The sequence below is a fragment of the Rhopalosiphum padi genome, chromosome 1 (genome assembly GCF_020882245.1).
Source record: "Rhopalosiphum padi isolate XX-2018 chromosome 1, ASM2088224v1, whole genome shotgun sequence".
In the NCBI taxonomy this organism is placed as follows: Eukaryota; Metazoa; Arthropoda; class Insecta; order Hemiptera; family Aphididae; genus Rhopalosiphum; species Rhopalosiphum padi.
The window spans coordinates 30,559,862-30,848,219 of record NC_083597.1 but is presented as its reverse complement, the minus strand read 5'-3'; the positions used below and the strand labels follow the sequence as shown (position 1 = coordinate 30,848,219).

The following is a 288,358-nucleotide window of genomic DNA, read 5'->3' as shown; positions in this document are numbered from 1 at the left end:
CAAAAATCCTCAAAAATCAACAAATGTCGTCAATACCTCCATAAAATTGCCCTCAAAGTCGTTAAAATTCATAAAATTCCTCAATTTTTCCATTAAAAATCAAGAAAAGTCATTAAATATCGATACATTTCTACAATATTTCCATAAATAAGCAGTAAAATCGTTAGAATTCTACAATAAATCAATAAAAAAGCAATATTAATCCTCAAAAATCCTCAAAAATCAACAAATATCGTCAATACCTCCATAAAAAAGCCTTCAAAGTCGTTAAAATTCATAAAATTCCTCAATATTTCCATTAAAATCCATTAAAAATCAAGAAAAGTCATTAAATATCGATACATTACTACAATATTTCCATAAATAAGCAGTAAAATCGTTAGAATTCTTCAATAAATCAATAAAAAAGCAATATATATCCTCAAAAATCCTCAAAAATCAACAAATGTCGTCAATACCTCCATAAAATTGCCCTCAAAGTCGTTAAAATTCATAAAATTCCTCAATTTTTCCATTAAAATCCATAAAAAATCAAGAAAAGTCATTAAAAATCAATACATTTCTACAATATTTCCATAAATAAGCAGTAAAATCGTTATAATTCTTCAATAAATCAATAAAAAAGCAATATAAATTCTCAAATATCCTCAAAAATCCTCAAAAATCAACAAATATCGTCAATACCTCCATAAAATAGCCTTCAGTCGTTAAAATTCATAAAATTCCTCAATTTTTCCATTAAAATCCATTAAAAATCAAGAAAAGTTATTAAATATCGATACATTACTACAATATTTCCATAAATAAGCAGTAAAATCGTTAGAATTCTTCAATAAATCAATAAAAAAGCAATATATATCCTCAAAAATCCTCAAAAATCAACAAATGTCGTCAATACCTCCATAAAATTGCCCTCAAAGTCGTTAAAATTCATAAAATTCCTTAATTTTTCCATTAAAATCCATTAAAAATCAAGAAAAGTCATTTAATATCGATACATTTCTACAATATTTCCATAAATAAGCAGTAAAATCGTTATAATTCTTCAATAAATCAATAAAAAAGCAATATAAATTCTCAAATATCCTCAAAAATCCTCAAAAATCAACAAATATCGTCAATACCTCCATAAAATAGCCTTCAGTCGTTAAAATTCATAAAATTCCTCAATTTTTCCATTAAAATCCATTAAAAATCAAGAAAAGTCATTAAATATCGATACATTACTACAATATTTCCATAAATAAGCAGTAAAATCGTTAGAATTCTTCAATAAATCAATAAAAAGGCAATATAAATCCTCAAAAATCAACAAATATCGTCAATACCTCCATAAAAAAGCCTTTAAAGTCGTTAAAATTCATAAAATTCCTCAATTTTTCCATTAAAATCCATTAAAAATCAAGAAAAGTCATTAAATATCGATACATTTCTACAATATTTCCATAAATAAGCAGTAAAATCGTTAGAATTCTTCAATAAATCAATAAAAAAGCAATATATATCCTCAAAAATCCTCAAAAATCAACAAATGTCGTCAATACCTCCATAAAATTGCCCTCAAAGTCGTTAAAATTCATAAAATTCCTCAATTTTTCCATTAAAAATCAAGAAAAGTCATTAAATATCGATACATTTCTACAATATTTCCATAAATAAGCAGTAAAATCGTTAGAATTCTACAATAAATCAATAAAAAAGCAATATTAATCCTCAAAAATCCTCAAAAATCAACAAATATCGTCAATACCTCCATAAAATAGCCTTCAGTCGTTAAAATTCATAAAATTCCTCAATTTTTCCATTAAAATCCATTAAAAATCAAGAAAAGTTATTAAATATCGATACATTACTACAATATTTCCATAAATAAGCAGTAAAATCGTTAGAATTCTTCAATAAATCAATAAAAAAGCAATATATATCCTCAAAAATCCTCAAAAATCAACAAATGTCGTCAATACCTCCATAAAATTGCCCTCAAAGTCGTTAAAATTCATAAAATTCCTTAATTTTTCCATTAAAATCCATTAAAAATCAAGAAAAGTCATTTAATATCGATACATTTCTACAATATTTCCATAAATAAGCAGTAAAATCGTTATAATTCTTCAATAAATCAATAAAAAAGCAATATAAATTCTCAAATATCCTCAAAAATCCTCAAAAATCAACAAATATCGTCAATACCTCCATAAAATAGCCTTCAGTCGTTAAAATTCATAAAATTCCTCAATTTTTCCATTAAAATCCATTAAAAATCAAGAAAAGTCATTAAATATCGATACATTACTACAATATTTCCATAAATAAGCAGTAAAATCGTTAGAATTCTTCAATAAATCAATAAAAAGGCAATATAAATCCTCAAAAATCAACAAATATCGTCAATACCTCCATAAAATTGCCCTCAAAGTCGTTAAAATTCATAAAATTCCTCAATTTTTCCATTAAAAATCAAGAAAAGTCATTAAATATCGATACATTTCTACAATATTTCCATAAATAAGCAGTAAAATCGTTAGAATTCTACAATAAATCAATAAAAAAGCAATATTAATCCTCAAAAATCCTCAAAAATCAACAAATATCGTCAATACCTCCATAAAAAAGCCTTCAAAGTCGTTAAAATTCATAAAATTCCTCAATATTTCCATTAAAATCCATTAAAAATCAAGAAAAGTCATTAAATATCGATACATTACTACAATATTTCCATAAATAAGCAGTAAAATCGTTAGAATTCTTCAATAAATCAATAAAAAAGCAATATATATCCTCAAAAATCCTCAAAAATCAACAAATGTCGTCAATACCTCCATAAAAAAGCCTTCAAAGTCGTTAAAATTCATAAAATTCCTCAATATTTCCATTAAAATCCATTAAAAATCAAGAAAAGTCATTAAATATCGATACATTACTACAATATTTCCATAAATAAGCAGTAAAATCGTTAGAATTCTTCAATAAATCAATAAAAAAGCAATATATATCCTCAAAAATCCTCAAAAATCAACAAATGTCGTCAATACCTCCATAAAATTGCCCTCAAAGTCGTTAAAATTCATAAAATTCCTCAATTTTTCCATTAAAATCCATAAAAAATCAAGAAAAGTCATTAAAAATCAATACATTACTACAATATTTCCATAAATAAGCAGTAAAATCGTTATAATTCTTCAATAAATCAATAAAAAAGCAATATAAATTCTCAAATATCCTCAAGAATCCTCAAAAATCAACAAATATCGTCAATACCTCCATAAAATAGCCTTCAGTCGTTAAAATTCATAAAATTCCTCAATTTTTCCATTAAAATCCATTAAAAATTAAGAAAAGTCATTAAATATCGATACATTACTACAATATTTCCATAAATAAGCAGTAAAATCGTTTGAATTCTTCAATAAATCAATAAAAAAGCAATATATATCCTCAAAAATCCTCAAAAATCAACAAATGTCGTCAATACCTCCATAAAATTGCCCTCAAAGTCGTTAAAATTCATAAAATTCCTTAATTTTTCCATTAAAATCCATTAAATATCAAGAAAAGTCATTTAATATCGATACATTTCTACAATATTTCCATAAATAAGCAGTAAAATCGTTAGAATTCTTCAATAAATCAATAAAAAGGCAATATAAATCCTCAAAAATCAACAAATATCGTCAATACCTCCATAAAAAAGCCTTTAAAGTCGTTAAAATTCATAAAATTCCTCAATTTTTCCATTAAAATCCATTAAAAATCAAGAAAAGTCATTAAATATCGATACATTTCTACAATATTTCCATAAATAAGCAGTAAAATCGTTAGAATTCTACAATAAATCAATAAAAAGGCAATATAAATCCTCAAAAATCAACAAATATCGTCAATACCTCCATAAAAAAGCCTTTAAAGTCGTTAAAATTCATAAAATTCCTCAATATTTCCATTAAAATCCATTAAAAATCAAGAAAAGTCATTAAATATCGATACATTACTACAATATTTCCATAAATAAGCAGTAAAATCGTTAGAATTCTTCAATAAATCAATAAAAAAGCAATATATATCCTCAAAAATCCTCAATAATCAACAAATGTCGTCAATACCTCCATAAAATTGCCCTCAAAGTCGTTAAAATTCATAAAATTCCTCAATTTTTCCATTAAAAATCAAGAAAAGTCATTAAATATCGATACATTTCTACAATATTTCCATAAATAAGCAGTAAAATCGTTAGAATTCTACAATAAATCAATAAAAAAGCAATATTAATCCTCAAAAATCCTCAAAAATCAACAAATATCGTCAATACCTCCATAAAAAAGCCTTCAAAGTCGTTAAAATTCATAAAATTCCTCAATATTTCCATTAAAATCCATTAAAAATCAAGAAAAGTCATTAAATATCGATACATTACTACAATATTTCCATAAATAAGCAGTAAAATCGTTAGAATTCTTCAATAAATCAATAAAAAAGCAATATATATCCTCAAAAATCCTCAAAAATCAACAAATGTCGTCAATACCTCCATAAAATTGCCCTCAAAGTCGTTAAAATTCATAAAATTCCTCAATTTTTCCATTAAAATCCATAAAAAACCAAGAAAAGTCATTAAAAATCAATACATTACTACAATATTTCCATAAATAAGCAGTAAAATCGTTATAATTCTTCAATAAATCAATAAAAAAGCAATATAAATTCTCAAATATCCTCAAGAATCCTCAAAAATCAACAAATATCGTCAATACCTCCATAAAATAGCCTTCAGTCGTTAAAATTCATAAAATTCCTCAATTTTTCCATTAAAATCCATTAAAAATCAAGAAAAGTCATTAAATATCTATACATTACTACAATATTTCCATAAATAAGCAGTAAAATCGTTTGAATTCTTCAATAAATCAATAAAAAAGCAATATATATCCTCAAAAATCCTCAAAAATCAACAAATGTCGTCAATACCTCCATAAAATTGCCCTCAAAGTCGTTAAAATTCATAAAATTCCTTAATTTTTCCATTAAAATCCATTAAATATCAAGAAAAGTCATTTAATATCGATACATTTCTACAATATTTCCATAAATAAGCAGTAAAATCGTTAGAATTCTTCAATAAATCAATAAAAAGGCAATATAAATCCTCAAAAATCAACAAATATCGTCAATACCTCCATAAAAAAGCCTTTAAAGTCGTTAAAATTCATAAAATTCCTCAATTTTTCCATTAAAATCCATTAAAAATCAAGAAAAGTCATTAAATATCGATACATTTCTACAATATTTCCATAAATAAGCAGTAAAATCGTTAGAATTCTACAATAAATCAATATAAAGGCAATATAAATCCTCAAAAATCAACAAATATCGTCAATACCTCCATAAAAAAGCCTTTAAAGTCGTTAAAATTCATAAAATTCCTCAATTTTTCCATTAAAATCCATTAAAAATCAAGAAAAGTCATTTAATATCGATACATTACTACAATATTTCCATAAATAAGCAGTAAAATCGTTTGAATTCTTCAATAAATCAATAAAAAAGCAATATAAATTCTCAAATATCCTCAAAAATCCTCAAAAATCAACAAATATCGTCAATACCTCCATAAAATAGCCTTCAGTCGTTAAAATTCATAAAATTCCTCAATTTTTCCATTAAAATCCATTAAAAATCAAGAAAAGTCATTTAATATCGATACATTACTACAATATTTCCATAAATAAGCAGTAAAATCGTTTGAATTCTTCAATAAATCAATAAAAAAGCAATATATATCCTCAAAAATCCTCAAAAATCAACAAATGTCGTCAATACCTCCATAAAATTGCCCTCAAAGTCGTTAAAATTCATAAAATTCCTTAATTTTTCCATTAAAATCCATTAAAAATCAAGAAAAGTCATTTAATATCGATACATTTCTACAATATTTCCATAAATAAGCAGTAAAATCGTTAGAATTTTTCAATAAATCAATAAAAAGGCAATATAAATCCTCAAAAATCAACAAATATCGTCAATACCTCCATAAAAAAGCCTTTAAAGTCGTTAAAATTCATAAAATTCCTCAATTTTTCCATTAAAATCCATTTAAAATCAAGAAAAGTCATTAAATATCGATACATTACTACAATATTTCCATAAATAAGCAGTAAAATCGTTAGAATTCTTCAATAAATCAATAAAAAAGCAATATATATCCTCAAAAATCCTCAAAAATCAACAAATGTCGTCAATACCTCCATAAAATTGCCCTCAAAGTCGTTAAAATTCATAAAATTCCTTAATTTTTCCATTAAAATCCATTAAAAATCATGAAAAGTCATTTAATATCGATACATTTCTACAATATTTCCATAAATTAGCAGTAAAATCGTTAGAATTCTTCAATAAATCAATAAAAAAGCAATATATATCCTCAAAAATCCTCAAAAATCAACAAATGTCGTCAATACCTCCATAAAATAGCCTTCAGTCGTTAAAATTCATAAAATTCCTCAATTTTTCCATTAAAATCCATTAAAAATCAAGAAAAGTCATTAAATATCGATACATTTCTACAATATTTCCATAAATTAGCGGTTAAATCGTTAGAATTCTTCAATAAATCAATAAAAAAGCAATATATATCCTCAAAAATCCTCAAAAATCAACAAATGTCGTCAATACCTCCATATAATTGCCCTCAAAGTCGTTAAAATTCATAAAATTCCTCAATTTTTCCATTAAAATCCATTAAAAATCAAGAAAAGTCATTAAAAATCAATACATTTCTACAATATTTCCATAAATAAGCAGTAAAATCGTTATAATTCTTCAATAAATCAATAAAAAAGCAATATAAATTCTCAAATATCCTCAAAAATCCTCAAAAATCAACAAATATCGTCAATACCTCCATAAAATAGCCTTCAGTCGTTAAAATTCATAAAATTCCTCAATTTTTCCATTAAAATCCATTAAAAATCAAGAAAAGTCATTTAATATCGATACATTACTACAATATTTCCATAAATAAGCAGTAAAATCGTTTGAATTCTTCAATAAATCAATAAAAAAGCAATATATATCCTCAAAAATCCTCAAAAATCAACAAATGTCGTCAATACCTCCATAAAATTGCCCTCAAAGTCGTTAAAATTCATAAAATTCCTTAATTTTTCCATTAAAATCCATTAAAAATCAAGAAAAGTCATTTAATATCGATACATTTCTACAATATTTCCATAAATAAGCAGTAAAATCGTTAGAATTTTTCAATAAATCAATAAAAAGGCAATATAAATCCTCAAAAATCAACAAATATCGTCAATACCTCCATAAAAAAGCCTTTAAAGTCGTTAAAATTCATAAAATTCCTCAATTTTTCCATTAAAATCCATTTAAAATCAAGAAAAGTCATTAAATATCGATACATTACTACAATATTTCCATAAATAAGCAGTAAAATCGTTAGAATTCTTCAATAAATCAATAAAAAAGCAATATATATCCTCAAAAATCCTCAAAAATCAACAAATGTCGTCAATACCTCCATAAAATTGCCCTCAAAGTCGTTAAAATTCATAAAATTCCTTAATTTTTCCATTAAAATCCATTAAAAATCATGAAAAGTCATTTAATATCGATACATTTCTACAATATTTCCATAAATTAGCAGTAAAATCGTTAGAATTCTTCAATAAATCAATAAAAAAGCAATATATATCCTCAAAAATCCTCAAAAATCAACAAATGTCGTCAATACCTCCATAAAATAGCCTTCAGTCGTTAAAATTCATAAAATTCCTCAATTTTTCCATTAAAATCCATTAAAAATCAAGAAAAGTCATTAAATATCGATACATTTCTACAATATTTCCATAAATTAGCAGTAAAATCGTTAGAATTCTTCAATAAATCAATAAAAAAGCAATATATATCCTCAAAAATCCTCAAAAATCAACAAATGTCGTCAATACCTCCATATAATTGCCCTCAAAGTCGTTAAAATTCATAAAATTCCTCAATTTTTCCATTAAAATCCATTAAAAATCAAGAAAAGTCATTTAATATCGATACATTACTACAATATTTCCATAAATAAGCAGTAAAATCGTTTGAATTCTTCAATAAATCAATAAAAAAGCAATATATATCCTCAAAAATCCTCAAAAATCAACAAATGTCGTCAATACCTCCATAAAATTGCCCTCAAAGTCGTTAAAATTCATAAAATTCCTTAATTTTTCCATTAAAATCCATTAAAAATCAAGAAAAGTCATTTAATATCGATACATTTCTACAATATTTCCATAAATAAGCAGTAAAATCGTTAGAATTTTTCAATAAATCAATAAAAAGGCAATATAAATCCTCAAAAATCAACAAATATCGTCAATACCTCCATAAAAAAGCCTTTAAAGTCGTTAAAATTCATAAAATTCCTCAATTTTTCCATTAAAATCCATTTAAAATCAAGAAAAGTCATTAAATATCGATACATTACTACAATATTTCCATAAATAAGCAGTAAAATCGTTAGAATTCTTCAATAAATCAATAAAAAAGCAATATATATCCTCAAAAATCCTCAAAAATCAACAAATGTCGTCAATACCTCCATAAAATTGCCCTCAAAGTCGTTAAAATTCATAAAATTCCTTAATTTTTCCATTAAAATCCATTAAAAATCATGAAAAGTCATTTAATATCGATACATTTCTACAATATTTCCATAAATTAGCAGTAAAATCGTTAGAATTCTTCAATAAATCAATAAAAAAGCAATATATATCCTCAAAAATCCTCAAAAATCAACAAATGTCGTCAATACCTCCATAAAATAGCCTTCAGTCGTTAAAATTCATAAAATTCCTCAATTTTTCCATTAAAATCCATTAAAAATCAAGAAAAGTCATTAAATATCGATACATTTCTACAATATTTCCATAAATTAGCAGTAAAATCGTTAGAATTCTTCAATAAATCAATAAAAAAGCAATATATATCCTCAAAAATCCTCAAAAATCAACAAATGTCGTCAATACCTCCATATAATTGCCCTCAAAGTCGTTAAAATTCATAAAATTCCTCAATTTTTCCATTAAAATCCATTAAAAATCAAGAAAAGTCATTAAAAATCAATACATTTCTACAATATTTCCATAAATAAGCAGTAAAATCGTTATAATTCTTCAATAAATCAATAAAAAAGCAATATAAATTCTCAAATATCCTCAAAAATCCTCAAAAATCAACAAATATCGTCAATACCTCCATAAAATAGCCTTCAGTCGTTAAAATTCATAAAATTCCTCAATTTTTCCATTAAAATCCATTAAAAATCAAGAAAAGTCATTTAATATCGATACATTACTACAATATTTCCATAAATAAGCAGTAAAATCGTTTGAATTCTTCAATAAATCAATAAAAAAGCAATATATATCCTCAAAAATCCTCAAAAATCAACAAATGTCGTCAATACCTCCATAAAATTGCCCTCAAAGTCGTTAAAATTCATAAAATTCCTTAATTTTTCCATTAAAATCCATTAAAAATCAAGAAAAGTCATTTAATATCGATACATTTCTACAATATTTCCATAAATAAGCAGTAAAATCGTTAGAATTTTTCAATAAATCAATAAAAAGGCAATATAAATCCTCAAAAATCAACAAATATCGTCAATACCTCCATAAAAAAGCCTTTAAAGTCGTTAAAATTCATAAAATTCCTCAATTTTTCCATTAAAATCCATTTAAAATCAAGAAAAGTCATTAAATATCGATACATTACTACAATATTTCCATAAATAAGCAGTAAAATCGTTAGAATTCTTCAATAAATCAATAAAAAAGCAATATATATCCTCAAAAATCCTCAAAAATCAACAAATGTCGTCAATACCCTCCATAAAATTGCCCTCAAAGTCGTTAAAATTCATAAAATTCCTTAATTTTTCCATTAAAATCCATTAAAAATCATGAAAAGTCATTTAATATCGATACATTTCTACAATATTTCCATAAATTAGCAGTAAAATCGTTAGAATTCTTCAATAAATCAATAAAAAAGCAATATATATCCTCAAAAATCCTCAAAAATCAACAAATGTCGTCAATACCTCCATAAAATAGCCTTCAGTCGTTAAAATTCATAAAATTCCTCAATTTTTTCCATTAAAATCCATTAAAAATCAAGAAAAGTCATTAAATATCGATACATTTCTACAATATTTCCATAAATTAGCAGTAAAATCGTTAGAATTCTTCAATAAATCAATAAAAAAGCAATATATATCCTCAAAAATCCTCAAAAATCAACAAATGTCGTCAATACCTCCATATAATTGCCCTCAAAGTCGTTAAAATTCATAAAATTCCTCAATTTTTCCATTAAAATCCATTAAAAATCAAGAAAAGTCATTAAAAATCAATACATTTCTACAATATTTCCATAAATAAGCAGTAAAATCGTTATAATTCTTCAATAAATCAATAAAAAAGCAATATAAATTCTCAAATATCCTCAAAAATCCTCAAAAATCAACAAATATCGTCAATACCTCCATAAAATAGCCTTCAGTCGTTAAAATTCATAAAATTCCTCAATTTTTCCATTAAAATCCATTAAAAATCAAGAAAAGTCATTTAATATCGATACATTACTACAATATTTCCATAAATAAGCAGTAAAATCGTTTGAATTCTTCAATAAATCAATAAAAAAGCAATATATATCCTCAAAAATCCTCAAAAATCAACAAATGTCGTCAATACCTCCATAAAATTGCCCTCAAAGTCGTTAAAATTCATAAAATTCCTTAATTTTTCCATTAAAATCCATTAAAAATCAAGAAAAGTCATTTAATATCGATACATTTCTACAATATTTCCATAAATAAGCAGTAAAATCGTTAGAATTTTTCAATAAATCAATAAAAAGGCAATATAAATCCTCAAAAATCAACAAATATCGTCAATACCTCCATAAAAAAGCCTTTAAAGTCGTTAAAATTCATAAAATTCCTCAATTTTTCCATTAAAATCCATTTAAAATCAAGAAAAGTCATTAAATATCGATACATTACTACAATATTTCCATAAATAAGCAGTAAAATCGTTAGAATTCTTCAATAAATCAATAAAAAAGCAATATATATCCTCAAAAATCCTCAAAAATCAACAAATGTCGTCAATACCTCCATAAAATTGCCCTCAAAGTCGTTAAAATTCATAAAATTCCTTAATTTTTCCATTAAAATCCATTAAAAATCATGAAAAGTCATTTAATATCGATACATTTCTACAATATTTCCATAAATTAGCAGTAAAATCGTTAGAATTCTTCAATAAATCAATAAAAAAGCAATATATATCCTCAAAAATCCTCAAAAATCAACAAATGTCGTCAATACCTCCATAAAATAGCCTTCAGTCGTTAAAATTCATAAAATTCCTCAATTTTTCCATTAAAATCCATTAAAAATCAAGAAAAGTCATTAAATATCGATACATTTCTACAATATTTCCATAAATTAGCAGTAAAATCGTTAGAATTCTTCAATAAATCAATAAAAAAGCAATATATATCCTCAAAAATCCTCAAAAATCAACAAATGTCGTCAATACCTCCATATAATTGCCCTCAAAGTCGTTAAAATTCATAAAATTCCTCAATTTTTCCATTAAAATCCATTAAAAATCAAGAAAAGTCATTAAAAATCAATACATTTCTACAATATTTCCATAAATAAGCAGTAAAATCGTTATAATTCTTCAATAAATCAATAAAAAAGCAATATAAATTCTCAAATATCCTCAAAAATCCTCAAAAATCAACAAATATCGTCAATACCTCCATAAAATAGCCTTCAGTCGTTAAAATTCATAAAATTCCTCAATTTTTCCATTAAAATCCATTAAAAATCAAGAAAAGTCATTTAATATCGATACATTACTACAATATTTCCATAAATAAGCAGTAAAATCGTTTGAATTCTTCAATAAATCAATAAAAAAGCAATATATATCCTCAAAAAATCCTCAAAAATCAACAAATGTCGTCAATACCTCCATAAAATTGCCCTCAAAGTCGTTAAAATTCATAAAATTCCTTAATTTTTCCATTAAAATCCATTAAAAATCAAGAAAAGTCATTTAATATCGATACATTTCTACAATATTTCCATAAATAAGCAGTAAAATCGTTAGAATTTTTCAATAAATCAATAAAAAGGCAATATAAATCCTCAAAAATCAACAAATATCGTCAATACCTCCATAAAAAAGCCTTTAAAGTCGTTAAAATTCATAAAATTCCTCAATTTTTCCATTAAAATCCATTTAAAATCAAGAAAAGTCATTAAATATCGATACATTACTACAATATTTCCATAAATAAGCAGTAAAATCGTTAGAATTCTTCAATAAATCAATAAAAAAGCAATATATATCCTCAAAAATCCTCAAAAATCAACAAATGTCGTCAATACCTCCATAAAATTGCCCTCAAAGTCGTTAAAATTCATAAAATTCCTTAATTTTTCCATTAAAATCCATTAAAAATCATGAAAAGTCATTTAATATCGATACATTTCTACAATATTTCCATAAATTAGCAGTAAAATCGTTAGAATTCTTCAATAAATCAATAAAAAAGCAATATATATCCTCAAAAATCCTCAAAAATCAACAAATGTCGTCAATACCTCCATAAAATAGCCTTCAGTCGTTAAAATTCATAAAATTCCTCAATTTTTTCCATTAAAATCCATTAAAAATCAAGAAAAGTCATTAAATATCGATACATTTCTACAATATTTCCATAAATTAGCAGTAAAATCGTTAGAATTCTTCAATAAATCAATAAAAAAGCAATATATATCCTCAAAAATCCTCAAAAATCAACAAATGTCGTCAATACCTCCATATAATTGCCCTCAAAGTCGTTAAAATTCATAAAATTCCTCAATTTTTCCATTAAAATCCATTAAAAATCAAGAAAAGTCATTAAAAATCAATACATTTCTACAATATTTCCATAAATAAGCAGTAAAATCGTTATAATTCTTCAATAAATCAATAAAAAAGCAATATAAATTCTCAAATATCCTCAAAAATCCTCAAAAATCAACAAATATCGTCAATACCTCCATAAAATAGCCTTCAGTCGTTAAAATTCATAAAATTCCTCAATTTTTCCATTAAAATCCATTAAAAATCAAGAAAAGTCATTTAATATCGATACATTACTACAATATTTCCATAAATAAGCAGTAAAATCGTTTGAATTCTTCAATAAATCAATAAAAAAGCAATATATATCCTCAAAAATCCTCAAAAATCAACAAATGTCGTCAATACCTCCATAAAATTGCCCTCAAAGTCGTTAAAATTCATAAAATTCCTTAATTTTTCCATTAAAATCCATTAAAAATCAAGAAAAGTCATTTAATATCGATACATTTCTACAATATTTCCATAAATAAGCAGTAAAATCGTTAGAATTTTTCAATAAATCAATAAAAAGGCAATATAAATCCTCAAAAATCAACAAATATCGTCAATACCTCCATAAAAAAGCCTTTAAAGTCGTTAAAATTCATAAAATTCCTCAATTTTTCCATTAAAATCCATTTAAAATCAAGAAAAGTCATTAAATATCGATACATTACTACAATATTTCCATAAATAAGCAGTAAAATCGTTAGAATTCTTCAATAAATCAATAAAAAAGCAATATATATCCTCAAAAATCCTCAAAAATCAACAAATGTCGTCAATACCTCCATAAAATTGCCCTCAAAGTCGTTAAAATTCATAAAATTCCTTAATTTTTCCATTAAAATCCATTAAAAATCATGAAAAGTCATTTAATATCGATACATTTCTACAATATTTCCATAAATTAGCAGTAAAATCGTTAGAATTCTTCAATAAATCAATAAAAAAGCAATATATATCCTCAAAAATCCTCAAAAATCAACAAATGTCGTCAATACCTCCATAAAATAGCCTTCAGTCGTTAAAATTCATAAAATTCCTCAATTTTTCCATTAAAATCCATTAAAAATCAAGAAAAGTCATTAAATATCGATACATTTCTACAATATTTCCATAAATTAGCAGTAAAATCGTTAGAATTCTTCAATAAATCAATAAAAAAGCAATATATATCCTCAAAAATCCTCAAAAATCAACAAATGTCGTCAATACCTCCATATAATTGCCCTCAAAGTCGTTAAAATTCATAAAATTCCTCAATTTTTCCATTAAAATCCATTAAAAATCAAGAAAAGTCATTAAAAATCAATACATTTCTACAATATTTCCATAAATAAGCAGTAAAATCGTTATAATTCTTCAATAAATCAATAAAAAAGCAATATAAATTCTCAAATATCCTCAAAAATCCTCAAAAATCAACAAATATCGTCAATACCTCCATAAAATAGCCTTCAGTCGTTAAAATTCATAAAATTCCTCAATTTTTCCATTAAAATCCATTAAAAATCAAGAAAAGTCATTTAATATCGATACATTACTACAATATTTCCATAAATAAGCAGTAAAATCGTTTGAATTCTTCAATAAATCAATAAAAAAGCAATATATATCCTCAAAAATCCTCAAAAATCAACAAATGTCGTCAATACCTCCATAAAATTGCCCTCAAAGTCGTTAAAATTCATAAAATTCCTTAATTTTTCCATTAAAATCCATTAAAAATCAAGAAAAGTCATTTAATATCGATACATTTCTACAATATTTCCATAAATAAGCAGTAAAATCGTTAGAATTTTTCAATAAATCAATAAAAAGGCAATATAAATCCTCAAAAATCAACAAATATCGTCAATACCTCCATAAAAAAGCCTTTAAAGTCGTTAAAATTCATAAAATTCCTCAATTTTTCCATTAAAATCCATTTAAAATCAAGAAAAGTCATTAAATATCGATACATTACTACAATATTTCCATAAATAAGCAGTAAAATCGTTAGAATTCTTCAATAAATCAATAAAAAAGCAATATATATCCTCAAAAATCCTCAAAAATCAACAAATGTCGTCAATACCTCCATAAAATTGCCCTCAAAGTCGTTAAAATTCATAAAATTCCTTAATTTTTCCATTAAAATCCATTAAAAATCATGAAAAGTCATTTAATATCGATACATTTCTACAATATTTCCATAAATTAGCAGTAAAATCGTTAGAATTCTTCAATAAATCAATAAAAAAGCAATATATATCCTCAAAAATCCTCAAAAATCAACAAATGTCGTCAATACCTCCATAAAATAGCCTTCAGTCGTTAAAATTCATAAAATTCCTCAATTTTTCCATTAAAATCCATTAAAAATCAAGAAAAGTCATTAAATATCGATACATTTCTACAATATTTCCATAAATTAGCAGTAAAATCGTTAGAATTCTTCAATAAATCAATAAAAAAGCAATATATATCCTCAAAAATCCTCAAAAATCAACAAATGTCGTCAATACCTCCATATAATTGCCCTCAAAGTCGTTAAAATTCATAAAATTCCTCAATTTTTCCATTAAAATCCATTAAAAATCAAGAAAAGTCATTAAAAATCAATACATTTCTACAATATTTCCATAAATAAGCAGTAAAATCGTTATAATTCTTCAATAAATCAATAAAAAAGCAATATAAATTCTCAAATATCCTCAAAAATCCTCAAAAATCAACAAATATCGTCAATACCTCCATAAAATAGCCTTCAGTCGTTAAAATTCATAAAATTCCTCAATTTTTCCATTAAAATCCATTAAAAATCAAGAAAAGTCATTTAATATCGATACATTACTACAATATTTCCATAAATAAGCAGTAAAATCGTTTGAATTCTTCAATAAATCAATAAAAAAGCAATATATATCCTCAAAAATCCTCAAAAATCAACAAATGTCGTCAATACCTCCATAAAATTGCCCTCAAAGTCGTTAAAATTCATAAAATTCCTTAATTTTTTCCATTAAAATCCATTAAAAATCAAGAAAAGTCATTTAATATCGATACATTTCTACAATATTTCCATAAATAAGCAGTAAAATCGTTAGAATTTTTCAATAAATCAATAAAAAGGCAATATAAATCCTCAAAAATCAACAAATATCGTCAATACCTCCATAAAAAAGCCTTTAAAGTCGTTAAAATTCATAAAATTCCTCAATTTTTCCATTAAAATCCATTTAAAATCAAGAAAAGTCATTAAATATCGATACATTACTACAATATTTCCATAAATAAGCAGTAAAATCGTTAGAATTCTTCAATAAATCAATAAAAAAGCAATATATATCCTCAAAAATCCTCAAAAATCAACAAATGTCGTCAATACCTCCATAAAATTGCCCTCAAAGTCGTTAAAATTCATAAAATTCCTTAATTTTTCCATTAAAATCCATTAAAAATCATGAAAAGTCATTTAATATCGATACATTTCTACAATATTTCCATAAATTAGCAGTAAAATCGTTAGAATTCTTCAATAAATCAATAAAAAAGCAATATATATCCTCAAAAATCCTCAAAAATCAACAAATGTCGTCAATACCTCCATAAAATAGCCTTCAGTCGTTAAAATTCATAAAATTCCTCAATTTTTCCATTAAAATCCATTAAAAATCAAGAAAAGTCATTAAATATCGATACATTTCTACAATATTTCCATAAATTAGCAGTAAAATCGTTAGAATTCTTCAATAAATCAATAAAAAAGCAATATATATCCTCAAAAATCCTCAAAAATCAACAAATGTCGTCAATACCTCCATATAATTGCCCTCAAAGTCGTTAAAATTCATAAAATTCCTCAATTTTTTCCATTAAAATCCATTAAAAATCAAGAAAAGTCATTAAAAATCAATACATTTCTACAATATTTCCATAAATAAGCAGTAAAATCGTTATAATTCTTCAATAAATCAATAAAAAAGCAATATAAATTCTCAAATATCCTCAAAAATCCTCAAAAATCAACAAATATCGTCAATACCTCCATAAAATAGCCTTCAGTCGTTAAAATTCATAAAATTCCTCAATTTTTCCATTAAAATCCATTAAAAATCAAGAAAAGTCATTTAATATCGATACATTACTACAATATTTCCATAAATAAGCAGTAAAATCGTTTGAATTCTTCAATAAATCAATAAAAAAGCAATATATATCCTCAAAAATCCTCAAAAATCAACAAATGTCGTCAATACCTCCATAAAATTGCCCTCAAAGTCGTTAAAATTCATAAAATTCCTTAATTTTTCCATTAAAATCCATTAAAAATCAAGAAAAGTCATTTAATATCGATACATTTCTACAATATTTCCATAAATAAGCAGTAAAATCGTTAGAATTTTTCAATAAATCAATAAAAAGGCAATATAAATCCTCAAAAATCAACAAATATCGTCAATACCTCCATAAAAAAGCCTTTAAAGTCGTTAAAATTCATAAAATTCCTCAATTTTTCCATTAAAATCCATTTAAAATCAAGAAAAGTCATTAAATATCGATACATTACTACAATATTTCCATAAATAAGCAGTAAAATCGTTAGAATTCTTCAATAAATCAATAAAAAAGCAATATATATCCTCAAAAATCCTCAAAAATCAACAAATGTCGTCAATACCTCCATAAAATTGCCCTCAAAGTCGTTAAAATTCATAAAATTCCTTAATTTTTCCATTAAAATCCATTAAAAATCATGAAAAGTCATTTAATATCGATACATTTCTACAATATTTCCATAAATTAGCAGTAAAATCGTTAGAATTCTTCAATAAATCAATAAAAAAGCAATATATATCCTCAAAAATCCTCAAAAATCAACAAATGTCGTCAATACCTCCATAAAAATTGCCCTCAAAGTCGTTAAAATTCATAAAATTCCTTAATTTTTCCATTAAAATCCATTAAAAATCAAGAAAAGTCATTTAATATCGATACATTTCTACAATATTTCCATAAATAAGCAGTAAAATCGTTAGAATTCTTCAATAAATCAATAAAAAGGCAATATAAATCCTCAAAAATCAACAAATATCGTCAATACCTTCCATAAAAAAAGCCTTTAAAGTCGTTAAAATTCATAAAATTCCTCAATTTTTCCATTAAAATCCATAAAAAAATCAAGAAAAGTCATTAAAAATCAATACATTTCTACAATATTTCCATAAATAAGCAGTAAAATGGTTAGAATTCTTCAATAAATCAATAAAAAGGCAATATAAATCCTCAAAAATCAAAAAATATCGTCAATACCTCCATAAAATTGCCCTCAAAGTCGTTAAAATTCATAAAATTCCTCAATTTTTCCATTAAAATCCATAAAAAATCAAGAAAAGTCATTAAAAATCAATACATTTCTACAATATTTCCATAAATAAGCAGTAAAATCGTTATAATTCTTCAATAAATCAATAAAAAAGAAATATAAATTCTCAAATATCCTCAAAAATCCTCAAAAATCAACAAATGTCGTCAATACCTCCATAAAATTGCCCTCAAAGTCGTTAAAATTCATAAAATTCCTTAATTTTTCCATTAAAATCCATTAAAAATCAAGAAAAGTCATTTAATATCGATACATTTCTACAATATTTCCATAAATAAGCAGTAAAATCGTTAGAATTTTTCAATAAATCAATAAAAAGGCAATATAAATCCTCAAAAATCAACAAATATCGTCAATACCTCCATAAAAAAGCCTTTAAAGTCGTTAAAATTCATAAAATTCCTCAATTTTTCCATTAAAATCCATTTAAAATCAAGAAAAGTCATTAAATATCGATACATTACTACAATATTTCCATAAATAAGCAGTAAAATCGTTAGAATTCTTCAATAAATCAATAAAAAAAGCAATATATATCCTCAAAAATCCTCAAAAATCAACAAATGTCGTCAATACCTCCATAAAATTGCCCTCAAAGTCGTTAAAATTCATAAAATTCCTTAATTTTTTCCATTAAAATCCATTAAAAATCATGAAAAGTCATTTAATATCGATACATTTCTACAATATTTCCATAAATTAGCAGTAAAATCGTTAGAATTCTTCAATAAATCAATAAAAAAGCAATATATATCCTCAAAAATCCTCAAAAATCAACAAATGTCGTCAATACCTCCATAAAATAGCCTTCAGTCGTTAAAATTCATAAAATTCCTCAATTTTTCCATTAAAATCCATTAAAAATCAAGAAAAGTCATTAAATATCGATACATTTCTACAATATTTCCATAAATTAGCAGTAAAATCGTTAGAATTCTTCAATAAATCAATAAAAAAGCAATATATATCCTCAAAAATCCTCAAAAATCAACAAATGTCGTCAATACCTCCATAAAATTGCCCTCAAAGTCGTTAAAATTCATAAAATTCCTTAATTTTTCCATTAAAATCCATTAAAAATCAAGAAAAGTCATTAAATATCGATACATTACTACAATATTTCCATAAATAAGCAGTAAAATCGTTAGAATTCTTCAATAAATCAATAAAAAGGCGATATAAATCCTCAAAAATCAACAAATATCGTCAATACCTCCATAAAAAAGCCTTTAAAGTCGTTAAAATTCATAAAATTCCTCAATTTTTCCATTAAAATCCATTAAAAATCAAGAAAAGTCATTAAATATCGATACATTTCTACAATATTTCCATAAATAAGCAGTAAAATCGTTAGAATTCTTCAATAAATCAATAAAAAAGCAATATATATCCTCAAAAATCCTCAAAAATCAACAAATGTCGTCAATACCTCCATAAAATTGCCCTCAAAGTCGTTAAAATTCATAAAATTCCTTAATTTTTCCATTAAAATCCATTAAAAAATCAAGAAAAGTCATTTAATATCGATACATTTCTACAATATTTCCATAAATAAGCAGTAAAATCGTTAGAATTCTTCAATAAATCAATAAAAAGGCAATATAAATCCTCAAAAATCAACAAATATCGTCAATACCTCCATAAAAAAGCCTTTAAAGTCGTTAAAATTCATAAAAATTCCTCAATTTTTCTCATTAAAATCCATTAAAAATCAAGAAAAGTCATTAAATATCGATACATTTCTACAATATTTCCATAAATAAGCAGTAAAATCGTTAGAATTCTTCAATAAATCAATAAAAAAAGCAATATATATCCTCAAAAATCCTCAAAAATCAACAAATGTCGTCAATACCTCCATAAAATTGCCCTCAAAGTCGTTAAAATTCATAAAATTCCTCAATTTTTCCATTAAAAAATCAAGAAAAGTCATTAAATATCGATACATTTCTACAATATTTCCATAAATATAGCAGTAAAATCGTTAGAATTCTACAATAAATCAATAAAAAAGCAATATTAATCCTCAAAAAATCCTCAAAAAATCAACAAAATATCGTCAATACCTCCATAAAAAAGCCTTCAAAGTCGTTAAAATTCATAAAATTCCTCAATATTTCCATTAAAATCCATTAAAAATCAAGAAAAGTCATTAAATATCGATACATTACTACAATATTTCCATAAATAAGCAGTAAAATCGTTATAATTCTTCAATAAATCAATAATAAAAGCAATATAAATTCTCAAATATCCTCAAAAATCCTCAAAAATCAACAAATATCGTCAATACCCTCCATAAAATAGCCTTCAGTCGTTAAAATTCATAAAATTCCTCAATTTTTCCATTAAAATCCATTAAAAATCAAGAAAAGTCATTAAATATCGATACATTACTACAATATTTCCATAAATAAGCAGTAAAATCGTTAGAATTTTTCAATAAATCAATAAAAAGGCAATATAAATCCTCAAAAAATCAACAAATTATCGTCAAATACCTCCATAAAAAAGCCTTGAAAGTCGTTAAAATTCATAAAATTCCTCAATTTTTCCATTAAAATCCATTAAAAATCAAGAAAAGTCATTAAAATATCGATACATTTCTACAATATTTCCATAAATTAGCAGTAAAATCGTTAGAATTCTCCAATAAATCAATAAAAAAGCAATATATATATCCTCAAAAAATCAACAAATGTCGTCAATACCCTCCATAAAATTGCCCTCAAAGTCGTTAAAATTCATAAAATTCCTTAATTTTTTCCATTAAAATTCCATTAAAAATCAAGAAAAGTCATTTAATATCGATACATTTCTACAATATTTCCATAAATAAGCAGTAAAATCGTTAGAATTCTTCAATAAATCAATAAAAAGGCAATATAAATCCTCAAAAATCAACAAATATCGTCAATACCCTCCCATAAAAAAGCCCTTTAAAGTCGTTAAAATTCCATAAAATTCCTCAATTTTTTCCATTAAAATCCATTAAAAATCAAGAAAAGTCATTAAATATCGATACATTTCTACAATATTTCCATAAATTAGCAGTAAAATCGTTAGAATTCTCCAATAAATCAATAAAAAAGCAATATATATCCTCAAAAATCCTCAAAAATCAACAAATGTCGTCAATACCCCTCCATAAAAATTTGCCCTCAAAGTCGTTAAAATTCATAAAATTCCTCAATTTTTCCATTAAAAATCCATTAAAAATCAAGAAAAGTCATTAAATATCGATACATTACTACAATATTTCCATAAATAAGCAGTAAAAATCGTTAGAATTCTTCAATAAATCAATAAAAAGGCAATATAAATCCTCAAAAATCAACAAATATCGTCAATACCCTCCATAAAATAGCCTTCAGTCGTTAAAAATTCATAAAATTCCCTCAATTTTTCCATTAAAATCCATTAAAAATCAAGAAAAGTCATTAAATATCGATACATTACTACAATATTTCCATAAATAAGCAGTAAAAATCGTTAGAATTCTTCAATAAATCAATAAAAAGGCAATATAAATCCTCAAAAATCAACAAATATCGTCAATACCTCCATAAAAAAAGCCTTTAAAAGTCGTTAAAATTCATAAAATTCCTCAATTTTTCCATTAAAATCCATTAAAAATCAAGAAAAGTCATTAAATATCGATACATTTCTACAATATTTCCATAAATAAGCAGTAAAATCGTTAGAATTCTTCAATAAATCAATAAAAAAAGCAATATATATCCTCAAAAATCCTCAAAAAATCAACAAATGTCGTCAATACCTCCATAAAAATTGCCCTCAAAGTCGTTAAAATTCATAAAATTCCTCAATTTTTCCATTAAAATCCATTTAAAATCAAGAAAAGTCATTAAATATCGATACATTTCTACAATATTTCCATAAATTAGTTCCATAAATTAGCAGTAAAATCGTTAGAATTCTTCAATAAATCAATAAAAAAGCCATATTAATCCTCAAAAATCCTCAAAAATCAACAAATATCGTCAATACCTCCATAAAATAGCCTTCAGTCGTTAAAATTCATAAAATTCCTCAATTTTTCCATTAAATTCCATTAAAAATCAAGAAAAGTCATTAAATATCGATACATTACTACAATATTTCCATAAATAAGCAGTAAAATCGTTAGAATTCTTCAATAAATCAATAAAAAAGCATATTTCCATAAATAAGCAGTAAAATCGTTAGAATTCTTCAATAAATCAATAAAAAAGCAATATATATCCTCAAAAATCCTCAAAAATCAACAAATGTCGTCAATACCTCCATAAAATTGCCCTCAAAGTCGTTAAAAATTCATAAAATTCCTTAATTTTTCCATTAAAATCCATTAAAAATCATGAAAAGTCATTTAATATCGATACATTTTCTACAATATTTCCATAAATAAGCAGTAAAATCGTTAGAATTCTTCAATAAATCAATAAAAAAAAGCAATATATATCCTCAAAAATCCTCAAAAATCAACAAATGTCGTCCATACCTCCATAAAATTGCCCTCAAAGTCGTTAAAATTCATAAAATTCCTCAATTTTTTCCATTAAAATCCATAAAAAAATCAAGAAAAGTCATTAAAAATCAATACATTTCTACAATATTTCCATAAATAAGCAGTAAAATCGTTATAATTCTTCAATAAATCAATAAAAAAAGCAATATAAATTCTCAAATATCCTCAAAAATCCTCAAAAATCAACAAATATCGTCAATACCTCCATAAAATAGCCTTCAGTCGTTAAAATTCATAAAATTCCTCAATTTTTCCATTAAATTCCATTAAAAATCAAGAAAAGTCATTAAATATCGATACATTACTACAATATTTCCATAAATAAGCAGTAAAATCGTTAGAATTCTTCAATAAATCAATAAAAAAGCAATATATATCCTCAAAAAATCCTCAAAAATCAACAAATGTCGTCAATACCTCCATAAAATTGCCCTCAAAGTCGTTAAAATTCATAAAATTCCTTAATTTTTCCATTAAAATCCATTAAAAATCATGAAAAGTCATTTAATATCGATACATTTCTACAATATTTCCATAAATAAGCAGTAAAATCGTTAGAATTCTTCAATAAATCAATAAAAAGGCAATATAAATCCTCAAAAATCAACAAATATCGTCAATACCTCCATAAAAAAGCCTTTAAAGTCGTTAAAATTCATAAAATTCCTCAATTTTTCCATTAAAATCCATTAAAAATCAAGAAAAGTCATTAAATATCGATACATTTCTACAATATTTCCATAAATAAGCAGTAAAATCGTTAGAATTCTTCAATAAATCAATAAAAAAAAGCAATATATATCCTCAAAAATCCTCAAAAATCAACAAATGTCGTCAATACCTCCATAAAATTGCCCTCAAAGTCGTTAAAAATTCATAAAATTCCTCAATTTTTTCCATTAAAATCCATAAAAAATCAAGAAAAGTCATTAAAAATCAATACATTTCTACAATATTTCCATAAATAAGCAGTAAAATCGTTATAATTCTTCAATAAATCAATAAAAAAGCAATATAAATTCTCAAATATCCTCAAAAATCCTCAAAAATCAACAAATATCGTCAATACCTCCATAAAATAGCCTTCAGTCGTTAAAATTCATAAAATTCCTCAATTTTTTCCATTAAATTCCATTAAAAATCAAGAAAAGTCATTAAATATCGATACATTACTACAATATTTCCATAAATAAGCAGTAAAATCGTTAGAATTCTTCAATAAATCAATAAAAAAGCATATTTCCATAAATAAGCAGTAAAATCGTTAGAATTCTTCAATAAATCAATAAAAAAAGCAATATATATCCTCAAAAATCCTCAAAAATCAACAAATGTCGTCAATACCTCCATAAAATTGCCCTCAAAGTCGTTAAAATTCATAAAATTCCTTAATTTTTCCATTAAAATCCATTAAAAATCATGAAAAGTCATTTAATATCGATACATTTCTACAATATTTCCATAAATAAGCAGTAAAATCGTTAGAATTCTTCAATAAATCAATAAAAAAAGCAATATATATCCTCAAAAATCCTCAAAAATCAACAAATGTCGTCCATACCTCCATAAAATTGCCCTCAAAGTCGTTAAAATTCATAAAATTCCTCAATTTTTCCATTAAAATCCATAAAAAATCAAGAAAAGTCATTAAAAATCAATACATTTCTACAATATTTCCATAAATAAGCAGTAAAATCGTTATAATTCTTCAATAAATCAATAAAAAAAGCAATATAAATTCTCAAATATCCTCAAAAATCCTCAAAAATCAACAAATATCGTCAATACCTCCATAAAATAGCCTTCAGTCGTTAAAATTCATAAAATTCCTCAATTTTTCCATTAAATTCCATTAAAAATCAAGAAAAGTCATTAAATATCGATACATTACTACAATATTTCCATAAATAAGCAGTAAAATCGTTAGAATTCTTCAATAAATCAATAAAAAAAGCAATATATATCCTCAAAAATCCTCAAAAATCAACAAATGTCGTCAATACCTCCATAAAATTGCCCTCAAAGTCGTTAAAATTCATAAAATTCCTTAATTTTTCCATTAAAATCCATTAAAAATCATGAAAAGTCATTTAATATCGATACATTTCTACAATATTTCCATAAATAAGCAGTAAAATCGTTAGAATTCTTCAATAAATCAATAAAAAGGCAATATAAATCCTCAAAAATCAACAAATATCGTCAATACCTCCATAAAAAAGCCTTTAAAGTCGTTAAAATTCATAAAATTCCTCAATTTTTCCATTAAAATCCATTAAAAATCAAGAAAAGTCATTAAATATCGATACATTTCTACAATATTTCCATAAATAAGCAGTAAAATCGTTAGAATTCTTCAATAAATCAATAAAAAAAGCAATATATATCCTCAAAAATCCTCAAAAATCAACAAATGTCGTCAATACCTCCATAAAATTGCCCTCAAAGTCGTTAAAATTCATAAAATTCCTCAATTTTTCCATTAAAATCCATAAAAAATCAAGAAAAGTCATTAAAAATCAATACATTTCTACAATATTTCCATAAATAAGCAGTAAAATCGTTATAATTCTTCAATAAATCAATAAAAAAGCAATATAAATTCTCAAATATCCTCAAAAATCCTCAAAAATCAACAAATATCGTCAATACCTCCATAAAATAGCCTTCAGTCGTTAAAATTCATAAAATTCCTCAATTTTTCCATTAAATTCCATTAAAAATCAAGAAAAGTCATTAAATATCGATACATTACTACAATATTTCCATAAATAAGCAGTAAAATCGTTAGAATTCTTCAATAAATCAATAAAAAAGCATATTTCTATAAATAAGCAGTAAAATCGTTAGAATTCTTCAATAAATCAATAAAAAAAAGCAATATATATCCTCAAAAATCCTCAAAAATCAACAAATGTCGTCAATACCTCCATAAAATTGCCCTCAAAGTCGTTAAAATTCATAAAATTCCTCAATTTTTCCATTAAAATCCATAAAAAAATCAAGAAAAGTCATTAAAAATCAATACATTTCTACAATATTTCCATAAATAAGCAGTAAAATCGTTATAATTCTTCAATAAATCAATAAAAAAGCAATATAAATTCTCAAATATCCTCAAAAATCCTCAAAAATCAACAAATATCGTCAATACCTCCATAAAATAGCCTTCAGTCGTTAAAATTCATAAAATTCCTCAATTTTTCCATTAAATTCCATTAAAAATCAAGAAAAGTCATTAAATATCGATACATTACTACAATATTTCCATAAATAAGCAGTAAAATCGTTAGAATTCTTCAATAAATCAATAAAAAAGCAATATATATCCTCAAAAATCCTCAAAAATCAACAAATGTCGTCAATACCTCCATAAAATTGCCCTCAAAGTCGTTAAAATTCATAAAATTCCTTAATTTTTCCATTAAAATCCATTAAAAATCATGAAAAGTCATTTAATATCGATACATTTCTACAATATTTCCATAAATAAGCAGTAAAATCGTTAGAATTCTTCAATAAATCAATAAAAAGGCAATATAAATCCTCAAAAATCAACAAATATCGTCAATACCTCCATAAAAAAGCCTTTAAAGTCGTTAAAATTCATAAAATTCCTCAATTTTTCCATTAAATTCCATTAAAAATCAAGAAAAGTCATTAAATATCGATACATTACTACAATATTTCCATAAATAAGCAGTAAAATCGTTAGAATTCTTCAATAAATCAATAAAAAGGCAATATAAATCCTCAAAAATCAACAAATATCGTCAATACCCTCCATAAAATAGCCTTCAGTCGTTAAAATTCATAAAATTCCTCAATTTTTCCATTAAAATCCATTAAAAATCAAGAAAAGTCATTAAATATCGATACATTACTACAATATTTCCATAAATAAGCAGTAAAATCGTTAGAATTCTTCAATAAATCAATAAAAAGGCAATATAAATCCTCAAAAATCAACAAATATCGTCAATACCTCCATAAAAAAGCCTTTAAAGTCGTTAAAATTCATAAAATTCCTCAATTTTTCCATTAAAATCCATTAAAAAATCAAGAAAAGTCATTAAATATCGATACATTTCTACAATATTTCCATAAATAAGCAGTAAAATCGTTAGAATTCTTCAATAAATCAATAAAAAAAGCAATATATATCCTCAAAAATCCTCAAAAATCAACAAATGTCGTCAATACCTCCATAAAATTGCCCTCAAAGTCGTTAAAATTCATAAAATTCCTCAATTTTTCCATTAAAATCCATTTAAAATCAAGAAAAGTCATTAAATATCGATACATTTCTACAATATTTCCATAAATTAGCAGTAAAATCGTTAGAATTCTTCAATAAATCAATAAAAAAGCCATATTAATCCTCAAAAATCCTCAAAAATCACCAAATATCGTCAATACCTCCATAAAATAGCCTTCAGTCGTTAAAATTCATAAAATTCCTCAATTTTTCCATTAAATTCCATTAAAAATCAAGAAAAGTCATTAAATATCGATACATTACTACAATATTTCCATAAATAAGCAGTAAAATCGTTAGAATTCTTCAATAAATCAATAAAAAAGCATATTTCCATAAATAAGCAGTAAAATCGTTAGAATTCTTCAATAAATCAATAAAAAAGCAATATATATCCTCAAAAATCCTCAAAAATCAACAAATGTCGTCAATACCTCCATAAAATTGCCCTCAAAGTCGTTAAAATTCATAAAATTCCTTAATTTTTCCATTAAAATCCATTAAAAATCATGAAAAGTCATTTAATATCGATACATTTCTACAATATTTCCATAAATAAGCAGTAAAATCGTTAGAATTCTTCAATAAATCAATAAAAAAAGCAATATATATCCTCAAAAATCCTCAAAAATCAACAAATGTCGTCAATACCTCCATAAAATTGCCCTCAAAGTCGTTAAAATTCATAAAATTCCTCAATTTTTCCATTAAAATCCATAAAAAATCAAGAAAAGTCATTAAAAATCAATACATTTCTACAATATTTCCATAAATAAGCAGTAAAATCGTTATAATTCTTCAATAAATCAATAAAAAAGCAATATAAATTCTCAAATATCCTCAAAAATCCTCAAAAATCAACAAATATCGTCAATACCTCCATAAAATAGCCTTCAGTCGTTAAAATTCATAAAATTCCTCAATTTTTCCATTAAATTCCATTAAAAATCAAGAAAAGTCATTAAATATCGATACATTACTACAATATTTCCATAAATAAGCAGTAAAATCGTTAGAATTCTTCAATAAATCAATAAAAAAGCAATATATATCCTCAAAAATCCTCAAAAATCAACAAATGTCGTCAATACCTCCATAAAATTGCCCTCAAAGTCGTTAAAATTCATAAAATTCCTTAATTTTTCCATTAAAATCCATTAAAAATCATGAAAAGTCATTTAATATCGATACATTTCTACAATATTTCCATAAATAAGCAGTAAAATCGTTAGAATTCTTCAATAAATCAATAAAAAGGCAATATAAATCCTCAAAAATCAACAAATATCGTCAATACCTCCATAAAATAGCCTTCAGTCGTTAAAATTCATAAAATTCCTCAATTTTTCCATTAAAATCCATTAAAAATCATGAAAAGTCATTTAATATCGATACATTTCTACAATATTTCCATAAATAAGCAGTAAAATCGTTAGAATTCTTCAATAAATCAATAAAAAAGCAATATATATCCTCAAAAATCCTCAAAAATCAACAAATGTCGTCAATACCTCCATAAAATTGCCCTCAAAGTCGTTAAAATTCATAAAATTCCTCAATTTTTCCATTAAAATCCATTTAAAATCAAGAAAAGTCATTAAATATCGATACATTTCTACAATATTTCCATAAATTAGCAGTAAAATCGTTAGAATTCTTCAATAAATCAATAAAAAAGCCATATTAATCCTCAAAAATCCTCAAAAATCACCAAATATCGTCAATACCTCCATAAAATAGCCTTCAGTCGTTAAAATTCATAAAATTCCTCAATTTTTCCATTAAATTCCATTAAAAATCAAGAAAAGTCATTAAATATCGATACATTACTACAATATTTCCATAAATAAGCAGTAAAATCGTTAGAATTCTTCAATAAATCAATAAAAAAGCATATTTCCATAAATAAGCAGTAAAATCGTTAGAATTCTTCAATAAATCAATAAAAAAGCAATATATATCCTCAAAAATCCTCAAAAATCAACAAATGTCGTCAATACCTCCATAAAAATTGCCCTCAAAGTCGTTAAAATTCATAAAATTCCTTAATTTTTCCATTAAAATCCATTAAAAATCATGAAAAGTCATTTAATATCGATACATTTCTACAATATTTCCATAAATAAGCAGTAAAATCGTTAGAATTCTTCAATAAATCAATAAAAAAAAGCAATATATATCCTCAAAAAATCCTCAAAAATCAACAAATGTCGTCAATACCTCCATAAAAATTGCCCTCAAAGTCGTTAAAATTCATAAAATTCCTCAATTTTTCCATTAAAATCCATAAAAAATCAAGAAAAGTCATTAAAAATCAATACATTTCTACAATATTTCCATAAATAAGCAGTAAAATCGTTATAATTCTTCAATAAATCAATAAAAAAGCAATATAAATTCTCAAATATCCTCAAAAATCCTCAAAAATCAACAAATATCGTCAATACCTCCATAAAATAGCCTTCAGTCGTTAAAATTCATAAAATTCCTCAATTTTTCCATTAAATTCCATTAAAAATCAAGAAAAGTCATTAAATATCGATACATTACTACAATATTTCCATAAATAAGCAGTAAAATCGTTAGAATTCTTCAATAAATCAATAAAAAAGCAATATATATCCTCAAAAATCCTCAAAAATCAACAAATGTCGTCAATACCTCCATAAAATTGCCCTCAAAGTCGTTAAAATTCATAAAATTCCTTAATTTTTCCATTAAAATCCATTAAAAATCATGAAAAGTCATTTAATATCGATACATTTCTACAATATTTCCATAAATAAGCAGTAAAATCGTTAGAATTCTTCAATAAATCAATAAAAAGGCAATATAAATCCTCAAAAATCAACAAATATCGTCAATACCTCCATAAAAAAAGCCTTTAAAGTCGTTAAAATTCATAAAATTCCTCAATTTTTCCATTAAAATCCATTAAAAATCAAGAAAAGTCATTAAATATCGATACATTTCTACAATATTTCCATAAATAAGCAGTAAAATCGTTAGAATTCTTCAATAAATCAATAAAAAAAGCAATATATATCCTCAAAAATCCTCAAAAATCAACAAATGTCGTCAATACCTCCATAAAATTGCCCTCAAAGTCGTTAAAATTCATAAAATTCCTCAATTTTTCCATTAAAATCCATAAAAAATCAAGAAAAGTCATTAAAAATCAATACATTTCTACAATATTTCCATAAATAAGCAGTAAAATCGTTATAATTCTTCAATAAATCAATAAAAAAGCAATATAAATACTCAAATATCCTCAAAAATCCTCAAAAATCAACAAATATCGTCAATACCTCCATAAAATAGCCTTCAGTCGTTAAAATTCATAAAATTCCTCAATTTTTCCATTAAATTCCATTAAAAATCAAGAAAAGTCATTAAATATCGATACATTACTACAATATTTCCATAAATAAGCAGTAAAATCGTTAGAATTCTTCAATAAATCAATAAAAAGGCAATATAAATCCTCAAAAATCAACAAATATCGTCAATACCTCCATAAAATAGCCTTCAGTCGTTAAAATTCATAAAATTCCTCAATTTTTCCATTAAAATCCATTAAAAATCAAGAAAAGTCATTAAATATCGATACATTTCTACAATATTTCCATAAATAAGCAGTAAAATCGTTAGAATTCTTCAATAAATCAATAAAAAAGCAATATATATCCTCAAAAATCCTCAAAAATCAACAAATGTCGTCAATACCTCCATAAAATTGCCCTCAAAGTCGTTAAAATTCATAAAATTCCTCAATTTTTCCATTAAAATCCATTTAAAATCAAGAAAAGTCATTAAATATCGATACATTTCTACAATATTTCCATAAATTAGCAGTAAAATCGTTAGAATTCTTCAATAAATCAATAAAAAAGCCATATTAATCCTCAAAAATCCTCAAAAATCAACAAATATCGTCAATACCTCCATAAAATAGCCTTCAGTCGTTAAAATTCATAAAATTCCTCAATTTTTCCATTAAATTCCATTAAAAATCAAGAAAAGTCATTAAATATCGATACATTACTACAATATTTCCATAAATAAGCAGTAAAATCGTTAGAATTCTTCAATAAATCAATAAAAAAGCATATTTCCATAAATAAGCAGTAAAATCGTTAGAATTCTTCAATAAATCAATAAAAAAGCAATATATATCCTCAAAAATCCTCAAAAATCAACAAATGTCGTCAATACCTCCATAAAATTGCCCTCAAAGTCGTTAAAATTCATAAAATTCCTTAATTTTTCCATTAAAATCCATTAAAAATCATGAAAAGTCATTTAATATCGATACATTTCTACAATATTTCCATAAATAAGCAGTAAAATCGTTAGAATTCTTCAATAAATCAATAAAAAAAAGCAATATATATCCTCAAAAATCCTCAAAAATCAACAAATGTCGTCAATACCTCCATAAAATTGCCCTCAAAGTCGTTAAAATTCATAAAATTCCTCAATTTTTCCATTAAAATCCATAAAAAATCAAGAAAAGTCATTAAAAATCAATACATTTCTACAATATTTCCATAAATAAGCAGTAAAATCGTTATAATTCTTCAATAAATCAATAAAAAAGCAATATAAATTCTCAAATATCCTCAAAAATCCTCAAAAATCAACAAATATCGTCAATACCTCCATAAAATAGCCTTCAGTCGTTAAAATTCATAAAATTCCTCAATTTTTCCATTAAATTCCATTAAAAATCAAGAAAAGTCATTAAATATCGATACATTACTACAATATTTCCATAAATAAGCAGTAAAATCGTTAGAATTCTTCAATAAATCAATAAAAAAGCAATATATATCCTCAAAAATCCTCAAAAATCAACAAATGTCGTCAATACCTCCATAAAATTGCCCTCAAAGTCGTTAAAATTCATAAAATTCCTTAATTTTTTCCATTAAAATCCATTAAAAATCATGAAAAGTCATTTAATATCGATACATTTCTACAATATTTCCATAAATAAGCAGTAAAATCGTTAGAATTCTTCAATAAATCAATAAAAAGGCAATATAAATCCTCAAAAATCAACAAATATCGTCAATACCTCCATAAAAAAGCCTTTAAAGTCGTTAAAATTCATAAAATTCCTCAATTTTTCCATTAAAATCCATTAAAAATCAAGAAAAGTCATTAAATATCGATACATTTCTACAATATTTCCATAAATAAGCAGTAAAATCGTTAGAATTCTTCAATAAATCAATAAAAAAAGCAATATATATCCTCAAAAATCCTCAAAAATCAACAAATGTCGTCAATACCTCCATAAAATTGCCCTCAAAGTCGTTAAAATTCATAAAATTCCTCAATTTTTCCATTAAAATCCATAAAAAATCAAGAAAAGTCATTAAAAATCAATACATTTCTACAATATTTCCATAAATAAGCAGTAAAATCGTTATAATTCTTCAATAAATCAATAAAAAAGCAATATAAATACTCAAATATCCTCAAAAATCCTCAAAAATCAACAAATATCGTCAATACCTCCATAAAATAGCCTTCAGTCGTTAAAATTCATAAAATTCCTCAATTTTTCCATTAAATTCCATTAAAAATCAAGAAAAGTCATTAAATATCGATACATTACTACAATATTTCCATAAATAAGCAGTAAAATCGTTAGAATTCTTCAATAAATCAATAAAAAAGCATATTTCCATAAATAAGCAGTAAAATCGTTAGAATTCTTCAATAAATCAATAAAAAAAGCAATATATATCCTCAAAAATCCTCAAAAATCAACAAATGTCGTCAATACCATCCATAAAATTGCCCTCAAAGTCGTTAAAATTCATAAAATTCCTCAATTTTTCCATTAAAATCCATAAAAAATCAAGAAAAGTCATTAAAAATCAATACATTTCTACAATATTTCCATAAATAAGCAGTAAAATCGTTATAATTCTTCAATAAATCAATAAAAAAGCAATATAAATTCTCAAATATCCTCAAAAATCCTCAAAAATCAACAAATATCGTCAATACCTCCATAAAATAGCCTTCAGTCGTTAAAATTCATAAAATTCCTCAATTTTTTCCATTAAATTCCATTAAAAATCAAGAAAAGTCATTAAATATCGATACATTACTACAATATTTCCATAAATAAGCAGTAAAATCGTTAGAATTCTTCAATAAATCAATAAAAAAGCAATATATATCCTCAAAAATCCTCAAAAATCAACAAATGTCGTCAATACCTCCATAAAATTGCCCTCAAAGTCGTTAAAATTCATAAAATTCCTTAATTTTTCCATTAAAATCCATTAAAAATCATGAAAAGTCATTTAATATCGATACATTTCTACAATATTTCCATAAATAAGCAGTAAAATCGTTAGAATTCTTCAATAAATCAATAAAAAGGCAATATAAATCCTCAAAAATCAACAAATATCGTCAATACCCTCCATAAAAAAGCCTTTAAAGTCGTTAAAATTCATAAAATTCCTCAATTTTTCCATTAAAATCCATTAAAAATCAAGAAAAGTCATTAAATATCGATACATTTCTACAATATTTCCATAAATAAGCAGTAAAATCGTTAGAATTCTTCAATAAATCAATAAAAAAAGCAATATATATCCTCAAAAATCCTCAAAAATCAACAAATGTCGTCAATACCTCCATAAAATTGCCCTCAAAGTCGTTAAAATTCATAAAATACCTCAATTTTTCCATTAAAATCCATAAAAAATCAAGAAAAGTCATTAAAAATCAATACATTTCTACAATATTTCCATAAATAAGCAGTAAAATCGTTATAATTCTTCAATAAATCAATAAAAAAGCAATATAAATTCTCAAATATCCTCAAAAATCCTCAAAAATCAACAAATATCGTCAATACCTCCATAAAATAGCCTTCAGTCGTTAAAATTCATAAAATTCCTCAATTTTTCCATTAAATTCCATTAAAAATCAAGAAAAGTCATTAAATATCGATACATTACTACAATATTTCCATAAATAAGCAGTAAAATCGTTAGAATTCTTCAATAAATCAATAAAAAAGCATATTTCCATAAATAAGCAGTAAAATCGTTAGAATTCTTCAATAAATCAATAAAAAAGCAATATATATCCTCAAAAATCCTCAAAAATCAACAAATGTCGTCAATACCTCCATAAAATTGCCCTCAAAGTCGTTAAAATTCATAAAATTCCTCAATTTTTCCATTAAAATCCATAAAAAATCAAGAAAAGTCATTAAAAATCAATACATTTCTACAATATTTCCATAAATAAGCAGTAAAATCGTTATAATTCTTCAATAAATCAATAAAAAAGCAATATAAATTCTCAAATATCCTCAAAAATCCTCAAAAATCAACAAATATCGTCAATACCTCCATAAAATAGCCTTCAGTCGTTAAAATTCATAAAATTCCTCAATTTTTCCATTAAATTCCATTAAAAATCAAGAAAAGTCATTAAATATCGATACATTACTACAATATTTCCATAAATAAGCAGTAAAATCGTTAGAATTCTTCAATAAATCAATAAAAAAGCAATATATATCCTCAAAAATCCTCAAAAATCAACAAATGTCGTCAATACCTCCATAAAATTGCCCTCAAAGTCGTTAAAATTCATAAAATTCCTTAATTTTTCCATTAAAATCCATTAAAAATCATGAAAAGTCATTTAATATCGATACATTTCTACAATATTTCCATAAATAAGCAGTAAAATCGTTAGAATTCTTCAATAAATCAATAAAAAGGCAATATAAATCCTCAAAAATCAACAAATATCGTCAATACCTCCATAAAAAAGCCTTTAAAGTCGTTAAAATTCATAAAATTCCTCAATTTTTCCATTAAAATCCATTAAAAATCAAGAAAAGTCATTAAATATCGATACATTTCTACAATATTTCCATAAATAAGCAGTAAAATCGTTAGAATTCTTCAATAAATCAATAAAAAAAGCAATATATATCCTCAAAAATCCTCAAAAATCAACAAATGTCGTCAATACCTCCATAAAATTGCCCTCAAAGTCGTTAAAATTCATAAAATTCCTCAATTTTTCCATTAAAATCCATAAAAAATCAAGAAAAGTCATTAAAAATCAATACATTTCTACAATATTTCCATAAATAAGCAGTAAAATCGTTATAATTCTTCAATAAATCAATAAAAAAGCAATATAAATACTCAAATATCCTCAAAAATCCTCAAAAATCAACAAATATCGTCAATACCTCCATAAAATAGCCTTCAGTCGTTAAAATTCATAAAATTCCTCAATTTTTCCATTAAATTCCATTAAAAATCAAGAAAAGTCATTAAATATCGATACATTACTACAATATTTCCATAAATAAGCAGTAAAATCGTTAGAATTCTTCAATAAATCAATAAAAAAAGCATATTTCCATAAATAAGCAGTAAAATCGTTAGAATTCTTCAATAAATCAATAAAAAAAGCAATATATATCCTCAAAAATCCTCAAAAATCAACAAATGTCGTCAATACCTCCATAAAATTGCCCTCAAAGTCGTTAAAATTCATAAAATTCCTCAATTTTTCCATTAAAATCCATAAAAAATCAAGAAAAGTCATTAAAAATCAATACATTTCTACAATATTTCCATAAATAAGCAGTAAAATCGTTATAATTCTTCAATAAATCAATAAAAAAGCAATATAAATTCTCAAATATCCTCAAAAATCCTCAAAAATCAACAAATATCGTCAATACCTCCATAAAATAGCCTTCAGTCGTTAAAATTCATAAAATTCCTCAATTTTTCCATTAAATTCCATTAAAAATCAAGAAAAGTCATTAAATATCGATACATTACTACAATATTTCCATAAATAAGCAGTAAAATCGTTAGAATTCTTCAATAAATCAATAAAAAAGCAATATATATCCTCAAAAATCCTCAAAAATCAACAAATGTCGTCAATACCTCCATAAAATTGCCCTCAAAGTCGTTAAAATTCATAAAATTCCTTAATTTTTCCATTAAAATCCATTAAAAATCATGAAAAGTCATTTAATATCGATACATTTCTACAATATTTCCATAAATAAGCAGTAAAATCGTTAGAATTCTTCAATAAATCAATAAAAAGGCAATATAAATCCTCAAAAATCAACAAATATCGTCAATACCTCCATAAAAAAGCCTTTAAAGTCGTTAAAATTCATAAAATTCCTCAATTTTTTCCATTAAAATCCATTAAAAATCAAGAAAAGTCATTAAATATCGATACATTTCTACAATATTTCCATAAATAAGCAGTAAAATCGTTAGAATTCTTCAATAAATCAATAAAAAAAGCAATATATATCCTCAAAAATCCTCAAAAATCAACAAATGTCGTCAATACCTCCATAAAATTGCCCTCAAAGTCGTTAAAATTCATAAAATACCTCAATTTTTCCATTAAAATCCATAAAAAATCAAGAAAAGTCATTAAAAATCAATACATTTCTACAATATTTCCATAAATAAGCAGTAAAATCGTTATAATTCTTCAATAAATCAATAAAAAAGCAATATAAATTCTCAAATATCCTCAAAAATCCTCAAAAATCAACAAATATCGTCAATACCTCCATAAAATAGCCTTCAGTCGTTAAAATTCATAAAATTCCTCAATTTTTCCATTAAATTCCATTAAAAATCAAGAAAAGTCATTAAATATCGATACATTACTACAATATTTCCATAAATAAGCAGTAAAATCGTTAGAATTCTTCAATAAATCAATAAAAAAGCATATTTCCATAAATAAGCAGTAAAATCGTTAGAATTCTTCAATAAATCAATAAAAAAGCAATATATATCCTCAAAAATCCTCAAAAATCAACAAATGTCGTCAATACCTCCATAAAATTGCCCTCAAAGTCGTTAAAATTCATAAAATTCCTTAATTTTTCCATTAAAATCCATTAAAAATCAAGAAAAGTCATTAAATATCGATACATTACTACAATATTTCCATAAATAAGCAGTAAAATCGTTAGAATTCTTCAATAAATCAATAAAAAGGCAATATAAATCCTCAAAAATCAACAAATATCGTCAATACCTCCATAAAAAAGCCTTTAAAGTCGTTAAAATTCATAAAATTCCTCAATTTTTCCATTAAAATCCATTAAAAATCAAGAAAAGTCATTAAATATCGATACATTTCTACAATATTTCCATAAATAAGCAGTAAAATCGTTAGAATTCTTCAATAAATCAATAAAAAAGCAATATATATCCTCAAAAATCCTCAAAAATCAACAAATGTCGTCAATACCTCCATAAAATTGCCCTCAAAGTCGTTAAAATTCATAAAATTCCTCAATTTTTCCATTAAAATCCATTTAAAATCAAGAAAAGTCATTAAATATCGATACATTTCTACAATATTTCCATAAATAAGCAGTAAAATCGTTAGAATTCTTCAATAAATCAATAAAAAAGCAATATATATCCTCAAAAATCCTCAAAAATCAACAAATGTCGTCAATACCTCCATAAAATTGCCCTCAAAGTCGTTAAAATTCATAAAATTCCTCAATTTTTCCATTAAAATCCATTTAAAATCAAGAAAAGTCATTAAATATCGATACATTTCTACAATATTTCCATAAATTAGCAGTAAAATCGTTAGAATTCTTCAATAAATCAATAAAAAAGCCATATTAATCCTCAAAAATCCTCAAAAATCAACAAATATCGTCAATACCTCCATAAAATAGCCTTCAAAGTCGTTAAAATTCATAAAATTCCTCAATTTTTCCATTAAAATCCATTAAAAATCAAGAAAAGTCATTAAATATCGATACATCACTACAATATTTCCATAAATAAGCAGTAAAATCGTTAGAATTCTTCAATAAATCAATAAAAAAGCAATATATATCCTCAAAAATCCTCAAAAATCAACAAATGTCGTCAATACCTCCATAAAATTGCCCTCAAAGTCGTTAAAATTCATAAAATTCCTTAATTTTTCCATTAAAATCCATTAAAAATCAAGAAAAGTCATTTAATATCGATACATTTCTACAATATTTCCATAAATAAGCAGTAAAATCGTTAGAATTCTTCAATAAATCAATAAAAAGGCAATATAAATCCTCAAAAATCAACAAATATCGTCAATACCTCCATAAAAAAGCCTTTAAAGTCGTTAAAATTCATAAAATTCCTCAATTTTTCCATTAAAATCCATTAAAAATCAAGAAAAGTCATTAAATATCGATACATTTCTACAATATTTCCATAAATTAGCAGTAAAATCGTTAGAATTCTCCAATAAATCAATAAAAAAGCAATATATATCCTCAAAAATCCTCAAAAATCAACAAATGTCGTCAATACCTCCATAAAATTGCCCTCAAAGTCGTTAAAATTCATAAAATTCCTCAATTTTTCCATTAAAATCCATTAAAAATCAAGAAAAGTCATTAAATATCGATACATTACTACAATATTTCCATAAATAAGCAGTAAAATCGTTAGAATTCTTCAATAAATCAATAAAAAGGCAATATAAATCCTCAAAAATCAACAAATATCGTCAATACCTCCATAAAAAAGCCTTTAAAGTCGATAAAATTCATAAAATTCCTCAATTTTTCCATTAAAATCCATTAAAAATCAAGAAAAGTCATTAAATATCGATACATTTCTACAATATTTCCATAAATAAGCAGTAAAATCGTTAGAATTCTTCAATAAATCAATAAAAAAGCAATATATATCCTCAAAAATCCTCAAAAATCAACAAATGTCGTCAATACCTCCATAAAATTGCCCTCAAAGTCGTTAAAATTCATAAAATTCCTCAATTTTTCCATTAAAATCCATTTAAAATCAAGAAAAGTCATTAAATATCGATACATTTCTACAATATTTCCATAAATTAGCAGTAAAATCGTTAGAATTCTTCAATAAATCAATAAAAAAGCAATATATATCCTCAAAAATCCTCAAAAATCAACAAATGTCGTCAATACCTCCATTAAATTTCCCTCAAAGTCGTTAAAATTCATAAAATTCCTCAATTTTTCCATTAAAATCCATAAAAAATCAAGAAAAGTCATTAAAAATCAATACATTTCTACAATATTTCCATAAATAAGCAGTAAAATCGTTATAATTCTTCAATAAATCAATAAAAAAGCAATATAAATTCTCAAATATCCTCAAAAATCCTCAAAAATCAACAAATATCGTCAATACCTCCATAAAATAGTCTTCAGTCGTTAAAATTCATAAAATTCCTCAATTTTTCCATTAAATTCCATTAAAAATCAAGAAAAGTCATTAAATATCGATACATTACTACAATATTTCCATAAATAAGCAGTAAAATCGTTAGAATTCTTCAATAAATCAATAAAAAAGCATATTTCCATAAATAAGCAGTAAAATCGTTAGAATTCTTCAATAAATCAATAAAAAAGCAATATATATCCTCAAAAATCCTCAAAAATCAACAAATGTCGTCAATACCTCCATAAAATTGCCCTCAAAGTCGTTAAAATTCATAAAATTCCTTAATTTTTCCATTAAAATCCATTAAAAATCAAGAAAAGTCATTAAATATCGATACATTACTACAATATTTCCATAAATAAGCAGTAAAATCGTTAGAATTCTTCAATAAATCAATAAAAAGGCAATATAAATCCTCAAAAATCAACAAATATCGTCAATACCTCCATAAAAAAGCCTTTAAAGTCGTTAAAATTCATAAAATTCCTCAATTTTTCCATTAAAATCCATTAAAAATCAAGAAAAGTCATTAAATATCGATACATTTCTACAAAATTTCCATAAATAAGCAGTAAAATCGTTAGAATTCTACAATAAATCAATAAAAAAGCAATATTAATCCTCAAAAATCCTCAAAAATCAACAAATGTCGTCAATACCTCCATAAAATTGCCCTCAAAGTCGTTAAAATTCATAAAATTCCTTAATTTTTCCATTAAAATCCATTAAAAATCAAGAAAAGTCATTTAATATCGATACATTTCTACAATATTTCCATAAATAAGCAGTAAAATCGTTAGAATTCTTCAATAAATCAATAAAAAGGCAATATAAATCCTCAAAAATCAACAAATATCGTCAATACCTCCATAAAAAAGCCTTTAAAGTCGTTAAAATTCATAAAATTCCTCAATTTTTCCATTAAAATCCATTAAAAATCAAGAAAAGTCATTAAATATCGATACATTTCTACAATATTTCCATAAATTAGCAGTAAAATCGTTAGAATTCTCCAATAAATCAATAAAAAAGCAATATATATCCTCAAAAATCCTCAAAAATCAACAAATGTCGTCAATACCTCCATAAAATTGCCCTCAAAGTCGTTAAAATTCATAAAATTCCTTAATTTTTCCATTAAAATCCATTAAAAATCAAGAAAAGTCATTTAATATCGATACATTTCTACAATATTTCCATAAATAAGCAGTAAAATCGTTAGAATTCTTCAATAAATCAATAAAAAGGCAATATAAATCCTCAAAAATCAACAAATATCGTCAATACCTCCATAAAAAAGCCTTTAAAGTCGTTAAAATTCATAAAATTCCTCAATTTTTCCATTAAAATCCATTAAAAATCAAGAAAAGTCATTAAATATCGATACATTTCTACAATATTTCCATAAATTAGCAGTAAAATCGTTAGAATTCTCCAATAAATCAATAAAAAAGCAATATATATCCTCAAAAATCCTCAAAAATCAACAAATGTCGTCAATACCTCCATAAAATTGCCCTCAAAGTCGTTAAAATTCATAAAATTCCTCAATTTTTCCATTAAAATCCATTAAAAATCAAGAAAAGTCATTAAATATCGATACATTACTACAATATTTCCATAAATAAGCAGTAAAATCGTTAGAATTCTTCAATAAATCAATAAAAAGGCAATATAAATCCTCAAAAATCAACAAATATCGTCAATACCTCCATAAAAAAGCCTTTAAAGTCGATAAAATTCATAAAATTCCTCAATTTTTCCATTAAAATCCATTAAAAATCAAGAAAAGTCATTAAATATCGATACATTTCTACAATATTTCCATAAATAAGCAGTAAAATCGTTAGAATTCTTCAATAAATCAATAAAAAAGCAATATATATCCTCAAAAATCCTCAAAAATCAACAAATGTCGTCAATACCTCCATAAAATTGCCCTCAAAGTCGTTAAAATTCATAAAATTCCTCAATTTTTCCATTAAAATCCATTTAAAATCAAGAAAAGTCATTAAATATCGATACATTTCTACAATATTTCCATAAATTAGCAGTAAAATCGTTAGAATTCTTCAATAAATCAATAAAAAAGCAATATATATCCTCAAAAATCCTCAAAAATCAACAAATGTCGTCAATACCTCCATTAAATTTCCCTCAAAGTCGTTAAAATTCATAAAATTCCTCAATTTTTTCCATTAAAATCCATAAAAAATCAAGAAAAGTCATTAAAAATCAATACATTTCTACAATATTTCCATAAATAAGCAGTAAAATCGTTATAATTCTTCAATAAATCAATAAAAAAGCAATATAAATTCTCAAATATCCTCAAAAATCCTCAAAAATCAACAAATATCGTCAATACCTCCATAAAATAGTCTTCAGTCGTTAAAATTCATAAAATTCCTCAATTTTTCCATTAAATTCCATTAAAAATCAAGAAAAGTCATTAAATATCGATACATTACTACAATATTTCCATAAATAAGCAGTAAAATCGTTAGAATTCTTCAATAAATCAATAAAAAAGCATATTTCCATAAATAAGCAGTAAAATCGTTAGAATTCTTCAATAAATCAATAAAAAAGCAATATATATCCTCAAAAATCCTCAAAAATCAACAAATGTCGTCAATACCTCCATAAAATTGCCCTCAAAGTCGTTAAAATTCATAAAATTCCTTAATTTTTCCATTAAAATCCATTAAAAATCAAGAAAAGTCATTAAATATCGATACATTACTACAATATTTCCATAAATAAGCAGTAAAATCGTTAGAATTCTTCAATAAATCAATAAAAAGGCAATATAAATCCTCAAAAATCAACAAATATCGTCAATACCTCCATAAAAAAGCCTTTAAAGTCGTTAAAATTCATAAAATTCCTCAATTTTTCCATTAAAATCCATTAAAAATCAAGAAAAGTCATTAAATATCGATACATTTCTACAAAATTTCCATAAATAAGCAGTAAAATCGTTAGAATTCTACAATAAATCAATAAAAAAGCAATATTAATCCTCAAAAATCCTCAAAAATCAACAAATGTCGTCAATACCTCCATAAAATTGCCCTCAAAGTCGTTAAAATTCATAAAATTCCTTAATTTTTCCATTAAAATCCATTAAAAATCAAGAAAAGTCATTTAATATCGATACATTTCTACAATATTTCCATAAATAAGCAGTAAAATCGTTAGAATTCTTCAATAAATCAATAAAAAGGCAATATAAATCCTCAAAAATCAACAAATATCGTCAATACCTCCATAAAAAAGCCTTTAAAGTCGTTAAAATTCATAAAATTCCTCAATTTTTCCATTAAAATCCATTAAAAATCAAGAAAAGTCATTAAATATCGATACATTTCTACAATATTTCCATAAATTAGCAGTAAAATCGTTAGAATTCTCCAATAAATCAATAAAAAAGCAATATATATCCTCAAAAATCCTCAAAAATCAACAAATGTCGTCAATACCTCCATAAAATTGCCCTCAAAGTCGTTAAAATTCATAAAATTCCTTAATTTTTCCATTAAAATCCATTAAAAATCAAGAAAAGTCATTTAATATCGATACATTTCTACAATATTTCCATAAATAAGCAGTAAAATCGTTAGAATTCTTCAATAAATCAATAAAAAGGCAATATAAATCCTCAAAAATCAACAAATATCGTCAATACCTCCATAAAAAAGCCTTTAAAGTCGTTAAAATTCATAAAATTCCTCAATTTTTCCATTAAAATCCATTAAAAATCAAGAAAAGTCATTAAATATCGATACATTTCTACAATATTTCCATAAATTAGCAGTAAAATCGTTAGAATTCTCCAATAAATCAATAAAAAAGCAATATATATCCTCAAAAATCCTCAAAAATCAACAAATGTCGTCAATACCTCCATAAAATTGCCCTCAAAGTCGTTAAAATTCATAAAATTCCTCAATTTTTCCATTAAAATCCATTAAAAATCAAGAAAAGTCATTAAATATCGATACATTACTACAATATTTCCATAAATAAGCAGTAAAATCGTTAGAATTCTTCAATAAATCAATAAAAAGGCAATATAAATCCTCAAAAATCAACAAATATCGTCAATACCTCCATAAAATAGCCTTCAGTCGTTAAAATTCATAAAATTCCTCAATTTTTCCATTAAAATCCATTAAAAATCAAGAAAAGTCATTAAATATCGATACATTTCTACAATATTTCCATAAATAAGCAGTAAAATCGTTAGAATTCTTCAATAAATCAATAAAAAAGCAATATATATCCTCAAAAATCCTCAAAAATCAACAAATGTCGTCAATACCTCCATAAAATTGCCCTCAAAGTCGTTAAAATTCATAAAATTCCTCAATTTTTCCATTAAAATCCATTAAAAATCAAGAAAAGTCATTAAATATCGATACATTTCTACAATATTTCCATAAATAAGCAGTAAAATCGTTAGAATTCTTCAATAAATCAATAAAAAAGCAATATATATCCTCAAAAATCCTCAAAAATCAACAAATGTCGTCAATACCTCCATAAAATTGCCCTCAAAGTCGTTAAAATTCAAAAAATTCCTCAATTTTTCCATTAAAATCCATTTAAAATCAAGAAAAGTCATTAAATATCGATACATTTCTACAATATTTCCATAAATTAGCAGTAAAATCGTTAGAATTCTTCAATAAATCAATAAAAAAGCCATATTAATCCTCAAAAATCCTCAAAAATCAACAAATATCGTCAATACCTCCATAAAATAGCCTTCAGTCGTTAAAATTCATAAAATTCCTCAATTTTTCCATTAAATTCCATTAAAAATCAAGAAAAGTCATTAAATATCGATACATTACTACAATATTTCCATAAATAAGCAGTAAAATCGTTAGAATTCTTCAATAAATCAATAAAAAAGCATATTTCCATAAATAAGCAGTAAAATCGTTAGAATTCTTCAATAAATCAATAAAAAAGCAATATATATCCTCAAAAATCCTCAAAAATCAACAAATGTCGTCAATACCTCCATAAAATTGCCCTCAAAGTCGTTAAAATTCATAAAATTTCTTAATTTTTCCATTAAAATCCATTAAAAATCAAGAAAAGTCATTTAATATCGAAACATTTCTACAATATTTCCATAAATAAGCAGTAAAATCGTTAGAATTCTTCAATAAATCAATAAAAAGGCAATATAAATCCTCAAAAATCAACAAATATCGTCAATACCTCCATAAAAAAGCCTTTAAAGTCGTTAAAATTCATAAAATTCCTCAATTTTTCCATTAAAATCCATTAAAAATCAAGAAAAGTCATTAAATATCGATACATTTCTACAATATTTCCATAAATTAGCAGTAAAATCGTTAGAATTCTCCAATAAATCAATAAAAAAGCAATATATATCCTCAAAAATCCTCAAAAATCAACAAATGTCGTCAATACCTCCATAAAATTGCCCTCAAAGTCGTTAAAATTCATAAAATTCCTTAATTTTTCCATTAAAATCCATTAAAAATCAAGAAAAGTCATTTAATATCGATACATTTCTACAATATTTCCATAAATAAGCAGTAAAATCGTTAGAATTCTTCAATAAATCAATAAAAAGGCAATATAAATCCTCAAAAATCAACAAATATCGTCAATACCTCCATAAAAAAGCCTTTAAAGTCGTTAAAATTCATAAAATTCCTCAATTTTTCCATTAAAATCCATTAAAAATCAAGAAAAGTCATTAAATATCGATACATTTCTACAATATTTCCATAAATTAGCAGTAAAATCGTTAGAATTCTCCAATAAATCAATAAAAAAGCAATATATATCCTCAAAAATCCTCAAAAATCAACAAATGTCGTCAATACCTCCATAAAATTGCCCTCAAAGTCGTTAAAATTCATAAAATTCCTCAATTTTTCCATTAAAATCCATTAAAAATCAAGAAAAGTCATTAAATATCGATACATTACTACAATATTTCCATAAATAAGCAGTAAAATCGTTAGAATTCTTCAATAAATCAATAAAAAGGCAATATAAATCCTCAAAAATCAACAAATATCGTCAATACCTCCATAAAATAGCCTTCAGTCGTTAAAATTCATAAAATTCCTCAATTTTTCCATTAAAATCCATTAAAAATCAAGAAAAGTCATTAAATATCGATACATTACTACAATATTTCCATAAATAAGCAGTAAAATCGTTAGAATTCTTCAATAAATCAATAAAAAGGCAATATAAATCCTCAAAAATCAACAAATATCGTCAATACCTCCATAAAATAGCCTTCAGTCGTTAAAATTCATAAAATTCCTCAATTTTTCCATTAAAATCCATTAAAAATCAAGAAAAGTCTTTAAATATCGATACATTTCTACAATATCTCCATAAATAAGCAGTAAAATCGTTAGAATTCTTCAATAAATCAATAAAAAAGCAATATATATCCTCAAAAATCCTCAAAAATCAACAAATGTCGTCAATACCTCCATAAAATTGCCCTCAAAGTCGTTAAAATTCATAAAATTCCTCAATTTTTCCATTAAAATCCATTTAAAATCAAGAAAAGTCATTAAATATCGATACATTTCTACAATATTTCCATAAATTAGCAGTAAAATCGTTAGAATTCTTCAATAAATCAATAAAAAAGCCATATTAATCCTCAAAAATCCTCAAAAATCAACAAATGTCGTCAATACCTCCATAAAATTGCCCTCAAAGTCGTTAAAATTCATAAAATTCCTCAATTTTTCCATTAAAATCCATAAAAAATCAAGAAAAGTCATTAAAAATCAATACATTTCTACAATATTTCCATAAATAAGCAGTAAAATCGTTATAATTCTTCAATAAATCAATAAAAAAGCAATATAAATTCTCAAATATCCTCAAAAATCCTCAAAAATCAACAAATATCGTCAATACCTCCATAAAATAGCCTTCAGTCGTTAAAATTCATAAAATTCCTCAATTTTTCCATTAAATTCCATTAAAAATCAAGAAAAGTCATTAAATATCGATACATTACTACAATATGTCCATAAATAAGCAGTAAAATCGTTAGAATTCTTCAATAAATCAATAAAAAAGCATATTTCCATAAATAAGCAGTAAAATCGTTAGAATTCTTCAATAAATCAATAAAAAAGCAATATATATCCTCAAAAATCCTCAAAAATCAACAAATGTCGTCAATACCTCCATAAAATTGCCCTCAAAGTCGTTAAAATTCATAAAATTCCTTAATTTTTCCATTAAAATCCATTAAAAATCAAGAAAAGTCATTTAATATCGATACATTTCTACAATATTTCCATAAATAAGCAGTAAAATCGTTAGAATTCTTCAATAAATCAATAAAAAGGCAATATAAATCCTCAAAAATCAACAAATATCGTCAATACCTCCATAAAAAAGCCTTTAAAGTCGTTAAAATTCATAAAATTCCTCAATTTTTCCATTAAAATCCATTTAAAATCAAGAAAAGTCATTAAATATCGATACATTTCTACAATATTTCCATAAATTAGCAGTAAAATCGTTAGAATTCTTCAATAAATCAATAAAAAAGCAATATATATCCTCAAAAATCCTCAAAAATCAACAAATATCGTCAATACCTCCATAAAATAGCCTTCAGTCGTTAAAATTCATAAAATTCCTCAATTTTTCCATTAAAATCCATTAAAAATCAAGAAAAGTCATTAAATATCGATACATTACTACAATATTTCCATAAATAAGCAGTAAAATCGTTAGAATTCTTCAATAAATCAATAAAAAGGCAATATAAATCCTCAAAAATCAACAAATATCGTCAATACCTCCATAAAAAAGCCTTTAAAGTCGTTAAAATTCATAAAATTCCTCAATTTTTCCATTAAAATCCATTAAAAATCAAGAAAAGTCATTAAATATCGATACATTTCTACAATATTTCCATAAATAAGCAGTAAAATCGTTAGAATTCTTCAATAAATCAATAAAAAAGCAATATATATCCTCAAAAATCCTCAAAAATCAACAAATGTCGTCAATACCTCCATAAAATTGCCCTCAGAGTCGTTAAAATTCATAAAATTCCTTAATTTTTCCATTAAAATCCATTAAAAATCAAGAAAAGTCATTTAATATCGATACATTTCTACAATATTTCCATAAATAAGCAGTAAAATCGTTAGAATTCTTCAATAAATCAATAAAAAGGCAATATAAATCCTCAAAAATCAACAAATATCGTCAATACCTCCATAAAAAAGCCTTTAAAGTCGTTAAAATTCATAAAATTCCTCAATTTTTCCATTAAAATCCATTTAAAATCAAGAAAAGTCATTAAATATCGATACATTTCTACAATATTTCCATAAATTAGCAGTAAAATCGTTAGAATTCTTCAATAAATCAATAAAAAAGCAATATATATCCTCAAAAATCCTCAAAAATCAACAAATATCGTCAATACCTCCATAAAATAGCCTTCAGTCGTTAAAATTCATAAAATTCCTCAATTTTTCCATTAAAATCCATTAAAAATCAAGAAAAGTCATTAAATATCGATACATTACTACAATATTTCCATAAATAAGCAGTAAAATCGTTAGAATTCTTCAATAAATCAATAAAAAGGCAATATAAATCCTCAAAAATCAACAAATATCGTCAATACCTCCATAAAAAAGCCTTTAAAGTCGTTAAAATTCATAAAATTCCTCAATTTTTCCATTAAAATCCATTAAAAATCAAGAAAAGTCATTAAATATCGATACATTTCTACAATATTTCCATAAATAAGCAGTAAAATCGTTAGAATTCTTCAATAAATCAATAAAAAAGCAATATATATCCTCAAAAATCCTCAAAAATCAACAAATGTCGTCAATACCTCCATAAAATTGCCCTCAAAGTCGTTAAAATTCATAAAATTCCTTAATTTTTCCATTAAAATCCATTAAAAATCAAGAAAAGTCATTTAATATCGATACATTTCTACAATATTTCCAAAAATAAGCAGTAAAATCGTTAGAATTTTTCAATAAATCAATAAAAAGGCAATATAAATCCTCAAAAATCAACAAATATCGTCAATACCTCCATAAAAAAGCCTTTAAAGTCGTTAAAATTCATAAAATTCCTCAATTTTTCCATAAAAATCCATTTAAAATCAAGAAAAGTCATTAAATATCGATACATTTCTACAATATTTCCATAAATTAGCAGTAAAATCGTTAGAATTCTTCAATAAATCAATAAAAAAGCCATATTAATCCTCAAAAATCCTCAAAAATCAACAAATATCGTCAATACCTCCATAAAATAGCCTTCAAAGTCGTTAAAATTCATAAAATTCCTCAATTTTTCCATTAAAATCCATTAAAAATCAAGAAAAGTCATTAAATATCGATACATCACTACAATATTTCCATAAATAAGCAGTAAAATCGTTAGAATTCTTCAATAAATCAATAAAAAAGCAATATATATCCTCAAAAATCCTCAAAAATCAACAAATGTCGTCAATACCTCCATTAAATTGCCCTCAAAGTCGTTAAAATTCATAAAATTCCTCAATTTTTCCATTAAAATCCATAAAAAATCAAGAAAAGTCATTTAATATCGATACATTTCTACAATATTTCCATAAATAAGCAGTAAAATCGTTAGAATTTTGCAATAAATCAATAAAAAGGCAATATAAATCCTCAAAAATCAACAAATATCGTCAATACCTCCATAAAAAATCCTTTAAAGTCGTTAAAATTCATAAAATTCCTCAATTTTTCCATAAAAATCCATTTAAAATCAAGAAAAGTCATTAAATATCGATACATTTCTACAATATTTCCATAAATTAGCAGTAAAATCGTTAGAATTCTTCAATAAATCAATAAAAAAGCCATATTAATCCTCAAAAATCCTCAAAAATCAACAAATATCGTCAATACCTCCATAAAATAGCCTTCAAAGTCGTTAAAATTCATAAAATTCCTCAATTTTTCCATTAAAATCCATTAAAAATCAAGAAAAGTCATTAAATATCGATACATCACTACAATATTTCCATAAATAAGCAGTAAAATCGTTAGAATTCTTCAATAAATCAATAAAAAAGCAATATATATCCTCAAAAATCCTCAAAAATCAACAAATGTCGTCAATACCTCCATAAAATTGCCCTCAAAGTCGTTAAAATTCATAAAATTCCTCAATTTTTCCATTAAAATCCATAAAAAATCAAGAAAAGTCATTAAAAATCAATACATTTCTACAATATTTCCATAAATAAGCAGTAAAATCGTTATAATTCTTCAATATATCAATAAAAAAGCAATATAAATTCTCAAATATCCTCAAAAATCCTCAAAAATCAACAAATATCGTCAATACCTCCATAAAATAGCCTTCAGTCGTTAAAATTCATAAAATTCCTCAATTTTTCCATTAAATTCCATTAAAAATCAAGAAAAGTCATTAAATATCGATACATTACTACAATATTTCCATAAATAAGCAGTAAAATCGTTAGAATTCTTCAATAAATCAATAAAAAAGCATATTTCCATAAATAAGAAGTAAAATCGTTAGAATTCTTCAATAAATCAATAAAAAAGCAATATATATCCTCAAAAATCCTCAAAAATCAACAAATGTCGTCAATACCTCCATAAAATTGCCCTCAAAGTCGTTAAAATTCATAAAATTCCTTAATTTTTCCATTAAAATCCATTAAAAATCAAGAAAAGTCATTTAATATCGATACATTTCTACAATATTTCCATAAATAAGCAGTAAAATCGTTAGAATTCTTCAATAAATCAATAAAAAGGCAATATAAATCCTCAAAAATCAACAAATATCGTCAATACCTCCATAAAAAAGCCTTTAAAGTCGTTAAAATTCATAAAATTCCTCAATTTTTCCATTAAAATCCATTAAAAATCAAGAAAAGTCATTAAATATCGATACATTTCTACAATATTTCCATAAATTAGCAGTAAAATCGTTAGAATTCTCCAATAAATCAATAAAAAAGCAATATATATCCTCAAAAATCCTCAAAAATCAACAAATGTCGTCAATACCTCCATAAAATTGCCCTCAAAGTCGTTAAAATTCATAAAATTCCTCAATTTTTCCATTAAAATCCATAAAAAATCAAGAAAAGTCATTAAAAATCAATACATTTCTACAATATTTCCATAAATAAGCAGTAAAATCGTTAGAATTCTTCAATAAATCAATAAAAAGGCAATATAAATCCTCAAAAATCAACAAATATCGTCAATACCTCCATAAAATTGCCCTCAAAGTCGTTAAAATTCATAAAATTCCTCAATTTTTCCATTAAAATCCATAAAAAATCAAGAAAAGTCATTAAAAATCAATACATTTCTACAATATTTCCATAAATAAGCAGTAAAATCGTTATAATTCTTCAATAAATCAATAAAAAAGCAATATAAATTCTCAAATATCCTCAAAAATCCTCAAAAATCAACAAATATCGTCAATACCTCCATAAAATAGCCTTCAGTCGTTAAAATTCATAAAATTCCTCAATTTTTCCATTAAAATCCATTAAAAATCAAGAAAAGTTATTAAATATCGATACATTACTACAATATTTCCATAAATAAGCAGTAAAATCGTTAGAATTCTTCAATAAATCAATAAAAAAGCAATATATATCCTCAAAAATCCTCAAAAATCAACAAATGTCGTCAATACCTCCATAAAATTGCCCTCAAAGTCGTTAAAATTCATAAAATTCCTTAATTTTTCCATTAAAATCCATTAAAAATCAAGAAAAGTCATTTAATATCGATACATTTCTACAATATTTCCATAAATAAGCAGTAAAATCGTTAGAATTTTTCAATAAATCAATAAAAAGGCAATATAAATCCTCAAAAATCAACAAATATCGTCAATACCTCCATAAAAAAGCCTTTAAAGTCGTTAAAATTCATAAAATTCCTCAATTTTTCCATTAAAATCCATTTAAAATCAAGAAAAGTCATTAAATATCGATACATTTCTACAATATTTCCATAAATTAGCAGTAAAATCGTTAGAATTCTTCAATAAATCAATAAAAAAGCCATATTAATCCTCAAAAATCCTCAAAAATCAACAAATATCGTCAATACCTCCATAAAATAGCCTTCAAAGTCGTTAAAATTCATAAAATTCCTCAATTTTTCCATTAAAATCCATTAAAAATCAAGAAAAGTCATTAAATATCGATACATCACTACAATATTTCCATAAATAAGCAGTAAAATCGTTAGAATTCTTCAATAAATCAATAAAAAAGCAATATATATCCTCAAAAATCCTCAAAAATCAACAAATGTCGTCAATACCTCCATAAAATTGCCCTCAAAGTCGTTAAAATTCATAAAATTCCTCAATTTTTCCATTAAAATCCATAAAAAATCAAGAAAAGTCATTAAAAATCAATACATTTCTACAATATTTCCATAAATAAGCAGTAAAATCGTTATAATTCTTCAATAAATCAATAAAAAAGCAATATAAATTATCAAATATCCTCAAAAATCCTCAAAAATCAACAAATATCGTCAATACCTCCATAAAATAGCCTTCAGTCGTTAAAATTCATAAAATTCCTCAATTTTTCCATTAAAATCCATTAAAAATCAAGAAAAGTCAATAAATATCGATACATTACTACAATATTTCCATAAATAAGCAGTAAAATCGTTAGAATTCTTCAATAAATCAATAAAAAGGCAATATAAATCCTCAAAAATCAACAAATATCGTCAATACCTCCATAAAAAAGCCTTTAAAGTCGTTAAAATTCATAAAATTCCTCAATTTTTCCATTAAAATCCATTAAAAATCAAGAAAAGTTATTAAATATCGATACATTTCTACAATATTTCCATAAATTAGCAGTAAAATCGTTAGAATTCTTCAATAAATCAATAAAAAAGCAATATATATCCTCAAAAATCCTCAAAAATCAACAAATGTCGTCAATACCTCCATATAATTGCCCTCAAAGTCGTTAAAATTCATAAAATTCCTCAATTTTTCCATTAAAATCCATAAAAAATCAAGAAAAGTCATTAAATATCAATACATTTCTACAATATTTCCATAAATAAGCAGTAAAATCGTTAGAATTCTTCAATAAATCAATAAAAAGGCAATATAAATCCTCAAAAATCAACAAATATCGTCAATACCTCCATAAAAAAGCCTTTAAAGTCGTTAAAATTCATAAAATTCCTCAATTTTTCCATTAAAATCCATTAAAAATCAAGAAAAGTCATTAAATATCGATACATTTCTACAATATTTCCATAAATAAGCAGTAAAATCGTTAGAATTCTTCAATAAATCAATAAAAAAGCAATATATATCCTCAAAAATCCTCAAAAATCAACAAATGTCGTCAATACCTCCATAAAATTGCCCTCAAAGTCGTTAAAATTCATAAAATTCCTCAATTTTTCCATTAAAAATCAAGAAAAGTCATTAAATATCGATACATTTCTACAATATTTCCATAAATAAGCAGTAAAATCGTTAGAATTCTACAATAAATCAATAAAAAAGCAATATTAATCCTCAAAAATCCTCAAAAATCAACAAATGTCGTCAATACCTCCATAAAATAGCCTTCAGTCGTTAAAATTCATAAAATTCCTCAATTTTTCCATTAAAATCCATTAAAAATCAAGAAAAGTTATTAAATATCGATACATTACTACAATATTTCCATAAATAAGCAGTAAAATCGTTAGAATTCTTCAATAAATCAATAAAAAAGCAATATATATCCTCAAAAATCCTCAAAAATCAACAAATGTCGTCAATACCTCCATAAAATTGCCCTCAAAGTCGTTAAAATTCATAAAATTCCTTAATTTTTCCATTAAAATCCATTAAAAATCAAGAAAAGTCATTTAATATCGATACATTTCTACAATATTTCCATAAATAAGCAGTAAAATCGTTAGAATTTTTCAATAAATCAATAAAAAGGCAATATAAATCCTCAAAAATCAACAAATATCGTCAATACCTCCATAAAAAAGCCTTTAAAGTCGTTAAAATTCATAAAATTCCTCAATTTTTCCATTAAAATCCATTTAAAATCAAGAAAAGTCATTAAATATCGATACATTTCTACAATATTTCCATAAATAAGCAGTAAAATCGTTAGAATTCTTCAATAAATCAATAAAAAAGCAATATTAATCCTCAAAAATCCTCAAAAATCAACAAATATCGTCAATACCTCCATAAAAAAGCCTTCAAAGTCGTTAAAATTCATAAAATTCCTCAATATTTCCATTAAAATCCATTAAAAATCAAGAAAAGTCATTAAAAATCAATACATTTCTACAATATTTCCATAAATAAGCAGTAAAATCGTTATAATTCTTCAATAAATCAATAAAAAAGCAATATAAATTCTCAAATATCCTCAAAAATCCTCAAAAATCAACAAATATCGTCAATACCTCCATAAAATAGCCTTCAGTCGTTAAAATTCATAAAATTCCTCAATTTTTCCATTAAAATCCATTAAAAATCAAGAAAAGTTATTAAATATCGATACATTACTACAATATTTCCATAAATAAGCAGTAAAATCGTTAGAATTCTTCAATAAATCAATAAAAAAGCAATATATATCCTCAAAAATCCTCAAAAATCAACAAATGTCGTCAATACCTCCATAAAATTGCCCTCAAAGTCGTTAAAATTCATAAAATTCCTTAATTTTTCCATTAAAATCCATTAAAAATCAAGAAAAGTCATTTAATATCGATACATTTCTACAATATTTCCATAAATAAGCAGTAAAATCGTTAGAATTTTTCAATAAATCAATAAAAAGGCAATATAAATCCTCAAAAATCAACAAATATCGTCAATACCTCCATAAAAAAGCCTTTAAAGTCGTTAAAATTCATAAAATTCCTCAATTTTTCCATTAAAATCCATTTAAAATCAAGAAAAGTCATTAAATATCGATACATTTCTACAATATTTCCATAAATAAGCAGTAAAATCGTTAGAATTCTTCAATAAATCAATAAAAAAGCAATATTAATCCTCAAAAATCCTCAAAAATCAACAAATATCGTCAATACCTCCATAAAAAAGCCTTCAAAGTCGTTAAAATTCATAAAATTCCTCAATATTTCCATTAAAATCCATTAAAAATCAAGAAAAGTCATTAAAAATCAATACATTTCTACAATATTTCCATAAATAAGCAGTAAAATCGTTATAATTATTCAATAAATCAATAAAAAAGCAATATAAATTCTCAAATATCCTCAAAAATCCTCAAAAATCAACAAATATCGTCAATACCTCCATAAAAAAGCCTTCAAAGTCGTTAAAATTCATAAAATTCCTCAATATTTCCATTAAAATCCATTAAAAATCAAGAAAAGTCATTAAATATCGATACATTACTACAATATTTCCATAAATAAGCAGTAAAATCGTTAGAATTCTTCAATAAATCAATAAAAAAGCAATATATATCCTCAAAAATCCTCAAAAATCAACAAATGTCGTCAATACCTCCATAAAATTGCCCTCAAAGTCGTTAAAATTCATAAAATTCCTCAATTTTTCCATTAAAAATCAAGAAAAGTCATTAAGTATCGATACATTTCTACAATATTTCCATAAATAAGCAGTAAAATCGTTAGAATTCTACAATAAATCAATAAAAAAGCAATATATATCCTCAAAAATCCTCAAAAATCAACAAATGTCGTCAATACCTCCATAAAATTGCCCTCAAAGTCGTTAAAATTCATAAAATTCCTCAATTTTTCCATTAAAATCCATAAAAAATCAAGAAAAGTCATTAAAAATCAATACATTACTACAATATTTCCATAAATAAGCAGTAAAATCGTTATAATTCTTCAATAAATCAATAAAAAAGCAATATAAATTCTCAAATATCCTCAAAAATCCTCAAAAATCAACAAATATCGTCAATACCTCCATAAAATAGCCTTCAGTCGTTAAAATTCATAAAATTCCTCAATTTTTCCATTAAAATCCATTAAAAATCAAGAAAAGTCATTAAATATCGATACATTACTACAATATTTCCATAAATAAGCAGTAAAATCGTTAGAATTTTTCAATAAATCAATAAAAAGGCAATATAAATCCTCAAAAATCAACAAATATCGTCAATACCTCCATAAAAAAGCCTTTAAAGTCGTTAAAATTCATAAAATTCCTCAATTTTTCCATTAAAATCCATTAAAAATCAAGAAAAGTTATTAAATATCGATACATTTCTACAATATTTCCATAAATTAGCAGTAAAATCGTTAGAATTCTTCAATAAATCAATAAAAAAGCAATATATATCCTCAAAAATCCTCAAAAATCAACAAATGTCGTCAATACCTCCATATAATTGCCCTCAAAGTCGTTAAAATTCATAAAATTCCTCAATTTTTCCATTAAAATCCATAAAAAATCAAGAAAAGTCATTAAAAATCAATACATTTCTACAATATTTCCATAAATAAGCAGTAAAATCGTTAGAATTCTTCAATAAATCAATAAAAAGGCAATATAAATCCTCAAAAATCAACAAATATCGTCAATACCTCTATAAAAAAGCCTTTAAAGTCGTTAAAATTCATAAAATTCCTCAATTTTTCCATTAAAATCCATTAAAAATCAAGAAAAGTCATTAAATATCGATACATTTCTACAATATTTCCATAAATAAGCAGTAAAATCGTTAGAATTCTTCAATAAATCAATAAAAAAGCAATATATATCCTCAAAAATCCTCAAAAATCAACAAATGTCGTCAATACCTCCATAAAATTGCCCTCAAAGTCGTTAAAATTCATAAAATTCCTCAATTTTTCCATTAAAAATCAAGAAAAGTCATTAAATATCGATACATTTCTACAATATTTCCATAAATAAGCAGTAAAATCGTTAGAATTCTACAATAAATCAATAAAAAAGCAATATTAATCCTCAAAAATCCTCAAAAATCAACAAATGTCGTCAATACCTCCATAAAATAGCCTTCAGTCGTTAAAATTCATAAAATTCCTCAATTTTTCCATTAAAATCCATTAAAAATCAAGAAAAGTTATTAAATATCGATACATTACTACAATATTTCCATAAATAAGCAGTAAAATCGTTAGAATTCTTCAATAAATCAATAAAAAAGCAATATATATCCTCAAAAATCCTCAAAAATCAACAAATGTCGTCAATACCTCCATAAAATTGCCCTCAAAGTCGTTAAAATTCATAAAATTCCTTAATTTTTCCATTAAAATCCATTAAAAATCAAGAAAAGTCATTTAATATCGATACATTTCTACAATATTTCCATAAATAAGCAGTAAAATCGTTAGAATTTTTCAATAAATCAATAAAAAGGCAATATAAATCCTCAAAAATCAACAAATATCGTCAATACCTCCATAAAAAAGCCTTTAAAGTCGTTAAAATTCATAAAATTCCTCAATTTTTCCATTAAAATCCATTTAAAATCAAGAAAAGTCATTAAATATCGATACATTTCTACAATATTTCCATAAATAAGCAGTAAAATCGTTAGAATTCTTCAATAAATCAATAAAAAAGCAATATTAATCCTCAAAAATCCTCAAAAATCAACAAATATCGTCAATACCTCCATAAAAAAGCCTTCAAAGTCGTTAAAATTCATAAAATTCCTCAATATTTCCATTAAAATCCATTAAAAATCAAGAAAAGTCATTAAAAATCAATACATTTCTACAATATTTCCATAAATAAGCAGTAAAATCGTTATAATTCTTCAATAAATCAATAAAAAAGCAATATAAATTCTCAAATATCCTCAAAAATCCTCAAAAATCAACAAATATCGTCAATACCTCCATAAAATAGCCTTCAGTCGTTAAAATTCATAAAATTCCTCAATTTTTCCATTAAAATCCATTAAAAATCAAGAAAAGTTATTAAATATCGATACATTACTACAATATTTCCATAAATAAGCAGTAAAATCGTTAGAATTCTTCAATAAATCAATAAAAAAGCAATATATATCCTCAAAAATCCTCAAAAATCAACAAATGTCGTCAATACCTCCATAAAATTGCCCTCAAAGTCGTTAAAATTCATAAAATTCCTTAATTTTTCCATTAAAATCCATTAAAAATCAAGAAAAGTCATTTAATATCGATACATTTCTACAATATTTCCATAAATAAGCAGTAAAATCGTTAGAATTTTTCAATAAATCAATAAAAAGGCAATATAAATCCTCAAAAATCAACAAATATCGTCAATACCTCCATAAAAAAGCCTTTAAAGTCGTTAAAATTCATAAAATTCCTCAATTTTTCCATTAAAATCCATTTAAAATCAAGAAAAGTCATTAAATATCGATACATTTCTACAATATTTCCATAAATAAGCAGTAAAATCGTTAGAATTCTTCAATAAATCAATAAAAAAGCAATATTAATCCTCAAAAATCCTCAAAAATCAACAAATATCGTCAATACCTCCATAAAAAAGCCTTCAAAGTCGTTAAAATTCATAAAATTCCTCAATATTTCCATTAAAATCCATTAAAAATCAAGAAAAGTCATTAAAAATCAATACATTTCTACAATATTTCCATAAATAAGCAGTAAAATCGTTATAATTATTCAATAAATCAATAAAAAAGCAATATAAATTCTCAAATATCCTCAAAAATCCTCAAAAATCAACAAATATCGTCAATACCTCCATAAAATTGCCCTCAAAGTCGTTAAAATTCATAAAATTCCTTAATTTTTCCATTAAAATCCATTAAAAATCAAGAAAAGTCATTTAATATCGATACATTTCTACAATATTTCCATAAATAAGCAGTAAAATCGTTAGAATTCTTCAATAAATCAATAAAAAGGCAATATAAATCCTCAAAAATCAACAAATATCGTCAATACCTCCATAAAAAAGCCTTTAAAGTCGTTAAAATTCATAAAATTCCTCAATTTTTCCATTAAAATCCATTAAAAATCAAGAAAAGTCATTAAATATCGATACATTTCTACAATATTTCCATAAATAAGCAGTATAATCGTTAGAATTCTTCAATAAATCAATAAAAAAAGCAATATATATCCTCAAATATCCTCAAAAATCAACAAATGTCGTCAATACCTCCATAAAATTGCCCTCAAAGTCGTTAAAATTCATAAAATTCCTCAATTTTTCCATTAAAAATCAAGAAAAGTCATTAAATATCGATACATTTCTACAATATTTCCATAAATAAGCAGTAAAATCGTTAGAATTCTACAATAAATCAATAAAAAAGCAATATTAATCCTCAAAAATCCTCAAAAATCAACAAATATCGTCAATACCTCCATAAAAAAGCCTTCAAAGTCGTTAAAATTCATAAAATTCCTCAATATTTCCATTAAAATCCATTAAAAATCAAGAAAAGTCATTAAATATCGATACATTACTACAATATTTCCATAAATAAGCAGTAAAATCGTTAGAATTCTTCAATAAATCAATAAAAAAGCAATATATATCCTCAAAAATCCTCAAAAATCAACAAATGTCGTCAATACCTCCATAAAATTGCCCTCAAAGTCGTTTAAAATTCATAAAATTCCTCAATTTTTCCATTAAAATCCATAAAAAATCAAGAAAAGTCATTAAAAATCAATACATTACTACAATATTTCCATAAATAAGCAGTAAAATCGTTATAATTCTTCAATAAATCAATAAAAAAGCAATATAAATTCTCAAATATCCTCAAAAATCCTCAAAAATCAACAAATATCGTCAATACCTCCATAAAATAGCCTTCAGTCGTTAAAATTCATAAAATTCCTCAATTTTTCCATTAAAATCCATTAAAAATCAAGAAAAGTCATTAAATATCGATACATTACTACAATATTTCCATAAATAAGCAGTAAAATCGTTAGAATTTTTCAATAAATCAATAAAAAGGCAATATAAATCCTCAAAAATCAACAAATATCGTCAATACCTCCATAAAAAAGCCTTTAAAGTCGTTAAAATTCATAAAATTCCTCAATTTTTCCATTAAAATCCATTTAAAATCAAGAAAAGTCATTAAATATCGATACATTTCTACAATATTTCCATAAATAAGCAGTAAAATCGTTAGAATTCTTCAATAAATCAATAAAAAGGCAATATAAATCCTCAAAAATCAACAAATATCGTCAATACCTCCATAAAAAAGCCTTTAAAGTCGTTAAAATTCATAAAATTCCTCAATTTTTCCATTAAAATCCATTAAAAATCAAGAAAAGTCATTAAATATCGATACATTACTACAATATTTCCATAAATAAGCAGTAAAATCGTTAGAATTCTTCAATAAATCAATAAAAAAGCAATATATATCCTCAAAAATCCTCAAAAATCAACAAATGTCGTCAATACCTCCATAAAATTGCCCTCAAAGTCGTTAAAATTCATAAAATTCCTTAATTTTTCCATTAAAATCCATTAAAAATCATGAAAAGTCATTTAATATCGATACATTTCTACAATATTTCCATAAATAAGCAGTAAAATCGTTAGAATTCTTCAATAAATCAATAAAAAGGCAATATAAATCCTCAAAAATCAACAAATATCGTCAATACCTCCATAAAAAAGCCTTTAAAGTCGTTAAAATTCATAAAATTCCTCAATTTTTCCATTAAAATCCATTAAAAATCAAGAAAAGTCATTAAATATCGATACATTTCTACAATATTTCCATAAATAAGCAGTAAAATCGTTAGAATTCTTCAATAAATCAATAAAAAAAGCAATATATATCCTCAAAAATCCTCAAAAATCAACAAATGTCGTCAATACCTCCATAAAATTGCCCTCAAAGTCGTTAAAATTCATAAAATTCCTCAATTTTTCCATTAAAAATCAAGAAAAGTCATTAAATATCGATACATTTCTACAATATTTCCATAAATAAGCAGAAAAATCGTTAGAATTCTACAATAAATCAATAAAAAAGCAATATTAATCCTCAAAAATCCTCAAAAATCAACAAATATCGTCAATACCTCCATAAAAAAGCCTTCAAAGTCGTTAAAATTCATAAAATTCCTCAATATTTCCATTAAAAATCCATTAAAAATCAAGAAAAGTCATTAAATATCGATACATTACTACAATATTTCCATAAATAAGCAGTAAAATCGTTAGAATTCTTCAATAATTCAATAAAAAAGCAATATATATCCTCAAAAATCCTCAAAAATCAACAAATATCGTCAATACCTCCATAAAAAAGCCTTTAAAGTCGTTAAAATTCATAAAATTCCTCAATTTTTCCATTAAAATCCATTTAAAATCAAGAAAAGTCATTAAATATCGATACATTTCTACAATATTTCCATAAATAAGCAGTAAAATCGTTAGAATTCTTCAATAAATCAATAAAAAAGCAATATTAATCCTCAAAAATCCTCAAAAATCAACAAATATCGTCAATACCTCCATAAAAAAGCCTTCAAAGTCGTTAAAATTCATAAAATTCCTCAATATTTCCATTAAAATCCATTAAAAATCAAGAAAAGTCATTAAAAATCAATACATTTCTACAATATTTCCATAAATAAGCAGTAAAATCGTTATAATTATTCAATAAATCAATAAAAAAGCAATATAAATTCTCAAATATCCTCAAAAATCCTCAAAAATCAACAAATATCGTCAATACCTCCATAAAATTGCCCTCAAAGTCGTTAAAATTCATAAAATTCCTTAATTTTTCCATTAAAATCCATTAAAAATCAAGAAAAGTCATTTAATATCGATACATTTCTACAATATTTCCATAAATAAGCAGTAAAATCGTTAGAATTCTTCAATAAATCAATAAAAAGGCAATATAAATCCTCAAAAATCAACAAATATCGTCAATACCTCCATAAAAAAGCCTTTAAAGTCGTTAAAATTCATAAAATTCCTCAATTTTTTCCATTAAAATCCATTAAAAATCAAGAAAAGTCATTAAATATCGATACATTTCTACAATATTTCCATAAATAAGCAGTATAATCGTTAGAATTCTTCAATAAATCAATAAAAAAAGCAATATATATCCTCAAATATCCTCAAAAATCAACAAATGTCGTCAATACCTCCATAAAATTGCCCTCAAAGTCGTTAAAATTCATAAAATTCCTCAATTTTTCCATTAAAAATCAAGAAAAGTCATTAAATATCGATACATTTCTACAATATTTCCATAAATAAGCAGTAAAATCGTTAGAATTCTACAATAAATCAATAAAAAAGCAATATTAATCCTCAAAAATCCTCAAAAATCAACAAATATCGTCAATACCTCCATAAAAAAGCCTTCAAAGTCGTTAAAATTCATAAAATTCCTCAATATTTCCATTAAAATCCATTAAAAATCAAGAAAAGTCATTAAATATCGATACATTACTACAATATTTCCATAAATAAGCAGTAAAATCGTTAGAATTCTTCAATAAATCAATAAAAAAGCAATATATATCCTCAAAAATCCTCAAAAATCAACAAATGTCGTCAATACCTCCATAAAATTGCCCTCAAAGTCGTTAAAATTCATAAAATTCCTCAATTTTTCCATTAAAATCCATAAAAAAATCAAGAAAAGTCATTAAAAATCAATACATTACTACAATATTTCCATAAATAAGCAGTAAAATCGTTATAATTCTTCAATAAATCAATAAAAAAGCAATATAAATTCTCAAATATCCTCAAAAATCCTCAAAAATCAACAAATATCGTCAATACCTCCATAAAATAGCCTTCAGTCGTTAAAATTCATAAAATTCCTCAATTTTTTCCATTAAAATCCATTAAAAATCAAGAAAAGTCATTAAATATCGATACATTACTACAATATTTCCATAAATAAGCAGTAAAATCGTTAGAATTTTTCAATAAATCAATAAAAAGGCAATATAAATCCTCAAAAATCAACAAATATCGTCAATACCTCCATAAAAAAGCCTTTAAAGTCGTTAAAATTCATAAAATTCCTCAATTTTTCCATTAAAATCCATTTAAAATCAAGAAAAGTCATTAAATATCGATACATTTCTACAATATTTCCATAAATAAGCAGTAAAATCGTTAGAATTCTTCAATAAATCAATAAAAAAGCAATATATATCCTCAAAAATCCTCAAAAATCAACAAATGTCGTCAATACCTCCATAAAATTGCCCTCAAAGTCGTTAAAATTCATAAAATTCCTTAATTTTTCCATTAAAATCCATTAAAAATCATGAAAAGTCATTTAATATCGATACATTTCTACAATATTTCCATAAATAAGCAGTAAAATCGTTAGAATTTTTCAATAAATCAATAAAAAGGCAATATAAATCCTCAAAAATCAACAAATATCGTCAATACCTCCATAAAAAAGCCTTTAAAGTCGTTAAAATTCATAAAATTCCTCAATTTTTCCATTAAAATCCATTAAAAATCAAGAAAAGTCATTAAATATCGATACATTACTACAATATTTCCATAAATAAGCAGTAAAATCGTTAGAATTCTTCAATAAATCAATAAAAAAGCAATATATATCCTCAAAAATCCTCAAAAATCAACAAATGTCGTCAATACCTCCATAAAATTGCCCTCAAAGTCGTTAAAATTCATAAAATTCCTTAATTTTTCCATTAAAATCCATTAAAAATCATGAAAAGTCATTTAATATCGATACATTTCTACAATATTTCCATAAATAAGCAGTAAAATCGTTAGAATTCTTCAATAAATCAATAAAAAGGCAATATAAATCCTCAAAAATCAACAAATATCGTCAATACCTCCATAAAAAAGCCTTTAAAGTCGTTAAAATTCATAAAATTCCTCAATTTTTCCATTAAAATCCATTAAAAATCAAGAAAAGTCATTAAATATCGATACATTTCTACAATATTTCCATAAATAAGCAGTAAAATCGTTAGAATTCTTCAATAAATCAATAAAAAAAGCAATATATATCCTCAAAAATCCTCAAAAATCAACAAATGTCGTCAATACCTCCATAAAATTGCCCTCAAAGTCGTTAAAATTCATAAAATTCCTCAATTTTTCCATTAAAAATCAAGAAAAGTCATTAAATATCGATACATTTCTACAATATTTCCATAAATAAGCAGAAAAATCGTTAGAATTCTACAATAAATCAATAAAAAAGCAATATTAATCCTCAAAAATCCTCAAAAATCAACAAATATCGTCAATACCTCCATAAAAAAAGCCTTCAAAGTCGTTAAAATTCATAAAATTCCTCAATATTTCCATTAAAATCCATTAAAAATCAAGAAAAGTCATTAAATATCGATACATTACTACAATATTTCCATAAATAAGCAGTAAAATCGTTAGAATTCTTCAATAATTCAATAAAAAAGCAATATATATCCTCAAAAATCCTCAAAAATCAACAAATGTCGTCAATACCTCCATAAAATTGCCCTCAAAGTCGTTAAAATTCATAAAATTCCTCAATTTTTCCATTAAAATCCATAAAAAATCAAGAAAAGTCATTAAAAATCAATACATTTCTACAATATTTCCATAAATAAGCAGTAAAATCGTTATAATTCTTCAATAAATCAATAAAAAAGCAATATAAATTCTCAAATATCCTCAAAAATCCTCAAAAATCAACAAATATCGTCAATACCTCCATAAAATAGCCTTCAGTCGTTAAAATTCATAAAATTCCTCAATTTTTCCATTAAATTCCATTAAAAATCAAGAAAAGTCATTAAATATCGATACATTACTACAATATTTCCATAAATAAGCAGTAAAATCGTTAGAATTCTTCAATAAATCAATAAAAAAGCAATATATATCCTCAAAAATCCTCAAAAATCAACAAATGTCGTCAATACCTCCATAAAATTGCCCTCAAAGTCGTTAAAATTCATAAAATTCCTTAATTTTTCCATTAAAATCCATTAAAAATCAAGAAAAGTCATTTAATATCGATACATTTCTACAATATTTCCATAAATAAGCAGTAAAATCGTTAGAATTCTTCAATAAATCAATAAAAAGGCAATATAAATCCTCAAAAATCAACAAATATCGTCAATACCTCCATAAAAAAGCCTTTAAAGTCGTTAAAATTCATAAAATTCCTCAATTTTTCCATTAAAATCCATTAAAAATCAAGAAAAGTCATTAAATATCGATACATTTCTACAATATTTCCATAAATAAGCAGTAAAATCGTTATAATTCTTCAATAAATCAATAAAAAAGCAATATAAATTCTCAAATATCCTCAAAAATCCTCAAAAATCAACAAATATCGTCAATACCTCCATAAAATAGCCTTCAGTCGTTAAAATTCATAAAATTCCTCAATTTTTCCATTAAAATCCATTAAAAATCAAGAAAAGTTATTAAATATCGATACATTTCTACAATATTTCCATAAATTAGCAGTAAAATCGTTAGAATTCTTCAATAAATCAATAAAAAAGCAATATATATCCTCAAAAATCCTCAAAAATCAACAAATGTCGTCAATACCTCCATAAAATTGCCCTCAAAGTCGTTAAAATTCATAAAATTCCTTAATTTTTCCATTAAAATCCATTAAAAATCAAGAAAAGTCATTTAATATCGATACATTTCTACAATATTTCCATAAATAAGCAGTAAAATCGTTAGAATTTTTCAATAAATCAATAAAAAGGCAATATAAATCCTCAAAAATCAACAAATATCGTCAATACCTCCATAAAAAAGCCTTTAAAGTCGTTAAAATTCATAAAATTCCTCAATTTTTCCATTAAAATCCATTTAAAATCAAGAAAAGTCATTAAATATCGATACATTTCTACAATATTTCCATAAATAAGCAGTAAAATCGTTAGAATTCTTCAATAAATCAATAAAAAAGCAATATTAATCCTCAAAAATCCTCAAAAATCAACAAATATCGTCAATACCTCCATAAAAAAGCCTTCAAAGTCGTTAAAATTCATAAAATTCCTCAATATTTCCATTAAAATCCATTAAAAATCAAGAAAAGTCATTAAAAATCAATACATTTCTACAATATTTCCATAAATAAGCAGTAAAATCGTTATAATTATTCAATAAATCAATAAAAAAGCAATATAAATTCTCAAATATCCTCAAAAATCCTCAAAAATCAACAAATATCGTCAATACCTCCATAAAATTGCCCTCAAAGTCGTTAAAATTCATAAAATTCCTTAATTTTTCCATTAAAATCCATTAAAAATCAAGAAAAGTCATTTAATATCGATACATTTCTACAATATTTCCATAAATAAGCAGTAAAATCGTTAGAATTCTTCAATAAATCAATAAAAAGGCAATATAAATCCTCAAAAATCAACAAATATCGTCAATACCTCCATAAAAAAGCCTTTAAAGTCGTTAAAATTCATAAAATTCCTCAATTTTTCCATTAAAATCCATTAAAAATCAAGAAAAGTCATTAAATATCGATACATTTCTACAATATTTCCATAAATAAGCAGTATAATCGTTAGAATTCTTCAATAAATCAATAAAAAAAGCAATATATATCCTCAAATATCCTCAAAAATCAACAAATGTCGTCAATACCTCCATAAAATTGCCCTCAAAGTCGTTAAAATTCATAAAATTCCTCAATTTTTCCATTAAAAATCAAGAAAAGTCATTAAATATCGATACATTTCTACAATATTTCCATAAATAAGCAGTAAAATCGTTAGAATTCTACAATAAATCAATAAAAAAGCAATATTAATCCTCAAAAATCCTCAAAAATCAACAAATATCGTCAATACCTCCATAAAAAAGCCTTCAAAGTCGTTAAAATTCATAAAATTCCTCAATATTTCCATTAAAATCCATTAAAAATCAAGAAAAGTCATTAAATATCGATACATTACTACAATATTTCCATAAATAAGCAGTAAAATCGTTAGAATTCTTCAATAAATCAATAAAAAAGCAATATATATCCTCAAAAATCCTCAAAAATCAACAAATGTCGTCAATACCTCCATAAAATTGCCCTCAAAGTCGTTAAAATTCATAAAATTCCTCAATTTTTCCATTAAAATCCATAAAAAATCAAGAAAAGTCATTAAAAATCAATACATTACTACAATATTTCCATAAATAAGCAGTAAAATCGTTATAATTCTTCAATAAATCAATAAAAAAGCAATATAAATTCTCAAATATCCTCAAAAATCCTCAAAAATCAACAAATATCGTCAATACCTCCATAAAATAGCCTTCAGTCGTTAAAATTCATAAAATTCCTCAATTTTTCCATTAAAATCCATTAAAAATCAAGAAAAGTCATTAAATATCGATACATTACTACAATATTTCCATAAATAAGCAGTAAAATCGTTAGAATTTTTCAATAAATCAATAAAAAGGCAATATAAATCCTCAAAAATCAACAAATATCGTCAATACCTCCATAAAAAAGCCTTTAAAGTCGTTAAAATTCATAAAATTCCTCAATTTTTCCATTAAAATCCATTTAAAATCAAGAAAAGTCATTAAATATCGATACATTTCTACAATATTTCCATAAATAAGCAGTAAAATCGTTAGAATTCTTCAATAAATCAATAAAAAGGCAATATAAATCCTCAAAAATCAACAAATATCGTCAATACCTCCATAAAAAAGCCTTTAAAGTCGTTAAAATTCATAAAATTCCTCAATTTTTCCATTAAAATCCATTAAAAATCAAGAAAAGTCATTAAATATCGATACATTACTACAATATTTCCATAAATAAGCAGTAAAAATCGTTAGAATTCTTCAATAAATCAATAAAAAAGCAATATATATCCTCAAAAATCCTCAAAAATCAACAAATGTCGTCAATACCTCCATAAAATTGCCCTCAAAGTCGTTAAAATTCATAAAATTCCTTAATTTTTCCATTAAAATCCATTAAAAATCATGAAAAGTCATTTAATATCGATACATTTCTACAATATTTCCATAAATAAGCAGTAAAATCGTTATAATTATTCAATAAATCAATAAAAAAGCAATATAAATTCTCAAATATCCTCAAAAATCCTCAAAAATCAACAAATATCGTCAATACCTCCATAAAATTGCCCTCAAAGTCGTTAAAATTCATAAAATTCCTTAATTTTTCCATTAAAATCCATTAAAAATCAAGAAAAGTCATTTAATATCGATACATTTCTACAATATTTCCATAAATAAGCAGTAAAATCGTTAGAATTCTTCAATAAATCAATAAAAAGGCAATATAAATCCTCAAAAATCAACAAATATCGTCAATACCTCCATAAAAAAGCCTTTAAAGTCGTTAAAATTCATAAAATTCCTCAATTTTTCCATTAAAATCCATTAAAAATCAAGAAAAGTCATTAAATATCGATACATTTCTACAATATTTCCATAAATAAGCAGTATAATCGTTAGAATTCTTCAATAAATCAATAAAAAAAGCAATATATATCCTCAAATATCCTCAAAAATCAACAAATGTCGTCAATACCTCCATAAAATTGCCCTCAAAGTCGTTAAAATTCATAAAATTCCTCAATTTTTCCATTAAAAATCAAGAAAAGTCATTAAATATCGATACATTTCTACAATATTTCCATAAATAAGCAGTAAAATCGTTAGAATTCTACAATAAATCAATAAAAAAGCAATATTAATCCTCAAAAATCCTCAAAAATCAACAAATATCGTCAATACCTCCATAAAAAAGCCTTCAAAGTCGTTAAAATTCATAAAATTCCTCAATATTTCCATTAAAATCCATTAAAAATCAAGAAAAGTCATTAAATATCGATACATTACTACAATATTTCCATAAATAAGCAGTAAAATCGTTAGAATTCTTCAATAAATCAATAAAAAAGCAATATATATCCTCAAAAATCCTCAAAAATCAACAAATGTCGTCAATACCTCCATAAAATTGCCCTCAAAGTCGTTAAAATTCATAAAATTCCTCAATTTTTCCATTAAAATCCATAAAAAATCAAGAAAAGTCATTAAAAATCAATACATTACTACAATATTTCCATAAATAAGCAGTAAAATCGTTATAATTCTTCAATAAATCAATAAAAAAGCAATATAAATTCTCAAATATCCTCAAAAATCCTCAAAAATCAACAAATATCGTCAATACCTCCATAAAATAGCCTTCAGTCGTTAAAATTCATAAAATTCCTCAATTTTTCCATTAAAATCCATTAAAAATCAAGAAAAGTCATTAAATATCGATACATTACTACAATATTTCCATAAATAAGCAGTAAAATCGTTAGAATTTTTCAATAAATCAATAAAAAGGCAATATAAATCCTCAAAAATCAACAAATATCGTCAATACCTCCATAAAAAAGCCTTTAAAGTCGTTAAAATTCATAAAATTCCTCAATTTTTCCATTAAAATCCATTTAAAATCAAGAAAAGTCATTAAATATCGATACATTTCTACAATATTTCCATAAATAAGCAGTAAAATCGTTAGAATTCTTCAATAAATCAATAAAAAGGCAATATAAATCCTCAAAAATCAACAAATATCGTCAATACCTCCATAAAAAAAGCCTTTAAAGTCGTTAAAATTCATAAAATTCCTCAATTTTTCCATTAAAATCCATTAAAAATCAAGAAAAGTCATTAAATATCGATACATTACTACAATATTTCCATAAATAAGCAGTAAAATCGTTAGAATTCTTCAATAAATCAATAAAAAAGCAATATATATCCTCAAAAATCCTCAAAAATCAACAAATGTCGTCAATACCTCCATAAAATTGCCCTCAAAGTCGTTAAAATTCATAAAATTCCTTAATTTTTCCATTAAAATCCATTAAAAATCATGAAAAGTCATTTAATATCGATACATTTCTACAATATTTCCATAAATAAGCAGTAAAATCGTTAGAATTCTTCAATAAATCAATAAAAAGGCAATATAAATCCTCAAAAATCAACAAATATCGTCAATACCTCCATAAAAAAGCCTTTAAAGTCGTTAAAATTCATAAACTTCCTCAATTTTTCCATTAAAATCCATTAAAAATCAAGAAAAGTCATTAAATATCGATACATTTCTACAATATTTCCATAAATAAGCAGTAAAATCGTTAGAATTCTTCAATAAATCAATAAAAAAAGCAATATATATCCTCAAAAATCCTCAAAAATCAACAAATGTCGTCAATACCTCCATAAAATTGCCCTCAAAGTCGTTAAAATTCATAAAATTCCTCAATTTTTCCATTAAAAATCAAGAAAAGTCATTAAATATCGATACATTTCTACAATATTTCCATAAATAAGCAGTAAAATCGTTAGAATTCTACAATAAATCAATAAAAAAGCAATATTAATCCTCAAAAATCCTCAAAAATCAACAAATATCGTCAATACCTCCATAAAAAAGCCTTCAAAGTCGTTAAAATTCATAAAATTCCTCAATATTTCCATTAAAATCCATTAAAAATCAAGAAAAGTCATTAAATATCGATACATTACTACAATATTTCCATAAATAAGCAGTAAAATCGTTAGAATTCTTCAATAATTCAATAAAAAAGCAATATATATCCTCAAAAATCCTCAAAAATCAACAAATGTCGTCAATACCTCCATAAAATTGCCCTCAAAGTCGTTAAAATTCATAAAATTCCTCAATTTTTCCATTAAAATCCATAAAAAATCAAGAAAAGTCATTAAAAATCAATACATTTCTACAATATTTCCATAAATAAGCAGTAAAATCGTTATAATTCTTCAATAAATCAATAAAAAAGCAATATAAATTCTCAAATATCCTCAAAAATCCTCAAAAATCAACAAATATCGTCAATACCTCCATAAAATAGCCTTCAGTCGTTAAAATTCATAAAATTCCTCAATTTTTCCATTAAATTCCATTAAAAATCAAGAAAAGTCATTAAATATCGATACATTACTACAATATTTCCATAAATAAGCAGTAAAATCGTTAGAATTCTTCAATAAATCAATAAAAAAGCAATATATATCCTCAAAAATCCTCAAAAATCAACAAATGTCGTCAATACCTCCATAAAATTGCCCTCAAAGTCGTTAAAATTCATAAAATTCCTTAATTTTTCCATTAAAATCCATTAAAAATCAAGAAAAGTCATTTAATATCGATACATTTCTACAATATTTCCATAAATAAGCAGTAAAATCGTTAGAATTCTTCAATAAATCAATAAAAAGGCAATATAAATCCTCAAAAATCAACAAATATCGTCAATACCTCCATAAAAAAGCCTTTAAAGTCGTTAAAATTCATAAAATTCCTCAATTTTTCCATTAAAATCCATTAAAAATCAAGAAAAGTCATTAAATATCGATACATTTCTACAATATTTCCATAAATTAGCAGTAAAATCGTTAGAATTCTCCAATAAATCAATAAAAAAGCAATATATATCCTCAAAAATCCTCAAAAATCAACAAATGTCGTCAATACCTCCATAAAATTGCCCTCAAAGTCGTTAAAATTCATAAAATTCCTCAATTTTTCCATTAAAATCCATAAAAAATCAAGAAAAGTCATTAAAAATCAATACATTTCTACAATATTTCCATAAATAAGCAGTAAAATCGTTAGAATTCTTCAATAAATCAATAAAAAAGCAATATTAATCCTCAAAAATCCTCAAAAATCAACAAATATCGTCAATACCTCCATAAAATAGCCTTCAAAGTCGTTAAAATTCATAAAATTCCTTAATTTTTCCATAAAAATCCATAAAAAATCAAGAAAAGTCATTAAAAATCAATACTTTTTTACAATATTTCCATAAATAAGCAGTAAAATCGTTAGAATTCTTCAGTAAATCAATAAAAAAGCTAAATAAATCCTCAAAAATCAACAAATATCGTCAATACCTCCATAAAAAAGCCTTCAAAGTCGTTAAAATTCATAAAATTCCTCAATTTTTCCATTAAAATCCATTAAAAATCAAGAAAAGTCATTAAATATCGATACATTTCTACAATATTTCCATAAATAAGCAGTAAAATCGTTAATATTCTTTAATAAATCGATAAAAAGCGATATATATCCTCAAAAATCATCAAATATCGTCCATTCCTCCATAAAATAGCCTTCAAAGTCGTTAAAATTCATAAAATTCCTTAATTATTCCATAATATAATAATAAATAAGCATTTAAATCGTTAAAAATCGTTAAATATCACTAAAAATGCGATATAAATCTTCAGAAATTTATTTTACGCTTTTTTATAGAATAATTGAAAAGTTTTTTGAATTTTAACTAGTTTGAAGGTTATTTTATGGGGGTAGTGAGGATTTTTATGGATTTTTATGGATTTTTAGTGAATTTTATTGATTTTTGAGGATTTATATTCTTGGTAAAAAAGGTAATTTTCAGGTTTTTTTTTTTATACTTTATTGAACATTTTTAAGTAAACTTAAATTTTACATAAAGCTAGAACTTTTAATTTACATAAAGTTTAAATTAAAAAATTGTAATAATAACAAATAATAATATTGACACGATATTCGTGTAGTAGCAAACAATAATGGAATGAGTAAATATAACTTTTAAATAAATAATAGTTTCCTATATACAGATAATTTAGATTGACAATAAACATTATTACTAAAATACATAATTAATAGTGTACGTCAATACACATTTTAAGATATTTTAGCTGCATAAAATAAAATACTAAACAACTCTTAATATCTATTTAACTTACCTACTGTAAAAATGGCCAACGTTTTTCATACAGAAACCAGAAATTTAATAATGTGGTCGAAAATTGTAGGGCTTGTGCATTGGTCAAATACATTCGAAGCGGGACTTTTAATCAGAAACACAATTAACTCAACATATTATTCCTGTCTAGAACTCATGTGGATATTTGTGATGTTAATTTGTTCGTTATTAATTTACGAGAAAGGTGTTTTTTTCTCGCGTCTATACAGTATAATTAAATATTGGTTATTGATTTTCATCGCGCGGCTATCAGAGACTCAAATCCAAAAGTAAGATGGAAAAGGTTCAAAAAGTCGTATTACGTATATTTAAACCCTATATGAATCAGAATATATGAATACTTCGTTTATGTATCATATTAGTTTATTGGGTACAACTTGTATTTTTTTTTTTTTTTTAGGTTTATTAACAACATCATTGAGTTTGACCGAAGGCAGTTAATGTTACTCCGACCAACATTAATGGAAAATCCACGTGCAACAAATAAATGCATGACTTTGAATAGAATTGGAATTATATTTTTAGTTTATTTTATCTTAAATCACGGTATTAGGTTTTATTACATGCCGCCGAAAACATATGATTTTCATACAATCGCGGTACATTGGTTTTTGGATCCAACTTTCTTAGAAATGGTCATTGTTACTGGAGGATGTTTTTATATCCATAGCGTGGCATCCAGGTTTTGTGCTTTAAACGATGCCTGGAAACGTTTGCCACATGGTTTGGAAGAAATTTCGGGCGAATGGACACAATCCGAAATAACAATGTCGATAGAGTGTTTACGATTGTTGCATGCTGATCTTTGTGAAATAATAAAAGTGTTCAGTTTAGGTTACGGTATGATTCTGTTGGGGTACTTCACACTCAGTTTTATAAGTTTATTGATGTTTACTTTTGTATATTTTACTGTAAATTACCCACCATTTGACACGTCATTTAAATCAATTATTGTTTGGTGTTACCCACTGTTAATAAGTTATTGCCAGTACAGCGTCTATCACATAAGCATTGTCGTATATGCATCATTGACAAACGAAAAAGTAAGAAATTATTTGAATTTTATACCTATTACTACTGAAATCAATACAATTTGTTTTTAAAATAACTGCACTCTTTTAACATTTTCTATTATTCATAATACATGGTATTTTATACGGCCATAGTCATAAGTAATCTTTTGTGATATTAAATTCAGAGTAGAGGGATGAATGTATTTTTTTTAATTTATGTAACATTTACATATTATATTTTCATTATATAAGTTTTTATAGTTAACATACTTATTTATTTTGAATTTTTTTATAAAATCAGTTTTCGAAAAAATTTTGAACCTCTAAATAGAACAAAATCATTCTAAATATTTTTAAAATTTAATCATTTATATAATTTGTTTTTTTAAACACCGTGAAAAGAACGAGTATCTACAGTTATTCTTTTACGATAATATTTATCATGAACCATCATTAAATTCGAAGATTGAATCATTTTTTTAATTTACTCATTGTGATACACACGCAAAAAATAATTATAAAGACATTATATTATTGTAAATTCAATACATTTATCGCTCCGCTCTGAATTTTAAACATATTATGAAATATGCTTAGTGACATAGGTTGGATCTGAATTTTGATTTTTGTACATAACAATATAATACTGAATTTAAATTTAACACATTTTTTTACGGTGAGCTAACAAACGCTTACCATCTAACAAAGTGGTATCCACTTGCTCGTATTTTTTTTTTTGTATTTATATACACTTTCATTTTTTTTAAATTATTGCTATTTCATTTTCTTAACTATTTACAGAAAAGAGAAATAATATCATACTTACGATCATACCGGATTTCAAATTTACCATTTCATACAAAATTACAAGTAAGTTATATTAGCTAATATAAATACAATATGCTGTTAATCGAATGATACAATATGGTTATAGTATTTTTATTAGCAATATTTTTTTTGACATTTGAAATAACTATTTTACTGTGTATTCAGATTAAAATGTTTATGAATCAAATGCCTGAATTCGAATCCAACGAAATGTCAGCATATGGGATTTTCAACATAAATTTGCATCTTGTTTTAACAGTAAGCATTTTTTTTAACCAATGTTATAATAATATATCGAAATCGATTACAAAAACTATCAACCAACCAGGATAGTATTCAATTTTATAGGCGTTTATAAGATGTAATAAAAGTAATCATTTTTATAAGCACATACAGGCGTAGATTGACTGGGTCGCAGAGGTACTATAGCAATCCATTCCTTTTTATATTTTTCTCGTATACTGCAATATTTGACTTGGAATACCTACGAGTTAAAGTCAATATGTAGATATATTTTATACATTTCTTAAGAACTTTTTTCAGTTAACTGATAAATTATAAACGTTTTTCCCTAGTTATCTCCCGTTACAATAAAAGCATATCTGCAGTGTACACGATTGTCGTTATAGCGTAATGACTATACTTTAACATTAAGTTAATAAGAAAACACTGGGGAAAGACAATGTTTAGTTTTTTTTATCAGTGTTGATTTAATAGTCTACAGTCAATTTCTACTTTACCTACTATATTTCTATGAATCTATGATATAGATTCATTTGTTCTCTAAAATATTGAACGTTACATTTTATAATATCATACTATGTGTTAAGTGTTTATTTACCTATGAATAATTTTAATAATTTATTTATTTTATTTAAAATAATGATTTAATATTTCACTGTAAGTATCATTTTATTTATTACAGAATTTAATATTGCTGTTTTCTGGACTTCTTACACTAATACGGATGAAGGATGACCCAATCATATCTAATATATCAAATGCTGCCATATCATTTTTAACAAAAAACTATTTTATCGTAAAAAATGAAACTAACTCATAAAAGTTTAAACATTATTTATACATTTTAAATCTAATTCCTAAATTTAAAATTAGATTGGTAGTAATTTATGTTTTGAAATTAATGGAAAATAAACTACTATGTCTACAAAATATTAGGTCAAAACTAGGTCTTTGGTTCTATACCGAAAAAAAAACAAAACAAAACGTTGACACTAAAAACCACTTTAATATTCAAATTTGATAGATTATATATTATATTAATCCAGTGAAATAATTAAGTATAAATACGTTTATTTTATTAAAATGTAGACGAATTAGTTAATAATATTAAAACACGTATATTTATTAAAAATTAAAAATTAACACAAACGCACACACACACATATATATTATACACACATATATATTTATATATATATGGATAGCTTAGAGTTGAATTGAAATTATGTATAATATACATATAATACTGGTTAATTAGTGGTACCCATTAATTGGGTTAGCATTATTCAGTAACTAGAACTGTAATTACTGAAAATGTGGTCGTGCTATCAATAATAATAATTTTATTGATATATTAGTAAACATATATTTGAAATCAATATTACAATTAAAATTTAAAATATACACACTATATTTTATTGTATTCACCGATTTAATTCTAAATGGATCTTGAAGAATCCTATAAATCTATAGTTTAATATTTTTTTTACACCTACATTTATGTTTTAAACAGGATGTGTGGTATTAGCATACACGGTTCAACGTTTGACGTCTATTTCTTCAGATGTAAGCTAAAAAAAAAATACATATTTAATTATTTTTAAAACAAAACATAAATAATGCTTACGTGTCTGAAAGTGTTTTTATCATTAAAATCAAAATTATCAACATAATTGTTATTATTAAATAAAAATACAGAACTTCGGTTATGTCGTATACATATATTACTCTCATCAATTCGATACCCTGAAGATCCTTTTATACATTAATTCCCACAATATTCTATAACGGCAACTCCAGTAAGGCAGTAACTCTTTCCATCTCTTCTTCCTAGAGTTCATCACTACTGTTTTTGAATTTATCTTTGGCATTAACTTAGCTGGGGGAGCTTAGTTCATTGCCGTTGTTTTCGTATTTTTATATTTAGGACAATCAAGTTCCAATAGATTTTTAGAAAACTGTTGTTTTTTCGTATGACGCGCCCTTTCGCCACGTTTTTCTGTGTCTGTGGTACAAAAATAATTTTCCAATTAAAAAGCAATGTAATAAATAAATTTAAGTACATAGTATATTAATCTAGTTACTGATTGTTGGTGTTGCCTCGACAGTGTTGAAGAATAAAAACGGATTGTCGATAAAAAAAAATTCGTGAATTTAGTTCTTGTTAAAAATATATGTACACATATTTTTGACAACTATTGCTTTTACGGAAGTGGGGGGAGAGTTTTCCATGACATCATCATCCGGTATCACATAAAAACCATGGATATGTCTTCGACAACCTTTGTATCAATAAACACGATACAGTAAAGGTGTTTCAAAATATATATATATATATATATATTTATATTTATCGAATTAATGAATTTGTTTCATTTATTTTTACATTACCATATTGCTGTATTACAATGACTGCGTATTTATAAATTTCCAATTGAATGATCTATTATGCATATAATTTAATATTATTTACCATATATTAGGTCCTATGTAGTTTATCGTCGTACCCGCGTCTTAAAAGTATTTTTATACTTGAGTTACAAACGATTTTATTTAAATAAAACGCGTACATGGTGTCTGAAAATAATTCATAATTCTTATATATCATTTAATTTATGTATATCAAACGTGCTTGTAATTGTCACAATTTTCGTAGGCCACGTGTTTGATAACACTGGCACTTTTATAATATGGTAATGCTATTAAATAATTCACAATTTTTCTCAAAACTAGAAAAAACATTAAAAATAAATTAAATTAATGGAAATAAAATTAATAAAAACATTTTCAAAAAAAATAAATCCAAAAAATGGTTATCTTCAATATTTAATTGAAAATAATTAAATGAAAAATTTTTTTTTTTTAATTTTTTACCAAAACATTAAATTAAATTGAAATATGAAATAATTGTAGTCCTTGTCGCTGTGAGTCTTATATATATATATATATATATATATATATATATAAAAACAGAATTATGGGTAAATCAAACGAGTAAATCCTCGCAGGACATCATCATGTATATGAAAATTGTATGTTAACTCAACCATCAAATGTGTATATTGCGTAATTAAAAATATAGAATGCAAATATAACTTTTCATAAATAAAATAAATAACAACAATAATAATAATAATAAATAATTTTAACAAAAATAGTCAAACATTTTAATAGAATTTAATAATATTGACACGATAAACGTTTGAATTGATGTGTGAAAACAAACAATTTTCAAATAAGTAAATATCGTTTAAGCAAATAATAATTTCGATTGTTCCGGTTAATTTTGTTAATTGATGATAAATATTATTGTTAAAATGAAAAATGCGTAGTGTTCTTCCGTATTATCCAGTATTTTATCGTTGTAAAAATAAAATTAAGAATTAACTTACTATCAATGTTAAAATTTACAAGTACTTACTAGAAAAATGACGAACGTTTTTCAAATAAATAGCAGTATAGTTTATTAATAAGATCAAACATTTTTGGATTTATGCATATTGTTTAAATACATTTGAAGCGGAATTATTAACCAAAAATACAAATTACACAAAATATTATTTTTGTCTAGAATTCACGCAGACGTTTGTGATGCTGATACGTAGTACGTACTCAGTTAATGAAAAAGGTTATTTTTCATGCTACAATATCTATTGAATAAGTATTGGTTATTAATTTTCATCATTAGAGTTTAAGATCCTCGGATCGTAAAGTAAGATGGTAAAAATGATTATTATTTAATGTATTACGTAATTGATTTTAAAGTAGATACTATTTAAATTAAGTCACAGTGTGTCTTGGAAAAATATGAACATCTATGTTAAGTAATTTGATTCGAAAAATCACATTGAAATTAATCTTTATTCAAATCTGCTGAATACTTATTTTATTTGTCATATCAAATAGTACGCTAATCACTGTCTTATTTTTAGGTTTATTAATGACATCATTGAATTTTAGCAAAAAAAAAAAACTAATGCTACTTCCGACCAACGCTGATAGACAATCTACGCGCATCAACCAAATTCAGGAAATTCACTAACATTTTGATTGTGTTATTATAGTAAATGTTATTGTTTATCATACATGTACTTATATAGGCGTTCTATTATGCCGCTCAAAACTTATGATTTTTCTACAATTACGATAATTATTTGTTTATGAATAATGTTTTTATATCCATAGTAATTATACATATCTATGTTTTGTGCTTTAAAAGATTTCTTATGGCATGATCCCGTGGTTTTGTGGCAATTCCAGGTAAATGAACACATAAATGAATGATATAACAATGTCTATGTTGGAGTGCTTACAAATATCGCATGCTGATTTTTGTGAAATAATAAAATTGTTAAGTCTAGGTTACGGTATGATTCTGTTAGGGTATTTCGTATTTTTAGTTTCCTAAGGTTATTATCGGTTACTTATTTATACTTTGTCATTAAATATTCTCCATTGGGCACATAATTTACACCCTATCATTACTTGGTGGTTACAATTGTTTATGAGATATTTTAAATAAAGCATCTTCCACATCAACATTGTCGTATATGCATCATTCATAAATGAAAACAGGTCGGCCTGGATGACCCCGGTCAGGCCGACCCTAAATGAAAAAGTAAAAAATTATTTAAATTTTAAATCAATCATTACTAAAATTGCCATAACACACTACTTAATTATTGTTATATGTTAATTTTTGGTATTTTTTGAAAGTTTACCAACACGATATGCAAAATTATATGTATAATTAAAAAATATCTTTGTGTAAAACCGCATAAACAATAATAACATCTAACATTATAACGTAGGTATTCTTGACATTGGCTTACTATAAATTATTTTATTAGTTTGAAAAACTAATTACTTAATTTTTATTGAACTGATATTGTGACTATAACCACAACAAATTACCTTGCATACGAGCCGCTTATTAAAAGGTTAATGACAAACTACAATGCGGACACTCATTATCTAGTTTAACTTTCTTCTTCTCTATAATTATTGTATATACTTAATTCTCTTATGCATGCACTTAAGTTTATCATTGTAAATACTCTTAACACACTTTATGTAAAAAAAGGCCTCGCCTATTAAATAAATAAAGCACAGAAGATTATAAATGTGGTGCACCTAAATTGCCTATCTATAGTGCCGTGTCTAAATAAAACTTGTGAGTATAATTTTGGGTGTGGCGAAGTATTTAGGTACTGTATTCAAGTTAAAAACCACAATTGAAATTTTCATTACATTATCGGCATATAAAAAGGTAACAATTACTTAAATGAGTAGGTGAATGGTACATCATAAATTAGTATATTATACAAATATTAATATATTACACCTAACATTTAATTACATTAATTTTAGTAGTATTTATTGTACTTATGTAATTGTTGTATCTTGTTGTCCGAGTCAATTGACCACTAAATATAGTTTTTTATCTTTTGAAATAGAAGTTAATAACTATATTTCATTGTAATATTTAATGTATTTTTTTTCTTCTTTTTTCTTTCTGTCTAAAACAAGACAGTGTTTTTGCCATTGCTATTCCTTTGACTCTTATCAAATTTTGTGAAAATCTTCAGAAAAAATACAAAATGACGAGTAATTGCGTAGGCGGATATAATACATATAAGCATATTTGCATTTAAAATATATTATATTTTATATTGTACATTGACTAAAATAAACCTCAAATTGCATCGCTAGATGGCAGACTGCATACTATGGGGCAGAATAAATTATTTGTTTAATACAGGTATCGAGTACCTAGTACCTACCATAAAATGGTATATATTTTATACTATCTAAAACATTTAAATTTTAAATGCATGATGAAACATATTTTATGAATTGTAAATCTGTAATCAGTTGTTAAAAATAATGTAGTATTCTTATGAAGATAAACATTTATAAATTGAAATATTATTGTTCACGCATACACGTACATTATAGTTAATTTATTACTCAAGTTTGAGCATAAAATTCATCGACCGTAAATCGCAGCATAAAATATACAATACATGATACAAATAATTTGTATAAATATCAATATGTCTACCTGACACCTGTAGCTACTTCATTTACTATGTTTAGGACTTATGGTACCTTATGTTGTGCAATTAATTAGTATTGTAATGTTTTTGTTCTAGAAAAATTGTCTATTCTAAATACTAAATAAACAGTTTATTATATTCACTACTGTACTGATAACTTTGAATTATGTAATGTTTTCGGTAGTCAAAGTTATTTGAATAACACTAGATAAATTATTTGTTTTCTATTTATAATTCATAAAAGACTTCAAATTTACTGGTTTTTTTACATCATGTAAAATGTTTAAATGTCTACATTAACGTCATAAACTAGAATACATTTTATTTATTATAATTTTTATAAAATTAATTTTATTTTACTTAAATTGTTTTGTTTTTTTTTGTTGTCATAGCAATTGTAATAGAAATAATTTGGTCAGAAAAAAGTGTTATATCCAGCTCATAAACATGTATATTATATGTAAAGGATACACCATCACTTATACAACTCACTGATTATTTCTGACAACGTTAAGTTTGGTCACGTGGTTTTATTTACTTATCAGTTATAAGTTATAACATATTATATATATATTTATTTTTTTCAAATAATTAAACTCTGATTTTATTATTAAACAACATTCATTATTTCAAAATTTTTTTCTTTACGTAATTCATAGTCGGATTAAGACAACAATTTAAAAAATATATATTTTTTTCTTTTTTTCTTTTTTGAATTATAACAAATATATTTAAATTCATATTCTTAAACAAAATATTTTAATGTTTATTCATCGACATGTAGACGAGTAGCGTATAGGTATGTGATAAACGCTAATCCTAATGTATATTGCATATTTTATTTGTTTATATTTTTATTTTTATTTGTGATTATGACAAAGAACTGTACAATAATCTATTTTTAGATCCGAAAACTTTCTAAATTTGCAAAATCATACATAAAATAAATGATTAATCTGATTTTTAGATGTTCTTTTTCTGTTTTTTATTATATTATAAATTATATTATTTTTACATGCGTATAATCCAGTCATTTTCAAAATGTGATGATAGTAGAACGGGCGATGAATGATGATAGTCTTTAAACTCTAATTAAATGTATCCAAAAAGTATATAACATTTGGTTTAAATAGTATGTTTCGCTGTTTACAAATTATAATACTAATATTGTTATCTATAATATAAAATTCTTCAGGTTAGAAATAAACGTTTGAAAATGTTTTGGTTTATGAACGAGACAATGTATATAAACAATAACGATATACCTATGAGTTTTAGTATGTATCTACCTATAATACGTGCACAGGTACTATGTAAATGTTCCGGCGTTGCTTAAAACATTGGCAGAACATCAGACCATTTTTCGAATGACTCTCGTAGTCTTGCCTAGTATATACAATGCAGTAAAATAATATATTATGCATTTATGTATATATTGATGACTTTGTGGCATACGGTAGCTGGTATTATACGTAGAATAGGTTGATACATTAAAATGTTTATTGCCTTTTAACATAAATAAGTTCGTGTTGACGAACTAGTATAGCTAGTAAACAGATGTACAGGACTATTTATTTTGCGTGCGCGCGCGTACTCGCGTCAATCGCGTTGGGTACGATATAGACATAGCAATGTTCCACCGCTATAAAGTATCCATAATGAATAGTATATATATATATATATGTATTGTATATAATATACTATAATATAAATTAATAATTATAATGCACGCTTTAGTATAAACAGTATAATATATAGTATACTCAATACTAAAACGTTAAAAACGGTATACACGGGGTATGTATATATACATATATATGTATGGCACACAACGGTATTTATTATTGCAGCAATAGTACCGTACTTCATTCAATGCATAGTGTGATTATTTTATCAGTAAGCACTCGATTTTAATCAAAATATTTTCAAGAAATGTCAATAGATATTACTACTTTCAAATATAATGATTTGTTCACTGCATTAATAGAATTACATTATTATATACATAAAAAGATTTCAACAGTGTCGTCTCTTATAAACTTTAAAACTTACTCAAATATTTGAATACTGTTTAATAGAAATAAACAATTCAATTTCTACAATATTTACAGTTCTTAGATTTATAAATTGGTCATTTTGAAAATACAAGTTTTAATTTAAAATTTAGGTAAACCAGATAAAAAGAAAAAAATTAAAATAATCGTGACTTTCAGACTTGAGAGTAATGGTTTTCCGAGATCTCTGTTTATATTAATTTAAATTTAATCATAATATTTTGACGGGACAAATGCGGTGAAACACTGTATATTTTACTTATATAAATTAAGACGGACCATGACAGTGAATCCTCCATTTTGAGTCGTATTTGGGATGGGATGGGTGGGGAATGGGGGTCTTCACGATATGTTCTAGATCATTGGAGGAATGGTCGACAGCTGATTCAATCGGTGCCAATGGATATACCACGATTGTGGGCATTCACCGAATAGTAGAAAAAGAAGAACGCCAAAAACATGACGAACGCTGACGGAAACGTGAACCGAGCCACCATATCGATCGTCTTGGCCAAGTGGACTGGATCAGTTGATTTTGTCGAGATCTTTTCGTTCTGTAAAATCGTAAAAAAAATAAATTATTATTTTTACTACTTACGTAAAAATTCCACTTAAATAGAATAATACAAATACGGTATTAATATGTCACCAGTCGGACGACTAGGACGGTTATAAAATGTCAAATGCTGCACGCGACCGAAGAGAATGTAAATATAATTATTATTCACTTTACTTATATAACATATTAGTTTTAAATAAGTGAAAAATAATGCAAAAAAAAAAACACACAATATAATATTATTATCAACATATTAGTTGTTTCGCTGTAAATATATAAATATTAATTGGGTTTACATTTTTTTATTTGGGTTTTTGTATTACTCATTATTTATTTATTTGAATCCAATCATATAACCAGTGCCCGGTTAGGTTAAGTTATATATAATATAAACTAATAAACTAGGTTAACTCCACCGCAGTTATAGTTTAGATTCTACCACAACTCCAGTGGAGTTAACATAGTTTATAGTGTTTATAAACTCTACAAATCGATCAAATATGCTTATATCCAAAGTATATTTTGTCTGTCAGTATATCTGCAGTACCCAAATTATAGTTAATAGATACAATTAATAAAAACCGCGATAATAAGTCGTTATTTCTATGAATTATAATATTATAATATTTATAATATTCGACAAACTGCTACTCGAAATTAAGCTAGGGCATACAAATATAAACATTTTCTAAATTTTAACAGCCCTTTTTAGATATTTGTTAGGGTTTGTATATTTTGCAAATCAATTAACACGCGGTGCCACCTTTGCACTACCACTATGCAAAAAATTCAAAAATAAGAAATATAGGAAACATTAATAATGTATAAGTTGCATTACAGTAAATGTTGAGTGCACCTCGTCATAGAGTAAATCGCTAGAATAAATGTATTTAAATTTAAATTCAATAATAAGTATTTTTAAGTGGAGATTGTCTGTCAGCCTTTATGATTATGTGTATTTTATTATATATGTCTAATTCCATTATATAAATTTATTTTAATATTAGTAATACAGTATAACATAAAACTATAAATAGACAAAGTTTTTGATTAATCTAATTTTTTTTTAAATGACATTGCAACAGTGAAGTTTGAACTCAAATGCTTTTAAAATAAAATCATCCATATTATATACTTTATTAAATTATTTAATTAATAATAATTATAAATATTTTTTCGGTAATAAAAATAATTTTTGCGGGATCTAGTTTTAAATTTTCAAGCTAATAACCTAACCGCTTTTTCACCAGATTAAATTTTTTTTATTAATTCTTAACATAATTTAAAAATGTTATAGGTATGTCTATAAATAGCTTGAAATTAGTCTAAATATTTTGATTATCATTGATTATAAGAAATGATAATTTAAGGAACAGTCGAATGTTTTAAGTCTTTATGATTATTAATTTATTTTATGAATTACAATAAGATAAATAAAACTATTTTTAAATCTTTATGTTATGCGTAAATATCCAATTTTGTCAAAATTTAAATTTCAAACATTCATAGAAAATTATATATTGAAACATAGTTAAACGCAACAATTTGTTTCAATATAAACAACTTAATATGAGAAACCTTGTACTTATAATACTTAAGTTTTTAAATAAATATAAATACATATATAAAGAAAAATCAAATAAAAATTATAAATTGTAAAATTCTTAAATAAAATAGTATTTTATTATTACAACGTGCGGTTATTTTTTTTAACGTATTTCATGGTAATTTTTTCATGAACAAACATAGTGATGACGATTTATTTTTGTTTTGATACTGTTGTTACACTGTTTATGATAGTGATTTTTTTATAATGTTTCCTGGTGAGACGAACTCCTCTTTGTATATAGTTGATACATTATTCTATTATAGGCGATTTAGATATGATATATTATTGTTATGAGGTACTATTGTTTGCTATCAAGCGAGTATATTATTAAGTTCTAACGACTATTTTTTTTAACGTTTATGATTATAATGATGGTGAAAAGTCGTTAATTATCATTATAACTATTTGATTTTTAAAAGATACCAGTGATATTTTTATGTCCAGATTTACATTTGAAACCAAGATTAATGAATCTCCCAGAGAGTTGTTTTTAAATTTTTATCATATTTTAGTTATTAAAACATTTCAAATTAGGTATTTTATCTAACTAATGACTTTGGGTCATTTAAAGAATAAATTATCCTGAGAAATAAAACAAAAAACCCACCTAAAGTTTCGTTAGGTTTTATATAGGGTTTTATTGTTCAACATTCGATCGCAAAATTTAAATTTTATTTAGTGAATTAATCATATTAATCTTACGTTAGCAGTAAAAATTGATCCTAATAAACAGTATAAAGTATTTTAAACTAGAAAAAAAATGTTTTTTTTTCTCATATTTTTTTTTAAAGTTTTCCTTTAATGTTATTTTTTTGTAAACTCTCTAATATTAAGAAAAACCTTACTGTTTTTGGGAGAACATCTATGAGGAGCGAATGTGAGCATACATTTTGGGCGCATTCTGGACATTTAACTTCTCTGGAAATCTTCTAAAACAAACAAACAAAAATACAATTATTACAAGTCATTATTTTTCAGTTTATTATGCATTTTTAATTTGCAATTTAATATATCGGTTTTTCAATACATTTTTCATATTTTTGGTTTTAAATTAATTTGTTAGTTTCTAATGATTTTTAAGTTTGTATATTCATCAAACCCCTTTGGCTACAATTTCTTATAGTTTTTATTTATATACATACGCATGTAGATTGTAGAGTTATAATTAACAATAATAATTATAGTACCCAATACTGTTCAAACAAAACAAAACTTGTGTATAAATAATTTTGTTGAAATATACACGGTGTGTAAGTATAGACTGTGATATATTATGCATTACATAATTTGGACATTTGCATTTTGAATAAAATATATATTCTGTTCTATATTATAATACACGTACGATTGCTAGCAGGCAGTATATTATTGAACGAATGGATTTATGCGCGGATTTTCAACGCCGGCACGGTGTGTATAGGTATGGGTTACATTAAATCTGAATGTTTCATGATGGTAAGACCGCATACAGTTGGTCATATACCAAGGTAGCCTATATAGGTTTTAGGTACCCAATAAAACTGTCGTTTGTTGTGGTTTTATACTGTTTCCATTAAACGCACAATAAAACTGATACCGTTTAAATACCTTTTTATAAAGTAATATAAAAGATACAAACTGCGCCGATAGACGTTTATTGAAATTTAATTTTACCGTGTTGGTGATCTCAACTACGTTATTGTAATTAATGCATTTACAACTATAATAATGTTTTAACTGTTCTTTGCATAAAATATCGGTAGACGATGTTCTCGGTGTAACCGTCCCAATCGTATATAATACCTAAGTTTTTTTTTTAATTAGCTTCCAATATTTAAATTAATACAACTCAAAAATTAATATTTATCATATAAAAGATACTATTACAATTCGTAATTAAAATATATATATTATAATATGCAGATATGATAAAAGTTATAACCAAATACCTAAGTTATAGGAATTATATTTGTATTTTTATCTTGTATGCGTTGACTGTTGAGACACAAACAAACCTCTATATACAATAATATAATGTATAATAATTATTGAACAAAATAAAAACGTAAAAAATTAATACAATTCTCTCCTCTGGAGTGTGTACCTACAGTATTCGACCTACAACCAAAAGCCTTCCGTTTAAACTGTAATTGTTGACAAATACAATCAAAGCAAAATCATGTCTATTTTGGTAGCTCATAGATAAAATAACAAATGAACAAAATGTTATAAAAATACAATAAAATTATATATAAGTATCAAATGTTATACCAATAAATACAAAGAATCAATAAATCACTCCTTTTGACAAGTGCTACGATAATCAATCTCACTACACGACTGACGCCCGTAAATAACGATTTTTCTTATTAGATAAATTATTTATGTTACTGAAGTATACGACGATATCCGATTATGTCGTATGCCGTCATTTACGTCATACATTATATGCATGTGAAATTATAGTATTTAAGTTAGAAAATCTAAAACTTCGTACTACCTATAGTCTATACCTGATTAGCTAAAATTTGGTATGCAATTTGTATAATTTGAATACAGTCCATGTTTCCAGAAGAAAAGATAAAATTTTGTAAAGATTAATTGAAAAATAGTATCAGTAAATATGTAAAAATTACCAGCTCTACTCACATGATTCATACTATTAATATATTATAATTATATTATTATTAATTATACAAGAAATTCGCGTTAATCTATACGAGTCACTCATGTGCATGATGTGTAAAATAGTATGCATCTGCATTGACTCGAATAATTGTGTTAAAATCTATGTTTTTTAGCATTCAGGCATTTTTCTCGAGAATTTTATTTAAAGGTTCCGAAAAATAAACTTTTATTTTAAGTCGTAAAATAAATATAACTTTGTTTGTACATCGAAAGCAACTGTAATAAACAATGCATTAAATATTGTCATATTGATCCGATCTGTTTGTCCTTTATCCGATTGTTGATTATTGTTATTTATTATTCATCAAGTCCATCTACGTGAATAGTCTTCGTGTGTTCGTACGTGTTCTATATAATATTATATTAAACTAACGTATAATTCAGCATTCTGCGCTTCTGTCATTAATATTAAATAAGCAGTTATATAATAGAAGAAAATATAATTCTCGGACCGTCTTTATATCGTATACAAAGTTTGGTGACCCTTCCTCGACGACTTATTACAAACTTCCGAATTGATATATAATTTTGATATTGAATTAAATTAAATTAAACGTCTGCCACGCACAAACACGGTTATTTATGCGCACGCACGCGCAATACTGTATTATATATATAAAGCTGTAATTCGGAAGGTACCTACGTATTTTCGTCTGAAAGGGACTGATTCTGGAACGGGTTAATCGGGTCAACGAGTTTCTGTGACAGTCATACACACACACATACACACACAGCACATCAGACGTATATGTGTAGTGTGTATCTATATATACTATGTTTAATAATAGTTAATCCTTGTACGTTCCAGCTAGAGAAATTGAGCGGAAAATTATCGGTTTACTAAAATCGTCGGAATGTTCCGAAAATACAATTACCACATACACATGCACATATTATTGTTCGTCGCGGAATCCGGAAAATAGACTAATGTTTAATGCATTCCGGTCCACATGTATACGATGACGAAGCAATATTCTATACATAGATACGGTACTGTTTATATACCTATTCGTAAAACGATGAATATTATATTATTACATATTATACATATAATACGAGTGAATAATATTGTATGGATTTTCTCGGGATGTTCAAAATTAGACGGTTTCATCGCGTCATTTATGTGTACAATACTAATAGGTACACGTGACGATCCTATAGAATATTCACACTCAATACGATTGGATGATATTTGTATTGAAAGCTTATTATTCTGAACGTTTTCGATGAATGAACATTAAACCAATAAAGTGTATTATTTAATAAATAATTTAAACTTTAGACAAGTGCGTGCAGTGGTGTGATTGTCGGCACTCGTCAAGGGATGATCATTATAAAAAAATATTGTCAGTTGTTGCCGTATAAAATATAAATAACCGTAATAAATTCAAATTGGTTATCAAAAATACTAAAATATTTTTCACATGTATTATAAATTTAAAATCAATTTTTATAATACGATAATACGTACCTATGTATACTTTATCGCACGTTTATCAATATATTAACGAAGACAGTTTAATGAAACATTGTTTATTAAAGAACATATTTTTAAATCAATATTACTGCAATAAACACGTTTTAATCATAAGTCACAAGTCATAAACTCATAAACTCATAAACTCATAACAATTAAATTACCAATTGATCACACCGGTTTTTAAATTGAAATATGAATGTTATAATTTTCTGGATGTTTTGTATATTATGTTGTATAGTTATGTCAAGTTTGCGTACAATTTCCGTACCTACTTGTAATAATACCGTTCTATTTCACCACTGGGGACGGTACGATCGTTATGTTATAGCCGACCGTACACTCGACTATAAACCTACCTAGGTACTTGATGATAACAACCATATCATCATCATCATCATCATCTGATCATCATCATTACAACTGTGTAGACAGCTTAACTACGCCATCGTCTGCTGTTGTAAATTCCTTGCGTAAAATGGAATCGTCTTGCAATTCGTTATAATAATAATGTAGGTATGCGCCATATTTTAGTTTAAACCGAGCCGTTAAGCACCACTCGTTATCACGGCTACGAACTTATTTTAATCGTGTTAATTTTTTTATTGACGAGATCTAGCCACATCGATAGTGCGTTGTAAAATCTTCGGAAAACTTTACGCGAGACATAACATTAATGTATCGCGATTAGGGACAGCATTAGCTGTTATAAAATATATTATATTATTCTTATCGTCACCATTAACGTTATATGAAACTCATAGTTTCATTGCCGTTTATTTATTTCATTTTATCGTCATCCCGTTAAATAAAATCCCAACCTAACCGTTACGAAACAATTGCTTTAGTATAATATGATATATTTATTTTCCTGATAAGTAGCGTCCTTCTCGCGTATAAAACGAAAAGAACAATAATTTGTCGAGTCTCTTTGTTTATACCTACCAGTAGCGAATCTGATTCGTCTCCTAAAAAGAATGAGAATATTATCCTTTTGGTCTAAAGATTTTAATTTTTACTATTTACCCACTTTGACCAATACGGAGAAAAAACATGTTACATGTATTTAATAGTAAAATTCGTAGTTAAAAATGTAAAATAAATTGTTATATTAAACAATTAAAAACAAATTTATATGTTTTTCTACAATACAAAATCTGAATTTATTTTTTTCGCCGATTAATATTATATTTTAAAATTATATATTGTACTATCTGTGACCACTGACCGCTTAATGTTATAGCACACCTAGAAGCCGTGATTATTATTAATTATAAACACTCTGAGGCCAGAGCCATGGACTAAGATATATTTTAGTCCGTGCTCTGAACTTCAATTCAAATTTCTTTCAGAAATTATTATTTATATAGGTAATTTAAGCATAGCTCCTATGCCTTCCTTTAAATTCCACACTTGGTACTTGTACGGATAGTCGGTAAAAAAGTTGGGTGAACACGATTGCAGACGCCTTACCTTATTTATAACACGATTCCGGACTACAAATATATGATAAAGGATATTATTACCCATGTATTGGTGTACCCAAAAAATCATAAGATTGTGGACGAACTTTAGTGAAACGTTACGAAGTGGTCGAACGTCTAGGATAATTGGGATTATACATGTAACATTAATAATAATAAATATATTATAGTTAATTATAAAACTTGTATAAGTATTAATAAAATAGAGACAAAAATATGAAGAACAAATCTATTTTCCAGAAAATAACAAATATAAATACTTTGTCAAATTAAATAGGTATTTTATTTTATTTATTTAAGTATCTATTTAACTGCAATTACTTATAAAGTAATGTAAGCTTACATTTAATACGCTCAGCATTTCCACATCCATGAGTTATTATTTATAAATTTGGTGACATTTGTTTACAATCGTATCGTTTTGGGGTCCATTGTTATCCTATATAACTGTCCGCAATTGTGTTCTTATAAGGGTCGCCTCGATAATGACCATCTGCAAACGTGTATCGTCAACAAATTCCACAGAAAATAAACTCTTGGAAATAAAAGCTCATGCAAATGACATGGAATTTTAGTATCATTTTATATTTTATAAAATATGAAAGATTTAAGTATGCTTAAGCACATAAGTACTAATATAAATAATAAAATAATTGACCACCTTCATTTGAAGATATAATCTTCATTTGTATGATTGATTGATTGATTGATTATTATCAAATAATAAATAAAGTTTAACAAGTTGATAGAAGTAATATTTAACAAAGTTAAAAATATATCTAAATGTTGTTCGTTGTATATATTAAAAATTTTAGTTACATTTAATATAACAAAACCTAATTATTAAACTATTTGTTTATTGTCTTCGCATAACAATATATCAACTAAATCAATAATTAAAATTATATGAGTTGATTTCCTGAAAGTTGATTTTTTCCCGTGTTTTTTTTTTTTAGGTTTTTTTTCCGGTGCTTTAACCGTGTTTAGACTACACGCACTATAAACTAATCAATAAATATTAAATTATATTGAAGTTAAACAGTTGTACTCATACCTATTTAGTGTTTATGTAAGAAATTAAATGTACTGCGAGTTGCGACTGTCAGCCGTCGGCACGTTCGTGTAGTTTAGGATGAAAAAAAGACGGAATATTAGCTATTAATAAAAATCAATACGAATTACGTTTAACCTCTGCGCTTACATAAACCATAGTGTGTTTTTAATAACTGTTAAATCAATATAGTTTCTGTTATTATTATTATTATTATTATTATTATCATCATCATCATGGTCGTCATCATTCGTAGATACATTTATTTTTATTTTTAGCACTCAGCAGGGTGTGTCCGTTCACAAGCCATTTCTGATATTATTTAAAACAAACAAATTCCACGAGTAAAATTCGCAAAGGGTGGTCTGTAATTAAAAATATTATCGTTCAACTCCATCGATTATCCGTACATCGAATAACTAATTATTACTTTCTGTTGCGTTGTTTCGTTTGGTATTTTTTTTTTTTTTTCAATAGCTTACAATAATTATTACCCTATGCAATATTATAGTCCAACCCCAGTACAATTAAAACAATGATTCACATAATACAAATTTGTCAAAAATTAAATTACCATTCCTTACCTATAGTAAGCTATAGTAGGCTATACTACTGATTTAAATAATTGTTTCGTATTTTAAATTGTTTTTTTTTTTTAAACAGTAATACTTAAAAGTGAAAAGTTTGTATTTTAGATTTTATTGTCTTGTAATATTATTACCAGCGATGAAAATAGTTTATTTTTACCCAATCATCAATTATAATCAACTCGTGTCATTTCATTCATATTATAGTTATGTACCCACCCAAAACACTGAATTGAAAAGCTATAGTTTTGACTTGTACCTTTGATTTTTACCTATTTTGAAAGCTAGTTCAAAAAAGTTCATAACATGGTATGTATACTTGGATAATGTTATAATATGTATTTTGTTTTTACAAATTATTAAACAATAAATTAAATTTAAAAAAATATATAGTAATTATAAATATCTTAGAATTTAGCAATATTGTCGAATACAATATTCTGCATTCACGCATTGCATTTAATTTTGTGTAAAAATAATTTATAATTAACCGATGATCAAAGTTTAACAAAATAAGGAATAATAACCAACTACAAGAAGTATCATCAGAGATGATTTTATTCAAAATTCAAAATGTATAAATGTATAAATTGCATGTCTCAATATATCTTTATATTATCGTGGGTGCAAGCATGTTTCTCGTAAATAAATAAATTACATACAAGTTTGTAAAATATTATTTTGCGTTTTGTAATTTCCACGGCAAAAATAAATTATAGTAATAATACCTTTAAATAAAATGATTACAGTTGTGAGTACTGAGTATTATAATATAAAAATTATTTAAAAAAAAACATTTTCTGGGGGTAGGACCAATTTAGAGGGGTTGGTGACCGGAGCAAACAGGGGCAAATCCCCCTAGAAATTGAATAATAATAATTATTATAAAATATAAAATTAAAAAATATGAACCATGGACAATAATTCAATTATAATCTTGGAGTATTTTTTATTTCACTAAATAGTTTTTATTTTTTTTATAGCAGTTTTATTTATTTCAACATAAATACACGCCATTCACATTCTATGAATGTTATTCATTGCAATTTACTATTAATTCAATAAAATAATATAAAATTATAGATGTAATCTTTATTAACTCCAATCATTTGTAAGTCATGGAAATTATTTTATATTCCAAGACTTATCACAGATCGTGAGAAAACACGCAGAGGCGGTTGTCGGAAATTCGATCAAACATCATAATACTGGTTTGTATAGGCACCAGACCGCCGGGCACGATTCGAGGGATAGAACACAGCAGTTTTGGCTCACTATTGCACTGCTGTAATCATATTATTATCGCATGTTTTTTCGACAACGATTTGCACGGCAAGTCGGAGCGGCGTTTTCGAGTACATGATCAAATACCCCGTACATGCGTATATTATGTACAAGTCGGTCGCGGCTCAGCGCAGGTACAACGTTATCGCGAAGTCCACTAGCACGCTATGCACATATAATTGTATGCCTTTTTTTTTTCAACCAGTGCGTGCATGGTCCGCTACTGAATTTAAAATCCAGAATTTGATTATCGCGGGTAATATTATGATATTTTGATGCGGATTTTGCGAATGCATTCACGTGTCCGAAAAACATTTGCATACCCTGCCACAGATTACTTTGAATTTTTCTTTTGTGAAATGAAAAAATTAAATCGTGAATCATAATGCTATACGAACCCAACTTGTATAATACACATTGTGTTATTAGTTATTATGTGGTTACGGTGAATTGTATATTTCATATCAAGTCACCTTTTAAGTTTAATAAGTATTCATGCCTTTCCAACACAACTCCAAGACTATTTTATTTCACTATTATTGGTAAATAAAAAAACCTTATAGCAATTAACTATATATAAATAAACTCATAGTCAATTACATTCACAAGATATTTTAAAATGTTTGTTAATTTGTGAATGTTTTAAAAATATAAATTAATATCATCAGACAAAAAAGTAATGCTGTAGCTATATGATTTTCATATTTCGAGTTATTAGGTAAGAATAGAATTTCATATAACATATGCTATACAATAATATAATATAAATAATCATTAAAAATATATTCCCTACATATTTTTTTTTTAAACATCTTTCGTACTATTTTTTTTCTATGAAATTCTAAAAAGAAATACATATTTTTTTGATATATTTACTAAAAATGGGTTTTCAACATTTGTACGAAAGAAATGTATCACAGAAAAGTTAAGTGAGGACTATTTAATGTAAGAAATAATTTATAAAAACAATGTGTTTTTAAACATTTTATTTAATATTTGATTGTGTAAAAGCTTTTTCTATCAATTTATTTTCGGCGACAACTGATGAGCCAAAACCTCTACAAAAAGTTTAGAGATTCGTAATAATGATAATAAAGAATAAAAAACATGCGTAACAAATTCGAATGTAGGTCATTAAAACATTTTTCAAGAGGTATTGTTCAAAACATTTAATTTTTCATATTTTTTATCATTTAATACAAAACTTATGATTTGTATGCTTTATTATTGTGCATTTATTTAATAATTTTTTTTTATAAACTATGTTGCTATATTTGGATATAATTATAACCAATATAACTATACCTAATAGTATTATTATTTTATATTGTTTATCAATTATATTAAATTAAATTTAAGATGTACTGAAAAAGTATTGAATTGTGGTATTGTTTAATGATATATTATTTATTTATATTCATTAATATTATACACGAATTCAATCTATAATTTATAATTATTATTAATTTGATTTGTAATGTATGTACATTGCACTTAATTTTTCACGGATACAATTTTTTAAGCTACATTATTGTCGTAGATTCACTAAAAATGACGGTGACTATATTATTATAATAATATATAATATATGGATAATATTATAATATGCTGTGAATACAAACCATCGTTCACTGTAGTGGTTTAATCCCGAAGGCTAAGTATCATAAAATGGTGAATGATTCAAAAAACAAAACACGTTTCATTACTCGAATTTCGTTTCCATGACAACTTTGTGCTATCTTTTTTAGGAATTCAAGTTTGTTTGATGGTGATTTTATGTATAAAATATTTTGGAAAAATATACAATTTATCCTTATGTAATTTTTTTCTGCCATAAGACATTTCCAAATATTGGTTACTAAACAGCAATAATATATAATGAGATAAAAAGATTATTTTAATTTGGATTCAATAATATAATACTTAATTCACAAATACACGAATAAATACATTATAAAGTCCAAAATGTTCTGCGGTTACAGAAAAATTGTAAACTAAATTGTGGGCACATCATTCAAATTAATTTAAATAATATAAAACAATATAATATTCGATTGAGTACAACGAAACTCCTAAAATCTGACAAACAAAGATACTTCCAGGAAAGAACACAAGATAGATTGAAATATCTGTTTGTATTAATTGTTATGACATAGGTAATTTCAGTATATAATTGTAGAATTTTTCAAAAAGGAAACCGTAACAGTTTTGTATTGAATTACACATATTCAGTTTTGTATACTGTATGGATATTTATAGTTCAATATTGTTCAAAATAACTGTATAGTGTGATAATATGTTTTTTTTTTAATTTTTTTTTTTTTATAATATGTTAAATCTTATTTTATTATGTTGTTTCAATGTAACTAGTTATACTTTTAAATATATTTTTTTTTCAACAAATTATATAGTATAATAATATAATATTTCTTTTGGATTAAAAAATTGTCTTTGCATTTATTGTTTGAACTTTCTTGGAAATGATTTCTATTTAAAAAGACGTCACACCATATGTGTTGTCGCCGTCTTACTAACAAATAACATACTCAATTTTATGTTAAAAAAATTAAAAGCATACGTGAACTAAATTATGTGTTTAATAACTAGTCAATTTACACTAATATTAAAAATAATTTATTAAAATGGATTCTTTTAAAAATAAAATTAGCTATATATTATGTTATGTGTTAATAAAACGAATTTCAACGTATGGAGTTATAACGTTCTGTTAATCGAAATTAGGCTAAATTTAACCAAATGCTAAAGTATAATGAAAAATAATTTAAATCTATATTTTATATTTTCGGTATAAACTATAAAGTATGATTACATAATATGAATTTTTTACTACACATACCTATGAAAACAAATGCTAGAAAATATGAAATATAATACTAAATCGTTTTATTTATACATATAAATTGGTCGTTTATTCATCCCATGAGTGTTACAACATAATTTTTTCATACGTTCAGAAATTATTCACAAGTTAAAAATTATAATTTATAGTAATCGACACAGTTGAATTAGATATTATTATGTTTTATTTTTTTTTAGAAATTATTTATAATTTGCTCTTTTATTCGTGGAAATGGTTTAGTTTTTAACAAAAAATAAATTCTCAAGCATAATTCAGAGCAGTTATTTACAGTTAAGGTATAGAAAAACAATATACAGATTTAGGTTTAGTCGCACATCTATTATAGTATTTATATATAAGCTATATAGCTTATATATATGTATGTATATGTAGGTATGTATGTCTGTATGTATATATACGAAAGTGCACCAAAAGACGTTCCTTCTTTTTCTTTGTCACGGCAACTATAATTGTAATTTATATTACTGTACATAAATACTGCTGCAGCAGTGTTATCCCCTACTGGGAATTCATCGTCCGCGGTTTTTCTCATCGCGTTCGTACCGCATAATATTATTTTCTGGGGTGTTACGGCGTCGCTGCATTTTTCATTTTTCATTTTTCATATGCGATAGAATAGATTTTGTCACCTCAAGGTGTGCTCATAAATCGTACGAAAATTCTCATGTAAGCCCAGCGATAATTTTTTATCTTTCTCTCACATTACTTTGTTGAAGTGGCTAAATGAAAATTTCCCGTCTATTTTTTCCAAATTGCATGCATAAAAAATATCTCAAAATACGATTCCAGCCCGTAACGCTCTTACGTTAGCAAAATATGATAGTTTGTGTCTATGTTTACATAGACTCGTTCTATATAAAATATATATAGAGGGAATGGAGGGCGTGAAAATTTACAAAATTTATTCGGATTTATCTGAAATAATATTAAGAGAAAGCTAAGCGGGCTCTAATTGGAAGCACGATCTATCAACTGCTGATTAACTTATCAACAAAATTTGTTCTATGGGTAATTATATTAATAATAATAATCAATATGCAATTTGACATTATGCTGTTTGTATATCAAAGTAATAATAAAGTAATTGGTATTATATAATAATATATTATACCATAATTTATTTATTGTTGTACATATCTACCATACATCTTGGGGGATTTTGTAATTTTTAATTCTTAAATTAATTTAATTTAATCTTAAAGTCGTGTCACCAAAAATAAATAATAATATTCATAATATTTTTTCATATAAAATAATTTGTATTTTGTATAATAACTATCAACAGTACTAACAATTGTTAAAATAAATTACAAATTATTGGCTGAGGAATTATCTATTTAAGAAATGTATAGGGTAAAATCGTTTATCTAATATTGTTGTTTAAGTATCTACAAAACAATCTTATCACTTAGATATAAATCACATCATTCACATCATTAATCAGTTTTTTTGAAGCCAGAACATGAAAAGTCAATTTACTTAGTTAAATAATTATATTTAAAATATTATAATATTTAATGACTAACATTTTATAGTAAATATTTAACACAATATGCAGACTATATTAATAAAATAAAATAAAACTGCTTATAAGCATTTTTTAAAGAAAAAATGATGAGGTTAGTTGTAGTTATTTGATAAATTTAACCAGATTTACAAAGCAGAATAAGAATACCGGATGTTTATAATATTTGTTACACGTACACTACTTAATAGTTTTTGTCGAATTGGTAAGTACTTGATTTGGTTATTTTTTCATTGATGATTATTTTTTTAGTTGTTCTTCAATAATTTAAACTGTGTAATTTTATTATTGTTGATTATTATAAATTAACCATGTACCATGCGCACATGATTATTCCTTTGATAATAAATAAAAATTGAGAAGTAGACATTTAATTATCAGTAGTCATTAGTCAATATTAAAAATAAAAATATTTATTACAAATACTTAATAATTATAGTGCCTCAGATTTAACTTATCATTGGGGCCCCAAGTTAACCTTGGCCCCTAGTTATGCCCCTGATTACATATTTAAGTATTACTTTTTCACAAGGCATAATATACATTAATATTAATTATTATATTATAAAAGACATTAGTTTAAATAAATATAATAAATTCAGTCGTGCTATTTTAATAAATAATTGGAATTTGCGTAGATGAAATAATTAGTTTATAAAAATTGATTATATTAATAACTATAATATTATAATATTTATAATTAATAATTTTCGACTTCTATTTTATCTTTAATAAACACAAATGCAAATCATATTATTTTTAATCTACTTGTATGACAGATATGATTGTGTTTTATTTTAATTTGTGCCAATTCGATGAAATAAAATATCTGTAAAAACTGATAATTTTGTTTTCAAATATTAATGAGAAAAAAAAAATATTCAAGTATTTGCAATACCACCAAATTTCATCGGGCGAGGATGGTTTAATCACGATTTGTCGTCATCCCTTGCTGCCTGATCGAAATTTCTCTCTAGACCAGCGCTATGTTGAGCCTGCCCAACGCGTTTTGCGGTCATCACGCGCGAATCGACGTAATTCGCTATTTTTATACCATCTGCAGTTATATTACCCGGGCCGTTTGTCGGAAATACCGAAACGGAAAAAAATACACGGCTGTACGTTTGTTTTGTAATCGGTTTCGGTTATCCGGCGACAGCTGTCAACGGCCAACGAATCCGTGTGGGATACGTTCGAATCATATTTCACGGCACACGAGCGACTGCAGTGTGCTCATTTGCCGCAGGTGCAAGCGTTTCCGGTTTTGCCAAACAGAACGGACGAAGGTTGTACTATATATTTTGTTTTTGTTTTTATTTTTTTAATAGGATCATTTATTACTTTACGTCAGTACATACAGACCATATTTAACTATATAATAGAGTAATTGTTAAATTTAATTCGATCAACCGCAGTACCTAACGAACCAACTATTTGGGCGCCGAATCGTTTTATTAAATATGTATACAGCCATTGATTGCAATTTGTGATTTATTAAACAATAGGTAAATGATTTATTAAAAAAACAATACAATAATATTTGAGTTAAAATTATGATTTTTTTTTTAATGCTATACAATGCTCATAAAGCTATATAACTGTTCTATTGTATAATCATACAGAATATTATCAACATTTTTCATTTTCACGCCATATTTTTCATACCTTGCTTAAATTTGTATGAGGGTGTTTTTTTTACTTAATGTCGTGTTTCAGAAGGCTTTTCTTTTATATATACAATTTTAGATTTTAAAATCTATATATTTCCGTATTATTTGTTAAATATTATATATTTAATGTTTTGGTAGGTACTAGCTTCATTCGTATAATATTTTAATTTTATTACAAAAACTTTTTTAATCTGTTAATTTATCATAGTTACATACATCTATGTAACTACTGGTACAACTTAATTACTTACTCTATTCGATAGTGAACATTTAATAACATTAATTACTGGTTTTTCTATGATAAAATACAGAATATCAAAAGAATTTGAAGTACTAAATAGTTGTTTATTAATATTGAATTATTTTTAAATTTAAATTTATCACAAATTCATATAATATTTATTTAATTTTTTATCTTTAATGTAAAATTTAAGAGTTTTTAGGCCATCAGAACTATATATATATAACCCAAATATTTCAACCGTTTGTCTACAGCATACTCGTATATTTGACTTTTTAACAGACAAAAAACAATATAATATTACTCGAGTCATGTAACGATTTTGTGTACAACTTAATAAAATTTACCATAAAAAGTTATTATCACGATATATACATATATATATATATATATGTATGATTTGTCGAATTAACATGATTTGTATTTCTTCGACTATATTACGTATTAATATGGTTAAATGTCACGCGAAACGCGTACAGTATTAATATTTACTCATAAGACCCATTTAATACCACTATAAATGTTAAATCAAATATTTTACTAAACTATTTTAATTAATCTTCACATTATCAAGCTTAATAGACTCGATTAATCATGCACTTGTACAGATCAATATTGTATCTATCTCACAATTATTTTAAAAACATGTTTATAAGGTACCTACAAGTTATAATAATATGTTTGTTGTATATTATGTGTAATATTATCATCTTATTAGTATTCATTAACGTGATACTTAATTTAAATTATCAAATAATGCCGTGTATATTTACAAAAAATAATCAAAATGGAACTCAATTAGTAAAATGTGCAAATACTTATAAGACTAAGGTAATTATTTCCTGAAGCATAACTATTATACATAAAGGTACGTATCTATATATAAAATATATTATTTTAATTAGCAATGCATATGTATAATCGTACAATTAACACAGTTTTATCGAATTAATTATGAGGGATGTAAAATTGTTAATACGAAATTATACGTTATTTAAAAAGTATATTTCTTTACGATATCCACTGTTTAACTAAACTAAAACTATTATTTAAATATGAAGCGACCCTTATATAAACTTAGTTTTAGAAAAAAGTCCACAATCCGCCGTAACCTAAAACAATTTGATGTAAAATGTATGCGTCTTTTTTGCAAGTTACCGTGAATGTTTTATTAGTGTTTGCTGGTAGAAACTTATTCATTCGGTTAGAAAACAAATGTATTTTTTTTTCTTAGCTTATAGTTATACTATTGTCATGAAATCATGATGAGGTCACGTAGAAGGCATAGGATAGCACCGGATTAAACAGAGTTTATGTATAATAATTTGCTATAAAATTACCCTTGTACCTACGTATAATGTCAAATCTTTGTAAATTTATTTTTAAGTCATTACTAACCTGTATGTATTATGTGCGTATTTAAATAATAAAATACAAAATTTCAAAACGTACATAAAATAGGTATAGGCCACATTAATCACATACACGATTCTTTTTGTCTTTGAATTTTAGGTTTGTTAGATATGTTTTCATTTCATATCGAAATCAAATTACAGAACTAAATGTTCATCATGTCATAAATATTCGATTAATGCTATTTCAGTGACGGTGAAATTAGATTTAGAAATAGGTAACGGCCTAGCATATTATTTGAGGGAGTGGTAAGTACCCAGGAGGTTTGTCCAAAACGTAACTTTATAAAGAATTAATTGAAATTAAATAGTAGAAGTACGATTGGTGATTAGAGGATGTAGTCTCAAAAGTACCAAAGGGCAAAGGGTGTAATCTCCAAGGGTCTTGTTTTAATGGGTCTAGGTAATTTCACCTATCTTCTTAAAATTAAGTTCAACTCTATTTACAAAGTTATATGAAATAATTATATATTTTATAAGTAAAGGTAATACATTATCTAACATTTTACACAATGATATTAAACTGTATGGTTGAGAGGTTGTGCAATTAAATAGGTATTTAAATTAAATGTTAATATAAAGATTAAAACGTAGTTTTAAATTTTTTAAATAATTTGCCTGATTAAAACTAACAAAATTATTATTATAAAATATATTATATAATTACAATTTTACATTTATAATTATGATACTTGAACTTTAAGCTGTGTACCCGTATTTGGTTAATTAGTAAATAAATTTAATATTAAGTTAATTTTTTAAGAGATCGCGGGATATCATGGCTCACATTTTAATTCGTTTAGTTTAAAGAAACTTTCAAAAAAAATTAATTTGTTATGTAACTTAAATAAAAGTAACTTAACTTAAACTTTTTAACTAGTAAAGCATAACCTTGCATGTAATAGAAGTTCATATTACTTATCATTCCTATAGCCTATACAGTATACAGGTATATTTTATTATTTGGCAGTTCAGTTGTGTATGATCAACATTTTCCGAGTAGTGTTTAATGTATAAAATATAACTAGTAATAAAAATAAAACAAAGAAAAAAAAATAAAATTATTAGGAAAGACTTGAAGCAAAGACTGTTTTGAAAAAACCTAACCTGGCCTAGCTGATTCAATGGATGAACTAGTTAAATGGCTATACACAAATACAATTTATTAGGCTAGTAAATAATTAATACTGATTATTATTCTGACTTCAAATTTTGAGTAAACATAATCATATATTATAATCAAGGTTATACCAAACGCCAAGTCTTATATGAAAATTGAAACTCACGAAACATATCATATAGTCTTGAAAATTAAATAGTTAAAAAAATGACAACGTTGAGTACAAAATCGTGCGGTAATTATGGGTTTCCTTTGTCATTCAACCAATATCTACGAATGTGTTTCTAAAAAGTTATATTGTATGCAATCGGGTTCTATCCAATTGATGTACGATAAATGATAATTTGATGTAGATAATCAAGGTTAACAAGTTACGTTAAAATGATGAAAACCCAAAAAGTCAAACGATGTCTAACAAAAAAGGTCAAAATTAATAAAATTGTGATGACCAATAAATATTATCATAAAATAATAAAGGTCAAAGGGACCTATTTTTCTACAGCTAATAATATATGTATATACATTACATATTATATAAATATGGTATTTTATTTTCTATACAATTATAGATGTACAGAGAACAAAGCCGTTATTTTTCATAAGAAACGCTCTCGCCAACGGATTTTAGTAGTCTATGGCGTTCATAGAATTATGTTCAAAACACTTGTTGTTGAATGAATTTGATATAAAATATCTCGTACCGTAGGTATTTTGAATAGAATATAAACACATCTTCGCGCAGTTATTCTATAGATGCCTCTTTAAAAAAAAATTTTATGCACGCAGTGTGGCATTATAAATTACAATACACGGCAGACTGTTTTGCGATGTCTGTATATTATGTTTCTTCTGTTCGTTACCAAGAAAAATACGAGAAATGATGGGAAGTGCGGTTTTGGAACACGTCCCTATCATTATTAGTGTAGAGTGTTGCCCTAATGAATGCAAATTCATACGCACTCTTATAATTTGGTATAATATAGTCAGTCAAGGACGGGACACAAATGCGACTCAAAAACCTCGACTGCATGATTTCATATAACAATCATAAAATCGATTTTCGCGTGAGCTTGCCAAATAGACATTGTAAAAAAAAATGATCATTTAAATATTTCTCGCATTATTGTTATATCTGTAAAGTTTTGAAATTCTATATTGCTATAAACGTATTATATTTTTATCAAATTTATAAGTGAACTTTATTTTAGTTTTACCTATGATAAATACTTATATCATATGAATGATATAATATATTATATTATCTATATGTTATTAAATTAAATTATTAATTTAATTTAATAAAATCGTTTCCGTTTTAAAATGCATAGTTAACATACATAAAAAATATACTATGTATGTTGACCATTTGTTACTCACCTGTATGTAATATTTTTATTTTAATAAATTCAAAAGGCGAATCTAAGGGGAGTTCTTTTAAGATTTCACTCACCGGTATTTCTTCTATATATTTCGCAGTTAATAAATATTTTACTTTGCGCTTAGGGAAATTACTGGGAAAATCGAAAAAATCACCTGTTTCAAATAGGTATCTATTTGATTTTCAATTTTTAAATATAGGAACTTTTAGAACTTTTTCAATGTCTGGAAAAAATGTTAACGATAAAAAAATAGGTTATCGTAAATATAATATACTTTTTTTTAAAGTATGCATTATAGAATAAATAAATTAATACAAATATGTAGGCGAGTGTGAGTTAAGTTCTAGTAACGACGCATGGTATTTGGTAGAAGTCCGAGCTGCCATATTATGTAATTATCCAAATTGTATTATATAATTTATTGTTTATATAAGATACAGACAGTTTACAAATTGTTATCTTATTCGAGAATACAACTGTGACAGTAATTACAAATTGAGTGATCACAGTAAGATTTTTTAGAATACATTTAATCGAATGTAAAATTATTATTATTTTTTTTTTTTTTACGTATCATCATCAAATACTTATTTAAACGTGTAATTAAATGTATTTTATAAGTAAAGTATCATAATTATGTAAAAACCCGTTTACGAAAAGTTATAAAGTATGGAACAAAATTGATTTTAACCTTTAATTAAATATTAATACGTTTATAAGATTCTAACATTCTAGTTTTATGACGATGTAACCTTGAAAATATATGTGTAGTTTTTTAAAAAAGTTCTAACGTATATTTGTGAGTATATAAAATACATGTAAGGTATTACATACAATATACATAATAATATTATAATCTAAATGAAAATAATGGTAAATTTTACTTTCTAATGATAATTTTGTATATGGTAGTATAAAAATAATAGTATACTACATATTTATTTATATTTTTACGTGCTCTCTGGTAACTCATAGCCGAATTTGACTTGATCACTTTAGAATAAGTATTTACGAGTATATTGCTTACTTATGTTAGTTAATAGAAAACCCTTAATGTTTATATTTGACAGTTGTAGGTACAATCGTTTTAATTGATTAATGAGTTCAATTCTTACTACAAAATAAGTGTTTTTGTTGTTTGTTCACAAATACCAAAGACAATACAGGATTATAAAACCAATAACTATGTTATAATTTAACTTTTCTCGGGTGATTCTGATTGTATTCAGTGAATAATAACTGATGGACATAAAAAAATATAGCCACTAAATTAAACAAATATTAATTCTATAATATTATACATATACAAACATTTTAGCCGTTATTAAAATTATTTTTATGAAGCTGAACTCATAAGCTTAGAAATTTTATCATTGTATTTAGCAACACTTTTAAAGTTTCTTTTCACAATATATTGCATGCCTAGTTAAAAATATATGCCTTTTAATTTTATTAAATTGTTATATTTTGTATTGATTCAAAATGCATATTATAGCATTTTAAATCAATACAAGATATACAAATTTAATAAAATTAAAAGGCATATATTTTTATTAACAACTTAATTGGCATCGACAATAGTTTTATACTATAAAGAAGTCAAAAGTTCTAGATCATTGAAAAACATAAGGAATGTTATTTTAAAATAATTAAATACGTATTTAATAAATTATATTTAATCTTACGTGTGAATTATTCATTTTCCTTGACAGTTTTGAAATGATTTTATCAGAAAATTTTTCCCTCAAATTGAATATTAAATGAGTATGTTGACCCGAAATAATTTTTTTATTTCTCACATTATGTACATTATTTAATTTTCATTATTTTTGTTAAATAAAGTAATTTTTATTTAATAATAATAATAAGAAAAATTACTACGTAAGTATTATGGTGTAATACAATATTTCTTATAACAAGTCACAATTATTAGTAAAATCAAACTATTATTTTAATTCCAGTAATAAATATTTTCTTATGTATGATAGAACAGTAATGTATCTCGCGTAAATATCAAATTCAATATACGTAAATACAATGTCCCTATCTATACGATTCGTGTATTCTCACACCAGTAATTGTTTATAAATAAGAATTCTACGTAGGTTGGAAATTATTTGGATTATATATATCGCAACATATAATTGTATAAGCTAAAATTGTTGGATATTGTATACGATTATAATCGTCAGCTAATGGAATTTTAAACCATCATAACTTGTAAGAATAAGGGCATAAAAAAGAAATGAAACACGAATATAATATAAATCAATGCTTGAATTCAACAGCTAAGTAAGTGTTATATTATTTATCATCATTCAGGTCATAAATATTATTTTTGGTTGTCTGTGCAAAGTTCTTACACAAGAATGATAAAATTGTATTTGCACGTGTGACATGAAAGCCAACGATGATTTACGAGAAAACATTGATAATAATATTTAGATGATAGAAGTTTTAAAGAGGAAAGATAAACAATAAAAACATTTTGATACGAAAAAAAAAATATCACAAGGTAATATAAAAAAGCTAAAACCAAACTTTAATTAATTATATAGACATTCGAGAGGTAAGAAGATGGATTATATATAAGAAAAATAGTAAACCAAAATGGTTGAATATACTAAAAGCAGCGGTTGACAAAGATAAATAGCATTGAGAACACTTTATTATCAGTTTTATTTTTTTTAAATATAAACAATTTAAAAAAATGTTTGTTTATATAGTTTAGTAATATTGATTGTTACGAGTCAGCAATGTATGCATATTTTATAAAATAAAAAATCAATAGTGAATTATAATTTATAAATAAATTCATTTTAATCAATAACTTTAACCTTAATTTCAACTGCGAGTTAAATTATTAAATATTTAAATATTTCTCTCCGTAATAATCATGTGTGTGTGTATTTTTTCTACTCATAATTAATATTTTATGGCTGTATAAGTTTTAACAGCGCATCACGTAGCTACCAATACTTTATGCGTTCAAACGATATTTGAATAATTTGCAACTAATTATCTACGTGTTATGTGTATACTCAACGCGGGGAGATAGTTTTTATAGGTATTTATATCTCCGTAATTGACGTAAATCGATCGATTAAACATAATTTTTTTAGATGGTTTTTATTATTTTCTTTTATATTATTTTTATTCAAATAAACGCTATCTAAACATATTATAATATTCAAATAAGATGTCTCTATATACACGAAAAGCATGTTTGTTTGCAGTTGATATACGTAGAACAACTATAATGCATTCTAAACGAGACATTCTCAAACGTACAATAGGTTTCAGCTTGTTCAGATTTAGATATTATTATAATATAATCGTTAAACATTATATTCCATTACAAATTTAAACATAATACAATTTAATAGTTTTCTGATCTGAATCTTATTTGAATCACTTTTTTTAAGTATTTTTTGTTAAATTCAGCTAATATTTAATCATTTCAAACATTTCAAATAATATTATATTTTATTCACTATTTATTTATTGTATGTATACTGTGTACTTATGTACGTTTTTTATTTTACATAACATAGTTAATATTCTCTTTCCCATGATTTATTGATTGATAATTAATAAAATAAAATAATTAATTTGTTGATAAAACCCGAGGGAAAACAATAAAATTGATAATAATTTCAAATAATATATAAAATATGTACTAAACAAATTTAAAACTGAAAATGTACAGACGCACAATATAATATAATCTAAACACGGCACATCGGTTATGCAATTTTATGGTGAGCAGATGTACTTGTAAAGAAAAGGCTTTCAAACTATAAAAAAAGATAAAATATTATTTATAACACTTATTAGCATATTGTACATTCTTATTATTATTTTATTGTAAATCATGATTCTAGATAATTATAATAAAAGGGCTTTGCATTGACGTAGTCAGCTTATGTATTTATCATTTATAATATTATTATAATCATTCACAACTTATAATCTCGGCGAACAACCTAACTATAAACCACTGTGCGAAATTTAATATTGTAAATTTGTTACCATAAATATTTTATAGATTTCCGATTTCCAACAAAACGCTTTAATACAAATTTAAAAAATATAATTATTTTATAGAATTATCAATCTTTTATTAAAATATCAATAAATCGTAAAATCGTAAAATCCAAAACAATACGTTTCATTAAAATAAATATAAAAGGAAAATTTATTAACATTACCAAGTAACAATTCATGAAATTACAATTCAATTTCTCAGTAATTTTGACTTAACGCTTTTACTAAAATATATTTTTCAAGTATATTTGTATAGCAATACAATACATGATTAATTTTATTTTACGTTTTAGTAGATTTTAAATTAAAATAAAACTAAGATTTTGATTAAACTTAAAAATAGAACCACTGTATGCCACCGACAATAGTTAATGTGGCTGGAAGCTATGTATTCATAATTTTATAATTCATTTGATATGGACGAGCAAAATTGTCTGCAAATCTTATTGCCATGGTCCAGCGTTATTGATGACGTCATAATAATTTAATTCGTATACAATATAGGTTTTAGATAACAACTCGTTAAAACAAAACTATTTTTAAAAGAATAAAAAATAAGTGAAATTTGAATGATATTTGAACACTATAATTATATCCATATATATGGTGAAAATTTTTTTTAAATATTGAAAATGAGTTAGGGATAAAGTTTAATTCCCATTTTATATGTAAAGTAAACCGCATCAATGAATGAGATACACAAATATTAATTATTATTTTTTGGGTCGTTAACTATATTTTAATGTTTGCTAAACGTTTTATAAAATATGATAATTTCAAATTTTAATTTAATATTTAAACGTGCAATTAAACATATAATTATTATCATGCCAATGCAGTATTTTTAATTTCAAGAATTTCATAGAATTATTATGATACTCGTTTTCAAATGTCGTTGAAAATGCAGATGGATTTTGATATAATGTATCATCGGGCATAATTACTACGTTTATATGCGACATTAACTAAATGCTAAAATATCAAGATTAGATGTTGAATAAAATTAAAAGTTAATGCGAATGTCCATGCTTTATACTTTGGATTCCATGACCAAAATTATTATAATTTGACATTTTAAAATTCCCGCTAAAATATTAATTCACATTAAAGCGTTTACATGTATTTCTTAATCCCGGAGTTAGTGTTAATTCGATTTGACGAATCAAATTAAATAATAAATGCACATTAATTTAATGCGAATTAACAATGTGTTTATATGCACTTAACTCTTGGACTAACTCAATGCGCATTCAGTTAATGCGCATTAACTGCTGCATATAAACGCGGTAATTATCAACAGTTCTTTTTCTTTGAAATAGCTTCTAATGAATTTAATTTTTCATGAAAGTTTATAGTTTCTATTCATACTTTGTGCTTTCTTCATTATCATCCAACCACCATATTAGTTTTATTTCTGCCGTGTCATATACCAATATTATACTGATGAAAAGTTTGAGTTCTGTTCTTGGTCAATTAATTGGAAATAATTGGTGAAAATATTTATGAACATTTTCAGCGTACAATTTCACATGTTCTTCTCACAATAATTTTTAATTTTATTGTATATAATGAACAAAATGTGAAAAGTTTTAGCGACATAATATTGTATAGAAAAATACAGTAAGTTTGGTTTCTTGTACAAGTAAAATAAAAAATGTATGTTCTAACTCCTTTTTTCCACAAACTTATTTTTAATATAAATTTTAAAACGAACGAATTTCCGTTCAGGTATTGTAAATAAAGAAATGAAAAAAAAATAAGTTAGAAATATAATAAGGTAAAATTGTTTTTTTAATATGCGTAGTGTAAGCAACTTAACTATTGGCATTTATATATTTTTTTTTATTTAGAAAATCATTTGTTTAACACATTATAATAATCAATAATTTTAAAATGGTCCATTATTTGATACAAATTTGCAGAAGAATAAACTCTAAAGTAACATAAATATTATTTTCATCGTTATTGAAAAATATATCATAATATCCTTAAATAAATTGCACGATATGTAAACAAATTGAATTACGTCAACATTTAATAATTTTATGGGGGTAAAATAATTTTCAAATATATTTTGTAAACATTTGATTTTTTTGGCTTAAAAAATATAGTTTCAATTTAAAAAAGAAAGTTAAACGTCTCAAACAATTTATATTATTTTCAAAATTATTCATTTTTTTTTTTTTGTTTTTGTAATGAAATATTACATTATAATATGTTATATTTGTGTATGTTTTCATAACAATCATGTTTTTAAACTCTATAAAATATAATGCTAAATGAATAATTATCCTCGTATTTTAGTCATAATGGATCCAGGGCAACTCTAGGTTCTCAGTTTTTGGAGTACTTATGGTACATTATTTTTATACAGATATTAAATACAATTTTTAATGGAATAAAAGAATGTTTCAAAAATTATATTATTCCCATGAGGATGTGAAAGTTTTAATGGCTTTTTATTCGTGACATTTTTTTTACGCCAAGTAGCTGTGCATTGGGTTTTATGGAAAATTACCACGTTGCCCTTAAACGAAATATATAGTGACCGCGTACACAAACACACGTCTATGTGCCAACTAACCGACAACTCCATGTTATTAAGAATGTATACGTGCCAAGTTTAATAAAATTCTGAGGTCTGATTTACCAGACTTTTTCACGTACGTTACCTCATATTATAGTTCATACAGAATAATAAAGGGTTTTTATGCTTTATATTGTATTCCATATAACAATCAAGAGACGGGATTCATTGAATAATAATAAAAATAAAAATAAATTTATAAATATATATATATATATTACCATGTATGATTTTCACTATATTTTAATGTGCCGACGAGAATAAAATAAATTGATTTTTCTTGTTTGAGGTTTATAAAGTTCAATCACGAATCTGCACGATTAAAGAAACGCATAGTTGGCAAATTTAGTCAGCTGTGGATCGGTAATGATGATAATGATAATAATAATAATAAAATGAATTGCAACCACTCTAGGGCAGCCTATTATAAAAACCAAAAACAATGTTTACTTACTTAAAAAATTAAACGATAGTTTTAGACTGGTTATAGTGGTTATTGAATTAAGCGTTATTGCATATTTAATAATGATTGCGTGTGGATAATACGATATAAAATGTTTACAGTAAACACGTATGGTGTTTGTATAGTTTAATAATATACATAATAATTTTACAATCTCTCTAATTATCTTAATACATTAGAAGAACATTAACATAATTTCATTTGCCACGAGCATAAATCGTCTGCCTGCACTTGCCTTGTTGGAGATCCGGGCCAAGGATCGTTGTTGGTTATAACCACATATTTTATTTATACAATGTTCATATATTTTTGTTTTTAATTGTTTGTGAAATTTTCTAACGAACCCTTAAAAATATGGACATCACTACCATACATATAGGATTAAAAATGTTCAATAGGTAATTTTCCTATGTCTAATATACCTATTCCCTACCTATTCATTTTAACAGGCTGGCTTCCATATAACTTGTATTTATTATTTTACTTTATTGTATAATTTTAACTCAATCAGTATAATATTATAAAGAAATTAACATTATACATCATTAGGTATTTCTTAGTGTAGTAGTTTTCAATAATAAGCAAATAATCTTACCTTTGAAATACTGCAACTTCCCGCGTTACTTGAAACGTTTGATTTTACTTTTCTCCTCCCTGTACAATTTACTATTACGAATTCTACAAAACTGGCAAATACAAAGCACATGCAGACCCCGTCCCAAACATTCATAGCAGTCAAATTAGCTACATCGGGCAGGGTCCGGCGGAAACTGTTGGAAGTCGTAAAGTAATTCAGCATTGTCGTAACGCCTTAAAATACGAAAAATCATACTTAATTTAGTATTCTAATTAAAAATAAAATACGGTAAAAGTATATAAAAATAAAGACCAATAATTGTTCTTGCTGGTACTGCGTCCCATTCAAGGAAAAATGTGATGAACGATGAAGTAACTAAAATTAAGCCTGGTATGAAAATAGTAGCAAAGTAAAACGTTCTATCTCTACTAAATATCATTTCCACTTGTAGACAACTGTAATTACCTAAAAAATATTTATATGAAAAATGTATTTAAAACATTGGTTACAGTTTTAAGGTACAACAACAGTGAAATATGAATACACGAAAATAAAATAAAAATAGCATTCAATATAATATGAAATAAATAAAAATGATTGAAAATATAGATACTATAAGTAAAACAAAAATATTGTATATCATATTATGTCTAATATACTATATAAAATATAATTACCTCTCCAACTACCAGTAGAAGCACATTCATAAGTTCGATTTCGCTCCAAGTAAGCATTTGAAGTTTTCAAATTAGATGATTTTACTAAAACTGAATTATCGTCTTTCCAGACATACTTTAAATCAGACTTCTCATATGATACTGTGAAAAAAAGGTTTTCAAATTAAAAAAAAATGGTCGAAAAAAATATAATTTATTCATACCTACCTACCGTCAATTGATTAAAATCACCAATTCCCAACAACATTTATCTTATGCAAGAACAAACATCATTATCTCAGCATAGTAAAAATTATTTTTAATTTTAATAACAAGTAATAAAATACAATATAATATGATATGTATTATATTATTAATAAGTATTGTTTTAGTACCAATTTAAGACTAAGATTCTCAGACATATTTCAAAAAATACTTTACAAAAATATAAATTATGACTACATAATATCACCTTAAGGTTGAAATATTTATTGAATAGTATTTTGTAGCTTCTATGATATTCCGATTTCATTGATCGATCGGAATTTGGGTACATATATTTTATATAATTAAGGATACCTTTATCTAGTACACATTGTATTAATTTATAATTATTATTATGATATATTATACTTACTACTTTCCATGGCAAACGTACATAATGGTTGATCGAATGGGAATATATTCATTGATCCTTCACAACACAACGACAGATGACGCCTATGAAAAAAAAAAATTATAGCTTGAAATTATTTGCCATATATAATATACAGAAACAGACTATGTTCATTGTTTCAAATTTATTCGAAATTTCATTTGGGATAATTTAAAATACGTAAATGGAATTCTAATAAAACATTATTATATTGCTCTTATGTTTTTCCAAGAATTTTTTATAATCAACCTATATTTTAATTGTTTAGTTTGAAGTAGGAATTTTTTATCGAACATTTAAAACCGATGATATGTTTTCTATTAAAGTTATCTGAAAATGGACAACAGTATGAAATATGTTAAAATCACGCGTATCTGTCTCCAAATAAAAATATAAAAAAACTTTTTACTTTTCTGTGTAACAAGCAAATTCATCGTTAAGAACTTGACTATATAATATTATGTATAAACTATTGATATAAATTAAATATATAATATTTAACCTAACCTAACCAGTATTTAATGAATTAAGTATACCTATCTACCTACCAACTAATAACAGTAATAATGATCTACAGAAACGTAATATTATATATTTTTTTAAATATTTTCAATTTTTGTATTGTTTAACAAATTTATATTTAATAATTGTATATAAAATTAAAATAAAACATATAAATGTATACATAGTACATACCTAGTATGATTAATATGCAAAACATACGTTTTTATGGAAAATATACACTTATACCCAAAATATGCAAAATAAAAATGTTTAATATTATTAATTTAGATATGATTGATGAAAATCCATTTACTGCATGTAATTGCTTATAAAAATATGGACATTCATTATATGCAAAATGTAGTCTTTATATAAAATTATTGGGATTTTTATGTAACATCATTTTTTCAAGTGTTATGACTTATAATGTAGCTCTAAGTATGAAAAATGTTTTGGGCGATACTAATTATTTTAATATACAATATCAATATATTTTTGGACTGGATAAACAGTTTTTTCTGACCGATTTTGTGAAGTATCCATGTTTTGCATTCATACTATGCCCATCATTGTTATTATTATTTATTTATCAGAATATTTGTAAGGTTACCCCTTGTTGTATTTTTTAATAATAACTTTAAAAAAATATAAACGATTCAATAGCTTTCCATTTAATATTATAAAATATTAAGTTATTTTATTTAAATTTATTGTAAAATTTTACATTTTACTTTTTATGAATTTTTTTAACTTTTAAAGTATTTTGTTTAAACTCTTGAGCATTTATTTATTGTTATAATAAAAATCTATCTGATTGATAAGTATACATAGAAGACAGATCATGGCTATCATATTGAATTAAATATCATACAACACTCATCAACTGCTGTCTCTTATCTACAAATAACTGCCGATAACAATATTTCTATTTTAGTTTTCTTTATTCATTGAAGTATAGTTCAAAACACATTTAAAAAAAAATATTCGAGAATTACTTTTTTTTTTTTACCTTTCAATAATATATTTTAAATACCTTTTTTGAGATTTTTAAGTAATTTTCATTTTTTTAGGGCTTTTTTATGATTTTTTAGGCATTTCAATTAAATCTATATATAGTTATAGGCACGGGTAAATAATATCTCTATAACTCTACCTGGTTGTGTACTCTACTCGGCCATCACCGTACACGTTCAGAGTGAATCGTATGGGCCTCTGGGTTGGCTTAAAGTCGCCGTGCATGTGAAAGTTCGTGTCCGGCAGCCAAATGTCGCCCTGGTGGTGGATGCCGTTCAGAACACTGAAAGCCGTCTGATTGGGAAACTGTAGCCTTGAATCATACCATTCTTGTTGCAGCAGAAACTCAATGTCGTATTTCTGGAACAAATGACGAGTTGCGTGATACAATCACAACGATATCGAATTGTATGTGTTAAGTAGCGAAACAATGGGCATGGTTACGGGATTGATTACGGGACCGGGGACGAAAAACAAATAAATAAAACTATACCCTCACAAACTTGGCAAAAATAATATGGGTACTAACTTTTCTAATGTAATAAAAAAATTACGTTTCTTAGCGCATTGTACACTTTTCAGTTCCCTTAAATGTTTTATCGCAAACCAACGAACATTTCGAAACATTCAACTACAGAACGTTATTCTTCAACAGAATGCCGGTACATTATTTATTATCGCTGCAAGTCAACTTTTTTTATAATAACCATTTTTGACGTTTTATGACTTCCGTATCAAATTTCTTCATTTGAATAATTTCACAAGCTGATATAATTTCAAAATTAAAAAAGCGGCATTTTTTAAATCGTTTTAACAGTTTTAGAAAAAGGTGTCGTTCAGCATATTAGTTGAAAAACAACATACCATCAGGTGACATTCCATTGAAATTGAAAATAGGGACACGCAAAAATATCTGAAAAATGTTCACTTTAAACTCAGTTCCCCTGCACTTCTCTCCCGGCTCTAAGTAAAACACTGCGCTTACCCTATATAGGCGGTCTTGGTCGAGTCGTCAATCGAGTATACCTGCTCTAAGTGTGAACACGTCGTAAAAGTATACCGGCCGGCCGTGTTTTATAAATAACGGAAAATATCATACGAATAAATTATATACGTACTTCGCGTTTAACGCGCGATTATAGTGCCGACGGGGCCGTTATGTAAATTAATCCTCGGGGTGCTAAAACGCACTAAACAACACGAGTGTACTTGGAAAATTGCCCGATTTTGGACTATGGCGACAGTGCGTGATATATATATATATACACACGAGTAGTTCATCAGTGTTTAAAACGCGCGTGTTATAGAAGTTCTCATTGTCCGACATGCGGGGAAAAATATTAAAACATCAAATTCACAGTATATATGAAATATATGTACCGCCTCGACATTGTTGTCGAACGAAATTAAAACGAAGGGTTACGCACTTTACGCACTTACACGGAAATAGCGTGTATCTGCGTCGTAATTAGATTTGATTTAGAATGTACATATGTATTTTTTTTTGCCTTTTTTTCGTCGTCATAAAATTGTACACGACTTCATCAAAAATTCGTTTCTAAAGATACGATATTGTTTTATAGCTTAAAAGTAGACCGTTTCATATTTATTTTTTGCTTCAGAAATATTTTAGAAGGCGATTTATTCGGAACGGTCCAATAATATTAGGTTATTTATGAATATTTTCTCACAAATACAATTTGTTTTGGACTATAGTTTGAATTAATTATGAAAAACACTAACTAACTATATTTTATTGTAGAAAATATATTACAATTTTTTTACGACTATAAGTCGGATGGTCAATTAGTCCCCCTAAATCCACGAACAGACAATTTGGCATACTCAGAATAGGTTTTATTCGCATTGTTTACAGCAATGATACTCATTCGCTGCTATTGTTTTTCTAAGAAAACTTATCTACAGTAGAAGAATTAGTGAAAAAAAAAAACTTATCTCTGTTATTGGATATTATATTATGTGCTTACTAAACTTTCAAGTTTTAACCGACTACTTGGTAACGAATATTTATAGCTGGCTAATTGGCTGTTCAACAAATTACGAGAAAAAAATAACAGTACACTGTAATAACAGCTCTAAATTATTGTTTAGTATTCACAATACAGCTACTAAAATCGCTATATATTATAATGGTTCAGTATGGGTTACATTTAAATATTATAATTTATGTACTAATTTGATATGGTGTTTAACATAGATTTATGGTAAGTATCTATACTTTCATTTATGAAAAAAAAATATACAAAATATCATCAACAATATGGTATAGTAGGTATTGATATTTTAATTTTATTTAACTTCATGATAAATGTCCAAATCATGTATTTTAATAAATATTAAAAAAATCAAAATAATTATAAGTTTACCAAGCTTGATTCGTCGGGGGATGACAATGTAAATAACACTACGCTGACATTGACTATTGAAGGACCTGTAAAAATATATACAATAAATGATAATAAATCGTTCTTAAATATTTAATATATAATAATTTCATAGGTAATATATTATCTAATAATATTTTTGTACCTACGTATTATCATAACGTTTAACACACCGATCTATAAACAATTATCAAGTACTAAAATTGTACAATGCAATTTAATAGAAACTCTCGTTGGGACAAAATATTATACATTTTAAATTGCACAATACAAAATTGTTAATCATAATGTACATTACTAATAAAATTTAATAATATCTCCTAGTGATCAGACTTATATTGTTGTGTTCTATTTGAAATACGTCCACAATTGTAGTTATTAAGAGTATTATGTTCCTATATATTATCTAGTAAATATATCTTATGAAATAAAAATATACTAATATATTATACAATCATTATATATATATATAAATTTTAAATAAATTAAGTAACTTAAATCTATATAGGCACACGACAAGATATGTCTTGTGCAAAACTTACATAGAGTTATGCAATTTAGAAGTAATCTAGCAATCCATTAATCATACTTAACTAAAAATTAAAAAGTATGTATTATGGTTAAAGAAAATAACTTAGGTAAATCAATAAATTATGGCTCCATATTATTTTGAGTAACTTTCATTAGTGTAGGTATATGACATATGTTGATTTTATAACTTAGAAAATTTCAGCGTGTTCAATTACTGTAGTATCTTTCTCAACTGGTTTAATACCAACGTATTTATAATGAATAATTTAGGTATTAGGGATGAGGTGACTGTGATATTTTGGAATACTTTAATTTTATTTAACTGTGAATTTTTAGCCAAACCCCGTACTTATTGTATCGAATGCGTCAATATTAGCTTTATAAGCGTCTGATTAACTAAAAGTTCGGTTTTAAAGCTAGTAAATTTGTTTTTTTGACAAAAAAGAATAATTTTTATGAGAGGTAGTGTTGTTAAAAATTAATTTTTTAAATACTTTTATAATGTAAAACATAATTTATGACATTATATAAATAATGCTTATACAGTATACCGAATATAATATACTCACTGTGAAATCCATATTATATATATTATCTAAAATCATCAATTACCTAATGAATCTAGAAACCTAATTAATAATAGTTAATCGTGTTATGTATTATGTTTAAATTAATCACATGGTAACATAATATTGTATCGATAATAATAATTTAATAGTTTAGTCAGTTACTGCGTCCACTTTATGTATATAATATACAATATTGTGGCGAATCTATTGTTATGTATATATGCAATATGCATATATAATATTATACCTACATAAGTATTTAAAATAATCAACCGAGGAAAATATTTGTGTGGAGGAGTTTGAGCGGTATGCAATTTTCAGCACAACTACACATGTCAACAGTAATATTTGATAAATATAGGTATGAATAGGTGTACGTAATCTGTTATCCACCTCGATTATTAATAATATTATACGATTAATATTATTTCATATTTCATATTTCTATTACGGTTTTCTGCTCGCTGCACATATTGTATGATGTAACTTAATCATCTCTTTACGTTTGACTGGCTATATAAATTCGTTAAAAGGTATACAAACTTGTATGCGTATAATATAATATTTATAAATATAGTATGTGTATACAACTAAAGTTTTTGACAGTTAATATAATTTCTGTAGAGTGAAAATATACACCTATTTAAATTATTAAACTCGTAATCATAATTAACTTTTTATGTAATCAAAAGTATCAGAATAACAGTATTGTTTAATACATTTCCATACTATATTTTGAGTTTTAGAAAATGGATTAAAAATGTATGTTTCTCTAACTAAATTACGAATTTCAAAATGATTTATATTAAAATCGATTATGACCGAATTTAAAATGTATAATCTACTCACAACAAACTAATTTCGTATTTAAAAATAATAGTAATTGAACCAATACAATTCTGTTATTAGATTATTGAGTTTCGTTTATGTACTTTGTACTTATTTCAAAGCTGAAAATTTAAAAACAATTTAATTTTTATAATATACTTACCATAAGACGGTGGCAATAATCGCTTGTCATAAATATCGGTATTCAATAGATGGTCAAGTATATGTTTGTCCGATTTTCCATTTTCAAATCTAAATACAAAATATTTATTTTATGTTTAAAACTAGTTAATCGATGCTTAAATCATTAAATGAGTAGTACTTTACAAGATAAAAGAAAAGATTATTTCCAATTATTATATTCAACTATTACAAGAAAAAAAAATAACCTATTATATTCATTTTTTTTTTTGTGGTGCTTATTAAAAATAAATATATTTTATTATTATAAAAACAATTTAAATAATAATGTTTATTTGGTTAAAAATTTTAGTTATTGAAAACGTATAAGTATATAATATTTATAAAATACGTTAAAAATGGACTTAATAAATCAGTGAAGGCGGTGTTAATCACTGCCAAGGATAGGCCCAATAGTTGTAAATTTTAATCGTATTGGTAATAACGCTCAAAGACATTTTAGATTTATTATCTTTTTGTAAAAAATGGTAACTGAGTATGGTGATATTTCCATTACATCATTGTGATGTAAGGAAGATAACTTAGTGAAGCACTTTGTTATTTTTTTATTTTATAAAAACTATAAAAAGAATTGGACAATAGTTTTATGAAGAATTAGAAAATATATTATTTTTTTCGATCAGTCTTGTTTTATTTAAAATGATTTAACATAACATTTAAATGTTAAAATTGACATTAATCATTAAATTAAACATGATAATATATATAGGTTAATCATCATATTTATTATATCTACATTTTGTTATAATCAAGTGATGATGAAATATTATAATAAAAATAATGAATTAAATTATTTAGATTTATACTTATGGAAATATTTATAATTTAATATTAAGTTTACATTTATTTATTTTTTTAAATGTATTTATTTTTGAATGTATAAATTGGCACGTAAAATTGAAAAAGATGGGCCTTGCTGTATTAAGTATTAAGCTCTATTTAATGAAATAGTTTTTTCTCTTATTATGCAATTATATTATATAATTTTATATTTTTTTTATTTATAATACCGTATATTACTCTACTATACAATATATATATATAATTTAAGTATAGTAAATTAATTTATGAGATTTTAAATTTTAGTTATTTATCAATATAAATTATTCAATATTATATTTTCCTATATAACATATTGATGGATGATACTCGTAAATAAATTAATGCATTTATTATTTACCATTCAATATCAGAAATATATTCTACAAACATTGATTTAATTTAAAACGTTAAATATTATTTAGAAGGTAATTACTTACTTAAATGGTACTTCTTTTGTCTGCAGTGATTCTGTATATTTCAATATTGATACATATAGTAACGATGCATACAATATTTTGGAAAATTTCATCGTCCTAAGATAATAAGTAAAAACAAATATTAATTTACAGATCAATTGTGTATAATACTTGGCTATTAATTAAGTTTTTGGTGTAACGAATATCTACATTACATTATTGTGATATGTGTGAAATACTTCGTTTTTATAGTCCAATCACGTTTATATATTATACCAATTATTAATACATATTATATACACAGACAGACGTATTCAAATTATCAGTTATCGATAAATTATTAGACATAAAAATTGTTCAAAATTCATAGAAATAACTAGAGCTTTTATCAAGCGTGTTATCTATTACCACATGTAAAATATTAATAATAAATTAGAACACTTATAATATTACTTTATTATTATGGTTGTAAAACAAAAGTATTTTATTTTAATCAATCGGCTGCTAAAACCTTTGAAAGTAGTATTTATAGGTACAAAAATCAGCAGATGATTAAGATTTGGTCGATTTTGATTTAAATCGGCCAATTTTATCGCACTAGATTTACAATACAACTTACACTAGCGTTTTGTATGTTTACAACTATATCTGTTTGATTATATTTTTTTTATAATATCTTATCGTTAATAATGCACAGCAATTATTATTGAATAATCTAATAGAAACACGACCAATAGATTATTCACTGAGGTTATTATTCGTATTAGATTACATAGAAAAATCATAACATGCCATCCGTACGTCATATTTGAAAAAAATTAATTTTCGTAATAAAATTTATATTATTGCTAAAAAAACATATCAATATTCGTTAAAATTAAGAATTATTATAATTGCATTTACTTGTCATTTATAAATTTCTAATAATATATTATATTATTATTTATTATATTTTATATTTTATGCCTTACCTTTGATTAAATTTATGAATAATCCTACTAGTTGTGAGTATTGTGACTAATTATTCAATAAAAAGTACACAATTTTAGTTTATGCTTTAAAATATTGTTTATTTTTTATTTAAATTCATTTGAACACTGCTTATAACTACAGACTATCGGAGAAATACAATATATCAATATAATCATGTCATATTCAGGAGCATTTCTCTCTGTATCATATTTTTTCTCTTGGCTACCATTTCTCTCTAAATCCAAATTATTTTTTACTTTTTAATATATTTCCTTTCCATCATTCTGCATACAAATTATATTTAAGAAAAAAGGTGAACAAGTGTGTACCACTATGCTGTAAATAAGGTTTCGAGTGGATCACTATAGTTTATGTGTTAAATTTGATTTGATGATACATAATTGCATACAAATACGATTGATCGGATACGGTCTGCTTGTCAACCAACGTAATTAAGTATATTTCATGATATGTTATTGATATCGATATTAAAGTGAGGAATTATTGGTATTATGATAGGTTGAATTAATGTTTTGGCGAAAACATTGCATTTATTGTATTATTAGTTAATACTAAATTATATTATTGTTATTGACTTTTGAGTCAATACTACCTTACCATAAAGCAGTATGAATATTTAAGTAATCAAGTATGAAGTAATAATTTTTTTTTTAAATTCTGTCTGGAATTATGCACAATTATATAATATAGATAAAAGCTGATATTTTATTGGTTTAATTTTCATCTGTCATTTGACCCAGTTTTTCGCTCGAACAATACACAAATCTTTATGTACTTGTCGTTTCATCGTGTTTTTAAATCACAATAGTTCACTGATTCAAAAAATATCGTCCTTTTTGTTTAGGAACGAAGCAATGTAAGAAGTGTAAGAATAATGCATTCGGAATGAGCAACGTTCATATTATGACGTATAACGTATTATAAAAAGAGAAAAAAAGAGTCCTTTGAAACCGACCACACTTCGTGCGCTTTCATTGCTCATTACATCCACCGAAAGCCCGTAAATACTATACCGGTGGCCATTTTCTAGAATTTTTACACAGATGCACAATAAAGGACTTTTGATGTGCTTGTTTTTATTTCATTTTTTTTTTCGTTAATAACCGTCACTCTTCACACGCGAATGCAAATGTGCACATTTTTTTCCACAATGATTCATAATATATATATCACATAATTTATATATATGTAATAGCATCGCTCGAAGAACAGCGGTTGAGGTTAAACATATTTCTTATATACTTAAAGTGCTCTAAATTATACCTACACTATACAATCACTGTAGTTACATTTACTATATTGTAATAAAATATATGGTCCACGGAGCTCGTGATGTAACCAAATTCCCGTAAATTGAGGTTTGTAAATGCAACTACGATCAGTTAATAGTAGTTGTAAATTATAAACGATAAGTACGGTTTGATCATTAATTTTTAAAATTTAAATATGAAAAATAAAAAAGCTATTCACGACTTTTTCTCTTTTTAATATTATATATATATATATATATATATATATATATATATATATATGTGTGTGTGTGTGTGTATATAGTGGCTGCTGTTAATACGAATTATTCTAATAATATCAACCACCATTATTGCTTGCTCGATAAAAATACGCAAATAAAATTATATACACAGTTATTGCCAAATGGCTCCTTCAAATCCTTAATTTCTGTGCAAAATTTTTAATTTTGATTTATAATAAAATATTAAGTATTACAACTACAACTGTAAATTAATCATAACAAAACTATTTAACTGTTTTAGACTGTGAGTGGAACTTTTATTTTAGATTCGGTATTAATCTTACAAAGATGTTTTTTTTTAATTTTTATAATTTTGTCTGACATTTTGTTGTAATGCAGATATTTGTTTCAATCTCAAAATTTAAAATTCGATCTTTTCGGGTAGTTAATGGTGGAAAATGTAATCTAATTTGTAAAGTCTAGCTGGTTTTTATGTGTTAATAATTGAAAATTTGAGGTACATTATTTTTAATAATAGAAAAAAAACTGAAAACAGATTGTTAAACAACTTGAGTATTTCCCCAATACCAGTTATCAATTTGTTTTCACGTTTCAATTCAAAAATAAATATTTGAGGTTTTATAAATTCTGTATATACTTTCCGTATATATGTTAACTTTGTAGTGCCAGATCCACGTACGTTACTGTTGCATCAGTTTAAAAATATCAAAAATAAATATTTACAAATATTGTTTTTAGTCGTTTGGATTCCAAGATTTGACATATTTTATTAACATTACAAAATTGACTGGTCCTTGGTTGAAATGTTAAAGGATAATTAAATTAAATTAAACAGAATTTAGTGACAGTAGAACAAAAATAATTACATTCGATTTGTTTGTAGGAATTCTGAAAAAAACTATAGTAATATAACGTAAATTATCACAATAAATAGACGCTGAGACTAAATAGATATAGTGTACATTGACCTAAACAAGGTGTTTATTAATTATATTTGTTACTGAATATTAATTTTTCAGACAATTAAAATAAGAGTCTACAAATCCCTGTCATTTTAACTATCCTATTTGCTTATATATTTTACAACGTTTTCAATTTCAAATGCCAATGAGTTACATTATTCAAGAGGGAATTAAAGTCATCTGTGCAGTACAGTTTGTCTTTCACATATACGTAATCTTCATTAATTACTTAATCTAAGTGTTTGAATTCTATCAGACATTTCTGTTAGCAAATGATAATTTAAAATAAAAACAAAATAAAACTTGTGATTTGTAATTATTACAATCAGCTCTTAAACATTGGTGTGAAATAAATGGTTTTTTTTATTAAATCTATCAACATTTCAATAGGTTATATTTAACAGAAAACAATATAGGTACATTAGTTGTTGGGTAAATTGTTAATGAGAATTATTTAAACCGTGTTTACCAAGTCCAAGATATCTTATACAATGCCCATATATTTATGTCATTAGAAAGTATTTAAAAAATTATAGAAATGTCAAAAACACACTAATAAAAACCTAAGTATCATCTATAAATACCTATAAATATACATAATTTGTATTTTAGAATAAAATTATTACATTAATTCAGATGTTAACTGTTTAAATGTGTTAGTTATCCTGTAACTATTATAATTTGTCAATTTCTGGCCTAGAATCCTATGTTATTCATAGTTAGTATTTTCACAATTAATTCTTTCAAATTTTTACTACAATTTTAAGTTGTTTATTGTACCTATTACTACTTTTCAGTTACTTTTATTTCAATACTATGTAAATGGTTATTTTTCATGGACTATGTACTACGATTTTGTAATATAAATTTATTTTACTCGACATCAATACGAGCATAATATTATTCTTTATTTTCTTTTTGGTCAATAAACGTAGGTATTGAAAAAAAACACCTATTACCGTTACCAAGATTTTATTTTTATATTTTTCAATGCAATATTTATTTTATTCTTTGTGTTTAATATAGAAGTTATAATTTTTTTTAAATAAATCAAATATGATTAAACTATAACTAAAATGTAGGTAATATAAAATGCATTTACATTTAAATCAACCTAAATATATGGATTATATAATTATAAATGAAACGTTTTATAAAAATGAAACAATTATAATGCCGATATTAAATTAGTTGTTGTATGTTTTTTGAATATACATATAAATAAATGTACAAATGTAAAAACTAATGTATATTGATCAAGTAAATAAATAAATTGTTACTTTTATGAATTTTACAAGACTATTAACATACATTATTAATTGATTGTAAACATTGTAATAATATTGCTAATTTTAAGTTTAATCATTATAATTTTTAAATAAACATATAATAAAAACAAATCGTTAAATCGCATATTATATTATACATTCACATAAATGCATGATCAGTTTATGTATTTGCTGAATGCTTATAATGCTTATCAATGATCACATTAATAATACAGTTTAACTATGATTAGTTTATGAATTATAACACTAAATGATTTTAATATCGGTTAATATACGTTATAACCCGTATAAGTTATAAGTAGTTTGAATTCGGTTTAGTTAGACAGACGTTTTTGATTATGTTCTATTACAAATAAAATTTAGAACTATACAAACACGAAATAAAACAATATTACGGACTAAAAAACAATACGCATACGGGAAATGTATGAAATCTATATTTAAATATAAATTTTAAAATAGGTATTTGCTTATTCGAGTACTTACTACAATATATTATACAATATTCAATATAACTTGTAAGTATATGCTCATACCGATAACTGAACACTAAAACGATTGTTTTTTTGTTTCTGCACTTTAGAACATGTTACACAGAAGGAAAGAAACAATATACCACGTTTCCATTAGACAGTGGCGGATTGCGGTTCTGAAACATTTTAATAAAATCGACGATAAATTTTGTACTTCTGAAGATATACATGTTAATACAATAACTGCACCTGCAGTGTAAAATAAAAGTGTCTACCTAGCCGGATTTAGAATCCATTCAAAAAAACGGCGTGAATATAATATTATGCTTCCAACGCTCATTTTATCCATTGAGTCAACGCCCAAACGACTGTTTTCATTGAAATTGTTTCCCAAACGTTAAAAAATGCATTAAACATTGTATCGTTAAACATGCGTGTATACATTATGTTTGCATATATATTCCATTCGCAACAGAGAACGGTTTGGATAAAAGAGAACTCAGTGGCAATAAGTATAAAAACTCTTTGTGTTCGCTGTTCACGTTATAATGAACTTTTGAAATATTTTATACACGACGTGTGTACTGATATATGTACTCGTATTCAGTGTACTTAGAACGACATACAAAGTTTAACTGTTTTCGACATCATAACTGATTTCGCTTTCTGCCTTTTAATTAATATTTTTTTTTTGTTGTTTTTCGATTACAAAATCCAAAAAAAAAGTTATGAAAAAACTGAGCAAAATTAATTGGATCTCAATTGTTATTATAAAATGTTCCCGATTCTATAGTTGTGTTTACTAGCCTTTGATATTATTGTACGTCAATACATTATTGTATTATAATTATTATTTGTTATTGGAAATACTTATTTTATTAACCGTACTCTAAACTTTATGACTAGATACTTCCTAAACATTTCATTATTTCAAATGATAATTTATCACTAATTTAATTAAATATATGATATCTGACAATAATAATATACCTTATTGATATAACTGTATACTAAGACTTTTTTATAATTATTTGTATTCAATAATTTATAGGCATTTCCATTATAATTATAATTTATCTTAATTAATTGATAACCTGTCTCTCAAACCTCAAGACTTCTGGGAATATGCGTGCATATTTAATAATTATTAATTTATGAAGGTTAATATAGTTAATATTGTTAGTATTTTTCTATTATTTTTGCGTAAGGCTGCCAAGGTGTCTTGTTCGCTATTTTTCTAGACACTTAAATGTGAAAACTTCACTATCACACCTTGTAAAAAAAAAAATCTGATATATAAGTTCAATACAGTTTACTGATTACTGTCTAGTACTATGTCTCATCAATTAAGTACTTAAAATACTTAAATTATCAAATACTATGCGTAAAGAAAACCAGTTACAAAGTATATAATATAGTAAACAATTTTCTACTGAATGTATAAAGTAATTAAATATAATATAATGTATTATATTTGCTTTTATTCTTCCACACAAATGTTAGTTATCAATGTATAGTTACTACTTAGTACTTAGTCAGTTATAAATAACTATTATTTATTTAATATTAAGTTAGTGTGTACATTTTATTTGATGAATCTCATTTTTAATAACGATATTGATTATTACAATGTAAAGAATGCATACAATATATTATAGTATCCAAATAATATCTATCTGTAGTATTTATTATAAATGCTATTACTAACTATAATAAATGTATAATAATAAATTTTCTATTAATTACGAATACACACAAATTATTGTGCTTGATCGATTTAGTAAAGATTTTTATTTTTTTAATAATATAATATGGTATCCATTGCATTATTTTTGGATTTATCAAAACTTCTTATAAATAAAAATAAATATTAAAAAAAAACCTTTATATCTCTAGCCATTATATTCAACAAAATTAATGCGTGGGAGTAAAACAAATATTTGTAATGTTGAAGAGCAACCGAATAACTCATAACGAGCATTGTTAAGTAGGTAGGCATTTTCAAGAACTGGTAAAAAATGTCAAAACAAATTACTACTTGAAAAATATACTCCTAATAGTTTTCTTTGTTAAAGAAATATAAATGAAAACACAGAACTCCGTAACTAAAGTATAAAAACAATACCTATATAATAACATGCATAGCTCTGCTCTGAATCTAAAGTAAAAAAATTTAAATATCTGATACAGTTTTATTGTTTTAAATATGTAAATATTTTTAATATCAAATTATAGTATTAAACAAATCATTCTGTTAAAATGTATATCTTAATATATTATGAGTGGAGTGAGAGTAATTTATTGGTGTTACAATTATATTGTGTTTTTTTTTGTCAGTTTACAAGGTTTACAAGGTTTAAAAATGCTTAAATTAAATGCCATGCTATTATAATATATATATAAGTACATATTTTGGAATTTAAATTAAAGTTAAATTTAAGTTAATTTTTAATTCTCTTGTTACTAAAAAATTAATTTGTAAAACCGTAAAAAAAATGAGTTAATTGTATTAGTACAACATATTAGTTATTAATAAATATGATTTTGATTATAACAATGTAAGAAGTAATAATTTTAATAATTGTACAATAATTTAAACAAATCATTCGTTATAGATACGTTAAACAAGTTTTAAAACCTTTTAGAACTAATATAACCCCTTAAAAACTTGGTAGCATTGTATTTTTTTTGGTTAAATTTGTTTATACAATTTCTAACTTTGATTTTTTTTCTAAATTACCAATACATATGCTAGTTGTTAGCATAAAATACGATTTTAGGTGAGAAACAACACCGATTTCATGGTTAATAAGGAAAACATTATTATTATCAAACTGTTTAATGATATAATAAAATAAAAATAAGCATATAATAATTAATATTATTAAAAAATAAAAGTACTGAAGTAAGCAAATTACAATTTTTTTTAACATTATTTAATTGTAAGTGCCCAGTTCAATGTTCTACCTCTCCACCTACTTCATTTTTTTTTTGCTTGTAATTATAAATTTGATATTCTAGCAGATCTGCCGATTACAGTAACTTCAATCATCTCTGAATGAATTTAATAATCTAAGATCTGAATTCTTTTGTTTGATAACATACCTATTAGGTATAATTAATGAAACATAAAATGGTCGTCAGTTTAAAATAATCTGTCCTTCTTCATAATATAATATACTTACACAAACATATATCGAAAATATATTATGTAACATCATAAATTATTGGAGCATCAAATTACAAGTGATAATAAATAATACAATGTTTATTCTTTTTATTTAATACGGAAGTGTTCATAAGGATGATAAATATTTTTTTATATGCTATTATAATTTATAATAATTATAAGTACAATAATTATGTGTATAGTTTAATGTAATCTTGTACTTTTAGTATTATAATAATTTTATTTGTTAAATCTTAAATATATTATTAATACGAAATATGAGTCAATCTGAATTCTAAATTCTAAAATTTGAAATAATTATAATAATATCAATAATAATTGTAGTATTAATCATATTATATAGCTTTATAGGTATTTAAACAAAACTAAATAAATATGAATTATTTATACACATTAGGTAATAAACGGTAGGTATATAAAAATATGCATAATATTAAATTACAGTCGTTTTTGAATGTTAAAATTAATATATCTCTATTCCACGCATTATGTCCATATAGTACCTAATTGACAATTATATTTATTTGAAATTATAGAGCGGAAATATTTTACACTGCTCAAAAAAACTATCATTGTATATTTTTCATTTTCATTTTAGTGCACCGACTGTTATTTTCTTGTATACTTTATTCAGTATCTACAAATTATAATGCTGCTATGAATTAAAATCATAATTGACAAAATATTGAAATTTGTTATTTTATAATATACTATATTATAATGAGTTTATTCTTAAATAATATTTCCCATTGTTTATCATAAAATTTAAAACTAAAATTATCCCGTGTATAAAAATAACTAATTTTTAAAATTTCTTATTCTAGCTATCAGTATTAAATGTTCTACCGATGATAAAATATAATAAGTAAACACATTTTTATTATTTATACAAAATCTTATTTATAACTTATCTAATGATTTATACACTATGGGTAGGTATATGGTTGATGTACAAATTCACAAAATATGTAATTTCTTACTCAAATATTTAACTTAGGTTATTTATTTATTTATATTTTATCGAAAAATAATTATTTAATTAAATAATGACATTTATTGGTATAAAAAAATGAACATGATTTTATACTGCAAAATACAGACATAACAATTGCAGATAATATGATATCCGTTAAAATTATAATTATTGGATAATTAAATGTACATATAGTATAGTTATTTGAGTTTCGGAAACCCAAAAATTAAAAATCAGACTTAATAGCTAATGAAACTTTCTCATCTTAGTCTCGCTCAAAAATAAACTTAACAACATAATCAGAAACATTTAATATTATTTAAAGCAAAAAATGGCAAAATAATATTGGAATAGCTTATCTCGCTCTAACAAACTTAGAAATGTAAAATTTAACATTAAAAAACGGAAATATAATTCTGTTATTAAGATAATAGATGAAATAATAATCATTCTTAAAAGAATAGTTACACTACTCATCTAACTCAATCCTATCATATCAATCAAAGAACTTAAACAAGAATTATGTGAATACAACATTTTATATTCTAACAGATAGTGATCGACTGCCTTAAATACATATGAACATGGACAATTTTCAACAATCCATCTTCACTAAAACAAGAACTCTATAATAATAAAGAAAATACTGAAACTATTTATATATTTTTTTCTAAAATAAACTTTAGCCAAACATTGTCATATTTGAAATTAAACTTAAGATTTTATAACTTGTATTAAATTTAAGAACAAGTAAGCTAATAACCAACGATGACTGCGCCTTAAAAAATAATAGTAATAATAATAGAAGTTTAACTGTTAATCCACAATATTATGATAATTCTATAATTGCCATCTTTTATCTATAGAATACATTTTTCTTTATAAGAATTTCAACTTTTGATTGAATAGTCATCAAATAAAACTGACTATAAGTTAAATAATTTACGTAGTGTAAGGCAAGGGTCACACAGTCAATTTTTCTAGGAATAGAGGTCGATCGTTAAAAAAAATCTGATAATAATGTGGATTATTCTCAAATAATTATTCTTTAAAGATTGGACTTTTTTTTTCTAATCAAACAAAATATATATCTTCCTAAAAACCTAAATTATCCGAGATGTCGATCACCACGGAATTAAAATTTCAAATGTAGCTTACTTGTATTAAAAGGTTGGTGACCCCTAGTGTAGGGGATTGCAGTCATTGTGGCTGATGTTATCCATTATTAACTCACTTTGTCTTTATCCTATATTTTATTATGTACCACGACTACATCATAAAAATAAAATTCTCCTCTATAAACGTATATTGAGATTCGCGTACAAAAATTTACGTGAAAACCATATTGTTCGCTTCAAAATAGAATTATTAAACCTAATATGAGTCGTATCAACGATAATTATCAATCTTAACAAGTTTAATTATAAAAGTATTATAAATTATTAGGGTTTGAAAATAATAGTTACTGATAATCATATAATTGTATTTATAATAATTTAAAAAGATCGCATGAGTTTAATAAGTATTAATTTAATATATAAATACTACCGTTTTATATTTTGTGAACAATTATTATTAATTATTATCACTTTAGAAGTTTGTAGAAAAATATTTTAAATAACTCATTTACTCTGAAATAAAAAATCGTTAGAAAAATAAAATATTTATTCAAATAAATTTCAATCATCAAAATAAATAATCATCTATTGTGAAAAAAAACTTAAAGTATATTATTACGTAATATATTAAATTCATGAGAGATTTGTATTTTATGTAAAATTGTATTGCTTTTATTATCCAAGTCTTTTTTTAAGTAGTAATTTTTCTCGTGGAGCATCAAGAAATACACTAGAGTAAAAATAATAAGATATTTATTAATATAGAAATCAATAGGATTAAAATAAATGGACATAAAATGTAAATAATATAAAATTTATCGTTTATAATAATAATAATAATTATTATTATTACAATACAACGTTAAATGTACATATCTAATGTGAGAAATGTGCCAGCTTTTTGCGAAAAGTTTGTCAATGTCCAGTGTCACATAAGTCAATTATTGAAGACGCATATTGTTATCTGTATCTAAACGAGCTCAATATTTGGTTTTTGCAGCCGTGTACTTTGAAAAAGCCGTTTTTTTTAGTTATGCTATATTTTCTTAACAGGATTTTAATATTGTTTATATAGTGAACACATATCAATGAATTATCACATTAAAATTGACAGTCTTGTTACGATATTATAAATTATTAAATATTGATAGTGAAACGAAAGGAGCCCTTGAGAATCAATTGAAGAACACTAAGGGCTCTGCGGAGCACATTTTAGAAATTACTCGTTTAGCTCATCTGTATACAATTGCAATCATAAAAACAACTATAGAATAATAAAACTACATAAAAATAAACACGGTCTAAAGGGGGGGGGGGGTGTGATTGGAAATCGCCATCCACGTATCTGCCACTGACTTCGCACTCATATTTGTAGTGGTAAATACGGAATACGATTTTTTGTTTTTTAAGTGTGTGTAGAAGAGGTTAAGGTATTGCATAAAAATGGCTAATATTCATACAATTTATTGTTTGAAGTTGAGTTTAAAAAAGTTTTACCCACCTTGTCATCACTAACCAACATACACATCGCATTCGTTGGTATACAATTGTTTTCCTAGAATTTAAGGGTACTACTAACCTTAACGTAACGGTAATGACTATCAATAATAAATATATATGAGTAGTAAAATAAAATGAAGTGATGATACCGATATAATGTTAGGGTAGGTGTATGTCCACTTTGGCCCACGTCCATTGATCATAAATCATAACCATGATGATATACAGCATACGTACACGCGAACACAGTTTGTCTATATTATATTGATTTTATGTTAAAAATTAGCGCCCTCACCGACAGCGGTTGCAATATTATTTATATATATATTATAATATACAAATATGATACATTTTGTACGGAATAGTATACAGTGTACGCCTGTAGTGGTGTCATTCTTTATCCTATTTTTTCGTATGACATTACATTATTATTATGTAGCAGCGTATTAAAATAGTCTTGAAAACGACGTGATCGACTATACTATTCGATTTTACGATGGTTGTGCCGTAACGCCGTTATGTCCTGTCAGAACTGTTTGAATTTCATTATTTTGCAAATGCGATTTTCGCGACACGAATTTCTATTTCAAATTTTTTTTTTTAAATCGCGAGTTCCCAGTCACGTACCTTCACTATATGTAGTATGATTTATTGATTTATTTGTACACGTGTTATTCATACTGGGTAACAAATCCTAATTAATCAAAAAAAAAAAAAACTAATTATGTAGTTATACGATAAAAGAAATAATATGATTGCATCAATCATCAAACAAGAAATAATCATATTATATTTTAATGAATATTGTTTGTTTCATTTGAAAAAAAAAAATGTATCTCTAGTCTCATCTGGGCAAGTAAGACGTATTAGCTCGTATACAGGTGCAGCAGCTTAATAATGTTTCACCAATGATACATCGCTCTTGAAATACAAAGTGATGTCCATGCTTCGTTATAAATCATATGGGATTTTTACAGCGTTCTTTCTAGTTTCTTGTTTGGGTGTTAAATGACAAGTTTAAATTTAATGATTTGGCTTCCATTCAAATTATTTTGTCTGTCAATTTTTTTTATCTTTTATATTGGTAAATTTTCCTTTGAAACTCCTATTCGTACAGACAATAAGTATAAATCAAAATCACAGTTAAGTGATTTTAAAATTATTTTTGAAAATTAGGAGATAAGTAAGTTGCTCCAAAACACTTTATTTTTTTTATATAATTGAATATTTGTATCAAGTATTGCGAGACTAAATTATTTTAATATGTTCTCGCCCACTTTTTTCTGATAATATGAAAAATATTGGTAAAATACAGTAAGTAGTTATTAGTATATTGTTCATCGTACAATGTCATGCTATTTTTATTTAAAATAAAAAAAAAAAATTAAATTTCAAAGATTTTGAAATACAAATTACTCAGTATTGATGAAATTTTAATTATATAGGTATTTAATAACTTAATAATAAATTAGAATAATATCCACGTGTATTTAATGGCCAAATTTGATGAATATTACAAATTCTTGTAAATATACGCATACACGCACAAACATAAATATATAATATGTATGGCACATTGGTTATTACGATAATTATGCTTATTTCTTTGAAGGCCATTGAAAATAGTTTCAACCGTACATACAAGAACATCACATAAAGATTTACTAATTACAGAGCAGTAAAATTATTTACATTAAATTAATCAGTCACTTAAAATTACTGAATTAAAACTAATATATATATTTTTTTTTATTACTTCGCAATAAATTTAAAATGTTACAAAATGTGCACACGATTTGATAGCAAACAATATTATAATATGTATAAATTACTGTTAACTATTTTAATATATTATATTATTTGTAGTTAACACGATACGTAATTACCTAAATATGACGTTGATTATCTATAAGTATTAAGTACATTTGATGATGTTGATATAAGTATAGGTAATATAGATATATGTATACATATTTAATGTTTTATTTTTAGCAATATTTATGAGTAAATGCATATTAAGATGTACGCCGTAATCGTAAATATCATCGTATACTCTATGATTTTACAACCTTATTTTAAGCTATTACAATAAACGGGTATGCTAAATGTTTTATTTTGTGATATCACTATAAGCATTATTATATTTTTATAAATAAGGTGAAAAATAAACGAAAAGGTTTATTATATACTGAGAGGTTATTATTTAACAAGCATATTTAATTTTCCTATTGGTTTAGAATAAATCTTGAGATATGAAAAACTAGCACACGCTATAAGTATTAAAAACTCATCTTATTATCGTATCGTGCCACAATTTTCTCAAACTATTTTTCAAACGAATTACTATCTTTGTCGAATTGACGTTCAACAAACCAACACCAAACAGAAATAATATACTCTCTCGCTACTCTAAGAAACCATATTTAAAAAAAAAAAATAAAAAAAAAATACATCAAAAGCCCAACAAAAACTAAAAATGTATATACTTATTCTATTAAAATGTAACCCATAAGTCTTTTATCGTTCTTCCTGAGCCACTATGTCATAAAATAAGTATGAATTAAACAAAAATGTTATTGTTATTATTTCTTTCATATTAGTTTATTAAAGTGAAAAGTCAGCAACGAATTCACTTAAATATATACCATATGGTTGGTTCACGGGTAAAAGGGAATACTTAATTAAATTTAAGCCATTTTCTTTTTATTGCTTTATTTTGTAAAAAAAACTACGTTGAACGTTGTTTTTTTTACTAAAATATAAGTGACTGATGTATTATTTTTCAACTTAAATTAGCTGTAAAGAATGAAAAATCCATTACAGTAAATATAGAAATGAGACGTTTCTTTCGTTTCCTGAAAAGTAGTAATTTTGACTTCTTTAAGTATTTCGTTATTTCGTTTCACTAGCAATAAAATATATTATAGTTTTATGTATGTCGTTTAACAATTTTGTACTATTATTGACGGTCACATTATATCAATAAATCAATAATAATAAATCAATGTTAATTGGAGTTATAACAGTTATTGGTTATCTATTGGACAATTCGAAAGAATTACCATAAAAATTATTAGCTTTCTTCTATTAAAATGCATTGAAAAAGAGTGTTGGATGAAACACGCAATTTTATATGGATTTATGGACTCGAATAACTGAATAATCATATTTAATAATTAATACATACCTCAGGAGAGAATTGTTTTGCTATACAGATGGGCAAATAATATGAATATTTAATTGTTTGGATATCCGTAATATCCCTTATCGAATGTATAATGTAAACACGGACCTTTTTTTATATGAAAAATTCTGCGATATTCATTTAAAAATGGATTCGGAATATCTAATTAATTATTGTTATTTATAACAATTTATGCGCGAGGTATCCACGTGGTTACAGATATAACGATAATCTATCCACGTGGATATCACTTATTAATTGATTTATGATTTAACAAACTTCTATTAAATTGTGGTAAAAAAAAATTAAACCTACTTTATGAGCAACGTAATGTATTGAATAGCGTTTGTTACGTGAATGCATATATATATAAACAAACAAAATTCCGTGGTAAATATCATAAACACATCGTATTTAAAAGCACCTATTATATTTTTAGTATGAAATTGAGAATTAAAAAAAAAACTAGTTTTACGATGTTTATTATAGCCAATCAATTACTTAACCACATAGTATCATAATAATTTTCAAATTAAATTAAGTGGAAAAGTATACTAACTAACTGATATTTTATCTACATACACACCGATTATAAACACACATTATATACATACGCGCACAATTTTCATTCAACGGTGCACCTAATTTGATTAAAATTTTGAAAATCTATTAATACAATTTAAATATATCAGCTCAGTGAATGTATCTACGTTTGTTACAGTAAGTGTTTCAACTAATCGTTTAAAGTTTCATTATTTTTCTATGTGGTTACCTTATACATAATTTCAAATTTTATAAATATAGATAGATGTCTCTCTATCATACACATCTTGCTACCTATATTTTACTTATTTAATTTCCAGCCGTCTTAAAAGATTAAATGTTTGTTGAAAAACGTTTATTTAAAAAATAATTTAAGCAATTTTCACAACTCTAATTATATTTTTATATTATACTCTAACTAACATAGCTTCATCGTACATAAAGAGTAATCAAGTCGCATACACTATGATTCTGCAAATGGAATACGCAAATATGTGTTGGAAACTCGACAAAAGAGTAATTACTTACAATTAGGATGACACAACAAAATACATGATTCATTATTTCTCGTGCAATTATCTTCTATAATAACAATAAGAAATATTAAGCTACAACGATAAATTAAAATGTAGCTAAATATAATGTTAACCTTGAAATCAAACGTTTTTGAATAACTACTAGATGTATCATATATAAATGTATAATGCGTGAATAATAATTAAAAAAATATTGAACTTATTAGTATAGGTGTACTTATAAACATCGATAGACACATTTGAGTTATAATATTATTTGTCTCTTAATACTGTATACCCATCTAATATTATATATTAGTACTCGTATTCGATTATGGGTCGATTTCGAAACCAGTTATTTACATTTAAAAGTATTTAAGAGTTCTCACTCAGTATTTATTTGCACGTAAAAGTAACTTCCAATTCGTACATAATACTAGATGAAACACATCAAAACAATAATTATTTGCTTTCACATCTCATTAAATTATCCTAAGAAATCGTGTTAAAATCAATGCTGTAACTTATTGAAATTAACTATATTTTAATACATATTATCTAAAATACTTATAGTTTAAAGAGTATGAAGAATGGCGTTGATAGAAATAAATAAAATAATGAATAAAAATTTAAAATTACACATATTATTATTGGTAATAACTTATAACGTATTATTCTGGTTATGAAAAAAATATAACATTAATTAATAGCTTACTAGGCCAAAGTGCTAAAAATTACACAGCAAAATTATAAAAATTATACTTATGTACTTACAAAGTATAATTATTTAGAATTCTCTACACTATCTATTATGTATAAAAAAAATCAAGTCAAGGACATTATCTTCTACACTAAAGCGTTTCAAAATCTGATAAAAAATACTGTAAACTGAATTATTTTGTTCTTAATAGATTTATGTAAAGTAATAAATTATAATTATAATTTTTGGCAAACCTTTAAATTAATATTTATAAATTATAATCAATAATATTAAAATATGGTATGAATTTAATATTTTATTCAAAATAACTCAATAATATTTAACTAAGTATAAAACTAATATTTTATTTTCATTTACCGTGAAGATGAAAAAATGAATAACTGTGTCTTATCAAATGAATAACTTTGGTTCATTATTTATTGCAGTAAATTCTATGTCGATTTTTTATTGGTTCGTAAAATATTGTATAACTATTATAATAATTTATTGTACAATATAATAATAACGTTTTAAATCCACTTTATTTAGACGGAATATGATTTCGTTATGATACACGTGTGAAATACAAATTTAATAGACTGCCAGTGTTGTGGTCATTTCAAAATGTATACCAATTAAAAATACATTAGGCTAATAATATAATATATATTTTTGATTATATTTTTACATTATTATGCATATAGTGTTATAGGGATACCACTTCATTTTCATGGCTATTCATTTTTAATATTATTATATATTTTTTTATTTATTTTTTATTCTAGTAAATCAGTACATACCTATAAATATATCTAGTAATATTTGTTATTTTATAACAAATCGAATGCAAAACTAATATAATTTCATAGGTTAAATTAAATAGTATAACATAAGATCGTGTTATAAGATGAGACGAACTACACAGTATAATAAGTATAAAAAAAGTTTAAAAATTCCGCTTATAGTAAACCATAGTATTTTTATAAAAGAATATATGAGTATTATTTTTAACAATATAACGCATATTTATTTGTAAGATGATCATGATATAAATCATACAGGTATATAAATTGTTGAATTAGGGTGCAGTGGATAAAAAGAAGTTTAAATAATGCATACATCATATCAGATAAGCTAAGCTAAGAAAACATTAATAGCAATAAGAAAAAATTAAGATCAACAAAATACGTTGTTGTATGAATGAAAAAATAATATTAATAAAAAGAACAATTTTGAAAAATAAATAAAATACCTATAAGAAGAAAAACAACTAGTGCAACACAAATAAAAATGCAAACAATAAATACATTCATCGTTCCACTCGGAATCTAAAATGAAACGGGTATATTTAATATACATGGGTAAATTATTAAATAATAATACAATTTTATAGAGACATTTAATTTAAAGTATTGTAGCTTATTTAAAATTTAAAAAAAAACACGTACGGCCTAATAATAATGGTCTTTTGTAGAATTAATAACAATTTACATTTCAAATGTCTTGAAAGAGAGGGAATAAATTATAACATATTATATAATAAACGGTATTCATTAATAACAGTAGTAGTAAATACCCACAAAAAAAAAAAAATACTGAAGGTCAGACATCGAATAAAAGCATAAAGAACAAAATATATATATTACAAAATTGTATTAAAAAATATTGTTATAACAAATCATCATACTACCAATAATAATAAATAATAATAATAATACAATAATTATCAGTTGGTCTCAACTATATAAACAATATTTTTTAACTTCGGATAATATTCATTTAATCTATTACCAAAACAGTGTAAAAAATAAACAAAGAAAGTATTTTATATTAATTACTATCGATATCAATATAGAATATTAATTACCTACTATAAAGGACAGCGATTATTATTACTTAATAACATATAATGGAAATAATTAAATAATAACTATAAAATAATAGTAAGTAACTATGTTTGTTTATTACTGTATAATATATATTTTAATAAACATTATGTATAAATTATTAGAATCGAAAAAGAACATATTTTCATCGAGAAGACATGAATAACGTACGTCGAAATATACATATATTGATAATATAGAACAGGTTTTCGTACTTATGGCATGATGGTCAGAATGTATAAAATCGAACAAGCCTTTTGTTTTTTTTTTTTTTTTATTTCGCGATTACAATAGTAATCTAAAATATTTAAATATTTCACGCTGCATTATTCATTACATTATATAATTTCATCAATTACTATTTACTTATTATAATACAAGTATAACACTATAACCTACGTGTTAGCATTTTATAACTTACTAATGTTTTAGTTTTTCACACGTGTTACACGATCGCGCACACATGTTTATGTAAAATCCTGATAACAAAATATCAACATGTGTCTTTTGATACAAAACAATATGAAGTATAAGCATAACTATAATAACTTATACGAAATGCTTTGATAATAACTATTTGTTAACTTTTAAGCATATATTATTTTTAAAGCATACATTTTTCTTGTATGGAAATAACAATGTACACCTATTTCTTGAATGCTCTTAACTACTCGTATATCAGCTAAATACATTTCTTTAATATATACTCAACTACTCAAGATTGACTTAATGTCACAGGAGTTTTATTTTTTCTATAGTGATACTTTTTTTTTATTACATAGGTAAACAAAAGAATAAAGTAATCTATAATTCTTGTAATCGAGTTAGTGTTGAGCTATTAAAGAATATTACTTTCTAATTTAAAAATAACATAATTAAATGCATTTGAAAATACATTTACACGAAGGGTGGATATAAAAATGCGTTTTTATTATTTGAGATATTCAAATTCTAAGTATCGTCGACAAAATTACTACTGGCTTAGTTATAAAGTACTGAAAGTATTATAAAAAAAAAAAATGTGTCTACAGTTACTGAATATTGTAAATAATATATTTTCTACTTAACGGTAGACGGTGTAGATTGAATTTCTCGTCACGTAGAAATTCGATTTTTATTATTATTAAATATAAAACCCCGTTACCATTCACTGTATTAAACAAATAAAATAGGAAAATACAATTTTTGAATTCAACGTACCTTTCACGTTCTGTTTTCGAGTCCTTAATCTGCAAACCCGCAAACGTCGAATTTTACATACACGCGATCTCGTTCGAACGATGTGTGCCGTCTGGTATAATCAGACAACGACGATGACGTGCTCTATACCAACGGATGTGTAAATTAAAACGCCGTAAAACGGTATTATTTTAAAAACCGAAAAAAAAAACGATTAGACAAATAGGACAGATGCCTCTGTGGTCGTATCGTGTTTATTATTGATACGAATCCCAATCGAACTATTTTATGGTATCGTTGTTTTACAATATTATTGCGGTGGCTCAACAAATTATCGATGCACCGTGAACGAGCAACGGCTAAGCGGGCACTGCGTGGACGATATATTTCATGTTGAAAACACGTTACACAGCGACGAATGGTTCACAGACCGACAAACCGCTGGGGTGTTGTGATTTGGTTTTTTTTTTTTTCCAATGGTAGTGGTAAAATCACTGTGACGTAGCACCACGGCAATATTATATTGTATGCACGTGAGAATACCAATAGTGCAGGTAGGTGCCTACAGCGATGCGCACACGCGTAGGTAAAACAACAATAATGACGATAATATATTGTAACATAATCGTAAAAAAATTATGTCCTCGATTCGTTGGTTTGCAAAATTGAATGTTATGTCTTATGTTTACGCTCAAAAATGTTCTCATAGAGATCAGACGTAAATTATTTCATTCATAATTTGTAACATTATTACGATATTGTGTGTGTTTATTTTAAGAAAGTATTCGCTTTGATCGTGCACAATAATGTCAACAAACAAACACAATGTTTAAATGGACGGCATTTTTTTTTTTTTATTTGGAAGCGGAGCGCTTGTGAATTTATCCCGTCCAATAAAATAAAAACAAATGGCAAATTCATCTTGTTATCGATGTTATTTTTACAAGGTTTCGTCGTGTATTTCTGGTTGAGTTAGTTATACACACATTAATGTTCATTAAAAACCACAGAGCAATCGCTAATGAACGGGTTCAATAAATTGTAATTCAAATAACAGACGTACCTTATGTAAAATCATGATATTATTCAATATACAACATACAATACAAAAATATTGAAATTGGACATCATAAATAAATAAATTGCGTGGCTATTATACGATTCAAATGTAAAAAAAAAAATTATTATTTTGATAACTCATATAATTTACAACTATTACTATACTCATGGCTATTATCGGAGCTGATGATGTTATTGGTTGTAATATTTTATATTTTAATAAAATGTATAATGTACACCAATCACTAATCAATTCACTCTATACGCCGTTGAAAATCTGACAAAATTTTTTAACAATATATAAAGCCAGTATTTTAATACGAAAAGTTTTGTTTTAGTAATTTTCACTAGGATTAACATGACCGGTCGATACAGCAAGTCGGTTCAAAACGTAGTTTTTTGGGGGGAAAAAAATGGTAGATTGCCGGCTTGAAGTTTTGAAAATGTCATTAGAACTGAACATGTATGTGATTGTTGCGTGGTCGTCAAATTATGGACAGAACACGGAGACTGAGATTAAAGTATTACATAACTCGTCCAAAGAATGCGTAACCGGTGAAAATGTAACGTGAACACTACCTAGCCAACATTTCTTTGAATCCCAACGGTAATGTTTAGCGCGTAGAAGAAAATATTATATGTTTGAGGCCACGAGTGGGCTACAGGTAGGTATAATGAAAAAAAAATTGCTACTTTTTATGTGCAAAAAGTGAAACTGAACAAACTGCTCTGGAGTAACTGCCGACCCACAGAAAGATTGCAATCGAATCGTGAGTTTTAGTTTTAAACTGCTCGCCCGAAGTACAAATGCTACAGCTGTATCGTGCAGTATAAGCATTAAATTATATCCATAAAGTTATGCGCTTTTCAATACAAAAAACCCGCAGTAGATACACGTTTTAAATTAGTTTCATTGACACCGAATCTTAGGGTCTCTTGGTGTCATTCGACTCGTATTATCTGTCAACTATTTTGTATAGATAATAACAAAACACCAATAAAAGATATTTCCGTATACCTATATGATGTGTGCGGCGAGATTAAATTTACTGTTTCATTGTTCGACAACTTCCTTTCGCAGTACATTACAGTAATAACCGGATCATTTCATAGTCTGTTGCATAACATTAAGTACAACATTATAATATTATGTATGTCAGAAAAATTGAACTCTTAAGAAAACGTGTTAAACTGTGTCGTATATACAGTCAATTTCATAATATACGAATGATCAATCATTATTATTATATTAATATTTTTATTCATTAATAAAAAGTTGCACAGGCCTTAATACTAGTATACTAGTAAGTATATTATGTTTAAATAATAATAATAAAAAAAAATGTGCATAATAATAATATAATGTTCGTATTTTTATTTAATAAAATGTTATTAACTTTAGCGTATTACAGGTACAATAATATAGTATCTGGAGCTCTGAAGGCTTATTCAATATTTCATTTCCTTTAAAACATTAAAAATATTCCATAAATTCAGTAGTATACCAATAGTATTTATTCAAGTTTCGACAATTACACGACAATTTTCAAGCAAATTGTTAATAATTTATTTTTATCTACATTTAATGACTGATTCAGCATTATCCATGTGCATATACATATATCACATATAGGTATATATTTTTATCGACGTTTTATGTTTCAAATTTTTTTATGACTATTAATAGTCTACATTTATGTATATAATAATTATATAGTAGGAACAATATAATTACTCGTGTCACCACAAAGAAATCAAATGCCATTTTTAATTTTTTTTCTTCGTAGTATATATATATATATATATATAGCAAGAAACTTGTACACGTTTATTTAATCATTATAGTACTATTCTTAATTCACCTTTATTCTTTTTAATGATGCCGCCATATCAATTTAAAACCAAATCATAGTCTCTCAACCAATGGTTTATCAATGGGGAAGGGGGAAAGAGGTCAAAAATACATTTTGTTTTTAAACTTTTTTTTTTTGCTATTAAAATTCTGACCATGAAAAATTTATTATATTAGTATAAGTTTAAATTTAAAATACATACATGCATATTCATTATTCATGTATGCATGTATGTATAAATAATATAAATTTACTTCGATAGGTTGAAGCGCACTCGGCTATCCCCATGACACATAAACACGTTCACGATACGTATTTACGTATTGATTATGTGCTAAGACATAGATACTTGAATCACCGTTAGATAATCTTGAAATAAAAAAATAAAAAATATATTATTCGCAGAAACTCTAATTAACCCAGAAAAAAAGTTTGATATAGTGTCTTAGAAAATAATTGATTATTTAATTAAAAGAACTGTCGATAAATTAATACTTTTTTCTAAACATTTAACGCATGGAGAAAAGAACGGAACTCCCCAACAATACTTACAAATATAACTTTTTTTTCAAGATTGAATGTCTATTCTTACTTTAGAAGATTTATACTAATGGCAATGTGCCAATGTGCATGATTACCAATAATTAAATTTAAATTAAAAAATGATTGTTTTACGTAAAACGATAACTTTTTGCCTATAGACCAATGGTAACAGATAAATACATTAATATTAATAATGAAAAATGATTTATACTTATAAATGTATATTTTGATAAACGTTTTGTTATTTTTTTTTTTCAAATAACTACTCTGTTAAATATTATAAATAATAATATAATATTTATTCATAAGTACATAATACATATTAAAATTTCAAATAATTTTTAGAATACTATTGTTTCTAGTAATGATTATAAATAGCGTAATAAATATAGATTAAGTTAAAAAAATACATATAAATGCCTATACTAGTAAGTTATTTATTTGAACATCATTATCTAATGTCTTTCAACAGTATTTCTATTAAAGAATTCAAAAACAAATGCAGAAAGATATACAGGTCAATTTAGCAAGCATGCTAATCCTTTTTTTTCAATAATACAGTCATTCGAGATTAGATTTTTGAAAACCTTAATGATTATATCTTCAAATTCCTGATATTTTTTGTACTGCTTAAGAAATATTTTATAGAAATGTTAACTTCTTTTTTTTTAATAAAAATCCTTGTTTTAAATTGTTTAGTGAATAATCTTTTTTTTTTAAATGTTACGTATCAAAATTCAAATTTTAACGAGTAATTTTGAATTATTTAACGTTGTGTTGTACTAAAGATAAAGAGATCCATAATAACGGATATGAATTACTTGGAGATAATAATAAATTGAATATGTTAGACGTTAGTGATTAATATTAATCTATCAAAATGTATGATTTGTAAATTGGTCTAAGTATAATAAACAATAGATCCAATATTATTTATATTTTATATATTTTTAAGGTCATTTTTAAGAACTATTATATTTACTATAAACCTTATAATAATTGGAAAACTACTCACGTGACGTGAATATTGAATTAGATACTCCAATAAACATAAAAAATATATTTAGTAAATAAATTACAATAAAAAAGGGGTTCTCATTTAAAAAAACTCTGTATCTCCACATGGCTCTTCTTAAGATTCAAAAAAAAATTTAAAAAATTATCTTTGAGTATATTTAAAATTCCAAACATTAGAATTCAAAGAAATTAAAAAATAGAGGGGAGCAATGCTCATGAATCACTCAGTAAATATATTTAAAAAATAGAACGGTATAATACTGAAATGTATTTAACGAATGTATTTTTTTCATTAAAATGCATATCAAATTTGAAACATATTCATGTGTAAGTGACAAAACAACGAACAGAAAATTAATATTAAAATGTTTCAGATTTAGAAAATAATTAATCGGATATTAATCAGAATATCAGCTAATCCACGATTTTTTTAAATAATTAATAAACTTACCATTAATAAGTATTACCAGTCAAATGAAAGATGTAGATTGCTTGTAATTTATATGTAAAAAAAATATCTTGTAAAATAAGTAATAAGAACATTAGAATATTTTGTTTGTGGATAAGTGGAATGTTAATTAAAAATAGTTAAATAGTTTTTTTAAATTATAATAATTGTGTCAATACGCATTCCCGATCACTTAACAATTGCTTGATTTTCAACTTTTAAGAATTACAAAAAACTAAATATTTAAAATTATACTACACATTAATAATCAATACAATTTGATAGTATTTTTATTTTATAATAATATTATAGGTTCAACTCAACGTTTTTGCTCGAGTAATTTATTTGAATTTACGTGACTCTATTGTTTACAATGTATACTAATAATATCATTGCATCAATCAAGATTATGAGGTGAACTGAGTGAAAAGAATACACTCGGTAGCTGTATTCTATTATTATGTGTGTAAAACAATAATGTCCATCGCTAATAATTTGTTTTCAATGTGCGTCCATTGGTCTCAATAAACACGTGCGTGTGTACCAAATACTACATGAAATAATGCGGAGACAAAGCAAACGGATGGGCCCAAACGCCCCAAGCCCAGTGTTTAAGGGAAAATATCACAATGCATTGAGACCTCAAATTCCAATGAATCGACCGTATCATTTTCTTCGCGTTTTACGGCACTGTATTATACACTAACGCACAATCCGGCACCACGATCGGACGTTTGTGGGAAAAATGTCTGTAGACCGATTATCGAATTCATTAAAACTATCTGTTTATCGGTTCTTTCGAGCCAATATTACCTATTTACATTGTAATCTATAGGAATAAATGAGGGGAGAGGACATATCCGAAAATAACTCCATTAGTCCGTTCCGATAACTTGTTGATACTGAAACTGAACATTTCAAGTTCTCGCATGTTATCTGCAAAATAAGTGAAAATATTAAATATTCTTAATGGATGATCACAGCACATAAAACGTATAATTAATTCGATATAATGTTATAGTCGTTAGTAAAAATACGAATAGTTTAAATCACCCGTGTGTTGATTCAGCTTATTTTATTTATTGTGCGTTCGTACGAAATTCGATGATGTCAACGCGAATTTGCCTATCCCCGTAAACTGGCGCTAGCTACAATATAATGAACACAATTCTAGTATAATGTGGTCTATGTATATACACATAAAATATTTCCATTACATTAGGACGATACAAAAACCTAAATTACAAACATAGTGTATACGATTTACTTTAACTCGCATAATGTTGTGAAATTAGATTCGTGTCTAACATAATCAGTACGTAAAATACTTTATTTAGTTTTTAACCTAATAATATACTTCTACACTATTCAACGTCTAGTACAGTTAGTGTTCTAGACTACAATTTATTTTCATACGCTTCATTATTGCAATCCTCGTAACGATCAGATATTAGCTCGAAATATGGTACACTCACATTCATTTTGATTTATTTTTTAAGAAGCATTTCATTATTTCGATTATTTCAGAACGTTTAGTAAGCACTTTAATCAACACAGTCTCGCTGCGTTATCGCCTCAATTAAATTCTATAGTATTAAATCCGGATCTGAAATTCGTGCGTTCGGAATAAAATGTATATAATATGCCGATGAATAGCGGCAATAATATGTCATATTTGTCCAATATTGACGTGCTTTAACATACCTAATTAATAGTTAATGAATAATGATATATTTTGGAATGTCATAAATTGTTAGATAAGTATGAATTTTAATCACACGTTACATATTAATATTATTTGTACCGCATTTCAAACGTCTTTCGTGACATATAGCGGCTTATCGTAATGTTATATAATATTGTATTAATCAAAATTTAAGAGAAATAAAATACTCCATCGAACTCTGTTCAAACTTCATTAGTCATTAACTTAAACCGTAAGGAAGAAGATTCATTAAACATGATCAGAAGAGGTTCATCGAGGTACTCGTGGATGATGGCAAAGACATACGTTATATCGATCGTGTAATATACAAGTAATAGTTAAATACATTGTTGTCCGCTGTTCAAATTCTATAGAGGAGAAACGAATTCTTCAATAGAAAAATATCATGAAGCAATTGGTTTATTTTCAGATGTAAATAAATATAAATATAAAAAAAAATCAAATTGTATCAAATAATCTAATGAAATTAGCTTATTATAAGCTATTAATAATAACAACATATTTAATGCTAAAAAAATAAATATTATGTTAAATCAATCCATGAAAAATTTCTTAATCCACAATAGTTAAGTGATTGCTTAACATAACTATTGTAGTAAGTATTTACTTCATTATTAATATAAATACATCTTATCTTGGTTTATAATAAGACATACATATTATTCTATTTTTCTGTTCTTTAGAAAAAAGAAATGAAAATACTTACAATAGCATTTATCATAACATAGCCCTGCACTCGAAAAATGAATTCTAAGATATTCAGATTTTAATGCAAGATTAAAAACAACTCGTATTGGTATTACGCTTCACATATAATTGGCATACTTTGGGCATCTTTTTTTATTTACAAACAAAATACAAATGTATGTACAAGACCAGTTTTATAAAAGCTTTTTACAAAATTAACAAGCTACTTCTCGTTTTTTTGTTATTTACTCAACAGTTTCATATTGTATAGTTTTTCAGTTGACTATTTATGCGTTATTTTTATTCATTTCAAGTCTGGAAGACTAAAATATTTTATAAATAATTTTTTGCGAACAAATTTTTATTTTATAATTTAAAATTTAAGTAATAAATAAAATCTTTTCCTTTGATTTATTAAATATATTATAAATACACATTTACGTATTATATTAATGCTAATCTATTTATAAATACATATATTATTTTTCTATCCATATTATTCCTCAAGAATATTATAACTTATAATATTCTTGAGCAATAAATTATAACGATAAATAGGCAGCAAATCATTGTACATTAAAACTCAAAATATCAAATATTACTAAATAATTGTAATTTATAACAATGATAAAAATATAACCATTGATAATAATATTTTGTTATTTTTAAAATAAATTTAAAAATATATTATATTAAAATAAATTAAAAATTATTCATGTAAACTTATGACATTTATAAATACAAGTGTTAATTGTTCTGAAAACAAAAGTAATAACTACAAATTATTACTTAATTAAATTTAATATTATGAAATATGAACGTAAAAAATATGAACGAATTAAGGCAAACAAACAGATGCAAAAACTATTAGCATTATACACAGTCGAGTTACATGGTTTTAAAATAATACAACTTAATTTATTGATGTTTATTTTATTACACTTACTTAACTGGTTAAGTTTTATTTTTTTATATACTATCATAGAAACTTAGTTTTTAGATGAAATAAGAGTTTAGAATAATATTTTTAAAAAAAATGTTTCTGCTTCGTTATAATAGTAATCACTTTAAATTAGAACGTACTTACAGAGTTTCATACTATCTTATAAGTTTTAACGATAATGCATTATGCTTAAAGTTAATATACGAATACTTTAAATTTATTCAAATTTAATTTTTTTTTTTTATATATATATATTAGGAGAGATTTTTATTTAGATAATATTTTTATCTTGACAATTATGCAGAGGATGGGCATGGCGTGTGTGTTGCTAAAATTCCCAGGTGGTCACCTATCCGGGAATTATCAACGAAAAAAAATGCAATGCAACTTTAATGTAATAAAATCTTATTATCACATACACATTTCTTTGAACGTATAATACTATATAAGTAAAAATGTATAACATACTATTCAACGACCTTTTTCCTTAAACTGACATTTCATTTAACATATATAAATATTAATATATTTAATAAGTTTTTATTTTTCGATATTCTTGTTTAAAAATTAGGTAATAATTGGATAATAAATAAAAGAGAAAATACTATGCTGTAAGCTCTAAAAATTTGGCGTTGGAAAAAAATACATTGAAAAAATTTTACATGGATTTAGAAAAAAAATAACATTAATTAATGCTTTAAATTGTTAAAAGAAAAGGATATAAGATATCGCAGGTAATAGGGCACAGACTGAGATATAGTGACGAATTATACAGTCTAAATACTGAAGAAATTGTGAAGGACTTACGATCAAGAAAAAGAGAAGACCGAAAAGAACGTACATCAACCTAATAATGAAGGACTTGAGGGTTACTTGTTATAAAGAGACAAAAGATATGAGAAATATGGAAAATTTATTTGTCATAAACTATGATTGATAAAAATATTAATTTATTAATACGGTCATAATTATTAAAATTTATGAGTCTATATTGCATTAGTTATTACAATTAATTTGATAAAATATTTTTAAATACTTGGTACTGCTACCAAAAATGTTAACTATTGTCTATTTTATTATTCAAATACTTTCTTTTCATCTTTTCATACAAAATACATTTTTTTGGACGAATTGATAAAAAAAAAAATATATGCCATTTTTAAGTTTAAATGGTTAAATATATTTTTAAATGACAACAAATTTTTATATTCTATCATAAAATATGTAGCTGTAAATGGATGTATTCATCATACTATCGATTATTTAACCTATAGTTTATTATTTATAAGTATTTGAGGTTCAGAGAAACGAAGTAGTGCAGTAAAATTTCGAAGGTCGTCCCATGTTACGTTACACCTCTTATATAAACTTAAAATGCTTATGGATAATAAATTATTGGTTCAATATTTTACATACAAATTTTCAGAAAATAATCATCACTCAAAATTTAAAACAGAAGTTTCATATCGTATTGTACAGAAAACTCGAAAATTACCTAAGAAATTGAATGCTATACATTTAAAATGTACCAAACATGTAATACTAAATTGTTGTGAACAATCTATTTTTCATATTTTTATTTAATGAAATTCTAAACAATAACTTTATGTCTTTATCTAATTGAAAAATAAATTCTACAATTAATGCCGTTTTTCGACTTTTGTTAACGAGTAAACCAATCTTGCAACTTGTACTCGTCGAAAAACATATTACTGTGCTAATCACTAGGTGAGCTAGATAGTAGATAATATAATCTAGTAGTCAAGTAAAAATAGTTCTTAGTCAAGTAGTTTAACAACAGGTTAACATGGTAGGAATTTAAAAACTATTATATAATATTATTATTATTTAATAAATTATATGTACCAACGCCATAAAATTTAGAGTAGGTACCTATATGTTGTTTAATTATTTTTTTATCTAATAATAATAATATACTCAATATTATTATTTGACGATTTCATTTTTCTTCGAGTAATAAGATATATTATATATACCTATTATTATGTAGGAAAAAGATCAATATTCATACAGATAAAAATAATATAAAGGACATGTTTTTGTTATTTTATCTGGTATAGTGCAACATATTAAAAAGATGTAAATCTATTTTATTATATTATGCCATCTTACAATTATTTTTTATTAGTCTGTCGTTAAAATAACGATAAGTATACATAATAACTGGACAAAATGTGCAATCTTAACGATGATTTAGTATTTTATTTATCATTTTAATTTAGGTATATAAAAATAAATTCTTATAAACACATTACAAAATACGATTTAAACGCAACCAAGTTTCACCAATCTTTTTTTTCAATAAGTACTCAAATATAGTCGATAGTCTAAAATATTTAAAATGTTTTGCCTTATAAATGACACATTATTTCCGAATCTATTGTTACATATTATGTCGTGCTACGACCATAATAAATATGACTATATGCGATCATTGGTTGACGGTGATGTGACAGTTTTTTTGCTAGGTGCCCAACAGTAATGATACAGCTGAAAATAATAATATCCTTTTAAACCAATAATTCCGAGCTAAAATTTTTCTATGAAATAAAAAATACATTTGTATACATTAAATTGGTTTGTAAATTCATATCCGGCAAAATCAAAACCAAGTATATAATATACAATTTATTGACTCTTTGTTTCGATATTGAACAAGGGTATGAATTTAATGTATTCATAAAGTTGCTTATAACTACTTACGAAAATTAAAAAAAAATATTTATTTACACAATAACGACACGTATTAAATAAATGTATTAACTCTTAAGAACACTTTACCAAGGTGACATTGGCAATATATCTATATATCATAAGATTAAATTAAACACAAAAATATAAATTTCAGACATTTTGTTAAAAAAAAACCTAAGAAATTTAAATTTTTAACTAAAATATTTATAAACTAAAATTATGTTATCAAATTTACATATTTTATAGATTGCGAAGAAAATGTTAAATTTGGATTCGAAGATATATTATCTTTTGCATAAAACGATTTTAAGAGGAGAAGGTATGGCTATGATATTTATATCATTAAGTACATTTTATAATAATATTGTTATTATAGAAAGATGCTACATCAGCATATTTTACGTTCCGAAGAATCCATTTAAGTCCATTATGCTTAGTTATTACAATAATACAGTTAATTTATCTATTATAAAATTTAAAATTAAGAATATTATTTAATAATCATAGATTTAAAACGACTTATGAAGATTTTAAAAATTCTAAATTGTTTATGCATTATTTTCTGATTCTTCAGAACATTTAATTTGCTATATTATGCGTTTGCAAGACGGAGACAACGCATGCATGTCTATTCATAATATCACACTCAATATTACAGAAAACACTAACTTTTTTGAGAATAGTTCTTTAATATAAGTTTAAAATGTTTAAATCGTTACAAAAACAACATATTTAATCGTTATTTATTTTTAAAGTCTTAAAGACATCATATTTTACACTTTCGAATTATAATTTACCAAGCAAAATTATATTTGAAGCAATGTCATTTATAAAAATCAAATTTTGAACAAGTGGCTTATTAGATATAAATATTTTAAGTCTAGCATTGTTAGTGGTTAGTACACCTGTACCACTTCACTTCTTTAATCATCATTCAAAATACTTATATTTAATAACCTAGTCATCCAAATTCAATTTTTATGTATCTAAGTAATCCAAAAAATACTTTGCTTTGAAATAAGGAATTCGATGAATGTTATCGTTAAAAAAAAAAAGTAAAACATTTGAAAAATAATAATGATAAAAAATAGAAAAAATATTGTTTTTCACGACTTAAAATTATTTAAAAGAAATATTTTCAAATACATTGATAGTTTTTGAAATAATGAGTGTCTCGTGGTTAAATGGATCTCTCGGTAAAGTCGTGGCTGTGTACCCACCCTCGGAACGCAGCCCCACCGACGCACCCCCACAACTCGATGAGTTATAAAATGGTGGTACACAAGTATAGGTGAAAGCCGTTGTCCAACTATTGTTAGGCACCGTAATGGACGGCACAGCTACAGTATATTTGTGGTCAAAGACGTTAAAGTACGTGTCGAATTCGTACTTGCACCCGCCCATCGTCGTTTTTTTTTTCGCGTCCCGTTTTTGTTTCGCGTTTTACATCCCTGTCGGGACGGCGGCCACGGCGGTGGCGTTCATTGTTCAGTATCCCTCCGATGCGACACCGAGCTTAACGCTCGACACGCCAGTGGACGACTCGCATGGGGTTCCGTTGACGTCAAATTCGTGTGTGTCCGAATACGATATATTCCGTTGTATTTATTATTTTTACCAATATTATTATTATTACTACTATCGTAATTGCTATAAACACAAAAATAATTATTTAAATATATTTAAATTTCGGAAGTGCGTTTTCCACGAACCGTGGAAGACTGGATCGGCTGTAGTAGCAGAGGTTATCAACGACATTATCGCTGTTGCCAATACGCGATAAGACACCACATACACACAATTACACGATTACAGGTACATAGTAAACTGCAACTGCATACGTCCCGTGTATTCCGCAATCCAGACAAATTTCGTTAATGGCCAATATATTATATTATTAGTTATTTCTATTGGATGGACAAGGTCATTTTGGTTTTTGGAAGGTTTTTATTATACTTTATTTATGTATTTTTTAAACTCCAGAAAATGGTTATTAAGTCCGTCGTTTCTTTTTTGTGTTGCTGAAATGACGTTTGAATCACGCAATGTTGCTTATTTAAATTCATATAAGAATTGAAATATTATTCTTATAATAGTTTTGAACGTTAGGGTGAATCGGTAAAATGGTAAAAAGTCTCTGTTTAAAAATATGATATTAGTATATTTTAACAGTCTTGTAATATACCTACTTGTAAATTGAGTAAAATAATTCAAATAATTTTGAAGTAATCAAATATGCATGACGCACGTATTTTATATTTTAAAAAAACATTTGAACATAGGTACTCGTATTTTAAAAACTTTCTCTATATCTGATAATGTCTTTAATTTTTTTCATTTAATATGAAATACTTATTTTACCACAAATGATTATAATGAATTGAGAAAACTTTAAATACCCGTTAGGGTTAGCCTTTTGTTTGATTTTAAATAAATAGTTGACTAATGAAAAACAATTAAAAATTATTTTTTTACTTCTTAAGTTTTATATTACACATATAATTTTTGATTTGTATTTCTTATAATGGTATTGATGGTATAAACCATCATCGGTAATGAGTTAAAATATTTATAACAAAAAATACGTTTATCATTATACTAATATTATTCTAAATAATAAATTACAATAAAAATGATAAAGTTATACTTAAAATATTTATAAAATATACAAACTAGAATTTGTACCCTAAGGATATATTATTATTAAAATATGTAATGCATCAAATGCACGTATTTCACAAGAAAAACAACTACTCGTTATTGACCCATTCAACCAGCTTTTGTTATATTTTTTGTTTGCTCAAGAAAAACATTGGGATTAGGTACATAATTGATTATTATTTATACTATCATACAAAGTAAATGTTTTTCATTGTTTTATGTTTCTGTATACAATACTATAAAGTATAGGTATAAAATATAATACATACTCCTATTATAATAACCATGTTTGGCCAGACTTTCTTAGCCGTGATAACTAGTTACTGCTAACTGTAAATCAGTAACCAGTAACATTATTTTATATTGTTTATCCATTTATTTCTCTCATATCTCAATAAATAAGACCATTAATTAATTTCAGTGATAAGTTAAACACATATAGGTATTTCAAAAATAATTTTTTTCTATATAGGTATTCAAAGCGACAACTATTTTATAACTATGTTTGGGGGAAATAAACCTGATTGATTATAATTATCAAAAAATCAATACATTTTATTTGTGAAAAGTTAAATTATTCCCCCCTTAAAAGGACGCCATACCCGTATGTATTGTTTCTATCTTACTAAGGTACATCGTAACAAATTTTCGTTCAGCAAAACACATTTGGTGATGTTGGCTTTAATATTAGAGTAAATTTACCTATTACCAAATTTAAAGGTAAGAATATTATCTAGGAAATTACATATACTTTTATTGATATTATTATTTTAATGTGAGTTATAGCTATGTATAATATTACAACTTTAAAATGTTCATAACTCACTTTAAAATAATAATATCAATAAAAGCACATGTAATTTTCTAAATAATATTCTTACCTTTAAATTTGGTAATAGGTAAATTTACTCTAATATTAAAACCAACATCATAAAATGTGTTCTGCTGAACGAAAATTTGTTGTTATGTACGTCAGCAAGACAGAAACAACACATGCAGATATGCAGACGTCCTTTTAAAGGAAATAGGCTATAAGAGAAACACATTTTAGTTGTCAGTGGATGATTAGATGCTTAGTTAAAATGTTTTGGTTTAATGTATTTAATAAATATATTACAAATTATTAGGTAGTAATTCACTATAGGTAATAGGTATGTTATAATTAAAAATATAATGCAGTTAAATTCACTCACTAAAACTTGTATAATTGTATTAACTTTTATTCATTCGGCTAAAAAAGATAAATTTGAATTGGCATAAACTCATAATTATATCGGAAAATGGTAAATATAATATAAGAGAGAATTATGCCATAAAAGATAGAACTAATATTATATAATGATATAATACTTTCCGGTGATTTATAAAAATTAAACATCTATTTGAACTTTAAAATGGTATATCGCCATTTTATAAAACGAGCTGTGACCCACTTATTAATACACCAGTTGAGTGTGCTTAAATTTGTTTTATTATTTTAGTACATGTATTTTATTCAACTATGTTAATTTTTAATGCATTTAAACCATCTAAAATCAAATCAATATTGGATCAGTAGAATATATAGCTTAATATCAAGTTAAAAGCATCTTATATCGATATAAAAAATATTGTTCAGGAGGAAGTGTGGTAGAGTTATGGTTTTAGAAAATTGAATTAATTTAAACGAAAGTTTTTCAATCGTTTTGAAATGTATAGACCATGGGTTTTTCCAATAGTACTTCTGTTACATTATATTGTATAACAAATCAATTTCTTTTATCGTACATTATTTTTCTTATACACAAGTAGTATACAACCAATTATTTATAAAATACAATTTATAATTTTCAATAAATTTACTGATTTAAACTTAAGAATATTAATTGTTTATAGCACATATATAATTAACAAGTGATAATAATCATTATAAAATAATAACAAAAGTTAAGAGTTTAAGACATATAAATTATTATTACCATTATATTTTATTATATGGTAGGTATTTATAATGATTTAAAATGTTTGTACACGGAATGCCTACATTATTTATTGTATAACGTAGCCACTTGTTTAATTCTTTTTTTTTAACAACTAATTTTAGTTATAATATTATACCAATTTTTATTTTTTTGATACGAGTTCATTTTTATTACAAGATTAACACGTAGCTCTATATTACAGAGATTATAAAACCTTATATTTTATAATTTATAAAATACAATGAAATAATTTATCTAATATTATAATCAAGGTATTTACATTTTTTTTTTAAACATACAAGTTTACGATAAAATATTATTTCAAGCACATTTATATGTACATTAATGATAATTTGTTATATAATTAATGTCCAATAAAATCCATAGTTTTTTAATGATAATTACGATACCATGTAAAAAAATTATAATTAATTTAATTTTGAATGAACCCGAAATAAATTTTCCAGTTTTCACTGTAATTACAGAAATTGTTTTAATTAATTGATGCATAATAATAATGTGTAGCAATAGTCTTAATGAACTATATTTTTTTTTTTTTTTTTTTTATTAAAAGAAACTTTGTAAACAATTAGCTTCGACAATTATGATTATAAATATTACATAGAAAACAATATTAACAACAAAAATAATATTACAAATAAATTAAATTTTTAAACCAGTCTGGTTGATGAAGGATATAAGTGAGGTAATAATTGGTACATTTGGTGAAGAGAGAATGGAAGAAATAAGTATTATGGAACAATTATAGGAAGATACGAGGTGTTGGATAGAAGGTAGTCTTGCAGGAAGACTACGAACATTCCATTGTAGAATATTGACCATTAGAAGAAATAACGGAGATTTTTGGAATTGAGAGACAAGACATAAGGGATGATTCAATTAAGTTTTGAAGGGAAGAGGGAGATAAGGGAGAGAGGCTAGGGGAGTTGGATAAGGATTCGGAGAGTTTGATGCAGAAGGCATTGACCCAGGTTAGATCAAATTGAGGAGGTTTGGGATCCTGGGACCGATTTTTACTAGCATAATCTATGAAGTGCCCATTTGGTAGGGAAAAATTAGATTGGTTGGGAACGTGAAATTGTTTTTGTTTAGAGTGAGAAGAATGATTGTTATACTTCCTATGAGGTGTATGGTGGTAATGTGATTGAGAGGTTAACGGGGGGAAAGAGTTAGTGGAGGTATCCGGAACTTGATGAGAAGGATTTAACACAGACTGTTTATTAACAATATTTGAATAGCTAAATGCACTTGAGGAGTAATTATTTTTCTTGAGAGAGACTGCTTCGCGGAAGGGTAAGTTTTCCGTAGCCATAATTTTCTTAACATCCCTTTGGAATGACCACTCTTGGCAATTCCGGTCAGTGGAGAGGTGGGGGAGTTTACAGAAGATGCAAACTGGATCTGTTGCGTTGATTGAAGGGCAAGTAGTTAATGAATGGTCATTTAAGCCACAGTGGCTGCATTTGGATTTACTGCGACAGAATTTAGCCGTGTGGCCAAATCGCAAACAGTTATTGCACTGTATGGGAGAACGGACGCTAGGAGAAATTTTGAAAATGACGTTGTAAATTGATACGGCATCTGGGATTTTGGGGGATAAAAATTTTATTTCCACGACACGAGTAGGCGTTAGGACATTATCCTTTTTGATTGAAATGCGTTTGAAGGCAATAGCGCGGACTGTGTTATCAAGTCCTTCCCAGAAATCTTCTTCGGTTAGGGAACTATCGACTCTGATAATTCCGAAAGAGTAGATAAGCGTAGATGGAATATATGCTGTAAATCCAATGTTTGCGAGTAGAGGGGAGGTGAGAAAGTTGTTGGCTGAAACTTTAGTATTGAAGGTGATTTTGATTTTTTTATGACCAATTGGTTTGATGTTGTTGATGCCAATGAAATTGGTGGAAAAAATTTTTGCATATTTTAACGGGTGCCAGTGATCAATTTTTAGGTTGATATCTGAATGTTCCGCAATGGTAGTGAACGGACCGTTATAATCCGCGGAGAAAAATTTATTAAGTTGTTCGGAATTACGTAAGGACTGTATATCGTTGGAATCGTAATTTATATTAGTGTTTGAAATATCAGCGGTGTATGTTGTATTTGCGGAAACGGGAACATTAGCGTGATCGGTTGTAGAATGCGATAAATCTATATCTATATTCATATTATTAGAGGCCGTGTCATTAGTAGAATGAGATAACGAAATGTCGTAATCGAATGTATTGTTGGGCATATTTAATACTGGTGGATTATTTTTAATCTGCTGTAGAGTGGGAGATATAGGGCTAGTTGGAGTTGATACCTTCTTAGATTGAGATGCTTTTTTACTTGTCTTGGTGGTCCATTCCTGATCCGTGTTGTGTGGTCTGGAAGCATTTGATGCTTTTTTTATTTTACCGACTGAATTGTTAAGAGCGTGCGGACGATTGTCGTCGCCGCCCGAAGACGACGCCGGCATTATACAAAAGGCGATAGCAAAACGTAGATACGGAGCGACAATTAACGAACGACTTGCTTCGATGGTTGACTTATCGCGACTGAATGAACTATAATTGTTATATTTTAAAATCTTTAAATGATTTTACGTTGAAAACTGAAGAATTCTAACGGTACATTATTTCATATAAAAATGTAAGAAATATGGGTACTTTATATTTAAATAAAAACATACAAAAAAAATCAATTAATATTTAATTTGAAAACAAAATACACTGTGATTTCTATTGATGAAATGACTCACAGAGTCACGGCTAATATAGTAGGTTATTATACAGTGAAACTTCCAATTAACGGTCACCAAAGGGACCATAAATAATGACGACCGCTATTTAGAGGTGGCCGTTCTATAGAGGTGACAATACATAGCATAACACTTGATGGGACCAAAAAACCTAACCTGTCCTATGGTGACCGTCTTATAAAGGTGACCGTTAACGGAAGTTTTACTGTAATAGAGAATAGATTTTTTCTCATCCTTTGTACACTTTTCTATATTGAAACAATTTTTGTAATTTATAAACCATTGGTTTATTATTTAATTGACGTAGATAAGTTTGTATACAAATACATTAATATTTGCACAGTTATTTTCTATTTAAGGCTCAAATAAAACATTTTAATTATCTGTACATAATAATGTAAGGTAAGTACAGTTAACCACAGTGATATCGAAAAAGACTTTTTTAAATCATTCACAGATTAGAATAAAATAAAAATCTAACCGAACTTAGTGTCTTTCGGCTTAAACGTTTTTATTAAGTCAGGTTCTTTCGCAACATTATGGAAAATCCACAATAATTATCCATCTTGTTTTATTTTTGTACTCAGTAAATTATACTGTTTTGTATTAAGTAGGTAGGTAGTTAGGTAAACTCTTTTACATTTGAATTAACCTTGACCAGTGGATGGTTTAAAAACAACCGTATAATATAGGTAATATATTATATTTTTGATTTTTTTACACATCGGTAGTCATTACTCATTAACGTCAATATTTCAAGGTCATTATAATGCTGTACCCAGTATACCCATTATGGGCTCGTATTTCTTATACATTATCAGGTTTATTACCTTTTTTTATTTTCGGCAAATATATTTATATATTTTTTTTACGTTAGAAGAGATTTTTAGTTAGATACTATTTTCAACTCGACGGTTATAGTTAGGTAGGACACGACGTGTGTGTTGCTAAAATTCCCAGGTGGTCACTCATCCGGGAATTAGCAACGGAACAGCTAGCTGAATACCAACGCCGTGGGGCAACTGGTGCGTCCACTACGCCCCAAAATAATAAAATATTTAATTTATAGCACCTGAACGTAATCAGAAGAAAAATAAAGTAGATATGGAGATGTTTTTCTATCTAATATAATTGATAAATTTTTAAAAACACATTGAATGTGTTTCACAGTTATATTCAAAAGTGTGTAAAAATTAATAATATAGATTACATAAATCATAATAAGCTTATAAATAATGTACTAAAAATATTGAATTCATACATAATTTAATACATTAATTTTTAGCTATATTATGAAAATTAGATCGTCTATAAATAGAGTTATTATAAAATAATAATAATAAATATTTCTAAGTCTCAAACATATTGTTTATGAATCTAAAATCATTAAAATTTATATAAAAAAATGTTTATTTCTCAATTTAATCTTCATTCAAAATATATATTTTGAAATAAATTATTTCTGTTAGTTATCAAAAAATTAAATAACAAAATCACTATCAACTTGAAATTAAAAAATTAAATATAGTATAAATATTTATTTTAGCTTAGGTACGTAAATAAAAAAAATGTATACAAACTTTTTTCTTTGTTCTTTAGTTTTCTGTATTTAATATTAACTAATTTTCTACTTGGGCAAATTGAATGCATTTTTAAGTACCTATTAAATGAAAATATTTTAATATGAAAATGTGATAAAAAATGTTTACCGTGTTTAAAGAAAACCTCTTTCTGTAAGAATTATATTAATTTAAAAATAGCAGATACTTATAAGTATTCTCACAGTACTGGTATATTTATTTATGTTGTTATTTTAAATGTTGGAAAAAATGTCTTTTTAAAACGACTTATTTAAGTATTTTATATTGTGAGTATCTAGCTGTAAACTTAAAATAATTTTTCCTTTTTTTTCCTGAATTATAACTCAATCAATTTTAGTTGTGCATAATATAAAATGTTCCGTTTTTAAAATTGCCCCAAAATATTCATCGGGATATTCGTTCGACGACTTAAATTATAATAGAAGAACTCTTCTATAAATGTATAACATTACTTAAGGAAACTATTCGGATTATACCCACTACAATGCATCAATTGTTATACTACAATCAATAATCACGAGGAGACTTTTATTTTATGATTCCTTATTTCTTATAGAATTATTGATTCTTTGAGATGTGAACTCTTCTTGCTTTCTCTGAAAGCTGCTAAATCACATTTAACTATCCGAACGATTAATACGGAAACTTACAGTACAACGTATAACTATTTAGAAGAAAAAAATATTGAGTTTCACGCTTTTTTTTAAAAGCTAACTCCACTCCATTACTCATGACTCAATTCATCCAATCCTTTTTGAACTTTGGCATTTATAGTTACACGCGTTTCTGACAATATTCTAGTAAACTTTTCATTTCACTACTTGTCATGAATGTACATTTTTAGTATTCACATTTGTATGAAGTACTTTTCAAGGAAGTATTTAATTTCTTATTCATGACTGGCTGGATTATTGTACGTTATTTCATATGGCGTATTTAAAAATTCATTATTATAATTTATCATAAAATTATTCCTAAAAAACTGTTTTAAAATTAATTTTTATTTGAGGATTGCTATTTTTGTAATACAAAGACTAATGTTATCATTTACAAACTCCCTTCTACTTTCTAAATTTAAGATTAGTTAATTTCTTATGTGTTTTATCACAATTTTCTTTTAGTATTATTGACTAGAAAGACTAATAACTAGAAAGTAAGATTGACTTTACATTTTAGATATTATTTTTTTAATAAAGTCAAGAAATAGTTGTTATATAATTTTTCCAAAATTATATATCATGGCATTTTAAAAGTTGGCTAATCTTATGTATATTTTTTATTTTTTAACACGCAAAATATAAATTATGTCTAAGATTTTACAATGTACCCATAAATTTATACTAAAAATAAGTTTTTGAAATGTTCATTAAGTCAACTTTGATAAAAAAAAAAGGGATGTAAATTAATGAAACTATTTAATTTTTGTTTAAACTCAATACTTCACTTTAGGTATAATTAAAATTAAAATAGCAATGGATTGTTTTTTGTAATATATAAATAGCATAATATAAAATATTATTATCTTATTTAAAAATCTATTAGTTATTATTTATTTCATAATAATATAAATAATGCTGTTAAAATAATTATCTGAATGAGTTAATCACTTGCTTTTTTCTTAAAATATTAATGGTTTTGGATATATTTTACTTGTATATTTATAATTTGAGGTCTTTATAAAACAACATACAAAAAAAAAATTTTTTTACTATTATTTATCGTTACTACTTATAAGTTTTTCCTTAATTGAATATCGAAAACCTTTTTAATTCCATATTTTGAAATATAATATTTTATTGTAAATTTCAATAAATAATTATCAATTAAAGGATAACGATTGATTTCATGTGCAAACGTGTCTTTAAATATTATCCGTAACAATTTTACTAATTAGTACGGTTTAATGAAATTGATTCGTATGTATCCATTTTTCGATGTGTGTTTTGTTTCGATTGACGTTAATATGCCTTAAATTGTTGAAGTGTTAATTGGTACTTGTAGTTATGCCGTTTGATGTTGATTCGTAAGTCGTATTAAATTGTTCTTCAACATGATCTTCATTAGCTTCGTAGCTAGTGTTAAGCCTTTGACGCCATAACAAGGTTCACAACTTCTCTCCAAAGGTTTCTGTCTTGAATATTGAATCTATTTATTATCGTGCTCTTTGAGTATACTTATCAGTAAATAATAGTTATTAAACTTTATCTTTTCTAATTGATGAATAATAGCTGTAATAATGCTTTTAATAATATTTAAAAATAAAACAAGAATTAAGATAATCTACTCGTAAATCATTATTAAATTAGTTTGCATAGTTTATTTAGTACTATTTATTAAATACATTAGTATGTATAGTATAATTAAATATGAATATTAAACATAAGTAAAGAGTTTTTTTTCTTAAAACTAATTTCATATTAAAAGTTTGAAACAGAAACATTTAATTTTATTGACTCAAATATATCTATGGCATGCATAGTACATGCAATATACATTACTTAGTTGTTATATAAGTTTAACTAATGTTTCACTTTATTATATTTTAAATTATAATTATTTTGACTACCTACTTGCTTAATGGCACCTGTAATTTTATTTGACATTGAGATATGAATACTACTGAAATGTAGCTATTTTTACTTAATAAGAAAAAAAATTATTGATCATATTTATTAGTACATTCGTTTGAATTTCCAATAATAAAATGTGTCTATATGTGCTACATTTTGAATACCTGCATGACATATTGAATTCTCATTTATGTAAATTGCATTGAAATAAAATCGAACTAAACGTTGTTAATAGTATACTTGGACGGAAGCCCATTTGAATTTTAATAACCTGTCATGTCTTCTTATTATATCTTGATATACCAACAAAAACTGGAGAAGTATCTTTGATTGCACAATAATAATAACTGTGCACTTAACAATTATTTCATTGAGTTTAAAAGAATAATAAATTATTCATGTTACTATGTAGTATATATACAATATACATGAAACATTTAGAAATCAATTATATTTTGTGATCAAAACTAAAATATACAAATATTATAAAGTGTAATTTTTGAGAAGATATTTTTGCCATATTATTACAATCTTTGTCTCCGATGAATGTGCTTTTATGTCAGCTGATAAATTACATGAGTTAGATAATAATTTACACATAAAATTTAGTATAATGATGTTTAAGCTAAGTTGATAATGCAAACTTTTTAAAACATTATTTTATGTACATGTCGTTAGCAACTCTAAATTATGCATCTATTATCCTACTCAATTTTATATTTTTGTTCATCCAAAAATTACTTATTTGCTAAACGATAAAATTGAATGTCTATAAACCTAAAAAAAATTATAAATGCGTTTTGAAAAATATCTCCATTTAAATAATAGTTAAAATATACTATTTATTTATTTTTTATTTTTTTTTGAAGGAATATTTGTCTGTATTTTGTTTTTATTTCTGCATAAACTAATACATGTCAAGTAGTACTAGACAAATATACAGATATATTTTTAATATGTCTAAATTTAAAAGTTTTAAAGGTTTTATATATAATAACAAAACATGTTATAAAAAAAAAAACCTATTATAAAATTATTTAATAATGGAAAACTAGAATTCTACTTATATGCATTTTCGCACATAAAACACTTATTAAACTATTATTTTCTTATGTATCAAAAACAATGTCAACAAAAAAGTAACAAATATTGTCTAACACAAAAAAAATATATATACGTAAATATTTAAATAATAAATCCATAAAAGTAAAATAGTTATAAATATTAAGGTTATATTATAAAGGATACCAAAAAAAAAAAAAAATGTCAAGCATTAAACGAAACCTATAAACGTTATATTAGTATTATTTTTACTTCTAAGTAAATCCTTTTAACTAATTTAGCCGTGCTGTGATAACAATGTAAACAGTGAATACATGTAACAAAAAACTAATATAGTCGACAATAATTTAAAAAAAAATACTATTTAATAATACGGTACAATTTAATTTTTATGTAAACACATATAAAAATCCAGATTCAGTGTATGTACTTTTTTCTATACGTGGATAATTCATACATGAACATATCTCGGAATTTTACTGTGCAACAAACAGGAAATAACTTATTTTTATTTAGTGCGAAACATATAGAACTACTATTATAGGTTGATGTAAAACTTGAATTGTTCCATATTTTTATTGATTACCTATTTGTATTTTTATTAAACACATTTTATATAAAAGAATTTATTTTTCAAACGCTTTATTTAACAATTATTTTAAAACTCAAATAACTGGAATAAAATATATAAAAAAATATGCCTCGAAAATTTCAAAAATCAGCATGATATTTGACGTACAAATTTAGACTATAGACTGGTTAAATTCTCTAAAAAATAATGTAACCAAATAAAATATCGGTTTGATCTAGTTAACATATTTACGTTAACAAACACCATTCGATATACCCAAATATAATTATAACTTGTCCATTTTCTTTTTTTATATAAAACGATGATTGACAAATTTCAGTGTAGACCTTCAGGTAAAAAATGGCATTCGAAGACTTTCTTTTGAAATCATTCTACATCACATTTTTAACTGGGACAACGCTTTCCACTATTATATACATTATAATAGTTTTCAAACTATCGAATTATATTGTTCCAAAACTTTTTAAACTGGGGTAAAACATCAAAAGCCCTTGAACTTTGCATTTTAGAATAATAATGCGCATTCATACACAATACACATCGTGATAATATATACTCAAACACATACACACTAAATAATATTGATTTAAGGGTCACCTCAGTAGGTCTTGAGAAAAACGCATACCTTCATAACGTCGTACTATCATGACCTTATGGCCACTAAATTCCTATAAACTAATATAGAAGTTATTTATATAAAACGTCTATTTATTTTGGTTTTAGATGAAACAATTACAAAACGATTTTCTTACATAATATTTAAAGAATCTTGATGAATCAAATAGTATTACAATGTTTTTATTATACGTATGTATATAATAACCAACCATGAGTATGAATTATATAGTGATTTACCAAGCATACTCACGCTTTTCTCAATAATGCAGTTATTCAAAATCTGATTTTTAGAATTTTGAAATATACTAGACCGTGTTTGTAGATCTTGAGATTTTTCACTCCTTAAAAATTATTCTATGGACGCACAAACTTTTATTTTTCAAAAAAGAATCTCTTTTTTTAGCTGTACATTATTTAGATGATAATTTTTCTGAAAATGTTGATATAGTATAAAAATAAAAATTTTAACGAATAGTGTAAGGCTTTTCGTACAGAAGATTATATAAAAATGAGTTTAAATGATATAATGGCTATGGTACCTTAAAAATGTTAGTAGTTAACCTATCAATATTTATAATTAGTAAAAATGGTCCAATTAAAATAAACATTAACTCTAATATTACATATAGTTCCTATTCGCGTAAAACCATTTTTAAACACTCTTATTTTTAGATAAGCATTTTAATAAATAATCAAAAGAATTTTGAATTAAACACAAAAACCTATCAATAAATTGAAACATTAAATAGTTTACAGAAAAAAAGAGGTTGTCATTTGAAAAATGGTACTTTGTATCAGTTCATAACACACCTTTTAAGTAATACAATAAAATCTAAAGAATCTAAATATATCTTAGGTATATTTAAAAATTTAAAAATTATAATTAATTAATTAGGTATTAAAAAAAAAATGAATAAATATGCTTGGTGAAATACCAATAATGTAACAATGTATAAATTCAGCAATCGTAGTTTGTTATATTTTATTTTTTTGATGTGTTTATCAGTAGCATATATATATTTATAATAAGAAAAAAATCGATTTATGAATACTCAATGCCCCAAAGAAAATGAGGTTTATTCGTAAGACAAATATTTATCTTCTATTGCTTTTACGCCACGCCGGAACCATTTAAGCTTTACAAATATTACTTTAAAATTATAGCTGGAAGACAAATAATGGAAAATATCATGTGTTTTTTTATACTCAAAATAATATTTTTTAATTTGTAATTTATTTTTACTCACAAATCATGATTAAATATTAATACTAAATAATGCTCTCCAAATAGTTAATGTCATATTTTTATGACTTTCTAAATAAAACTTAATTTTATTTTAGATTTTAACTGAACAAAAACGTAGACCCATTTTTTTGACGGTGGGTTTGTTTTTATGTTTTGTCTAAAACATTATTAAATTGTAAATGTGTGCCAAGAGTTTTATGTATATAACAACTAAATGAATATTCTGAAGGCAATGATTTTTTTGACTCTTTATTATTTCAAAATTGTTATTGCTGTAAATTACAAAAAAATAATTATAGTCGTTTCACAACGATACAATAAATTGTTGATACTTTTAAATTGTTACCCATAAATATATTACATTTTGATTTGTGGAAATCAAATAAAATTCAAACCGTTTTGAATATAGGTAATTTAACATACCTAACAGACGATTTAAAGACTATAAATGACGATTTTCTAATTTTGTGAAAAAAATATTTCGATTTTTTCTGTTTACGACACATTAATGATAAGTTAGAAAAAATATTGAAGAAATCCCAAAATATTTAAACCTTAGTTACTTCTAATATTTTTTTAAAATTAAATGATTGATTTTAAATGTTTATTAATAATACACAGAAGTGTACTACTAAAAACCTAAGCTAAGGTAAGCGAAACTAGACGAATAGATATTTTTTCTAAAGTACATTACTATGTAGACAAAATATAAAGAAAATTCAACAACACAAAGGAAAGTTTACTGAATTATTGGTATAGTAAAAGGCATGAATAAATTTAAAAAAATCTAAAATGTATATGTTTTTTTCAGAGAAATAAATATGATTTTACATTCCAATATCAAAGTGTTAAACCTAAGCAATTCTGACTATGTTTAAAAATCATCGTTCAAATTTATTTGGCATTAGTTTGTTTTAGAAACCCGTTGACTATATTTTATGATTCAATATCCTACCAAAAAATATTAAGCTTGATATAACTATATAAGGCTATAAAAGCCAATTTTCAGATAAAATGCACAAACAGCGTGTTATAACAAAAGTCTGCTTAGAATCTAGGCCCTAGATAGATATCCATCAACTATAATAATATAATCAATATTAAAACAATTAAATAGTCGTAATAATTTATATCTATTGTGCATTACTATATAACATTTATTACAAATTCGGTACCTATAATTTATAAATACACACATTTCTCGACCTTAATAAAAATTAAATAAATATTAATATATTATGTATTAAAGAGCACAATTGTATTAAAAATCATGATTAATCTCATGTATCCAATTATTCACACGTGTTTAAGCATAGGCAATCTCAAATCATAATATTACTTTAAATATAAATATATATTATATATTTTAAGTTATAATATAAATGTATGGGAATTTACATAAAATTACATTTTGAAAAAATAACTTTCAGATTGTTCTTTAAAATGCGTTGGAGATACAACAAATTAAAATAATCCATTAAAACTTGAGAAAGTTCTTAAGTAATAGAACGATTACTTTTAGAAGCATAATTATACTCACGCAACAAGTAGTGTTTTGAATTAATAACTGTTAATTTATTAATAATTATCAATAAATATTTAAAATAGAGTTCTACTACATTCAATATGGATTGTTCTTACAAATTAATTACCAAAAAACTAATTTTTTTACACTGTACAACATTGTTGAGCTTACATTATGTATGAAATAATCCAATGTAAGGCATAAATAATTAAAAACTTTTTTGCAATATAATCAAACCTTTTCAATTATAAATATAGAGTGCTTTAAAAATAGAATATTAATTTTGATCTAGTAATTAAAAATGTCATTCTAAACTTTCTAGGAATTTTTATTTTAAAGCAAACATAATTTTATAGTTATTTTCGTTATATTGTTATAAATAAAACTCAATATAAAAAAGTAGCATGTTAATGAAATTTTAATCCATTAAAATTATCGGATTAATCAGAATTTTTACTTTTATATACAAGGGTTTCGGAAGGGAGAGGAGGCAAGTAGAGACAGTATTATAAATACATGATAATAAACGATCAGAACAATAAATAATTATGACTGATTGTTAAAAAAATAAAATGGTACGATTCTCCTATAATTAAATAATATCATCTTTGAAAATTGAACAACAACAGTAAAAGTTTATTTAATGACATAAATATAGCAAATTTAAATATATGTGGTTAGAATTTCAAAGACAATTGATTTTTTTTCCATCTGCAAAACTAGCAGCATATAATACATTCAAAATGTTTGTGTATTCTATACGTTGATAATAAGTGATGTACTCGAAGGCCTTAGTATATATTTTTCCTTGAAAATGGCTTATGAACTTATTTTGCTTCACCATATTTATTTATTTTATCTCCACCCACTAACTGTATCCTTTTTGCTCTTTCTATTTCTGTGTTTAAACTATACCAATGTATGTATATAGAATTTTACTATATGATATATTGTGTAATGCATAAAGAATACATAAAAAAAATAAGTTAACATATAACATTGGGGATATAGCAGCTATATATAATTATAGTGATCATGTATACTATATTCAACAATTTGTTCGTTTCCCGTAAATTTTATTCAATTTTAACTTTATAAATTTAATACGATTATTAAAAATGTATGATATTATATATTTTTACAGCTTAGTAATTTTTTACCTCAATAAAAACGAAATTGTTCATATCATAAAAAAAAAAATAGAAAATGTTAAATTCAATAATACAAGTAACAACTAAAGTAGATATCATAATAAATCTCTGACAGTCTGACATAAATTCGTATCGTAACAATAGAAATTATAAAATGTATATTTTATGCAAAAGAAAACCACTCGAACAGGTGTGTTTGAAATGAAGTATTTTCCAACCACGTTTTAAAATAATTCTGAACCGATTTATTTTGATTTTTCATAAATATAGTAAGTAATAAGAGAAAAACTTAAAACTAAAAATAACCATGTGTAATCCTAACTCTTAAATTAAATATTAATTGTGATAAAAAAATAATTTATGTATAATTAGTTTATTTTGAACGTGTATGAATTTATTTTAATGAACATTTTTGGCACACACAATTTAAAATATTGGATGCTGACTACTTCATAATCACTGATCAAAAACAATGGTAATACGAGGTATGATCAAACAATACCAGAATTACATTCATAATATTGATATCAACACAGGTACCGAAACGACGATGATCTTCTTCAATAAAGTAACTTCTAAACAGTATAAAACTGTTGGTATGAAACCGATAATACAATTTATTTTTATTTCTCAGCGTTTTCACCTAACCGTGTTTCAGTTGTATGGAGAATTTCGTTATATACGTAACTGAAAATCGACGTTTGTGGGTGAAATTTTGTTATAAATAACAAACCAAAATCTATTGAAACTTTTAAACTTTTACAACAAACGTTTGTAGATTAAACAGACGGATATTGGGTTTTGAACGGTTTAAACAGTTTAAGGAAGGTAGAACAATAATTAAAGACAATGAACAGCCTGGAACCCTCTACCTCTAAAACGGATGAATCCGTTGCTTTTGTTCATTAAATTATTCGAAAGTATCGTCAATTATCTATTAGAAAATAAACAGAAGGTAAAAGAGTATGTAATAAAAATATTAAGCAAATGATTAGGAAAAGGTTAAACAATTTAAAAAATGATTCTAGAATTTTAATGAATAAAAAAAAGGAGCTTATAGTGGTATTAATGTAATATTACATAATAATAATTATTATAGGATATTATAGTTAAGCACTTTTAATAAGATATAATAATTGATGGGATTAGGAATGTCGATATTATTTACCTTACTTTTATTTTTTTGTAAAGCCTATATTATATTATTACGATGAATATCTGGGGTAGTGAGTACAAATTTATTTAAAGCTATTTATATTGATTTAAATAAGATTATTGAAAATGTTTGATATTATATATTTTTACAGCTTAGTATTTTTTTACCTCATTAATAATTATTGTAATACATTGAAAAGATGAAATCCTATAGAACGGATATAATAATAATAAATAACAGGAAAGTAACATTATTTTACTGAAATAATCAACACACTTTTATGAAAAATATAATAATAACCAGTTAGGTCTGCACTGGTTATATACGGAGCTTTGCTACTCTACCATCAACCCTACACGTGAATCAGAGAGAACTGACTGATCGATTCACTCACTGAGTATTGTTATTACATTTGGTCGTAATACTCGCACTTATACCATTTCAGATCTATCATACTTGTTTTGTGCGATAACTGTTGTTTTGTTTTATTGAATAAAATACAACATGAAGTGTTATTATTATTACACATTTTGTCGTATTGAATAGAACATATTATATACTAATATACATGACAATATTCAGCGTTATACATCGTTTTGATTAATCTACTGTAGTAATTGGCACAGTTATTTTATCGGGTTAAATAATGACGTATTAAATGGTATTATGATAATATTTAAGTATGAAGATTGTAGCGTAATTAAGTCAATAAATGTACAGATAGTGTATCACGGTAATATGCTAACCCTTATTATTCATTGTTATTTAAGGACCAGTATTTATGTGATTTTAGCGAAAAATCGAATTCTAGTAATTCCACAATGATATCAGAGGACTTAGTTTTTAAACAGTTTATTACATTGAACAAAATACAGAAATTAATCATGATAAGTCATTACTTATAATGTCTACGAGTATTTTCAGAAGTTGAAAGAAAAGCAGTAGTAGTGTATTGCTTCTCAGGGTGGTTAAATTGAAATTTAATATTTTTATTTAGAATATGGTGTTAATAAAGTCTTATATTAAAAATTTGAATGTTTTTTTATCATATTTTTGCATTTATACCACATATTTATTCACCTCATCTTTAAAACTAAAAGCTTCAGTGTTGTTATTTATTACTCGTTTTTGTTCAATAATTCAGTATATTTTAAATATAATAAAAATTTAGTTTTAACTATGTTTTATAATATTTAAAGTTTCTCATTACAACTTCGTTGCTCGACGGGTTTTTTCATTATATGTTAATTAACAAATATTTAACCTGTTTCGTTATAAGCCAACTAATCAGTTTCTAGAAACCAACGATAAAATTCTCACATGACATATAAAAATTAAAATCAAAATATTTACCAAAATGTCAACATTTATTATAATATAATAAAACATTGAACGTTTTGTGTTATCGTTAATGCTTGAGTTTACTTTATTTTTTTAATTATTGACATTTTAAACAAACTTACGCCAAACTTCGTTGTAATTTGACTATGACGCATTGAAAAAAACTTGTTTGACATTTACATTTGAGGTAAAAATTCCTATTTAAAAACAACTAAACTTCGAATATAAGTTTTACCCAATATATTTAATATGGTTGTAGGATGTATATATTATTATATTTATATATAAGCTACTGATGTCTGACATTCTTGGAACACAAAAAAAAATAGGTAGTTCAACTCAATTAATACAATATATGTATATATATTAGTCTAATCATAATATCTTATACTGTAGCGAAATCAGATGACCTAATTTTACTACTTAGATTGATTAATTTTCAATTGACATAAAAATAAAAATACTCAAAAATATACAAATATAACTGAACCTAGGTTGAAAGCCATTGTGTATTTTGTTTTCAGGCTATTGGTATAATAAAAAAAAAACAGGAAATTCGCTATGATATTTGGTATGTTTTTTTAGTGTACCTCGCCATTGAGTAGGACATAACAATGAATGCTTTTATTTGAATTCAATGATAAATCAGTGCATAAAAAAAATCGATTCTGAGTAAAGATAGCTAGTCAGTCTCTAAAGATATTTTATAACTAATTTATAATTATATTAGTAATAACTCATAACTAATAAGATGGGTTAAAAAAAAAATCAATGTATATACAATAATCAATTATTAAATAACTATATCATGTATTATTATTATTAACTTATATAAGCCAAAAAAACTAACGGTGTACACAATATTTTCCCAGTACAAATACCTAAATTTAGTCTAAACATTTTAAAAATCTCATAGTCTATAGGAAATATTATTTTAACAACAACTAATAACTAAAATCGTTATAAGTATAACAGTTTTTTTTTTGTTAAGTTAAACAATTTCATCAACACTTCAACTTACAGTGTCTATAAACAATTGTAGTTATGGTAGTTATGTATTTGAGATACTATAACATTATGAAATATAAGTATTTAAAAATACTATACGGCTAACTCATGAAGAATCTTACATTAAATTGTTAAGCTTTTTTACTCAGTAAAATAACTTTTAAAAACACGTACATTCCAAAGAAAAAAAATGGAAATAATTAAAAATGTATAAATAACCAAAATGTCTATAAATAACTCAAAAAAGCTTAAATATTTTGAAAATATGTCACGACTATAATATATTAATACGTAAATATTTTTTGATGATATGAAGTTTTTCAGATCCTAAACCTACCCTCAATATTGTTGAATAAATAAATCTTACTGCTCCGTGGGATAGACATACAATTAACTAAATAATAAAAAAAAATATATCATTATAAAAACGTTATCAGTATATTAATTGCTCTGCTCAAAATCTAAAATTGACAATACGTCAATACTGTGTAATAACACTATACTAAATAAATAACTAAAATCATAATTATTCAAAAATTATTTAAAAACAAAATTTATTACATTTAAGTATTAAATAACAGTGAAATCGATTTTTGAATGACAATGACTGACGCTTAAAAAACTTTTCTACGATCTGCATATTATTATTATACGCGTAATACATATTACAAGAACGGTACGACTGCAAAGGTCACGGCGTGTTAATAATCATGGGTGCCTTTGCTGGATATTCTCCACGATACTGCTGTTGCCTTGTTATTATTAACCATCACTGCGTTACTAAAACAGTAATTATAATATTATTATATTATTTTAAAGCTCGTCGGTTCTCGTGGTGCCCATATTATAAACGTTTAGCAAAGGGGTTGCATCGACGACGGGGCGCATTTAACCTATTATAATTTACGACCCACGTAAATCCCCGCGGTTGCGAAAATTACACAAACCCTTTCAAATTTTCCGGTAAAATGTGATGTAGGTTACGGTTTCAACCTAGGAATTCGCATATAGCTACGCACTTGTACATACGACACGATAATAATAACAGTAAAACGGTATATTTCATAGAGGTTGCGATATATAGTAAGTCGTGTGTATGATGCATAATATTACGTTTCGAGCACTTGACGGCCGCTGATGCTGTCCACGTGAAACGTTGTATTAAATTATAAGTATACACGTGTAAATATTTGACGAGTACACAATATATCTGTCAGTCACGAAAACCGGATTTTTGGTTAAAGGGGTTAAGGTGTCCTACCAAAAATTATAATATATATATATACGGCATCTTTTTTTCACCTATGTATTTGACATTTTCTTTTGATAGTTCAAGATGATAATGGTCTTAACAACACTGCAACATAAATAGGTATATAAACATTATTTTTATTGTAATTATTATTATTTATTTTGTCCAAATATTGACTTGATTAAACATGTATTTTTAATTATGTGTAAATAGACCTATATATCTTTAATTTATTCAACTTTCACATAAATGATAAAAATAATTTATGATCTGTTCTAAAAAATTCTTTTTAGGCTTATTAGATACTTTTCCATACTGATCTCATTGTTAAAAACTTTCAAAATTTATGTTTTGGTTACACATAATTACTTAATAATATTTTTACAATTATTTCAAGTCTATTAAATTATTATAATATATTCCCTAGATAAATTTTCAATTCCTTTAGTTATTAATATTTTAATTACAACAAAACAATTGATTTTTTCAAAAATTTTTATACGAATATTTTAATCTTGACCCCTTCTCCTAAAAATAACAACTAGATCCAATTTGCATCATTTTATTGCTCCAAATAGTTATAACAGACCCCCCCCTCCAAAAATTAATTAATCAAACACATTTTTTTTTTTAAACACATCATTATAAAATCAATACCTTAATCGCTCCGTTTAGAACATAAAATTTGGAATAAATTAAATTCTAAAAAATAACTCAAGTAAACCTCAGTTGCTACAGTTTCTAATCATAAAAAATTATCATTTTCTCAATAGGTAGTAAATACTATATTATAAAAAAACAACTAAAACGATTTTGAAGGTAATGCGTACCAAAGGATAATTTATCATAATTTCATAAGCAAAATACATATTGTTTATAGCTTAAGATTTTATTATTTAAAATTGTAAGTGAATCATATAAACGTGTCTGGATTTCGAATTGACATTATGATAAGTAATACATTTATTTTTTAATCCTGCTTAAAATTACCTCTAGATTAAAAATCTATTATTATCAGAACATCTTACATCGTTAGTTAAGTAGAATTATATTAAAATACAATTAAAAACATAATTATTTATAACTAATGAATACACAATTTAAATTAGATGCAAAAAACTGCATTCTCGAGCATATTTATGCTCGATTTGTAGATTGTGCACGCAAATAAAGTTCCATTAACTTTAAATCAATTAATAATGAAAAATAAATTACACTAAGAGAATAGTCTGGTTTTAGTAGTGCCTCTAACAAAAACTGAGGTCACCAAAGTGCATATGCAAACTAAAATGGAAAACAAGCAAATATTCTAATCGATCAATAAAGTAATTTTGTCATTTTATACGCCACAACAGTACCTACCTATATCTAAACAAATAAATAATATTTAATCAAAGAAACATAATGGTATTAATGTATGGTTTTAGTCTTTTACGTAATTGACCAATAGACAATGGGCTCGGAAATATTGATATTTATTTTTGGATAAAAATGTGATACATAATTTTATAATTTACAAAGTAAACGGTTATCTTGGGAATTTATGTGATTTTCCGGAATACTACGAAAATTACCTATTGATTTGGTCGCGTTCATTTCAAAATTTCCTAATTGACCTTAACAAGAATACTTACATTATGAGCTTCCAATTAAAATTTGGTAAATATTAATATTAAATTATAAACTCTTTTAATATTTGAAGTGCATTAAATATGTATGAACTAATTCAAGAAAAAAATAGTCTACAAAAATGTACAAAAGTTTCTGAAAAAGATTTTATCTGAACATTCGTTGCATTACTACATTTTTATTTTTATTTCATCGTCCTTATTTACGGGTCCAATTGTTTAAATTGCATGTAATATTTTTTACAAGATGATGATTCTTTTTCCAGCTAAAAAAACACCAAGGTTATATTCGAACATTATTTTTAATGCACCAAATGATATATTATGCCTTAAACAAAGACAAACTACTAATACTAAATACATTCTCCAAGACTGTAAACAAAAAATCAATACCTAATCGAATTAAACCAGCAAATATTAGCGAACAAATGCACAATACTGTCGACAATTATTTATATTGATTTTCCCAACAATAAAATTAATTTTTAAAACTTAATTCTACACAATTCTGCTTATATAAATGTATAATATAGATACTTTGCCACACTTTTATTTCATTTTATTTATTATATTGAAGAAGCAAGTTAATATTTGTAATCATAATGAACGAATGTTGTGTACTTTTTAAGGCAATCAAATATAAGTATAATTTGTATAGTGCCGATGAAACTAACAATAATTGTTAGTGTAATTATTATACCTATGTGTATTTTAAGCATTACATTTCATTTGTATTACTTATATTATATTATTTCAAATAATAACAATAAGATAAAAGTTACTTGTTACTGCTTAAACAAAATATGTATTGTAAGAAGTTTAATATTTTATATCAAATTGTAATAATTACAAAACGTACGCGTATTGACTATATCTAAGTTTATTATATATTCAATATTAACAGTAAAATATTGTTATTCGTAACTCAAAATTAATTTTTTTATGCATTTAAACAAGTATAAGCTTTAAAGTTTTAGCGGATGTCAATTCTTAAATGTTAAAATTAAAACTAATAAGCGTTTTTAATACTAATAAGCTCGTGAAATCAATTATTCAAATTGTTGTTAACCTGAAATATAAGATTTACCCTTCTATATTGTATAAAAAAAAAAAGCATTTTTACGATATCCGTGAATTTAATTGTTACACCGATCAAAAAAATTGTTAAAAATTACACAAATTACAGTTATGTGTAAAATGTTGGGTTGGCGAGTTGAGAGATCACGAGAGAGTATGGAGAAATCATCTAGATAAACCAAATTACTCGGTTTCCGGCGATACAACTTATATGTTATAACACGCGATATTGAAAATAATTGGCACCATTCTCTTCATTCATCACTCGAAATTATTAATTTAATATCCATGACCGACTTCAATAAATACCTAAGTGTGCAAATGTCGTACACGCTTGTCTGTAAGCTAAAAGTGATAAAGTTATACGATGTTGGGACATCGCTATCTTTAATAATCATATAAATTATAATATCATATATGTATAATACAAAAAATACTCATACATTCTGCATTCAGGGATATACTGTAATCAGTGGCGTAGGGGTTTATGACGGATGTAGTTTATTATGGGGGTGTCTGCCCGTATTTTTTTTAATATTTACGATATATTAAATTTTTTTTAATTTTTTTTATATCCAATATCCTGCCTCAGTTAGAAATTTTTCATTTCCGTAACTTTTCTTATGTCTTTAAATGTATTAAATTTAACCATAGTGTTGAGGCTACAATTTATATTGTGAAAATGTAGTGTAGTTCTCAAAAAATAGTTGTCATTGAATTATTAACCGTTTTACATAACCATGGCAATTAATTAATGATATTCATATTTATAACTGTTTCTTACTAAAGATATAAAGATATTTTTTTTTATATAACATAATATACTGTCTAAAATTATCTTCCACTATTTATGTCGTATCTAATGGATAAAAATATATTTAGATCATATTAATTTACCTTCGATATTGTGCTAATTAATATATTATTATGTAAGGTTTATTCGTTTTATTTTTTTTAAACAAGTTAAAAACCTACATTGTTAGAATGCTAAAGTTTTAAACGTATTTTAGTATAACGCAGCAAACATTAATTTCATATACCTAATTGAAGTGGAATCTCGATAAGTTGAAAACCTTGATAAGTCAAAATAAATACCATTCCCTTGCGAAAATCCCGATTAATCGAAAGAAAAACTTGCTATAGATAACTCAAATATTCTAAGTTCCGAATATAGACAAATAATGACAAATAATTTGTACAACGATTTGTTTAATATGCATGCGCGTTCCTATTATTTAACCTAATTTATTATGTTTATTATTATATTTTGCATTCGGTTTGTTTACGCTACATTTGGTATTGTCAGTTGCGATCGATCGGTTACACGTATAATGTGGTATCGAATGTAAAAATTATTAATTATTTAATCACATTTTTTATCATATTTTTTTTGTAATAATTTTAAAATAAAAACAATCACAATATGCACTCTAAGTATATTATGTATAACAATATAATAATTAAAAACTATAATAGACGTACATACATTTTAAAAACTCTTTAAGTCGACATTTTTTCCTAAAACCTTCATAATTTGAAAACCTTAGTAAGTCGGAAACCTCGATAAGTCGAAAAATTGTATTTCCCTTGAAATTCGACTTATTGAGGTTTCACTAAATTATTATTTTTTTTTATTATTATTAAATTTATATAATCTAAATTATATCTATATTATGCAGTATTTATGGCCAAAAAATAAACATCTAAATATAAACAATTATTGTAATCATGTATTAGTTACTAATGTATGAACATAATGAGGCTATAAGGTGTTCTAATATTTATACTAAGAAATTTAATGAAAAAATGTCGTAATAATTACTGATTAGTGAATACAAAATAAAATAGATATTTTTTTCAATGAATACTGCTGAAAATAATAAATTAAATATAAATAGGACGATTTTAGTCCAAATGATGATTTATTGATAATTTCGAAGGGTATATTAATAACAAAACGTAAATATCCAATATATTCCAAGCATTTAATTTAAAGATTGAACTTTAATTCTAAACAACGAATTATATGACAAAGCGGCAAACTGTTATATTATTATGTATATTTATTTATATATACTTAGCCAGTATAAGCGATGAATACCTATAGGTGCAGAAGAAAATAAAAAATAAAATTGCTGTTGTTCCAAGCCCACACGATGCACAGTTGCACATGCGCCCGCCCATTTGTCCTCGTTCGATTTAAGCATACCTATAACGGAGCAAAATGTTCGAATGATTTGTTTCCATCTCATCTTTACAATATCGGATATACATAAAACGGCATCATTTCCCAGTGGACTTAATTCTCACGTTCGTTTTTCTCCTCGACACTTGTTATATATTAGGAAGTACCTATACGTTATAACCTATACTACCAATGTAGAATGTAGATGATATATATCTATAAGACTGAAACGACTTAATCCTCCGTGGTGTCTCATCCTCAGCAATCCATCTCAAACAAATTATTCAAATGCGTATGAGGGAGCAGTTCATACAACCCTATCGTACAATACCGCACACTAACCTGCAGTGAGGTGACCTGTATGAAACGTTTGTTCTCTCGAAATGTTACTACCTCTATTACCAAAGATATTTCAAAATTATAAAATATATAAAATTTGAAACCACTATATTCTATCATTTAATTTGATTTTTTTCATACTTCCCCTGTCTAGTATCAGCGGTGTCTACCTCCATAATTAACATATTATATTATAGACATTTAAAATTTTTAAGATTTTAAAATCGTATCTTTCTAATTTTTAGAGGCTTGTCCACTTGTATATTATTTTCATTTTCATTTTCATTTCTTCCACTTGAATTTATTCCTGTATGTGTTTTCAATTTTTGAATAACTAGGTTCTAGACAATTTCTAAAACTATAAATTTTATTATTGACATTTTTAAGTTGTTTATTACTTCGTAAAAGTTAACGCAATAACTTTTATTGTTCATATTATAATATAGAACTTATATATTATTGAGTAATAAGAAATTTTAACGGTCTTAAACATTCACTATTTTATTATTTTAATTGTTTGGATTTTTATAGACTATGGTGAACACTGTACATATTATAATTCTACAATAAATATTAAACATAACTACAATAATTTCATATTAATTATGAAATAAATGCATTATGTTAAACATATTTAACTGTCTCTTTATATTCTTATAAGCAACGATTTGTTATAACAATCGTTAAAGACTTAAGCCTATTTATTATAATGGTTGCATTTCTATAAAACTAAAAAATTTTTATTTTGATATTAAATTATGTCTTGATCGAATGGTGAGGTTTTAATTTTTATATGAGCCTTAGGTAAATAAATTAAGAAACCTCTGTGTTAAATTCTATGCTACTTATAATTCATATACTTTTTTGATCAAATTTGCACACATACAGTTTTAAACCTGTTGTATTTTAACAATTTGAGTTATTATAATAATTTAGTTATATTTTTGTAATGCGTTTAATATTGTATTTAACTTTTTAGTCTATTAGCATGATTTTTGATTTATATATTTGTTGGAACTTGGAAATATCAATAGTTTTAATAGTAGTTGTAGGGGTACGACCAAACCATTTATTCTAAAATTGAAATTTTACTTGATTGGTGAAAAAATATTTTGTATTAAAAAAAAAAAATAAAACCTTAAAATAGACGACTCTAGAGACGGTACACTAGTAATCCGTATAATATTTTGTGTGAAAAAGTGCGGCTATTTCTGGGCCACCGAGTCGTCCTCGTATATAGTTTATTTCAAATGAAACCATATAATAATAATAATGTACTTACCACTTATACAGACGGGTATATATATATTATTATATTATGCATATAGACCGTTTTATGCATATTATTTTTATTTGGGAATGTTGTATATTGAAAAATATTCTTTTGAATTATATAATACTGGATGATTCTCAATATTTTGAAAATATTAAATATTTTCTTGTACACAATTTAAGATTTCAGTGATGTTTTTTCTGTTTACTAAAATTTTTTAAATGTTTATTTGATTTATAACATACTTATAATTTTTATTTCATATTCCAATTTTAAATAATTTTATGAACACAATTTATTTCCACTTAAATTTGTAGCTAAATTACATACAATTTTTATTTATTAATGTATCATTATCCTTTTTTACTGTAAAATAATAAAAATGTAATCATTAGCTTTTTGAGTTCAATTTTAAATTCTACTTTATTATATTATTATTAACAACAGTAATAATTATCCTTCAATTGATTAAATATAAATACAATTTATCGTAGGTACATTAAATCTTTTGACAATTTTTAAAGTGAATTATATATTTATTTTGTGAAAACTTTACCTATGTATTGGTTTGATTTAGTATATTTTTTTGTGTAATTAATATATTCTTAGAATTTTTTGTTTTTTTTTTTTTTTTTGTAAATAACTTTACGTACTTTTGCATTTAATTGAGTTTGGACTTGTATTAATATATTATGTGTATACAAGGTCGCGTTAAAATGTATTAATAACAATCGTCAATCTTTGTTATTAATTATTTTATTTTTAATCTCGATATTTTCACTTAAATACATACCTTTGTAGATGATCTAGTTGATGTGTTTATATGTTGATTTAAATAAATTTTCAAAGGGTTTTATATCTCCGGAGTTGAGAAGTTAAACTACTGCAAGGTATTGACTGATTACCGTCAATGGTTACATCCTCAAAATTTAAATGCATTTTAATTTTTTTTTTTAAATTTAAATAACTACGGCTTTAATAGAATTATAGTGTCCTACTAAGTGGGCAAATATTATTGTTGTGTTCCCGCAAAAATTAGTAGCATTTTTCATGTATGTATGTGTTTTTTTATTCCCGAAATATATTTATTGACTGAATAATTTTATTTTGTGTATTTCAAAAAATATAGTGATCGCTATACCAAAATAACAAAAAGAAATAGATCTGTAGTCAAAAGCAGAATAACAAAAAAAAAATAAAAAGGCTTGTCACGTATTTGTGAGACATGGTAGGAACCACGGCCGATATAGACGACAACGATCCATTACTAAATAATACTAGTGTACATAATATATACCCGTACAGAAAGAGAGAGAGTGGAAGGAATAGTTTAAAGTTTTTATAAATTAGTTTGTGTAAAACCAGTAAAAAGAAAGATTATCGAACCAGATGGTGTAGTTTTAACAACAATTTTAAAAAAATTCGCCACCGTGAATAAAATAATATGACAAACCTGGGGCGGCACGGCGTCAGTCGAATCATAAATTTATATCATGAACTAGAGTTAAACTTTAGTTCATGGTTTATAAAAAACGACGATTTTTGTTAATATTATTGGTTTGTGAAATATATATACAAACCAATGGGCGAAAAGACACCATAGAACAAAAATCTTATACTTAAAAGTAACGGTCTTATTGTATATCACATATATTTTTACATGGGTCACCTAACCTAACATCAATAGAATTATACTACAATGGAATTTGTATATAGTCGCGCTGTGAATAACTATATTTTATAGTTATCCGTACTTACAAATATCGCATTTGTAGTGGTCAATAATTAAGAATAGTTACATTCCAATCTATAACGGTGCCTAAGTTAAAACGAACAATTCGCAAAACCATAAGAATTTCACAGTTCCACTTATAGAACTAATATATTTACGGTGACGTCAGTAATTACAGCTGAGCCTTTGTTACAGCGGCCGTTGTCCACTTTTGATAGTTCCTATTAGAAATATATATCACTGTAATCGTGTGCACAAATTTTGTTTTTACCTTTATACCCAATTGGACCACATTTTTCATACTCTAAACTCGGATTATGATATATTCTCTTAGCCATTGATTGATATATCTACACATATACAAAGGCATAGTAGCTAATGTACAATGAAAATGTATCATTCCTGAAATCCTGAATTTCCTGCAGTATACTTGTGAACGCTAGCTCGGATTCGAGTTGACATAATATTAGCTTTTTTGTATTTATTTTTATCAATATTATTATTCATAAGCTCTTAATGGTTCATACATTTTTACATCATACGTTCAAACTGTATAATAAGTTCTCACATTACTGGTATTCAAAAATCATCGATAATATATGAAAAAGAGTACAGAAATAATTTAGAGATTAATTTTTCAGTTTTATTATGACTCCATTAACAAATTACATGAAATTAATTTTGTGACAAGCAGGCAAAAATTTAATTTGATAGAATAACACCCAGAGATAGAACGTAATACAAATCTAATAAAAACCTTTCGTGATATACCTTTCGTATTATATTTTATTATTTACTATACACTATTCAATCATTAAATAATATCTTCCGTGGTATATTCATTCCAAAATGAACATTTTGTAAGATTTTTGGATTGTTGATTGCCATTAGTCTACAAAATAAACTTTATTATCTAAATACTAAAATGATATAATATATATATATATATATATATGTAAGCCACGTCAATTTTAATACTCTTACCCATTTATTTCTTTAAAACCCCATAAAAGCAATGAAGCAAGTTCATAAAATATAAAGCAATAAACATACCTATTTCAACGTTTTTCCTCATTCTGTACAATTTTTTATTTACGTGCAGGTAGTAGGTACAGATAAATACATTAAAAATGAAATAAGGATGTTACAATTGATGTATTATTGTAGTATTATATGACGGTCATGGATGGTGTAACGATGTTATTTACGTAGCGGAAAAAGATACATTAAAGTAGAGGTTGTCTAGAAAAATAAAATTAGACGTGATAGATAATATGAAATTATATAGGGAACTATAAGTAATATCGTAGAGAAATAAATCCATATAGCTAAAATAAAATGTTAAAACTTATGTCTAACTCACATATTATACCTACTATTAATAGTGTATAATCAATATTACGTAAAACGTTTCAATTAACCACTTACAAAAACGATTGTTCAGCTATTGATAAACTACGACAGAAAATTAAATTGAATTCGTTTATACTGTCAAATTATCGCATACACGTCGATCATCGATGCATATCAAACAATGGAAATCATAAATTATTTATTATGTATCATTAAAATGCGAATATATTTGATAGACAATTAGAACACTGCGCCATATTCCATATAATAATATATACAGTATTATCATAATATCATTATTATTGTACCTGATGAAAAATTATTGTCTTATGAATCATTGCGTTTTAACTGTATAACTAATAAATGACGATTGCACGCAAGTGCAATTAGATGTGGGATTAACTCCCCTCGGGTTAGGTTAAACAAAAATCATTATTGACCCGTAAAAAAAAAATTGACAAGAAGAATGTTTACTAATAGAAAAATCAATACTTAGATTATTTTCCTCAAATGGATTACCTATGCAATATATTTACTTTATTGATGTTTCAATTAAGAGGAGGACGTCACATCCACATAATAATATGTTGTCTCCGTCTTAAAAAATATATGTCTAATAACATTTTTATATTGTAGTATTTTTCATTCTCATAACTCACTTAAAAATTAAAATATCGTAAAAAATCATCGAAAACTCATAGAGAATGTTTGTACCTCTACGGTTGATAATAGGTTAATTCACTCTGATATTACCGATATTAAAGATAACGACATAAGATTGGTTCTACTCTAAATGCGAATTTTCTATGTTGATAGCTTATAATGATTAAAGTATGATAGTGTATTTTTTAGGGCAATGTTTCGATAATCATCTTGTAATGTCTATTACCATCAGCGTTTTACAGACGATTTATTTGTTAAAAAAATAATAATATTATATAATATGATATTATGTATATTTCAATTTTCGTTTGCCGCACGATGAATGTGTGATTTTGTCATTAATCGAGGTGGCTGACACTAGGTGTAACCTACGTTGAAATCGATTCTTGGAAATTGAAAACTTCAAGTATAATATTATTAAGTAAATTATAGCTGCACTTGTGAACTAATGAGTAGGATATTTCACCTAAACATATGTGTTTATTCCATTGAGATATGCATTATTATTATTATTATCAGCTGCGTTGGGTGTCATTGTACTAGTATATTACACAGATTTTTTGGTAGCGACATAAAAAAGAAAAGAAGAAAAAACGCTTTTGTCCGTATCCGCATAACAGCGATAAAAAATAAGAGGTAAAGAAAACTTTTTAAACCTCGAGAACGTTTATATTATGGCTTTGGAGATAGCATCTGCTAAACGACTCGAAATTCGAATGCTTGTACATAATACGTATACTTTGCAAAAAAAAAAAAAAAACAAAAAGTTTTCAGATCTTATTTTTGTATTGTATTGGTTATGTTTTATCTGTCTACAAAAAAATGAATATCTGACCAATAAATAAATTATAAGAAAATACGGATATCAATTTATTTTTATTTTCTTAGTATCAAGTATTAACTACAAGATTATTATTTATTAGATAACGTTATAGATATTCGTAATAAATTTATTTTCGTTAAATAAATTACTAATTTATTTGCATCTTAAAATGGTCTGTTTTCTTACAGATTTTCTGGTTTATTAAATTCATTCTGGTCTTTGTAAATTTTAGATAGAGAACAACAATGCGAATGCCATTTTTACGTTGCATGAATGGTCTTAAAGAAGCTCGATCTTTGGCGGCATTAAGCATCTATATAGAATTCTCGTTTATCAAATTATAAACCTATTTATAGTATCGTTGAAAATTCAATTTTAAATTATCTACCTTATTTCACATACACAATTTACAAAGAGCGTTTAAGCTGTAGCAGATTATCCTAAATATTAGCTTCTGAGCAACGCTTTGATTTTGTATGGAGTGGGTTTTAGTGGATGTACAGGTTTCTAGAAAAAACAAATGAACAAATATGAAAATTAGTTTGACGTTATTTAAAATTAAGTATTTTAAAATGAAGATTAATGCGCTACAATTTACAGACATTGTAGAGTTATTTAAATTTTAAATAGGGGAATGTTTTGTTTATGGGTAATTGCAGATTTATTTAGATTTGAAACAGGAAAATATTTTCGGAAGTTGATGTAGATAGTTGCAGAAAATTGGATCCTCATCTGCAAGACTAATCGGCGTCAGTTGTACAAATTTAATCTATTATATCGCTATATGAATACATTGGCTACGGATGTTATTTTTATGACTTACTATTGTGGAAAAAAAACAATTGACTGATTTTAGTTGAGTTTCGGCTTTTGGTGCCACCGTTATCGTTTCAAAGTAGTTTTCAAAAACCAAATAAACGAACAAACATAAATATGATAAGACGTAATATAATATTACGTCTGTCGTCTATTATGCATAAGAAAACCCAAAAAAATCTCAGGAGACATTTTGGTAACTAGCGATCAATGTCTTGTACACCTATATGGTTCGAAGTATAGCGAGTGTGGCAATACCGTTTTTAGTATTCAAATTAAATTTGTTCACAAAAGGAACCGTATAACCTAGTTTCCCTTAACGAAAATCGTGTCGAATAAAAGGTGTGGCTGAAATAGGTTTTAGAATTGACGTCGTGATAAAAATTACGTCTCCGAAAAGTCAAAAACATTGAAGCGTAAACCAGAAATAATAAATATATTATTTTAATATAGGTGAACTATAAATAATATACCTATGTATGACTCAAGAAAAACGACTAATATTGATACGTATGACGTGTAGGTATTCTTCATAGGGTTCGTTGTTAATTTTAATAACTCTATAATTGCAATCATGTACTGTTTTCTTAAACCATAATATTTATAGCTTAATAATACACTCAACATTTTTTATTTTCAGTTCCACCTTTAAAATATGTGCGGGATCCGGACCGAGTAGTGAATCAAGTGTTTCTGTAATATTGGAGTTCATTCGTTCCTGTTGATAGAGTTGGCATTCCGTTAGTATGTGTTTGATGGTGAGGAGGGTTCCACATCCTTCACATGTTGGAGGTTCTTCTTTTGACATGAGGTATCCATGTGTTAATCTGGAGTGCCCAATTCTGAGTCGATTTATAGTGGTTTCTTCTTTTCGGTTAAATTCATGATTTTCCCACCTAAATGTTGTTTTTTTTATCTGGTTTAGTTTTGTGTCTTGAACGTTCCAGAGTAAATGCCATTTTTTCCTTATTTGTATTTTAACTGCCTTTTTGATGTCGTCATATGAGGAGATGTTTAGTTTGGTTGTGTTTTTGTTTATTTCTTTTTATTTGGATATAATAAGCATTATTTATAATTTATTTTCAAAATTATGAACAAATAAAGAAAAAAAAAGAAAAAATATTAATGATATTAATTCACTGCTATTTAATTTGTGTTGTATCTAAATACTGTGATTTTTTTTTAATCAGAATATAATATTATAATATAAATTGTATGAATTAAAATATACAAGATAAAAAAAAAAAAATCAATATAGATAATATTAAATACAGTATATTATTTTTAAATTTTTTGCAAAATAAAATTGGTAGAATAAAAATTATTTCATAACGTTCAGTTAATTTTTATTATTATTTTAACCAGAGTGTAACAGCACGCAATTGCAGATTCTTCAATTGAAGCCAGTTAATGATTTCAACTTGTCCCCGCCAACAAATATTCCAACACGCACAATTATGCAAATTGAGCAAATGTGACATAGAAATAAAGAAAGGAAAATGTATTATTCAGGGCACTATATAGAATGGTTAACTTTTACTTACTATAATCCAAAAATTGTTATGCTAGGTATACAAACCATTAATGATTTTAACAAAATAATATAACTACTACATGAGGTTTTATTTTTAATAATTGACATATGCTTGTTATTTTTATAACAGTTATACATTAATGTTTTGATTTTATTTGTTTTCAATGTTATTGTAACCATTTATAATCTTTCACTTGGTCATAAACAAAAAACGTTTTGTTTTTTTTTAAATATATGACACTTATTGTTTAATAAACTGTGATAATAGTTAATAATAAGTCTTATAAATAAAGATATATATTATATACAATTTACCAAACGTTTACATTATACTATGGAATGTGATAAAAAAAACTTTGATTTAGTAATATGATAATATATCTCCCTAGTAAATCCAAAAAATACGTTTAAAATACTGTAAATATGCAATTAAGAATATAAAATGTCGAGTTTAGAAACCAACAACCCAAATATTTACACAAAAATATGTAAATTCAAGTTCACTGTTACATGATTGGAATTTCTATAATGGGATAGTCGTGTTATAAAAAGTTTTAAGAATTCAGTCCTAATTTTATTTTATTTCAATAATATATTTACTACATGTCAAACTACTGTTTTGACACATATATCATATTGCTCGACTTATCAATCTATACATATAGTTACTACAAGTAATATAAAACGAATTTATAAAATAATAAACATTTATTGTATTATTATAAGTTATAACAAGGGCCGGGAATTATGTTTCTATTGATTAGTTTAAAAAAATAGCTAAGGAAGACACAAATTCAAATCTAAGCTTCGTGAGTTAGTGGGTGAAATTTTATTTCGCATATTTTTACATATTTGGGACTAAGTTTAGTTATAACTTTTAACTACTAATTAAAAATCTTCGATAAACCGTCAATTTCTAAAACATACATAAACTCTGTTTATGTCTTTTCACTGTTGTGCTTTTTTTTTTTTTAATTTTAAGGGACGTATTTTTTTTAAATCTTTTAAGATAGACCTTTTTTAATAAAATACAAATACAAATAATAATTTACAACATTCTAGATATTTTTGAAAATTAATTTGGCAATTACAAAACGGAAATTAGTAATCATACATATAATTACCTAATAACCTTCTTAAGTAAAGTTTATAGGGCCCAATATAATTGTTATTCCTCAACAAATTCGTAAACAATTTTAATTGATAAAAAGGCATATTATTATAAAAAATTTGGAGCACAGTTTTTACCAAAAAATACTGTGTCATAATAGATACATTTAATTAACACATCACATTCATCAGCCATCACAATAAAAACAATACACATCTATAAATTGTATGATAAATAATCGTTGTAAATATATTATAATATTATATCTTAGCATAAAAGGCCCTCGTTGTAATGTATAGCTTGTGTACTATTATGATAATATTTAATAACATCAAACTAAAATCGGTATTCAGGATATTATGGTTGAACACGATTTTCTCATGAGATATCAATAACAAAGAAATTACAAATAGGTACATATTATATGATATTATAGTGATACTGATAGTCATAGTATGGCGCATAAATGCTTTTAAATAAATTTGAATACGAGTAGGTATGTATAGTATAATATAATTATAGCATATACAATTTATTGTTTTCATCTAAATCATAATAACACTTAGGTATATTTTAATATTTTCCTATTAAATAAATGCACGATTGTCTCTTTAATAGTCAGATATACATTCAATTTCGTCGATGTAATATTAAACATAATAATAGTAACAGTAAACATTTTAAGTGTTTTGGATATAGTAATAATAAATAATAATAATAATCTATAGTCTATATGTATTATATATAATTACAACAAAATAATCAAAACAAAAACTTATTAAAGAAATAATCACATGATTATATGAATAAAATAATAATATTTTTCAATCGATCAATTTTTGTTTGGTAGTTTTTAACGTCGTTAGTCTTTATATCTATCTTTTTTTATTATTATTTAAAATATGAACAAATAAGCAATGCAAATATATTATTATATAATAATAATCTAAAAACTTCTATTAATATAGCTAATATATTATATCTTATAAATTATAGTGTGTTTAATACTATAAATAAGACTTTTGACGAATAAATTGACATCAGTTAGTATTTGTAATATGTAAAAACGTGTAGTTATTTTCCTAGTCAAATGTAGTTATATCTAAATACACTTATCTTTAGGTGACAAAATATAACATTCGAGTTTATTGAAAGTAACCTACATTAATTGATTTGGTATTCCTAACACAACCACTATTTTGAATATGAGATATTCTAATTTAATTTATTGCGTTTGTCCAATTTCGAACTTAATAATTAATTATTCATTGTAAGCAGTGCATAGGCGCATAATGAGATTGTTATTTTGGGGAAGAGTTCTAACTTGGATCATCCCCCCAAATGACTAATTTATGAGCATCCAAACTAGCCTAACAAGTTAAACACAAAGAAAACGATTAAAAATGTTGTTACCTCAGAAATATAATTTAATTTATTTTAATTCTACGTCAACGTTGAACGTATTGATAAAAATAAAACAGAAACACGAAAGTCAGAAAATAAGTGTTTTGAACATTTCATTTTACGAAATAGCAAATAGATTCAACCCTTTACGAATAATAATTTTTAAATTCCAACGAAGTTATTTTTTCGTTTAAATATCAAATTATATAAACATTATAACCTCAAGTAGCTATAAAAAAAAACCTTGAATGAGGAACCTTGAGTATTTTTATTATATTTTTAAAGTTTTTCATTCACAAAAAAAAATATTATCATGTATAAAATAATAAATAAAACTAAAATAAAAGAATTCAAATATCTATAGTAGTATAAATAGTATAATAATAATAAATATATATAAAATGCTATTATAACTAATATTGATGGTTCCTCACCACATTATCTAGTATTTAAATGGCCTTTGTATTATTATTTATACATCGCTACACTCGTATGTTATCTATATGCAATTTAATCTTTTCAATGACCACGAATTTATTTTAATAATAATAAAAAAAAATATTTGATGAAAAATTCAAGTCTACATTTATTTATTTTTTAAACATAACAAAACAACAAAATATATAAATAATTATACTGAGAAAAATTCCTTGTTTTCCATTGATCTTAAGACCCACCCGCACCTCTTTCAAACTACCATTTAAATCTAATTTGCTATTATACAGTATACACCTTCCTAAAATTTAAAGATTAAAACATTTTAACTTTTTCAAAAGGTGATAATAAACAAAAACACACACACACACACACACACACACACACCACTGTAACACCAATACATACATCGCCCGTGTAGCCATATGCTTATAATCTAAAACTTAACTATTATCGTATTATGTACGAATATGAATTATTGAATTCTTAGTTTACTCATATGAATGTTGAACATAGTACATAATTTTAATTATACAAAGCGATTACTGTATTATATTATATGTATATAGGGACATTTCTCTTGTTAATTTTTTTTTTTTGTAATAAAACGTGTCAAGTTTAAATACTTCAAAATAATAAGAGGTAGTAGGTATCTCTATTCCTACAGAACTCCAATTACACAGTAAAAATAAGATCTCATACCTTCCGAACACTTACACCTTTGTTATCCGTAAGATTTAACTGATTACTTGCTGCAGCGTATATACTACGCATAATAACTATTATTTTTAATTATAAAATCATTAAAAAAAACTACTAGCATTACACAGTAATACTTAGTACTTAGTATTATACAGAAATAAATAAACATATATGATATTTTCCTAATTTGAAATGAACTCAAGCATAATTGTTTTAATAAGACAAATTTAAATCTAAATAATTTGAAGTACAGTACTTTTCTATGTAATTTTTGACAACGGTAATAAAAATGAGAGAGTGAGATTGGGCTCATTTCAACTTCTATTGTGATAATAGTTAATACAGTGTACGCTATAATATTATTATTTATGATTTTATATGACTAATGACTTCCGATGCTGCTTTTATTTCCTTGTACGTAGGTATACGTCGTTCTTCTATGTGAACGTAGAATCGTAGACGTCAGGGAAATAGAATGAGATGATGCTGAAATGGAAAAAACTTGATTTCATATCCTCATAATATAGGGAATTATAGAATTTTCCATTCGTCTTTCCATATCTAAGTTTTCTTTACATTTTTTTTCTATTTATTCTGGGATTTTTATCAAAACTTTATTAAAATAGGTTGCAGTGAAACAAATAGGTAAACATTTTCCGAAATTTTATAATATTTTCTTTCCAAAGTTATTTGATTATTCACCAGTTCACCGCATTCTAGGAACAAATCAAAGATTGTTTTTTGCTTAAAATGAAATAAATGCATTGACTAACTCACTAATTTGAAATGTTTAACACTTTTGGACAACAAGTATTTTTACATTTCACTCCAAAAATATCTAAATAATATTTGAGTATAAATGAATAATAAATTATTTTTCCACCATGCATGCCATATTTATTGATACATTTATTGTTGATATTTATCAACACAAGTTTTGATTACCTAATTTTCATTGTTTATAATTGAATATTGAAATATTGCAACATATTGTTCCCCGTTGTATTGAACTCTATAATTATAATCACTTACTAATAATCATATAATATGATTTAAAGTTTAGTTTAAAATACTCCCCAAATTATATATAATATTGTATATGTTATATAACAAGCTGTTATTTTTAGAAATTTTTCAGTAGATAAGTTGTTAATTTAACTAAAAAATAAGATTTGTATTAGAGTGTATATTTCAAAATAAACAATAAATAATAACGTTTATTTTGAACTACAAAAACATAACATTTTGATCAGATTTTTATTTTATATAAGTAAAAAAATTTAAACTTAAGAAAATACCATGACCAGTATTCAAGCTATAAATTGTGCACCAAGTCTTAAGTATAAAAGCGCCAACAAAAATTGAAATAATTAAATATAATACAGACAAAAAATTTGATTGTTTAAAGTGAAAAAATATTCCAATTTTTACTTTATACTCGTATTTGAAAATAAATGCAATCAAACTAAATTATAAATTTAAATAATAATTATTATTGCTGTGCACTTCACATTTTAGCTTAATTTCTTCTTTTTTGAAAAGTTAAAGGTAAAGTACAATCCCAATTTTTGAGTGCAGTAGTAGCACACACAATGTGTAGTAGCAGATGACAAATATATAAAAAAAAGTTTATGTTTATTAGTTAAAACCCTTAAAAGTTAAAAGATGTTTGCATAAATATGCTAAAAAAAAAATTATAACGTGTGTAGTAGCAAAATTTACAAAAAATAGATACTTAAAATATCTCTATATCTTCAAAGATCATTAAGCAAAATTAATAATTAATGTATTAAAAACAATATCTACACGACACGAGGATAACATCAGAGTAGTTTCCTTATTGGAGTTCAGTTAACTTTAAAAACTGCCTAAAAATACGGATGTATAATCGTAAATAATAATTTATAAATACAACACACTTTCGATGTTAAACGTAAATCGTACATAGAGAGTAGGTATTTATATGAAAGTAAAGTGTCTTTGAGTTATATAGTGTTCACTATTCTGGCTATACCTATTATTTTTTAGCGGTATAAAAGGGTTTCGGTAATATATGTCTGCGCGTGTAAAATGTATTAAGAGCAAACCTAAATGTATAGAACACTGTATGGACTATAGTCAACATATGTATTGTATACATTCACTTCTTCGGAGTGTTACAATAATAGGATTTAAGTGCATAATATACATACGCATATAGTACACAGTTTTAAATTCTCAGCGAACCATCCAAAGATTGATGATTTCACGTATCGAATGAAGACATTGACGTGATTAATAATGTGTTAGGGTATTAATAACAACAACGGTCGTATAACAAGGGACATATAAATCAATTTAGATATATTAATCATGAGGAATATAACAATGTACAAAAACCAGTCAAAAATATTTGCCAGTGCTCATTTTACATCTGAAAATATGTTAAGCAAATTATAAAAATCACCAATATGAATAATAACTTAACATCGTGTACCATAAAAAAAATTATATTTAGAACAATTTGTCTTATTTTTTTAAATAACAAAGACACTTGAACTTATTAAGACATTATTTTATAGTGCGGTATTGATATCTGAATTTACTCATCGCTAATCTAAACTGAAATATTATTTTTATTGATCGCTTACAAAATTATTGAAAATGTATATTATTTCATTTTAAAATTAATTTTTATTATATTTTTAGTTTTAGTAAACAACGTTATAGTATCCCGACCATTAAATAGTACACATGTCTCTTTAGCAAAGTGTAAAAAATATTCAATTTGTATAGTTAATATTTGAAAATTAAATAGAAGGTTCTTCAAATGTCTCTAATGCTAAAACCAAAAAATATAAGAAATATATAATCAACAAATTTTTGCGTATTGGTAAAAACTACCATCCGTAGTGTAATGTAATATGTTGTGTAAAAAGAGACACAAATTAGAAAATGAAACCTTAATTAAATAAAATAAATTGTTTAACCAATTGTAATCTATTATTTTGTTTTTTTTAAATGTTATTGTCTGATGCGTAAACTACATGTTGTTCCTAGAGTTCATTTATGATTTTGTGAATTCCCATACGTTCCGGGGAATTCTCGTCATATTGTGTTTCCAGGAAGGTTAGGTATAACCCGTTAGGTATATCCTTAAATACACTTATAGCGCCATGCCCATGAACTACATAATATCTAAACCAAAATGCAACGAGTACCATAATATAATTAATTGACCATTTCTTCCAAGACTAAGTCAGGTAATGCAACTAGTGTATATATATATTATATTATAACATAATAATAATATATCCATGTTATCATTGAGGAAAAAAATATTATTAAAAATGTATTTGTTTTTAAATTTACCATTCACCATCCAACCATCGTTATACTATTATGTTTAATGCTTATGAATAATTCATTCATTCATAATTGAAAATATAAACTTTTGAAAATCAATAAACAATAATAAATATTATAAACCATTTCAATTTAATTTAATTTAATTGATAACCTAACTCTACATGGAACTTCCATGCATAATGTTAAACTTTTTTTTTCAAATTGTTTAATGTCATTTTTAGATTCATTACATTAATATTAATATTTTAATATTATAATGGCTTTTATCATTTTTTTACCTACAAATTGATTTCAATTATTCTGTCAAACATTAGTCTTAAAGCTTTACAATTTTTATTTGTTTGATAAATATATTTCCCATTGACAATGACGTGCCTACATCCATAATAATTATAAATGGATTGTAAACATTTTTTAGTTATGAACACGAACGCAATAATTTAAAATAATTTATATGTAAATAGCATTATTGTATTATGAAAGCAATGAATAATATAGCGTGATGTTATTAATAGTTTACAAAACCAATGCGTTAAAAATATTTATCAATATATTTAACTGTAAAATAAACTGATAATTTTATTTTAAAGTAGAAAGTTTAATAGTTTTATTATTATATTAAATATATAAAAGTGAATAAAATATGTATTTAAATGAATGAAGTACAGTTAAATAGTTTATAAAAACTTTCAAAGTATCTTATTTCTGTTCCTAAAATTTAACTTCGTGTAGAATATTTCTCTGACATTTTAGAGAATTCGAAATAATTGGTTCTGACAGTTTCAAACTATATTTAGTCAAAAACTATCAAAGACAACGCAAAAGCTATAAAACATAATAAACTTAGCTTAATTCATAACAATTCAATTGTAAAATTATTAAATTAAAACAAAAAATTTTTTAGGTTATATAATAAATATATGTACATGATTAACAAAATATGGAATTTATAGATTAAAATAAATTAAATATTTATTATTGTAATATCTAGAAATTGATTGCATTTAAGCACATGCAACATTCAGAAGTATAAAGTTATAAATAACATTTTAATAATAAATACTCAGGTTATCGTAGTAATCGAAGTTTGAAACATTAATTATAATATTATAAAAATTATTTATTCATGTTTACTTATTCTTGATTTTAAACATTATTATGTATCGATAACGGCAAACTTCTAAAAAAGGCACTTACTTTTATTTATAAATTCTTGGTATTTAATATCGGTTTCAAACAACATGTCACAGGTATTTGCGTACGTACAAATTTACAAATAAATAATTATTATGCAGAACCTCATATTTTACAAAATTAATGTGAATAGTAATGTGTTTCTTCAATCGTAAAATTATAATCAGATCGCGTCGTAATATATATATATATATATAGACAAAAAGTTTTTATTGTTTGTATAAAAAAAATATACATAAATAATTATGAAGTTATTATATTCAATATAGTAAATAATAACGGTCACAATAAATGACGTGAATTATATGAATTTCTAAAATCTCTAATATACAGTTAATGACATTTTTAAAATTTCCAATTTATGTAATTAATTTTACAAAGAACAGAGTAAAATTTAATGTCATATAACTCGAATTCACAGTTTTTTTTTCTTTCCTATTGGCTTAAGTACATACTGATCCCGTTCATATTTATGGAAATATTTATTTACTCGCTATAGATAAATAGAATAGTGGTGATACTGTATATTATAACACATTACTGCAATATTAATGTGTGATAATTTTAATTTACCAACCTACAATATACGAATACGTGTTTACTCGGCTGCTGTTTAAATGCAACAATATTCAGGTCGTGGTTAACATATTATTATAATATTTTACTTGATATACATATATACATGTGCGCGGATTTTATTATGTAAAAACAAAATATTTTACTATAATGTATCTTGGTAATTGGTTTTGTTATCTACTTGGCACAGGAACATATTATTTATTTTTTTTATGAGACATTGTTAGGAATCGTTTTTTGAAACACTTAGGTACATTTACACTGCCGGGTATACAAAATTACAAACGTTTATGAATTATTCAAATAACACTGTTTAAACAAAATATCGATTACGTTCATTATCAAATTATCTTATCGTTGTATACGCGATCAAAATAACGTTTAATCTATAGCCCGTTGTTCGCATTATGTTTATAATATTGTGCCCGCAGTGGTCCCATCAGGCGTTCATGATTCTATCCATAAATTAGCTATTTAATCTATACCGATAGAACGAAATTGTACTGCCACCGAACGTTCGATACATAATTTACCTATAATATCAGAACATATAATTCGACGATAATATAATATTATAATTATAAATGATGGGTTAAAGATAAAAACACCGTTGTGTTTTGATGTTCTGCGGAATATACAAACAACCAACGGGACGTCGACTAGAACAGTAAACGTGTCGATTAAAATGCGTCGCGCATATTGCATATCGATACGCGATAATGACGTTGTATAGACCACGGAATTGGAATATTATACAGCACACGTATTTTATACATTATGCAAAGCTCACGTGGTCCTACACGACTACACGACCGGCGTGAATGCAATCGGCAGGCAAACGTCTTCGGTAGGTCCCTGCCGGCGAAATCACTAGACATTCGTTATTATATAATATCATATTATAACAACGCCAACTCGTTAGTGCTAATAGTCGATAATTGGCCACTGTTCCTGCACTATGTATTATACGCACAATACAATAATTTTGCGTGTATGCCAAGTATCTCAATATTACAGACGGCAAAGGCTCATTCACGATTTGTATATACATATTATTGCTAACGCAAATGTCGATGTCATATATCTAACCCGTATATTCGTCAATAATATTATATTTTTGAAAAGCCCTCTCTCGTTTATAGAATAAAATTTAACTTATTACGTCGTATGAGATAATAATTATATTTTTTTGTGTCGCACGAAAGCAATTAAAATCGTTTCCAACCGACTGCTGTGGATCGAATTGATTGCCGTGATCGAAATCAATTGGATCGATCATTGTCTCCCGTTGATTTCTTGCTGTTACTCAATTTTGCATTTATATAGAATAGCTATTAGCCTAAATGACAAATATATAATGTAATACAAAATATTATATCCAATCATAATAACAACTATTTTATTATCTGTTACCAATGGCAACCCTATATATAAACAAAAAAAAAATATTTGATTTAAATAAGCTAAAACAAAACGCATATGTAAGCCACCCTATAGCGACCAATATTGGGGTTGGAATACGAAGCTACAAACTCTACACGAGTATAAAAACTCTGTGAATATAACTTTTATTGAAAGCTGTTCAGTAGTTTTTGAATCTATAGGTTCAAAGAAAAAAAACATTAATTTATAATATATACATATAGAGAGATATATTGAGCATGTACAAACTAAATTTGTCTCACATTTAGCCTATGTAATTAATTTTAATCATTTACAGTGCGACACGATACCGCGACTAGTCGCTCTTACAGAGTATGTTTAATATACCAACTCTCTGCTTTCATCACCATGATGCACATCGCCGCTTTGTCTGTTCCGTTCTTAATGACTCTTTAGATGTCCCTTGCATCATTTCAAATATCAATTTCCGTGTCTATCTATTCTAAAAATTACATCCCTTTCCATATTTCGTTCAATTCATTATCATATGAGTACAATCGAGTAAAATCATCAGTTATCAATATAATAACCAGATATACTCTTTTTAATAGGACAAGGATAATACTATTTTTTAATTCATTTCCCTAATGTCCTTAACAATAGAGTTAAGTACGTGAAAACTTATTCATTTTTTAAAAATATTACGGGTGAATATATGGTTATGATTCGGCCTAATACATATTAGTACAAAATAATATGTACAATTTAATGTTTATAAAACATATAAATAAATATTTTTATTCAAGATTTAATTTTTCAATAACCATACACTAGAATATTTCTTATATTTTCAATGTATTAATGTATAATTTAATATTTTCATCATTAAGAAACGCATATAATAAGTTGACATAATAATACAGTTATAATTTCAAATAAAACCAATTTATATATATGAAGATGATCTCTAAGCAAAATAGGTAGAATAATATACACATTGGTCAATTAACTCAAGGGATAAGTTTTTTTATGATAGAAAAGCAATGTTTTGAAATTTACTTTATTTTCGATTTTTATATCTGATTACCATACATTTATACATCGTATGATACGTTTATATAAATCACATAACCCAAATAACATTAAACAAAAGCAATTAACAGACAATTTTTGGAATTTAAGATCACATTACGATTTTCTTTTATATAAATATTAATTTTATTCTCTTAAATTAACTGTATTACCATCATGTACGATAATTATGAAAAACTACTATCTTATTTTTCTATTAGCCTATAATTGTATTCTTAAAAACTGCCGTTTGCCGTATAAATAAATAATAATAATATTCCATAATATCACAAAAGCGTATTTATGTATAAAACTATTTAATAATTGTATTCTGTTGTAGTTATTGTAATATTGTAACAGAAATCATTGGATACAGACAATTTTTACGTGATACTCTGTACAACTCTGCACACACCCCTATCACGTATCGACTATACCTGTGTGGTATTATGCGGTATGGTAAATACCGAAATACACTAAGTTGAATATGCATGGAAAAGTCGGCAGAAATAATCTGCTAGGTACTGGGAAAGTGACTGTAGTCACTGCCCTAACGACCCATGAGTAATTATTAGGAAGGCGTGTTGTACAGTGACGGGATAACTGGTTAGAGTAGCACTGCGTACCAGGCACGTTCACGGTTAAAACCCCATCACTGAAAAAAAAAAATGTTTCTTTAGACATGGTAGTGAGAGACAGAGAGATCAATTTGTGTACTTATTATTATTATATCGCGTACCGTTGTTACTAAACTTATTAATATTATTGTTATTTATAACTTGTTACTAATTAGACCTTTGTGATTTTTATAAAGCTAAATTCCAAACACTTTTATAATAACACCATAATAACAGTCGATAAACCATATCCCATTGGAATTTCTCTCAAATATCCACGCAATGTCTTAATAGTTTCGTATACAATAATACCTTTAACAACTACTTATTACAGGAGAATGTTCTTTCTCTATACTATAGTAACTTAATGATATATTTATAGAATAATATGGGACAAGATAGGTTAACTTGGTTAGCTCTGATAATTATTTACCAAGAGTATTACTTTGACGTTGAAGAAGTTACAAATAGATTTTCCAAATTATATCGCAGGTGGGATATTACGTATATTTAAACATTACTTAATTAAAATTTTAATATTTGATATACATTTAAATATTATAATTTAATATAAACGAAACAAATGTTTAATTGTTTTATTTTATGAAACAATATTATTTTTTGAGTACGTGCTTGCGTACAATTTAATGAACCCAATTTCAATATTGTCAATAACACGTGGCTTATAATTCTAGTTCCTCTCCACCAATCCCATCAGTAATGTTATATGTTATGATTAAAATTGTCGGAAGTAGTTTCATTGAACCAGTGGCCGTTATATAACTTCGCTATATAACCCGTCAGTAATAACTATAATATATTATTTTATGTACAACAATAATAAAAAAACACAATATATTATATTATATGTCTTGATTCAATTTTTCGTTTTATGGGATTATTTGGTTTAAAACCTTCCTGGTGGTTAGGTCAGGTATATTATGTAACGTTTAGTTATCAATCTCATAAGGTATTTATTTCTATTTTAATAAAATCTTTAAATATTCATTAAATTTTAAAAATAAGAAATTAATATAGTACAAGTATTGTAAAAATACTTTACCTAGTATCCATAAAATAAAAACTATACAATATTTTTCTGTACTTTTTTCAGTTTTAAGGTGTATAAATCATCAACCTCGATGTATTTTATTGCAAAAATTTTTTTTAAGTATACATGTTGATAATTATACAAGAAAAAAATAATGGATTTATTTTTGTAAATAATCAAAAAATTATCACATATAATGAGTCAATACTTAACCAAAATGTTAAATAATTTATTAGTTATTACTCATATAATATGGCTACATAAATCTATAATATTTGTTTCAAATTCTATTATTTATTTAATATTTCTATCACGTACATAGATATAACAAAATATAACATAAGTGTAACAATAAAAAAGTAGTAAACGAGATAAAATACTATTTAATGTTGATACATTAAAAAAAAAAATTATTTCGTAAGTGATAAACGATAAAAATATTTTATAATAGTTTTTATAGTCGAATATTATCAATATTTTTAAAACAAAGTCTGAATTAATATGTATTTTTGTTAGTCACTCTATGTATATACATATATTTTTATGTGTGTACTGTGTATATATTAATATATGTACGTTTTTAACCACATATTTCTTAGACTAATACAATCAATATAAATAAAATGTATTAATCAATTTTCATTGAAATTGTGTTTTTAGTTAAAATTATATTCACGAACTGATACAAACTCGAAGTGTGGTAAAACATAAATTATTAATAGTTCACACTTAACACTTTGATAAGTAAATATTTAAGTGTATACTTTCAATATTTAAACGAGTAACACTCTTCTAAGTATCTTAATGAAAATTTAAAAAATGGTATTTGTTTGTCTTCAATTATCACATTAATAATTTTTTGTTTTTAATTTATTCTGATTTATATTTTAATAATTTTATCATACATGTTCAAAATATTACGTATCATGAGTCGTATGCCGAAACAAACTTCAACTTAATTGGATTCGTTCTTATACAATTTAACATTAAAAAAGATAATTTAATTTACTCACATAAATTTAGACATCTATCAAAATTAAATCTGTAAAATACTGGAACTAGACATCACCTTTCACAGAATTTCAAAATTATTAATATGAGTAATAGGTACATTATATAATATTATACAGATTATAAGAACTAATTTGGTCACATTTATCGAGTTAGTAGTTAGGTAATTACGAAACTAAGAACGCGTCTTGTGTAGGTACTCTGAAAATTACATTTAGACAACAACTGTGTATTATTACAAATTTCATTAGTGAACACTATTTGTACTAACTGTACGAATTACGAAATATCATACCATATATGGCTTTTAAATTATTAACAGTATTTTACATACAAATGTATAAATTTATAATTAAAATGAAAAGGTATGTATTTTGTAAATACTACCTATGTACTTACATAAATATTAATGCATCGATAAAATATTAAATTATGATATACGTATTTATACATCAATTGACATAATATCATGAAGTGAGGTGCAGTGGTCTCAACCATGATTTTCAAGATATGCAATGTTCAGGTTCACGCTCAATCCCGTTCAAATGAATATTATCCCTTTTTTGCACTTTTATTTACTTTTTTTTCATCGATATTATTTTTATGCGGATTATGGTTAGGTACTTAGGTTATGTTAAATATGAGTTTGGCGGTCAGAGCTGGCTGCTAACAAGGATAGGGAGCGATTACTTGTGAAACTATAGATTATGTTACCCGTTAGTTAGTAATATTAGCTTAGAATACCACAATCAATAATTTGTAATCTTAGCTTATTAGGAAAAAATTCAGTTACAGGAAAAGTAGCAGCATTAACTGTTAAATCAAAATTAAATGTTTATCAACTTTTATCATTGGAAATCGTTATTTGCGAAGTATTATAAAAACCAACATTTTGGTTGTGAAATAAAAATTATGTACACATTTCTTAAACATTAATATTTGAAATCTTTACTGCTTATGTATATAAACCTTGAGTACTACGTATTTAATTGTTTAAATTTGAATGAATAATTCGTGTTAAAATATTTACATAATTGGATAATTACTATAGAATAGGATTTTTGTTATACGGAGTTATTTACCCTACATTCTGAAATTCATTTCATCCTTAAATTATGAATTTATTCAAATTTTGATTTATGAAATTTTTAAATATAATTAAGGACCATATTTTCAATTAATTAGATTTTATATACAATTTGAGGAAGTTTTCTGTAAGGATACTTACTTATTTTTAAAAATAATTATACGTCCAAATCAAAATTCACATGATGGATTTCTGAGTTATTCAAATATTTAAACCATGGATAATAGACCTTAAAATGCATTATATTATTTAGTCTTCGGTTTGAAAAAAAATTGTAAATTTGGAAATAATACGTATGCTTATTTCAGATTATATTGTTTTATAATATGATATTTGGCTGACGTTACTTGTATGACCATAACTTTATTATAAACATAATTTGTGTGTTTCGAATATAATTATAGTAAGTTATCTTATTTACGCATGGAAATAAAATTTAAACTCGACTTTAAAAATGCGTGATACGTTTAAGCTAGAAAATATTGTACTATAGGAAAAATACTCGTGCTTATCCATCCGATTTTTATTTTTTAATACAAATAGTTTAGTCATAACGGTTTTAAAATCTACATAAAAACATGTATTAATCTAACCTATTAGTATGTGTTATGTATCTGCATCGTTAACCCGTGTTAGAGCCATTTAAATATGCGCTTTTTTCTTCGTTACACTCAAAAACACCGTAATGTATACTATAATTCATTATATTGTGTGTACTAAGACTTTTTTTCTTGAATTTTGGTAGCTTGCCGAAAATTACAGCTATCTTTTATGGTCATAAACTTAACAGTCGGAATACCAACATAATAGCTAGTATGTAGTATAGTAAAATATTATAAAAATAAAAAATGTTCACCATAAGATGTTTGTTGACTTATAGTTGAGCGAAAAGTATAAAAATACATGCGATAAACATAAGTATAATTTCGTACGAATGTACGACATATAATAATATATGTAAGCCAGAAAGTACGAATTTTGTAAAACATCTGTAAAAAATAAAAAATAATTACACTAAATTATATAACAATGTAGTATAACGTATTATTATTGTTATTATTATGGCAATATGTTATTTAGATTTTGTAAATGAATAATTCGAACAGGTAATTCGATATTAGTGGATACACAATAACTATATTCAATCCGTAAATTAACAGAGTATAATAATAATAATAATAATAATATTAATAATCAATACGTACTACACTATTAGCATCACGCAAAGGTACCGTCTCGGTTATCTATCGAGTAAGTATTACGAATCGCCTGATGGGCGCCGCATCGTCGTCGTTCTAACTTCTTATCTTTGGACGTCTAGACGGCCTTAACGGGAATAGCCGTCTTTCGATGCCGATGGTCATTTATTATTTCGGTCACGTCGGTCGTGCACACTTAACAAAACGCGCGAGAATCGGTGTCTTAAAATTAATCGCACGTCGTAATCGATATTTTAGATCACGGCCTATTCCCTACAAGAATTTATAGCAATATAAATAATAATATTATTGTACGCTCCGTGTTCAACCTTAAGGTGTGTTGTTATCCATTATTGATACAGTACAACTTTACCGACCGATATAACGTATGTCTAATAGAACTATTTTTGTAAAAGTAAATTTACCGTCAACATAAGTACATATACAAAAAAAAATGCTAAGGAAAAATATTATAATATATTTCGTCGGTTTGGCCATAAAAGATTGTTTTCACTTTTCAGGACCATTATAATTTATAACGTTTCGTAAAAGTATTTATTATATTTACGCTGATTTCATGAGCGTCCAATTTCAATTCAAATGGCTTTTTTTATTTTTCACAAATGTTGTAAGTTAAAACGCTGAAAAACACAAAAGTTTTAAACTTTGAAGAGTTTGCATCTGAGATCCATCAATTGTTAGGGGTTGTTGAAATATTTAACATAATTAATTTAATGGCCTTAATGCGTAACGCATTGGTTTTTTAACTATTTGGCATATCGCTTTTATTTGCTGCATTAAAAATATGTGTCTAACTTATTAGGCATTCTTTAATTGCGTTTAATTTAGGTAATTTTTTTGAACACTTAAAGACAATCGATTTCTAAACTCCAGTATATAAAAACATTACGTATATAATCACCCGCTCGACATCAGAGAACGGCGCCGTATTATACGAAATGCACCAATATGCGGCGGCGGGAGCGGCTGATAATAACATTTATACGGTCGTCGCCACTGCCACCGTCGATACTCAAAACACTATAAGAGACTTCGGTCGGTCGGTCGGTCGGTGAGGGTCGCTACCCCAATCGGCGAGACGAGAACCGGTCGTCGTCGTCGTGCGGGCGCCTTTTTTACGATCGTCTTGCGTGCCGTTCGTTTGCCAATTTCTGTCGCACAACCCTCACCGCCAGTCTACCTCCCCCCCTCTCCCCGCGCAACCCTCTTCTCATGGTCGCCGTGAAAATGCTAAAACTTCAATCGATAGCAATAGCGTACAAGTCACGTGCTTGCCGACACAAACTAACACACATACACTCATGCATACACACATACACACACGAGCGCACAACGAAAGAGCGAAAACGTAACATAAAATAATATATCCGTACAGTATATAACGGTATACTGTATTAGAGTGTATAATATAATATACGTCATACCCCGTCCGGTCAAGCTGAATTTCAGCGCGCAACTGTCTCGAATTGTCGAATTGGATGAATAATATTTACATAATATTTTTATTTTTATATTTAAAATACCCTGACGTAAATGAACGAATTCATTCGATTTTTAAATTGTGACTTCACCAAAACGACTACAGTCTCAGTTTTCGCTGCAACATTTCTCTGCATACAAAAATCTAATATAATAATGAGATAATTATACAATTAATAGTTGTTATATTATAATGTGAATAATTAAATGATTTAATAACAAATAAGCACATTTTGACTATATTTACGATATTTTTCTACGTATCTAGAAATTTAGACTAATCGATGAGCTTATTGTCTCATCAAATATATTATCTACGCATAATATTTCATAACAAAGTTAGAGCAGAGATGCAATCCAAATACGATTTTTTTTCTATTTAGTTTTTCATAGGCTTGTGATCGATATTTTCTTTATATGTGTATAGTTACATATGTTAAATATATTCATTCGGTTCAACCTGACTTAAGATAAATGGTTACATGTATATCGATTTGACTATACTCGTACTATAATCCTATTCCACTAAAAAGTAAAATTGTCGATTGCGTTTGATTATAAATGTATATATTTCGAAACGGTATACAGGACATGATTCATCGGTATGTACATAATAATATGTTTTAACATTTCGCTCGTTGCAGGTTTTATCGCAGTGGAACAACCATCCAGGGTTTTTCGATAAGTTTCTTCAGTTCTATCAAATGACAATGGTTTTTATTTTTTACCCTGGCATAAAAACTCCGATGGCTTACTCAGAATTCGGAATTCACAGGATTTAAATATTCTCGAAAACATGGTTTGTCGTCTTATACTTTTATCTACATGTTCTACATAACCTATTTGTCATTGTCAGTTTTATCCTTGATTATCATTTCCCTGCATACTATAGTAACATTTTATACACAAGGGAGAAAAAAATTTGAACACAGATGATGCATCTGGAATTTTATGACTATCGATAATATATTTTTTAGTAGGCATTCTAAACAATAAATATAACTCATAAAACAATTTTTAAACAAAAATACTCGTATATAAGACAGTATTGACTTTTAAAAATCTGAATAATATTATTGCGTGTTGAAAAATTAATTTTAATATTAATTTGATTGTATTTCATTTCGCAATATTTTTAACATAAATCGCAAAAATCTATTTAAAATCACTATTTTTAAATATACCATAATATATTGTTGTATTTTATGCTAATAACTATGATACACTCCACTATCGCATACATTTTTCATCGTGTACGAAATTGCATCGCTTTTTGTAGATAGCCGTCAGATACCGGACTGTGAAAAGACAATTCGACAAGCTGGCGAAACTATAGTTAGGTTAGATATTAATAGTGACAAATGTTAATGTTTGTCCGCACCGTTGCGTTGACCAGAGTGACCGAACTGGTGTCGGATGATGATTGTACTCTATAAGTCTGAACTCGGAATACGTAGCGATCTTTGCACACTATATAGTACAAAATTTCACAATGATTATACTCTATGATGAAGTTACTTACGCCGCGAATATCAAAATGGTAACTGTAACTCGGACGTCTAATCAAAAATCCCATATAGTTACCAAATAGTTTTAATCATATACTATGCAATTTCAATTGACGTGTTATAACTAAGTATTAAATTTGTTTCAAACATTTTTTTTTTTTTTGGTTTATGAATATTTAGAACTTCTTGATTGTTTTATATACACATACGCTTTATATACGTAAATTATCTTGAACATTTTAAATTAATATTAATATAAAATTAATATAAATTTAATCCTTATTTGTAAAGCAGTTTATTTAAATAATGTATGTAGATTTATTCACAATTATTTGTTTTTAAGCATAAACTGTCACTGAAGTTGGTACCAATTTTAGTGATAACAACTGATTTGATGGAAACGAAAAAAATATTTTTGGAGAACTTGATGTATACCTAATTAAGTAATAAATCAGCTACAGAATAAACGCCATTATGGTGTGACCGTATTAAACGTCTTCTAAATTAATAGTATAATTTATTGTGCTACCGCGGTATCTTAGACGGTGGTTGTAATATTGATTTAGTATTCATAAATCGTTAAATTGAAGAAAAACAGTTTTTATTATTTTAATATATTTGAAAAAATACATGAATTTGAGTATAGAATTTTAATAAACAAAAAGTTTGTGCATGATATAATATGATGTTGGTATACTAATTCTCGAGTATATTTGGTTCAAGTTAAAATATTTCTGTTAAAAAAATGTTATTATTTTAGTACCTTCCATAATAATATGTAATTTACATTTCATACATACTCAAGAGGTACATAATAATAATCGTTGTTGCTTTAATAGTGAGTTTATAAATATTACTTTATTTTATTTTTACTTTTTAGTTTTTAATACTATTTTAGTAACACGGCGATGTGGATAGGCAATATGGCTACACCACTGTCGTGGAATAATTAATTTTAGTGGAAATAATAATAATAGTTATGATAATGAACGAAACCTAAGCCACGAGTGTTCTGAACTCGAATAATAATAATGTATGTATATTAAACAAAACGCTAATTAAATTTTTTGGGAAATTATGACATTTCAATAAAATATAATATTCGTGTTATTTCTTCTATTTCTATGCTTCTATTTTATGATTCGTAGCACAAACGATTATAAATATAACCTGGGATGTGGGTTAGAATTTTTGAGCGACAAGAAAGGGAGACATTTAAAGCCCAGATGTACCATGTACTCAATTATATTATTTGTAATTATTATATATATTTTTATATAATAATTGTTAACTGATGAACTGATATAATTGATCTTCAACATTACTGTTTCATATATGTAAATAATTGATTCTACTATTATAAAACACATAAAAAACATAATAGTATTAGACTAAAACATTAAGTGAATAATATTATTTTTATTATCTGACTGCACAATTTATTACATTATCATAACTTATTATAATAACCTGACAATTATTAAAAAAATTTAAGTGTTAAATTCTTTTCCTCAGAATATTATTTATACTTTATCAGTTAATCATATATTGTGTCCTAATAAAAAAATAACGATAGTTTTTCAAGGCCAAAATTGCCTAAGGTAGTTAAATACACTTAATTATGTACTTTAATATGTTACTTATTGGCTATTGTACTGGAGCGTTATATACCTAGACATATATAATTGAAACAATGTTCTAACAATACAAAGTAATTGTAAAGGAAATCGAAAACAAAAGCACGTTGCTAGAGTCAAATTAAAAGTATAATAAAAATGAGGAAAATATGTAGCCACTCTGCTGTACAAGAGTCACGCCTTTTTTCTTTTTAAAATTATTATCAACTAGTCTTAATTTTTTACCGGAAACCATCTTCAAATTTTAAAATTTATGTATTTTTACTTCTAAGTATAAATCATGTAAGTACACAAAAAAATCTAAAGTATCTCAGAATTTAAAATGAAATCTAAATTAGTTTTTACGCATAAATATATTGAAAATTAATTGTAATAATACAAGTTATGAGTTGTTTACATAATCAACTAAGACGGTGTTAAAGAAAAAGTTACATATCCGCGAAAATATTTTTAAACGAATTAGAAAAATATACTATTTTATGCTCATAGACGATTACTACAAATAGGTATACTTAAATTCTGGGCTACGCATTTATGTAAATAAAAAATAACCACTACTAAACTACAACAAATTAGTCATATGCTTTTATTAAACCGGAATCACGTCTAAAAGCTTTTATTCGCGAGCCATGTTAATTAACAAATATATGACGTATTAAATGAATAAATATGACACGTTAACACGCATTTGAATTTAAAAAGGCGCACGAATGAATACAAAACAAAATATAAGACACGAGTATTGATATAAATGGTGGAAACCATTTATAATATGCCTATTTCATTATGCTATTAATGGATTGATTCACGGAAAACAGACAAATATCGAGTGATGACGGTAATACGGTATCCGAATTGTGACTTTTGTTGTTCCAGGTGACCGCATGGATGTAACTATTTATTAGTAAATGGACACGTATCGATTGTGACGTTGTAGTTGGGCCGGACTTTGTGAAAAGGTAAGCAAAATGCTTTTAGTGCCAAACCTTTCGGTTGTGTGTATGTGTATGGGGGAGGGGGGAAGAACGGGTACACTATAATACAGGTGCGCACCTGCCATCACCGTAAAGAAAACCAACGAAATAATTTTTACTTCTTTTTTTTTCTTTTCTTTTTTTTTACATTATTCTTTCGAATACACTTTATGTCGGTTGTGTTATAAACATCCGACGGGCAAAAACCGTCGACGAGAAACTCTTTAACGAAACGTGACACAAATAATTATTTGATTGTCTCCACCCTTATAAGTATATAACTGTATACAGTTTGTGGTGTGCATGACTTGGAGAAATATGAAAAAGACCGTCTCGACCCAACTCTAAACTAAATTACCCAAGTTCTTGGAAACAATGGTACTGATAAAATTATATGTATAAGACATTTTAATACCCTATTGCTATTGGTTTACAATAAACGTTATTGATTAACTATTTTATACTGTTCGCAACCACAACGCCCATACGCGAGGATTTGTAAAACCTCCATAAACGAATTTATTCCATTTGAAGTTCTTTATTTTACTAAATTTTATAGTTACACTTGATAAAATTTAACTACTTGCAAATTGAATTTAAATAAACTTAGTTAGTAGTTAGTAATAATGCTATAAACAGTATAAGCTATATAAATTAAAATGTATATCAATTATAAAAATACTATGTACTATAATAATTTAATACTTCTAAATCTACGATAACTGTAATTATTTATAAAGAACATATTTATCATTTGTGTGCAAGTATATTTTTTGCTAGTATTTATTTTATATGTATTTACAGACTATAAGTAAAGATTAAACAAATTATAATCTATAAATAACAACTTAAATCCATGAGAGTATACAACCACTAATTAAAAATATCCTTGAACAATGAATAAACAATATATCTATATTTAAAACTTGTAATATATATATATATTATACATTGTACAAGTATAGTTTTCACTAAGATTCAATACCAAAAGTATATGCTTTAATGTGTTTGAATAGATTGGTATATATTTTGATTGATTGAAATGTTTCAAGTAGGTAATACAAATAAAGATATTTCTGACTATGAAATTAATTACATGGAACTTAAATTAAAAAATAATTTAAAAAAAACATGGTGAGTATATAATGATTAGTGACTGGGTGTTGGCTGTAATTATGTTATTAAACTTGAAAGCAATGATAAATCATCGCATATTATTTGAAATATAATTCTGATTAGAATTTTACTTATTATATATTTTCTTAATATGTAATTCCTTTAAATGCATTAAATAGGTATAATATATTGCATAGTCGTGAATAATCATATATAAAAATTGCAAGTAGTAAAACCTAATTTGAAATTCGATTTTTATGTATCGAAGTACTCCGAAAAATTTTCTGTCTTGAAATATAAAATTAAAATTGTATGTTGACATATTGTCGTTCAAAAAAATAAAACTCAAAAAAAATACTGAAATTATGAGTGTAGACACTTAAATGAATTCCCTTTAGAACTACATACTATAAATGAAACTTTTAAATAAGTACTTTAATTCTTCTACCCAAACATTCCAAACACATTATTGTAATACTAATATTAATTACTCAACCTTCACTCATATAAATTCTAAAATTAACGAAAGATTAGTATGTAACATTAAAAGACAAACTTTTTAATAAAAATATACACGTGGTGTACTTAAGGACCTTCATATTATATTTTTACCTATATTTTGTTACATATTATTTACTTAGAGAAAAAACTAACACACATTATATATAAACTTATGTACATAAAGTATATTTAATATTTATGCTGTTTATGATTTAATATTATGTATAATATTATTTAATATTATAATGTGTAATATTTATTACTATATCTATTTAATAAACAACTATAGTTTATCATAAACTGGAGTTTTATTAGGAGCGTATTAAAGAAAAATAATGAGAATAAGGGAACATCATTAAAATTTATTTAAAGATATTAAAAACAACATTAATTTATTTATTTTTAGATCACAAATAGCGTATTTTTCGTTGATAAATATCGTTTAAACACCTTGTAATCCATTTACTAGGTCCTTGTTGTTTAATTAAAACCATGGTGAAAAATAATGGTTACCCTTTTTAAATTATCTTAATCATAATGAAAAATGAATAAATTTAACACCAGCCTTTAACAATTTTTTTCAAACTTATTACATAAAATAATAACTATTTTTTTTTTTTTTTTAATTAAAACTGTTATTTGTTTTAAAAATGTGATATTTTACATAATAATATAAGAAAACTGAAATTTTTATGTATAGTATAAAGTATATAAATAGTACCTATATATATATAGTATGTATAAATTAAATGTTTACAATTATTTTCAATAATATAATACAAACAACTAACTATTCAAAATAATAATTTTTATTTTTATTATCTTAAGGTATATTTTATTTTAACAAATAGAATTACTGCATGCATAAACATAATTAATTAATTAAGAAAATATGATATATTAATATTTGAATAAAAAAAAGAAACCAGAATACATTTTCAGTACTTATACTCAATTAGAAACGTACATACGAGATGTGGAGATGTCTATAGATTTAACAAAATGGATTCAAAAACAGATTCAATTATTATATCTTAAATAATTTTAAGGTTTTTAGCCAAAAAATATAAATGTGGTGTAGAAAAAACTTTTAATTAACGATCAATATTGTAACTTGTGAACGTGAAGCAGGTAAAGGCTAATATTTAATACAACGAGGATTTACCATAAGACTGTAATTGTTTCAATTTAAAAACCTGTTTAGTCACTCTGATGATAATAGATTTCAATTATACCTTGCTATTGAGTATGTAATTATAATATATATGTGTTAAACTTTGGTTCAATGATAAATTATTGCTGCATACAAAAAATTATTCTGAAAGGTGATGAGTGACAGCTTATATTTGTTAGTATATTTTATAGCTTAATTTTCAATTAATAATATTACTGGTACGATGTGTTGAATTTGAACTGTTTCTTACCTAAAAAATAGCATATAATTATTATAATATTATATCATATATTATTGTTATTGTTATTAAGTCAAATACCGCGTACCATAGAATAGTGTGTACAAATTATTAGTAAAAATAGTTTGAAATTAATCTAAACCTTTCAAAAAAAATGTAATTATGTACATATAAAAATAATACATAGAATTGCGAAAATATTCAAGCCCCCGCGGTTGATATTTTTTAATTACAACATAATCACAAAAATTCTTGGAGAATAAAACGTTATTATATGTTTTAATATTCAATATCGTCAAAATTTAAGCTACAAAAGTTCAAACGCTTGTAAACAACAATAGTGCTTATATGGTTTTATATTTATTAAATTCTGAAAGAAAAACTTACGAAAAAGGTAATATTACATATTAATGTTATTTTACTTACAAACAAAAATGTTATTGTACATAAATTGAAAAATAAAGTTAAAAATTTTAAATATCTATAAATAGCATAAAAAGAATGAGCCAACATATTTTTAAAGTAATGTAATTTTAATAAAATACAAACTTAAATATTTGTCGAAATTTTAATTATCTAGCTATATCTTTGGTATTACAACAAAAATCTAAATCTATTTTGTCAAAAATTAAATAGCATGCGTACATTTTCCTGATCTTCTGTTTTTATCTCCCCCTGATTATTTTATAAAATATTAATATTTTGTTTTACTATTATACTCTCTTTAAAATACCAATCAAATGTACTACCAGAAAACACGCTCATAGTTTATAGTTGAAGCATTTTTATCTTAATAATAAAGATAATGATAAAAATACTAAACATTATAGTATAGTACACATTAAACTGATCGTTCAAAGTCTAAAATAAATCAAGTATGAGTTAGGACACAAGAAAATGGTATGCTAGAAATATTTAAAACACCAAAAATCATTATAAATTTATGGTATTAAATGTATTGTTAGTCTTTCATTTTTTTTATGTATAAATAATGATTTTAAGATACAAAAATAAATAATTACAAATCATACTTTATCTATTTAAATTGTGCATAGGAACATATATTTTAAAAGGTTTTTGGTGAACTAATAATAACAATATTCTCTATTCTGAAACGTTAGTTTCGAGTGTTCAATTTTTCAGCATATCTTTATGCTACATGATACTTTTGCAACATAGTTTTTACTTAAATAGTGAGCCTACCAATGGAGCCTTAGCCATATTAAAAATAAACAGACGTTTACACATTATATTACCAATAGACTCTCATGAATCACGATAAATATGCAACTACTACAAAAAGTCAAGCCACATAATTAATTTATTTTATACGCATTGAAACACATTTTAATGTGCCACTTCGAATTGCGTGTGCTTTATATAAAACCTATAGTTATTGTATAACACAGTAGTTACCATTACTTAATGAAAATTAGTTGATTAAAAATGCTTTAAAAATTATTTTTATACGTATCTATACATTTGTTTTTCTGAATAGACTTGAAAGTTGCAGTATATGTACAACTTTCTTAAAAAAATATTGTTTAGTATACTGCATTATTATTGAAAATCAAAACAGCTATAGTAATTACTAATCATCACAAAATACAGTGAATTAAAACATATTAGGTGTTATTTATTTGAGATATTAACACAATAAACACAATCTGTGTTTAAATATATCACTCTGAAGAATGAGCCGTACCTATATAAAATATTAGACTGGTATAGAATTGCGTGCAACACGCTGCAATAGTAATATACACTCGTTTGCACTTTAACCCTTATTCTAAAGTTAAACATATTTTTACTAAACTGTTATTTATCGATCATATCCACATACCTAATATAATAGCCGCAAACACAATACAACAATATGTTTTTATATTTTCATTTCTAATAACGTAAAATTGTTATCGACACGTTGAAGAAGATAGAATATCGTGTTTCGAGGGGCGTGTGAGTTTTACAGTGGTTGAATGTATATACGATATAGTACGATAGCGTTTTATATGAATAAATTTGAACAGGAACATTTGTAAATAAAAAAAACATACACACACAAAAGCTGATTTACTAATACAAACACACAACTACAGGCGCGTCCAGCTAGGCCAAATAGATAGAAAATAAGCCACGAACGAATGCTAAACACTGAACTACTTTACATACATACAATATATGCATTTACCATTTAGTAAATATTATGAGTGCGACGTGTTTATTTATTTATATACATAAAGTAAAATGGGTTCATTTTTCCGATATCTCATTAGTATTTATATACGAACATATAATTTGCATTCAATTTCAATAACACAATATTTCTAACACAATAATATAGATATAAGGAGAATTCAGAATATGTATCAAATAATAATATAGATCTAAATTTACATCACTTCCCACTTTTCGATTAACAATACATTTATTTAAATTTTGAATTTAGGAATTTTTAAATTTACATTTAAATCTATTTTTTCAAATCCTTGAGATTTTTTGTACTAAAAGTATCGTTTTTTATACAAACTTCTGTTTATAAAATGAGAATCCCCTTTTTATTGTAAATTACTTTTTAAATAATTCTTTTGGACATCTTGATGTACCTAATTAAATGTTTAGACGAGTAGTTTCTTATAGTTACTAAGGACAATGCTTCCAAAAATTATTTTACAAAAATTTTAAATATATGTAAATCAGATTTATTATTTATTTCACTTTGGTAATTTTTAAAAATTATTGATATTTATTGATTTTATTATTTACAAAATGTATGCAGTCTAAACCATTAATTTTGCTGAATTCATATAATTACAATATTCAACTAAGACAATGATAGTTGGCGGTTGGTCTACTCATACCACACCCAACTCTACGCTGACCTCACTACGTCACTCCATAAGTACAACTCGGTGGTTACTGGTCAGTTTCTCAAAAACTTTACATGTTTCACCGACCTAGTCACGTCACTTAAACATTTTTCAATTATATATATAAAATGTACTTGACACGCGCTTCACTTACATTAACCTAACACCTAAAATATGGTAATGATAGCAAACGTCCCCAATCGAGTTGTCGTTTATGATGAAGTAAACCTCTAAGACCAACTTTTTATAAAATAAATTTAATTATTTTAATATTCTATGTTTTTAAATGATTGTATCAAAATTATATTAAATCTTAAAATCGATTTAGAAATTCTAAATCCAATATAAAAGTTATGGTCAAAATGAAAGTCTAGAATATACTTTTGTTTTAAAACTACAAATAATTGACAATTATAAATATTACTCTTATGTTAACAATGATATACTATGTATAAAAATATATAAAAATAATATTTGTTTACAATTTATCATATCACGATTTTTATGAACCATAGTAACGATAATTGGTAACTACCTTACATAATTTACAGCTATGGAGATACGAGCAATCATATGAGTTATAAGTATTATTAAATTAATAAATAATAATTATTATTATTATTATGATAATATTCATAACAAGCCAGGTTCCTACAACTCGTGTATTTAACTAATATTCTCTTTATAACTTAACAGAGTACTTGTATGAGCATTTGGTATTTGGTATTCGTTATTCGTCATTTGCCACTTCCCCGTGGGTTATCAGTACAATAGCACGAATAATATATGAATAATAATTTAAATAATGTATTATATATTCGTCAAATACACAAGTTTTGGAATCGATTTAATTGACTATAGGTGTAATTTGACGATAATTAGAGTATTCGTATATATTCGTCAAATATACAAGTCGTGGCAATAATATAGCGTAATGCATACAACTATACGCTTCATGAACTATTCATTAACTCTACTTAATAAATTTCAGTTGCTTAAAATAAAAAAAAAACTATAGCATATATGTTGAAAGAAGTTCAAGCCCATTAATTTGTCTAGTAACTATAGGTATATGTATAGTGTTTGTAAAATATATACATCTGTGATGTACATGCGAATTTCTTTTCAGTAGAGTAAACACAATTTGTATGAATGCTTTGTGCAAATAATAATTTGTATTTTTGTTGTAGCTACACTTAACCTAAACTAAACACACTTGTTATTTATCAATAAATATGATCAAGGCCATAACTGAGGGAAGGGTCTTTGGATCCAGACTCCCCTCTCCAATATTTTTAAAAATAGAAAAATTTTAGTGGTGAATATAAGGTATAATATAGGGTAATATTTAGGTATCTATATTGAAAAAATATTGGACCTCCCTCCCAAATTTTTTTTCAGTTACAGCCTTGAATACGATAATTATTTATTGCACGTGGTTGCCATCTTATGACAAATATTATTGATATGCTTTACGTCGATACACTTTAGGTTATGTAAATTAATACTTAACGATTTTTGACACGAAACTTCCAAAATTTCTGTGTTACATCGGTGATCATTGAAAACGCAATTTCCATTGTTTGATCGTGTAACACGAATTCCATACAATAAAGTATATTATTTCACACAATAGTCCTTTAAATTATAACAATAATATGTATATATTAATGTTAGGGAATAGTCTGTACGTTATCGCATAATGGTTTCCACGTGTATTAAACTTTGGTGACCATTCTACCTACATATTAATGATACTATTATGTAAATGACTAATAATGGTCCAGAAGTTATACGAAAACAAAAAATGATTTTTTTAAAAATCGACGAAATCGGGAAAAGTAACAATACAATCTATTTATTTATTTGTAAGTACGATATTAGCAAATAATTTTAAATTTACGAGGCACAATAGACTTATAAGGAAATAATTACATATTAAATGTTAAAAAATATCGATATGTACATATAAATTAGTACATACTCCAGATTTTAAAATACATTTCGCTAAGTTTTAAGACTGTAAAAATACAATTTGTAATAAGTAGTATATAAAATAATGTTATAACTGAATCATGAAAATCGGTCGTATTATCCGAGAATAGGTTTTACAATATAAAACAAACATTTTTGAAAGTTACGACAAAAATAATTTCAATAACCAAATGTAGAATATTATAGTAGGTAACACTGAGTCTTGAATTATCATAATATTATTTTAATTCGGCTGTACGTATTTGCATATAATAACGATTGGACTACACAAACAATATTACGGTATAAGGCTATAATACATGTATATACATTAGAAAATTCCATAAAATATTCAAAGCGCAAATTATGTTAGATAGGCAGTACCTACGTATCTGTACAAACATTAACGTTAATCGAGTAAATCAATTTAATTTCCAGACACTTAAATAAATCGAAGTACGTATGTATTGTAGTCCCAAAGACGGCACGACAGCTAGCGTAGGGATGACGTGTTAATTTAGACTTACTTGATGCATTATTCAACGAGTTGTGTTTTCCAATGTTACACAATATAATGTACATACATCATGTGGAACATGTTATATTATTATGATATTAGAGTTAGCAACTTTAGATTAGTCGACAAAATAATTTGGTAAGTTACCAAAGTACAAAAGAAGTTTTGAAAAAGTTAGCCGGCTTTCATTTATTATTATTGTTCTATTGGTTTTATTATTTCCACCTACTAGCGAGAAAACGTATTAGTTTCGTTTCAAACGAATACTATTCGATACACCTGATCCCACGGTTGAACAAAACGTTTCGTTATATATATATATATATATGATTACTTGCATAAAGAAACTGTAGACACCCTGCGTATACATTATATATTATATTATTATGTACGAAATAAAGTGTAAAATATAACACGTTTTTCCACTCTCGGGTAGTCGGTGACGATTTTTTTTACTTATGTTTCAGATTCAACTAATGGACATAGACAGTCTTGTTTATTTCGTCAACCAAATAGCACACGGGTTGAAGATAATAGATCTATCTACACACATTATAATCAAAATCCACAACTCTTTAATCTGATGACACAGTATTTACGGGTATTTTTATCAACTGTGAATTTTGTAAAAAAAACTAAATAATTGGTAGACAAATATTTCGAAAATATTTATTAATTGAAAAATAATACAGACTGTACAGTGTACTTGTTTATACAAAATTCCAATTGATTTTTTTTTTTAAAGCTAATTTTCAAAAATTATTTATTTTGTAGCAAATTACAAAATAATTTAGTCTATTATGTAGTCTTAAGTTTGAAGGTTGAGTTATTCTAATATCTTATAACCAAATCTTATTCAATCATCAGACAATTTTATATTGAATTTTCAACTGTCACATAGTGAATGTCATAATCACAAGCTAATTTTTATTGAGTACTTAAAATTCAAATCATAAAATTTACGTTCATGGTTATATATAACTATAGATTGTGACTTAGGTCATAGCTTTGAATAGTAAAGTGATAACATTTTTTCCATTTAAAAGCTTAAATAAAATAAAATGTACCTGATATAAATATTATATTTTAATGTAAAATAAATACATATACTTATCATAAAAATGACTAAACAAACTAAAAATGTGTTGATTTTATAAAATTGTCTTTCGTCAAAATGTTATTTATCAACCAACTTGAGACAATCAATAATGAGAATCAATCATTGAACAACTTAGCCAAAAATAATTTGGTCTGAATGCTCTCGATTAACACAAATTGTTAGTGTAGTACCGTCCACGAAGCATACATTTAATTTTAAATATAACATATTATTATAAAACGTCATTGTGGCATACAATATATACTCAATACTCATATACAATTTTCTGTATGATATATATAATTCATATATGCTTTTTATAGTAATGATTTTCTTCGAAGCTAACTTAAAGTAATATATAGCCACTTCGTGTGCTCATTTTACGATTAAAAATTAAAAATTTTCCATTTCTGCTAAAATAAAAATAAAGTAATAATTTTGCGTATATTTCATATACTACGCGTGATATTTATGCTTACGATCGCGTGCCACATTATGTCCTATAACCACAATAATGTTTTTGTATTACAATATACCTACGTGGCAGCTTTCATGTATAATAGCGGACCACAAAAACGTTATAAATATAATTCTGACCTAGTACAACACACTGTGATTTTTTTTTTACCCCCTGGGACGCCACTGTTATTATTATACCCACAGGTTAGGTATTTTTGTATTTTTTTTAGTTTTGATTACTTTTACACCTTTGCGGTGGATCAATATACCAGCAGTCACGTAGTTAACATAATGTTAACGCGTATGATATATACTCACTTCCAAAGTCCTTAATTATCAAAAGGTATTCTTTGAAAGACATACATAAAAAATTAATAATCATTTATACATAAATATACATTTTCCATTTGAGATTATTAATTATACTAAATTGATTAATTAATTTATGAACTATAGTAATATCCTTAATTCAAAAGGTAATTTAAACTCTATAAAAGTATAGATGTTTTATATGTAATTAAATATAGTATAGTTCTTTAAAATAAAATTATATACAATAATAAACAAAAAACTTAAACTGAAAATATATTTTTATCATAGCTTAAATCATAGTTCACGTCATATAAATATGGAGATCAAAAATATGTCCGTTTCGATACATATTGAAGCATAATAAGAATATTTTATTTTATTTATTATTTTCAAACAAGATATAAATAAATTATTAATAAAAAAAATATAATTTATGGGCCATGACTACTAAAAAACATGCCTTTTTTCAACTAGTATAAACTAAACATAATAAATTCATCGTAGAATCTACGCATTTTAAGGGATGACTTTTGAAAACAGAACTGACAAATTTTATAGCTACAGTAAAAATATTATTGGTTTATAGGAATGTTAAGAAAAATAAATAAGAAGTTATACGTCATAATAGAATATCTCAAATGTTTAGTAATTTGTTAAGGTTCTTTTTGCTGAATTCATCTTATATTTTACATTGAATGTGAAGTTAAAGAACACCAGATACTGGACATTAATCTTATCGTAATAATCAGATTCTATAAGAATGTTAAGCATGATATAAAAATTGCAATACTTAAAATGAAACCCTATACTGTTTGCATTATGTATCTTAATCAAATATTTGCCATGCATTGTTGGAAAGTCAATAAATAAATTGAATCTTAAAAAAATAAATATTTTTAAATTATTTGAGTGTATAGTACATGATAATTTATGCAAATTCAAATTTTTATGTTGGTGGAGAAGTTGATAGCGCTCTGCTGTTCGATTGAGTCGCTTTAATGAATGTGTTAAATATTTTGAATTCCCAAAATTTGTTCTCTCATATATTAATTATATTAATACAAACTCAAAATATTTTAACTTATTTTTTAAACCTTTAGCTTCATTAATTCTTTGTTTTTAATTTACCTTTTAACTTTTATTGTTTTATACCTACTCTCTACATATTTAAAAACTTCATTTTTTTTCTAATTGGAGGCCTGTTTATGGTACTATTATATACCTCCAATCATATAGGAACATTGCATTATATATACTTTACATGTAGGAACTTTATTCTGATCAGAAATGATCGATCAGCCTATATCACTATAGCTATATTTCATGAGATATAATTTTTTTATTACAGATATTATACTAATTTTTCTTATAGAAATATTGAAGTAAGTTGGTTTAATTGTTACCAAAACCATTGCACTCATTATATTGTTCATATTAACTTATTACATTATTTATATAAATAATATTATTCTCATTAAATTGTAATTCCTTACATTACTGTAAAACAGTGTGAATAGGTTCATGATATAAATAAATGATATCTTAAAATTAATCTATATATTTTATGTCATTATTAAATGATTTTATAAACATATTATAATAAATAAAAAACTATTGACGAATAGATATTAAATGATATGTATTGGACACTTATTAAGGAACTAAACTAACAATGTTTAGTAAATATAGTATAATATTCATTATATTATGTTTGAATAAAGCAAAATGAGTTTAAAAACGCAGTATGAAAAATACGCAAATTGTACAAATGACATCTACAACAATGATCTGGAAAAATTAATTAGATATCGGAATATATCATGACATATGAGTAAACGGCACATCGTTATTGCATAGGGATCAATATTTTATAATTAGTTAAAAATTAATTAACAAATTGCATTGTTATATTTTTGTGTAGGTAATGACGTTTTTTTTAATTAAAAGTCCAATGAACGTGAATCAAAAGTGTTGACGTAGTTAATATTGATTAAAAATATTTGTCAATCAATACAAACTTTTTAAATTAAATGTTTATTTTAAAACTAGTGTTTAACATTATTTTGAACCATTATGATTTATGATTGTATTAATAATATTATAAAGTGTTTGTTTCAGATGCCATAGAATGGAACGAACATGGAGGCTGCTACAAGCGGCTTCCTTTCTCGTGCCGTTACTACAAAACGTGTTATCAAATAGCTCAGACGTGTAAGTATAAAATCATAAAAAAAAAATACATTATAATAATCGTATTCAAAACTAAAACCCTACGATCAACCAATATGTGTTTACTAGAAAGTAAAAACTAATTAAGTTCAAGTAGTCAATTTAACACTGTATACCTGTTTTTTATTACAATGTCTTTCTCGATATTCTCTTTACACTAAGCAGTTTGAACATTTTTATAAACCTAAAAATTATTAATCAATAAAAACTGGAGCATCTAAATTACATACAACAATTTGAAAAATTATATTCTTATCAAATTCCATCCACGATTTTTCCGTAACAAATCTTAGTTGTGTCCGTGCACTTTCATGACACGTCAAAGTTAGGTGTGTCCCTAATTATAATTAAAAATTATACGTTTTCAATCTCACTTTTACAGACTGAGGACTGTCATTTACATAAATAAAATTTACACTTACCTTTATAACACTACCATCTTAAAATATAAATATTTAAAAACTTCTGAAAAGCAAACTTATTGACATTAATAATGTATCATTTTTTATTTTTTTTCACTTAAAATTTGTAATAATGAATAATAAAAATTTCAAAAGTAAAAAAATCTTTGTCGCATTATCACTTTATGTTGATAGTGCAAAATTAATTTCTAGCTATATGGTTATCACGATGTATATAATTCTCTTTGAATGCAATTCAAACGCAGCCATATACACATGTAACTATAAAAATAGTAGTACCATCACTTAATTTTTAAACAAATTGTTTTTTTTTTTTTAGAACAATCAAAATTCTAGTTTTGAATTCTATACATATAGAGTTTTATAATCAATTTGTTTCAATTTAACCAAAGTTATACATACATTTTTAATTTCTAAAATTCTTTATACTTTGTAATCTATTTTAATATTTATTATAAATAAATTTAATGATTCGAACTTTATGTTTATAGTATATGTTTGTAGATCGTCTGTATTATAATAATTTTTAATTTAAAGCAACTTAACATATTATATAATTACTATAGAATTTCAAATGTTTGAATTTATTAAATATTTCATTTAAGATTTGAAAATGGAAAATCGGACAAAGAAATACTGGATAATTTGGTGAACCCAAACAGATATGATAAAAGATTATTGCCACCAGTGGATGGTAAGTAATTTTCAATTGATTAATATTCACTAATAACAATGATTGTATCAACAAAACTCAAACTCCATCAGATAGATACTTTAATAATAATTTGGAAAACTACTTTTATACTTTATAGTATATATTATTAATTGAATATTATGTAAAAAATGTAATTTAAAAAATGACACCTGAAGGCAGACGTGGTAAATTACAGTATACTCCTATTTCAGATTAATATTATAATATTTATTGGAATCACTGGTTTACAGTGAAACCTCTAAATACCGGACACCCTAGGTCGCTAAAATGTTATGCGCTATTTTTTATTGGTATTTATAGGGATAAATAAAAATGCAATTATTTATTTAGTTATTTATACATATTATACAATATACATAGGTACATAATAAATTTAATTTATTTTTATGTATTTTTAAAAATGCGAAGGTAAAAAGATAAAAAAATTGATAATATAAAAATTAAAACTAACATATATTAAAAAAATAAGTTACTTTAAATTGCTTCGTATTTTGACACAAAGTCATTTTGTATGTTAATGCATTTTCTAATTCCACAAATTTACGATAGAAATGATTAAAATCAAAATTTAAAATACCACAAATAAGTCCGTCATTTAGAGTTTTTCCTATGGAAAAGTAGTGAAAATGTCCCCGTTCTCCAAAAAATGTTCGCTATTTAGAGGTGTCGCGTCGGTTAAGGGAGGTTTCGCTGTATTTATTAAACATTTTTATTTTTAAAATAATTATATCATATAAACTGAGCTATAAGCTGTAATTTTCGATTCAAATTAAACATAACTTTATAGTAAATTAATAATTTGATTTTGCTTCTTAAAATATATCATTTACTAGTGGGCATCCCTATATTTTTATACTTTTCCTCCACCCCCAACTTATGTCTAATTATATTTTATTTATATTTTCGTTTATGTATTTAATATTTCTGGTCTGTTATTTGATATAGACTAAGGTCTACGTTTTTGCTACAACAAACTTATGTAATTAATTTAATTATATATATTTTTTTAATACATTTAATTGTGGGTACCTCCGAAATCCTTTTCATTTTTTCTTCATATTGCTAAATTTATTAAATTTTTTATCCTTTTTTCAGCGATCACTATGTAACATCAGAATATTTATTTATTAATGGAGTTATTAGTTATTAATCAATTAGGTTTATATATCAGAACAAAATACAATCTACAACTCCCATTACAACATAATTTAATAGTTAATTTAATTTTTTTCTTTTTAAAATGCATTTAATTGCAAGTGCCTCTGTTCCTTTCACCATTTTTATTTCCTATTTTATACTCAAGTTAATTAATTTTGTATATCTTTTCCAGTGAACTCTAAATCACATATAAATAATTGTATGTTTTTTAAACTTAATTTTTAATACATTTTTGAGATTAAAAATTCTCATAGATTTCAGTGTTCGATTCCATAAAAACATAATTATATAGTAATTTTATTTTATTTAAAATTTATTTTATTTTATTTTATAATTAAATTTATTTCATTTTTTTTTTTGTTCATTGTCTGCGGGCACCCGTGTTCCTCTTGTCATTTTTTTGTTTATATATTATACTCAAGTTAATTCATTTTTTATACTTCTGCCAGTCACTCGGGGATGTGACCTCTGAATAATCATTTATTAATACATTTTCCTACCCCTAGACATAGTATTGACACAATGATAATGAATTGTTTAATTTAATAATTTGCATAATACCTACTAATAAAATGTTCATGAAGTAAAATAAAAGTTTATACTCGTATACGCATATAAATGAATGCAATACATAAATGTAATATTGTAAGCTTTAAAATGTATAACGTATAATGATTTATGGAAAAACATAAAACATATTTTTTCAAAAAAAAGAACACGAATAATTAATAATATATTGTACTACAAAGGGGTTAAAGTAGTAACTGACGACAGTGTAATCGTTTAATCCTGTGACTATTTTCTGGTCGTTTTTATAAATATTAAATAGAGTTCATCTCTTTATTATATATATAATTCTAATAACCCTTATCGATCTAACACTGAGTCTTAATAAGCACCAACTGAGCCTAATGATAGAATTACTTATTCTGTAAAATAATATTAATTATGATCTAAATTCGAATCTTAACTATAAAAATACAAAACACTTTTTCAGTTAACAAATACAAAATACCTGCATACTACCATATTTTATTTGTGATTCAATTATCTGAATTATTTTACAATAACTCTCTCAAATCACCACTGATTGGTCCTATAATAGTAGTATAACAATATACTTATATAACAACTAGATAGGTAATCGAATTCATGATAATATTAAAGTCGGCATTCATAATATGCTAATAGGATAATGTTTACAAAATTCTGGTACTATATGAAACTATGAAAAAAAATTCGTTATTTGTATTATTATCGATATAGGTATATTATCTATTGAGTAATTTTGTATAAACATTGCCCTGTTTGCATATGGCCACACGACTTCGACATTTCTATGGGAATGTAATAGGTAATAGGTATGCGGTCCGATATTTAGTTGTTTTATATGTCTAATGTCTATGGATAGCATATTTATATTTATTTAATTAATAATTATTACATTCAATAGTTATACCTAACAACCATAAAATATAAGTATTACACATTTTTTAACTTTTTTTAATTATTAATAATAAAATAATTGAAATAAAATGAATAGTGTCACAATTTATAAAACATGACCATCTCGAAAGCCCAACCATCTCTCATTTATTTCTATTACATATTGTAAAACATTTTTCATTTTTCTGTCTCCCGTACTTAAAATTCATATAGTGTGGTTTAGTTTCTACGGTCATTCTACAAACCTCAAAGCATATTTTATAATATATAGGGAATAAATATAATATTATATTATGTACCCATAACAATAAAACAATGAACAGACCAACTACAATTATTCTCTATAATTGTTAACTTCATTAAGCATCGTGTATATAATCTTGTTAAAAAGGATTTTTATATAATATTATATCGTAAGTATTTATTTTGTAAAAACGGAAATTTAATAATGAAAATAGAAATGCGCAGAACCGTAAAAAAGGGGGAAGTTAGGTAACCGCTCTGTTGAACAGTAATAGTCGAGTGTACCTCGTCATTGAGTAGGTCACTGAAATGGACGTGTTTAATTTAAATTCAATAATAAACTATTCTATACGAAAAACTATTCTGAACGGAGACTGTCTATCAACTTAATATCATACAAATATGTTGCTATTAATTACTCTTAGTAATACGATATAATCGTATAAACTATAAAATATAGGCAATAACATAAATTGATTTAAATGTTTTTAAAATGTCATTGTGTATAATATAAAATATAATAAAATACGTAAAAGTTTGAAATCCCCACGGAAAATATTTTTGAATTATAATAAAATAACTAAAATCGTTATTTTTAATTTAAATATTGAATTTCAAATATCTATAAAAAAAATTATGCTTATATATTTTTAGATTATTTGTTTTCAGTATGAACTGCTATTGGAGGAACCTTACATTAGAATTTTAAAGTTTTTGATCTAGCAAAAAATTTGTATTGACATTTATACAAAATAACATAAATAAAATTAAGAATTTCATAAGTAGTTCAAACATTGTCAATATATTTAGACAATTATACTATAATAATGTAGGAAATTCTAATGCGAATATTTAGTGAAAAGTTCAAATATATAATATGATTATAATTATTTTAACAAAAAAATAAAACCAATGTCGACGAAAAATTGTTATGTATAAAAATCTCCCCCTATCTCAGATTAGTTTTAAAAGAGAATTTCAATTTTTACCCCTCAAAAGTATCAAATAAATCAAATTTTCTATCATAAATTGTCTTCATAGTTGAAAATCAGTATATTTTGTCTACAATTTTTGCGTATACAAATATAAAAAATTTACACATCATTGTATAATAAAATAATAAATTATCATTTATCACTACTCATAAACTAAATGCAAATAAATATCAAATTTAAATTTTTGTACGAACACACTGCTGTCAGCTTGAAAAAACAATTAAAATAATTACTGCAGTTATTTATTAATCTTAAAATAAATTTTATGTTTGAAAAATAACTATCTTTTTGAAAATATAAAAACCATATGTATGTTATTTAGATCAAGATTTTTGTTGTGGGATGAAAACACCTCAAGATGTAAGAGTGATACTTCCTTCGGCCAATAGACATCCTATTCGTAAAGGTATGTTCTCAAGCGTCATAGTTTTGTCCAACTTAGAAATCATATTTTAATAAAATTATAAATTTCTAGGACCTTTATTAGTAAATGTCAGCGTATTGTTACTCAGTCTGGCCTCACCCGACGAGTCTAGTTTGGTAAGGAAATAAAATAATATAAATCGATCGTTTTAATGATAATAATATGCACATCCATGACGCGTCTATTTTCATTTTACTACAAGAATGCTCATTTTTTTATTTGCTTCGTCTAGAAATACGAGGTTGAATTTTTACTGCAACAACAATGGTATGATCCTCGTTTACGGTACTCAAACCAAAGTCGGTATGATTTTCTAAATGCTATTCATCACCACGGAGATATTTGGTTGCCAGATACGTATTTCATCATGCACGGCGATTTCAAGGCGTCGCTAATACCAGTACACTTTTCGCTGAGGATCTACAGGAACGGCAGTGTCCATTATTTGATGAGGTAATTATAACTATATATTACCTATTTACCTACCCCACTCGGTTCCCATTTTTAAGGTCGAATATGAAATAACTGGCTAGCTGGTAAAGTTCTGTAGTTAAATTATTAGTATACCCATATAGTTACAATACAATTGGGTTTCCCGTACATTTGTTAAATCCTGCCAGTACCTAATAAACATGTTCACACACCTACTGACATCCCGTGGGCTGTAAATATTCATAGAAGCGAATGGCAAAGCGGTAAACCGCTAAGTCAAATAAATTTAATTTGCCTTCCCACAACTATGAAACTTCAAAAAGCGACCACCGTTTATTTTGACACGAGAATTTTACAATGATACAGTGCATGTAGAAAAAAATTAACAATTTTTTCAGACGCCATTTGATCCTGTCATGCCAGGGTATACTGAACATATTTCCGTTTGACGATCCGCAGTGCACATTTTCAATGGAAAGCAGTAAATATTTTATTTCCATAACGTTTATATTATTAAGTGATAAATAAAATAACAAATTGATTTTCGTAAACAAGGTACGACGATCAGAATTGTATCTTATTTTTACGACTCATCATAAAAGTTATTGGTTTGTTTTCATTGAAGTAATGAAGTGTTACTTAATAAAAAGTATTTTTATGAGATGAAAAAGTCGTAAATACGATTAATGTTATGTTATATATTTCATTTTTGTACGTACAGGCAACGAAATTGCATTTTTTTTTTTTTTTTATCACTTTTGATTGTCATCTATTCTGTTTAGTATCATATGAAATGTCAGCTATAAAATATGTATGGAAAAATGATGAAAGCACGTTGAAGAAATCACCATCGTTAAAAACTTTAAATGCATACTTAGACCGAAATCATACAACTGAATGTCCATCTACTGGCAGTTGGAGAGGTAAAATAATTTATTTTAAGTTTATAAATTACTAATATTATAAATTCTCGCACAATCGATATTATTTATATTATAGGATTATTATTATTATTATTATTATTATTATAAAAAACAATTCGATATGATTTTTATTAAATCAAAATCTCGAAAATATACATTTTTATTTTACTATTATTAAATAATTACAAAAACAAAAACTCTAAACAAACACGTTTAGATACATATAGATGGTAAAATAATTACTGTTTTCTGGTGTCTACCAATTATGTTTGAAACAAAATATATGGACAATTTAAAAATCTATCCATTACATAAGATTAAATATTTAATTGATTTAATGTCAAAAATATTTTGAATAGAGGACTTAATACACAAACAAATCAATATACATATAGCTAGATACATTTTTAGACACAAGTTTTATAGAACTTCAAATATTTTAAGTTACACAAATTTTAGATTTTACGAAAAAGTAAGATAGGTTTTCCACAAAATTATTAATATTAAATATTGTGCGTAAATTAGGTATTATATTATTATATATTGTAATATTTAAATACATAATTTTGACAAACATTTATTATTTATAGGTAACTATAGCTGCCTTGAAGTGAATTTGATTTTTACCAGAGACAGAGCATTCTATTTTACTACGGTTTTCATACCTGGTATAATATTGGTGACTTCATCATTCATCACGTTCTTTCTTGAATGGAATGCAGTGCCAGCAAGAGTAATGATAGGTATTTTATTTTAATCTACCGTAACTATATTATTTCATTCAAAAGTCCAAATTAAGTATCCTCCATTTTTAATAATAAAGTTTATGAAAATCATTAAGTTAAATATTTTTGGAATTTTAAATAAATATATGCAATTAATAAATAAGTTAAACAGAATAATATTTTCATTTAAATAGTATTTAACACGAAAAATCATTCACAAAACTCAAAATGTATAGGTTTTACAATCATACATGAAATTACATGATATATGGCGTATAACATAATATTACATACCTAATTAATATAATAGATTTAAAAAAACCCGATACTAAGCCATTTTAATTATGTAATATTTGTTTTATTTCTGAGCATTTTATTTTTTAGTAAAAAGAGTGATCCAATATTTTCGAGTTTGTGGATTGGTATTATTAATATATCAGGTCATTTAGCTACTCGTTTTAACACTATAATTCTGCAATGTACTTTTACATTTTTACCGGTTCTTTCTTATTATTTAAATTTTTATAAAATAATTTATTCATTGTATATTTGTCTTAATATAGCTATTCAAAAATATGAAAGGTTTTAAGTAGTTTATTAAAATTAAAACATTATTATACATAACGTCTCCCAATACAGAATTGATTTCAATGGACGAAATAATATTATTAAATCCTCGTTTACATCATAATAATTATTTTTAAAAACTTTAATTTATAAAAATTAAAACATAAATACCACAAACAACTTAATAGCTTATTAGCATAATATGTTGATATATTTTAGGCGTAACTACAATGTTGAATTTTTTCACCACATCGAACGGTTTCCGAAGTACTCTGCCAGTGGTATCAAATTTAACAGCCATGAACGTTTGGGATGGCGTATGTATGTGTTGTATATACGCCAGTTTATTGGAGTTTGTGTTAGTAAACTACGTGGGACGAAAACGTTCAGACTGGCCGTTACCCATTGTATACCAAAATAAAGATCAAGACTACAAACAAATAACGCAAGTAAGATTTAATATTTTACTAAGTTTTTCTTTTTATATTGTATTTGCATATCATCAAATACGTATCATATTCAAGTAACTTTAATTGCTTGTGACTTACTGATATTATCATATGGGTGTTAACTACTTTGAAATATAGCAATGCTGTAACTATTTAAGCAATATATGTTAATATGTATATAATATATTCCTCGAGAGTTACATATCAATAATTTTATTTACTGATGTTTCTCTATTATTTACTAATAAATTATAAGGTACAAGTCCTCGCCCATCACTCATTAGTAATGAGTCATTACGTATAAAATACTTAAAAGTTAAAAGATAGCTGACTATAAAACTATTACAGAAGTGCATGAAACAATCAAGCAGTTCATTATTATACTTATATTTCCTGATAATTTATTCGAGTTTAATTTCATTATAAATATTAAGTATAGGTACGACAGGTACGTATTATAAAAATATAACACCAGGCTCTAATCACATTAATTGATTTTATCTAATATAAACGTATTTGCATATAGCATGAGTAGTTATCTCGTGATGAAATATTTTTAACCGATAAGAAATGAGTTTAGAAAACCCACTACCTAGTACACATTTCATTATACTCAACAAAAAAAAATATTAAAAAGAAACATAAAATTATTATACGTTTTTATTATGAAGAGTTATCGTTTGAAAAGAGCAATGATTATACTATAGAAGTCCTATATTATGTATGCCCATGGCATATTTGATTTCAATCGTATAATATACTCGTAATATTAGTATGATAACCTGAAGATCGCTACGGAAAATAAAATCAAACTTGCCATACATTTTTCATATTATATTTATATAACCTACATTTATACTAAGCAAGTACATTCTTAAACATAAAATATTAATAACAATAAACAAATCTAAAACTGCTGAGGTTAGAAGCTAGTGTACCAGAATGAATGTGTCACGGTGACTTTTTGCTAGAAAATATTGTAAAATAAAGTTAATACATTTGCATTTTAATATAAAAGTGATAAAAATACTATATGCAACTATCCTCTTGTCTAGAAAGTTCGTGTGTTATATTATACTTTATCCTGTTATGACATAATAATAACTTTATGAAACTTATAATGTCGTCCCGGTAAACATTTGCGCGCACACGTTTTTCACAATACATATATATCTACTATATTATATACCTGCATAATATAAACTCCACACCTGAGGACGTCATAATTATATTAGACTACGTCTATCTTCATTTATAAAAGTCATTTAAGTGATATTGTTTGCAGAAGTGTAGTGCGTTTTTTAATTTAACAGATATTTGGTTTAATATTAATATTCTAATTCACTCAGAGATAAATCTAAGATAATTTTATAGGAAATATTACGATTATTATTACTTATATTAGTTATATTAGTATATTACACATTTATCAGAAACAAAACTGATAATAATATAATTTCTTACCAAACAACAATAAAGGTCAACGCGTGCGAAGAGGGTGCTAAGGCGCTAAGCCCCCTCCCGGACTAGATCTACCACTGTAACTATATATATTTGTAATAAAATAAATAATATAATAATACGTTCTATACTTTATATTCTACAGTAATTTAGTATCAATTTCTTAATATGGAGGACCTGCTTCCCTCGCGGATACTTTCTTCTGGCATGAATTCTTTATGTTCACTACCATAGCCATAAATCACTAAATGACGTCTAAATGTAATTTCATAAAAATACCCGTTACATATTATTAGAAAAAAATTGTGTTGCACTCTTCAGACGGTCATAATCTAAATTACTAACTGGTTACCTACCTATTGTTAATAAATATTTGTTTGCAATAAAATTTATTAAAAATGCACAGTTGAATCTAATATTTTTTTACTTTGAAGAAAAGTATTTAGAAAAGTGTTATTTCCAACTATCTATACACTAAAAAAACGAAGTATTCCCTTAATATCATAAACATTCCCTAAACATTAAATTATGCAAATACGAAATATGTATATGTGCTGTAATTTTGGTTATATCATGGAAAATGTTGTAAATCGTATTTTGTAATTACTTTTCATACAATAGAAACAAGAAAAAATATTCGAATGCATAAATCAGTTCTTTCTCTAGTTATCACTAATCTGAAACCATCACTTACCACACTGACGCATTGGCGAATCTAAGATTTTGTAGGGGAAGTTAACTAAGGTTAAGAAAGGCCTTTTTTTAGTCCTCAAAATGAATGTGTTTTAATGCTTAATATTTAAAAGGATAAACATGAGTGGCAACTTTAAAAATACATCTAAAACAAACTCCTTAATTTAAAAAATTAAGACTATCACATACCTACTATATTCATTTAATTTTAATAAACAACAAATACTTCTCAAATCTAGTTATCAACTATCAGTATTGTGTAGGGAAAAATTACTTGTCAACTTTTTTTTTTTTTACCAATTTTGTTTAGAAATGTGCACAGCCTACTGAAAAATACATGTTGTGTAGAGTATTTGTTTTCCAAGAAGCAACATCCCAAGGTGGGTACTCCCCTCTATATCTGCACCTGCTTCGACGTAACACGTTATTAAACTCGTTGCTTACCTGTTAACTAAATTAACTTTTATCAATTTATATATAGGGGAAGGTGGGACAGAACCGTACTACTAACTTCTAAGCACTGTAGAACTCACAAAATTTTAAGAATTTGATATTTGATTGCATAATTATATTAAAAATATTGTTAATTTCAATAATATTTAAACAATTTTAACATGAACTTAAAAAAATCCAACTTTTGAAAGTATTTAAAAATACGACTTTGCCCCTTATTAAAGACGGTATAATAGATTTATGATCTAAAATAGTAGAAATATAATCGGTGATACTCAATGCCCTTAATAAAAAATGTTTCATAACACAAATTGTTGTTAATAAATTCATCTTTTATAAAATAATTATAACATCCATTTACCTATTAATATACGCCTATGATATGCTCGTATATATTATAGACGTTCTCACGCAGTGAGTAGGAGGAGGGGAGTAGAGATTTATTTTAGATATTATTAGAGTGATATTCATGTTTAACTGATATTTAGTGTTGATAAATATTTACATTTTTTAATTCTGTATAATCCCGTATGGCATACGTTTTAGCCCCAACGGTTTCGCCACATAGTAGGCTTTAAATTAACAATATTTAAGTAAAATATTTCGTTTATTTTTTACACAAAATGTGAAAAAATAATTTGTATCTCAATATTCCCACAGCGTTACTTAAATCGACAAGATGCAAACCAAATTAGTTATGAAAGTTATGTGGATAACGAAAAATACTCAATATACGTAAGATTTTTGATAATAATTAAGTAATATTGTAGGAAATCGTATACCCTGCAGTAGAAAACTGATTTAAGAAAAAAAAATTATGCAGTATATTGTTTAGCAAGCTTACTTAAAATATCACAGGTAACACATCCGTAATAATGCTATACGTAATTACTAATTTATGACATATGCTTGATAACAATTTTAATAAATAACACATAGTTATTATCTTAGAAGTATTTTATATCATATTAAACACGACATGTAAATTGTATAGATACTGGTCGTTGGACTTAATGAACTTGGGTATAACGAGAAAACAACTATATTTTATTTAAACCATTTACCCATTTTCTTTAAGTATTTCATACACAATTATTTGAATAAAATAAAAATTAAGATATCGGTTTTTTCATACATTTTTGAGACTCATTTCAATCCTTCGTATTGACACTATTAACCTAATTTACATCTTTGTAATTAATTATCAGAACTAATCTTAATATATTTACCTAAGTATATATTTTATAAATTATTCACTTTTATATTATCCAATTGTTTTTCGTGAATATTACACAATAATACCTACCAGATTTATAAATTGTATGAAGAAAAATCATTTACAATTTTGACGCTTAGTGCGATTAATACATTATAATTAATTTTCAAATCTTACTTTTCTTTGCATCTTACTCTAATTTCCCAAGGCATGTTGATTTTTAATTTAAACTATTTAAATCAAATACTATTATGATCAATAATATGACATACCAATAAAAAAAATAATACATATTTTATTTTGTCTACTTATAATAAATTAATATGTACCTATTTTATAACTAATAAAAAAGTATTATTAATTGTATTTTTTCCAACATTTATAGCCACACAATTTATTTATAATCACTAATCGTATATTGTATGTAATAATAAATATATACACTTTTACTCAATAATTTATAAATCTAATTTTATGTTAAATAAAAAATCCAAAAATCATAATTTATTTAAGTAGAATATTTTTAAATATAAACAAAGTATACAACGTTTAAAAAAATAAGTTTTTTTAATTGAATTTTCAAATATTGATGTGCATTAGATCACATTACATTATGTAAACAACATAATTAAATGAACAGAATATCATGTATAAGCATAAAACATAAACTTCTACGGAAAAATAGATAGTTAATAATATACTTATACTAAATATAAATACGTTTACCGAAATATAATGTTAGCTATTAGACTAAAGTAAGTACTATTGTATTAAGATATACAAATATATAATTTATAATGTAGTATATATAATATATACAAGTTATATTTATAACTTATTTGCTAAGATAATAAAATAATAAATATAGAGATACTTATACTTATGCGTTATATACTGTGAATTCTCCTATACAATAAGAATAGAAATATTGTTGATTACATTTATTTGTTTTTAATCAAATAACGAATTATAGAAGTAAATTTAGATTACATGGTTACTGGTTAGATTTAATATTTTTATAAATTGAGATTGGTATAATTAATTCAAAATAAATACTACTATGAAATTACGAATAATAAGCATGAAATAACTTTACTCACCTATTTAACCTATAGGTACCTATAATATTAAAGTGAAAAATAAAAATTTCACTACAATAGGAATTAATTTTGATAGGGAAAAAATTTCAAACTTTTTTTCCTTATTTATTTCTAATATATGATAATATTAATAGAAATTATATAATATAATATCTTTCAAATAAAGTAGGTAATTAATTTTTAACTAGTATTGTTCTAACAATATTATTTTAAATATAAATAAGATTTATTTTATAAACATCAACCATTAGCTATTCATTTTAACTTGCTGTTATTAATAAAAATATCTTACCTTTAAAATTTAAACCCTATGGATTAACACACTTCATAACATTTTAGTAATGTGTTTTTTTTTAATAATGAATTATTTCATAAGGCCCTAATATTCATAGGTACTTAAAATATTACAATTTTCACAACCTTAAACCCTAAACTAGGTACCTAGTTCATATCTATTTTACTTGAATAATATTTTTCAATAACTTGAAAATGTATTACACTTAGGTATGAAATAAAATTTCATAAAACATTTAAACAATATCTGTGTGGTTTTAAAATTAACTATTTCCATTTAAAGGGCAGGCAATATGTTTCCATATAATATTCCCGCTAGGAATAATTATAATTATACACTTTCTAAGGTACACAATATATTTGACAAAGGTCAGACCTACTACCTTTACAGTGGCTGTAGTGTGCATTATTCAAAACCACTATCGCCATCGCTGTGAAGGGGCTCATAATATATAGGTACAGGGTACTTCACCAAGGACTCAGTCACAGTCACCTTTCCCCTTCAATGATGTGTTATTCAAAATCTAATTTTTAGAATTTTAAATACACTTAAAAATCATATTTTTGAATAATTGATATTTTTATTACTCAAGAATAGTCTATCCTCTGTTTTTCAAATTGGAAACCTCCCTTTTTCTATAAATTATAGTACAGATTTATGTATCTAAAATCTAAATAATAATTCAAACGAGTAATTTTCGAGTTATTAAATTTTATGTATAAATGATAAAAATCCGTGTCTATAATAACCTAGGTGCTAATAATTGATACATTGTTTATATTTAAAAAAATACGTTAGATAAGAGATTTGACGTCCGGGTGATTTTAACATATTTTAATGATTAATAATGCTCTATCAACATTTATAAGTTATAATTAGTAAAAATGGTCCAAGTATAATAAATAAAAGATTCAATATCAAATCTAATTTATATTTTTGTAAACCATTTTTAAGGGTTATTATTTTTATTATATATAAACATTTTAATAACTTGGAAACCACTCGTTCAAATTTTTATTTAAATATATCAAATTTAAAAAAAATGTACCTATGCTTAAAAACTTACAGAAAAAAAGATGGTTCATATTTAAAAAATATAAGTTTATATCGTCATCGGGGTATCGAACTATCTTAAAATGATACAAAAAAATTTAAGTATTCGAAAATATGATCTTCAAGTGTATTTTAAATTCCAGAAATTAGATTTTGAATAACTTCATTATTAAAGAAAAAAAAGAATGGGCATCCTTGATGAATCACTCTGTATGACCCATATGAATGGGAATCGTTTTTAGCCAAACATATTTCTATATTATGTCGTTCATAATAAACTGGCTTATTTGATTATCAACTCGTAATGGCCAATTGACAGCATCACTTTCTAATTTTAAAAATAATTTTTTGTCTAGTATTTTTCACTTGCTATAGCCAATAAATTTAAGTAGAATATCTAGTTCTTTGTAATAACAATTTTTACTACCCAGCGTCCCTGTAATACTCGTCTACAAATGCTAAGTGGATGTGAATGGCTTTAAATTAAATCCGTTAGTTTTTGTTTTATTTTTGGTTGGTTTATTCTGAACTGCAAGGATGAGTAGAGTTTTATTTCAGTTTCATCTTGTTCGTTTACTAACCAAATAAACTGTAAAATGCAATATGAGTATTTCACAATTTCATGAATAAATGGATACAATGTTTCAGCGGTATACATTACATTATATTGTTTAGTTTTCGAAAAATAGAGAAACACTAATACGTAAAATGATCAGTAACCAAGTATTGTATAGATACTGCTAAAGATCAGTGTGTATTTCCCCCTCCCAAAAAAAGTATACGATATTTTTACTTCTCTTTATTATTTACCCCTATGGCATACCCCTGTTATTGAGTTGAAATTATAGAAGTCTGAATACTCTGAATTATGAAAAGTGACCTATCGTAACTATTAACCGTTTAAAATATAACTATTTATTTTCTATAAATGATTATCCTTCTTTATTACTATACATACGATCATGAAGTAGATAAATATAATTATAATGTAGATATATTGTATTTACACGCCTATTTATAAATATATATATTTTTTTCAATAATCATTTAAATGCAATACATATTTTAATTTACAAACATTTTATTGAAATCCTACAAGAGTTAATATTATTGTATATAGTAATAATATTCATTCCATTACTTTTTTTTTAATTTAGAGTGACAAGACCCAAGGGGAATGTTCCAGTTGTGGGCAAGGGGCATGCACACATTCGTTATTACATAACACCTGCCCATCAAAAACAGTATGTATACTTTTTCAATAAGCGTGTAAAAACGTTTATTAGAATAATTTAAAGTTTAAACTAAACAAAAGATAATGTTCTATTTTTTCAACAATTAACTATATTAAATTAAATTATTAAATGGCATGTCGTGGTTAATTCACATATAATACATGTATGATTAGTATTGCCAGTATTGGTGAATAAACTATTTATTATTTATATTACCTGTGTAAGGTTTATTTATACTATATTTACAAAGAAATTTATGAGGTATCAACATGCACTATCAACATACATTAATTCAATACTTCAGGCTGAAATATAGTTTAGTTTATCAACTTGTATATTACTATATGAGTCTCTATCTTTGACAGAAAATTGCAACTTTTGTTTATAATAATAATTAATACAATATATCTAATTTATTTCCAAATGAGATTACGGACCGATAGTTTTTCATTTGAAAATGAAACTTAAACTTTACTTAAGAGATTTTTATTTTTATTACTTCATACTCATTTTACAATCTTAAACTAAAACACAACATTGTTATTCTACGGGATACCTATATAGGATTAGTCTAGCAGTTTATAAACCTTGGGCCGCAGAGTCCTGGAGTCCATATGACATTCATTCCAGAGTCCTTACACTATTACCTATTATTAATACCGAAATTTATATGAAATATCCTTCTACGTTATTGTTTTTATTTTAAAAAAAGTTTCAAAACAGCATAGAATACATATAATCCAAATTTCCATTAAAGCTTTCGTCTATTGAGCTCAAAATTTAAAAACTGATGTCCAGATTTAATACCACTCTCGCCTCGCATTAAGCAGTAAAAATTAAATTTTAAAATAAATAAAAATATTTAATAATACATTTCTATGTAAAAGAGTTTTGGTATCATACCAGCTGCACTCAATTTTCCATCAAGAGCACTATAACACAGCACTTTTTTAGTACTCCTACTTGAAAAAATATCAACAAAAAAATAACACAATACGTACCTAATACCTATATTATAATGATTTCAAACCCATCATAAAATTTTAAAAAAAAATGAATTTATTTGTACAATGTAATAAGTAGTAATACAATAATAAATTTAAAAATAAATTATATCATGTCTATAACTAACTATTCGAACAGTTAAATTATAATATTGGTATTAATTTTTATTTTTTATCAGGAGGAACAAAATATTAGAAGCAATGGCGGCAACAAACGTAAAATGCCACCACACCCGATACGGATCGCCAAGACCATCGACGTTATCGCCCGCATCACATTTCCTACGGCATATGCAGTGTTTCTGATATTCTTCTTCATTCATTACACTAGTCATCCAAGCCATTGGTCCCAATAGGCATATTATTATGTATTATACGGATGGCTCAAGAAGCTCAACGTTTAAATATAGCAATATAATAATAATTTGATATAATGTTATTTTAAATACGATCAATACCGGTATTGTTTACAACTTTACATTGGACTAATAAATTCAGGGGTCCAATGAAGTTAATCTAGATCTAGAAACAAAATAATTTAGGCTTGAGGAAAAAAATCTCATATCACGGACAAAAAAAATTCTTTAAAACGTAAAAATATTATTAAATATTGATACGATATTAGCATACCATTTTAATTCTTTTAACAAAAAATACAATAAGAAAACCCATTAGAATACGATTAATTAAGTAAAATAAAACATGTTTATAATTAAGAAAATTAGAAACATGAATATTGTTTAATATTTTGCACCTATTTTATTATTCAAAACATTTACAAAGATTTCTTAACTGTAACGTTGGCATTGAATTTCTAAATTATTTTGGTAATGTGGATAACATAAATTCTCGTGTAACAATAAAGTCATATTTTAGGATTACAAGAGATATACTTTCAAAACTCACTCGAAGAAAAAAAAATTTTAATTATCAAAGCAGAAAATTACCTCCAGAAAAATGTCAACTGGAATATAATGCAACCTGTTTAAAAATTTGGTAAGGAAATTTAAACCTAATACAATATTATATATATTATATTAATAATAATAATATCATCTATATAATGGCCTGTAGTGAGTTTAATAAATTACCACAATGTCGATGTATTACATAGGTATGAAGATTTTTTTTGTCCGTTGTTTGAGATTTATTTTTTCAACATTTTTTACCCAATAGGAACAGATAAATAAATGATATCAAATATAATAAGTATAATACTATCGAGTATTAGGTATGCCGGTAAATGGTTGGGGGTTGGCGGTTGGCGTACAGTGTTTTTGTGATGGTATACTGCAGAAGTTATCGAACGACAGTTGTATATCAACGCATTGAACGCATTGACCTCATTAACTAAGTGCATAGGTACATAACGGTTTAAGTTACGGGTAGGTGAACTACACGGATATTGTAGACTTCGAGGTATAATTCACGTATTTTATTTGATTGTAAATTTACACCAATGTGTCATATACTCATGTGATAATTTAGTAGCATTTATCTGTTTATTTTTATTGTATTACTATTTATTTATTTTTATTTTATTAGATAATAAGTAACTTTTTTAGGATTTTAAATTATTATACGCATACAGTATAATATTATTATAATATTGCGCCTGTATGAAGTATCATACATTTTACTGTCTTACTGTTTGAAAGTATCAATTATTAACAATAGTCTCTTGGACATGTAGTAACAATTTTTTTTTTTTTTTTTTAGTATGTATTCTTATTGTATAACATTTATATGATTAATGAAACGTGGAAGTGCTTACTTACCATAGTTTTAAAAAATATTTATCATCCAAATATGATAGGTACTTTATTTTTTGGTTCGTCAGTTTTACGAACGATACTAAAAACAACAAAAAATGTCATTAAAGTTTATCTGTTACGATAAGACGTAGATATACATATCTTGGTACATTTCGCCGTAACGTTATATTTCTCAAATGAGTATCGTAAAAAAATTTAATATAAAGATCAAACGCGCCTAACCGAAATGTTTGATCATATTCGTGTAAAAATAGTCGCATAGCCGTGGACCATAAAAAAATTATATTAACTTATAGGCAACTGTTGCAAAATATACAGGTAAAACATAGGCTCTTTTCAAAATGTTTTATTATACTAATATTATAGATATGCTAATTATACAAGTATACAGTATTCTAATAGAATAATAATAATTGATCCGATACGAAATCATTACAATTTCTATTGGTTATTTTTTCATTTATCATCATAGCTCAATAATAATTTATATAAATAGGTATATATTCCGTTATTTATAGATGAAGATTTTATTAATAACGCTATTTCGATCTGTTAATAATTTCGGACAATCAGAACCTTGTATATTATATTGTGTACGTCTGGATCTTTTAACCATTTCAAAACGATGCTGTAACTTAAGATACACATACGTGTAGGTACAAATAAAACTATAACAGAAATCATTCTAAATACTACTTTTTTTTTTTAACACGTCAGGATTAGATTTTAGACTTTTTTTAAATAATTAATTACCGCCTTATTCACGCTTTGTTTAAAATGTATACATTTACCAACCAAATACTACGTAAAATTCACGTACAGGGTCTAGTGTATATTTTTACATCCAATTCTTTCAAAGATTCAATAGATATTATCTTATTTGGAAAAACCATAAATAAGGAAAATTACAGAATAACTACTTGTCAACAAATGCATCACCACTATACATCCTGTATTTGTACTTATATAATATTATACTAAGCTAATATAAAACAACATAAACTATACCTATTTTCCATATTTTTGATTTTATTTTTACGTTATAATTATAATTGTTTACCAAAATATTCCTTCAGTAAAAGTTTGGAGTTCGAGAAATGGGCTCATTTCCAACTTATAGTTTATATTAAATTTCAATTTTTTTATTTAAAAATTTGTATGCAAAATATAGTCACTCACCAAGAGATTCTTTAATACGTTGTAAACTGTACCTACTCTGTTACGTAAGTAATAAAGATTAGATGTTAACACTAATTTTTATTCATTTGTTTAAAATAAAATGTAAATTTTTAATAAAAACAATAAGTAGGTATAATAGTACTATACAATATTGATTATTATATAAAAAATAATAATAATAATACTAGTAATAATAATAATAAATGGTATTAATTTCTTATTTTTTTACCAATATTGCTATTAGTACCTACAGTACCTACCCATAAATGCAATTTGCGCTGTTTGAGGATAAATAATACGAATACTTGAACATTCATGTAATACGACAAAATCAACTTAGCAATATACATAATTTATAATTCATACCTAACTAAACTGTAATTTTTCTTTGTACCTATGTGGCTCGTGGCTAGATACTTACAATAAACATAATATGATGTCCTTAATTTTTAAATCATTACAGCAATATTCGTAATTTCGTCTAGGTAAATATACGTTAAACGACACAATACGTGTACCATAACCTTATTAATTAATTCTATTTAATTATCACATATAATACAAATTATTTTTCATACTGTCTTATTGTTACACCAAGGTACGTGTTTTACAACAAGCTTTATTTTTTTACCCAATGACCTACCTTACTTGGCATTTCACAGAAATTCGAGGAATATAACATGGTATTCGATTTGTGGAGCCACGTGCGTTCAAAACACGAGAAATCACTTAAGAAAAATGAACTTTTGACTCTAAAAGGTCAACAGCTATAAAATTTACATGCACCCCGTGTCGTAAATTATACGTCTAAAATATTCTTTATCAGTCGCGGCGCACATGCCACATTATACATAAATCACATTTTGTGTGTGACACAAATTATGTATTTTTTTTATCATCTTCTTGACGCAGATTGCATTGTAGGTACTTTTTAAAATATTAGTTTGTATCAATATATTATACAGTAAATATCATCAAAATTCTTGTGAACGATTAATTAAATTAAAATCAATACAAGTTTATAATTTAAAACTTAAAACTATACATTCATATAGGCGTGAACGTAGGAAAAAATTTCGGGGGGGAGGGGTTGAAAAATGTTCATAAATGTCATACTATTCATTTATAGGTCAGGTAATTAATTTTTTGTTCCTGATATTTCGGAGGAGGTTCAAACACCCAAAACCCCCTCCTGCGTTCGCGCCTGCATTCATATAATTAACACTAATTTGTATGCATAAATATTACATATTGCATGTATTATAATATTTTGAATACATTATAATTTAAAAATTATAAAATTGACTATTCCAGAACTGGTATTACAGCCTCTTGGCTTTTATATTATTAAATAATTTATAGAAAAACAAAACATATTCAAAAATTCATTAAATATATAATAGGTAGTTTTCATTTTTTATACCCTATTTAAGCCATGTAATCAAGTGTATAATTTCAAAATTTAATATTGCTATACCACTTCTGTGTATGCCGTTAAATTTACTTGGATTCACTAACGGTTTAAATAGTTAGGTAGGTATTACAATTTGTTTCATCATGTCTTATATTTTCATAATTATTTTGTTTCTAATGAACAATAATATGAATCGTATTAAAATCAAACTTAAAAGAACATTGTCATTGAATTATTAATAAAACGCTTTATTGTATAGGTGTAACACTTATGACTTATTTATTTAAAATGTAAATATTTTTATATTTTAGATTGGTACCTACCTACCTATATAAACAATAAACATATAATATTATACTCGTTAATCATAATCAATTTTTTTCAATACAAGATTAAATAAATCAAACAACTAAATAAATGTTAAGAATACTAATAAATTTATAATAAAAATTAGAGTTATTCTAAGTTATATTATTTCTATTTTCCGCTGTTACAAAAAATATTTAAACTTATTTATTTATTATTTATTCAGCTAACTAGATACAAAAATTACAATATGATAGGCATACAAAATTATTTTCAATAATACACCAACAATATGCAGTAATACATTCTAGACAATTATAAAAGTAAATGTGCGTTTTCTTACCTGTATTATTTTGTAGGTAAATTTTAAGATATGAAATAATAATAATTAATAAATTATTAACTGTCTCTCCTGTATACCTAGATATCTATTGAAAAGTAACTTTTTGAAATTGGACTTACCTATATAACCGTTGTGTACACACTATTCTGCTTAATGTACTGTGTACTCTTATGAAATATATCATTCAACATTATAAAATAGCTATATTAATCTATTTTTTTAATCATTAAAAATCTGATGTAGTGACTATATAGGTTAACTTATGAAGCGTGCTTTGGAGGTCGTAGTCGTCGTAATTTCTGTACGGCTACCACAATAACAATATGATAGTTATTCTATAATCTATACGTGAATAGTTTATATTCCCTTCCAAAATTGACAAACATTATATCAAAATTATATATTTTAATACGATTTAGAAATTCACGATTTTGCCATCATGATAATTTGATTTTCATGTTTCGAGAAATTACATTTTATTTGGCTTTCATTTGTCATATTCCTATTTATTTCAATCTATGTTAGGTTTAATTTGATGATAAAAATTGAGTTAGATTAGGCCCATTGGTATGCATATACAATAGTATATAAATAATATGGTTATTGGTTACTGCAAGAGTGCAATATGTTTATGCTAGTAGCTAGTTGGATGATCGTATTATATGGAATATTTATCTGTTCTGTGTACTCCGTCAACTAGTGATGACATAATATTAATTTTTGAAATTACCTATACAAGTATTGCTAATATCAGTAATATCCAATTCCAGTAAAACCCAATTTATTTGTCAAATATAAAATATATATTGTAAACAATAAACAAACAGTTATACGTATAACTGACGAGTTTATTTGTTCTGTTTTAACAAGTTATAAACAAAAACCATATCAGTGCAGCCAAGCAATTAAATGTAATTCGTTGATTTTAATATCATTAAATTACCTACCCGGTTGTTAAAAAAACTATGAGCAAAATATTAAATTCACAACGAAATGTTACTTTGGCAAACTATTGATTGATTTTTTTTAAATAATTATCTAAAAATAATCGTGTTTGCAAAATAAGTAGATATAACTATATTCATTATTGATTAATTTTTTTTTCATATACCTACTTACATAATATATTTAATAATACATTTTGCTAATCAAGTTCTGGAAGGTGTAAAAAATCATTTTTATATCTATACAAAAAAAGTAATAACTAGAAAAAAATAAAAAAATTTTGAAAAATAACCAATAATAGCTCGTTTATAAAAATAATCAAGTATAACAATTAATTTGATTAAATTAAAATTTAGCCATATAGGTAAGTACCTACTACAAACCTATACCTGCCATATTCATCTTTGTGTCTAGGTAACCGGTAGGTAGGTACCATTTACTACAAAACAATTTACAATTCATTCGTATAATATATTATTAGGTAGCTGAACTAAAATGTATTATATTTTGTATTAAACTATTAGAAAAGTAACTATCTCGTTTTCATTTTTATAGTCTAATATTTTAATCGTTTAGGATTTGTACCTATTTACAATTTGTTATTATGGCGTAATACATACCTATATATATATATATATATTTAGCGAACTCGATTTTACACTACCATACAATTTGCAATCATTACTCATTAGTGTACGTCATTCTTATTTATAAAAAAAGGGATTCTAACACCATTGTAGCTATAAACAAAATCATCATGCGTTTTATAATGCCTATTGGCTAATTGTATAATGAACAACCTATATTTAATATTTATATTTTTTTTTAGGTAGGTACCTACTATATTATTACGCTATATTATTAACATAGCTAATTACGCTTTTCTTCTTTTTTATATACAAAAACAACAAGATCGACATTTAAATCATAATCGTAATATATAAGTGCCTTTGTGTAGTTATATTGTTTTGCGAATAATGCCATTGAATGGTTGTAATTCAATATTGTTTATCAACATTATAATAATGGATCAACGGGTATATTTGTAAATTGCAAATTGTAATCAAAGTTTAGTGGCACATTGAGCGTTATGGAAAACACAATATTTCATTGTTACGTGTGCGTATATTTTATTTGGGTATTTTTAAGCAGTCAAGCATATCAATTTACGCTGTGTTATTATTTTTAAAGTTGTATAACTCGTATTATTATTATTATTATTATTATTATTATTATTATTATTGTTATAATAATATATATAGTTGCATTTGCATATAATGATTTTAATTTTTGTTAGTTCGTTTTACTATTATAATATTATGGCGATTATTAATTTGTTTTTAAATTTTTTCTGTTTACATTGTTCTTTTCTATAAAATATATATAATTTTAAAAAATGATAAAGAACGTTATTGCTAAATGCTAATCGTACTCGTGAAATATTGACACATTTTATATTATCAATAAACATTAAACATACCAAATAGGTAATAATAGTAATATACTAATATGTAATATTAAAAAATATATTATTATTATTTAATATATATAATTAAACTTCAAATTGTATAGTTTACTGTTTAAAAAATAAATTAATAAATTGCTTTTAATATTTTAACATATTTGGTAGTCTTAGATTCAATTTATATACAATTTATATATACCTATAAAATATACATAATTATGACTTTAGCTGAATTTAGATTTAATATGTTTAATTTAATATTAATTTTCTTTAAATTATAGAGTAGCTACATAATTTGTTGTTTTTCTTAACTAAAAATAGTTTTAAAGTACTTTTTTTTGCATTTGTTATTTTATACACAGGTACTCATTTTTCTTGTAATAAAAATATATACTTATAGATATTTATATTATTACATAATATATTATTTGATACACATTAATTGTATGATTTATAATTTATATATAGATGCATAACATATGATATTAATAACAAGTAATAATTAATAAGCAATAAGTTATTACTAATAACTACAGAGCAAGGATTTTTATGCACTAAATATTCCATATAATAATATTTAAAACAACATTTTTTTTGTAATGAATTATGGTAAAAAAAAATGCACAATTATTATTTGATTTACAAATTTAACAACTCATAATAATTAATAAGATATATACTTAAATGAAAAAACAAATTTAAGGATTTTTGAATAAATTATTATATTCTTAAAATTGTATTGATAATTAAAATGAACGACCTATATATTTCCAGTTTTTAAAGCGTCACAAAGCTGTGGCGTTTATCTGTTAACATATTTGATATCAACTGAAATTATTTGGGCATTTTTAAAGAAACTAGATATTGTAGGTAGGGACTTAATAAATATATTTTATTTATACATACAAGTTTATCATATTTATATTACTAATTATTGCCTACAAAATATATTTTTGATTTTTACTTGACAATAAACTCATGCATAATATTTTTTTTTTTTAATTTTCACTTCAATATACAATAGCCATTAAATATACAGAAATATGCAAAAAAAAATTTCAAACTGTTATGATTCACAAAAATTACTGACAATAATCCAAAAATATGCAACTGCATAGAAATCCATGCTCTAGTAATAACCAACCAATAACAGTATATAAGGTGTAACTAGACTACTTGACAAATTTCCATTACAAATATTACTATATTTGTTAAATAGTCCTGTTATACCCTGTATATAGTATCATACATTCATATCCACTTCCTAATAAACTTAAAAACCTATACGTTATTATTTTAAAGCACATAAAATAAATTAGTTACTCAATTTATAAATATTTATTTATCTACCTGAAATAACTTATTTAAATAAAATATTTTTAATAAATTATAAAACATAATTTTGTGGATAACAACATAACATTTTTGGATTCTATTCTTATTTTAAACTATAAAAATTAGTTATAATTATGTTTATACATCTCAATGATCATTAATTATAATAAGATGTTGAAATTTTAACTTCAATCACTCACATAAAATGTAAGTATTCAGTATATGTATGCTAAACTATTTTTCTTAGTTTCCAATAGGTAATATGATATGAGGAATCAGATATTACATTTTCAAACATTATATGATTTTATGGTAAAATACAAAATTATATGCATTTTTAACTACTGTAAATAATATACATATTTACAGTATTTTTTAAAAAAATTTAACTTCTACACTTATAAATAAAAAGGATTACTTATGTTTTTTGATATTTTTAATTTCTATAAGAATAACTTATGAGAAAACTTGTAATAGATTTTATGCATTTATTGGATATCTAACCTAACCTCGTGACAAAGATTATCTTACTGAAAATAAATTATATAAACAACAAAAATCTATAAAAATCAATATTCTCATTATAACTAATATATTCTTTTATTTCCTTAAGTTAACAAAATGTATATATTATTTTTAAGTACTTTTCAAAAGAAGTATAAAGGTATTAAATTTACCATTTTCATTTTTTTTTTCTAATATAATTATTCTAAACTAAAGATATTTCAATAATTTTTCTAACTTTGTTCATAATTGGTGAATACAAAACTTATACAAAATAAATAAATAGCAGACAAAATATTTTAACTTGGATATTTCAATTTGAAATTAACAATATTAATATTATTATTATAGATATATATAAAAAAAAAAAACAATGACTAAAGGAACAAAATATATAAGTTTCATTTACAAATTAAATGGCCCTTCATTATCATATCGAAATTGACCATTGTTCAAAGTGGTAATACCCAAGCCGTATAAATGACCACAGTATTTTTTACTGTCGATCATTCCTTCAAAGTACATATCTCTGATTTTAAAAAAGGCCATGCCTGTTAATAAGGAATCGCTACCAGCCTGATGTTGAGGCCCAATACGCTTCAATTCCAGTTGATCAGCCACTTCTTGCAGACCACCCTTTAAATTTTTACAGCTCTTCATTAGGTATTTGATATCATACACACAGGGGAAATACAGAGAAAACATCTCAAAGAACTCAGACTCTTCCTGTGGAAGTTTTTCATCAGTTAACACTTTAACCAAGTAACCAAAATCAAAACTACTGTGGAATGTCATCCACTTTAAATTATCCATCAATACTAAGCCAGATGTTATTATGAATTCAGCAAAAACTATCGGTTCAATTCCATTCTCTTCATGATTTTTGAATTGTATTCTAAAAAACAAAAATTGATTTCAAGACATATACCAATTATAAAATTATTTTGTTTATTTATATAAATTGATACCATTTGGCTTAATTAAAGTAGTAGTATACAAAAAATTTAAATAAATTTATTAATTACCTGGAATTTGTCAATAATTCTATACTATCTTGAGCATACATGTCTTCTGACAAATTAAATTTAAAATTGAACTGCCATGTTGTATATTGGTCAGTGGGTGTCCTGCCATCTTCATCAAAAAATGAAAGCCCTAATTGAATGATTCTCAAAAGATCAACATTGCATCGTAACAACTGATATAAATAATCAGCAGCCGTCTTGAAATCGCCGATTGGTCGTGCTACGACTCCAGGAAATTCAGTGTCCATAGCAACATAACAATATTTAGGCAATAGTTTTCTAATTGATGCAAATTCTTCTTCTAAATTATGAGCCCATACATCTTTTATTCCAAAATTGGGACACACCCATGACTGTAGTTCCGGTTCTTGTTCATCTACTTCAGTGGCAAGTGTTAGATTATTATCAGACATATCAATGGTGTAATGCTTAACCTGTGTAATATGTATACATATAAGTCTTAACAACTTTTTTTTTAATTTATAAAGTTGTATTAGTTTGTATTTTTTTAAACATTAGGTAGATACCAACCATTATAACTATTATATAAGACTAGAAAGGTTAAAAATAATGTTCTCTTCACAACTTGACAGTATTTTGAATTATTATTGCAAATTTTTGTAAATTACAATACAAAATAATTGATTTTTATGTTTGAAAATTGTATATATAATATTATTAACGCATATTTTGTTTAATAAAACAACAAAATTAATTTAATTTAAAAATAAAAACCTTCATGTAGGTACCTCATAAAGAATCATACTATAAATTGAATAATTGTTTTTAATGAGTATGTATTTAATATTAATATTTAAATGGAATAAAAAAATTTAAAAAAAATTGTATAATTAATAATTTAAAAAAATGTTATGAATTATAATTTTTTAAAGTTTATTCCCATATAAATGAATATACATATTATAGGTACTTTATGTTCAAGGTTTTTTTAATACATGTAATTATGTTTTCACTCATTTCTTTGATTTGTAGTGTACAAAGTTCTAAGCCTTGTAATTTGAAAAAAAATTGTAAAATAATATAATTTATCAATAGAATTAGAATACTTTCATAAGTAGGTACACGTAAGCGAATGAAATTAATCAAAAAGTATTAAGTTATATACTTTATACTACAACCACAATATAAACAAAATATATCTACATATTTTTTTAATTTACTTTTTTTTTTTATCAAAATATTTATATACTGACAATCTGACATGTATCTATAACATAACATTAGTCATGTTATTATTTAAAAATGAATTACCATTAAAAACAACAAAAAATACAACTATAGAAGTATGGAAACTTTAACAAGTATATTGGCTTGTGAAATACTGGAGTGTGCCTAATTAATAGAACTTTCACTAATATGAAATTAAATAATAAGTTTACCATCATTTATTTTTATTAAAATAAGATTATCTGAATGTTGAGAAAATTAGAAATTAGAATGTTAATTACTTTAAAATCTATTGTTTACCAAGCTGGTAAAATAACATTTTCTACACAAATACTCGTATGAAAGTATTAACATTTTATTTCAAAAACATACAATTAGTTAAAATATTAATTAACTGTTAAAAAATAAAGAACAAACACAAAAAACACATAATAGCAATAAATGATTTGAAATAGTTTCTCATTTTTACTGATGCAATTGGACAATTGAACAAGAAGCTAAACGTAACATTTTATTAACTTAAAAATCATTAAGTACAAAGATTAAAAGATAATGAAATTGGCTCATAAGATATATTAAACACATTTACAAACATAGACAAAGGATGTTAATTAAATGTATTAAAACAATTTTTAATATTAGTATGTGAATATTAATTGTTAAAATTAAATATTTAGGAACAATATATAGGTAATGTTAGTTGGTGTGAGGCAGAGCCCTGATCGTCTCTGCGAGTGTTAAATAATTAAAACACCCCCAGTACTACTTGACTTCTGCATGTAGTTATATAATCATTGGTGTTAACTATTTAAACTTTTTAGTAGGTACTATTCCAAGGACCTCTACTTAATTTATAATTATCTACATAATAAAACAGTATCAGAAATAAAAACATGATTTATTGATCATCTATCAAATTAGATAATATTAGGTACCGTACCTATCTAATAACAGGTACAAATTTAAAAATACCTCGGTAATTAAAAATATAAAGTCAAAATAATAAATATCAACATTAAATTACCTAATAAATAAACTACTTATTCTTAAAAATTAGAACAAGCTACACAATAATGTATTATACTTACCAAAAAATTTGTTTTTGATAATTAGGTTTGATTAAAACTTAACGAAAACACAGTGTACACTAACTACTAGGTAGGTACCACCTTAATTATTAATGTTTCAATCATATTAAAATGTTCTACACATTTTAGTCGTCTATAAAAATATCGTTAAAATTTGAATCCTGAAATTACGATACTGATATACTACTATAATAATAATACTTATAGTTATAACTTATAATTGTTAAATGACTCTAGAGAAAATCAACAGTAATAGTTCAGTATCAGGTACCTATGAGAAATAAGTATATTGGCCATAAAGGAATATTGATCCGTCGACTGTCGGACATCAATTATTTATTAATTTATTATTACTGCTTATTGGCTATTGGTAATTTATATTATTATTATTTATTAAGTTTATTCGAGATATTACGTATTACGGGAAAACACGTAGTATTCGAGTGTATAAATAAACGAGATAGAAGCATTCAACCATATTATTTAAAAGATACTAATGCGAATAAAGATTATAAAATTCTGATTATAGTTTATAGTATATACATAAAAATTACTTACCTATATTAGAGACTAAAATATTGTGTGTAGTACGAAATGCCAAGTGTAGAATACATCAATACGAAATTAAAAAGTGATCTGTACCTAATGCCTTATTTTTTTTTCATTTAAATTATTGATTGGTTAATTTATATGTATATATATGTTTTGTAAAAATATCTTTTCTGGATAATATAATATGTTACAGTCTAAAATCAAAATTCTTAAATTTAACATTATACCTAGTACCATTATATTTTAGTTCTTATTAAATATTAATGCATAATCATATTTAATTATATTTAAACAATGATATTTATTTTATTATCATAGAATTCAAGACGCTTCGGTTTTGCATAAGCCATAAATAAAGTTGGTTATGAATAGATTCGCCCGGGCAAAAACCAAAATATGACATTTATTTTTGCTAAAATATTGTGGTCTCTTGGACAATTCGCATTTTGTCCGAGTATTTCTGAGGTGTGCCCGTATTCCGTAACATATAATGTGTATATATAGTTAGGTTATCCTTATCTATATTCTATATAAATGCAGTATTCGAATTGGGAAAAAAAGTAGAGCTCAATCCAACGTTTTAAAAACTGCGTTCCAAGTGCACAATTATTTGATTATTTAACACAAATCCGTAGTGCCCATGGGGGGCTTTGCCTTCCACAGGGCACAGACCCACACTCTCTCAACAACCTTACGGCTTACTTATATTTTAGATACCACTTTTCAAATTATTTAAATTCCAAACATAATGTATTTTGATAGTAATACCTATACGTCCTTCATATTACAGTAAAAAATAAAATAAATAATAATAATCAACATAGGTACATAATTTATTCAATTTTATTACTAAATAGATAACAAAATTAATAATAATTATTGTTTTTGATATTAAAAATTGTAAAATTCGTAAATGACGTAAATTGAAATCCACATTTAAAAAAAAATTATTTTGGATATAAGTTTGTGCCGTCCCCCCGTTCCAGTGAAAAAATATATAATACATTATAATATATTATAGGATATAGGAGTGATAGGACATGCGCCTGCCATTCACCCATTTCCCACTTCGATCCACTTCGACCAGACTTTTAACACTATTCAATAATACCTAATTAAAATATACAATCAGACCATTCAGTAGTCAGTATAGACATTAGACTGTATAGTTATTAGTTAATACTTACTTTGAAATACACCCTGCGACACTCATTTTTTGTGTCCGTCTTACACTCTTACAAATACGTAACGTCATAACTAGGATTCTGATTTGAATAATGCAAAAGCCTTTTTTTAATATAATAATAGAAAAATAATTTTTGTATAAAAATGTGTGTCATTTAATACTTAAGACGATGGATGTATTTTTTGGGGGGTTTTATTTTTACTTATAAAATATGTCTTTTTTGTGTTTATTTTTTAATTAATTTGATAGTACACGACATGCCACATGCGTACAAAATACAAATCGATAAGATTTTCTGAAAACGGTGCATTGGCGTTTGTCAATTATTGAGTTTTATTATCGGCGATATTTATTTATATCGCTGAATACTTTTTGAGTATTTGCCATTTGGTATGGCCAATTAATTTTAAGTTTATTAAAGTACCCATACTACCAATCTATGTTCATAATGCGTAGATACTAGATTCAAAATTGTTCGTCAGTCCGCATTACTGAAGACAGTTTATCTAAGTATATGGTAATGAATTTTTAATTTAATACAAACTAGTTAAAATGTACACTACAAACTATTTATTTTTTTAATAAATTAAATGTTTTTATATTAATTACACTGCGTTTAAATCCGAAGTCCGAACCCTAGTCATAACTCACTTAGAAACAAAATTATTATAAAAACCTGACAGTCAAATACATATATAAATGATATAATAGGTATATAGGTATTATATGTTCTTACCAATAAGCTTCAATGAAGCTGCTTCATAGTAGGTTAATTCGCTCAGATATTAAAGCTAACGAAACAAGACATTAAGTCAAGAACTACTGAACGTGAATTTAATATAATAGTATAATACGCAAATACGCTAAGCGCACATCTTGTAAAAATTGTGGACTAGGCCGTATCTGAGGGAGGTTCAAGAGGTCCGGACTCAGGTCCCCCAAAATTTCTTAAATAGTTTACAAATATTTAAAATAACTAATTATTTTTAACACCAACATATACATTTTCAGTCATAAATGGCTTAAACTCCAATTTCATATTTATATTTATTGACTGTTTTGTATCATAATATATAATATATTATACTATAGATTTATAGCGTCTACAATATTATATTTAGGTATGTAAATTAAAAATATTATTATAATGTGTCCAATATCCATAGAGATATTACATTTAATCCTGAATAAGTATTAAATCAGTTTGCTCTTCAAAAAGATATGAATAGGTATATTATTAATTTAAAATTTAGGTATTGTATTTGTGTAAGTTTTATTTTTTATATTTGTTATAATGTAATGTAACTACTAAAGTACTAACTAGACACTAGTCATTAGTGTACTGTAAGGTGACAAGATGTCGAAGTAATTTTGTTTATTTGATCATATTATCTTTTTTTGTATTATTTTTAACCAAATGTCAAAACCTAAATTGAGTAGATATATAACTATATAATTACAATATATATTATATAATATATTTTATATACAGGTTTTGGACCTCTACGCAGAAAAAAATGTCAGGATACGGCCTTGATCGTGGTTATGGCTTCATTTTAAACATTGTAATACAATTTACAATACTTGTCATTTTGTCAAGCTTATTTTTTTTCAAATTTAGTAAGTAATTATTGTTAACCGTTTAACACTTGTTCAGACAATATACCTACCAATTAATAATAATCTGCATGCGTCTCCGTTGCTTCAAATTATTAAATTATTAAATAATAATTAATAGTTATGCCTGATGACAACGAATTTTGGTAAAAAAATATTCAGATCTATCATCATGGTATCCAAAGACAAAAATTCGGCATAATATTTACGAGGTAAAAATATACCCGATGCATGCATGTAAATGTAAGTGATGTTTACTGTTTAGACTACTGTTTAGAGGTAAAAATATGTCAATAAATATAATACAATTTATTTATATTAAACATTAAATAATTGATTTACTGATTTAGTATATTTATTAATTAAAATATGTATTTATTAATTTATTATTAAAATAATTTATACAAACGAAAAAAATACCTAAAAGTAAAAATATTATGTTCTTATAAGGCTCACACGATGAAGTGTGATGGAAATACGAATAAACGAATAGGTAGGTATAATAAACAATACTATTATACAACTGTTGTCTGTTACTATATTAATACACTTATTAATCGGTCAATGACATATTGACATTGCAGAACGAACAGTAACAAATTCCACAATATTATTTGCTAAAGGAATTAGTGAATGAAGTACAGGAAATATTAAATAAAAAATATCGTGAAGCGAAAAATTATTCATAATCGAAGGAAGTGTCCTGAGGCTGAGACTTAGCATTATATATTATTATGAAGTATGAAGTATGAAAGTATGAAGGTAAGATAGTCTGATAGTACCGTCTGTAACTTCTTTATAAAATCTATGTATAATATAATATATATACTTTACTTATGTTCAATATTTTAGTATACCTTACCTACTATTTATAATTTTAGATAATAATATTGATTTTACAATGTGTTTTTATCTGTCATACCACTGGAAGTGTTTTCTGGTTACAAATTGGATTTAGTTAGTACTTTGGAATGTCTAAAGTAAAAATTCTTAAACGATTTAAAAATAACCTAGAAAAATATAAAAAAATTAAGAAAAAACGAGAATTTTTTACATAAAACTAATACCTAGTCAACTAAGTTAATTTTGTTTATTTTTGTAATATTTCAAAAACATTATAATAGATACCTAATTAAAACCAATTGTTTATACTAACATTTTTTTTTACTATGATAATTTTACAATGCCAAGCACCAAAGCTGGGGCTGTCGTGTTAATAACCCTCGTGGTATCATTTTACACAGCTTTTCCAACGAAAAAAATTTAAATATCCTCTCACCACCTGGACCTACTTATTGGCCTACCTCACTCAAAAAAAAACCTGACATTCTTGATATTTTTACCGCCAAGATACCCAGCAACATACATTTCTGTACCAAAAACATACTCGATTTAAACTCTGATCATTCCTCAGTTCTCCTAACCATTTCAGCCACACCATTAGCACGTATTAATCCACCCAAATTATTCTCATCCCTTACGGATCACATCAAATTTCATGATACAGTAAATAAAAATATTAACCTAAATATCAGGTTGAAATCTAATCTCGATATTGACGAAGCAGTCAACAATTTCACAACTCAAATTCAATCGGCAGCGTGGTCCGCCCTAAAACCTGTCAAAACTGTTAATTCAAACAATATAATAAACTCTAATTTTAATTACCCATTAATACCAGAAGAAATTCGATGTTTAATTGTGGAAAAACGTAGAGCGAGAGCAAGGTACCACTTCTCTCGTCTTCCTTCACACAAATCCGCCTATAACAAACTTGCCAATTCTTTGAAAAAAATCCTTACAAAACATAAAGCCAATGCTTTCGAGCAAAAATTGCACAACCTATCTGTTGCAAACGGTTCCCTTTGGAGAGAAACTAAACAGCTTTTAAAATACAAATCTCCCTCAACTCCTCTTAAAAAAGCAGACAATACATTAGCTATTAGTGACGCAGAAAAAGCAGAAGTATTCAAAACGCATTTATCAAATATTTTTCAACCTCACGCTGATATTCTTGACCCTCAACACATAGATAATGTTAGAAAATATTTAGACTCTCCGTTACCTAATGGACCTCCCGTGAAATACACCACACCAAACGAGATTAAAAATATAATTTTAAAACAATCGAATAAAAAAGCTCCCGGTTTTGACCTTATAACAGCAGAGGTTGCAAAATGTTTACCCAAAAAGGCAATAGTCCTTTTGACTTATATTTTTAATGCAATATTTCGTCTATCATATTTCCCACTTATGTGGAAATTTTCACACATTGTCATGTTTGCAAAGCCAAACAAACCTCCAGATGCTCCAAACTCATATAGACCAATAAGCCTCTTACCATTTTTTTCAAAAATTTGCGAAAGGCTTATTCTTCATCGACTATCCCCACATGTTATTTCAAATAACATTCTTCCTTCATCTCAATTCGGTTTTCGCGCTAAACACAACACAATTCATCAAGCACACCGCCTGGTTGATTCTATATCAACCTCGCTGGAACGTAAACAATATTGTTCCTGTGTTTTTTCAGATATCTCACAGGCATTCGATCGGGTTTGGCACGATGGCTTACTTTATAAACTTCGAAATTTTCTTCCACCTTCCCTGTTTCTCCTAACTAAATCCTACCTCACCGATCGATACTTCCAAATTCGCATTGGAACATGTACTTCACAAATGGCTATGATAAATGCAGGCGTACCCCAAGGTGGTATCCTATCTCCATTATTGTTTAACATATATGCCTCTGATCAACCCGTCACTGAAAACACCATTGTTGCTGATTACGCTGATAACAAAGTTTTAATCTCAATTCACAAAATCCCCTAATAGCCTCTGGTAATTTACAAACTCATCTTAATCTTATTTCATCTTGGTACACCAAGTGGAGAATAAAACTGAATCACGCCAAGTCAATACATACCACCTTCACCCTGAAACATGGCCTCTGTCCTCCAGTTTCATTGGATAACATACCTATACCCACTTCCGATACAGTAAAATATTTAGGCCTTATCTTAGATAAAAAATTGACTTGGAATCCACACATCAGATCCAAAAGACTAATTCTAAACTCTCGTTCTCGTATAGTCGTATGCTCAAAACCTTGTTATCAAAAAATAAATGTTCAAGCCTAAAAAATAAACTACTAATTTACAAATCATTTCTAAAACCAATCTGGACTTATGGTCTACAACTTTGGGGTGCGGCAAAGAAATCGAATCTTAATAAAATTCTATCTTATCAGAATATCACTCTACGTCAGCTCACTAACGCTCCACCATACATTTCTAATTTAACACTCCACAACGATCTACATGTCAAAACGATTGAAGAGAAGTCGGTTATATATTACAAGCGATTCTTCTCACGTCTGGCAAACCATATCAACCCTCTAATTAGGAACCTAAATACCTTAACACTTCCCGACAATCCTCGCCGTCGAGTGTCGACTGAAAAGGAGATGGTGCAGAGATCGTTTACTATAATCATTAATCACTCCCTCTCTCTCTTTTTAAAGAAAAAAAAAAAAAAATAATAATTATAATTAATAAATAAAAATTCTATTCCTTTCCTCCCAAATCTTCCATCACGCAAAGAGTCACTAGTGGGCGACTTCTTAATCACGCTTTATCATGTTTAGTTTTTGTCACTTGTCACTTATACTTATTATGCTATAAAGTATAGATTGTATATTAATCATTATAAAGAAAAAAAAAAAAAAAAAAAACTATGATAATTTTTGAGCATTTTTTAAATATTAAAAAATATAATTTTTAAATACCAATAAACATGTATAGTTTGGTAAAGATAGATAGTAAGATAGTACTATCACAAAGTTGTTCATTTATGAATTAAAAAAATATTTTTATTAATTTTTACTAAAATCTTAAATTAATTGAAAACATGTAGTTATTGAGTGAAGTATCCGAATAAATGAACCGCAAACAAATCAGTCTTCTTTTCTTTAATACATTCTTACCAATAACCACTTCTGTACAAGTATCAACCACGCATAAAAAAATTCAGAACAAGATTAATTTTATCATTTTATACTTGAGTTTGCTAAATTTAGATTCAGTTTATAAAATAATAATTAGAATTAATATGATAATCCACAAATTTTAGATAAAAAGTAGTAAATACGTAAATACTTCAACTAAAATTTAATAACATAAAAACCAACTATTACAAGAAAAACACTTTCCATCAAATGTTCTACATTTATAATCTGGTAGACTTTCCAGGTGTTGAATGTTCGTACGACATAAATGAGTTACTTTATGAAAATATATTTGTCGAATAAAAACTTAGGAGTTAAGGCCCAAAGTTATCATAATTCATTAGCATTATAATTAATTTTAAATTAAATAGGTATTTTTTATTTGATATGAAGCTATAAAATAACTTAAGTGTAAATTATAATTTAAAATACTTAAAAAAAAATGTTTTAATGGATAATGGAATTAGAGATTAATAAGAGCGGTAAATGTTGAATGTTGGAAAAAATTGAATAATTCAAAAAATATATTATTAATCATTATAATAAAATCTATTAAACAAAAATTATAAACTTTAAATGGATTAACATTAGTTTAAATCATACCTATATTAAAAAACAAAAAGTATGTACTCTGTAATAAAATAATTCATAAAAAATATAAAAGACAAAATTGTACATTTTGCTTTACAAATTGTTGTTATTTAATTTACAAATATGTTACAATCATATTTTTTTTTTAGTTAAATAAAATTCATAATAAAAAAAAATACACATTAGATAAGTATAAAAGAAAAAATTATAATATTCAAATTGACATAGGTAAAGAATTAGGAAATTAAAATAGGAATCCAGAAAGCACAATGGTCAAAAGTGTAATATTTAGTAAAACTATTTTTACATTTTGTTGGAATAATATCAGTCAACATAAGTTAAGTACCTAGTACTATTAAGTTAACATTATTTCTTCCTGTATAAATATGATTTCTATTGTAACCAAAAATATAATACTAAAAATATGATATTTGATAATAAAATTCAGACGTCTTATAATAAATAATGTAAGTAGTGTATTTTATTTTTGTAAACATACTACCTGTAAACTATACTTTCATAGTTACACAATCAAAGTTATTTATCTAATATTAATAGAAGAATACATTTTTTCCTAAAATCTATTTGTACAACAATATTAAATAAAGCTTAAACATAATAATCATGATGTTTAGAATTGTAAAACGCTCCACTAACAAAAAAAACTAGTTTAATAAAAAAGCAAAGATACAAAAATAATATATTAAGACAATACATGTGAAGTGTATTTTTAAGAAACTGTAAAAATTAAATATAAAGTGAATTACTTCACCAGTTAAATGTTTAAAGTTAAGTATTTTTATAAATAAATTAAATGAATACACTATATATATTTGTTTTTATATAGGTGTATACTATACTGTATATCTAAAGTAATTAATAAATAATATTTAATTATTTATCTTAAATTATAAATTAAAAACACTATTAATTATTGTACTGTTTATACAATAAAACTGGCATAAAATATATTATGTTCAGTAAATATGTGGTATATAAATAGTTACATTATCTATTATGATTTCTTAATAATTATGTAACAGAATAAATATTTTTTAATTTCTATTTTTATCAGTAGAAAATATTTTAACAGTTTTCTATTAGCTTATGATAATAATTACTAGATAATGTACGACATTAGTAAATAAATTATAGTTGTTAAACTATGTTGGATTTACCCTGTTAGGTATTAATTTTGCTTGAAATTGCCTTTAATATGCTATTTACTAAGATGTCTATAATACAGAAATCCTATTCAAAATAAAATATGGCATATTAAGTTTAAAAGTTTAAATATTACTTAGTAATTTGGAAATTAAAATATTAATAATACTTGATAGAAATGTAGTACATCTTCACTTTAAATAACCTAATCAACAAATAAAATTATAGTAAATAGTTAGAGGAACGTCTTATTTATACTTAAATTTATTAACATTGAGTTAATTTTTAACAAACCCTTTAGTTATCCACTAGAGTGACGTGTACACCTGATGTTTCCATTCGTTGTAACCGTTTTGGATCACAGTAGATTAAACAATTACCAACTTGATTTGTCTTTTGATTTAGTACAGAATTTTCTCCGTCTTCATAAAATGTAATACCTGGTTGAAGAGCATATTTTTTCTTTTCTAGACGTTCTTTACTAGCAAATACATCATGCCTTTCTGTTTTTTTCCATAAATAATAAAAATGAACAAGTTCACCAACTGTTCTTGTAGTCACTCTATGTTGTTGAATCAGATAAAAGTTTTTATTAAAGCAACGAATGCCATTTTCAAAGTTTTTGCATTCTTCTTCTGACCAAACCATCATAGCTCTTCGGCCAAACATTTGATCATTTAATGAAACTCGACGTAATGCTTCTTCAGTATTAAAGCCGCATTGCAAAAGTAAAAATAGTGCGTTTTCATCATCTCGTACATGCTTACCTTTAGGTAATATATTTGTACCGTGAGAAATTTGATGAATATGATGAAGATAGTCAGCAATAACTGCATCAGTTGTGTTATGAGGATCCCAAAGAAGTTTATCAACATTTTGGTATGGTGGATCATCTCCATACTTGGATAGTCCATCAGGAATTTGTGCTTGATAATCACTACCTACCATTATAGTTTTTTTCTTCACTTCATCAAAATCACTGCCATCACTATCATCAGTAGGATCAGAATAATCAGGGCGATCATTTGTAACTCGCTTGGACATTATTTCAAGACTTTTAAATCTAAAAATTAAATATATTTATTAATTACTTACATTTTATTTAGTTTTAAATAGATTTGAAATGTAAAAAACAAAACAAATGTTAAGATTATTTAAAAAAATAAACGCCTACATTATTTTTAGACAAATATTTATTTATGTATTAAACAATTGATTCTAGAATATATACTTTATTATCAATGATAATACATAACTACAATTATCTAATTTTAAATATAATTACTATTTTTTTAGGAGAAAGCTTCTTTTTTTTGAAGTACATTCAATAACAGTTATTAAATTAGTACCTATCCTCTTAAAAATAATCAGGATTCTTATACCCAGACTGAAAATCAAATACAAATTTTCAATTAACAACTGAAAAAAACTAAAATAATCTTAATTCCGTGATATACGTCTTAAGAATCAAAATTCAAACGAATCCAACTAAAAATTATAGTTAATTTAGAAATATTTAACTAATAACTATTGACAATTAATAGTCACTAACTCACAACTCTAAAGTATGATGAACTAATTGTTTATAAACAAATAAACAATACAATGCAATGTTACCAAATTTCTGATTTCTGATAAACATATGTTTTTAACTTTTATTTTGTTGCCGATTTATAATATTCAATCTATATCTATACTTATATGTGATAATATTCTTTGTTGATACTATTTCATGGAATAGAATCTATGATAATATTATTAGTTTATTATTATTACCAAAAAATGTCCCAAACTCCCCAAGTCCTAAAGTCCCAAATTTAAAATCCAACTGACCGCCGAACGGCAAGCAAGCCCGCTTTCTGTAAAATATAATAAATATTTTGCATTTAAATATTTAATAACTGTAATTTAACTATTATTTGTAATAGAATTACAGAACCCTTTACACTTAAAGACGTATTATATAAATTTTAAGGTAATAAACTAATTAAGTAATAAATAATAATTATTAAGTACCTAAGTGCTTGATACTTGACAAAGATTATAAATACATAACTATGATATAAGAATGATCTCTACATCGTGGCTGTGAGTCATTAACCTAATATAAATATAAATAAATAACTTATTATTAGGTCAATGCACGCACGTCTTCTATATTATAATATTAATTTGTATAGGCAATAGGCAATATAATGAAAAATAATATGTTTAACAATATCTGTGGACTGTGGGATAATGGTATAAGAGTATAAGACATAAGTAACTAAAGTAACACATTTAATCATAGACGATAGACCCCCTAAATTATTTAATATATTTTTTAAGTATCTGTCTATAAAAAACCAAACAAAATAGCTTGATAAGGTTTATGTACTTAATATATTGATAACATGACAACTGTATGCGATCATGATTGATAAAATAAAGATACCTACTCACTAGATAGTAATATAGTATTTTGTAGGATTTACTTATTTAATATTTTAATATTTTATTCTAATTTAATTTAAATCAAAATTATCTAAAATAAAATTAATTTTTACAACTCTAGTCAATACTCTCTATATATGTATTAATATATTTCGTAATAACATTAATTATCATTATAAATAATGGGTAAGAATAATTTGTTTTTATTCAAGTATATATTCGTACAGTAAAGGAAATAATTATAAATACCTGCAATACAAATACCAATATATGTATATTTATATATATATATATATATATATACCTAAATATTTGTTATTATTACTTTTTACTGAAAATTAATTTTTCTATATAAGAAATACATTTTAATTGAGTGTTCCAATGTATTCTTATTCTGTTTTTTGATTACAATAATATTATGAATAGTATACTAATAAGTAATAGTTGTGCTTATCTACATTTCTTAGTTTAATTTCTTAATAAATATAAACAATTTTTAGTATTTTCAGTTTTGGTTATTTGTGCTCAACTTTTTGTTTAAATGGGTGATTATCAATTTATTTATTAATCTCCATTATACATTTATACGTTATACACCTTTTACAATTTTATATCATTAATATTTATCATGATTACTTATATACCACAATATTGTACAGATTCTTTCATTTAATATATTCAATAAAGATAGAACTTAATGTCCCCCTAAATCGACATCCTCCAGAAATTAAAGTACCATCTTTCAAAATTGTCAATTTTTCAGCAATAAAAACAATTGAAATATGGCTCTGAAGACTTAATTATAATACTATATAAACACAGTAAAATATAATACATGTTTCATTGTTTCTATATATTTATAACAATAATATTTATAATATTTATTCTAATGAAATAATTTAGTAATAACCTGAGTTCAATCTACACTGTTTCGTGTTGTGTTTTGTTTATATAAGGTAACAAGTTTTGTTAACAAGTTGAATATAATAATATTCAACTATACTCTACACGGTGTAGTAAGTACCTTGGTTTTAAGAGGACACTATACCTACATGTGTTGTCTCCATTTTACTAACCCATAACATAGATAATGTAACACTCAGGTTGTCTTACTCTGTTATTTTTAATACTAGAGTGAATTGACCTATTATTAATTTTAAAGGTAAAAAACTTATCTAGGCTACTATGAAGTATAAGGTTTTTTTGATATTTTAATTTTAAAGCATTTTAAAATTGTAATTATAACACATATGAGTGTAACAACTTCTTAACAACTAATTAAACTTGAAATATAGGATAAAAAATCATATTTTTTTGATATCACTTAAAATAATTATAAAAGATAATAGGGAAAATTATATTTTATATTCTACCATCTTAAATACCTGATAGATATCTAGAAGAACAATGTATTAATTTGTTTAAAAATTAAATTAAGTTGTCAAATTTTATTTATTGTTTTTGTATTGCTTATAATTCCAAATATTATAATGATAATCAATAACATCACAATTTAATTTTAGATGTGTCATCAAACCCAACAACTTCACAAGCAAATGAAACTGAAAATCAGTATCCAGAAGTAAGAATTCGTCAAAATCCACAAACCCATCATGTGCATGCTGGAGATCAAACTGAACATAGACCACCCCCAAATTGGAGAACAAGTATAAAAATGGATGAAAAGCTAACTATCTGTCGTATATATTATATTGCAGGATTTTTCTTGTTGCCATTTTTTTGGTTGGTAAATTTTGTATGGCATTATAATGATGCTTACTTAGCTGAACCATTTGAAGAACAGCCACAATTTAGGCGCTATGTTCTGAGATCAGGTATTGGCTTCATTTTTTGGTCTGTGTTACTTATTGGTTGGGTATTTTACTTTCAAACACAAAGGAATTATTATAATTGGGACTATCTAACCTTTAATTTCCCTACCGGATCTGCTTAAATTGATCGTGGGATTAACCTGTTCTCTATTACTTAAGTATTTTATTTTTTAATGTAATGTTTAATAACTATTAATGTAAAAAAAAAAAATAATAATATTAATATGATTTTTATAACAACAAATATTATTAATTTTTAATTCCATACCTATTAAAATGTTGGATCAAATATTATTATTGTGCATTGTATATCTGATGATTTATGTCTTGATCAAAATAAAATTAAAAAAATTAAATTCAATATAAACAACTTTGTTCTTATTTCTTCAGTCAATTTTATTTTCACCTATTTAAGTAAAATTAATTTTAAAGTTTTATGTGTCTTGTATGTGTAATTTTTATATTGACCAAAAGACTAATGTTTAATGTTAATTAATATAAACATGCTGTAAACATGCGGGCAGTAACCAAGATAACCCTATGTATAAACACAAACATATTAAATTTGTGTAAGCAAAAATAAAATTAATTTGTGAGCTATTCCATGGCATTTTTTAGGTATTTTATACAAAGCTATAAAACTTTCGAGTCTTAAAAAATATGTGTGCAAAATTGTCAATGATTTGACTACCATTAGTAGTTTCCAAGTCTATAAGCCACATCCAATTGTAAATATATAATAATAGTTTATTTACTTAATAACTTAATATTGATTTGTAGTTTATCTACTCTTAGCTTATTTTTACATAATTGACATATGAATGATTTAAGATGAAGATGCAATTGATTATAATATAGAATATTAAAAAACATTAAACTATTAGTATAGTATAGATATAGTATAGATCTATGGAAATCTAACAGTGAATACGGGATGACCCTATTTATTATTAATAAATGATAATTATTAAGTCCAATGTCCAATTGAATATGTTACTTAAAACTCATTAAAGTTATTTTGTATTATTATTGTACAAATGAATTATTATTTTACAAACTATAATATAGTGTTTAGATATTAAACTAGGTATAAAATAATATTATTCAACTTCATTAACAAATTATCAATTGCCAAAACTGATTACAAAAATAATACTACGCAATATTATACTAATAGTAAATTGTTAATATAAAGTCCAATTATTTTATAATCTTCCAATTCAAAACAGTTATGTAAGTACTTAATTTATATGTTAAGTGATCTATATTCGCTATTTGGATATTCCAGTAGTAATATCAGTATTCCATCAAGTCTTCGTGTTAACCTAATAATTATAATATTATCATATAAGTTTATTTACAAAAGTTATTCAGCTAATTTAAACAAACTAAAAAATAAATATAATAATCTATATTAACAATGATTTTAACAAATCAAAAAAATATGATTACCTATGTTATTACTTATTATTATTAGATTTAGTAATAGCCAACATAGCTTTAACAATTAAATACATTAAATTTTCAACTAGCACATAATATTTTAAATGTAAAACATAATATGGTGATTATTTAAATAATGTTTTACTTGAAATTAAAAACCTTTCTTCATTTTTAAAATTGTTTAAAATGTTAAAATAATTCATAATATATTAAATACATAATACATTCTTCAATTTAATAAATTTTCTTTTAAATTTGTGTAGCAAAAAATCTAAATCATTTTATTCAACCTTAATTATAAAATAATATTAAAAGTTTTATTGTATAAATTAATATAGTATTAAGACATTCCCTGTTTACGAATTGTTGCATATTATATATTATAATATGAAAAGATTATTATAATGCTATTATTAAATATATATAAATATTATTAATATAATTTATGATGCACTTTGATTAATGATTATTAACTGAATTGTTGATGACTATTTATTGTTGTTAATTTTAAACCATATTTTTTAAAATTAAGAAATTTTAAGATTACATTAAATAAATGATTTAATAAATATGTCATTTATGAAAAATTATATTTAATTTTTTTTACTGTTAAATCATATGCATTAAATGTTTGGGTCTTGAATATTAAAATTACTAGTTTAATTCATTTAAAATTGTAGTCTATAAATAAAAATGAATGCTTTCTAAAACAAATAATACAGAATATTTTTGAGATTTAAATTGTAGGTAAAATAACAGTTGAATTATTGTTAATAAAAGTATTATAAAAAATATAATATATTATGATCTTTAATCAGAACTTAACATTTTATTTAGGTAGGTCAAAAGTGATTTGTTTTGAGATTATTTTAATCAGAATAAGTTGAATAACTAGAAAATCCAATTTTTAGAAAATAATTATCTAATGGGTAATATACCTATCATTAATATATTATTTTGGGCATGATAATATTTATGAAGTTTATCAATAAATACCAACAATTACTTTATTTATTATATTACATCATTAACTCATTATAATTTATAGGGTACATTGTAACAATATTCTTAATTTTATTATACTTATTTTATTATATTGTTAAATGTAGACACGAGTACTTATAATATGTTATCTAAAATCATGTATATTGTATCATTAACACATTATAACCCATAGAATATATTGTAACAATGTATTTAAATGTATTTTAACAATAATTATATTATATTATAATATTATGTAGACATGAGTACGTATAATAGATGATCAATGGTCAAGTCATTTATCACGTGGTCATTAATAATCAATCTGATTAAATGGAAATACTAATATAATAAAAGCTGATAGGTAAAATAAAAGTAGTGGGGCATACAGTTTCCTATAAAACCGTAAAGTTTTAAAAGACTGAAACACTCAAATCAGATATTGTTGCACCTGTTGAACAATTGTGTTTTGAAAATCAGTTTTTACATTGTAATCTGTGCTTATATTTGAAACAATAACAATGCGTCTTGGTGAGTAATTTATTATTTTTATATATATTTATATTGTTAAGTATAATAATAATGTAAATATTTTAAATGTTTCCAAATAATAACAATCTGTCGTAATACATGTTACAGATGTATATTTATTTTTTTTATGAATTATTAAAAATAATTTGTGATATTCCTTACATTTATAATTTAGTAAAATTAAATATAATTAATATTACAGATATAATTAATTGAACAATAATTTTAGAATTGTTCTAGTAGGTACTAATTGGAATAACAACCTTTAATATGTTTTTGATTATAATTAAATTAAATGATAAAAATATATCTTTAATAAATTTATTACTTAGCAAATATTTCTTAACTTTATATAATACAATGCTTAGAATGTATATAAACTATGCAAATTTCATTTACAATCCATAAAAAATTATTAATTTTTTTTTGTACCTAAGTTAATTAACATTTCTGTTAAATTTAATTTTAAAGAAAATAAAAAATCAGTGGCGATCGTTGGCTGTGGTGCAGCTGGATTAGCAGCTCTTAAACACTTTACAGCAGAAGGATCTCCATTTACATGTGTATCTTATGAACAGACTGATAACGTTGGTGGCACTTGGGTATATACTGACAGAGTAGGCAAGGATAAATATGGCTTACCAGTTCATTCGAGCATGTACAAAAGTTTAAGGTACATGATAGGTATTTATCAAAAGTATTCAGATTTTTAATAAAAATGATTTTGTTTTTAGGACAAATTTGCCTAAAGAAATTATGGAACTTCAGGGATTTCCACATAAAGGTCCTGAAGACAAATCATATGTGGCAGCCAATGAAATGCTAAAATATTTGGAAGACTACGCAGACCATTTTAACTTAAGGAAACATATCAAGGTAATAACTAATAATATATTAATATTAATTGATAGATATATTACAAATTATTACTTATATACTATTTATATTATAGTTCCATCACCACGTAAAAGAAATTAGTCCTTTAGCGGGAGATCGTTGGCGTGTGACTGTAATTGATTTGCAAGAAAATATTGTGGAAACATTGGAATTTGATGGAGTTGTTGTTTGTATCGGGTAATTTACTTATATATATATATTTTTTTTTTAAATTATATTTACTATTGAAATTTTTTTTAATTAACTTTTTTTATGTTACAGTAATTACAGTAATCCTGCAATTCCCGAGGTTCCTGGAATAGAGAAATTTTGCGGAATGAAAATTCATAGCCATGATTATAGAGATTCTTCAGTATTTAAGGACAAAAGTACTGTGGTAATTGGTTGTGGTCCCTCAGGATTAGATATATCATTTGACATTGCAAAAGTAGCAAAAAAAGTAATAGCAGTAGATACATTTTTATTATTTTTATTTTTTTGTTTCATTTCAAGTGTTAATAAAGATAATATAATATATTTTAGGTTTACTTGAGTCATCACAATCAGCGTGTTAAAAACATGAAGTTTCCATCAAATATGGTTCAGAAAATTGATATAAAAGAAGTAGTTGAAAATGGAATAGTTTTCCAAGATGGATCTTATGAACAAGTTGATTCAATTTTATACTGTACAGGTAAGCAAATTCTTCTTATAAATTATATAATTAATATTACAATTTATAATAAAATAATTAAAAAATGTTAGCTATTAAAATTAATTTTAATTATTTTGTTTTAGAAAAATAAAGAAATTGGCCTACTATGGCTATAAAGAAATCTTATGGCCTATTTTGGCACATATCATCAAAATGTTCATGTTACTATACTGGATTTTCTTCATTTGAATGACCTTTCAAAGGTCTAGAACTAATAAGATATTATTTTTAGTTATTTAATTTTTATTTCTAATCTTAAATTCAATTTAAGTCTTAAATTAATTTATACATATTATTTTACTTTAAAATTTGTATTTTCACATAATTTATTTATGATTTATTTAACTTTGATCAGGATACAACTATAAGTACCCATTTCTGAGCCCAGAATGTGGTATTCGTGTAGAGAACAATCATGTAGAGCCACTTTTTAAGCACGTACTGAACATTGAACACCCTACAATGTACTTTATTGGAATTCCAACCAACACCGCTGGTTTCTGTATGATTGATTTACAGGTAATTGTTCAATTAATACAAACTAAAAATACCACTAAACTCCAATATTTGTAAATCTTATTAAATAAAATAAAAATATGTTTTTAATATGTTAATTACTTTGGTTTACCATTAACTGAGTTTTATTTATAGGTACAATTCGCCAAAACGTTTTTAGAGGGTCGAGCAAAATTACCTAGTAAGGAAGAAATGATTGAGGATACACGTCTAGATGTAGAGTCAAGATTAGCAAGTGGATTACGACCTAAAGAATTACACATGATGGGTCGTAGATCAAAGGATTATTATGATTCATTGGCATCTTTATCGGGACTGGAATCGGTGTCACCTGTTGTTCTACAAATCTACTTTGACGGGATTGATAGATTTATGTGTGATTTCTCACACTTTAGAGAAGACAAATACAAATTATTGGATAAAGATCATTATATGGTTAAATTTCCAAATGAAGAAGAACCAGTAATGAGGAGACAAGAGATTGTTTTAGATTAAGTTTTTGTTTATAGATTGATTATTATATAGTTATGAAAACATTCATAGTCTATAATTCTATATGAATGCAGAATATAACAATACAAATGTTATTAAATTATTTATTTAAGTTAAGTAGTTTTATATTAAATAATCGAACTGATTTGTATTAAATTTAATTTGTATTTGATATTTTGTATTAGTTATATTTTTGTTATTATTATTTTTAATTATAATTATTTTTTTTTACAAGTAAAACTATGCTGTTTTTAATACTGTGGTATCCTGATAACATTTTTTAGAAGTATTTTATATCGAGTATTATGATTATCTCTAAATGATTCCAGCCTATCATTGAAAAAAAAAATATTATCTTAAAACAGTTAAAACTTATTTTAAAAACGTAGAACAAATTATAAGAGTTATAACACAAAAACTTAGCCAAATGAAAAAATCCACGAATCTAATATTTTTGAAATTATTTTATGAAAAAATATTTTTATCTTTGAATCATTTTAAACATACGTATTACGTACTAATACACAAAGCATATTATACATTCATGTAATTAGATTATCACACAACTTCAACAGTTCAACTAAATAGTATTTTTGAAAGGGAGAGATTGTAAATTGCTTAATATTTTTGTGAAGATATTTAACGGCATTAAATGTAAATTGTAATAACATTTATAGATAGCACAATGGCCTTTTCCTACGGAATTTAATTATTTAAAAAAATTATAATCAACTCGCATACAAATAATTACCACAGTTATAGTAAAAAGAGTAGAATTTTATTAATCTTTATTTATTTTCCTTTAATTAATGTCATTATATAAGTTAATACATTTTTAAATATAGAAAAATACAGCGATGTTTTTGTATACCTACATATTTTATAGTTACCTATTGGCTATTGGATATTGAAAAAACGTAGACACCAAAAATATATTTAATTAGGATACGCCACGTCTTACTATAAATTATTTTAATTATAATATTATTATATTTTTTTAATAATACCATTGGGTAATAAATCAATGACCGATATTGAACCATTTAACATAAAACACTTATAATGATGAATATATATTTTAAATAATCTTAAGTCATTACAAAACAACATTTTTGAAAAAAAATTACAATTTTTTATCTTTAATGTTTTAAGTTTTTGCCGTTTTAAATGACAACATAGATTTATAATTTCATTTTTCTAACCATATTATTATTGAATATTTCGACCAATCAAATTCAAATTTTGGAAAAGTAGTTTATTAATTATAAATATTTAAAACACAGCGGAGTAGTTGACCAACATTTTGCGGGATATCCCTATAAAACTCAACTTTTCTCATCAAAAGTTTAAATATTTATAACTCATAAATTATACTCGTTCAAAATATCAATATGCGTAATCTGCAGTGTATCATAGTACTATTAAGTATTAAAAGTATTCTACTTTGGAATAATGAATTAAAAATGTATGTTATTATTAAAAAAAAATAGTAAAGAATATAATTTTAACGACTTAAAATTATGCAACAAAAATATATTTACAGTTTACACATATTAATAGTTTTTTAAATAATAAGTTTTACGTTATATGGATCACTAGGTATATACTATATTATATAGTAAACACTTTAGTTATACTCAATACATAATATGTTACTACTATAAATAAGGTAATAACGTAATGATGCACCTAAATAAAACTACCTAAGTGTATTCAGATAGTAATGCTTTGAAGGCTTGTGTGCAAAAGTATACTATTGCCAGTCTATTGGCAGAAATTTGGTTGAATTTTTAGGAGGGTTATAATAATCCAATGCAAAATAAATAATAACATTTTTAATAAAGTTTCGATTTTTGGGGTTCTATTGAAATATATGGTAGCGAGGTAAGCCCCCTTGGGTGTCCGCCTATGATAAAGTAATATACTATACTATATATAGTATATTAAGTAGCTTTTAACAAACTACCACCAAGTCATAAAGTCATTATAGTTTATAAATTAACTTTTTAACTATACATGTTTCATATACAGTATACTGTACCTACTGATTTTTTTTTATTAAAGTGGAATATATGACAAAAATATTTTAAAAATTTAAAAAATTAATTTTAATTTTTTTATTTGAGAATAAAGTAATCACATATTTTTTTTTAATTATCTCAAACTAATAATCTATAACTCACTATATGAAACCTTTTAAGTCCAGCAGTCATAAACTCATTGAATAGGATAGATCACTTATCACATACCTATTCACATTTATATTTCAATTTCAATCGTTTTACTAAATAATTATGTAACTAAAATATTTTGTATACGAGTGTCCAGCAAGGATTTACTCATTCTGGGTAAAAATCTATAGTATTGACAGGATAAAAATTGTTTTTTTTTTCACAATTTTTCTAGAAACTAAAAATATATTATAAATCATGAGAATAATAAAAATAAAATGACATTTATTTTTAACAACGATATATTAATTTAAAATTGTTTGCCTTATAATGGCTAATATTAATAGACAATTATAAATTAAATCTATTAGGATTCTGAATAACTGATAACATAATAATATTCAATTTGATAATAACAAGGAGTTTATTCTTAGATCAATAGATAAGTTGCAACACTTGCAACAGTAACCATGTTTAAAAGAAAAACTCAGTTAATAACTACTATAATAAATTATGGATAATAATATTCCTTTCTCCGATTAAAAATGACACAGTAAATTGACTATTAATAGGTCAATGGTATGGTATTAAATGTATAACAATAACGCACCTGACACCTATTTACGTTATAATAATTAAAATATTTTATATTATCAATAAATATTAAATTATAATTCCATAGGTTTTCGGTACTATAGTTAGTATACCTATATAAGTCAAGAGTTTAGTATCATTGTTTATAAATATCTACGACCTACCTACTACTACTAATATCAATGATAAGTATATCAACAGTTTAGATTCTATAGTATGTTCTAGACGAAATGTTTGAAAAAGGTCAATTTAAAAGGCTAATTAGTTTATCCTTAGAACGTACCTGGTATAAAATATTATAATTTTAATACATCATCAATATAATAAACAATTAAAAATATATGTTCACTTAATTACCTATGTCCTATTACTCCTATTGTCTTAAAGTAATCATTATCATTAAAAATGCAAACGAGCAAAAGCAATAATATAAATGATAATTTGTTTTATTATTTAATAGGTACTATTTTCAATTACTTAAAATAACTTAATAAATCTCATAGTTGTTGCCAGCCTCCATGCGCCTCAATACATAATATGACGTAATTATTGCATTAAAAAGATGAATAGACGGTATACCTACTACCTACACATAGTATATTTATAGACTATAGATAAATAATAGTTTTAACTTATAAATCTATAATATTCATATTTCGTGTCGAAATCTAGCCAATCTAGGAAATAAAAAATGAAACGTTAAAAAACGACAAGATAAAAAATGTTAATTGTGTTTTTACTTAAAAATCGATTATATAATTTTAAAGTAAATTATCAAATTAAAATATCGAAAATCGAGCGTTTAAACCACGGCGTTTGCTATCATAATAATGTAATAACCCTGACATGATTTGCTGAATATTTCCGATACACACTTACTCATTCACTCAATCATCAACGCCCAGACTAAATTGCTAGACCTAGTAACTTAACATTTTGGTAGTATAAATCTTTAATGGAGTAGGAATGGGATAAGGAAGAATTTTACTTCAACCTTATAGTTAGTGGGTAAAGGGAGTAAACATATTTTTACGTTGTATTAATATCTTTGGAATTTCAAAAGTTGATTTTTATTTATAAAGCTGGTCTACGAAAATACCTGAACATCAATTTCTGAATTTTACCGGCCTGATCAATTCCCATAATTATATCTCATAGGACCACCAACTGAAAACCATTAATTAATATCTATATATATAATTGAATATGAGATATAGGAGATATATATAATTCGTAACTTTTGAAATTCCTATGGTACACCATAAAATCACTTTTACCCCTTTAGGGTAAATTGGAGTAAATTTATTTTTTAAACTTAAATATAAGATAAGCCTCAAAGGTGAAAAAATGACATATTATTTTAGACGAGTATACTATGATGAGCACTGGAGAAATATTAAAAATAAAAATTATGATGAATTGTCTCCGAATGAAAACACCAGACTACCAGACTATCTATCAGATTTTTGTATTGCTAAAAAGACACTTTTCTTTATACATGTGGCCATATGGGTGGAGAGATCTATGCAAATAGTTATTGCGGTGTTAGCTTTACTGTTAAACTTGCAGATACTTCAACTTGCAGAATAACGAAGCAATAAATTAGGTATCTGAAAATAACTTATTTATTGAATACAAATGTAATAATGCTATGTCTATATATTTTTTTTCCACCTGCATTTATGTATATAAAAATATTAAAAAAAGTTTTTGACAAGACACAGTATTATTGTCAATATTTTTGAATTGTTGATAACAGGTCGTTGAATAAGATACATCAAACCATTTTACCGACTAATTTTATTACTACATTAAATGTAAGACGATAATTGGACACGCACATCTAATGGCGAAATATTAATTTCTAGTTTCTACAAAGTATTTATCACTTATAAAGTTATAAGGCATATAATACTACATATATATATATTGATAATAAGTATAACTGATATAAGACCATAATTTAGATGCTCTCTAGTAGTTCAGTCTTCAAGTCTACAGTATAATATTGTGAATGTGAATAGTTAAGTACTTAAGTATCAATAGTATCATACATTCATACATTTTATGTAATCTAAAACGATGTACCTACCCAGGTACTTTCCTAAATTTAGGATGAAAATTAATTTTTAAAATTGTTTTGTTTTTAAAAGAATATTCTTGATTGTTTAAGAACTTAACAGCGTGCATATGTATAATTTAGTACATATTTAGAACAGTAAAATTCAAGTTCAAATTATTAAGTATATACCTACCTATATTGTACATATTATGCATATTGTATACCACCTAACTGCGTAATAAGTATATTATTATTATCATGTGGTAACACGTGGTCGTACCACTTGTCTGCATGTTTTTTTTAATAGGCGAGATTTAAAAGATTGTAGTTTTAAATTAATTTAACCGGGAAGTACCTACCTATACATTTAAAAGAAGTTACTAACAATCACGTGATAAAAGCCAATCCCGTACTGGCGTAATAATAATCGCGGTGTATAGAAATCGAATGGATCTAATATTTTTTTTTACGATAAGTCATAAGTGATTACGTCTATATAATATAAAACATTTAGATAGAAACTACTCGAAAAAATTAATTTATTACTTTAAATGTTTTTATGTTTTTACCGATTTTGTTATTGAATTGTGGATTCCCTAATTGACATTTTATTACACGTGGTAGACAACAGTACATTGATTAAAAAAATAACGATGCACACTGGTAAGTTTGAACACTAATCATTTTGTTTTCTTGTAGTTGAGATTAATTAGTAACCTATTTAATACTATGCATAATTATAGTGTATTAGTGTTCTTATCTTATATTTTATTTATTCGAATCTCTTATTTGCTTGTAATTGGAATTTATTTTGAACTTCGTACGATTACTAATTTTAAGACTAACGACTAACATTAGGGTCAAACATAAATACATAATATAGTAGTAATTCAATAATATGGTTAATGGATGTCCATAATATACTATAAACAATACACATAGGTATTATTATATATAGTATATCTATTACTAGATACGAGTTAAACACATTTTTTTAAATGTGTGTCGATGTATTTTAATATATGCTAATTGTTGAATATTGATATACTTTCATAGAATTCTCATTTCCAGTGTGGTCGAATATATTATATCAACTACTATAAGTATTACTTAGTTAGACATTTTTTAGATAAAGTAGGTAATTTTAATTTTTATATCACGTGATAGATTTAATTTGCACAATAATTGTTAATAGTTATTGAGGACTCTGACTCTGACAATAGTCTCTAGAGCATGTACTGATTTTTATATAGAAGACTTCCAAATACTATAATAAAGACGTTATACCGCAATATGAATGTATGATTACCTAATTTGGAAGTTTTATTGCGGAATGTGGATTATTATGAATATAAGTACTTAATGTAATATTGTTACTTGTTTCATAACAAATATAATGAATTACATACAATCATTGTTTATAAATACTGGCGTATTTGATATTATATACTTTATAAAAACTGGTTTACTATTAGATACATATAACATAAGGCTTGAGATATTTTTTTTACATTTGTTATGATATATATTTAAATATGTTATGTTAGTTATTATGTTTGTAATGAATAAAATATAATAAGCGAACTAATATAAATATAATATTTTATAAGTAATGTAATTTTATACATTGATATAGATATAATCAGTAATCAAATTGGTAATATAAAATTAGGACTGTTTACTTCTAAAAAATAGCGTATCCATATTGTATTTTCTAGAGGTCAAAATTAAAAATTCTCAGTTTTTTTTCAATAACTGGAAAAATTAAAAAATAAATCAAGGAAATAAAACGAAAAATGTACACTAACATTTTGATAAAATCTATTTTGTTTTTTGTTGTAATTGAAAAACATTAATAACTACAGATTCTTGAAATTTTCAACAAATATTTTTTGAGCCATTTATAGATATTTGAAATTTAGTTTTTTTTTTTAGTATTTTTCTATAAATGTCGATAACAATTTTTTGATTGATCAAATTACTTGAAAAATTAATACAAAGTTTCTCATACATTTTTCCTATAGCTACTTAAAAAATAAGGGTATACATAAACACGATTTTTTTATAATGAAAGTTTCAACCTTGATAAAGTTCCAACCTTGATAAAGTTCATAAAAAACCAGTAAATTTAAAAATTATTTAAAGTTAAAAATGTAAAACTAATGTTGGGTTCTATCACAATAATATGATAATCTCCCTCTTCATGTATATCAATGTTGATAGTTTTGTGTATTTCTTTTCTATTTTTAGTTTGCTTATAGATATTTAAACGAAGATTACAATTTTAGTTAATTCGTTATGAATTTATGATTCAAAAATATTTTTCTTAGAGATTTTAAACTTTCACATATTATATTATAATATTTTATATACGCAAAAACATTTTTAAAACATATAGATTAACTGTATAGTGTATACTTTTGTTCATTTATCAACCTATATTCACATTTCATGCAGTTTTACAATAAATTGGTATTAATTCAAGTGCTAATAACATATTAATATATTATATTTTAATGATTAAATATTAATAATATAATAAACGGAATGTTTTCGATACAATTAATTCAACTAACCGTACTAATAAATAATAATTACAAAATAAATCACTACAATATAGATATATATCTTAAAATATACTCAGTAGACAGTAAGTAGGCTGATACATCGTCACCATTCACAATTGTTTTTCGTATGCAATAATTTATCATTGAATTTAATTTTAAAACATATTATAATATTACAGTAATAAATATCTGATTATTACCTACTCTATTATACCAGGTACAGTCGATACATATATGTATTGTACAATAGAGCGATTATCTACTTATTCCTTTTTATATCTTCCAATTTAATTCTCTTGGTAAACAAGTAAGTTTCTTCCGTAACTTTTTTACCACTAATTATCCAAGATTTTAATTAGTTACTTGGTATAAATCTATTAGTGGATGTGGATATACTATAGTTCAACAGTTCAGCACATTGTATTACTAACGCCTAACAACTAACAAGTAACAATGTCAATGATGAATGATGATTAAGCGTTAACGCATTTCTATTCTAAGTCACTATATTTTATTCATGGTGATAAAATTTCTCTCACATTCAAAATTTGAAATAATTATTGTCCCAATCGCAAATATTAGAACCACAATAATTATTAATGAAATAATAAATAAAATAAATATTATGGTATCTCATACAATATAAAAATACAAAACGACGTGCCATTTCGCGCGTTCTACTTAAAAAAAAAGTAGTATAGGTACACTACAATTGGTGAAAAATTAGTTGAGATACAAGTTATATGTATTATAATATGACCTAAATACCTCTACACGTCATGATCGATATTTATAAAAATTTAAAATTTAAAATTTGAAGTTCTTTGTAATAAATAATTTTTTTTATTTTATTCAAAAATTTTCCAAAAACAACGGAGTTAATGTGAACAGAGTTAGGTAATTAATATACAAATAAATTAAATACTTATTTATGTACAAATTAGAGTCAAAAAGAGATCGTAGTTAGCAGTGTGCATTAGGCAAATGTTTGGAGAATTGTTAAGATAGTTGGTTGGAATTATAGGCGGGGTATGAAACAGGGCATGAAAGCGGGTAAAGCATCAAGGTAGGTATATTGAAATTAATAAAAACTACGACTGAGGGGGAGTTAATGATTAGACATATTTGAGAAAATAGAAGACATTTTGAGCTTATCAGTAGAGTAAGGTAATTATTTTGTATTTATAGTTGTAATAAATTGTATTTATTTTTGTTTAAAATAATGTTACAGGGAATTCATTTTTAGTTGATATCTCAAGTCTCAATTTAAAATTTTAAAACAAAAAAAAATATTTTGCTTAAAATCTAAAGAATTTATAAAGCATTTATAAATTATAATTTATAATATTCTATGTACCTACTACCTAGTACTTATAGGTTTCTTGTAGTAATACTCAGATAGTATGTACATCGTGACTAGGTAAATATTTAATAGGTAATAGTGATTAATATAGGGTATTGTTTTAGCGGACAATGATAACCAACAAATGTTATTGGTAAACTACTAACATGGCTTTTAATTATTTAAAATTTAAATGATAACATTAATGTTAAATTCGTCATCGTGTTTACTAATAATTCATGTAGACTGTGCTACTGTGGGTACATAAACAAATAGAGAGAAAAATTGCGTATCAATAAAATTGAACGTTTGCCAACAGTCAACAGAGAAGGTGATTTTAAATAGAACCAATAAACGTTGCCATTAACCATATTATAGGCACTACATTAAATTAATTGTAAAAATGTTGAAAAATTTAAATGATGTTTTAGGATTCGTTCTAATGAATACATACGTCAAAGTTCCAACCTTATCTGTTTTAAGAATATGTTTTAACAGACACAAACACCACAATATTACTCAAAGACGTTACCGCCATAATCAAGTACAAGGTAGGCAATGTTTATTACATTTATTAAACCGTGAACAGTCAACAGGCATGAAAAAATATTCACAAAATAGGTCACACGCAGTCCGCGAAATTTATCAGACTTTACAAAATATGTTTATTTTTAATTTTTTTGTATTATTGGGTTCAAATCTAATCTAATTAATATGGAGATATATAATTTTGTTAGCCTTTGGTCAACTGCAGCATTATAATTCATTAGCAAAGTGGCCCGCAAGAAAGATTTTTGGACTTAGTCATATTCCTGTTGTATAAGAACTAAAAATGAAAATCTTAAGCACACAATGGTTTATTTTAAGGAATTTTTAATTTATGACTTACCTATGTACTTAACTTTAACTTATGAAAAATGAGAATGTTTATTTGATTTCGTTCATAAAAAAAAGGCTAAAGAGGACATATTTATTATTCCTAAATTTTCCCATAAATACGTCATTGATATAATATAATATACATTATATGTATATGTATATTAATTTTAGTACAAACTACAAGCTATAGTGAACTGTGGACTTATCATTGTTCATAATAATTAATCATGTAACAATATACCTATGAATATAACCTACTCTAGTATAGGTACTCTCTTAAGTCTTTTTTAATAGGTATTGAAGATGCCCATTCACTATTTGTTGATGAAAAGTGAAAGTCTATAGTATTGATAAACCTATAAGTGGTTAAGTATGATCATAGATTATGAATCAGCATACTTAGTACTTTTTGAAACATACGTATAAGTAGGACAGTGTATAAAAATTATATTTATTGTAGTGTTCCCAAGACTATCAACCAGTCGTTTATAGTACAATGACTACAATGGCATCTTATGAACGACGATTGTTGTAATATAAAATTATATTTATATATGTAATTAAACTTCTGAAAATTGTTTATAAAATAATTATATTTAAAAAAAATAACAACGAATAGGTAACAGCTTCGGTTTCTATACATTGTTTATTCTTTTTATGCAATTAATATCCAAATTATCATTGTCATCAGGTATCATTGAATAACGTATTTAAATAATAATTATGTTAGACTGAAATTAAATGTAGATACACCTTTATATTTAGCCGTAATTCTAATATTTTTTATTTGACACTTGTATATTATATTATGTTCATTAGGTATAGTTGTATGTTAGTTGAGAAAAGATACGAAAAGGAATATATTAATATCAGGGGTGTACCCAAGAGGGGATGGTTGGGTGGTTGAGTCTGGACCCCTCCATCGGCTCTCTCATTGATTGGCAGAATTTAAAATTCTTAAGGTGCAAATCATCACTGATTGTATAATACTTTTTACATATTAAAAAAATGTAGACCGGGGGGTCCCCTTGAAAAATTCCTGGATACGTCCTGATTAATATACAAACACTTTTTTGCTGTGTACAAATTACTTCACCTATAGGCAATTATTAGACATAGTAGGGAGGGAAATAATTATATCATTAGAAAGGTATTGAGGAGTAGATTTGCACAAAAAAATTGTTTACCTACACACACATATTTATATATATATATTATTATGACGTTAAGGTAAGTAAAATACAAAAATAGGAATACCAGTCCAGTAAAATAAAACTTTAGACTTGATTATGATTCATGAATGACGCACGTAATACGTATACCTATTATGAAAATCACATAAGAAAAATAATATACATAATATAAACAATCGCTGAGATTTATATACCTATACCTAACTTATACTTATTATTGCATCACATCGGTTCTTTATCACGTTCGTATAAAATATTGGTAGGTATATATCAGGGGTCACCAACTAATTTATATAGAGGTCCGTTTTGAAACTTACCATACTGCTGGCCGTGGTCCCTAACAGTATTAATAATTTACATACGTTAATAAATATATATTTTTTTAAATTAGTATTTATATTGATTTATTTATGCATTTGTTCAATACAGATTAATTTAATTTTTTTTCGTATTATAAATTTTATATGACACACTTATAATTTGTATTTATTTATATTATAAACATTTTAAAATTTACTCCGCGGACAAGGGTCCGTAAAAAAAGTATTCGCGGTCCGGATGCGGACCACGGTCCGCCAGTTGGTGACCCTTGGTATATATTATAATGATATATTGTAGAAACCTACATAATTAGTAAATGTAAACAGACGTTTCTCCCTGTCGTTCGACTATAGGTATTAGGTCGTATCTCGTTTCGCCGCCTGATGTTTATTTCTCAAATTGTTTTTGTTAGTTATTTTTATATTACATTATTTTATTTATTATTATTATTCAGTTATCGACTATTGACTTGTGTAAAATTTAATATAATATACGTAATATAACCTATTTATATAACCTACATCTTAGAATAATAGAATAAATGCAATTATTTCATAGTTAAAATATTGTTCAATACCTACTTTAATATGAAGTACAAACACGATCGATTTTGACAATAAGAATACTTATACTTATACAAGATACAACACTGATAAGTGATAAGTGATAAATGATAATTATATGTACCTATATAGCTATACAAATTTGAATTATTTTGGTTTGTAATAAATTCTAATTTCTAATTGGCTAGTTAACTTGTAATTTTATTTTTAATTGTTTTTATTTATGATTTTATGATTTTTCTGTATGTACCTATTGGCTATTGTACCTAATTAAGTATGCAATTTTGAGTTGCATTTAGTTAAACGAAACCTATATTAAAATATAAATTCTTAGATTTTTTTTTTTAATATAAAACAATCTGTACATCATAACAGTACATTAAGTAATATGGATAATACCTAATTATAACAATGAAGAAATGTTGAGGAAAACACCCATTGCGGGTAAATATCTACTGATATTAATTAATTTAATTTAAAATCACGATTCCAATTCGTTTAAGTTTGTGTCGTTTGTGAGATGGTTTATCAGAGATGTATAATGTATAGCCACATTTTTAATGAAGGTATTAGTATTTGAGTTAAGTTTAGCATGTAATCGGTTGTAATGGAGTTTAGCGAAACCTGAGACATTTTTAATTTTCAAGTCTTATGAAGTGAGTAGTTGGTAGCAAAATGAAAATGAAACATTGGCAAAATGGTAACTGACTCTTTGGCAAACATTAAAATAGAACATTTAATAACCACGAATTACTATAAATGAGAAATGTAATCCCATTATAGGTTTAATAATATACGTATATAGGTACCTAGCTAAGATCAGCATTTATTAATGAAATTATACACATTTAGAATTTAAGTCACCGGTCATAACTACATCAAAATAATATCGTAGTATCGTACCTACGTCATTTACACATCTGCAATATATAAAATAATAGAAGGATTCAAGGATTGAAAAAATATTGTAAAGTATATACACATAGTTGTACATCACATACATCATACATGATATATAAATATATAATATACCTATTAAAAGAACTTTTAATACCAAATTCTGGTTTGATTTGAAAATTAAATAATTGTTATAATTTACATAATATAACAATTATAGTAATTATACCTTCTTATACTTATGAAAAGAATAAAAGATAAAACAGTTAATTCAATAAAACTTTAAATAATAGTCATAATTACAATAAATATATCATATATATTACAGCGATAAAAATCTATAGGCTGATTCAGTTGTTTAATAGTGTCATAATAATGTAATATAGCCATATGGCATATAGGTACCTGTGTTTTTATTTTCAAACAGAAATACATACCTACTCAACACTTGAAAATTGAATAGGTATTAAACGAGCGTCAAATTTTAAGTTAAAAGTTAATAAACAATTTTAATTTTTGAGTATTTCTAATCTCTTCCAGTGTCCAGTCGTATTGTTAAACATATTATATATTGATGCGCAAATGATTTACAAGAGCTATCTAGTATATTAGACGTATATTGCGTATTTGACGTAAAATAAATCAGTGATGTACAAAATACAAACTATGCATAACATCGAATAACGCGCTATTGTCTTACAAAAAATTCGGAATAAACAATACCAATAATGATACTGATACATAGATAATAATAAAATAAAGTAGGTACTTACAACCATTGAAGTAAAGCTAACATACTACCTATTACATGCCTGTCTATACTTGTTGCACTTTTAAAACATTTAATTTTAAACTTATATTATAACCGTGAGTTAATTATTAACTTTTCATCGTTTATAATCATATATTATGTATATTATTTAATTTATTGTCATTTTTTATAAGTAAATAGTTAAAAAATTAACTATATTGAATAAATTTCCAAACTTACTTTACAATATTATTGTTTTACTGTTTAAATGTTATTGAAAAAAAAAATATATATATATAAAAATGATTTAATTATGAATCTATAACTTTGTTCTCGTTAAAAAAATTAGTTAACGGACGTTTATCATCATTCCCTGTAAATATTATTTGTTAGAAGGATATTTGATCCTCAGTGTGTATTGACTATACTACTATAGGACTTAAGCATCCAATTTTTTTTTTACCTATTGCCTATTGGTTATTGTGAGTAAACTTAATAATATATTTCAAGGTCAAAGTTGAGTCATATATCGTGTTATTATAGTTACTGACTTATTTAGAAATTGTTTACCTTTAAAAAATATAATAGATAATCTAGCTATAGTGCGTATAAGTATTTTAAAGGGCTGGTTGTTTGAATTTCTGTTTAAAATGAAGAATATATTGATAAAAAAAAATAGGTCCACGAATATAAAACTGAAACGATGTCGAAAATGTGAAAAAGTATTTGTATAATTGTATATCCATCAAAACAAACAATACAAATGCGTCCAATAATTATTAGACTATTATTTGTTTAGATCTTTAATATTATAATATAAATAAAAACGTTATGAATAATATTATCTATATGACTATATAGCTATAGTAGGTGACGGTAACTGGTAAGTGTGATATAGCCGGAACTTATAACACGCGAAACGATGGTCAATGATCGCACTCTGTACCTATCGGCTACCGATACTACACGGATGTAATCGTCTATTAAATATACAGAGCGATTCTTTTAAAGTAGGTGAACTCATTTTTTGAACAGTATATTAAGAGGATGCCATACCCGCATGTGTTGTCTGTCTTACTAACGTGCATCATAACAAATTTTTGTTCAGAAAAATACATTTTGTGATGTTAGCTTTAATATTAGAGTAAATTTACCTATTATCAAATTTAAAGGTAAGACTATTATTTAGACAATGACACAATATGCTTTTATTGATATTATTATTTTAAAGCGAGTTATAGCTATGTAAAATTTTACAACTCTAAAATGTTCATAACTCACTTTAAAATGATAATATCAATAAAAGCATATGTCATTGTCTAGATAATAGTCTTACTTTTAAGCTAACATCACAAAATGTATTTTTCTGAACAAAAATTTGTTATGACTTATGATGTACGTTAGTAAGACAGAGACACACATGCGGGTATGGCGTCCTCTTAACGTATTTGGAAATTATTACATTGTATTATTATACAGGAAATAGTGTTTTGCCTACATTTAATTCATTACAAATTAACAAAATTACTTTTTATCACTTTTTTTTTTTTTTAATTACCTACGTTTTCTAAAGCAGAGTAGTTTTTTTAAAATTCATAACAACTAAAAACAATAACGATAGAAAATGTTAAAAAAAACAATACCTAATAATTTTCGAAAAAATTAAAAAATATATATTCATCTCCAAAAGAATCACCCATTACTCTGTATACCTACTGTATAGTCTGTTTAGCAATTATTTATTAGTAGTAGTAACTGGTGATATTACTATTTGCCATTTGGTCATTATACGATCTCTTACTTATTTTTTTGCGCATTTGAAATCGGAAATAATAATAATATTAAACATTCTGAATGAGTATGACGCACTGATGTGTACCCATCACAACTTAAAATGATAATTACTTTCTAGTTTCTAATGTAGGTAATGAAAATCATTATTTATACACTATAGATAGATTGGTATACGATATTAGATAGTATTTTAAATTGTACTACTATTATACTAAATCCTGTACGGCTTTAATACTTAGATAGTTAAATATTAGAAACTTGATTACTTGAATTTGCCGTGATACTACGATTGCAAAATATTACCATGATAATAATTAATAATAATAAGGGCCGCGATCATAGACTGAAGTAGAGCCGTACAATGAATATTGTTGTTATGACGTAATAAAGTTGGTAGAATAATGATTAAAATCTAGTTCCATCATAACAGAACAATTCAACAATCTCTCGATTATATCACAGAATAATATAATTGCTATTATCTTAATAATATTATCCGTTATTATTTGTTATCAATTGTCATTTGTCGGGAGTCGCGCAATATCACGTTTGACTCGTTTATAAACTTAATAATAATTCAACAAGTTAAAGTATTCAAGTGGATGAAATTGATAAAAATCTCATCGTCCATCGAGTGATTTACAATTCGACTTTCAAGTAGTAATTCTTGTTTCGTTTATTTATTTAAATCGAACGCTCGCTGCCCGCGTACGTTGGACGCATACCTACTACCTTTACCCTAAATTTTTTTTCGGATTCAGTGTCTTTAGCACGAAGTAATTTTTGTTTAAAAACTACTGTAAACCATTATGTCTCCGTGTACTAAAGAAGTGAACAAAAAGACCATTGGAATTATTGGATGTGGGGCATCCGGTTTGGCGGCTCTGAAAAATTTTGCAGCTGAAGATTCACTGTTCAAATGTGTTGCGTTTGAACAGACTGCTAGCATAGGAGGTACATGGGTGTATACAGATGATGTCGACCGAGATCAGTATGGCTTACCAGTTCACTCCAGCATGTACAAAAGCCTGAGGTATATGTGTGAATGAATTGTAATTGTTAGGATTTGCATTTATCATATTATGCACTTATATTTCAACATATTGCCTATACTATCAGGTCAAATCTGCCAAAAGAAATTATGGAGTTAAGTGGGTTTCCACATAAAGGCGTTGGCGACGCTTGCTACTTTCCAGCTGCATACATACAGAAATATCTGAACGATTTTACTGACCATTTTAATTTAAGATCATATATTAAGGTAAGTCAAACATTACATTCTGAAATTAAAAATAATTATATTTATCCCTCGTAAATATTTTTGTTATATTTTATGTATAGTTTCAACATCATGTCGAAAAAGTAAGACCTATTAACGACAGTCAATGGGAAGTAAATGTTCTCAATTTGCAGCAACAAAGTAAAGAAACTTTCATCTTTGATGCATTGTTGATATGTGTTGGGTAAGTGATCATAGACATATTAACAGTTTTTAAAACAAATTCATTTTACAATATATTTTATTCTGTTAAAATTCAAGAATTTACTGAAACACATAATTGTCATAATTAATTTGATTAAAATTGTTTTTATTTTTTAAACATTTTTCTAAAGAATCATATTTTATGTAATTATATTGATTAATATAACATATTCATAACTGTATATCTACACTATTATTAATTTAAAGTTGTTGGCTATAATTTAAATATTTTATTACTATTCAATAAGTATTATATAGCACACACTATATATAAGATATTTTGTATTGAATTTATGTTATATTTTTTTATAATCAAAGTTAATTTAATTTAAAAATAAATAAATAAATAAACTTTTGCAAAAATCAATAGTTTATAACAGTGTTTCTTAACCATTTTGTGGTTGCAAACCGGCAGATGAGTTATTATATAGAGCTACAGACCATTTAGTACAATACATTAAAAATATAATTTTTTGCAATATAATGTGTACTGGTACCCTTTTAATCGGTTGAGAATCACTGGTTTGTAAAATATATTGTATATATTATATTATACTTTGATGTGATTTACTTATTTAACCTTGTTCATATTCTAGTAATTATAGCAATCCTGCTATTCCAGATGTTAAAGGTTCCAACATATTCAGTGGGAAAATCATGCATAGTCATAGCTATAGAGATGCAGATATATTTAAAGGAAACTCAGTGTTGGTTATTGGCTGTGGTGCATCTGGCCTAGATATATCATTTGGCGCATCAAAAGTAGCGGATAAGGTAATCTTTAAAATCATATTTTAAGCTTACCTATTAATAATTTAAACATCATTTTAGGTTTTCTTGAGTCATCATAATCCTCGACTAATGAAGTTGAAAATTCCATCTAATTATTTTCACAAGACCGATGTTAAAGAAATTGTTGAAGATGGTGTTATTTTTCAAGATGGCTCTTATGAAAAAATTGACACTATAGTGTACTGTACAGGTGAATTAAAAGAATTTATTTCATTTCATGTTACTTATTGATTTTATTTTGTAGGATATACATATAAATATCCATTTTTAAGTAGTGAATGTGGAATTAATGTTGAAAATAATGTTATTAAAAATCTTTTTAAACATATGATTAATATTGAATATCCGACAATGGCATTTATTGGTGTACCTAGGAACACTACAGGATTTTACTTATTTGATTTTCAGGTAATTTAATAATTTTTTTTTTTATCTATAATATGAGCAATTTAAAAATACATATTTTTATTATCATTTATATAATATTTAATATATTTTCAGTCCAGAATTGTTAAAAAGATTTTAGAAGGTGGTGTAAAAATGCCTGTTAAAAAAGAAATGCTTCAAGATACCTGTGATGAAATTGAGGCTCGATTGGCTGGTGGTCAGAGATTAAAGGATCTTCATGCGCTAGGTAAAACAAAGTGGGCAATGCATTATTATACTTCAGTTTCGAAATTTGCCGGTATAGAACACCCACCACCAGTGTTATTACAAATATATTTTGATGGTCTTGAAAGGCTTTCAGAAGACTTTTTGAACTTCAGAGGTGATAAATACCAAATTATTGATAAAGAACATTATAAGGTACAATATTTTGACCAAAATGAATCAATTATTAAAAAACAAATTTTATATTCTTTTTAAAAAAATTATAACTTTTAATTATATTTTGTTAAATATTTGTTTTTAGAGTTTAAATTTGTTACGTTGATTATTATAAATTATATTGTATCATATATTATAGAAATATATTTTATGTATCATGCTGTTTATATATTATGTCTTATAACGTGGTTAAATGTTAAAATAAAAATTGTGATTGTCTGTTATTTTGTGTTAGGAAATATAAGGTCAATATATAAATATATCTACTACCTAATGGCTAACAACATTATCAACTAATGACAGTTTTATAAGCCACTAAATGTTTATTTTAAATGTTACTACCTATGTCAGTTTAATTTGTTAATAAAATATTATTGATCTTATAAAATATGTATCCACATTGACTAAAAATATATTTTCATATAAATATATATTTTACTTGTTTTATAATATTGTTATTATCATGTTTTGTTGTTGTATGCACATAATAAGTAGTCGACAAAATGCTTTAATTTTTAATTTTGAGAGTGGTTTTAGATAGAAAATTTAATTTAGTTTGTATTTTAGAACTTACCACGGTGAGCTCTACATGAGTTGCTTGTCACACGTTTAACCCAAGATATAAAACTTCATTGGATCCAATGAAGGGCTGATAAGGACT

General features: G+C 25.1%; 8 protein-coding genes across 11 annotated transcripts; 4 read left to right on the top strand and 4 right to left on the bottom strand.

Annotated features, from left to right (window-relative positions):
* Nucleotides 1–82,507: 82,507 nt before the first annotated feature.
* On the bottom strand, nt 82,508–140,148 carry LOC132932374 (glutamate-gated chloride channel-like). Of its 2 annotated transcripts, XM_060998728.1 has the most exons (12): nt 139,749–140,148; nt 124,953–125,115; nt 119,752–119,847; nt 118,455–118,543; nt 116,346–116,410; nt 114,098–114,318; nt 112,423–112,505; nt 111,807–111,947; nt 111,442–111,594; nt 111,148–111,362; nt 85,523–85,606; nt 82,508–83,063 (listed from the first exon to the last, which is right to left on the bottom strand). In XM_060998728.1, exons 3-12 carry the CDS (start codon nt 119,841–119,843, stop codon nt 82,896–82,898), a joined length of 1,311 nt encoding a protein of 436 aa, XP_060854711.1. In that variant the 5' UTR covers nt 119,844–119,847; nt 124,953–125,115; nt 139,749–140,148; the 3' UTR covers nt 82,508–82,895. The 2 variants fall into 2 exon arrangements, with proteins under 2 accessions (XP_060854711.1, XP_060854710.1); XM_060998727.1 differs by lacking the exon at nt 124,953–125,115.
* Nucleotides 140,149–152,200: 12,052 nt separating this feature from the next.
* Nucleotides 152,201–240,201, top strand: LOC132931936 (glutamate-gated chloride channel-like). Its single transcript, XM_060998044.1, has 15 exons — nt 152,201–152,533; nt 208,360–208,442; nt 217,315–217,448; nt 220,836–220,928; nt 221,974–222,062; nt 226,248–226,331; nt 226,401–226,465; nt 226,582–226,802; nt 227,180–227,262; nt 227,564–227,704; nt 228,295–228,447; nt 229,216–229,445; nt 232,713–232,787; nt 236,874–236,960; nt 238,135–240,201. Exons 4-15 carry the CDS (start codon nt 220,846–220,848, stop codon nt 238,309–238,311), a joined length of 1,488 nt encoding a protein of 495 aa, XP_060854027.1. The 5' UTR covers nt 152,201–152,533; nt 208,360–208,442; nt 217,315–217,448; nt 220,836–220,845; the 3' UTR covers nt 238,312–240,201.
* Nucleotides 156,103–157,902, bottom strand: LOC132918194 (uncharacterized). The gene has a single exon (XM_060979321.1). The coding sequence runs from the start codon at nt 157,820–157,822 to the stop codon at nt 156,152–156,154; it is 1,671 nt and encodes a 556-aa protein (XP_060835304.1). The 5' UTR covers nt 157,823–157,902; the 3' UTR covers nt 156,103–156,151.
* Nucleotides 240,202–247,371: 7,170 nt separating the features above from the next.
* LOC132918187 (CCR4-NOT transcription complex subunit 7-like) lies at nt 247,372–250,840 on the bottom strand. Its single transcript, XM_060979312.1, has 3 exons — nt 250,523–250,840; nt 248,247–248,680; nt 247,372–248,116 (listed from the first exon to the last, which is right to left on the bottom strand). The coding sequence occupies exons 2-3, from the start codon at nt 248,657–248,659 to the stop codon at nt 247,627–247,629; spliced, it is 903 nt and encodes a 300-aa protein (XP_060835295.1). The 5' UTR covers nt 248,660–248,680; nt 250,523–250,840; the 3' UTR covers nt 247,372–247,626.
* A 7,191-nt stretch (nt 250,841–258,031) lies between these two features.
* Nucleotides 258,032–261,223, bottom strand: LOC132917607 (mesoderm induction early response protein 1-like). Of its 3 annotated transcripts, none has more exons than XM_060978427.1 (2): nt 260,988–261,223; nt 258,032–260,701 (listed from the first exon to the last, which is right to left on the bottom strand). In XM_060978427.1, exon 2 carries the CDS (start codon nt 260,680–260,682, stop codon nt 259,936–259,938), a length of 747 nt encoding a protein of 248 aa, XP_060834410.1. In that variant the 5' UTR covers nt 260,683–260,701; nt 260,988–261,223; the 3' UTR covers nt 258,032–259,935. The 3 variants fall into 3 exon arrangements, with proteins under 3 accessions (XP_060834410.1, XP_060834411.1, XP_060834409.1); XM_060978428.1 differs by having other exon boundaries at nt 261,021–261,223; XM_060978426.1 differs by having other exon boundaries at nt 260,924–261,222.
* An 841-nt stretch (nt 261,224–262,064) lies between these two features.
* LOC132917963 (gamma-secretase subunit PEN-2) lies at nt 262,065–264,273 on the top strand. Its single transcript, XM_060978980.1, has 2 exons — nt 262,065–262,257; nt 263,595–264,273. Exons 1-2 carry the CDS (start codon nt 262,254–262,256, stop codon nt 264,023–264,025), a joined length of 435 nt encoding a protein of 144 aa, XP_060834963.1. The 5' UTR covers nt 262,065–262,253; the 3' UTR covers nt 264,026–264,273.
* Nucleotides 264,274–266,708: 2,435 nt separating this feature from the next.
* LOC132932448 (uncharacterized) lies at nt 266,709–269,700 on the top strand. The gene is made up of 8 exons (XM_060998828.1): nt 266,709–266,861; nt 267,333–267,534; nt 267,596–267,737; nt 267,814–267,935; nt 268,020–268,197; nt 268,281–268,431; nt 268,808–268,971; nt 269,104–269,700. Exons 1-8 carry the CDS (start codon nt 266,852–266,854, stop codon nt 269,461–269,463), a joined length of 1,329 nt encoding a protein of 442 aa, XP_060854811.1. The 5' UTR covers nt 266,709–266,851; the 3' UTR covers nt 269,464–269,700.
* Nucleotides 269,701–274,803: 5,103 nt separating this feature from the next.
* Nucleotides 274,804–288,147, top strand: LOC132931864 (senecionine N-oxygenase-like). The gene is made up of 9 exons (XM_060997913.1): nt 274,804–274,950; nt 278,628–278,747; nt 285,423–285,627; nt 285,714–285,855; nt 285,936–286,057; nt 286,674–286,851; nt 286,909–287,059; nt 287,114–287,277; nt 287,371–288,147. The coding sequence occupies exons 1-9, from the start codon at nt 274,941–274,943 to the stop codon at nt 287,734–287,736; spliced, it is 1,458 nt and encodes a 485-aa protein (XP_060853896.1). The 5' UTR covers nt 274,804–274,940; the 3' UTR covers nt 287,737–288,147.
* The last annotated feature ends 211 nt before the right edge of the window (nt 288,148–288,358 follow it).

Bases quoted from the DNA above. Each gene is read 5' to 3' on its own strand.
- LOC132932374 (XM_060998728.1), bottom strand. From the start codon at position 119,843: ATGAAATTTTCCAAAATATTGTATGCATCGTTACTATATGTATCAATA. The intron at 118,544-119,751 runs GTAAGTAATTAC...TTTTGTATTTAG, and splicing joins ACAAAAGAAGTACCATTTAA to ATTTGAAAATGGAAAATCGG. The intron at 111,363-111,441 runs GTCTTTATTTTT...TCGTATTTTAAG, and splicing joins ACCAGCAAGAACAATTATTG to GCGTTACGACAATGCTGAAT.
- LOC132918194 (XM_060979321.1), bottom strand. From the start codon at position 157,822: ATGCCGGCGTCGTCTTCGGGCGGCGACGACAATCGTCCGCACGCTCTT.
- LOC132931936 (XM_060998044.1), top strand. From the start codon at position 220,846: ATGGAACGAACATGGAGGCTGCTACAAGCGGCTTCCTTTCTCGTGCCG. The intron at 226,332-226,400 runs GTATGTTCTCAA...ATAAATTTCTAG, and splicing joins TAGACATCCTATTCGTAAAG to GACCTTTATTAGTAAATGTC. The intron at 236,961-238,134 runs GTATGTATACTT...ATTTTTTATCAG, and splicing joins ACACCTGCCCATCAAAAACA to GAGGAACAAAATATTAGAAG.
- LOC132918187 (XM_060979312.1), bottom strand. From the start codon at position 248,659: ATGTCTGATAATAATCTAACACTTGCCACTGAAGTAGATGAACAAGAA. The intron at 248,117-248,246 runs GTAATTAATAAA...TTTGTTTTTTAG, and splicing joins GAATTATTGACAAATTCCAG to AATACAATTCAAAAATCATG.
- LOC132917607 (XM_060978427.1), bottom strand. From the start codon at position 260,682: ATGTCCAAGCGAGTTACAAATGATCGCCCTGATTATTCTGATCCTACT.
- LOC132932448 (XM_060998828.1), top strand. The intron at 267,936-268,019 runs GTAATTTACTTA...TTTATGTTACAG, and splicing joins GGAGTTGTTGTTTGTATCGG to TAATTACAGTAATCCTGCAA. The intron at 268,198-268,280 runs GTAATAGCAGTA...AATATATTTTAG, and splicing joins TTGCAAAAGTAGCAAAAAAA to GTTTACTTGAGTCATCACAA.
- LOC132931864 (XM_060997913.1), top strand. The intron at 285,856-285,935 runs GTAAGTCAAACA...TTTTATGTATAG, and splicing joins ATTTAAGATCATATATTAAG to TTTCAACATCATGTCGAAAA. The intron at 287,060-287,113 runs GTGAATTAAAAG...TTTATTTTGTAG, and splicing joins CACTATAGTGTACTGTACAG to GATATACATATAAATATCCA.